This window comes from Desmodus rotundus, chromosome 4, assembly GCF_022682495.2.
Source record: "Desmodus rotundus isolate HL8 chromosome 4, HLdesRot8A.1, whole genome shotgun sequence".
NCBI lineage: Eukaryota > Metazoa > Chordata > Mammalia > Chiroptera > Phyllostomidae > Desmodus > Desmodus rotundus.
In genome coordinates, this window is record NC_071390.1 from 7,921,343 (window position 1) to 8,126,850 (window position 205,508).

Consider the following 205,508-nt stretch of genomic DNA (forward strand, 5'->3'; position numbering starts at 1 on the left):
AGACAGCTACTTTGCACATATATACTCATGTATTTACTTACCGAGGACCTCCAGCACTGTGTGTTTAGCATAAAATGCATCATCCGTAAGGCTTAGTCCTAAAACTTATAGTCATGTGGCACGTAAGCATGTGGGGGCCAGCGACGGGCCACATATATACTGTGGTGGTCCCATAAGATGATAATGGGGCTGAAAAATTCCTGTCACTGTGGCATAGCCAGGATGACACCGTAGCCGACCTGACGTCGTAGCCATAGTTACGTCACAGTGCAAGGCACTACTCACAGGTTTGTGGCAATGCTGGTGGAAGCCTACCACGCTGCCAGCCATATAAAGTGCAGCTCCTACAATTAGAAATGGTACGTAATACTTCATAATGATAATCAACGACTGCTACTGGTTTGCATTTACTATGTTGCACTTTTATGGTTATTTTCAGAGTGTCCTCTTTCCGCTTGTAAAAAATGTTTGCTGTAAAACAGTCTATGTAACCGCGTTAAGCCGGTAGCATCCACATACATCTCATGTTTACAGCGTCTGCTGATCACGTCATTTATCGTGGGCTTGATTTGATCTCACGGTGTTTGTACAGGAACACGCTGTACAAGCTTGTGTACAGGAGCCATAGGCTGTACCACACAGCCTGGGGTGCAGTTAGCCGTCCCATCTAGGTTTCTGTAAGTCACTCTATGATGTTTGTGAAACAAATCACCTCCCGGCACATTTCTCGGAACGTAGCCCCAAAGTTCAGTGGCACGTGACTGTATTTTCTTCTCTGAATGTATCTTAGAGACCTGCTCCTGTTAAGACATTTAGATCATAATGGCAATAGGTGCACGTAAGCAAAATTTGCTTTTAGGAGGGAAACCGAAGTTTCCCAAAAACCTTCAAAATGTCTCATTTACAGAGATTTCCAATTTCCTGATTCCTAATTAGTTTCAGCTTCTGAGAGTCATAATTAGCCACCAGGTGAAAATCTGGCTGCAAGGCTGGCCAAGGCAAAAGCTTCCCTGAGCAAAAACCCCAATTCGCCGTACATCACTTTTCTCCCCTGGACAGCTCTCTAAATGAAAGAAGGACGGAGGTCCCACCAGACTAGTTCAGCGCGATTTTCTAGTAAACACATATGAAAGGGCAGAAATTGTAATGTCCATACACTCACTCTTGAATCGGAGAAGCTCCTCCTACTCTGGACTAAACTACTGAAGAGCCAGAGTTAAACTCAACCTCCTCCCGCCTCCCAACACTAGCGCCCAGCCCACCAGCCTTCCTCTCTTGCATTCTGAATTGTCAAAAGCGCCCCAGGTGCCATGACTCACCCCACTCCCTCACCCCCACTTTCTTCTCCACCTCATAAGTGGATAAGCCTGGTCCTTAATGTAGCTTTCAACTGGGTGTTGGAAGAAAAATAACCTAAGTATTTCCATGAAGAAATGAGTGGCTGATACTTGCCCTTTTAGAACTGTCCAAAGGATGGCTCGCTTTAATCCAAATCTCTACTTGGTGAACTCTTTTGGGGAGAAATGTAGGGACAGAGAGGACACCCAAATATTTACTCTTCTTTATCATTGTTAGTAGGAGAGACAGATTAGCTCCTCAGTATCTACGCTGCCTCAGACAAGTTGGAACCAGGGATGGAGCGGCACAGACTAAACATAAATACTGTGAGTATTATGAACTAGCCGAGGCTGCTGGGACCAAAAACCAGGAGGTGAAAGGAGAAATGGGCCATATATGCAGAGATTTCATGAAAACAATTATTTTTAGACTTTCTTCTTTGCAATAGCAATATAGACTTCAACTCCTTTATAAACCAAGGGTTTGTTTTTTTAGCATGCTAGAACCTATGTCTTTGTTTTAAAAAAAAGTGCCAGGCCCCCAGCCCAGAATACCAGTGCCAGGAAGATAAGTCCCCACAAACCAGTGGGCTTTTCTGGCTGCAAAACCCAGTGGGGATTGAGTCTGTGGAGGAGGCTGCTGCGGCCCCAAGCAGTTCCTCTTGGGGACCCCACACACAGACTCACCTACTCGCTCCCTCTGAACTCCAGCGCAGGGGTGGCAGCTTGAAGGGAGCCAGTGGCATCCAGGTGGGCAGAGGCCGTTGTCCCTTTGCTGAGCCCTCCCCCCAGGAGTCGGTAGGCTGGTGCCATATCTGAGACTCCATCAACCTGGCTAATATGATGTGACCCACCTTGGAGATTCAAGGAGGCTCCACCCCACCAAATTTATGGGCCCACCCAAGCTGCTTTTCTGTAAGAATGGCTAGTCTTAGCTCCTAAATCCTATCAAACAAACAACAGCTGGCTTCAGAGAGCTGGAGGGGCTGCCAGATTGGAGTCACAGCTTGGCTTCACCTTTTTTAAAAATGCAGGGGCAGGGGGTCAGGGTCAGTTCTGAGGCCCTGGGATCCAACCTCGAGGGGTGCAGTGACGAGAGGAAATTCAGCCTGCGGGAGAGGTCACACAGCCCCTAGCACTTGCGGAAGGAGTGGCTGGTTTATGCAAATAAAGCCCATTTTTAAAGGCTGAGAGACTCCTCGCGTCTCAAGTGCCTGACAGGTCTTCCAGGCACCTACCAGTGCTCAGCCTGGCCCCAGACGCCGCCGTGGCTCGAAACAGCCTCTGCGGGGTGTCGAGTGCAGCACAGGGAATGAAGCCTATGATGTTGTAATAACTATGTCTGGTGCCCGGTGCGTACTTGAAATATCAGGGGCATCGTTTTGTAAAATAGCTGACTGTCCAACCACTATGCTGTACACCTGAAATTAATACAAAACAATATTGATGGTAAACTGTAATTGAAAAATAAAAACTTAAATTAAAAAACGAAACAGCCCCCACTTAGAAGTGTTCATTTTGTATTTAAAATGATAAAGAACTCCTCCCGGAATCTGTGCCTGGGATGCAGAATTCTGAATTACCTGAAAGACCGTACTATATAAATACTCTTCTAAAAAGTTCTTAGAGCAGTGGTCCTCACACCTCAGCGAACTTTGAAATCACCTGGGGATTCCAAATGCTGATTCTGAGACACCTCCAGGATTCCGTGGTTGGATGATATGGTTACCAGCAAGCAGTGTCAGCGGCATTGTGGCTGAGACGAGACAAAATCACCTGGACTACCGAGTCGTGTGGAGGAAATGGGACAGCACGGCCACTCTCTCAAGAGAAGAGCGCGCCAACCCTTGCCTTGACTGGCTTTTATGGCTTTTCTGGGCACATTACATTGAGGATGGTCCTTATTTACTATGCACAGGTTTGCTTTAGGTGGTTACCTTTTACAGAAGACAAAGGAGAGGATGTTGCTAATTAAATCAAAAAGGAAGGATATTTACAAACGTAAAGGGAAAAGTGGTTGAACTGGTTACACTGGTCCTTGGGAGGTTTAGCATAGATTTTAGGAAGTTAAAGATAAGCACTAAAGGTTTGCTGCCTCAATTCAGGGTGACGGAGTTTTAGCAAAAAGCAAGTCTCAAAGTGGCCTAGGTATAATGCAGGCCTGATTCCCCACGGGAGAACCTGTCCGTGGGTGTGGGCCCTGTGTGCCAGACCTTGCTTTCCACTGGCCTTTCCGAGTGCAAGCTGGGCCCACGCCACACAGAACGGTCTCCTGTAGTTGGACCTGCATTCTATCAAGCGCTCTAGAAGATTCTGCTGTAAGTAACCCATAGATCATACTTTTTAAAGCACATTAAGAAATGGTTCACTAGAAATATCTGAAAAAGCACTTTATAAATAAAATGTATGTGGCTTTAATGAAAGATTCTTCCAAAATGGAAATCACATAAGTGTTATCTAATGATCGTGAGACTTCAACCGGTTACTGCGTGCCAGAAAGTGGGCAGAAGGCAAGGGACACAAAGGTGGTTAACATGCCGTTCTGGCCCGAAGGAAGCCTGTTGGCCGGGAAAGGAATTCAGCCAGGAATGTGCTGATTTCTTGCACTTATTTCCTAGCTGAGCCTGACGCCAACGAGCCAGGCAACCTTGGACAAGCTAGCTGGTAAACTTCTCCAGGGCTTGTGAGGAAAAGAACCAGAGGGAGAAGATAACTCAACAAGACCTCAGATTCCTTCCAACTCTAAAATGTCCCTGATTCCACATATGGCCCTATCTAAATAGCTAGCATCCAAAAATTCTTCCATGTAAGAATATGTGGCACACAACTGCAAAAGATTTGATCGCTTACAAACCGTTTTAGAAAATGAAATTGCATCCTATCCAGATGGTGCTGCAGAGAATGGAAACCGAAGCTCGTTTCCGGGGGCCTTAACCTGGAGATCCCCTGAAAGGTTCCCAGGGGAAATACAGAGTTCTTCTTCCAGCTATACAGACCTTCGTCCTAAAGTATCCCACGTACCGTTTGGAATATTTGCCTTCATGCGTCCTGAGCTAATTTATATTACCTTTCCAAGTAGCTTTCTTTGTGTGAAGTTATAGTGAGAAACCAATGGAAAGAAATGCCTTTCAAACCCACGGGACTTAAATGTTTCTAAGAACAGCCTCACCTTAAACCCATTCTATCCAAAAATACGGACCTTTAAAAGCAGTATGCTTCACGATAATTATATGATTCACAATGAGACTCACCACATATTTCTCTAAACTCTCTTGTGAACATAAATGAAATTTTATACCTAAACCATTATCTTTATGCAACTTTTCAGAAACACAAAATAAAAACAGCTAATATTTATTCAGTGCTTCGTGAGTTGACAGCCTAGATCTCCGATGTGTTTTGATTTATTAATCTTAAGAATAACCTCACAACCTAGGTACTGTTTTTTCTTCACTTTAAAAGTGAGAAAAAATAAGTTCGAAGTGCTAAAATAACTAGTCTGCGTTCACACAACAATGAAGTAGGGGAGTCTGGAGCCCAGAGCCCACGCTATTGCACAAAGCGAGGTGCCCTGAAAGAATCGAACCTGAGCAGATGGTAAAAGGGGAAACTCAAGTCAGCAGCCGACTTGATAGTCTCTTCAGGCTCCTCCAGATATGAAACCGTTGGAATTATCTGTGATGACCTCTGAGGTCCATCTATCCCGACCTGATTGAAATTTGAAAGGTGAAAGATAGTATCACCCCAACAGGACCAGTGAGACTCCGCTAATTCACATTTTCCCCGGCTTCTGTCATTTCTGTGCCATCGGTATGAGTACCGCCATATTCAGGTATCACCCAAACTATCATTTACTTAGTCCTTTCATTTAAATCATCTACTTTACTTCCAAAGTAGTGTGTGTGCGTGTGTGTGTGTGTGTGTGTGAACTCGCTGGACTGGTTTGGTGTGCTATAGTTTTTCAACTTACTTTAAACTAAATATATAGCCACTTAAATTTAAAAACCATCCATGTATCCCCTGAGATCATTTTTATTACACCAGTGGCAGTATGTACCATATTAGGGACACATTGCTATTGAAAACCTGTGGCTTTCAGGACTATGTTAAAGAACATCAACAACCAGATCTTTACCGGAAGCCAATAGGGACATTATATATATTTATGAGAATGTCTTTACCAACAGAGACCAATGCAAGAACAAGTTCAACCCAACCACCTGTGAATTCTAACCCCCAATTGATTGTGATGAAGAACTATGAAAAAATAAATAATAAATATGGTCCAAAGGAACAGATTGTGTGACCCTCTAATGTATTGTTCATCCTCAGATTAAATGGAAGAATTACATCTGATTAAGCTCTATTTTTACCCCACCCCCAGATTAGTGACTTTTTCTAACAGGTATTTGAGTTGACTTTGTAAGGCACACTTCCTGCTGTTCATGGAAGGGCAGGGTTTTAAAGCACCCACTGGTCTGGGAACTAAATTAGACACTTGGAGCCTCCAGATTCCTATGAAAAGAAATTGCGTCAAATAAATGGCTTTTGTCATCGTGCGCCGTCACCCCGGTGACCAGGACATGAAGAGTGAAGTCAGCAGGTGTGGCCTAATTCCATTCACTCATTTCTCTTATCATCCCTACAGAATCCCTCATTCACAGCTCCCAGAGTCCTGAGAGCCGGTTAGCTTCATGAAAGGAAAAGGTGATGAGGCAGAAAATGGATGAATCTCTAGTCAGTGCTGACAGGCATGGGGCCGCCTTACATTCTCACCACCCCGGCAGGCAGTGTGAGGGCGTACTACAGAAGCAGGAGAAAGATAAATGGGGTAGGGGGGGTGCGGGGGGGGCAGATAGAGTGTATTTTCCTCTATAATTGTTATCTTTATTTGCTCTAGACTGTAATGAGGGAAAAAGAAACTGTACAACCTTTTAGTTTTATCATCTATGCTACCATTTTACTCTGTTCAGAGAGATAAATAACATCATAACACTCTTAAATCAATTTAGGCTTAAACTTATGTTAGGAAGGTAAATGTGACCACTGATATTTCCATAATAAGTTGAATTCCCATTCAGCCTCCCTTTACAGGGCCACAGAGCTCATTTCTTAAACCACAGTCCCATTAGCGTACACTAAAAGCACACCCAGAAGGACAGTCCCCTTTCATTTTAAAGTCAGGCCCTCAGTCCCATTGGAGGGTAAGCTAAAGGGTCTTTAACATAACTACTCAGCTAATCACCCATAAATCACATGACATAGGCAAAGATGGCCTTGGGGATTTGAGATAGATCAAAAAGTCTATGAGAAGACAGCGTAGCCCGAAGGGCAGCCGGAGCTCTGCCCTCACCTCCAGTGCCGTAGAGGCCAGACGGAGCTCCGAGATGTGTTTTTTTCACCTGCATGGAGTTTGGAGAAAATGAATTAATTGCCTGAATTTAGAAATTGGAGCAGTTCACAGAAAAATGTAAGTTTCCAAGTCCACTTTGTAAACGAATTTCTGGCACCACTGAGCCCCTCCCTCCAGCGTGTCAGAGAGAGAGGAAGGGGAGGAGAAACAGAGAGAGGGAAGACTGGAGGGGGAGGGAGAGAGAGCACGCCCAGCTGGTGGTGGAACTGAGAGCCCCCTGAGTCAGCCAGTCTTCTGTCTGTGACCAAGCCAGTGCTGACACTTGCCACCGTCCTCCCCAGGTGGCGGGTAGTTCTGGCAGACGATGCGTTGCTGGGGAAATAGATGATCTGACTCTCCCGTGCAGAAAGAACTTCCCAGACAAGTTAGAAGCCAACTCAGAAGCTACCTTTCCCATTCCTGAGAGGCTGATCAAGTGCAAGTTTGGAACACATACAAACGTGCACCTGCCAACATTGAGATGTGAGACATGTCCCATCTTTCACGTCTTTAAATCAACTCAAATGCAGGAGGCACTTGCTGAATAAGTCCCCATGACCGCTCGGAGTACCGCTGCAGGCAGATGGTAATGACTGAGCCCAGTGACAACGCACAGGGAAAACCCACCCTGTTCCCAGGGGTCCTCCAGAGACGTCACCCTGAGGAGTCCTCTCTCCCGGAAAGTGGACTTTCGCTGTTGGTTACTATCCTGGAAACCATCCCACCCATGTCTGATGGCCAGTCTAGTGGGAGCGCCATCATGGATTGTGACTCCAAAGGGCACTAGCTGGGACCGAACCAGTGACCCCGGTCTGTCTAGCATGGTGAGCTCATGAATTGAACCCACCCGGCACCAGCACAGGGAACAGGAAGGAGATACTGGAAATCTATGGCCACGTGGCTGTGGGACAGAATAGCTGAGTGAAAACAGTTTGCGGAGAGTACGCATGTGAAGAAAATGCCTGGAAGGAGGTGCCCCAAATGTCGACGGCAACCCTCTAGCCGGTGGCAGGGGCCTGTTAGCTCACATGGCCCATCTGTGTATGCACCGCTTTCGCGATTATGAAGACTCTTTAAAGGAAATGGTTATAAAGCATCAAATAACATGACATATGCAGGAACATATACATAGGGAAAAGTGTATCTCTGGGTAGTGGGATGATGGGCAGTTGTTTTCTTCTTTATAATTGTATCTTCCCATTTTTCTACTTCTATTATCTGGAAAAATAACAACATTGACAGTGTATTTCAAGATAAATTTTGTATCTTAAATCATCTCTCACCCTCATCATCTCATCCCTAAAAATTTTAGTTAAAACAAAAGGTCCCCATGTGCTCCCCACCGCACCTACCGATTTTCTGCATCACTCCCAGCTATTTGTCTCGCGACATCTGTTGACTTGGCCAATAAGTGATGACATTTCAAACATAACCTCAGTGTTCAGGCAGGTTCGGAAGTGACCCTGCAGAGGCAGCAGCTCCTACCCATAATGTTCACCAGGCTTCCTCGGTGCCCCGAACGTCCACGTGTGTTGTGTCCGGATCTGCCACTCAAAGCACACGTCATAATGAAGAAAACTGCAGACCGTCAGGTAAAGAGATAATTGCCCCAGAGAAGGCTATTTTGTGATACCCCCAGGATGAGGCCGTTGGAGCAGCAGATGGCTTTATCCAGAACAGATTCGGGGTAAAGAGCGTATGGCAAACCTGCACGGGACGGTATGGCTGAACGACACGCTGCCCTCACTCATAACACCTACTACTCAGGCTTGTCCAAAGCCCTGTAAACCTGTGATGGATGTTCTTGATACGAAAGATGGCCTGTAGGTGTGTGGGATAATTCCTCAAAAACCCCTAACACAGAAAAATTCACACATGGTGGCCCTAATGGTTGCCAAGTAACAGAAACACGTAGTCACAACATGTTTCTGTGCAAAGCTGTGCGACTTGGCGGAACTTGTCTCATACTCGAAGGGTTTATAAGGCAAAGGGAGGATGCACACACATGTGTGTATACATATGCATGCACGCACATGCAAACACATGTGTGTGTGTGTGCACACACAGGGGCTCCGAGCAAAGGGCAGACTTGTGTGTGCACCAGGCATTCTGCAACTCCTTCACAGACATACAATCCTCTGGACTTAAGGGTCCTCTTTTCATAACTAAGGACAAGGAATAAGTGTCATTACCTCTGTTTCACATAGCAGTAAACTGAGGCTATTAAGGTACATGAAGTTACGTCATTAATAACCATATTAATAGCTAATTGTTATTAAGTGTTTACTATGTACCAGACACTATTCTCTTTATATATGTTAAATAGACATATAAATATACTTGTGAGCCTGGTACATACTAAGCAGTAAATGTGTGTTAATGACTCATTATCGGAGTTTTCACTTTTCCCCCCAACAACCCTAACAAGTGAGTACTCTTATTATCCCCATTTTGCACACGACAAAACCAGGTCACAGAGAGGTTAAACAAACCGCCCTGGTCCCATAATTCCTAAATGGCAGAGCAGAGGTTTGAAGCCAAAGAGCCAGATCTCAGCTACCCCAATCTTTTGCTCAGGCTCACAGCTTGCTGAGTGTAGAGGCAGAATTTGAACCCCATGTCTGTCTGACTCCAAAGTTCCTGAACCCCCTGGAAAATTTGCCAGGGCCACAATTCACTGACATAGAGAAAGCTCAGTCAGCCTCTTTGTCCTGGTGGAGGCTGAGTCCACACTGACCACCCCCGCCCCAGAATGTAGAATGCCCCGCCTCTAGAATGCCCCGCCTCTAGAATGTCTGAGTCCTTTTTCCCAAGTCTGAAGGTGGCAGTTCGGTGCCAGGCACACAGACAAGTGAGCCAGGCATTAGGGTACCAAGAACAATAATACCCACACCCATCCGACTCTAGAGAAATGCTGCTCTCGACATTCTGATGTCCCAGTTTGTCAAGCACACCTAACTTGCTCTCCTTTTTTTAAAAGATTGTATTTATTTATTTTTAGAGAGAGGGGAAGGGGTGATGAAACAGATGCAGAGAAACATCGATGTGCGAGAGAAACATGGATCGGTTGCCTCTAGCACGTGCCCCAACCGGGGACCTAACTTGCTCTCCTAATGGATGTGAGCACTCCCTCCTCCAAACCCTCAGAGCACTTACTGGGCTCTCTCCTGGGGTATCTTACCTACATTATGGTTACACTGTGCTTGAGAATTGCTCTTCTCACACCTTTAAAAGTTAAGTGCCCTGGGAACTGTACGGTTAAAAGATGGGTTTAGCTGCTGTGTGAGAGACATTTCTGAATAACAATGGCTTCAGCAAGGTGGGAATTAGTCACTCCCTCACGTAGTGGCAGGTGCGGAGTGTGGGGCCGGAGGGTGGCTCTGCTCTGCCACATGATGCAGGAGTCCAGGAAACCTCCTCATGTGACTCTGCCATCCTTAGAGGGTTGCCTTTATCTGTCTCCAATGGCTTCCTACTTTCCAACCAGTCGGAATGGGGAAGGTGGTAAGGGAAGGAAGAGTTCCTGCCTTCTACTTGCCTGTCAGAAGGGACGCAGTCACTACTCACCAGAGACTAGTGTCTGGTATATAATAAATACTTGGTGAAAATTACCTACTACTGTTCTTACTATCACAGAAAAGGAGAACATATCATGAAATAAAAGTAGCCATTCCAAGCAACTGTGTCCTAGGAAATCATTTCAAAATGATGTTATGTGCATGCAGACATTTCTTCATTCAACAAATATGCATAAAATGCTCCTATACTGACGCGGATCCTGGTCCGCAGGATCCTGTGTTGTGGCGGCAATAGACAAATACACACGGACTACCGAGTCCTGCGGAGGAAAAGGGACGGCGCGGCCACTTTCTCACGAGGAGAACGCCTGGACCCTTGCCTTGACAGGCTTTTATTGTTTTTCTAGGCCCCTTACATCAAAGATGGTCCTCATTTACTATGCATGGGTTTGTTTTGGGTGGTTATCTTTTACAGACAAAGGAGAGGATGTCACTGAATACATCAAAGAAGAATATTTGCAATGTAATGGGACAAGTCGTAGAAACCAGTTATGCGCCAGACCTGGAAGGTCTAGCTCAGATTTTAGGAAGATAAAGATACTCACTAAACATTTGCTGCCTCAATTCAGGGTGAGGGAGTTTTAGCAAAAGCAGGTCTCATAGCAGCCTAGGTACAATGCAGGCCTGATTCCCCACAGGAGAACCTATCCATAGATGTGGATCCTGCCCGCCAACCTCGCTCCCCACTGGCTTTTCCGAGTGGGGGTTGGGCCACATTTCCCACGCGTGGAACAGTTCCCCATACTATACATCAGACACTGAGCTAATCATTGGGAATCCAGGGCAAGGTGTTTGCAAACAACAGATGAATACATGAATGAGCCCTTTTGGGGAATAGCAATCTGGCGGTAAGGTCATGAAAATTTCATGAGGTCAAATAATTCAAAATGTGGACACAAGTAATTTCTTCCCATAGGAGATCTTAGATAACAACAGGCATGTTTAAAGCTGACTTTTTTTGTGGCTTGCTGAAGTATATGGAAAATCAATTATAAAGAACATAAACAAACAAATCTGATTTATTGGGGTACCCTGCCACTACCAAAATATATTCGAGTCCCAATCCTGTATTTACACTTCACCAGCTTCTTCTGTACTTTACTCTGAAATACATTTTTAATTTTTCCATATACAAAACAAAACAAAAAGTCACTTACTGCATTTAGATAAATACACAGGTCTCAAATTGAATTATTTCTGTGTCTTCTATGAGATAAAAACTGAAAGACTAACCAGTGACAATGGCCTCAAGGGAAAGTCACACCTGTGGCTCCTACTATGTCACAATAGTTCATTCACGAAGTGCCTGTAAGTAGCTCAGCGCGGTTTTCGAGAATCGCTGCAACTTGAACTTGTGTATTAATTCATACCAGAAAGTGACCCTAAAACGTAAATCTTTGAATATCCATAGCTTGGAAGTTAGCCTAACAGCAATGACCAGTTTAGACTACAAATCATTCGAAATGCCACCTGATGATCAAGTACGCTAAGAAGGAAGGCTCTTTCACTTATTTTCATGCCACATACTCAGATCTGAGGTCTGATTCAAGCACAGTGCTACAGAAGCCAAGGTCATGAACTGGAATCTCCAGGTACACCAGTTTCCTTTCATCGGTTCCACTGCCCTCACCTTTGTCACTAATGTCAACCAGTCGCTTTTCAAACACTTCAAGTCTGACTCTGAAACAAGAAGTACGTTTTATAGAGTGACCAAAAAATGAGGTGGTCAAATCGGAAAGGTGGGGGATCACCCTATTCTGGAAAAAAATGTGGTCCGACAATAACTAGAAAGTGCCCTCTTTACCAACCACGGGGAGCTGTTGCGCTTTAGGTCCCCTGGGGATCTACGGGACCCAATCAACCACTCTGGCCAGGCGGCTCCTGAACTCCTCGTCTCCACAGCCACTGCCACTGCACGTGCCCCCCCCCCACCCCCCGGAGGGCCTGTGGCTCTCTCAGACCAAACTCACCCACCACCGATCTCACCATCTGACCTTCCAAACTCTACTTTCTCCCTGCGGCCTCAGAGAGAGGTGCCCCCCTGTAACACGTGATTCAAGCCACACCTCAGTCACAGCCACGCCCTGTCCCTCAGCAGTAGGTCTGTGTATGCTCCCTTCTCAGAATTCCTCCACCTTGCCCCACCTCTGTGGACCCCACCTTCGGCATATCTTCTCCTGTTCTCTTTCAGTGGCCTTCTAACTAGTCATTCTGTTTCTAGTACCTTCTCTCACCAATCTCCATTGTCATAGAGCTTTACTAAAATGTAAATCCGACGTGAGGAAGGAGAGTGGAGAGGCTGGGTACGTGGTCCACCATGCAGCCCATATACGTGTGCATTTTTATCTCCTAAACAGGGAGCCCCTGCAGGGTTTGACGCAGCGGAGGGACGTGACCCCTACCTGATACATACAGGGTCTCATCACGATTTAACTGTGTTTCTCCAACTGAGGTTGAGCATCTCTTCACATACTTACTGTTCATTCCAGCCTCCCCTTCAGTAATTTGCCTGTTCGTATAATGCCCATTTTTATTTTCTCCTAATCTGTTTCCTATTGTTTTCCAGGCTGATTTTTAGATGTTTTTCTCTCCAGTCTAGAAACTAATTTTTTCCAGTCATAGATGTTGCAAATCTATTACCAGCTGTCACCTACCCATGTGATGAGACAGTGATATTCACCTTTAAACAGCGGCCCCCAAAAGTCTACTTTTAGTGTATTCAAATCTGTTTTCCCTTCATTGTATATATTTTGAGGATCCTGTTAAGAAATCCTTCCCCACCCAAGATCGCAAAGAGTAATGTACATTTTTTCCCTATAATGTTAAAGTTTTAACTTTAAATTTAGGTTTTTAATCCACCAGGAATTTACTTATGAATACAGAATGAGGATCCAGACCATAATTATCCTAAGATTTACCAAATATTCCATCTTTCCCCTATCTCTATAAAACAGCAAGTTCCCATATATGCATAGTCTATTTTTGGATGCTCTTCTGTTCCATTCAGGCCAGTTTTTATGCCTGGTTCTATAATATATGTTAATGTCTGATAGTGTAAGTCTCCTTTCTTTGCTCCTTTTTCCCCCCCAAAATACCTTACTTATGAAACCTTATTTATCTACTTAGTCTGTGTAAGTCCCCTAAAAATGTTCTTGGCATCATAACTGGAGTTGCACTGAATTTATAGATTACATGAAAATCAATAGTTTTATAATGTTATCATCCCAGCCATAGCTCTTCATTTATTTATATCTTATGTTTTATCCTTTAGAAGAGCTTAAAATGTTTCTTCATAAAAGTCTTGAGACTTTTTATTATGTTAATTCCTAAAGAATTTATAAGTTTATGGGGCTTGCAGCTTTTTTCTATTTTAATTGGGTTTTCTTTTACATTTTATAGGTTATTTCTAGAGTAGAAGTTGCTGTTAATAATGATTTTGTGCCCCAAGCCTTGATGAACTTTTAATTCTCTTATTAATTCTGATGCTTTATTTACTCCTAGGGGTTTACCATATAAAGTCTCATACCATTTAAAAATAAGGATATTTTTGTCTCTTCAACTCAGTATTAGTTATGATTTAGGTTCAGCTGCATCTAAGAGAGACACAAAATACCAGGGGCTTAAAAAAGACAGAAATTTCTCTCTCATGTAAAAGTTGGGCTCTAGGAAATCAGTCAGGTGGGATGGCTCTGCAGTCACCTAGGACTCAGCCTAGCTCACTAGCCTTAGAATGTGTCACTCATCCTCGTGTCCTACAATGTCGCTCCTGGTACCCTGTGTGCACCCCCTGCAGCAAGGCAAACAAAAGGAACATCTCAGAAGTTGCCTACATAACTCCTATGTACAACCTACTGTCCAGAACCTAGCTGCAAGGGAAGCGGGGAAGTGTAGCCTTTATTCTAAGTGTCTGTGGCCTCAGCAAGAATTCCAAGACTCCATTACAGACCAAGAAGAGAAAGACAGCTACAGGGGGATGCTTAACAGATGCTGTCTTATCTTGCAAGGCCTCTTACTTCTCTTCACCTCCCTCGGTTGGCCAAGACCCTCCTCTATCTATTGTAGTTATATTCCATATGATGTTAACCATGGGGTTTCTTTAAGTACCGTTTTCAAGTGCTTTTTAAAATATATATTGAAATATTGAAGTGATCATGATTTTTCTTTTCATACCCATTAATATCCTGTTATATTGAATTGGGCTGCTTTAAGGACAAGTAATAGAATGACCAACTGAAAGGACTTAAATAAGGGAGATTTATTATTTTCATTACAAGAAAGCCAAAGGAGAAAGCTCTCGAGTTGGTTAATTCTCTTGGATGTCCCTTCATGGCCACAGCCTGAAGACTGTTGTCTCACATAACCCCATAGAAAGCAAGGGTGAAGAAAGTGGGGGGAAGTCCTTGTGGATTGCCCTTTGCCCTTTCCCAGAGGTTGCTGGACCTCAGGATTCTCTTGTCTAGCCCACCCAAGTCTGTTACACTGGGCAGTCATCCTTCCTTCGTGGGGCTTCTGCTCCTCAGATGTCTCCTAACAGTAAAAGCAACCTGCATATAGTAACAGTTCTCTGGTAGAGAGAAGGGGCTCTACCTTGTACTTCTCCAGGTGACTTGGGCGCGTGGGCACAGAAAGCCCCTACCCAGGCTTCCCAAGGTCCAGCAACTCCTGCCTGGGCTGGCAGTGATAGAAGCTCTGGTCGCATGGAGGTGAGTACTCATCAATCAGTGTGCTCGCTCGCCTGCTTGACTGTGAGTGGCTGTAGACTGTGAGGTTGTAAACCACCCCAGTCTGGTCTACCCACACAGGCTAAGTGTGGCCATTGCACTGGCGAGCAACTCCCAGCAGCCACCTGGTTCACCAGGGTGGTGTGACGGGGAGAAAAGCCCTGAGTAAAACCCGGTCCTGGTCCACCCTGGCTTTGGTCTCCTGCCCAGCTACTCCAGCTTTCTCCAAAGAGCTCAGGGTGAGTTTCAGAGTGAGGCTTTGGGAACCCTCCCTCCCATCTCTCTCAGGCATCTCCAAGGCTGGGACCCGAACAAGTTGTTGTTTTCTTTGACCACAGATAAACCCTAAATAGCCTGTAACTGATTATCTTTTCTCACAACAAATTGTACAATTGTTTATTGCTTATAAATCAACTTACTTTAGATTCTGAGCCTCTCCTCTGGTCAGTTTGGTGGGAAAATATGAGCCCTTTCTCTTTATTTACAATAGGTGATATATTCACATGGCTCGAAAATAAAATAAAATATATATAAAGTCATACTGCGAAAGTCTCCCTCCCACCCCTATACATAACCACCGATACCGGATCCTTGGGCGTCTTTCCAGAGTCTCGTTGCGTTTACACAAGCAAGCACGAGAACGTATGCGTGCACTCACACATCGTCACTGGCGCGCTTTTTCCCCAGAGGACAGCATACTCTCCCATCTGCTCGGCATTTTGCCTTTTTTACTTCCCTTAAAATGTCTGGTAGCTCTTTGTGGAGGGGGAGGCTCTCCGTTCTCTCCCGCAGCTGCATGGTGCCCCACGCTGTGCTGGCTGTGATCTGTGGACCTGTCTCCCGCCGACAGCATCGCGGGTGTCAACCGTCACACGCCTCGCTGCGCCGAGGAACACACAGAGTTTGCACAACGGGGGAAACGTAAAACACAGCCCAGGCCCTTCACTCCGTGAGCGTTTCCCAGTAGTTCCTTTCTCCTGCCACTGTTTCTTCCTGGTGCATTTTTGTTTTCCTGGGAGCCAAATGTTGATGCTTTACTGCAGTTTGCACATTTTTCGGGGTCATTTTGACGGTTGGAATCACACAATAAAACAGAAAAATGTACATTTGGGGAAGTCCCGAAAGTAACAGCAAGAGCAGCAAATCTCGCATTCGCCTAGCACTTCTGCAGCCCTGAGCTGAGTGCTGAGACAGCAGGCTGGCAGGGACTTCATTGCTCAACACGCAGCCCCTCCTTTCCGTCACAGGAGGCGGGGGAGCCCAGGGTGATCGTTAGGCCGGTCTAGCCATGGCTGCTGACACCACGGAAGGCACACGGGAGCTTTTTCCTCAATGCTGCAGAGCGTTCAAACACCCCTTGGCCCATGTACCTTGAAGCCTTGAAAGCAGGGACTCAAAGTGGTGTAGGCACACCCATGTTCAAAGCAGCATCAGTCACAGAGCCAAAGGGTGCAAGCAACCCCCGGGGCCACCGCCCAAGGAACTGCAGATAAGCAGAATGTGGTCCTTCAGTACAACGGGATGCTATTCAGCCTTCAAAAGGAAGGACATTCTGATAAATGCTCCAGTACCGATGAACCTTGAGGACGTTGTGTTGAATGAAACAAGCCAGTCGCCAGAGGACAAACACTACGTGATTCCACTTCTGTGCGGCACCTGCTGTAGTCAAATCCATGGACACAGAGAACAGGACGGCGGTTGCAGGGTTGGCGGGGAGGGGAACGGGAGCGGTCGCCTGATGGGCGCCGCGGTTCCCCTTCTGTGGGAGGAAATGAGCTCTGGAGGTGAGTGGTGGCGAAGGCCGCACAGGAAGGTGCACGTGCTGCATGAGACGGAATTGTACTCTTGAAAAGGGTGAAGATGGTAAGTTTTACGCTATGTGTATTTCACCACAATTTTAGATTTTTTTAAGGAGTTAAAAAAAAAATATCTGCAGCCCCTTGATTGATGTCCGTCTTTCTGAATGAGCAGCTGTAAGCAGAGCCTTTTGTGGTCAAATCGTTTTTCTCTGTGATCAGTGAAGAAAAGATTATATCATGAAGCGGATAGTGGGGAGAGTGCAGTTACTATCCATCAAGCCCCTGCTGAGCCAGGCACTAAGCTAGGCTTCCTGCTTTATCTCATTTAATCCAGGAAATCTCAGCAAGGTCAACATTATCTGCGTTTTGCAGGTGAGAAAACTGATGCTCAGCAAATCAAAAAAAAAAAAAAAAAACAACCCTGAAAACGACTAGCACCAACACCAGCAAGGAGTGGGCAAGTGGACATGAGATAAACGAAAAATAATGCTGTCCCATGTACTGACAACATCCAATTTGAAATTGTTTTTTTTTTAAATCATCCCATTTACAGCCACAACCAAAACTACAAAATACTCAGGAAGCCCTATAAAAATCTATTGAAAAATATACATAAAGGAAATTGTGACAAGGGGATAGAGTAAGAAAAAAAATTTACCTTTTCAAAATTTTATTTTGATTTTAGAGTGAGGGGGAGGGAGCGAGAAAGAGGAAGAGAAACATCAACCTCAGAGAGAAACATCGATTAGTTGCCTTCCATACATGCCTCAATTGAACCCAGGGCCGCCTAGCCATGTGTCCCAACCTGGAATCGAACCAGCAACCTTTTGCTTTGTGGGATCACATCCAACCAACTGAGCCACACTGGTCGGGGCTGAAAAAAAATTTACTTTTTACCGGGAACAGTGGACTGACCATATATGTCCCCCTATCCCTCAAATTCATGTTAAATCCTAATCCCCAGGGTGATGGTATTAGGAGGTAAGGCCCCCAGTAGGTGACTAGGTCTTGAGGATGGGGCCCCCATGAATGGGGTCAGTGCCCTTTGAAAGAGACCTCAGTGGGTTCCCGTACTCTTTCCACTGTGGGAGGACACAGAAATAAGAAACGGGCTGTGAACGGGGCGGTGGGCCCTCAGCAGACACCGAATCTGCCGATGTCTTGATCTTGGACTTCCAGCCTCCAGAAATGTAAGAAGTAAGTTTCTGCTGTTTACAAGCCACCCAGTCTAGGGTAGCTTGGTATAGCAGCCCTAATGGACTAAGCCCCCTTGAATTACGCCTGGATATTTTGAATTTGTGTTAATAATTTTTTTTTAATTTTTATTGTTATTCAATTACAGTTGTATGCCTTTTCTCCCCATTCCTCCACCCCACCCCAGCTGAACCCACCTCCCGTGTTAATAATTTTTATAACACCTAAAAAAGCTGTTAAAAGTGAGGCTAAAAAAAATGGTCCAGAGCTGGGATTTGAGAGCAAATCAGTCTGAACCCAGAGGATCGATCACATTGCACCCCAGCACCCTGGAATCCTCCCAGGATGTCCCCTGTTGTTCTCTTTCGTTGCTGTTGTCTTTAAGATCAGCACCAGCACGAACACACAAGACCAAAATCTCCCGCGGAGGGCTTACTGACCCACAGACATGCAGTGTGTGGGTTCCCTTGGGAACAATGCCGTATAAAAGGCTCTCCGATTCACAGACGTCCTGAGCAGGGCCACAGTGTGGCACACGGGGAGGGGCGGGGTGGGTGGGCAGGCACAGTACCTGGTATTCCATGTGAATGGTGCCCCTGGCCCACAACTCAGCGCAGTCACTGTCCTTGGCCCAGTCTGCTACCCAATCTCCCCAGCAGTTTGTCCCATGTCACCACCGCAAGGCTGACACTTCGGCTTGGACCCAGTTCCTTGCCCAGACCCTTTGGACAGACCCTTCCCTCCCTCTGTTCACCCTCAGCCCTGGGCACAACCTCTGCTTCCCCTTGGCACTGAGCCTTGAAGCTTCGGTCCCACCCTGTGGCAGGCCAGACCACACTCTCATAAGAGAAGATCCAGGCAGTTTCCCGAGTACTCCAGAAACCCCCAGCCTCGCCTCTATGGCCGAGTGCATCCCTGCAGGAATCATCCTCTTCCCACTTAGCGCCTTCCCAAATCCTCAGCTTTCACAAGATGCCCAGAAGGCTCGGCCGAAACTCCCAGTACCGACCCCCGCTGCTCCTTTGTGCTCCCCTTTCTACCCCACGTGCCCAGATGCCCTGTCCATTAGACACGCACAGCCTGACACAGACTCATTCTGTGTACAGCAATTCCTCCCGTACAGGGGGTGTCTCTAAGAGTGCAGTGACACTTGCAAAGCACTCTTGCACACCTCGAGTCACCTGGCCCGCACAGAAACCCTGTCAAGCAGACACGATCCACCTGCCCGAGCAGGCCGTCTACACAGTGATAATGGTAACAGAGTGTAACACAACGGAGGGTATTCCAGCAATGTGCTAATAAGCTTTGAATACACGATCTCATTTAAATCTCCAAACCACGTCTGAGGTTCTTAGGATTCCATTGGTGAATGCTCAGAGATGTTAAGTAACTTTCCCAAGGTCAGACAGCCAGCAAGTGGTGGAGCTGGGACTCAAACCCAGGTCTTCAAAACTGAGGCAGCAGTTTTCCACATCAGTCTGGGAAAGGGGACTCAATCTATACAGTTCTCACAATAATTTCTATCCCAGCACATAGTGTACTCTGGGTCCTTTACCTTCTAGCAGAAGTCCACCTTATAAGTGAGGATTGCACCAATTTCAGTACCTCCCTGCTTCCTCTCGCTCTCAAATCGATGAACATATCCTCAGGTGAGGACGATGGATAGATGATAGATAGATGATAGATAGATAAATGTCATGCGGTGGCTACTGAGAAGGGGGGGTACAGGGGACGAGTGTGTTCTGGAAGACAAGACCACCCGGCGGGAGGCAGCACTGAGGGACTACCCTCCCTCTCCCTCTGCCCTTCTCACTCATGTCACTGGGATCTGAATCTCTCGAAGGTGAATTAGAGAAATCTGAACAGGTTTGTGTGGAAACACTACCTACTGCCAATAACTATTTTCTGAAATGGAAGTTTTATGTTCAAGGGCAAATTCCATGTTTAGAGAAGAGTAAATAAATGAAATGCCACAGACACTGCGGAAGGAATGGGAGATACGGCCAGCATTCCTATCACTGGCTCCATGAATCAGACCAAGTGCTGAAGGAAGACATACGCATCCCATGAAAGCAAGTGAATGCAAATCACATAGGAGGCCTAAACGAGGTAGTTCAAAACTCTCTGAAATAAAAGCCCCTTCCAGAAGATTCAGAAAAACCACATCATTAGGTTTACATGACCACAGGTGCAAGCCACAGTTAAATGGCACCCACAGGGCAGACCCGTCTGTGGGTTTAGACACCAAATACCACCTTGTGGTGAATACTGCCCGCGCGACTGAATCAGACTTGGTAGATGAGTTAATCAGCACTGTGTTTACAGGAATGCCTTGTACAAGTCACATTCCCCATACCTGTCTACCTCACTTTTTAAAAAACTGATCTTTTAGTAGAATTAATTTGGGGCCGAAAAATTTAAGAAAACCAGCCTCCTAGATGGCTAAGTCATGGCGGTTTAAATCTACATTTAACGTACAGTTGGGTGGAGAGCAGCACCGCCGCTAGCCAGCTACTGAAGATGCTGCTCAAGCTCTTGTGGACCTGCCTCAAGCTTGTGGTTAAAAACTCTGTGTTTCGCATCAGGTAAAATATCCACCCTTAGAGGGCTCCTGTTCCCTCAAATACAAGCACGGACCCCGCACAGAGCACCGAAGCGGGAGTGTCGGACCACTGGCCGACAGAAAAACACAGGATGTTTACCAAAACCACCAGACCAAAGACTCAGCTGGCCCGGGGCCCTGGTGGCACATTACCGACGATTACATGAGGCAGAAAAAGACAAAGTAAAGGTGGGGGAGACACATCCACATATGAAGAACAGGATAAATTTTTAGATGATTAACATACTCCTCTTCTCTCCAAATCTACTACAAAAAAACAGCCTTGATCAACAAGCTACAAGATTTTGTCCAAACATTGAAGAGAAAGCCTTACAAGTAAAAGCTTGAATTTTCATCTCATTTAAAAATTTTTGCTTTCTCTACTCTGACCACAATTGCACCACTTAATCGTTATGTGATCTTGGACAAGTCACTCAACTTTTCCGACCTCAGTTTCCTGCTCTATAAAATGGGCCTGTGCCATCCTGATGCCACAAACGTCAAAGTGATAGATGAAGCTGTTACTGAGTCTTGGATTCAAGGTGGACACAATGAACTGGACTCAGGAGACCGGATGCCAATGCTGGTTTTGTCATTACCTGCTTGTGACCGGTTGGGAGAATTCCTGAGCCCCCAGCTCCAGCCCAAGTTCAAGCTACAGACGTCCACTGCTCTTGCAGACAGGTCTGTTTCTATACAAGCGACCACCCTATTATTTCAGGCTAGGACACTGCCTGTCTGATGTGCTGACCTTGTACGCACGGTCCTGCCAGCCTCACACTGATTCAGGTTGCTTTTATAGTTATAGAAATAAGCAGATTCGCCCTGACCTGTCCACAGGCCCTCATTGTCCAGGAGTGTGGCCAAGACTAGAATTTTATGAAACTTCAAGCTCTTTCTCCCTCTTCTCCTCTAACTGCCTCCCTCTGGTTTCCAGGTTTTCACTCCATCACTCTCCCATGATGAATAGTCCAGTGTTTATAAATTTTATAAATCTGTCAGGTTTTCTTTTTGTTTAAAGATAAGATGTTATTTATTTATTTATTTAAAGAGGGGAAGGGAGAGGGAAAGAGAAGGAGAGAAACGTCAATATGTGGTTACCTCTTGCACAATTTCTTCCACAGCCAAAATGGGAGACAATTCTAGAAGTAAATATAAAAAGTGACCACTTTTAAGCTGGTTGTGATTTCTACCATGCAAAACTGAACAAAATCTAGAAAATAAAAACTTCTTTAAATATCCATTTCCCCTTGGGGCCCAGCAAATGGGAATTTAGTTCCAGTTAACTACAGATGATCACTTTTGCAATTCAAGAAGGCTTTCTAGAACTCCAACTATGCCAAGGAACACGCTGTTCTCTCAGCACCAAAGAAACATGTTCGGCATAAGAATGGTGCAGGCCCTTTCACAGATGAGGGAACAGATCAGAAAAGTGGAGTGACGTGTACCCCCGAGACACACACGGCACTAGACTCCCGCCCGCAGACTGGCTTTAACCCGGCATGTAAGCAGCACATGTTCAACTAAAGACATTCAAGGATTCAGAAACCTTAATATACCTTTAAATGTTTTTATTTATTCCACTTATTTATGCATTCATTGGTTGATTCTTGTATGTGCCCTGACTGGGGATCGAACCCACTACTTGGGCACTTCGTGAGGACACTCCAACCCACTGAACTACTGGGCCAGGGCCAGAAACCTTAACGTTTTTTAAAAGATTTTATTTATTTATTTTTAGAGAGAAGATAAGGGAGAGCGAAAGGGAGGGGGAGAAACATCGATGTGTGGCTGCCTCTCGTGCACCCCCTACTGGGGACCTGACCCGCAACCCAGGCATGTGCCCTGACTGGGAATCGAACTGCTGACCCTTTAGTTCGCAGGCCTGCGCTCAGTCCACCAGCCGAGGTAGAAATCTTAATCTTTACTTGTTTCTTCTGGAGATGTATTGAGACTCAAAATCACCACTTCAAAACTCACTCTATTGGACAAGAGTTGAGGGATGCTATCATTTTCCAGTAACAAAACATTGTCATTTCATAGAGAGCAGCACTCCACAGGGCCCAGGCAACAAAAGTGAAGGCCGAGGGAGATAATCAGACATGGTTAGCCAGAGACTGCAGCCACACGAGATTCGGACGCTGAGATGAAAACAACTTGGCAAGGGAAAAAATGCTGGGACATCGAAGGTTTGGTCTTAAAAGTTGTTGGGAAATGAAAAGTAGCGCCAGAAAATGGATTTTCAAAGATGTCAGGTGAAAGGTGTTTGAGCTAAAAGAAACGAGACGTATTCTCGAAAAATAAAGCCACTGCGCGTTACAACTCTGTATGTCGAACATAAGACCAATGAGCTGCCTACCGGATGCTGAAAGAAGTAGCAAAACCTCGCCCCTGCGCACATACCCAAAACACGACCCACAGGAACTTCGAATGAGCATGACAGCAAAGGGACACTTCCAAACAGGCAAATGAAGGATCTAGGATGGCTTCTAGAATAAAGTCTATCCAGTAAAAGCTATTGTGGGGAGTATTTAAAGAAACTAAAACAAGATACTCTGGGGAGGAAGTATTTTGTATCTTTCCAAGAGAGGCTTTGTGATAGTTTTCTTTCATTCAGAGAAACAAAAAGCTTTAAGTCCAGATCCTTAAAGTGAATATGAGCTTTCCAGCCTAAAAAGGCCACCTCGCCAGGTGTTTTAGAAATCGGCACCTCCTTCACTTGCCAACCATGGGCTGAAACCTGCTCTCACAGCTAACGCACACACCGCCCTTGAAGGCAGGTGAAGGCTCCCTCCAAGATGTCACTGTAAGAAACCCGTGCATTCTAATGTCCCCATTTTGTTGGGGGCGGGTGGTAAGGCGAGGACAGCGTGGCAGAGGCTGCAGGTGCCAGGGAACTGGCGAGGAAAGGGGTTCTCATTAGCCTTTCTGTGGGCTCTGGGTTTGCCTCCCTCTAATGTCCTAACTTAAGGGTGAGGAATGGAATCCCATTAGTCATTCTCCCCTGTGGAACACTGCTTTTTGGGTAAGACACCTGAGACCAAACCAGGGCAAAATTAATGTCAACTGAATATCAACTGAGCGGTACTGGCTCAGGGATTGCGCATGTGGAGGCTTCCAGAAAACTGCTGCAGGCTCTGCTTTCCTGCAACCAGAGGGAGAAGCCAAGCAGCGCAGGGCAGTGCAGCAAACGAAAGCAAACTGGGAGAATGATTGACTAGCCTGACTCAGGCAGCGGGCAGAGGCAAGGCTGGAGAGAGGCTGCAGAGGAAGACAAGGACAGCGTGAAATTCTGAACAAAGGAAAGCCCTCGGAGGGAGTGGGAGCCACCAGGGAGAGGTTTTGGGACCCACTGCAGAGTCTGCGTGGTATCTTGGCTCCCTGGGGTTAAGGGAAACCCCAGGTAATGGAGATGAGAATGGAAGAACCAAGGAGAACAATAAAACGTGGCTGTGACCCCTGAGAAACTCAGGTGGGCACACAGACGTTCTAGACTCAAAAAAGGGAACATCCAGTGTTTATTCCTCCTTCTGGTTCAAGGGTAGTTATGCAAACATCTAGGTCCTAATTAGATCAATATTTGGGAATCTTCATTGACACAGGGTTTTTACCCCTACATTAAAAAAATGCAAACAAAAAGAAACCACTACTGCAGGCAAAAACAACAAAGCAAATTATAATCCACATCTCCTAAAACTACCCTTTTCTTTCAAAGGCATCCTTTCAAAATGTTTTTCCTGGGAAGGCAGGAGGAGAGGTAAGGAGGGAGGGAGGGAGGGAAAAAAGAAATGAGATGGGTTTTGCAACTGCCTGGGTGTTTTTAAAGAGGCAAGCAGTTGATTTGCAAGTGTTTGAAGGGACGTCTTGCGATACCTAGGGGAGGCTTCCCTTGTTTATTTTTGAGGTCTAAGCGCACTTTATTCTGCCCTGCCATTTATTGGCCCCGGCAACACGGGCAGCTTCCCCAAGCCTCAGTTCTCTCGTGGGTGAGTTGGGGAGGACAGCAGCCGTCTCCATTGGGCATCTGCAAAGATCACATCAGAACTAGGCCTTGCTCCGCACCCGAACACAGCTGACACCCCCCACCAGAGTTCCTCTTCCCGGCTTTATTCCAGGGAGTACCGTGCAGAGAATTCCAACTGCCCGGTTCACCTGAAGTTTCTCCAGGAGTTAGAAACGCTCTTCAAAACAGCCGTGCAACTCCTAATAAATACAGGGCGGGAAAAGTAGGTTTACAGTTGTGAGTATGCAAAGCCGGTTATTCCTGGATTCTTATTTATAAATTATTGGATTATTTATTTGTCTTCTAATTATTTTGTATCCTTCCTTATAGTTTATTTTTTAGGTAATGTCTTTTTCCAGACAAACAACTGTAAACCTATTTTTGCCTACCCCTGCACACCCTAGAAAGAGAAACGAGTGGGTTTAGGAGAAGCAGCGGGGGGCAGGTTTTGAGAGGAGCAGGAAAGCTGTTAGGCGGCTACAATAAGAAAGGCGCCACTAGAAATGTTGTCTTTTAAGCGATTTTAATGAAAATCATACTCGACATTTCTACAGTTTCTTGCATCTCATACCTAACAATGTCCTCCAGTCGCCCAAAGGTCAACGCTCTTTCCCATCTCTCATCTTGCCTCGTCTTCAAAGCACCTCTCCCCTTCTCACCTGGCCACCACCACTTACCTGTCCTTCAGGTTACTATGTCACCCCCACAGGAGCTAGGGGAGGGGTACGTGGGGACTCACTGTACCCGGCTGCATAGTATTTTGAGTAGGTGACAACTTCCATCATAAAGTCTCTAAGAAGCCACTTTTTAATAGAAGAAAGAAAAGCACAGAGGGTCACCCCCTAACGAACAGCCGCACTGGCCTACCATCTCACCGGTGGGTCCTTGATCACCCCTGGTCTGCTGCATGGGTCATCGCACAATTTCATATCCTGAACACACACTGGGGCCGTTCACTGTGATATGAAAAAATACACACACTATACCGAGACCCATTTCACCCGATCTGGGCCTGCACGAGGCTGCATCTCAGGGGCTCCCACGAGTGTGAACAACATTACATCATTGTTCAGGTATTCTGTGGGGCCAGCACGTTTGGGAAAATCTGTGACGGAGATGACATTTTAAAGCAGGAAAATAAAAATCAGGGAGAAAAGAGGACAGAGTTTAGGAAGGAATAACGCGTGTGCTGTCCTAAAAGGAGCTTAGAGAACCAGGGCGTATAGAATTTACTAAAAGGGGCTGTTTAAGAGACCCACAAACCCGCGTGAAAAGCAGGCAAATAAGCGTCGCCATTCCCCACCCCTGCCTGCCCTCACTGGTTCCACAGCTCACCTTCCTTTCCAATGACCTGCATCACCTCCAGACCTCCACACCCCACACCCCCCCAACACCCACGCCCCTGCAGCAGACACTCAGCCTCTTCTCAGCTACACCACACCCTCCCAAAAAACCTGGCCAAAGTGTCACAAGTGGGCACGGGTAACCAGGTTCTTGGTGATGGGGACAAAGAATTGAACCAGACACAGAGTTTATAGCAGAGAAAATGGGAGCAGGCCAACTCCAAGCAGAGACTGACCTCATGGGCTGGAGGGATTCTGTTCTCACAAGGCGGATCCTTCCTGGCTAGTTTTGGCGGGCTTTTACTGTGCATGTACAAGTAGTTGTATTACTTTAAAACTACTGTGCATGTGGTCTCCCATGATTTCCCAATGGGCCCCTCCTTCTCCTGGGGTCCCCCTGTACTAGGTTTGCCTTGCCCACCACCAGGGAATTATAGCCCTCCATGTCAGAGACTGGTGAAAAGGAATTATTCAAATGTTATACAGATTTAAGACTAATGATTTAATGTCTTCATTAAAATCCCAAAGTCCCTTAAGACACCCATGAACACATACAGTCCTTCTTTCCCCCTTTGTCCAATCCTGGGTACCAATCTCAGGAAAAGAAATGGAAGCCTGTGGCTCAGGTAGTCCTCGGTTCTTCCCAGTAATCCCAGTAATCCGAGCTTGGCTGGCAGGTCTCCCTCGGTTCCCCGCACCATCAGCTGTGTCACTGGGATCTCCATTTCTTAATCCAAAACCACATGGCACTTCCTCATGGCCCAACAGCAAGAGTCCTTTCATCCCTTTGGTTCCCGCAGCATCTCTCCTGCTTTCTTCCAAACTGCTAAGAGAGCTCTGCAACGCTGCTACATCTTGCTTTCCAGCTTCCTAAGCTGTGTGGCGAAGGGAGACCCAAAGCCAAGTGGGTTTTCTTGTCATGGCTGCCATGCCTGGGTTTAAATCCCCACACCAATCTTCCTCAGCAGCCCCATTTCCCACTCCTCCCACAATCAGTTACACCTGCCAGCATTCCCATGTTCTTCCAGCTTTACTGGGCTGCCATGGTGAGTCCAGGCAGGCATGGCCCTGTGGCATGGAGCCAATCATCTCCAAGCTCTTACGCAGGCTCTGTAACCAGGGGGAGTTGCCTCCCACTTACATCCTGGGTAGAAGCTAGGGAGTTGGGTCACTCTCATCTCCCTTGCTCAAAGCTTGGCCACAGCTACTTAACATACCTATGAAACCAGGTAAAGGTTATACTTTAAATGACTGTTCTAGAGGTTAGCTGCAAAACTGATGCTATGCAAAACAACTCTCAATGGCCCTGCTCCATGTGTCCCATCCCCCAGTTCAGACTTGTGGGGGTGAGGACATCCCATATTTTAATATTTCCTGGACACCCTGAGTTCTGGACCCCATTACAAATCCCTGTTTGGGGCCCCCCTGGCTGCACCCGATTACAAAAGTACAAGCCAGGGAGGACAGGGAGTGGCAGTGACCTGCACGGAAGGCCTGGGTCTTCCTGAACCTGAGTGCTCGTGGGGAAAGGACAGTAACAGTGCTGATAGCCAGCTAGCGTTCCGAGTCCTTATGCTGAGCCCAGCGCTGCCACGCACACTGCACCCATATTTTGGTTTAAGTCTCAGAACCACCCTGAGGTGACATGAGGGGACAATGACCGAAAACAAGCAGCACTTTGCCAAGTGGTCAGGGGCTGGGCATCTTCACAAGGACCCCCAGCTGAGAGGTAGAGCTTGGACACAAATGTAACCAGGTGGGCACCAGAGCCCGTTAGTATGTGATCAATTTGTGGTAGGCTCAATTTAGAGGTGAAATACCAGACGAGACGGATAACCTGTTGAAAGTACAGAAATATCAAGGAGGTGTGTCAGCTGACAGTCCATCCAGTGCTTTGCAGGGAGATGGGCCACAGCAGGAATGCCCCTTCGGCAGCTCTGCTCGCAAAGGAACTGAGTTCTGCCCGCCCCCCAGACGCAGCCCTGGGGAACGGACTCATACTTACCCAGAATGCCAACCTACTAAATGAGTAAGAACTGTAACTTGAAAGAAGACCAAAACACTCAGTGTCTGCAGATCAAGTCATCCTCTTCCCAAGGTGGAAATGTCTACATTGGAAACCACCAGAATGTTGCTTGGCAAACACTGTGGTACAGCACTAAGGTATTTAGATGCCTCAAGTCATAAAAACCTGAAACAATGGTAATCTAACCACTAGTCATCCTGGGTTGACACCAAATCTGGGCTGTAGGGGCGCTGAGTCACCTGGTTGACTTGATGTTTCACCAAAAACTCTGCACAAGACGTGATGCATAAGTGGGCGTGTTGTCACAATGAAGCTGCCCATCACCAGTTGCCCATAGCTGCGGCCTTCTGAATCATCCCCAATGGTTTCCACAGAGGAGTGTTCAAGCTTAACGCAAAAGCTGATGCAGATTCATGGTTCTACTCAGTCATTTTCAATGCGACAGCCACACACACATGCTCACTCAACAGCATCTACCGTCCCCACTGACGAGTCCGGTGCAGTCCTCATTGTTCACGCATGCACATTCCACTCCACTGTCCTTGGCTGCCAGGTTACATCGATGTTGCACAAACCGTCCTTGTTATATTAACAACGGCTGCACTTCTCCCAGACAAACCTCATACTTACCTCAAAACTCAACAGAAGTTGTGTAGTTTCCATTTAGTAAAACCACACTCTGGTTTTGATATTCAAGAAATGCACGGGTCTGTCAGACTGGGAATGCAGTTTCCTCCTGCCGTATACCGCACGGACAGAGCCGGCCTCGGCCATCATCTTCATCGCCTTTATGATGATTCTCTGACCTTCAATTTTGGACCCTGAGAATTTTAACGTTTGTCCCAAACCGTTCATGTGAAACCAGACTAACTAGAGACTTGACTCCCCTCATCCGGGGAAAATGAGGGCACTAGTCCCGATTAGCAGCCGGTTTCCAGGAGAGGATGAGCTATTTTTGGGAAAAAGGGAAGGTGGGAAGGGAGTAAGCTTTACTCAGCAGCTATACTCTCATCTAGTTTATGTACTGAAATTTGGTGCAAGTTTCACTCGAAAAGGGTTTTGCTGCTTTTTAAGTTTGTAAACCACTGATATAAATGACCTTCCAAGGTCTCATCCAAGTGTTAAATTATATTTTCGTCTTCAAAGTTCTTTTATTCACCAAATATTTGGGAAGTGCCTTACTGTGGGACAAGACTCTGCTAGGCATGGCGGCTACGACAGTAAACAATGCACTAAATATACTCTGCTCTCTAGGGACCTACTGCTTGTTTTTATAGAAAATTGAAGAGCAACATAAATATCACAGGCAGAGTCACCAAAAAATTCTACTTCCTGTTTTCCAAGTGTTAAAATAAAATCACAAGATTTCCTGAAACTTGGCTGGAACCTTTCTTCCATGGACATGGCTTTAAGTGTCCTTTTCCTCTGCCCAATGCTAGAAAACAGGCTGAATAATGCAGACAAAACCAGTTGTAATTTGAAAAAATCACACTAGATTTTATTAAAATATACATAAATAACCCTCATTTTTCTGAATGTCATCAGTTTGGGGAAGTCAAGTGGAAAATAAATGAAAAGCAGGAGAAACGGCACAGAGAACTGAAGACGGAAGGGAGGGGGAAACCGCAGTCTGGCCCAGGCCCGCCACCGGCAGCCTGAGAAAGCCACTCAGTGGCGAGCCCTCGCTACACACTGAGTGCGTGGAATCCATGTGTCTGGGGTCAACTGCAGCCCTAAAATTCTACTGTCCTAACTCCATTATTAGAAGCAAATGCTATGTATTAACTATATATAACACATACTCACAATGAAAAGTAAATAAATGCTGAAATCACAGAATACTTTTAAGGAAGACAAGAGAAACAGAAGTTTGCTGCTTTAAAAAAATGCATTGATGTTACTGTTTTATTCACACTAATTAGAATATATACACAAAAATGTGTATCATATGTTTGCTTTCAAAAAATTCTATGTTCCATGAGAACTATGTAAACAGTGTAAAATGTTTCTACTACATAACAAAAGAAGAAAAATCAGCATTCCCATGTAGTATTAGGAAAATAGTTAAGATAATTTAGAGATATAGTAAAACAAAATGAAATATTACAGAACAGTCTTTTCATGAAGTAGTTTCATGGTCTAGAAGCAATACATTTCATACTTTCAAATACTTTGGTGTAAGTGAAATTAATTAATACAAAGCAGAAAACAAACCAACCATAAAATCTCTAGTTTGGCTCTCACATTAACTGGAACTTCAGCGATGAGGTGACTGCACAGCCACCCTACAAAACCCAAAGGGAACACTCTCCCACGCCCCTCTCCTAGTGGCAACGGGCATGCTGGGAGAGCTTCCGGGGACTTCTGCGCACCTCCTTCCACAGCTATGCTCCAAGCAACAGCTTGAAAGGCTTCATAAAAACTCCGCTTCAACTGGGAGTATAAATGATCTTGGTTACTGCCTCTTAACAAATACAAATGGCCCTATATTAAAGCATCTCAGAACAATTCACATTTAAAGTAGAACATACATTTTTTTAAATCATATTTCTATAGTTTCTCAAGAAATCATACTTGAATAAAAGAACGTACTACAACAACAAATGCAAGTTTAACGGGACCGACAATGGGTTTTGAAGACACAGAAACAGCCGTCTACACGCTACAGACCTCTCTTCGCTGGCATCGCACATCACTTTGACAAGTGTGCCACTAACCGACCTGGGGGACTTTTACCTGCGTCACTCTGCTAATCACGTCTTCTCATCTACACTGTCTACTGTGGTGCCATTTCCACTTTTTTGCTCTGTATGTTTTCTTTGCCACGAATCCCTACATCTGAGAATTACATCTGAGCAACTGTCAATGCATCACTTCGGGCATCCACCACAGGAGCAAACTGGGAATGTCCTCTGAGGATTTTCTCAGCAATGAAATTTATACTGTGACTTTCTGGATAGACAAGAAAGTCTTTAGAAGAGAAAAAGAACCCTTGGTGAACTTCCCAAACTCACGGTAATAACATAATAATGCATTGCTGCTCCCTCCTGAACCGGAAGAACATGCTGTCCAGTGCTGGCGAAGGGCCTCCGAACAGCAAAGGCCGTGAGCGCCTGTCCTCAGACCGGCCCTGGGATGGAAGGGACGAAAGCGCAGCCAGGGGCATGCCGTGAGACTAACTAGCATGGCATCTTCATAACGTAGTGAGTGTAGGAAGTAAAAGAAAGCTTTTGACAGGTTAATCTGGGGCCTTCTGAAGAACAAGAATAGAGAGGAATAAATGAGATGAACATGAAAGAATTCAACAAACTGATCTCTGCTTGAGTGAACCATGTATGGAAGAAATGTATTTTAAATTAGTAACTTTATAGTATCAAGACAGTATTAGGAACTTACATTCTCGCCTAAACTTTACAACAAAGTATACAGAGAAATAAAACAATAAACAGTGAGCAAATTAAGTGTGCATGGTTCTTACTTTTTCGTACTAGGTAATATTAAAATCTGAAGACTGTATGGTTTAGAAGTTTATTCGTTTTGTGGGGAGAACCTCTTAGGGAACTTAAATCATTTCAAAATTCATTTGGAATAATCACCAAGACTATCAGTTACTGATAACTTGGACTGTCAGTCAGTAAAAACTATAAAGTTACAGCAAAACACCACATTTCATTGAATCTAATGCACCATCATTTTGTATACCATGCGAAGAAAAGATGCCCAGGTTAGGAAATCTAAAAGGGGACAGAGGCCTTCACAAAAAGTGAGGACGTTGAATGGCTACAACCTCAATAAAGGGTAAAAAAATAACCCTTCCCATAGAAGGGATGACAAAGACGATTTTATACCTCCTCCTTCATTACGGGAAGAGGGGAAAATTTCCTTGGTATTTGAATTGATAAACCCACCGTGTCCTGCCTGCAAATTTTGTGGTCTAAATTCACAACACCAGCATAGTCCAACAAAATCTCAAGAGAAATTAGCTTAAGTAGACTCAGGTTGGTAGTGCCCCCCAGTGACCGGCCGTAGAAATGCAAACCACGCTGGGAAGAACTCAACTTTCATCCAGGCAACAGCCGATTTTAAGATGCATTCCAATTTTAAAGATGCTAAAATGTGAAAAATACATAATTTGAAGTCAGTGAAATATGGTAGACAGATAAATAAGTCAATAAAAGAGATGCAGAAAAACTAGAAAACAAATATTGGGCATATGCTAAAAAATGCCAAACAATAGCATATTATAAAAACATTAAGTCAGTGACAAAAAGGTACATTACTCAAAATATGGCATAGGCAAAAAAGATTATTTAAGAAAAAAGTTAAATCCCTCTCTAAACCATATTCTTCTAACTATAAAGTCAAATGAAAACACCCATTTAAGAACTTAAAAAAATATCATTAAGTAATAATCTTAAAATTTTGGCCTACATATTTCAAAACCGTGCTCTCTACCCCACCCCCCAAAATATCCGAAGCATTAGCAAAAATAAATGGCAAGTGTCAAACTGGAAAGAAGTACATTTGCAATGGCAAAAGGTCGTTATCCTTAAATATCACAATTATAAATGAGTAAGAAACAAAAATACCCTACCCCATACATCCAGAAAAATGAGCAACGGTCAAGAATAGGCAAACTGACAAAACAATAAACACAAACAGCCAAATAAATACATCCGAAAAAGCTCAATTTCACTAGTAATGAAAATATAAAATAAAATAACGATATAACAATTTCTATCAAGTTGGCAAAGTTTTAAAAAAAGTTATACTCTATGTTGGCAAGGGCGCAGAAAAACTAGCACATACATTGATGATAGATATAAAAACTGAGCCAACCTTTCTGAAATGTCACTTAGCAGTAAATATAAATCAAAGTCTTTTAAAATGTGCAATATGCTTAGAGCTACAATCCTGCTCCTAAGCAATTTATCCCAAGCAGTCAGAAATGTATGCACAACACATGTGAGAATTATTTATAATAGTGAAAACTGGAATCACCTAAACACTCAACAATGTATTTTAGTAAATAAAACAATAAAATGGAATACAATGCAACTATTAAATACCATGTATCACTGAAGCACTGTTTAGACTGTTTAGTAAAAGGATAATGTAAATAACTATCAGCAAGGAGTAGGTTATACAAATTACAGTTTAACAGCCAGTGGAATACTATACTACCATTAAAAAGAACAAGGCAGCTCTTATGATACAGTCTTCTCTCTCCCTGAAATATCTTCTTCCCGAGATATCCACCTGGCACTTAATCCAATGACACTTTATTTGTTAGGGTGTCCTTTGCCACCTGACATACAAAGGCACTGCCTCTCACCCTTACCCTACTGCCCTGTTTATAACTGCCTGACACAACCCAACTGTTTATTCCCTGCCTGTCCTCCCGCAAAGGAAAGAAGGTCCCTGAGGGCAGAGACTTGTGTGGTCCACTGCTGTGAGCCCCGGTGCGAGAACCTGGCACCTGCTACAGCGTTCATCAGATACTGGGTGGACACAGAAAAGTCTCAAAGATACAAACAACGGCAGTCACAGTTTGTCTATGTAGCTATCATTTGCCTTTTAAAAAGGAACAAAAATCGTGTGTGTGTGTGTGTGTGTGTGTGTGTGTGTGTGTGTGTGTGTGTGTGAGAGAGAGAGAGAGAGAGAGAGAGAGAGAGAGAGAGAGAGAGAGAGAGAACATATACTCAGACCATTGATGGCCCCTGGGAAGGAAAACTGGGGAAGAGACAGAGGGAGATCCTTCACTTCTGTCACTTAAAAGCTGAACAAACTCTAAGTATAACTCACTCAGAAAAACCAATAAAAGTTATAAACATACTCACTAATACACACTGTAGGCTGTGGGAAAATTACACAATATATTCTTAAGTGGAAAAAACAGGCTACAAAATAACAAATAATATAAAATACATGAGATTTAGAAAAGCTTAGAAGGATTAACTTCTAACATTTTTAATTGGCAAGATTATAGGTGATTTCTGTTGCGTATTCTTTTCTGTATTTTCTAAGGTTTCTGTATGATGCACTATTATTTTATAATTTTTAAGTGGCTTTTAAACACACAGAGCATTTGCTTAGCAGAGTGACAGCACCCACACGGGACCGTGACACGGTGACACACTGCTCTGCCGCAGGGGTCCCCACTTGGAACAGAGTGCTTTCTCCTGTGACTCCCCGACCTCTTCCCACCGCCGGCCTCTCACTTTTTTCTCTCTCCATCGCTTCCTTCAGTGCCCGTGTCTCTCTCTTCCTGTCTTACCCAGCAACACCTCAATCCTGGTAAAACCAAGTATCTGCATACTCTGAACATCACCGAAGTCGTGGCACATGGCCAGAAAAAAGCCAGGTAATTGTGTTCGCTGTACTCACTTCAAATTTTTGACCAAAATATCAAAGGTGCATCCATTCAAACCTGCCATACAATCCCATCACAACTGGCTGGTAAGTTCCTTTCCCCACTCTCTGAGATGAGCATGTCTCTGCTCCTCTCTCCCATGTCTACCTCAAGCTCTGGGCTGGTGACCTACCCCTCCCACACTCCCGAGAGGAGGCTGAAGTAACCAGAGAAGCCCCTCTTCCCACCACCAATCTCACCCACCCATCCTGCCTTCCTCCAGTACCACGTAAAGATGCATCCTGGCTCCTTTTCCAAGGCTAAACCCTGCAGTCTGCCCTGGCCCCACGCCCATTGCCTTTTCAAGTATTTTCTCCAACAATTATCCCTTTTTGCTCTTGCGTTATCAGTTTCCCCTCAATACTGAATCACTGCAGTTAGTAAACAAATGAACCTTAGCATCATGCAACGTCCCCATCTCACTTCTGTTACCTTCCCAGCACAACTCTTTCCTCCCTGGCCCTTTACCTTGCCTCAGTTCACATTCCCTCTGCTCAAGGTCACTAGTGACGGATGTCCAAGCCCTCTGCAAGACAATGGCAAATTCTTGGTCCTCCTCTCACTGGACCTCTCAGCAGCGTTTGACGTGGTCGCCCTTGCTCTCCTGGACGCAACCTTCTCTCAGCTGCCCTGAGATCACAAAGCCCTGGACTGTCTTTCACGTCACCGGCTCCTCCTTCTCCGCAGAGCCCTTCCTCTCCTCCAACACACTCCTCCTCGGTGGTCTCACCTGGTCTGTGCTTCAAAAGGCAAGTACATGCTGATGATTCTAAAGGTGGCATTTTTAGCTCTGAGCTTTCTTCTGTGCTTCAGACCAACTACTGGCTGAACAAAGCAGACCTACTGATTTCTCATCCCGCACGGCACCCCCAAAACCTTCCAGAAGCCCTCCCTGGAAAAGGTACAACCGTCTACCCAGTTGCTCACATCAAAACCCCAAGAATAATATTCCACAATGAACTTGTAAGTAAATCCTAAACAACTCTACCTCCAAGAGAGATCTGAATTCAACCACCTTTGACCATCCCTACCACTACACCCCTAGTCAGAGTCTGCCTTCCTCCATCCTTACTCAATAGTCCACCCTCCAACCAACACCCAGAGCAGTGTTTCTAAAGTATAAACCAAATCATGTCACTTCTTGAAGACCCCAACGTTCCCATTACACTTAGAGTAAAATGCAACATAACCACGCCCACTGCTTCTGATTCCCCGCCTTCCATCCTCCCCTTCACTTACTACCCTCTGGCTATACTGGCCTGCTTCTGGTCCCTCACACATGACATATCTGTTCCCATCTCATGACCTTTGCAGCTGCTCTTCTTTCTGCTTAAGTTGTTCTTCCCCTTATCTTCAGATGGCCACCCTTCTTCCCATTATTCAAATTTCAATTCAAGTGTCATTAAATCAGCAAGGCCTTTCCCAGAAGCAACCGGGTCACTCTCCACATCTTATTTTACCTTTTATCTGTTGGCATCATTCAATAGATGAACCCTTCCTGTTACAAAACAAAAGTAAACCTCTGTTTAAGGCATTTTGACTTAGGTTCTGTTATCTACAACCAAAGAAATTCCTAGCTGATGTTCCTGAGAATCTATTTTTAAAGAAACTGAAATTAGAAGAACTCAAATTCTATGCAGAATTAGAAGATCATAACTGGTCAGAAATGTACATTGTTTACTAACCCCCTTCCTTTACCGTCTAAAGTTTTAAATAAAAAAGCACTCAGAGGAAACAGAAAAAAGAAGAAATTATGGTCAACTCCATAAACAGGACTTCAGAATGAAGCACTCAGAATTTACATGCACAATAAAAGTAAACTCACACAGTGAGACTGAAGTCCAGTCAATGCTGAGGCTGTTCTGGACTAACGTCCATTGTTCGATAAATTTCTTTAAGCAATAACAAGGCAGTATCTTCAGATTCCCTATCAAAAAAAAAAGTACATTTACTTAAAAGAGAATTAGTAGAAATTAATCTCTGTGCCTAACGGTGGAAAATGCCGCTTTTGTTCCACTCGACCCCACCTAAGAAGGGCAAATGAAATTACAGTAGCGTAATCTCAAAGTTGCCCTTAACACTGGAGACCCCTCAGCTCCAGAACAACCACACCGCAACTCTGCTGAGTGAGGGGATATATGAAAGGATGGCTTTTCTTAGGCCCTCCCTGTCATCCCATTCTGTGAAAGGTATCCCTGCAAAAACAGTGTGCAAGTATCAAAGGCCTTTGGTCAAAGGCAGATGACATACTGCCATCTTGTGAGTAACTCAACTAAATGAGGAAAATACTAATTTTGAACATACAGGTGTTCGAGTTAATACTGCATAACAAATGATAAATCAGCGAAAGAGTCTCACTAAAACAAACACTGCTTCCCGTGCCAGCACCTAAAGGCCATGTCATCCGAGACAAAAATACTTACCAATAGCATAAATGACTCTGGAGAGCGAAAAGATATTCGTTAAAACTCTCTATTGGCTTTTCCTGAAGAACGTAGTCAATGCGGCGGCCTCCGTTTAGCATCCCAACCTTTCCTGAGTAGTCCTCATCCTTGGAAAAATCTGGACTTTCAACCATCTTTTCCGCTAGAATTTAAACCATTTCAATATCAAAGTCAATCACATAATCATTCTCCTTTGACTTTAGCTGACTTACTGGGCTCAGTGAGAACACTGCTTGACACATGCAGCAACCTGGGGAGCTACCAGGCTCACTTCCCATTCCTCCAAAGAGCCAGGGGAAGAGGGGCTGGTTACCCCAGAGAGAGCAGAAAGAGCCAAGGAGTGACAGAGGTTTTGAAGAAAAGGGGTGAGAGAGCATTGTAGGAAAAAGAGAAATAGAATTAGAATCTGAAAGAGTCAACAACATCCCAGCACAATGACCTGACACTGCAGGTAAGTCTGAAACAACACAGTCAGACAGCGGCATCAGAAAAGATAGTTCCTCAGAGCAGGTCTTTCCACTGTCTGAATACACACTGGTTCTCAACTCTCACACTGCACTCTGGCCTTAGGAATCCCAATAAAATTTTAACATTGCAGAGTAAAACCTTTCAGCAACTACCAGGCAGAACCAGGTAGTTGCAAAAGGATGACACGATTTGAAGTACATTTACCATAAAAGATTTTCCTTTCTAGGAAGAGTCTTTACATTTTAACAAAAAAGACTAGAGGACAAACACCATTAAATTATTTATGTGTTATGTTGAAAAATAACATTTGGAACAACTGGAAAAGGACTCAAATATCAAATTTACCTTCAACAACTTGCTTTTCTTCTTCTTCTTTGATTTGATGGGCTACCTTCTCCAATTCTTCTTGTAACTGAGTTGAAGAGGTATGAGCACGAGCAAACTCATTTAATGTCTGCCACGCACTTTTCAGAGAGCTGATAAAACCCTGCTTCAAATCAGATCCCATGCGAGAGAGACTTTCTTTCAACTCTAAAAAGATTAAAACAACACTCTATTAGCCAGTGGGTAAAATTCTGCACCACAAAAATTAAAAATTAACATTATTCTCAAGTAGGTGAAACCACTCAGTCCTCTCTTAAATGTCAGTCCTCTCTTAAATGTCAGGTACATGGAGTACCTCAACCAAACACCTTCAACACGTTAAAATGTTTCAAGGAGTCTTTCATTTTTGTAATGACTAAACTTGATGCAACCAAAACCTATACATTTTCTCTCTCCAAAAAGGAGGAGTTCAATACCATAAAGAAGTAGACACCTGCATGTGATTTTTTCCCTTACTGTAAGTTAAAAAGTAGACCCCAAAAATTAAAAAGATGACTTTTTCTAATCTGTAACAGTGAAATGATTTTGAAAATGTGAAAAGCACAATTTAAACTTCTAATTTAAAAATGAAGAAATGCCTACTCTTTCACCTTTCCTACTTTTGTGTAACAATTCCTATTTGAAATCAAGGCCTTTGCATAACAAATTTCTCATTTTAATTCAAAAGAATTAAATATTTTTTAAAAGCATGATAAAAGCAACAAAAAAATAAAGGAAAGAAAACTTTTAAATAAGAGGGCATGATCACTTTTCCTTCTTTTAAACCTGTGGATAAGTAATATACACCGTTAATAGACATAAGAAAAACTTAAACCCCACTTAGAATTATTATCAATCCATATGTTAAATGACTTTTTTTTTTTAAAAGAACAGTCTGTCTAGTTAGCAAGGAAAATTTTAAAAACCCACTTGACTTGAAAAACATCAAACTTATTTCCTGATGGTTTGGTCAGTTCAAATGTTACTCTGCTTCCCAATTCCCAAAATTTTAATCACATTCTATCAAAATCTATGAGGTCTGTCCAGAAAAAGTCCAACCATTGTTAATACAATGAAAACGGTTAGCAAGACACTGATGAACCTGGCAGCCACGGACAGTGGACTAGTATGCGCATGCATGAACAATGAGGACTTCACTGTAATAGTCAGTGGGGGCGGTAGATGACATTGAGTGAGCATGTGTACTGTGTGGCTGTTGCATTCAAAATGACTGAGCTAGTAAAGCAATGAATCTGCATCAGATTTTTTGTTAAGCTTGAACACTCCCTTGTAGAAATTATTTGGATGATTCAGAAGGCTGCAGCTATGGGCAAGTGGTGATTGGCAACTTCATCACGCCAACATACCCACTCATGCATCCCATCTTGTGCAGTTTCTTGGCGAAACATCACATCACCCAGGTGACTCAGCCCCCGCTACAGCCAAGGTTTGGCACCCAGTGACTTCTGGCTCTTCCCAAAACTAAAATCACCTTTGAAAGGGAAGAGATTTCAGACCATGGATGAAATTCAGGAAAATACAACGGGGCAGCTAATGGCAACTGGGAGAACTATGTGAGGTTGATCCCTACTTTGAAGGGGTCTGAGGCATCACTGTCCTGTGTACAATGTTTCTTGTATCTTGTTCAATAAATGTCTCTATTTTTCATAGTACATGGCTGGATACTTTCTGGACAGATCTCATATGTACCACGTCACTTTATTACCATCTTCCCCTCATTCCTAAATATTTCAGCAATTAGAATGTCATCAAGGATAAAGTCATCAAGGAGAAGGAACTCATGCATAACTCGCTTTATAGCTTTTCCAAATATTTAGTAAGCAAGTTCTAAACACAGTAGGTACTTAACATTAACTCTGTAAGAAAGGAGTTAGTGTTAAAATTTTTGTAATTCATTACAAATGACAGATTAGCAAGAAGGAAACAAGTTCATAATATTTGCTTTTTACCTAAATGAAGCCTTTTTCTGCCTTTGTGATGTGGAATGAGAACAGCTTTTAGGTCCAAGTCTGGAACAATCATAGGTTCTAGTCTGTATGCCACTGGATCAAGCTGTAAATAGAAGAATTAAAATTTATGAGAAGTTAGTTTACTCTGAGTTATATACCTTAGTTGGGCAAAAAACCAAAAACTGGCAAACCAGGTATTTTGATTTTTTTTATACCTATTTAAATATTGGTAATTATAAGAAAACTTTCAAGCTTGTGGGTAAAATAACTGTATTTCCTTGAACAAAAGCTTTTGGGTAGAAAAGATTATTGGAACATATTGTACTGTACCTATTAGGACTGAGAGCTGAGTTGTACAAAATCCAGATCAGAGTAAGTTCCTAAAAGATTAGGATAAAGAGCACAGGTTCTTCATCATCTTCAAAACAGGAAGCTAATTCTGTTCACTCACCGGATGATAAATATTGAAGAATCCTTTACAGGTGGGAAGTCTGTAGTTCTCTTCTATCCGATCCACTCCTCGAATAGTGAGAAACACACCAATTGGAGATCCCAAGGCAAAGAAAATCTCTGGTTCAAAGTCTAATGGGCTGTAAACAACAGAAACCTAGAAAGAACCAAAGGCAGTAAAAGATGATCGTTCCAATAATCATGAGTTGAAAATATCTTAAATGAAAAGTACATTTAATATAGAATATCATAGCTTAGCACAGCCTTCCTCAAACTGTTCAGAACACTTATTAGCCTATAGTTGGGCAAAATCATCTAACACAAAGCCTATTTTATAATAAAGTGTTGAATATCTCATGTAATTTATGTGAAAACACAAAACACAATATCCAGCCCTGGCTGGTGTAGCTCAGTGGATTGAGGACCGGCCTGTGAACCAAAGGGTCTCTGGTTCGATTCCCAGATCAAGGCACATGCCTGGGTTTCGGGCCAGGTCCCCAGTAGGGGGAGTGTGAGAGGCAACCACACAACGATGTTTCTCTTCCTCTCTCTTCCTCCCTTACCCTCTGTCTAAAAATAAATAAAATCTTTAAAAAAAACACACACACAATATCCAGAACACACTGGCTGTTTACCCCTGTGATTGCGTGGCTGCCTGGGAGCTGCACTCACTGCCACCGCCCAGTATCACAAGAGAGTGTCCTATCACATACCACTAGCCCAGGAAAAGACCAAAATTCTAAATTCGAAGTACAGTTTCTAGTGCATGTGTATCACTTCCAAACTATCATAATATTGAACCTGAGTAAGTTGGGGGCTCTCTGTACTAGTGAGGGAGCCAGTCTTACAAACTGCCAGGGAAAATGCAAAGGGCCACAGCCTTTCAAGCAGCAAGTGGCAATAACTACCAACATTTTCATGTGTACATCCTTTGGCCCAGCTAACCTTCTTCTATTTATTTAATTGAAAAAAAAGAATAAAGAATGTGCATAGAAAAACTGGTTTAAAACTGTTCATCACTGGATCGCTTAGAAGACTAAAAAATTTAGTTAATTTTTAGTAAATTTAGTTAACCAAGGGGTTGCCGGTTCAATTCCAGTCAGGGCACATGCCTGGGTTGCAGGCCAGGTCCCCAGTTGGGGGTGTGCAAGAGGCAACCGACTGATGTTTCTTTCCCTCTCTTTCTCCCTCCCTTCCCTTGTCTCTAAAAATAAATAAATAAAAGCTTTTTAAAAAATGAAGTTGTAGAAAATACTTACTGACATGAAATATATTCATAATACAGCTGCCCCTTCAATGTGAGTTTCAACTGCATAGGTCCACTTATACGCAGATTTTTTCAATAAATACTGTAAATGTATGTTCTCTTATGATTTTAACATTTTCTTTTCTCTAGCTTACTTTAAGGACACAATATATAATACACATAACATATAAAATATGTGTTAATCGATAGTTTATATTAACAGTAGGGCTGCCAGTCCACAGCAGGCTATTAGTAATGAAGTTTTGAGGGAGCCAGACTTTCGACCACATGGAAGCCGGTGCTCCAACCCCCAAGAAAAACATTATATTTACTACTTTCCCATTTTTGTTAAAATATATAAGTAAATATATGCTCAAATAAAAGTCTAGAAGGCCTTTTCAAACAGCTAATGGTGGTTAGTTCTAGATAAGGAAATTCTGAGATTATTTTTTAATCTCTATTTGCTTCATCAGTATTTCCTGGCAACGAATGATGCGCACTGTTGCTTTGGTAACAGATCCTACATGCCCACCTCAGCCCACCCACCAAGGAGGTGGCATGTGACCTGAGCTGGGTCAATCAACCAGTTCCCCATTCCCCAGGCAACAAGAATTGGTCCCAAATGGACTTGTGACTTAAACAGGATCAAGTAAAATACCTTCTTGAAATTTCCTAACAGGACCTACTACCAGGGTAGATTCCTTTCCCTTGTGACCATACAGCTGTGGATGAGCTCAAAGCCACTGACCCCCCCCTCCCCCTCCCCCGTGATTCCAGTGTCTTGGAGCACGGCAAGTCCCAGAGAAAGGCACACAGCAAGGGTCCTGGTGACAGGGAGGCCCTGGTTCCACCGATCTCCTCCACCCTGATCCTTCCCAGTGAGGTGAGGGAATACCTGCCTTTATCTGCTAGAGTCTGTTCAAATATGCTCACGTTTTTAAAGAGACATTTTTAAAAGTCAATCTTTATAAATGAATTGGGCTTAAAAGTTTGAACGAGCTATAGCAAACATCCAGTTTCATTTTCTGCCTTCTCGACACCAGTCATGAACTCACTTATGATAATGGAACCTTATTTACAAAAATAAACATACTGAAAGCAACATCCAAAAAACTTGCAGACTTCTAAGCCATTAAAATACAGGCATATCAAAGTATATTACTAAATGTAGAATTATCAACTATTTGATCAATTTTTCAAGGAATTTTTCCTCAAGGAAAGAACTATGAGTACTAAAATCACATAAATTAATAAATACAGCAAGCTTCCCCCACAGGAACTTAAGTACATTCTGAGCATAATTTTCTAACTATTGCCCCTTCTGTTGCCAGTGGCTATGAGAGAATAATGCTATAAAGCTGAGTGGTGAAAAACTGAAATAAAGGCAATTTCAAAAGTTAGATGATTCAATCCCCTATTTTGAACATTATAAAAGAAGTACACAAGTTTTATTAAAATCAGTTTTCTCTACCCCTCCCATAAATGTTGAGTAAATATTTGAAGAACTTGAAGAAATGTGATCATAATAAAGATATGTGACTCCAACACAAAATATGCAGCCCTAGTCATACACGACCTTACCTGTCCGGTGCCGACCTCAAAAGACTCATAATCAACGTGCACAGAAGAGACGTAAGCACCGACTGGAAGTTTCCTCTTAGACTCAGAGGGAACAGACGCCACTTCTTTGGGTTTCTGAGCACTTTCCTCTTGTCCTTTTGTTGAAGCTGCCATCATCGCCTTCTTTTCTGAGGCTGCTTTTTTCTGTTCCTATGAAATACCAAAATTTCGTAACATAACCTTGAGGAAAAAAGTTCACTTATGAGTTATCACCATGAAACATGCTCTCTCAATGTTAAGGAATGACTAGTAATTTCTTAAGCACAACAATGATATTGTGGCCTTAGAGAAATGTCCCTTTTAGAGATGCATCCTAAATATTTATGAAAGTGCCATTATGTCTACAATTTCCTTTAAAATTCTTAAGAAAAAAAGATTGAGGCAATGAAAAAAATACAGCAAAATAGCTATAATTCAATCTAAACATTATCATTATACTGTTCGTGATACTTTCCCACATAAAGTTTTAATAATAGAAAGTTTGAAAATGTCAATTTCTTCCTTTAAGATCTAAACTTTAGACAGATAAGTTTAGAAATACTATATAACTTTAAAATGGTACTTCTATAAAGATGCGTAACTTGTCCCTTCGATAGCTCCGCTGGTAGAGCAGAGGACTGCAGTTGATTTCCAAGACGTGTAACTCGGGAGAGATTTCTTCACTGGACATTATGTCTGCATGGAGCCACTGACAAGTTTTCCTCAAAAGCATTTGGGGAGGGATGAAGAAGCGCTCTGCGTCCTGTTCACACAACAGACTAACTGCTCAGACATGAAGGAATGATTCCACAATTTGGTAAATCTCAAAAAGGGTATTTTGAGTAAAAGAAGCCAAATACAAGAGTACGTACAGTGTTCATTCTATGTATATAGAACAGGCAAAACCTGCAATAGTGGCAGAAATCAAAATAGTAGTTGTATGGCAGGAGGAGCTGACCAGAAGGAAGCATGAGTAACAGAAATGTTCTATTTCTTATTTTAGGTTGTGATTACAAAGGTGCAAAAATTGTCAAAACTTATTGCCACAAATACTTAAGATCAAATTATCTCCACATTTCAATAGGCAAACAAGAGCTTCGGGAGCATTATGGAACAGGTGTATCAAAGAATGAGATGAAATCCGCTCACACTGGCTTGTCATCATTCCGACACAGCAGCAACAATGCCAGGGGGTGTGAACAGCTGTCAAGGTGGACTTGGCCACTCCCCACAAGCACGTGTTACAGTGATCCTCAATCCCCAGGCTGCGAATGACTGCGTAAGCCTCTGTTTAAAGTTACTGAAAATGCCTAAACAAAACAGCTGGCTAAATCAGTCTCGTCTATCAATGAATTCCAAATACCCTATTCTGCTGTGTATAAAGCACACCCACATTTTTGTGCGTATTATGCACAGGATTATTATACCCACGGTATGTAATCATTATACCCATGTGTAAGGCATATCCTTATTTCCCCCTCAAAAATCTGGGCAAAAAAAAGTACGCATTATACACAGCAAAATGCAGTACTAGGAAATCAGGAAGAGTCCAATTGGTTAATTCAACAAGCAATTCAGAAAAAAGAAAACTCTCAAGAAAACTCTCTGCCAGCCAGCTTAGAACTGATTCCACAATTAATGTTTTGGAAGGTTTATCTCTGCCCTTTGAAGGCAGCACAGGACTAACTCTGAAACCCAAAACAAAGAACGTGTCCAGGCTTCTTCAGTTTAAATTTGCTTTCTGCTCCAGTAGTATGTCCCATTACATTTTCAAAACTTACTCCAAAATGCTAAGAGAGCTGTCTGAATAGATCATAAATTGCCCCGTTGCAAACTGGTTTGTCTCCCCCAGACTCATGCAATGATTATAAAAACAACATACACATACTTGACTATCAATATCCCAACATTAAAAACTCCTTTTCAAATGGAAATCACTAAGATAGTTTACAAAGGGGGGAAAAAGCACTCAGACTACAAATACTTGATGTCCATATTATAAAATAATTGGCTAATTTTGGTCCCATTATTTCAGTTCCATTAAATCAATAGGACACACCATATTATCTAATTACTGATCTGGCAGCACCTTGTTATCTATAAAAAACAAAGAGCAATCAATAGCAACACGGCTGAGAAAATATCATGGTTCATCCAGAGGCAATTACTTCTGAATTAAAAAAATAAGGCCACTTTTTTTATTTCTACTCCTTTCAAAATATTTTTATAATGCCATAGGTTATATATGTAAGCAACTATAGTATATAAACCAGACTCCTTCCACAAGTTTTCCATGAACTATAAAATACTTTTCTACTGTTTTTTCTTCTACTGCAGAATAAAGTCAAGGATATGCTACAGGACCTGAAAACAGCTTCTCATTTCTTGTTTTTGTTTTTGCAAGCTTGTGCTTCACACAGAGAAAATGTTCATGGAAAAACCAGGAAGGAGTCAGTATGTTTAAAAATGCGTTTACTATAGAAACATCTGGTCAGAGCTAAAATTTTATAATGAGTTTATAGCACATATTTTAAAATTTTTAAAGGTCTAAAGTGAACATTCGGATTTAGACTAAACAGGTGATTTGATGCTAAATCGTAACTGGTGGTAGAATTGATAAGCAGGTCAGCATTTCATGATGTTCATTTAAAAGCATCATGACCTTCACGGCCATAAAAACATGTTTGAGACTCACTCCCTCACAAGAGAAAATCCAAACTTCCGCACCTGCCATGTGGGCCCTCAGGACCCTCTCCCCTACCCTACTCTCAGCTCACCTTCAGTTCTAGCTGCAGGCCCACACCCAGAAGGGCAAGTCCTACCCCTCCCTCAAGCTCAAGCACCAACATCGTGGGGAGGTTTTCTCTTACCAACCCAGTCCCTTCTCCCCTGGCCAGAACTGCCGCCCTCACCTGGCTCTGACAGCCTGGACAGCACTCTGTTACAGAACTGATGTGTCATCATTTGTGGTCAAATCTCTCCCTCTAACTAGACACAATATCCCAGTTCGTCTCCACATTCCAAGAATTGAGCACTGTGCCTGACCCCAAAGATACATTTATAGAATGCTAATTAACTCAATTGCTTAAGCTAATCACAACAAATCAGTCCTATCACCACAGACATATTACATAAGTGGCATATGTTAAGTTTCAAAGAAGTAGCACAAATAAAAGCAGCACCGAAGTTCAAAAATGGCCCAGCTGGTGTGGCTCAGTGGATTGAGTGCCAGCCTATGAATCAAAGGGTCGCTGGTTCGATTCCTGGTCAGGGCGCATGAGCTAAGATTTATTGGGTATTAATCTTCATATGCATTACTTCATCCTCACTCTATAAGGAAGGTATTATCATTCCCATTTTAGGAATAAAGGAAACCAAGAAATAGAAAAGGTAACAAATTTCTCATGAATACATAGTTAGTAAGTGGTTGAACTGGGCATTAAGATAATCAACTCATCAATCTGTCCAGGATTTACCCAGTTTTTGTACTAGGAAATTCCCATTATACAAATAAAAAGTCCTTTTCCAAGGGAATTCTAAATCCCAAGGAAACTGGGTGATCAGTTACCCTAACTGGAATTTAAATCCAGTTCTGGCAGACTCCAAAGTCTGAGCCTCCATCAGTCCCACAGCTGTGTCCTGGGGCAGGGGCACATTAGCTGGCCCAACCGTGACGGTATTAACGAAACCTTCCAAAATATACACAGACTAGTCACAGATGAGTAGTTTTCTCTTCTTTGGGGGGGCAGAGATGAACTTTACCAGTTTGATCGCTTTATGTTTTACAAAGTTAGCAATCTTCTTTCTGGGTCCCAGAGGTATTCCCATTTCCTTCAGATCATCAACTGTACACATAAGCTTAAAAAGAAAACAAACAAGCACGTCAATTAGTCTACTGACAGAATTGAAATTGAAAAAAAATTATGAAAAGAAACTACACATCTAAAGCAATCTAAGATCCAGCCCCCTTTTTTTTTTGACAGTTAATATTTTTTTGTTTTTAAATCACGGATTAATTTAGAATGTAAAATCTTAGCCCTCCACATCCAAATCATTGTATTAATTTTTTAACAAAAAATACATGCATGTTGTACAAAATTCAAAAGCTACTGTAAAGCCAAAGTTTTGAAGTCTCTCCCCTCCAGTCCTACCCCAACCACCCAACCCAGCTCTCAGTAGCAGTTGCTGGTGATTTGCTCTCCTTCAAGAGAGATATACATACACAGCATCTACATGCTTGTGTGTGTGTGTGTGTGTGTGTGTGTGTGTGTGTGTGGCCGACCTACTACGCAAACAGGGCTGAACTTTTGGTCTTTTCACATGACGTGCCTAAGAGATTATTCTCACTGGAATCTCTGACACTGCTCATTCATTCAACAGCTACACGGTACCCCATTACATAGATGCACCATAAATAAGCTCACTAGTGCCCTACTAGTGGACACAAAAGGTGTTTCCAAGGTTTTGCTAGTGTGAACAGTGCAGTATCCTTGTGCACTTCTTGAGTGAATATTTCTTTACAGGAAATATTCCTGGCAGTGAATATGCTGGGACATAAGAGTATTTTTTATATTTTAAATGGTATTGCCAAGCTTCCCTCCAGAGAGATTTACACTGTTACCAACAATGCATAACAGTGCCTACTTCCCCTCATACTAGCCGCGCAGTGTAATGAGTAGGGTGAAAGTGGGTCTGTAGTTATTCCTATGGAAAGTAAACAATAATTAATAAATAACAAAAATAAACTCTGTATTTCACATACTCACAAACTGTAAACTTACTTTTTCTCCCACACTGTATTAAAGAACTCTTTATTTCTGCTAAACTGATAGGTTAAAAAAAAATCTCACTGCACTTTAATTTGCATTTCTCCTGAGATTTAGTATAGGAAGCCACATTATTTTCTTTTCTACATATCCTCTGTTCCTATTCTTTGCCTATTTTCCTATTGTGTTGATGTCTCTGTATAACTAAGTTGTAGAAGCTTTGAAGAGTAAGGAGATAAGCCATTTGTATGCAATGTGTATTCCAAATAGTCTCTTAATCCATCACTGGCCTTTAGATGTTGTTCACGGCCTCTCCTGCTATACAGTGTTTGTTCTTTTATGGTTTCTCAGTTTTGTGTTACTTAGAACAATCTCCTCAGATTTTTTTTTTTTTTCAAGTTCTCCCGTGTTTTTCAACTTTTTAAACATTTAAGTCTCTGCCTTATCTGGAATATATTACGATGTAAGAGTATAAGAGTGTTTAAGTCATTCTTAATTTTTAATTTATACACATGAAAAATAACTTTATACAAAAATGTATCAAACTAGCATCGTTACCAGAGATTCCATATCAATCTTTTCCTTTTCAAAAGTGCTAACGTATTCAGAGAGGCTGAGTGCTGCCAGAGTTTCTTGCAAAGTTAGGACTTCTTCCTTTTCCACATCAAGGTCATAGGACTCATCCAAGGTCAGCTTTGGCTCCTCATGCATCTTTCAAAAAGAGTTGGAGAAACATTACGAAGCTCAGAAAAAGTCCCATAAAATGTCTCATCTAGAGAAACTGTAAAATCATTCCGCTCTATAAATAAATCACAATTTCTAGTAGTTTATCATCCAAAGTTTTATATATTCTGAAAAAGCATGTAAATTTTAAAAGTCATTCATGTTCCCATTTCTTACAGCAACATCAAGCTATATGGTTCCATTTCACTTGTAAACCTCAGTGTATTTTGATATATAGCAATAGTTTGGATTTTTGGAAAACTGTTCAGCTCCAACTCCAATCTAAATGTTAATTGAGCCATACCTGCTTCTCCTGAAAATGCGGCTGCTTCACAGCTCCATTAGCAATAGCAAAAGGCCTTGGAGACTCTGTTGAAGCCAAATCTTTTTGATTGCACAGGATGTCAAACAATATTAAAGAACCTAAAAAAAAAGAGAACATTTTGCTTTATAATGCTCTAGGTGCTTTTTATAACACGAAATACATCCTCCTACTTTTTCTCAAAGTCCCTAGGCAGAAGTCACACAAAAATTAGATGTTAATCAAATATTCTTGTTTTACCAAACAGCAGAATAAATTAAAATATAAAGTCTTCCTAGGTAACATGAAAGGTGCATAGCAAAGGCAGAATCTAAACTCAAAGCATTCACTTCTACTCTTTATTAAACTTAAAATCGATTATTCTAAATCTTGCACTAACAATGCCATCCACACTGAAAGCAGTGATGACTCAAGAAATATTTTGTTTAAAATGTGGATATTTGACAGTTTTACCTAAACTGTGACCAGCAACAGAGATCCCTCCTTTGAAGTCTGGGTTCCGACTCATAAAGAGTGCATGCAGACGGTTTATCTCCATTCCCACTTTTTCCACAATCTTCTGACAGTAGGTGGGGCTATTGTAAAATAGAATATCCAGCAAGGTTTCATTGGTAAAGTGACGAAACCGACCAATACTTGGTAAAGTGATTTTCTTAATATTCCTGTTCAGAAAGAAAAAAAAAGTATATTGTCAGTAGCTACCTTAAACCTATGAATTTTTTAAAGTTTAGTTTTTGAATCCTGAAAATACACTGCATAAAAAATCCCACAGACTAATTATAAGCTGATTTGTAGACAGAATTATAAATAAATCAAGATGTAGCAAAAAAGTTGCTATTTGTGCCTTTAACTGTACTATGAATTTTGGGATTCTCTGAAGAGTTATCATATAAAATAAGGCTTACAAAAAGATTTCTGTTTTTAAAGAAAGCCTATAGTTTCATTTGTCTTCCAATTTATTGGAAATCAGGATGACAAAAACTGTGGGTGGGAAGGACAACAGAGAAAGTATCAGGAAGAAAGGAGCTTAAAGGAATGAAAATCCTTCCTGATTTGAGAATGGCCATAGTAAAGTTCAAAAACATCCACAGAAGAAGAAAACACCCTCATAACAGGACCCAGCAGGAATAGAATGCTGTTTGCAGGAACGGGTTTACTAAATCACGTGCTCTGAAACATAATGACATTTACCAAAATTCAGGTGTTATTAACCCTGTATCCTAGCATAAATATCACCTCAACTTTTTTTTAAAAATTACCTGCTCTGGCTGGTGTGGCTCAGTGGACTGAGTGCCAGCCTGCTAACCAAAAGGTCACCAGTCTGATTCCCAGTCAGGGCACATGCCTGGACTGCAGGACAGGTCCCCAGTTGGAGGTGTGTGAGAAGCAACCAATTGATGTTTCTCTTCCTATCTTTCTTCCCCTCTTCCCCTCTCTCTAAAGGTAAATACATAAGATCTTCTTTAAAAAAAGTTTTTAAAAAATTACCTAAATCTGTGGTTCTCAGTTAGGAGCACTCAAAATTGAGTGAGAGCATTCTTAGTTGTCACAGTGCCTGGTTGAGTGCTATGGGCATTCAGTGGCATTTAGACTAAAGACACTAAATGGCATACAACACACACGAAACAACCCGACATGACAAAGAAATGTCCTGGCAAAAGAGACCCACTGAGAAACAATCGTCTACCTCAGTGGTTCTCAACTAGGAGTGGTTTTACCCCCAGGGTACATTTAGCAATGACTAAACCCATCTTCTGGCAGTTCCTTTGTGGGAAGGAACATGCTACCACTATCTAGTGAGTAGAGGCCAGAGATGCTGCCAAACACAGACAATGTACAGGACAGCCCCTAGCCAAGCCCCTAAACATCAGCATTTTAAAACCAGAGTAAATTTCCTAGATTCTCTTAAATATTTATAGTAAGAAGATATGCATACGCATGTGCTTGCCTATACATGTGTGCATGTACACACACACAGAAAAGCAGCATATAAACGTAACCAGTATTTAATCACATGTCAGAGCAAGTGTAAATTTAAAATTAAACAGTACATTTGTTAAAGCCATAATAAACTATTTCATGTTATGGTTTAAATTTTGAATCTAAGTTTGAATAATTTGAAGAACAAGTTACCAAAACCCACAAACCTGTCAACACCTGTGGCATCCCCACCCAACGCGCTATGCCAGTGGACTGGAAGGAACTCCACTCTGCTGATTTTCCGATCTTCTAAAGATTTCTTGAAATGTGTCTGCAGCAATTTGAGTGAAACCACCCTAAAATCATCCACTTCAAAAAAATATCAAGGAAAACAACAACTTATATTAATTAAATTCTCCTAGCTTAAAAAGTAGTTAGCAATTATCTCAACTATATCAGTATTTTTTCTAACAAACTTTTCAAGAATAAAAAAATAAATAAACCTAAGATTTAGTAAGTTTTTTTAACCTTTTCATTACTTTAGAGGCATGTCAATGACTACAAAACATTAGTTTAACTATCACAAACTTGCTCTGGGTTGTGTGGCTCAGTGGATTGAGCTCAGGCCTCTGAACTAAAGGGTCACCGGTTCGACTCCCAGTCAGGCACATGCCTGGGATGCAGTTTCGGCGCTCAGTCAGGAAGCATATAAGAGGCAATCGATCAATGTTTCTCGAATAGATATTTCTCTCTCTTTCTCCCTCCCTTCCGCCCTCTAAAATCAATAAGCATGTCCTTAGGTGAGGATAAAAATAAATAAATAAATAATGCAACACAATACAACACATGCAAGATATTTGGCACATACTAAGTATTCAATAAATATGAAATATTATACAGACATAAGAATAAAGCTTCAGATTTTTCTAGCCACGATGGAGGCGTAGGTAGATATGCTTTGCTTCCTCACAATACCAGAAGGATAACAACCAATTTAAAAACAAAAAACAACCAGAAAATTGAACTGTAAGGAAGTCTGACAACCAAGGGGTTAAAGAAGAAACATTCATCCAGACCAGTAGGAGGGGTGGAGACAGGCAACCAGGGGGGAGAGGATGTGCAGCAGGTTGGTGGCTGGCAGACCGGGCAGTCCTGCATTCACGTGCAGATAAGCCAGGAGGAAAAACTGAGGAGCAAGACAGACCTCACAACTCAGGGTTCCAATGTGGGGAAATAAAGCCTCAAAACCTCTGGCTGTAACAACTATGGGGGTTGAGGTGGCAGGAGAAACTGCCAGTCTCCCAGGAGAGTCCGCTGGGGAGGGTCCACAGGGCCCTAGAACATACAAAAGCCCACCACCTGGGAATCAGCACCAGGGCAGCACCAGGAAGGGCACAATTCACTTGTGAGAAATAGGGGAAGTGACTGAAAGCAGGTGAGAGCTGAGCAGGCAGCACTGTTCCCTCTGACCCCTCCCCCACATACAGCAAAGAAGGTTGCCCCACCCTGGTGAATACCTAAGGCTCCCCGCCTTACAATGTAAAGGTATGCCAAGACAAAGAAATATGGTCCAAATGAAAGAACGGATCAAAACTCCAGAAAAAGAACTAAGTGACAAGAAGATAACAAGCTATCAGATGCAGAGTTCAAAACATTTGTAATCAGGTTGCTCACAGAAATGATTGAGTTCAGTCACAAAATGAAGGAAGAAATGAAGGCTATACAAAGTAAAATAAAGAAAAATATACAGTGAACCCACAGTGAAGGGAAGGAAACCAGGATTCTAATCAATAATCTGGAACAAAAGGAAGAAATAAACATTCAACCAGAACACAATGAAGAAACAAGAATTCAAAAAAATGAGGAGAGGCTCAGGAACCTCTGGGACAACTTTGAACCTTACAGCATCTTAATCATAGGGGTGCCAGAAGAAGAGGAAGAGCAAGAAATTAAAAACTTACTTGAAAAAAAAAGAAGGAAAACTTCCCCAATCTGGTGAAGGAAACAGACATGCAAGTCCAGGAAGCTCAGAGATTCCCAAAGAATATGGACCCAAAGAGGAACACACCAAAACACATCATAATTAAATCTGCCAAAGATTAAAGATAAGGAGAGAATCTTAAAAGCAGCAAGAGAAAGGGAGACAGTTAACATACAAAGGAGTTCCCACAAGACTGTCAGCTGATTTCTCAAAAGAAATCTTGCAGGCAAGAAGGGGCTGGAAAGAAGTATACAAAGTCATGACCTCCATCCAAGATGACTCTATCCAACAAAGCTATCACTTAGAATGGAAGGGCAGATAAAGTGCTTCCCAGATAAGGTCAAGTTAAAGGACTTCATCCTCACCAAGCCCTTATTATATGAAATGTTAAAAGGACTTATCTAAGAAAAAGATCAAAACTATGAACAGTAAAATGAAAACAAACTCACAACTATCAACAGTTGAATCTTAAAAAAAAAAAACAAAACCCACAAACTAAGCAAACAAGTAGAACAGGAACAGAATCACAGGAATGGAGATCACATGGAGGGTTATCAGTGGGAAGGGGGTAGAGGGAAAATGGAGACAAAGGTACAGGGAATAAGAAAGATAATTGGTAGATACAAAATAAACAAGGGGATGTTAAGTATAGTATAGGAAAAGGAGAAGCCAAAGAACTTATATGTACGACCCAAAGACATGAACTAAGGGGAGGAAATGCTGGAGGGAGGGAATTACAGGGTAGAGGGGAATAAAGGGGAGAAAAAATGGGACAACTCTAATAGCATAATCAATAAAATATTCTTTAAAAAAATCTTCAAGAATTTCTGTAAACCACACAGATTCACACTTCCATTAAACAATTCCTCATCACTAATTCACTATAAATCAATTTAATATACAGGTGTTCCTAGTTGCTAGAAGCGCCCAAACAGAGGCTACAAGAAAGGCTCAATTATTTCCAAGATCCCATCTAATTCTTCACAGTCTAGATTTTTATGAGTTATACGTGTCATAAAAACAAATCAAGTACAAATTAATATTCCCAGTGATCATATAAATCACCTCTTACAGTCCCTCAGCTGGAAGCCATTTTAAAAATGAACATTTAGAAATCCCTCTATCAGCTCTCAAATCATTCCACGGAAGTAAAATGACTAATACTTACCACATTCAATAATGCTTCTGAAGCGCAAGTCACACACAGGTCCAATGCCATGCACCATGAACACCAAATGGTCAACCTGAGGCATTTCCCCTACAAAAGAAATACACACACACACACACACACAAGCTAGAAAAGTGTTTGGGTTTTCTTAATTGAACAGCAATATTCAGATTTCCCTTTTGTCGTCACAAAGTTCCCCAAAAATTCATGATCCTTCCAACCTAATGAGCCTCGTTATCCTCTATCAAATTAGAAGAACAAAACTGAAAGTCTGTCTCAGCAAATAGCAGTAAGCTGGACCAAGGAGCGGAGGAAGCAGGCTGTCTCTGGCCCCAGAAGTTATCAGCAAATGGTGACCAGCAGGTTTGTACCTATAGAGGCTCCATAACCTTGTGATTTCTTCAGAACTCCACAGGGCACTGAACCCCATATGGAGAAGCAATTTGCCAGTATAAAACTTTAAAATATTTTTCCCAAATCCCTTTCTTTGATTTGTTATATTCATATATATTATATATAAGAACATCGCCCAAGTTAAATCTACTATTTTATTGTGGTTATTCATTCAGATTCATAATATGAGTATATTCATTTTGTAATTTCATAAGACAATGAAATAAATTTAAAGTATATAATTGTCAAAATAAAATCCATACTTTGAATAGTATAATAGGAGAAACCAAAGGACAAACACTGGAGCATGGCTAACGGTCCAAATCCTGGTCACTGCCTATTTTTATAAATAAAGTTTTATTGAAACACGGCTACGCCCATTTGTTTACATAGCCTACAGATGCATCCACACTGCAACAGCAGAGCTGAATAGATGCAACAGAATCCATACAGCCTGCAAAGCCTAAAATATTTATAATTTAGCCTTTACAGAAAACATTCGCCACGCTGGCACTAAAGTAAGAAAAACAAACTGAGGCATGACAAAACAAGCCCAAAGCCACAGCGAAAAGCCTAGTTTCAACCAGCAAAATATTTCTTTACAACCATACATATTTTAGAACCTGCTTTACATGATTTGTATATCTTTACAGAATCTAAATGAAGAAACAAGGTAATAAAAATGTTTAAAAGATACGTGCCAACCTGGCTGATTTCTGCATACTATGGCAGGTAATCCTAATAACTGCTTCTTTATGTCCTTTCTAAAAAATTATGCTAAAATAGAGAAGTCTAGAAATGACATTGGTCCTAAACAAATTATACACACCATTGGGAATTTCATCAAGGTTATCATCAATTCCACGCTTTACAACCCTGGGCCTAGTTTGTCCATCTTGTGTGGTCCCCCATTCATCTGGCACTGATGAAGGCTGGAACTGAACAATAACCTTCAAGATACAACAGAAGGATTATGACAGGTCTCACTACCAAATTCATTTCCACTATGGGCTAAATATGTATTTCAATACATAATAAAGTACCTTCATAGTATGGATAACTTATACACCAAGTACTACTACTGTTCCCCCAAAACCAATCTGTAACAGTCCTGACAGTGTTCAGTAACCATTAAAACTAAGCAAATCAATACCATTATTTCCAATACTAATGTTAGAAAATAATACAACTAAATCAGAAGTAATACTCCTGGATTTAGAAATGTAATATAAACATCCAAGTTTACACATGAGAAATTAAGAAAAAGTTACCTGCAACAGGAGTCTATTGACAACTGCTTTTTCACTGCCAAAAACTGATTTACTTACCACTTTTTAGGAAGACATACATTCATTTTTTAAAATACTTTAGTTATTTTTAGAGAGAGGGAAAGGGAGGGAGAAAGAGAAACACCACTTTGTGGTTGCCTCTCACGCGCCCCCTACTGGTGAACCTGTCTGCAACCCAGGGATGTGCCCTGACTGGGAACTGAACCAGCGATCCTTTGGTTTGCAGGCCAGCGCTCAATCCACTGAGCCACACCAGCCAGGGCAGGAAGACATATATTTTGTTAAATCCAACTGTATTAAATTAAACCTGATGTCATATGAAAATATTTCTTTCAAAAAAATCATGCAAAACATTACGTAAAATTTTGTGTTTGTACACAAAACACAAAGTTAAAAAAAATTGAAAACAAAAGGATAAGAGTGGTTACCATCAAGAGGAGATACTGGGGGATGAAGAATTAAGAGGCTGTTATTTTGAGGATATTTTTCATTTCATACCTTTTTATACTGTTTAAACTTTGTTGACACATAAATGTTTTTATTTTTACTTATTTATGTTTTTGTTTTAATCCTCACCCAAGAATGTTTTTTTATTGATTTTAGAGAGAGAGGAAGGTAGGAAGGGAGGGGGGAAGGAAAGGAAAGAGACAGAGGGGGAGAGGGGGAGAGAGAGAGATAGAAATAGATTTCAGTATGAGGGAGAAACAGCAATGGGTTGTCTCCGGTATGTGTCCCAACCCACAACCTTTTGATGTATGGGACTGACTGAGCCACCTGGCCAGGGCTATTTTTATTTATTTTAATATCAATAAGGACTACAGAGGTGGTTAGAGTATAGGTTACTTTATACTTTCCTGTAATAAATAAATAGCCTGTGTTCTGAGCAACTGTATGCCAAGCACTATGCTAGATACTTTTGCATAAATTACCTCACTTCATCTAAAATATGTCCCAGGGAGGTAAATCTTTTTGCAAGTGGGGAACCTGTAGCTAATCAGTACATTAAAAATAATAAGCAGAAGAAAAAAAGTTTCTAAAGACAGTACAAATAAAAAGGAAAAACATATTTTACATTTCAAAGATTCAAACAAACTGTCATCAAGGGCATGGTGGGCAAACTAGGGCCTGTAGGCCGAACTGGCCCACTGCTTGTTTTGACAAATAAAGTTTTATTAAAAATAGCCATGCCCAATGTCTATAGCTGCTTTCAGCCTACAAAGGCAGAACTGATAGCTGCAACAAAGACCATATGGCATAAAAAGCCTTAAATATTTACTCTCTTGCCCTTTACAGAAAAAGTCCGCTGACATCTGATCAAGTGCAAAAAATTATCAAGCAACTTGTGTAGTGCATACTAAGCTTCAGCTAACACTTCGCCATAAACAGAAACTTCATGAGCCAAATTTAAATGTTATTTTTGTTTCTATGATCAATGTGAACTATAAACCTAAAAGCAATGCCCTTGTTATAAATCTATCCCTACTGCAAAAATAAAAACAAACACTTATCAAACATGTTCTGCAAAATAATTATTTTAATTAACCTAAAAACTTTAATATCTTAAAAAATACCATTACCTTTGGATTGTGCATAACAATTGTCTCTCCACTTGGAAATTCTAATCTGCGGTGCCACTGATTTGTGGTTACAGCTTTTTTATACTCGGCCTACAATAATGGAAACAACATATATTCATTATTACAAATCTATGACACGCTAAGAGAAAAAGTAGAAAAAAATTATAACTATTATGGTAATAAAAATAACAGTAACAGCAGCTCTCATGTACTGCTTACCTTACTTATCACTTTACATATGTTACTTCATTTAATTAATTACTTTCAATCACTTCTAAATAATATTATCCACATTACACAGAGGCAAAAACCAAGATTAGACAGTCAGTTCATTTTCTAGAGCTTTCACAACAAAGCTCCACAAACTGGGAGGCTTAAAACAACAAAAATTTACTCCCTCCACTCGGGAGGCCAGAAGTCTGACATCAAGGCGTCCGCAGGGCCACGTTCCCCGAGACCTACAGGGAACTCCTTCCTCACCTCTCCCTGGCTCCTGGTGGCTGGCCGACAATCCCTTGGCTTACAGGTGCATCACTCCAATCTTCTATTTTCACAGAGTGTTCTCCCTATGTCTGTCTTAACACGTTGTCCTCTTAAAGTACCAGTTATATGCGATAAGGGGCCCGCCCTACCCCACAATCACCTCATCTTAAATAATTACATGTGCAATGACCCTATTTGCAAACAAAGTCACATTCTGAGCTACCGGAGATTAGGACTTCAACCTATCTTTTTTGGAGGGGACACAATTCAACCCCTAGCAGGCCTTTTAAATTCACTAGATTACAGTTGCACGAGATTACACAAGGGTAAGCAACAAAGGCAGAGCTGCAGTTCACTCCTGCCGGCAACTTTCTGACACCAAAGATGATCTTTGTGCACAGGATCAAGATAGGTTCTCCTGTAAACAAAGTCTGCTCCCTGTGAGTGGTAAAACCTGAGGCTCCAATGCACACAGGGCCTACGTTTTTTAAACATTTTTTAAACAAAAGCATAAAGGAATAAAGCGCACATACCTCTAGTTTTTCACTGAACTCCTCTGTATAGGGAATAAATCTGCTGTCTGTGTCCCCTTTGTAAAACCAAGTGCAGCGTCGCACTTCAGCGGGCTCCTCTTCCCAGTACACAGCTCTCCTCATGCGGTCATAGAGGTAAACGTCGTAGCGCCCTCCGTCCGTGCCCAGAACCACACTCTCAGGGTCTGGCTGCACTGGATGCAAAGTCCACATTTTAACCCGACAGTTAGAAGGCATGTTTAAAAGTAATAAATAATGAATACAGTGACTGACTGATCCTGAAAGACAAAGAACTAAGCTCATTTTTATTTGAAAATATTTTAGATTAATCTGTGCTGATCAAAATGATGACTTTTTAAAAAGATTTTATTTATTTATTTTAGAGAGAGGGGAAGGTAAGGGAAAAGAGGGAGAGGAACATTGATATGTGAGAGAAACATTGACTGGCTGCCTCTCACACATGCCCCACTGGGGACCAGGATGGCAACCCAGGTGTGTGCCCTGAGTGGGAATCGAACCTGCAATCCTTCGTTTTGAGGGACAACACTCAACCAACTGAGCCACGCGGGCCAGGGCATGATTCTTCTTAAGTGAAGAAACAGCCAGAGCAAACTTTTTTTAAAACGTGATGGTAAAATAAATGAAATAACTGGTAGATTTTTTTTTAACCGAAGCAGCAATACTCATGAAGTATATTTCTAAAGAATATTAATAGGTAATTAAGTCTCACGATAGAGTCTCATCAGGATACACAGAAAAGCCTATTTCTACGCTGCAAGACTTCTCAGAGCCCTAGGGCGCTCCTGTGTACTGGCTATTTCCACAGACGTCATTACAGCAGCTCTGTGACTCAGCTGGGCAGTCACTTTTTCCCCCACAGTATCTTAAAAAATAAAATTTCCAGAGAAAACACTTTACAAATACCCTATAGCTACAAATGAATAAGGGAAATAAGAAAATTGACACCCAAAAAAGAAAATTGACACCTAGATTATATGAACTGCTCTATTTCTCTGATTCAAAAAGCCTCTACTAAAACACTTCTTCAAATAACTTGCTCAAATAACTCAGGACTTATATTAGTATCACCATCTTAACGTACAGAGTCTGGTGGGATCTACGAGGACTGAGCAATGTGACATTCACAAAAAGTAAGCCATGGCTAACCACCCTTCATTTTTTCTCTCCCTAAAATCAGGTATGTTGATAATGACGCATAATCAGCGCTTACCTGAATTATAGACTTCTTCAAGATTCAAAGAGTCAAACACACTGAAAGGCATCCACACTTGTTTGTACTCGACCTCCTTGCAGTAAAACCAGTGCGGCTGAACAGGGTCATATTGGTTCTGAAGTAGAAAAGGAGGTGGCACTTGCACAGAGGGACCCATAGGTCTAGCAAGTGCCTGCTGCTGTGTTGGAGAGGACAACGCTGACTGCACTGAAGGAGGAATCTGGAGGGGATAAAAAAGACCGTCACGCTTGTCCCAAGGAAGTTTTGTGTAGGCTTCAGACCCATTATCAAGAGTCTGTGTATCAGTCTGATTTAAATTAAATAAAATGAAACCCATTCTCTATCCCCAAGAGTAAAGTTATGTTGTGTTCTTATCATAATACTGTTATCTCTGCCACTCTGGGTTGGGTTCTTCTTTCAACTGTTTCCCTTTTTTGATTTAGTTGATTGCCCCTTGGAAGTCAGTTGGATATCAGTTGGGGAAAAAAGGGTAAGGAAATTGCATAAAATTTACCCAATGTAAATGTTATTCTATCTCTCTCCTGAGACAGAGTCTAGATCCAAACTCCGTAAATGTAAATAAAAGAAATCATTGGAGTAGTTAATTTTGGTCCCTGTAATTGAGTATCTAGATTGAATAGTGTAATTAAAAAATGAGAAGCTGGCAGTCCGTTAGGATAATAATTGCTTTGATTCTCACTGGTCCTTAGATCCCATTAATTATTGGTATCTAGCACTCAAATCTGGAAATATTGGCACAGATTAAATCATTAAAATCAATTACTGCCTCAATACAGATAATACAAACTAAAATGTGAACCATTCAATTCGCTACCTTTAAAACATGTTTGTATAAAAAAGTTTTTAAAAACAGAAACAAAATCTGTACCTACTATTTTTACATGTTCTTTTGAATGCTCTTTTTTCCTTGTAAGAATCAAAGCATACAGCTTACAAAGCTATCCTCTGAAAATGACGTGTCATCGTACTGACTACAAAAAGCACTGAGGGAGAGATTACAAATTAAAGTGCATAATTCATAAAACAAAATAAACAAGAACAGGTCTCCATACCGGTGGCAAAGACCCTGGAGGCGTCTGGTACGTGTGCACAGGGGGTCCAGAGGGTGGAGGATGGGCGGGATGACCCAGTGTTTGGCACTGCTGCAGCTGTGGTGGTGTGATGTAAGGGTTAGCTCTGCTGCTTACAGGAGTATGGCGATAGGGATTGTACCCATGTTGGGGCATTCCTTGGGGTGGGCTCCCAAAATTTGAAGGAGGGAGACTACTTGGCTGAGAAGGCAAGTAAGTATTGGTTCCCATCTGTGAAGAAGGTGGAGCACCATGCTGAGCCTTTGAACCAGACAGTGGAAACACATCTTGGGATCCGGCTGCAAAAGGGAGAGGAGCTGGGGGCTTGGAGAATGCTGACTGTCCGGCTGATGTTACTGTAGTTGTTAGCGGCGACTGTCCAATATTCCCAAATGGATCACTACTGCTTGATGCCTGAGAGAAATAACTAAATGTCTGTGGGGTAGACGTGTGAACAGAAGTCTGACCTAGGAAGCTGTCCTCCTCACCAACATCTGTGGAATCCTCTGAAAAAGACAGAAGAGTAAATGGTTTCAAAAGTAGTATATCAATCTAAAGACCTAGCTCTTGTAACTCTTACTTTGTTGTTCAAACTTTCATTTCTGCATTACAGGAAAAAAATGAAAAACTTTTTTCTTTGAAAACTTCTTTTTGAAATGAAAAACTAAAAAATATGAATAAGCAACAACAAAAAGGCCCTGGCCAGGTAGCTCAGTTGGTTAGACTATCATCCCCATACCCCAAGGTTGCAGGTTCAATCCCCAGTCAGGGCACATACAAGAATCAACCAATGAATGCATAAATAAGTGGACCAACAAATCGATGTCTCTCTCACTCACTCGCTAGCTCGCTCTCCCTAAAAATCAATAAATAAAAAAAAATTTTTTTTAAATAAATAGCCCTGGATGGTGTGGCTCAGTGGATTAAGTGCCGACCTGTGAACTGAAAGGTCGCCAGTTCGATTCCCAGTCAGGGCACATGCCTGAGTTGCAAGCCAGGTACCCAGTTGAGGTTGTGCAAGAGGCAACCAATCAATGTATCTCTCACACATGTTTCTCTCCTCTCTTTCTCCCTCCCTTCCCCTCTCTCTAAAAATAAATAAATCTTTCTAAAAATTAAAAATAAATACAAGAAAAGAAATAAAAAAGGAAGAAAAAAATTATAATTCATTCATCAGCCCATTTTCCAGAGACAATCACCACTAACAATATTTTGGCCCATACCTTTCCATACATTTTAAATGAACATAAACAGTTACGTGTTATTTCTTTTGTAAGTATATAGAAATTACACATTTGTATATAGAAGTTTCTAAAAATAGAAACAAAATCTATACCTACTATTTTTACATGTTCTTTTAAATGCTCTTGTTCCCTGGTAAGAAATCAAATAGTATTCCACCATCCAATACACATTATTTTATTTCTACAGTAATGGCAAGAAACTAAAGAAGGGGTATGTCAGTGCTCTTATCAGCAAAGCACAGACCGTACAAATGTACAAATGAACATGTGGTATTTGTATTCACAAGGTAAAATAGGTCAACCATGAACTGCCATCCCTAAAATCACAGAGTATCACAACCAGATAACTTGTCATCAGAGAACGCCAACTCACCAGAAAAGTCCTTTTCTAACAAAGAGAAGTTCCCTCACTTCTTTTTGCCCAACATGATCTTCACTGTGGGTATTATCAGCACCAACTATTTTATTTCTATTCTGCTACCAAGCTGTAAAATCAAAGAGTTTTTCCTCTACGTGGCCTCGAAAGTCCAGCCTGTTCTTCCATCCAAACTTTTGTAAACTCTTGGCTTGTGGTAATTTCTATTGTCCTCTTCCTAATCTCTTCCCTCTCTGGTCTCATTCCCTCTTCTCTCCTACTCCTGAAGGATGAAGCCTGTCAGTGGGGCGGACTTGCTCCCAGAACACGGGCACACCGAGGTCCCTGCCTTTCAGACCTGACAAAGGGGGCCTTCTTTCCAGCAGCAGCCTCCATCCTGATCTGCTGGAGGAGGACCCTGGGCTGGCAGATTCTGGCTTGAGCTTCTAGGTTGTTCCCACTATATTTCAGCAAGTTAACAAAAATAATCCACTACTCAAAATACTCTTCTAGGTTGTCTCTTTGTAACTAAAAACAAAATATCACCTCCTGCACAAAAGCTTTTGTCTGCTTGTATCATTCTACTTTTCTTATGTATCTCCAGTTGCCACCCTCTCTCTTCAGTCATGTAAACCTCACTTGGACTTACCTGTATTTCATCTCTCAATAACTACCAGCATTGCCCTGGCTGGTGCGCCTCAGTGGATTCAGTGCGGGCCTGAGAATCAAAGGGTCGCCTGTTCAATTCCCAGTCAGGGAACATGCCTGGGTTGCAGGCCAGGTCCCTAGTAGGGGGCGTGCAGGAGGCAACCACACATTGATGTTTCTCCACCTCTCTTTCTCCCTCCCTTCCCCCTCTCTAAAAATAGATTTAAAAAATCTTAAAGAAAAGAAAAATAACTACAAGCACAGGAGGAAAAAAAAAACTCTTTCGTCCTTTAAGACAACTTGGGGAGCAACCTCATTCAGGAAGCTTTGTCCTGATTATTAGCATCAGTTACAAATGCAATACTGATCTCATCACCATAATGCCAGCCTCACCTCACGGGCACTTTCTAATTACATGTGAACACACTTGACATCAAGACCCACACCTTTAATGGGCACCTATTATGATAGTTGCCCATATGATCTGAATATTGTGATGCTCCCAACTCTATCTCAAACGACTGTTCTCATTAGTTAGTTCCAGAACCTATTTTCCACCTGCTTCCTCAATACTTTTAGCAGGCTCAGTCACATATACCTCAAGCTCAGTATGCCTAAAATAGAATTTACCATCATCACCGTCCCCTTCCTCGTGCTCCTTTACCATGTCTCACTATCTCAACATCCATCCATCCTCTCACACCAGAACCTCACAGCTCAGACTCCTCCCTCTCTCTCATCCCCGCCATTTAATCATTCAGATCCTCATTCAAGAAATATATACAAAGCATCCATTATGTGCCAGGTGCTGGAGCGAGGTCTGGAAGCTAAAACTGAACTAGGAGAAGGAGTCCCCATGCTAGACAGCCTGGCCACCAATGAGTCACTAAGTCCCAACGATTTCATAGCCTGAAAATCTCCCACATCCATTCCCTGCTCTCCATACTCGATGTGGCTGGCTAAGGCTAGAGTGCTATCCACTCCTGCCTGATTCACAATGGCCTCCAGGCTAACTGCTCCTGCTACAGTCAGCTTTACTCCAGGGCAACCTCAGAAAACCCCAGTCTTTCTGAAACACACCTCTGATTTCGCTGTCTTGTTTATCAAGGGTGACTACAAACTCTTCAATGTGCTATCGAGGCCCTTCATGATCTGGTCCCCACTGACCACTCAAGCTGGTCCCCCACACACCCTCTAGTCATACTGGTCTACCGGGGGAGGGGAGAAGGGACAGGGAGAAAGGAAGATGGGGGAGGAGAGAGAATGTGAGCACCTACCACCAAATCCTGCCAGATGGGCAAATTTTCTCAAACCTCAGACTCTTACATACGCCTGCCTCTCCAGACTCCGTAATCTCTACACTGAGCTCGAGAATCACTTCCCTCTGTGAGGCCTTGAGGCCCTGAGGCCCAAGGGATGTCCTCTCCCAGGAAGCCAGACTGAAACCCACAGCAGCCTATCCATCCCCCTCTCTAGCCATTATGAACCTGCATCCCAACTGCTCACACAGTTGGGTAGTGTGTACACGTACCCTGCAATCACTGTGGGCAATGCCATCTGCTCTGGGTCTCCCAGACACATGGAACAAGGCCTGGTAAACAGAAGCTACTCAATCCACTTCCTCCGTACCAGGTATCTCTTTCCCCAAGAGGATTAACTGTTGCTTCCTTTGTCTCTGGAAATTTTCTGAATGGGTTTCTAATGATCAAATCTGTTTCAGAGATGGAGAAATAATTGTACAGAATTGCAGTTCCAAAAAAATATTAATTTTCTCACCACAAAATCAGTTATGTCCAAGAAACCAGAGTTTTCAAAATATGTAGTCACCCTGTACCCGACGACGAAAATGTTTAGCACTAGCTGACAGCGACACACACAGACCAAACACTGTACAGCAAGGTGGGTGGGCCTGGACCAAGCATTTGTGAAGCAGGGGACAATCCTAAAGCCGCGTGGCGGCCTTGTCTATTCCTGCAACCGACACCCCCCCCCCAGCATTCTGCTCCACCTGCAACAATCCTTCACCAACAACAGCAATGCCTAACCTTCCAGCCACGTTGTCAAACCGAGACGAGCATATTCCTCACTCCCAGCCTTTCATTCATTCAACAAGCATCCATTGAAAAATTGGTCTACAGCATTCCAGGACCCGTTCCAGGTATGAATCCCTGCTCTAGTGGAGCTTACATTCTAGAGGGGTAAGATAAGTATGTGTGCACGTCAGGTGGTGACGAGCACCAAGAAGAAACGTAACACAAAGGAAAGGGAATCTGCAGGTACAACTGCCTCCAGCTTGCCCTTCACTTCTCCAACAAAACTTTCTCAGTCCTCCAAGCAAGAATAAATTACTCAATGGGAAAATGGTCAGCATTTACTGAGGATCTATATGCTAGTCACTAAATATCCTAGGAATAAAAAGGTAAATAAGTCAGAGCTGCGAACTTCAAGAAGCCCACAATCCAAATAGACATGTGTATTTATTTTGCAAACATTTATGTAACACGATGTGCCAGGCACTATCCTCAGGGCCTTACGAAAATTAATTCACTTTTCATTACAGCCCTATCAGGCTGCACATAATGGAAAGTGAGCACAGAGAGGTAAAGCAGCATGCCTGCGGTCGCACAGAAAGTGAGTGGCAGGGCCAGGGCAGGAGCCGTGTGCGCTCCTAAACACCACTCTCCGGGCTGTCCCACGCAGTCGCTAAAAAGCAATCTCGCTGCAGTAATAAAAATGTGAACAGGGAGTTAAGGTGCACACAGGAGTGGGACCAAAAAGAACAAGAAACAGCCCTACAGGAAGTGTTGCAGCGTCTTGTGAGAGACGAGGACTGCATTCTGTATCTCAACTTTGCAAATGTTACACGTCTACCCTAGGAGAGACCCTACTGTATCCTAGAAGAGGGACCACCGTCTGCTTCTTGTGCATTCCCCGAAAGTACCGGGCATACCAGGAAGTGTGCAATAAAAATCTGTGGAGCGCGGTGGTGTCCAGCACCCGGAACAGGGGTCCTTTGACGAAGAGCAAAGTTAAGTCTTGTGACCTGACCCCGCCTCCAAGGTCCTAAAGCACCCAGGCCACTCAAACTTGGCCACGCAAGGGGCCGGGTCGGGACAGAAGGAAAACCTGAGGTCCGACTGTCGCCACCCAATCACCCGCCCCTCACCCGCCTCCCCCACACACTCGGCCCACCAGACCCCCATCTCCTCACTACCTCCAGGCAGGAGCAAGGAGGCCGAGGCAGCGGCGGCTTGGGTGACGGGGATGAAGGGCACATTGAAGCTGAACTCCGTTGCCGAGGATGAGAAGAGTAAATTAGTGCCCGACAAGGAAGTGGAAGCGGCGCCCCCACCATTAGGTTTCCTTTCAGCCATGGCTGTGGCCCACCACCCGTTACACGTCTCCGGGAAGCCGGGAAGGCACCACCGGCCGGAAACCAGTCACACTCGGGGCCAACACACTTCCGCACTTGCGCACAAGGACCGGAACAGCGGACGGTCCTTGACTCTCTTCCTGCCCCCAGCTGGAGCCACCGTAAGTTAACATGGCGGGGCCGGCTTCCAGCACAAGTCCCAGCACGTGACACCCTCGGCCACTACGGTGGCGAGGCTGGAGGCGGAGGCGGAGTCCAACGCTCGGGGCAGAATCGCGGGAGAGGAAGCGGTGTAGGTTCTGAATCAAGGCACAAGTTACTTCTTAAAGTCCTGAATTGAAAGGTGCGCTCTGGGCTTTTTAAAAGTGCTGACAAGAGCGTGTAACTGGCAAACATTTTGGAGGGACGGCAGAAGCCTGCAGGAGCAGGTAGCAGGGCGCAGTCCGCAGGCAGAGAGGAAGAGATGCGGGAGCAATTGTAGCCAAGGCGTAGCCAAAGTCACCCATATCTGACCTGCCTACGTGTTTTTTCTGGATTGAACTGAATTCGTCTTTGGCTCAGAAATAGAAATGGTAAAACTTTTTAAGTTTATAAGCCATAAGGGGGAAAAAAATTTTTAAAAGAGAAACCAAACCAGCCCTGGCTTGGTGGGGATCAGTGGGTTGAGCGTCGCTGGCCTGCGAACCAAAGGGTTACTAGTTCGATTCCCAGTCAGGGCACATTCCTGGGCTGTGGGCCAGGTCCCTGGGGAGGGGGGGGGGCAGGTGAGGGGCAACCACACATTGACATTTCTCTCCCTCTCCCTCCCTCCCTTCCCTTCTCTCTAAAAGTAAATAAGTAAAATCTCTTTTAAAAGGAAAAGAGAAAAACCAGGTAATTGAAATTTAGGGTTGTGACTTTTTAAATAGCTTTCTATATATCTGCGATAACTGACTAGTTCATCCCCAAAATGCACTGTGGATAATAAGGATCTAATTGTCATTTTTTCATAGAAATTAGGAAAGAAAAAAATAACAAGCAGTTTCTCAAAGAGAGAAATAGAGGTGACCTCAAAATAAGCTTTGAAATTATGACACCTCCTCCTAGCTGTTCACACCTATGCAGAACCTGTTTATTGCTTAACTCAGTAACCATTTAGTGTTTACTGTCAACCATAAAAACAAAACCAGACACTAGTAAAAGCAGTAAGGATAGATTTTTATTAAGTACTAACTATTGAAACGGAGAAGAGGGACATTGTGAACTAAACTTCCCCAAAACAAAAGGCTCGAGACTTTTTAAACACTGTGCTAAGGCGCTAAGGTGGACTGGTCCAATGGACTAGGCCACCTGAGTTTGTTAATTGGCACTTCATCTGGAGGGGCAACCAAGTTCCCTTTACGACAGGCAGTGACACAAGTTAGAGCAAGGTACACACCAACTGGGAGGAGACAACTCTCCAGTCCTTGAGAAGATAGTTCTGCATGATTTGTATCCCAAAGGGGAGGAGAAAGGATTTACAATTGCATGCTTTCTAAAGTAACTGCTTTAAGAAGGGTTTCAGGGGACTATGTACCAATCACCAGGTTTTGGCTGAAACAAACAGTAAATTCTTCTTGCAGTGTTGAGCTTTCTCAGGCAGGCATTTTAAAGGGGACAGGGGTCATCCTAGGCACATGGCCTTAAGCTGCGAGCAGCCATGCTCGAGTTTGTGCAGGAGAGAGTCCGTGTCATGACTGAGAATGGGCAAGGCAGTATACTAAACTCTGGGGGTACCATCATGTAGACACAGACCCCTTCTTCTTGGCACTTGTCTTGTCGGCCAGGAAGACAGACACTTAAACCCATAATAGCAATAAATTAAAGTGTGATGAAAGTTATAGTGTAGAATTTCCCCTCAAGAGAGTGAGGTATAATTTTTCTATGGGGAGGGATAACAAATATTTCAAACAATCAGACTGTCAATAAAAGGCTTCTCTAAAGAAGCAAAATCAAAGTTGATACCTAGGAGACAACTAGTAGAAATTAACTGGAAAAGCTTGGGGAGGAGGGCTTGGAGGAAGCGGTAAGACAGTTCTTAGAGATACGCTGAGATGCCAATTTGGGTGTTAAGAGAAATATAGGTTAGAGTATGGCTGGAGCCCTGTGGGCAAGTGGGAGAAAGCCGGGAGCTGAGATGAAAAGTGGGGAGTTAGACAGACATGAGCAGAGTAGGAGCAAGAGGCCAGGTACAGAAGGGAGCCATTTCAGAGAGCCCTGGGTGCCTAGCAACAGACAATTAGAGACTGGGACCTTACCCCCAGGGTGACCTTTCTCCCCCTAGCACATCACTGCTCATGCAGTTCAGACCCTCTTCTGACCTTTTCTGTCTTGGCATGTGGCTTGTCGTGTGGCAGACAGGAGGAACAAAGGGGCCAGAGAATGGCCTCAGACTCTCAGACAAGCCCTTGCACAACCACTCCCGTAAGCATTAAGCCTTGAAGATAATGGAGTTCTGACCTGCATCAAAAAATCTTAGAAACAAAGCCTCAGGTCTGTTGACTACAGAGACAGAGTTTTGTTTTATTTTACATTAGTTCTTGTTTTTAACTATATTTTATTTATTATGCTATTACAGTTGTCCTGATTTTCCCCCCTTTGCCCCCTTCACCCAGCAACTCCCATCCCTCAGGCAACCCCCCCCCACTCTTGTTCATGTCCACAGTCATGCACATAAATTCTTCAGCTACTCCCTTTCCTCACTGTACTTTACAGCCCCATGGCTAATCTGTAACTACCTATTTGTACTTCGTAATCCCCTCACCTCTCACTGGTTCTCCCACACTCCCCCTCCCATCTTTATCTTTAACCTTAGACATTTTAATTATGATGTGTCTTGGGAGCCTCTTCTCCTCCATAGTGTTTGGGACACTCTGTGCTCCCTGGACTTGCATGTCTACTTCCTTCACCAAATTAGAGTTTTCTTTCATTATGTTTTCAAATAGATTTCCAATTTCTTGCTGTTTCTCTTCTTCTGTCACCCAATGAAGTAAATGTTGGATTGCTTAAAGTTGTCCCAAGGCTGCTTACACTATTCCTGTTTTTTTGGATTCTCTTTTCTTCTTTCTGTTCTGATTGGTTATTTTTGCTTCCTTATGTTCCATATTGATTTGATTCTCGGTTTCATCCACTCAACTATTGTTTCCCTGTAAATTGTCCTTTATTTCAATTAGTGTATCCTTAATTTATGACTGGATCTTTTTTACACTGTTAAGGTCCTCACTAAGTTTCTCGAGTATCCTTATAATCAGTGTTTCGAACTCTGCATCTGCTTATCTTCATTTTGTTTAGTTCTTTTTCTGGAGATTTGATCTGTTCTTGCATTTGGGCCATGTTTCTTTGTCTCATTTTGGCAGCCTCCTTGTGTTTGTTTTCATGTATTAGGCAGAACTGCTTTGACCCCCTGTCTTGGTAGTGTGGCCTAATGTAGTAGGTGTCCTGTAGGGTTCAGTGGCACAGCCTCCCCTTTCCCCCAAGCTAGGTGCTCAAGGTGCGCCCTCCATGTGGGCTGAGTGCACCCTCCTCTTGAGCCTTGGTTGCTGTTGACAGGTCAATGGGACGGATTTACCCAGGCCAGTCAAGATGCAAGGATTGGCTGTGACCGCTGACCATCAACATAAACCCTCCATGGAGGATCAGCTGTGCAGGGACAGGGACGGGGTGGGGGGGGGTGTTCTGACAGGGTCTCTAGCTGACCTCTGGGTGCACTGGCCCCTGGGGGTTCCTGGATGGTGTAGGCCAAGATTAGCCCCCACCTGTGTTTTACTTGGGATCACCCTGCCTGAGTTATAAAGAAATCTGAGGTGGCTACTACTTGTGCTGGGCTTGAAGATTTCCAGGCGAAGCCAAGCTGTGAAGCTAGGCTTCAAGTTCCAGGCCTGGTGCTCACTGAGGCCAGCTGCTGCTGTTGGAGAGGATTTAGGAAATTGTGCTGCATGAGCTAAGACCAGCCATTCATATGGAAAAGCAGCTTGGGTGAGCCTGTAAGTTGGATGGGGCAGAGTCTCTGGGGATCTCCAAGGTGGGTCAAACAGTGTTAGCCAAGTTGAAGGAATCTTAGATATGCCACCAGTCTGCCAGCTCTGTGGGGAGAGGGCTCAGCAAAGGGACAATGGCCTCTGCTCACTTTGATGCCAGACACCTCAGCCTCTGCCTGCACTCACTGGTGCCCCTCAAGCTACCACCCCAGCACTGGAACCCAGAGGGAGTGAGTCTGAGTAGATGAATCCATATGTAGGTTCTTTAAGAGGAACTGCTTGGGGCTCCAGAAGTTTCTTCCACTGACTCAATCCCCTCTGGTTTTTGCAGCCAGATAAGTGGAGACTTATCTTCCTGGCACTGGAACCCTGGGCTGGGACTTCTCACCCCCAAGATATCCCCCCTGACTTTTTCTCCACCACACATGGATAAAAGCCCATTCCGCAACTGCACCCCTCCTACCAGTCTGCATGGATGTGGTTTCTTTAATTCTGTGGTTGTCAGACTTCCATTCAACTCAATTGCTGTCAGTTCTGAGCAATGGTTGTTCTATATTTTAGTCATAATTTTGTTGTGGTTTTACAAAGAGGTGAACCATGTTTGCCTATGCCACCATCTCGACCAGAAGTCCACGACAGTTTTGGTGAACTAGAGATAACATCTAGGCTTCAGTTGTTTCAGCGCCAGTCCAGAAAAGTAGCAAGGCTGAGCAGGGTGATGCCATGGCTGACATCAGGACCAGGTGTGATGACTAATGACCCCCTGCCCAGGTGCCAACCAATCAGTAAAGACCATGACCCTGAAAGGACACACCTGGAAAGCTAATGAATGTGTCATTGAGACCCTCCTCTAGGACCTCCCTAAGATCCCCACCTTTAGAGAGGGTAAAAACCCTCAGGACTGAGGCCCCAGCACATGTGCATGCTCTCTCTTTTCCCTCCCTCTTTCTCACACCCAAACATTTTCCCCACCTTCCTCCAGGCATCTATCTCCTTGCTTTCTTTCTTCTAAGTTCCAAGGGCCCCTTCTTTTGCTTCTATATCTTGTCTTCTGAGCCCATACAGCCCAGCTGGCTCACTTTTTCTACCTCTGTGACTTTCTAAATAAATATTTCGTTACAGAACGGACCCAAGGGTGGGGGAGGGGGAGACACGATATACTATTACCAAATGGACCCCTCCTTCTCCCGGGGTCCCCCTGTAACTAGATTCTCCTTGCCCGCCACCAGGGAATTATAGCTCTCAATGCCAGATATTGGTGAAAAGGAAAGGAATTATTTATTCAAAGGTTATACAGAGTTAAGACTAATGACTTAATGTCTTCATTAAGATCCCAATGTTCCTTAAAATACCCACAAATGCACAGTCCTTCCTTCCCCCCTTTGCCCAGTCAAGGGTACCATATCTCAGGAAAAGAAATAGAAGTCTGTGGCTCAGGTAGCCCCTGGTAATTCCCAGTAGTACGTGCTCAGGTGGCAGGCCTCCTGAGGTTCCCAGCACCATCAGCTGTGTCACCGCCACAGTCTCCAGTTAATCCAAGACCATGTGGCACCTTCTCACGGCCAACCAGCAGGAGTCCTTTTACCCCTTTCCTTTCTACAGCATCTAAGAGCAAACTGCTAGGAGAGAGCTCTGCATTACCACGACATCTTGCTTTCCAGCTTCCTAAGCTGTGTGGTGAAGGGAGCCCCAAAACCGCATTACTCCTCCTCTCTCACCAAAGGCTGAGTGATCCCAGCCTAGCATGGCTGCCATGCCTGGGTTTAAATCCCGGCACCAATCTTCCTCTGCAGCTCCATTTCCAACTCCTCCCACAATTGGCTACACCTGCCAGCATTCCTGTATTTTTTTTTTTCTTGCTTTTCCTGGCTGCCATAGTAAGTCCAGGCAGGCATGGCCCCCATGGCATGGAGCAAATCATCTCCAAGCTCTCATGCAGGTACTGCAACCAGGGGGAGTTGCCTCCCAGTTACATCCTAGGTTGAAGTCACTCCCATCTCCCTGGCTCAAAGCACAGCCACAGATATTTAACATATCCATGAAAATGGTCAGAAGTTATAGATATGTTACATGACCATGCCTGAGGTTAGTTGCAACACTGTTGCTATGCAGAACAACTCTCAATGGCCCTGCTCCATGTGTCCCATCCCCCAGTTCAGACTTGTGGGGGTGAGGACATATCCTATATTGTTTTTAGTATTTCCTGGACACCCTGAGGTCAGGACCCCATTACAAATCCCTATTTGGGGGGTCCCCTGGCTGCACCCTGTTACAATTTGCTCATATTTGAGTCTTGACTCTGAATTCTTCCTTAGCCAAAACTCAAGTATCAAGGGTGCTGAACTGGGTTCCAGTCACCAGTAACTTTCTGGTACCATTTCACCGCTAACAGATCAAGGCTAGACGATGCAGGGCCTTACAGTTAAAAGGAAAAGGGAATCAAAAAATGTGTAAAGGAGAGTGGAGAAACAATAATATTTGCTTTGTAGAAAGTCCACTCTGACTTCAGTGTGATAAAATAGATCAGAAAAGAGTGAGCCTGGGACTAGGACAAGAAGTTGGCAGGCCGCTGTGGTGGACCAGCTGGGCACTGATGGTGGCTCAAATTATAGAGTGGTCGCACTAGGAATGAGCAGAAATTACAGTAACTCCCCAGGAAAGATATTAGATTGAACAGATGTATCTTTATTTTCTATCTCCTAAAACTGTTGGAAACACAAATGGGTTTGGGGTTTTTAAGCACAAGTCCCTAAGGATGAGGAGAATGGGAGAGGATGCTACAGCAACAACATTTTGGAAGGCATCCCAAAAATGGACAAGTACTAGCCAGTTTAGAAAACCAATTATGGGAAAAGCTCAAAGGCAATTTTATTGGCATCACGGAATCACCAAAAGGTTTAGGACCTGATAACCTCAGGCACCTCTGGAAGTGGCAATGAAGGGGAAGAAAGAGGTCCTATTATTAGGATTGGTTAAAACTGTTTAAGAAGCAGTTAGGTCCCCTCCCCGACTTGAGTAACTGGAATATGAACCACCCCCTTCTTGGAAGAAGACTGTAAATTTTCCCTTCTGGAGAGGGTGAAACAAACGGAAGATTAAGCAGATATGTACACACTGAATAATAAAACAGTTTCTCCCATAACCCCAGCCCAATTTCTCTACTCAACAACAGAAACATTGTTGCCAGGTCTTCAACCTCTAGGCAGGAAGATATTAGAAGAATCGTCTTTGGCTCATGGGAACAAAAGAGATACTGAAATCAAGGATGCCCAATAAGATGGCCCAGCCAGGTCACCCCATAATTAAGTTCACAACATACCCCAGAACACACCTTCCACCAGCCCAAGTACTTCGTCAGCACTTGCCTTGGACCTCTGACCTCACCTCAGCTCAAAACGAACCCCAGATGTTCCAGGTGGGTGGCTCCTGAACTTTTATTTGCACTGCTCCTGAACACGCAAACGGTACAAACGCACTTCCTGCAGAAGAGCCCTGCTGTCGCTGCCGCCGATGCCGCACATGTTGTACCAGGGGCGCCAGGGCTGTGTCTGCAAAGGGGCATCAAACCAGTGCGGCTGCTGAGGCTGATGTTGGAAAAGCCTGTTCCCTCATGTAAATAAAATAGCGTGTACAAACCTATGTTTCTATTATTTTCTAAAATTTTTATTTTTGACTTTAGGGAGGGAGGGAGGGAGGGAGGGAGAGAGGGGGAGAGGGGGAGGGAGAGAGAGAGAGAGAGAGAGAGAGACTGAGTCACTGCTCTACTTATCCATGCACCCAGTGGTTGTCTCCTGGATGTGCCCGACTGACTGGGGGTTAAACCCACAACCCTGGTGTATCAGGACAATGCTCCAACCAACTGAGCTACCCAACCAGGGCCAAACCTACGTTTTAAAATTGTTTCCTACTAGCCTGACCTTGCTTGATATGTTCCTGTTTCTATGAAATATTTGTATGACAATAAACTTACATAAACTAAACAACAACAAAACCCCACCAAGGCCTATTTATATGCTCTGAGCTCCCAACCACCTTTTTAGTCTCCACACTTTAAATATGACCACCACACAGCTGAGATCTTTTAACATCAAAGAGATCAAAACAAGACACACTCGAAGGAACAGAAAATGGCGACTTAGAAGAAACAGCCCACACAAGAAGGCAAAACATTAAAACATCTATGAAAAATATCTTCAAAGGGATAAGAGAGTCAGCAACCAAGAATAGCAACAGGGTGCATTTAAAAAAAGAGAAGAGCCCCAGACAACGTGGCTCTGATGGTTGGAGCATTGTCCTGTAAACCAAAAGTTCACAGGTTCAATTCCTGGTCAGGGTACATGCCTAGGTTTTGGGTTCAGTCTCTTACATTGGTGTTTCTCTCCCTCCCTCTCTTCCCGCCTCCCCTCTCTCTAAAATCAATGAGCATAAACAAATTTTAAAGAAAAGAAAATCAGGAAACCAAAAAAAGTCAATACCTTTGTTATGGGGAGACTCCAGTCAGGGGCCGCCCTGCTAGTTCCTCGGTTCTTGCCTCTCGCAAGAGATTAATTCAAGCGAGAGACAACACCTATAGTGGAAATGAGATAGCAAGTTTGTTTCATGAAATACATACAAACACGAAGCTGCAAGCAGGCACCGGGCTAGTCTGAATGCCCCACATATAGAGAAAATAAAGTTGTAAGTTTGTTCCACACGCTTGAGCTAAGCCTACAAGTGGGCACTCAGCTAATCTGAGTGCTAACTATTGGGGTTCAGGGGTTATACACTTTAGTCAGCTTCTAGATACCCCTCCGTCTTCCCCTTTTAAACCTTGGTAATAACGTGCAGCTACAAAGGCTGTCTTTCTCAATTAGTAAAGGCTCTTTGTCTCGGTGAAATTGTCACAGAGGCTCGCTTTCCCAGCACAGAGTCTCAAGGACTCCCCTCCTCCTGCACCGCCCCTGTGGTGATGTTCCTAACACCAGGCACTTTTACCTGACCAGGCTCAGAACGCTGAGTCCGTTACAGAACAGACCCAGAGCGGGGGAAGTGAGTGATATACTATTACCAAATGGACCCACCCTTGTGCACCGGGGTCCCCCCACTGTACTAGGTTCGTCTTGCCTGCCAAACCTAGAGACAAAAGACATCTCTCAATGCAAGAGATCGGTGAAAAGGAAAGGGATTATTTATTTTAAAAGTTATACAGACTTAGAATAATGATCTAATGTCTTCATTAAAAATTAAAGTCCTTTAGGATACCCACAAACGTACAGTCCTTCCTTTGCCCAGTCTGGGGTACCGTTTCTCAGAAAAAGAAGTAGAAGTCCGTGGTTCAGGCAGCACATAGGTTCCCGCACCATCCGCTGTGTCACCCCCGCGATCTCCAGTCAATCCAGAGCCATGTGGCACCTTCTCAAGGCCCACCAGCAAGAATCCTTTCACCCCTTTTCTTCCAGGCAAAGTCTCTCCTGCTTCCTAAGCCACGTGGCAAAAAGGGGACACCCTAAAGCTGTGTGGTCCCCAAAATCCCACATGGCTGCCACACCTGGGGTTAAATCCCAGCTCCAATCTTCCCCTGCAGCGCCATTTCCCACTCCTCCCACAATCAGTCACACCTGTCAGCATTCCCGGGTTCTTCGAGCTTTACTGGGCTGCCAGAGTAAGTCCAGGCAGGCATGGCCCTAATCATCTCCCAACTCCCCTGCAGGTGCTGTAACCAGGGGACGTTGCCTCCCAGTTGCATCATGAGTTGAAGTCACTCCCATCCCCATGGCTCAAAGCAAGTCTGCAGCTACTTAACATATGTGTGAAACCAGTTAAAGGTTATAGATATGTTAAATGACCAATCTAGAGGTTATCTGCAAAATTGTTGCTATGCAGAACAGCTCTCAGTGGCCCTGCTCCATGTGTCCCATCCACCAGCTCAGACTTGTGGGGGTGAGGACATCCTATATATATATTTTTTTTCTAATACTTCCTGGACACCCTGAGGTCAGGACCCCATTACAAATCCCCACTTGGGCCCCCTCCCCCGGCTGCACTCTGTTACAAGTCCACAGGTGAGACTGTCGCCCTCCTCCTCCCTGCCTTAGTTTACTACGTATCCCACCTAATACCTCCTGGATGGGAGAAAAGCCCCACTTTTGAGTGCTGTGTCGCAATAACAGTGTTGTGTCCCAGTGGTCATGTTGATTAGTTGGACGAGAATAAAGGGAATGAGATGTATTAAAAAATAAAGTCAATAGAAGAAAGATACACGTAAGAAAATTCCCAAAAAGTAAAGCAAAAACAACAACGTGAAAATTTAGGAGACTGGTAGGCAAGGAAATCCCATATCTGAATATTTAGAGTTCTGCTAAGAATAGAGACAGAGAAAAATGCAGGGGAGAGAATCATCATAGGAAAAAAAATTATCCCCAGAAATGAAGGTTACAAGTTTAAGATTAAAAGGGTGTGACCTTGCCTGAAATGATCTTTTTTCTTTTGCTAATAACTTCCTTGCCCCATCCTCCTGCCTATAAAAACCTTCCATTCTGTACAGCTCCTCAGAGAACCTCTCCACTTACTAAATAGAACACTGCCCAATTCATGCATTTTTCAGTAAAGCCAATTACATCTTCAAATTTACTTAGTTCATTTTTTGTTCTTTAACAGATTTGGTGGCAGCACTGGCATTTGAAGCAAAATTTGAAGGCATTTGGGGACAACAAAAATTGTTGGGGACCAGAGATGGCGCCGTTCATCCCTCTAACAGAATTTCACTTTTTCTTGCCTGGAACTTATCATAGTTGTAAGTGAATAACGTTATCTCTAGTTTGACCAAAGCAAATCCAAGGCTTTGTTCTTAAGGTTACTACATGTGAATCTCATCTTGAGGGCTTAAAGCTTAAGGGAGTGGCTGTGCCAAGACCTGTATGAAGTCGTGTAAGGCTCTTCTCCAGCTTCTTTGTTCCTCTTCTAAGAGGGGTCTAGCAACATGCCGGAGGAGTTCAGAGGAGAATCCAAACTGCGTGACCAGTAATATGAATGGTCAAGGGGTCTAAGCCACATGACCAGCAACATGCTGGGGAAGGAAGGTCATCCTGGGGGCAAGGTCCCAGCCTAGTTTTACCCTTTCCTAGGTACCCAAGCCTTTCCACCTTGGTGACCTTCTGCACCTGGCCTATCTTTCTTTCCTACTCTGCTCATGTCTTTTTAACTGCCTACTGTATCAGTTCCATCCACAGTTGTTTGAACCTGAGGATGCAAAACCCCCGGATAGAAAGAGCCAACTGTATATTTATTGCAAAAAAAAAAAATCAAGTAAAAGTGGCCCAAGCAGTTCAAACCCATATTGTTCCAAGGTCAACTGTACCTTGCATATTACTGTCCAGGAAGGTGAAATAGGGAATGTCTGCATTTAATACCAGGGACTTGGCAACCCTCTCTGCTAAGCAAATGAATGAGTGAGAAAAGCGGTGGTAATGCCCTACATTTGCAACATAGTTTTCTCAACTCATCCACACTCAAAAGAGCCAAATGTATTCTATAACCCAGTGGCCAATTACTTAGTTCACAATGAGAAATACACATTGAAAGGACAAAGGCCAGCCGCATTTGCTACCGCCACACCATTTGCCTAGCAGGCCTCTGCCCTTGGTAAACAAGACGGCTACTGCATTCCTCTTCTGGGCTTGTGTCCCCAGGACTGGAAATCACTGGAAGCAAGAACAGAACCAACCACTCCCTACGGCACAGGCAGAAGATAACACTGGAACCAACTGCAGCCTCCGGTACAACGCCCCCAACAGCCCCGGGGCGCGCAACAGCAACCCTCCCCTTTTTAACTCTGATTATAATCCAGTGAAAGCTCAAAGCCCCCAGCCCTCAAGGCTGGTGCGTCTTTCCACACCACGCTCCTCCCCTTTCTTGGAGAGTGAATACTTTATTCTCTACACTTTCTTCTGTGTGAATTCTTTCACAGCCTGCGGCACCGACCACCCTAACACAAATTTACCTCCCTTTGCCCTAAAGTGGGCTGGAAATCCGAGTTCCGTTTTTGTTTCTCATTCCCCTGCTTTCTAGGCTCCATTTAGATCATCCTCCTGCTCACACGCCCTGTGGTCAGCTGATGAGACTGGAGTTTTCTCAGGCACATTCTAGGCCTCGCGATAACGTACTGAACTTGGGTATTTTCCCAATTTCTTCATTCTGAGGGTACCCTGACACTCACATTCTGCAGGGACCTCGCCAAAGCTCCTGTTTCCAGCTTCTAGGCAGTCGCAGACCAGGGTGTTGTCCCCATCAGGAGCTTGCCTCTCAGGGACTAGGGTCTCTCCCACAATGCCGAGGACAGCAAAAGGGACGTGGGCCTTTCAAAGTCCCCCTCTACTAAATGTAGACCTCCCTCGGTGGCTAAGACTTTATCCGGCAGAGGAAATGTCACTACACAGGGTTTTGCACACGGTGGCAGAGAAAAAAAAGTTGCTACTCTTTTAGGGGGGAAAGAAAGAGGAGGTGGGCGGGCTCCAAAGGTTGCTGCACCCATTACTTCTGCCCAGCGATGGCTCTCAGGTCTCTCTGGGGTTGAGCTTTTGGGCTGTTGTGGCCCCCGACCTGAGCAAGGCCTCGCTCCAGGAATTGCTAAACCGGACTTCGGAAGAATCCTTCCTCACTGTCGCCCAGGGCGTCAAAGAGCGAAAGGCCAAGCTGGGCCTGAGACGTCCGGCTCCTCGCGGTACGGACTCCTCGAGGCCGGGACACCCCTCCTTCTGCCCGTTTCTAAGATGGCGGTGCGTCGCCGCGGCGGCGCGGCCCCGCCCCGCCCCGCCCCCAGGCTGGCCGGCGCGCCCCTCCTCCTCGCCCGCGGGGCCGCGCGGCGCGCCCCCGTGGCCCCTCCCGCGCGAGCTCCACCCAGGTCGCAAGCAGCGCGGTCGCCGGCGCCTATTTCCCGCCATTGTGCGAAGTGGAGGTTGGGGACCCAAACGCGTAGCGTTCCCGTCGCCTGCAGCTGCTGGGCTGCCGCCGCCGCCACCGCTCCCTGAGGCCGGGTGGCCGGAACCACGAGTCTCGCCCTGCGTGGGAGGGCGCGGGCGAGGCGCGGCCGAGCCCCCGAGGAGGAGCCGCCGTGCGGGACGCCGGTCGGCGAGATGCCGTGTGGGGAAGATTGGCTCAGCCACCCGCTCGGAATCGTGCAGGGCTTCTTCGGTGAGTGGCGGCGCCGGGGGCGGGGCGGGCGGGCCGCCGAGTTTGCCGAGCCGCGGACCGGGCCCCACGCGGACGCTGTCTCGGGGGCTCCCGCGGCCCAGACGGCCAGTCGGGCCTGCGGCGCTGGCGCGCAGACAGCCAACCCCCTGCCCGGGTCGGGCCGCAGGTGTCTCCCACCTGCCGGATTCGCGATCCGCAGGCGGCCAAGGTTACGCCGCGAGGAGCTGGCGGCCGGCCGTGATTGACGGCTGCGCGCCGCTGCCTGGCTCCGCCGGGGCCGGGGCCGGAGTCCCGCGCGCCGCCGAACTCGCAGAGGTCCTTGGACGTGCGAGAGGGCCCACAGCGACGGGGAGAAGGACGAGCACTTTGCCTGGGGAAGCCTGCAGGATATTTCAAAACTTCCGGTGCGCCGGGGGAGTGCTGGCTCGCTGGCCGCAGAAGTTGGCTCTAACTACTATTACACACATCCTCCCTTTTCGAGATAAGACTTCGTGTAACAGCTTAATTTTCTTGGTAGGGCGGCTTTAAAACCTGCCTAGGTATACACCTCCTGTGCCAGAGCTAGCCAGAAATGTTGAATTACTCAGATGAATTTCTACCTAGAAAGAGCTTATGATGCTGCAGACGAGCTTAGTAAATGTAGCAGGGGACATTTACTTCTCTGCGAAGGGGACGGGAAGGAAATTTTAGGTTTGTTGTCGGTGAACTGGGCATTTTGACACCTCCCCTTGCAGTTGGGAGTGGAGGCAAACTCACTCGACCGCAAATCACTGTGTTTGATCCGCAGCACCTTACTTGTCTGCAAGTAACTTAAAACTGTAGAGTGGCCCTAACTCATTTAAAGCATCGTGGGATATTAGAACGTCCAATAAGAGGCTGAATAGTCCCCGGAAGCCAAAATTGATGGTGTAAAATGTATGTCCTATTTCGTGGAGGGAGGGATTGAACAACTCTCTCATTTTCCTACAATTTGAACTAGTTTAGTTATCTGGTTTCCCAGGCTGAAATTAACGGCAGCAAAGTAGAAGAAATCCTGCTTAGGCTTCCTGGTGGTAGCCAGTGAACACTGACAACCTGACAGAGAAGAAACGGAAAACTATATGTGTGTGTTTACATTTATTTTATTTTATTTTTACTTACTGATTTGAGAGAGAGAGGGATTGATTTGTTCCACTTACTGATGTATTCATTGGCTGCTTCTGTGTGTCCTGACCGGGGGGATTGAACCCACAACCTCGGTTTATTGGAAAGACGCTCTAACCAAGTTAGCTACCCCGGCTGGGGCCCAGTATGTATATATATTTTAAAACCAGCAAAAACCAAAAAAACCCCAACATTATGTATCTATCAGAAGGGCTTTGAGGAAGGGGCAGATATCTCTCCACTAGATCCTAGTAATTGATGTTCAGAATGAATACTGGAACCCATAATTGATGTCCAAAGTAATGGCCCATGATGCGGTGTGAAAATTAAGTTGCACAGTTGGTTTACCAGGGGGTGCATAGATACCATACAGGAAAAATCCTTCAAAAGTATATAAACTTTAGGGGCTTAAAGAGTGAAGTTCCAGTTACTGGTCTTGAGAAAATTTTATTTGTGAGAAATACCCTATACCCTAGTTGTGCTGGGTAAGTAAGATTTTATGTTTGATAGAGATTTGAGTGTATTTGTGTTGGGTTTTATCTCCTAAGTGTGTGATCCGAAGGGACACGTCTCGTCGTGGTACAGAAAGGTTATTAATTTGTACATATAGTACTGACTTTAAAGTAGTTTGAAAATTTTGTGAGTGGTCCTGGCTAGTGTGGCTCAGTGGTTTGAGCACTGCCCTGAGAACTGAAAGGCACTGGTTCAATTCCTGGTCAGGGCACATGCCAGGGTTGCAGGCCAGGTTCCTGGTTGGGGGTGTGTAAGAAGCAACCACACACTGATGTTTCTCTCTCTTCCCTTCTCTCTAAAAACAAATAAATAAAATCTTTAAAGAAAATTTTGTGAATTGTGGGGACCTGGACCTTGTTGATGGGGCATCCCCCCGCAGAATGTCTTGTTCCCACACAGGTTGTATCTTACAGAGAAGAAACTAATATTGTCTTGTAGTCAGGACTTTTTACAGAAGCTGTTCTGATGTGTATGTATTTTTTGCTCTATTTTCCTGTCACTGTGAATATGTTGAATACCTTTTTAATAACAGCACTATGGGCATGTTCGGTGAGTGAGATGTCAGGTGTTAAACTTCTAGACTCTGGTTTAGAAATTGTTTTAAATCAGTTTTCCCCCCGGATAGAAAAGTAATGCAGGTCTGTTGTGGGTTATGAGGCCTTTCTTGGTTCCACCCCTGCCTACGGCTCAGACCTCATCACCACATTCCCCTCACATTGAACCCTCTTTCCTGTCTTTGACTTTGAATCTTGCCTCTAGGCCTTCTGCATCAGCTGTTTCCTTTGCATTTTCTGGCTCAATCCTGGCTCAATCTTACTTCCTTTGGGAACCTAAGTTAGGTACCCCTGTGCAATGCTGCTGCAGGAATCCTATATGTTGTCTCCTAGAAATTAGTGTGTAAAACACCATTATTGAAATTACTTGTTTTTTGGGTTCCTTTGCTGGATTTTGACCTTTTTATTTATTTATTTTTAGAGGGGAAGGGAGAGAAACATCAATGTGTGCTTGCCTCTCGTGCACTCCCGCTTCCTGCTGGGACCTGGCCTACAACCCAGACATGTGCCCCTACTGGGAATCAAACTGGCAACCCTTTGGTTCACTGGCCCGTGCTCAATCCACTGAGCTATACCAGCAGGGGGTGCTTAGTTGTCTTTAACTTTATTTGAAACAAATTTGTTATGTTGTATTGTGAGAGCTATCATATTAGCTTGCATTTAAAAAAAAACTAAACGTCAAAATTGGTGAATTTTTGTGTAGCCATTTTAATATTGAAAGTAGAAGATGGGCCAACATTTTTGGCATATTATGCTTCATTATTTCAAGAAAGGTAAAAATGCAACTGAAATGCAAAAAAAGATTTATGCAGTGTATGGAGAAGGTTCTGTGACGGATCTAATGTGTCAAAAGTGGTTGGCGAAGTTTCTTGGTACTACTGACATTTTGATAAAATGATTCTTTGCTGTGGGGCTGTCTTATGCATTGGGAGGTGTTTAGCAGCCCCCTTGGCCGCTACCCACTAGAAGCCAATAGCAGGAGATAGCCAACACGCTCAAAATATCCAATTCGATGAAGTTATTGGTGAACATGGAAAATGTCTTTTATTTACAGAAAAAACTAAACAGACTTTTTGGCCAACCCAAAATAAAATTTTTTCTGCACCTTCATAAAATGCCTTTAATGTTTAATGTATATAAAAGATTTTATGTGCAGAACATTTAGTCCAAGGCTTAAATTAAGATTTAGGAATACGTTAGTTCGGCAGGTCTCTACTGGGTTCTATTATGTGCATAATGCTAGTGAGTCAGGTCCCCAGTGACTGTTCGTTTAGTGACCCATATTAGATTGCTTTCCTTCAGCAAAGGCAGGAATCTTAAATTTTTTTAAAAAACAAGACAGTTCTGTACACTTCTTCTTTTAACAATTTTTTATTTAAAATAAATTTTCTTTACTTGAATTGATTAAACACTTGAATTAATAACTGCTGTTAATTTCAGGAGTGGGAATGCTTATCAACTGATTCTTTTACTGTATTCTGTTCAGATTGCTGGTCAGATCAAGATCATTATTTTTGGTTATATTTAAGGTACGTAGGTTGTATCTAACAGAACTAGAGGTAGAGTATCTCATGCAAAAAAAGCAATGGGGTGTGGAGGAAGGCGAGAAAGAGTATTTTTCAGCATTTTAAAAGATTTAAAACGGTAAGAAAGTCAGTATGCTTTTTTATTGTCACTGTGACCCTAAACAGACAATTCATCCCCTTTTGTCTGTGCCCACCTTAGGTCTCCTACTATCCGCCCGTGGTAGACCACTGAAAAGAAAAGGAATTTGTCATAACGCCTTAGAATCCATAGGCGGGAGGGTGGCTTGGTATCCCGAGAGACTGCTGAGTGGATCAGGAGCTGGAAAGCTAGCAGGAATCCGAGCAACTTTATCTCTACTCCACACAGCTCCCAAATTCACTTGTTCTTAGTTTCAACCCACACGGGTCAGCACCTTCTGTTTAATCTCAGGTTCCAGGGTTGTTGAGTCGGATTGGCCCAGCGTGGGGCCAGGAGTCCACTCCTGCGCTAATCAGCGATGGCCAGAGCACAGTTACGGAGGACAGACAGGACTGCCGAGACCCACACCTCAGCTGGGGGGCAAGTTCTGAGAGAAGAATAGATGGGGCGGCTGTGGCGAAAGGCGATATATGTATATGTGAATTCTTAACTCACTAAATAACTTCTACATGGTTACAAAAGCATGATGGTATTAAATGAAGAGTAAAGTATCTCATACAATGGAGCGTTATTTTCAGTAATAAAAAGAAATCCAGTGCTGCTGATACATGCTGCAACATAAATGTGGAAAATGTGCTAAGTGGAAGAAGCCAGCTGCAAAAGATTGACACCTATGTTCTAAGAATTTTATAGTTTTGGCTCTTGCATTAGGGTCTTTGATCCACTTTGAATTAATTTTTGTACCTGGTATGAGCTAGGGATCCAAACTCCTTCTTTTGCATGTGGATATCCAGTTGTTCCAGTTGTTGTTCAGTTTATTTTTTCACATTTACCAGTTTGTTGTAAAAGCATGAAGTATATAGATAAACCACCAGATGAAGAGGCACATAGGGTGAGGTCCGGAAGGGTCCCTTGTTCAGGAGCTTTTGTCCACTGAGGAAACTGGGATGTGCTGCCCCCCCCCAGCATGCAGGTGCTTTCACCAACTCCAGTCACTTCTTATCCCACGGAATGGTTTGGGCATCTTTGTCTCTCCCCCAGCCCATTATTGTCATTTCTGAACTCCCGGTTCCATTCCATTGGTCTGTATTTTTAACCTTTTGCCGGAGCGGTGTTGTCTCGATTACTCTAGCTTTGTATTAAGTTTTGAAATCAGGAAGTATGAGTCCACCATTGTTCCTTTTCAGAATAGTTTTAGCTCTTCAGAGTCCCTTGTATTTCCATGTGAATTTAGAATCAGAGTGTCCATGTCAGCAAAAAAGACAGCATTTTGATAGAAATGACATTGAATCTGTAGTGCTTCTATAAAGTTCTTTTTATAACATAGAAGAGTTAAGATTACAGACTCGAGCCAGACTGCTGCTTAACCCCAGGACCCTACCCTGAGTAGGTGGCTCCCTGCGTGGGTAATTTTTAACACTCCCTTCTTTTTACTACAGCGTTATTTTCAGTAATAGTTGTGAATCAGAGCTGTACACAATTATATTATTTCAAAATCGAGGCAGACATCACTGTTTTATCACCTCCCCATGCCCCCAACCGCATTTTACAATTTTTTTGTTGTTTGAGTTCTGCTGTATCGATGTACTTCCATGTTGGTGTGGGTTTCACACTTCAGGTTTGAATAATGTTGTTTTAATTGTAGTTAATTCTTTGAAATAAGAATAACTTACCAAATTCCTGTGGGACAAAAATGCTCAGTTTTTTACCCAGTAATATTTATAGCTACTTAATAGCTTGAGTTTTGGTCTTTGGTTGTGGTTTGATATAATATTATTTTATGTAAAGAATTATCTGGCAACTAATAAGAGAATTCAAATAAAATAGAAACCTCTGCAAAAGACAAGTTAGGCAATTACCAAATCATCCAGTGATTCGTTCTTGACTCATTCAAGCATTTTCTTGATTCATTCTTTAGTTTTAAAGCAAATAACAGTTTAAAAAGCATACATTTCAGTATTAAAGCTAGTATTCAAATTCAGTAAACGATTTCATGTATGAGCTAAAATTTCTCATACTTTCACTGTTTTAAACATTAAATTCAAAAACTCCAAGTTGTCTCATAGAAGATAGAACTGAAGTAACTCAGGTTGTGTCTTCATCTTTACAATCACTGTGTTATTGTTAACTTCCCTTGCGTTGTAGGTAGGTAGGGCTCCAGATTACCACAGGGGTCACGGGGTACTACCGGTGCCCTGAGCAAGTTTCGGCTGTTCTGGACCACTCAGAGCTTTCCTGTCCAGGCAGGCGCACGGAGCCAAGTCTGTGCTGAGGGTCGGCTGCGGAACTGAGGATGATTCTCTGCAGTAACTTACGTGCAGAATGCAGTGCTTATTAAAGGATAAGTAGTAAAAACTGCGCTGATCTGACACTTCCATACATACTAAAACTCAGAAGTAACAACAATTGTTTAGGATTGAGACCAACAAAAGATTTTCCAAGGAAGAATGTTTCATCACTGATATTGTTTAGAGTTGCGATGTGGTGTTGATAAAAGCAGACTGACTTTTAGTTGGTTTTATTATTTTTAAATTCTCTGCAGGAGCTCTGGCTGGTGTGGCTCAGTGGATTGAGTACCAGCCTGCGAACCAAAGGGTCACCACCAGTTCGATTCCCAGTCTAGGGTACATACCTTGGTTGCAGGCCAGGTCTCCATAGGGGGTGCAGGAGAAGCAACCACACATATTTTACTATCTGTAAAATGGGTATAAGATTCCATAGGCCTGTTGTAAGGATGAAATGAGATACCGCGTATGAAGTACTTACAGTAGCGCCTGGCATAGCCTTGAGAGTTCGTAAACATTAGCTATATTACTTTGCTATAACTTATAACCATTATTCTGGGGGGGGAAATATACACACACACACACACACACACACACACACACACATCTCCTCCATTTGAGTCTCTGTTACTTTTCCCCTGTCCTGGTTTTGAAGACTTTATTGTTTTAGAGCTGTTTCAGAGTGACTGAAAAAATGAGTGGAAGATAAAAAGATTTCTCATGTACCTCCCACCCCCACACATACACAGCCTCTCCCACCAGACAGCACATTTTGTCACAGTCGATGAACCTACACTGACACGTCATTACCACCCGAAGTTCATAGTTTGTATCAGGGTTCATTCTTGGTGTTGTACCCTCCATGGCTCTGGGCAAATGTATAAAACACGTATCCATCATCATAAGGGAAGACACAAAATGTAAATGCACCTGACAGCTGAGCTTCAAAATACATGGAGTAAAACCCGACAGAATTGAAAGGGAAAATAAAACCGCAGTTGCAGTTGGAGATTTCACTACTCCTCACTTAGTACTCTGTAGGGCTCTAGCGGGTAGAAAGTCAGCAGGGATGTAGGAGAATGCGTGCCGCCGTCGGCCAGGCAGGTCTCGTGGACACGTGTGGCCAACTGCACCAACGACAGCAGTATGCATGTCCTTCTCAAGTGCACAAGGAGCATTCAGCAAGGTCAACCACATCCTGGGTCACAGAGCAAATACTAGCAAACCTCAAAGAACTGAAATCCTCCAGTTTGTTCTGACCGTTACAAAATTAGATTAGAAACGGTAATAGAAAGGTGAAAAGAACACCGGGTACCTATGCTCTTCCCAGTCGGTATCTCGGGGTTCTCAGGATATATTCCCAGCAGTGAGATTGCCAGGTCAAACAGCAGATCCATTTTTAGTTTTCTGAGGAACCTCCATACTGTGTCCACAGTGGCTGTGCCAGTCTGCGTGCCTACTAACAGTGCATGAGGGGGGCTCCCTTTCCTCCACGCCCTCACCAGCACTTGTTTGTTGACTTATTGATGGTAGCCATTCCATTAGTGACATTAGTGACATTGAACTTTTTTTTTTTTCCATATGTCTATTGGCCATTCGTATGTCCTCTTCGGAGAAGTGTCTATTCAGGTCCTTTGCCCATTTTTTAATAGGGTTGTTTGTCTTCCTGGTTTTGAGTTGTGGAAGTTCTTTATATATTTTGGAAACGTGGCCCTCATCAGATGCACCGTTGGTGATGCGCTCTCCCCGGCAGCACCCGTGTTCGTAGCAGTGTTATTTACGACAGCTGGGGTCTGGAAACCGCTCAAGTGCCCACAGGAGACGAGTGGGCAAAAACAAGGGGCACATTTACACAGTGTAGTACTCCGCAGCTGTGAGGAAGAAGGAACTCCTAAAGAAAGAAAAAAACCCTGATAAATTGGGTTTAATCAAAACGAACACCTCATCAAAAGACGCCATTAAGAATGTTAAGAAAGCTACAGATTAGGAGAAACTATTTGTCCTACATATACTGACAAAAGACTTACATCCACTCCACACACAGAATTAGCCCCTCAGTTCCCCTGACCCCTCACACTAAGTAAGATTGAGTGCAGGGTGCTCAAGTTCAGATAGCCAAGAACTCCTAGGAAATAGCATAGATTGGTGTGTGTACGCCAAGCAGGACTGTGGTTGCAAATGACCCAGCTGGTCCTACTTAAGCCGGGGAAGACAAATACATGTGTCAGCAACATAATTCACGCGTGGGCTGCCGTGTCGGGCTCAGTTACAGCCCAGTAGTTAAACTGTGTCTGCAGGAATCTGCCTCCTACTCCGTTCTCCTCTGGAAGGGCTTCGTTTTCAGGCGGATCTTGGTCACCGTGGCCACATGCAGCTTCCAGGCACTTTGTGCTCCAAGAGCTTGAATCTCTGGTGGTACTCATTCTGCCCTTGCTCTACATCCGGAGCACTGGTTTTCGACCTTTTTCGTCTTATGGCACAGGCAAACTACTAAAAGTCTGCGCACGCCAGTTGAAAATCGCCGATCCCGCGTGCGTCCTCATGCTTCAGTTCTGCGTCTCTCTCAAGGCCCAACTCTACACCCCCTCCGGCGGAACCGCTCTCGGAGATTCTTGACCTGCATTAGTTTTTCTTCTTTGCTGTGGCTGCTTTTCTTTCTACCCCCTAGCTTATCTTTGCTCTGTGTTCCTTCAGCTCTGTGTCCTTGTAGAGCCTGGTGGGGTGCTGGGCACACAGCGGCTTAATAAATAGTGGGCAGTTAGTGTATACTTGATGTTCTTTAACTGTCTAAGGCAGTCCCTTAATTGTCCAGCAGTACCAGGTATTTGTAAGCTGGACTTTACTAAGAATAGAGGGGTGGCGTCTGGCCGTGTGTGTGCAGGGCTTTGTGAACTCGGCACTCGCCCAAGATAGTCTGTTATTTTATGTTGTGGCTTTGTCTTTGAAAAGCATGTTTGTCTTTCAGACCAAAATGGAGTTAATCCTGACTGGGAGAAGAAAGTAGTTGAATATTTTAAGGGAAAGCTGAAGGAAAATAATGCTCCTAAATGGGTAAGTTTATTACTGTTCTTTGTTGGGGGAGAGGGTTAGGCTGACTTCCATTCTCTTAGTAGAGTACTAATCCACATGTTTTAAAACAAATTAGTGTATTCTGCCTTCACTACTGTGATATGTATTAAAAGATTTTGGTCTCTTGCAATTTAAGCTTAAACTCAACCAATTAAATGTTTCTGTATTGATGCCTCTAGGTGGCAGTAACTGACTGCGTTCCTTTCTAAGAACAAAATCGGTAGTTGTGAAAGCTTCGATTATTACTCATTTAAAAAGAATTGGCATGTACTAGTCTTGAAGAGCTCAACAAAGCCAGTGGCTTTCCACTGCTCAGGAAGTAATCAGAAGGAAAAGCATTTTGATTACCTGATGGTCAGGTGTCACTGTACAAACTTGGAAGAACTCGGAAGTGGTTTTGTCCGGCAGTTATGTTGTGTTGACTGTTGGCGGTATTGGCTTCCTAACGGGGCTGCGTTTGGTGCCTGTGGTTGCAGTTCTGGTCTGGATATAACGTGTATGAACTTGAGGTTTTAGAGACATCATACCTTACTGACGGGCTTGTTTTCCTTTAAGGTACCGTCGTTGAATGAGGTTCCCCTTCATTATTTGAAACCTAACAGTTTTGTGAAGTTTCGCTGCATGATTCAGGATATGTTCGACCCTGAGTTCTACATGGGAGTGTATGAAACGGTTAACCGAAACACAAAAGCACGTGTACGTATAGCTTTTGACCGTGGAACTTTTTGTTCATAATAAGTGATACTAATTTTGTTCTTGTGTCGTGCTAGTTTTGAATTAAATGTGTTGCTATAATTCTGTTATCCTTTTTTTGGTCCATAGGTTCTTCATTTTGGAAAATATAGAGATATAGCAGAATGTGGGGTATGTATCCTTAAGATCTATAAAACATTTCTTTTTTAATTTGCCATCATAGTCATTTTTGTTTTAAAGATTTTATTTATTTTTAGAGAGGGGGGAAGGGAAGGAGAGGGAGAGAAATATCAAAGTGTGGTTGTCTCTCGTGTGTCCCCCACTGGACATCTGGCCTGCAGCCCAGGCATGTGTCCTGACTGGGAATTGAACCAGCGACCCTTTGGTTTGCAGCCACGCTCAGTCCACTTGAGCTACACCAGCCAGGGCTATAAAACATTTTTAGTAGGAATTTTTGCCTAAGCAGAGAATTTATAACTTTCTTTTGATTTATCTTGTATATAAATAAGTTCTAAGAAGTCCCATGAAATGTTTTTGCCTTTATTTATTTATTTTTTTTACATTTTTGGCTTATAAAAATCTCTTAGAAAGTAGAATGTTACAATGATTGAGACTTAATTTCTTTTCCCAAGATCTATGTACTTGGTTAAAAAAGAATTACAGGTTATGATAAACTCTTTAAAAATGAAAGTGGAAGATTAACTTAGGGCTTAACACTTGCTTATTAAATTTGATCAAGATCTTCCCGCTTTTTCAGGGAGGGAAAAAAAGTGTTAATAAACTTAAGTTTTTTTGATAAAAGGAAGCAATCGATGCTCTCTGACATACCGGCATGGGAGAGGGAAGAAGGCAGAATAAACATATTAACCAAAAATGTCTCCCATTTTGTGCTCTTTGTGTGTTTTCCCTGTGGTCCTGTTGAAACAGACAGTAATTGTCAATTTTTGGAAGGAATTGGGTTGAGCAGGTGGTGCTTAGGCAGGGCCTCAGCACAAAGGTAGGGCCTGGGCGGAGTCACCTCCATTCTGGGTCTAATTCTCCGCTTTGCAGATCCATACTTTCTTCAGTTTAATCAGGTTTTCAGGTTTTCTAGGGCTTTTACACACACACACACACACACACACACACACACACACACACACACCCCCACCCCCCCCCCCACCCCCCCCCGTTCTGGAAGTCGGATTCCTGCTTACTCAAACCTCAAGAGATTGATTTGTAAAGCCTAATCCCAGCACATTCGGTCTCAGGATTTGTTTCTTTCTGAATGAAGTGCTCTAGTTCAGTCTAGACAGGAGAACAAACCTAGTTTGGGAAGTTGCTGAAAAGATTTTATTAAACAAAAACGTGACTCCCTACAATTATTTAGAGCAGTGGGCTCATGAAAGATGAGTTTGTTTAATCTTACACATGTGGCCCTCAGGTCTCCCGGTGTATTTTTACTTTTAGAGTGTTTCCATAAGGTAAAATGTTTTCCCAAGTGTGACTGCTCAACTTCTAAATGCTTACTGAACCTCCTGTTGAAGGAGCTCTAAGTCTCACATGAGGCTAATAGCGAACACACAACTTTCTCTAGTACACAGTGCAGCGTTACTGTAGCTCAGCATCTGGAAGTAGGAAGGTAAAACCGAAGCGACCACCCAGCTGTGACGCTGCCAGAGGCAGAGACCCTTTGTGCTGTGTAGCTAAAGAGTCAGGAGTAAAAGCACTGTGCCAGGAAAAGGGGCTTCGGGCCTGGAGAGAAAAACAGAAAAACCCGGCTTGTAGATATCATCTCAGGCTCAAACTTGATGTCTTTTGGGTCGTTTTTTTTCCCCCCCTACAAAATGGAATGTACGTCTTACTTTTAAGAAGATTTTCTGTACTATAAAATTACATGTTGATAAAGTAACTTTTAAAAGTTACATCTTGAGTCCTACCTTTTAGCACTTTCTAAGCATGTGTGAAATAGAGAATGTTTTTCTAGGGAATAATAGCTGAGTCTTGGATCTCATCTCGGAGCTACCTCATAATGAATATTTCATTACATTTCTTTTTTATAGACTGACTCTAATACATTTCCTATGAAAGAGATAGTGGGATTACCACGTGCATTGTCTAAAGCATCCTGTGTGTTAAAGGATTTAATTTTGTAACGTGGAGTGCTGTGTATTACCGATTTGAGGGAAGATAGTAAACTGATTACTGCATGCAAAATGATTTCACGTCAGTATTCTTTGAAAAATGACAGTTTGGATTTAGTAGCTGCTTGTTAATTCACTTAACTCTTGATGTGAAGTAACTGCGGTTTTATAAAAGCATGAAAATATGGTTGTTGGGGTTTTTTTAATTTTTCTTAACAAAATGTTAAGAACTATTTTTTGTGCACATCACAGCCTCAACAAGAAGTTGATTTAAACTCTCCACGAACCACTACTTTGGAGAGACAGACTTTCTATTGTGTCCCAGTGCCTGGAGAATCTGTGTGGGTAAAAGAAATATCCTTTACTGAACTTCCTTTTGTAATAAATGGTTCCTGATTATTTTCGTAATTGACAAAACCATAATTTAGATTTTATGTTTGTAAAAACTTAGTCTTTTTGCTCCAGTGAAGCTAGCTGGGGGGAAAAATCCTATCAAGCAATTAAGTATTCATCCCTGTGGATTTTTTATGTTTGTCTTGCTTGGGGTTTTTTGACCTTTTGGATCTGTGGGTTGACATTTTCTCAGAAGATCGCAGCCTTTATTTCTTCAGCTATTTTTCTGTCACAGTCTCTTATCATTGTCTTGTTCTCCGGGACTCCAGTCACATGATCGGGGGACTACTTGTTATTGTCCTCAGGCGACTGAGACTCTGTTCTTACTGTTTTCACTTCGGGTGTTTTTTCAGTTGCAGATTTTTCTTTTGGTTCTCTTTCGTTTCTCTGCCAAGATTCCTAATCTTTGACTCGTATCTGTCTTTTTTTTTTTATTGTAAGTTTTATAATTGCTTTTTAATGTCCTTGTCTGCTGATTCCAATATCTGGGTCATCTCTGGGTTGGTTTTCTGTGGACTCTTTTTAGTCCTGGTTATAGGTCATCTTTTCCTGCTTCTTCCTGTATAATTAATAATATGTTGTATGCTGATACAGTATGTTAAGTATTACAGGAAACATTGTAAGTTTGATTTTGTCTTCATTTCAAGAATGTTGTGTTTTATTTTACTAGGCAGGTGGCTTAAGTGGATCACTTTAACCTTGTCACGACTTGGTTTTGGGGTTTGTTGAGGTGGGTTTGGAATAGCTGTTGCTGTTTGGGACATGGTTCTTACCCAAGCAGTGTGCTATTTCTGAGTCTCACCCAAGTGCCTGGAGTTCTCGGCAGGGTCTAGTTCTCAGTGTTGTACAACTTCCAGAACCTCGTATAGCTCCTCCCCAACCAGTAGCTATTCTCTGCTAGGCCTCGAGGAATCTTGCCTTGTGTGTCCATAGCTTTGTGTTCAACCAAAGACCCAAGTGCGACCTGCACAGATTTCTGGGTCTTCTGTCTTCTACAGGGAATGCCTTCCCCTTTGCTCCCGGTCTGCAAATTCCAGTTGCCTCAGTAATCCTGATCCTTGCGCTGTGCTTTCTCTACCCAGCTGGAGTCGGGCCTTCACTTCTCTCTCACGGCAGTTTAGAAAATGCCCCCAAGAGAGCTGGGCATAAAGTGGAGTTCACCCGGTAAATTACTCCTCATTCAAGGGTCATTACCTTATGCTCCCTGTTGTCCAGGGCTTGAAAGGAGCCGCCTCCTGCCTTCTGTCGGCATTTACAGTTCTTTACAGCAGGGGTGGGGACATAGGTGAAGCTTTTAGGCTCTGCTGACCAAAACTGGAAGTCCAGCCTTCCTTTAAAAATACATTTTAATTTTCAGCACATTGCCAATTTAGCAGTCTTTTATTAGTCATATAATTAACATAACTTAGGATATTCCTCAGTACACGGTGGTCTTTTTCTTAACCTTCCATTTAACGCCTACATGAACGCCAGCCAAGCCCGAGTTACTCCTTCCACATCGTACACGCCCAGCCGTCACAAGAGGAGTTACGAAGACGATGAAGACATGGACCTACAGCCTCACAAACAGAAAGACCAGCATGTGGGGGCCAGGCAGACAGGTGGGTTTCGCTAGACTTCCGCTCTCCCTCTCCCATTAGATTTGTCTTCCGAATGCATTGTTGCATAATAAAGCTCTGGATTCAGGAGCTGGCAGGGATCTGACATCCTGGCTTTCGCGGTTATCAGAATTACAGATATTACGGAATTGCCGGGGGGAGAGTTTTTGCAGGTCTCTGGTCAGACTACACAGTTAGGATCATGTAGTGAGAGGGGGCTACTCTGCTGTCCGTTTTTAAGGGTCTCCAGTGGTTAGCTGAAACGGGTCTTTTCTCTTTAGGCTCCTTTTTTAAAAACTTTATTTAATTGTAGAGAGAGAGAAGGGGGAGAGAAGGAGAAACATCGATTTCTTGTTCCACTTACTGATACGTTCATTGGTTGATTCTTGTGTGTGCCCTGACCGGGGTCTAGTCCACAGCCGTGGCCTATGGGGACAATGCTCATACCGACTGAGCTACCCAGCCAGGCCCCTTATGCTCATTTCTGTCTCAGCCCTTAGGTAATGTGCAAGTGCAGTGGTTTATCCTAAAAGTGATTTACTTAGGTCTGAAAACAGCCTTTCTTACTGTCTTTTGGAATAGTGGTACTTCAATTTGGTAAGACTGAAAGTACCAGGAAAAACAGACACTGACACACTGCATTACCTATTCCTAAACTTGAAAGGAGGTAACCCTGGGAAGAGTCACAGTTCTGTCCTGCTCACATATGTTTGTGGTGGCCTGTCTCTTAAAACACAACTAGTTCTGATTAAAACAAGGAGACCAAGCTTTGACATTTTCTAAGAGCATGAGGGGATTTCAGAATCTGTACATTGTTACTGATTTCACCAATTGCAGTTTTTGGTGACTGTCTTTGTTGTGGCAGGTAGATACGTTTGTCTTTGTGTCTCCTATGTTCGCTCACTCACTTCTCTTCACACCTCTAATTAGATGGCGAGTTAAAGGGAGAGGAGGTAAAGCCAGTTAGCTCATTGGAATCGGATGGGTTGGGTGGAGAGGGCAGACACAAGTCAGCAGTGAGCACAGAGCTCCTAATGGATCTCATTTAGCCATGTATTAGTCTAGAGTGCTTTACTGTCTTTAAAATCAGAATGCTTTACAGTAAGTATGCACACGTGTAGTATTCTTCTCCACCTACCCCCAGTGTTTATTAAAATTAGCGGTGTGTCATAACAATAAATAATCGCGTCCAGGTCTTTGGTAATTCTCTCTTACCACTTCAGCACTTGGTGCTCCTTTCTATTTCCTGCCCCTGTTATTTAAAGGTCGTACTGCCAGGCTTTTAATTTTTCATTTGAGTACATTATTTCTGTAAAGTGTAACTTGTTGGTTTCTGAGCAGTCTTTCAGGCTATAAATATTTTTAAACTTTTTCTGAGATAAGTGTAGATGCACAAGCAGTTGTAAGAAATAATAGAGAGATCCTGGACACCCTTGACCCAATTTCCCCCGATGGTAACATCTTGTATAATTATAGTAGAATATCATAACCAGGAAGTGGACTTGGATACAATCCATTGACTTCGTTCAGAATTCACGTTTTTTACGTGTACCTTCACGTGTGTGTTTACTTCTATGCAATACCATCACGTGTAGGTGTGCCTGCTGCTGCATGCAAGATACGGGACAGTTGTTACTTGGATTTCTCATGTTGCCCTTTTATAAGCATGCCCACCTCTCTCCTGCCTCCGCTCCCCCAAGTCCTTAACCCTGGCGCCCACTAATCTATTCTTCATCTCTGTAACTTTGTCATTTGGAGGATGTTACGTAAATGGAATCTTACAGTGTGTTAACTTGGTGGATTGCCATTTTTCATTCAGCAGAATTCCCTTGAGATCCATTCAAGTTGTTCCATGTGTCAGCAGCGTATTCTTTCTTATTTCTGAGCAACACCCTGTGGGGTGGTAGGCTGTGTGTCGGTTCCAATCAGTCACCAGCCCTGAACTGTCAGTTTCGGGGGAGAGGCTCTTTCAGTCATCTTTGCACCCCCCGCCACTAGTCTAATTCCTGGTATATGGTGGGTGGGAATAAATGCTGGGCAAATGAATGTATTGCTGTGTGGTCTTATTCTGCTTACCAAGTAGAAAACAGTGTTCTACCAGGTGGTTCTGTAGACCATGTGCTCCTTAGAGATGTCAAAGAAACAATATTAAATACTAACTTTTCAGAGTACTTACACTGGAAATTGGTGGGGGGGTTTGTTGCCATTTTAATGTAGGAGAAACCGTGATTATATTTTTTAGGTCATAATCATAATAGTCTTAGTTCTCTTTATAGGTCAGGCCAAGGGCTTTGCTGGTATGGGTTACTTCCTTTAAAAGTTTGTGAGCTCAGAAGCATCATTTATATCAAACTTGAAAGTGTCCTTAGGAAGGTTCTTTATCTCCAGAAGGCCTTAGAAACGGCTAAGCGCAGTGCTCTCCTTTGAACTTAGGGAATGTTGGTGGTCTTCAGTGGTGTGGCGAGCCGAAACGTCTGGAAACAGAAGCTTCTACCGGACGACAGCTGAACTGCCTGAGCCTCTCTTCTCCTTTTGACCTGAACTTCCCGCTGCCAGGAGAGAAGGGCCCTGCGTGCCTTGTGAAGGTAGACCTTTCACACACTGCCCTTCACGGCGACGTGTCACGTGTCTCAGAAACTACAGTGGAAAACTCTTAGGATTTGTGTTCGTTTTCTGCTGCTGCTATAACAAGGCACCACAAACTTAGTGGCTTAAAAGCACAAACATGTGTCCGCTTCTAGGCTTTAGGTCACGTCTGACAGGGATCGTCCTGGGGGTAAAACCAAGGTGTGGGGGGGGGGGGGCTGCATTTCTCTCTGAAGCCTCTGGGGGAGAATCTGTGTTTCATTTTACCTTTTACTCCTTATGGAAGCGGCCACCCACCTTTCCTTGGTTTGTGGCCCCTTCCTCCATCTTCACAGCCAGCAGCAGTGCATCTCCCCGACTGTGTTTTCACAGTCACGGCTCCCTCTGACCACGGGCAGAAAGGGCTCTCCAGTTTTAAGGGCCTGTGTGATCAGATTGGGTCCACCCAGCTAATCCAGGGTAATTTCCTTATCTCAGCGTTCTTGACTTAGTCACTTTTGCTTATGAAAGAACAGTCAGATTTATACCTCCACCATTCTTCCTTCTCGTACCAAAATCCATTTCTCATTTGTATTTAAAACACAAGAAAAAATATTAATAGTTTGTTCTTACTTGTTTAAAGATTTTATTTATTTATTTTTAGAGAGGGGGAAGGGAGGAAGTGAAGGAGAGAAACATCAGTGAGTGGTTGCCTCTTGCACGCCCCCAACTGGGGACCTGGCACACAACCCAGGCATGTGCCCTGACTGGGAATCAAACTGACGACCCTTTGGTTCCATAGGTCAGCACTCAGTGCACCAAACCACACCAGCCAGGGCTTGTTATTGTTACAATACTTCAAGACTACTATCTTATGTTTTGGTTTTACTTAGTCCTAACAACATGTTGTCGTGTGGTCTTTTGTTAGGTCTATGAAGACTGGGATTGTTTCAAAGTAAATGATGTGCTTGAATTATATGGTGTACTCTCTGTGGATCCTGTGCTAAGTATACTGAATAATGAAGAAAAGTGAGTCTTTTTGTTCTTTTTCTGATAACTATTAGCAGGATAGAGATGAATGGATTTTCTACATACTGACTAATAGATACCTGGTGGCTTTTAAGGAAAAGACCCAGCATTTTGAGGTATCCTATCATATTTAATGTCCCCACTGATGGCTCAAGAGCCTGTTCTGAAATAACCGAAGGAGCAGACGTACTATATCCCTTTGAGCGCAGTGACAGCACATTGTGTAAAAACGTGACTGCCGTTGAACAAGAGTGGAATATATGTTGTATCATCATACAATCCCACCAGCCTGAAATCTGGGAGGTGGCGAACGGGGAGCTATTTCTGGTTTTTAAGGAGATGTACAGGTAGAACTGTTCCTAGCCTGGATGCTCACTTTTTTCGGAGATGTGTATTATTTTCACATCTCTACAACTGACGAATCTAGGAATTAAGCTGTTCCCCTCTGCAGGGACGCCTGTTCCCTCCTGGATCCGATGGAGTGCACAGACACAGCTGAAGAGCAGAGAGTGCACAGCCCTCCCGCTTCCTTAGTGCCAAGAATTCATGTGGTGTTGGCCCAGAAGCTGCAGCACATCAACCCGTTATTGCCAGCTTGCCTTAACAAAGAGGAGAGCAAAACCTGTAAGTGTAAGTGCTCAGGCCTGCGACCCAGAGACTGTTGTTCCCAGTGTGTGTCGGGAGCTGCCTGGGACGTGTGCTCACGGTGGAACTGAGAGCCAGGTCCTCCTGTTTCGGAGTAGTCTCTGTTCCTTTGCCCCATAAGCCTTTAGGTTAATTCTCTTTGTTAAAATGGGGGCGGGGGGAGTGCGCAAGCTGTCTTATTTCGAAGATTGGCACCTCTTGTTGACTAATCTTGCTGAGTCATTGCTAGTCGTCTACTGACTTGTAGTGCTTTTTGTTCCACAGAGTTACCTTTTTAACCTAAGACACTTGAGAGGAACTGGGGTGTTTATTCTGAATCTGGTCTCCCTTCCTTCTCCAGTTGTTTCGAGCTTCATGTCCGAATTGTCTCCGGTGAGAGCAGAACTGCTTGGGTTCCTAACCCATGCCCTTTTGGGAGACAGTTTGGCTGCCGAATACCTTATATTACATCTCATCTCTACCGTGTAAGTGCTCTATTCCTCATGAGGATTAAGAGGGTTTGACTTTGTTGAAAGTGAGAAAGAGCAGGGAGGTTTCCGAGGTTTTCATCATCAGGTGGTTTATTTGTTCAGTGTAACAAAACCAAATCAAAGATTTTGTTAGACCAAGTCAAAGACAAATATTCCTTTTCTACCTTTTCTAAGTTTCACATTTAGCGTTTTGATTGTCTCTTTAAATGTAAAAGCCAAAATCAGATAAAGGACCTGGAGAAAAGTGAACTGTTCCATCCTTTTTGCATTCTCTGTTTGTATGTCTGAGGCTCTTTGTATGACATCCAGCTTCCGTGTGGATATGAGCACCCCCGCCTTCCCGTCACTGTAGTTGTTTTCTGATTTCAAAAGTAATGTGCGCACCTTCAACCAATTCCAAGAGCATAAAGAAAAAATAGAAATCACCTGTAATCGCACTGCTTAGAGATCACCTCAGTCAGCACATTCCAGTACACGTTCATGCCATATTTTTCTTTACACTGTATACATTCCTTCGTAGTTCTCAGCTGTGCTCCAAATGCAGACCCACAGTTTGCTCTTACCATTTAATATGTATTAAACATCCATCATAATTCCTTTCTTTTAAGATTTTAATTTATTTTTAGAGAGAGGGGAAGGGAGAAAGAGAGGGAGAGAAACATCAGTGTGTGGTTGCCTCTCACACACCCCCCACCCCCCCACTGGGGACCTGGCCCACAACCCAGGCATGTGCCCTGACTGGGAATCAAACTGGTGACTCTCTGGTTCACAGTCCAGTGCTCAATCCACTGAGCCACAGCAGCCACGGCTCCATCATAAGTCTTAATGAACTTTTTTTTATTTTACTCTTGGCTCAAATTTATTGGTTAATATTAGTCACCAGTTAGTAATAAAAATAGTTTCTAAGTTTCTCTTTTCCTCTGTGTGTGTGTTGTTCTGTTTTTGAGTTAATCGGATACCACTGTCAGCTTACATGTGTTCTGTCACAGCCGTTAATTATTTCTTGATGAACTTTATAATGGCTGCACAGTATTTCATTGTAGACAGTTGTACTGTTTCCCTAAACGTTAGATTTTCCTAGTTTTTTCTATTCTAAACTACACTGCAGTACTGATCAGAGTAATCTAGTTTTAGTGACACTAATTAAGTTAATTTTCCCATGTTTGTTTGTTTGTTTTTTATGGAAATTACCTGAGTATCATTGGTTGCTATTTTTTCCCCCCTAGGTATACAAGAAGAGACATTCTTCCACTAGGGAAATTTACAGTTAACTTGAGCGGTTGCCCACGGAACAGTACCTTCACGGAACACTTGTATCGAATTATTCAACATCTTGTTCCAGCAGTAAGATTGATAAAACTATGTATTATAAATCTGAGCACACTTTTAAAGTCCATCTGAATGTCTTTCATTCAACCCAAATATTTAACTTTGAGATTTAATAGATGTTTTGATGGGGAAACAGAGCCTGCCGAACTCCGTAATTTAAAATATACTCACCCCTAAACATCTCACTTTCGTTGCCTTAGCAGAAACTTCTGTAAATGTAATGGTGAACCCAATTACAGTTATACTCTCAAAACTACTCTCAGTGGTGCCAGTTTGCTTGTGTAATTTGGTGTTCTGTGTGGACCCGAACACATGCCTCTTTAGTATCTTGCGTAGTTTTCACAACGGAGCGAGTAACTGGCCTGCGTGGAGCTGAATCCTGCGTGTAGCCATGTCTTGTTCTGACGGGCTCTGTTTCCTTTGGGGTGGTTTGCCTGTTCCTGTGATGTGGCCTCCCTCTCCTATTTTCTTTGACTTCACTGAAGCCAAAGTACAAAAATCCTTTAAATTTTGAAAATGTACCCTGTCTCTTCCTCAACACTATTCTCACCCACCCCAGTTCCCACCCCCCCACCCCACTCCACCCCCACAGCACCGCTGTTTAGGCCAGAGCTGGAAGAGCAGCTTGGAGTGCACAGCAGGGTGCAGCGGGCATTTTGGGGTGGGGTGCTCCAGGAGGTGGGGCGAGGAGGTGCAGGGGTTTCAACAGATGTGCTATTAGGACCGGCTGCGGAGGCAGCCCGCGCCCCGGGGGAGTGTGCAGCGAGGCCTGCGGTGCCAGCCACAGCTCTGTGTGCTCTGCGCCTTGGTTTTTTTGGAACAGTTTGTTCATGAATCGGCAGTAGTCTCTGGGGAATGAATGTGATTTAAATTCAGAGCACAGAGGAAAATTAGGCTTTTCTCTCCCCATCTTGAAGAGTAGATAAACATTTTCTGTTTTGTTACCCTGTGGTGGGTTTAAAAAGTTAAGGTTCTGGATATTGGTTTATGGTTCACTGGTAAAGTAAAAATTAATCTTAAAGAATACTGAACCAGACAGTTGAGAGGAAAGCAGCTCATAGTGAAATTCTGGTTTAGGATATAGATACAGTTTTTGCTTAAAAGAGCTCAAAAAATCATGAGACTACTCTCTTAGGAATTAGAACTTTCCATAGAAAATATGGTATTTAGTCCCAAATATATGTTTTCTTAAAACAGGAAACTCAGCTCCTTGCTCATTAAAAAATTCCTCTTTGCAGTCTTTTCGTCTGCAGATGACTATAGAGAACATGAACCACTTGAAACTCGTCCCTCACAAAGACTACACAGCCAACCGCTTGGTCAGTGGGCTGCTCCAGCTCCCCAGCAACACGTCTCTCGTGGTGGATGAGACCCTGCTGGAGCAAGGCCAGCTGGACGCCCCGGGTGCGTGCATGGTGTTCCCTTCCACTTCTGGCCCATGAGAGCCAGATCTGGTAATGGTTTCTTAAAAGAACTGTAAACAAAGATTTACATTTCAGAAATATTTAAGGTATAGGCTTACCATATGAGTTTAATCAAAACATGTACATATTATAAATTGTGAACCTCAACTGTGTTTTGTCACTTTTTATCAAAATGGTCTAATGGTAGAACAGTAAGTAGTGAGCAGCTGACGTCTGAGAAGGGAAGAGGTTTTGCCTTTAGTCATATATTACTTCAGAAAAAGTGTAGAAAAGATCTCAAAAAACATTGTTTACCACTCAGTGTGAAAATAAAAATTTTTTTTTCAAAGAATCTCTAAGAAAAAAGGTTAGTAGTAGATCACATGGTTTGAACTAATCTCAGTTGATGGAACATGATAAAATTACAAGAAAGCAAATAGCTTTATCTGTGCCCGACTGAGAATTAAGACACTATGCTGGTGATTAGTTCAATAGGAAAAGACAGAATTAAACACACTGTAGCCTCAGTACATAATATGGCAAAAATGAGTAGCGGATCAGTGAAATTCAATAACCTTATCTCTGTGGATAAATAGAATCTTAGTTTCACCATATTGTTTTAGCCTTCTTGAACTCACCACATAGAAAGTAATCATACCTAACTGGGAACCTATGTTTTGCCTAATTGTACTAGATGCTAGTTTGGGGGGGGGGGGGGGGGTCTTTTGCCCCAGAAATACATTTGTCTGGCGTGACAAATACCATGTAGGAAGCCCATTACCAATGAACACTTAGCTTAGTGAATTGGATAGTGTCTCATGTACTGTTTTAAAAAAGTAGAAACCTCATGTGTTACAATCAGTGTCAGCAAAACTACCTTATTTTTGCTGTATATAATGTGCTTCCATGTATGATGCAGTTTTATGTGCACTGTACACAGGATTAGTATGCCCATGGCATGTAATCATTGCACCCATGTATAAGTCGCACCCTTATTTTTCCCTCAAAAGTTTGGGCAAAAAAGTGTGCAAAATACGGTGATTTGTTTAGGTGACTAAAATGAAGTGACTAAAAAGTTACTTTATTGCCTTTCTAGGTGTTCATAATGTGACGGCCTTGAGCAACCTAATAACTTGGCAGAAGGTGGATTATGATTTCAGTTACCACCAGATGGAATTCCCGTGCAATATTAATGTTCTGATTACTTCGGAGGGAAGATCACTCCTACCGGTATGATGAGTCATTTTTAAATGGAGAGAGGTTATATGGGAAAGATAACTATATATATTCTTTTCTCTAGGCTACTGCTTATTAGTAAGTTTAGCTTGTTTTAAAATTTTAACTGCTGATCAATAAAGCACTGATTAACTCCCACGTCTAGGCATAGAAAGTAGGAGCTGCCTGTAACTTGCCTGATTAACATCAGACCTTCGTTCTTGCTGCCTCTGTCCTGTTGTTTTCTGCCAGTCTCATGTGAGAAATATTTGTGTTCCTTTTAAAGTGTTCCTAATCCACCTGATAATTATTTTCATGCTTCATGGTGAAATGCTCTGGTAGCATCCCTGGGGGGCAGTGGCTGACAGAGCTCTTAATGTTGAGAAACACCCTCGGGTGCTGGAAGGACACTGCATGTCCCTGTGTAATGAGTGGTGTTCACTTGGGATTCACGAGAAAACTACCTGTGAATGAGAATGGAGGGGTCCGCTTAGTAAGTTTTCGCTGGGAACGTGTGAATAAGATACAGAATACACATTTCATGATTAAGGGACACCTAAAACACTTTAATTAGCTGCTTTGTAGAGGCTGGCTACCTTTTTATGTGTTTGCTGATACTGTTGAGGAAACATGAGTAACCAGGAAAGGGCTAACTTGTGATGATTGCTGAGGTAGGTATAGTATATATAACTTAATGCTAAAAAGTGACACCACCCCCTCCACCCCCCAGTAATAAATAGTATTTTCAATCCTCTTAGGGGCGGTAGAGATGATGCATCCATCCGCCTGAAATTTTGATTAATGTAGGGACTTGGAAAAACTACTGTGTACTATTCCTCTTTTCAGGCAGACTGCCAGATCCACTTGCAGCCACAGTTAATCCCCCCGAACGTGGAGGAGTACATGAACAGCCTTCTCTCAGCGGTGCTGCCTTCTGTGCTAAACAAATTCCGCATTTATCTGACCCTTCTGAGGTTCCTGGATTATAGCATATCTGATGAAATAACCAAGGTATGTTTGGGGTAAAATAAAGGATTTCCTTGTGTCGACTTGAAGTACTTAATCAATTTACGTTTATTGTAATGACTGATAAGGTAATTTTGCCATTTGTTTTCTATATGTCTTACATCCCTCTATTCCTGTTACTGTCTTTTGTTTGAAATAGATTTTTCTGTGTATAATTTTAATTTCCGTGTCTTTTATAATTTTTTTTTCTTAGTAGTTGCCCTGGGGGCTGTAATCAACCATCTTAACTGTAACTGTCTATTTGGGATTAATGTCAGTTTAATCACAATACACAGAAACTGCGCTCCTTTACAGTGTCGGTCCTTCTCCCTTCCTTTGTGCTTTACTGTCATACAGATTACGTCTTTATACATACACATTGCACGTCCATCAACATTTATCATTGTTGCTTCGTCCAGTTGTCTTTCAATCAGAAGAAAAAAGTTACAAAGAAAAAGATATTTATACTGCTTATGTTTACCTATGTAGTTCCCTTTACCACTGATCTTTATGTGGATTCAGTTACTCTGCAGTGTTTGTTTCAGCTAGAACTTTACCATTTCTTGTAGGGAAGATCAGCTTGTGACAAATTCTCTTACGATTTTGCTTATTTGGAAATGTCTTAATTTCTCCTTCATTGTTGAAGACTAGTTTTTGCTGGACATAGAATTCTTATTTAAAAGGCTGTGTATATATCTTCATCAAGACTCCTCCTAGCCCTGGCTGGTGTGGTTCAGTGGGTTGGGCATCATCCTACAAACCTAAAGGTCGCCAGTTCGATTTCCTGTCAGGGCACATGCCTGGGATGCAGGGCAGGTTCCCTGTTCGGGGGTGTGTGAGAGACAGCTTATTGATGTTTTTCTCCCTCTCTCTAAAGATAAACAAAATCTTTTTTAAAAAAAGTTCTCTGTCTTCTGGCCTCTATTGTTTCTGATGAGAGGATTCTTTGTACATGAGTCGTTTTTCTCTTGTTCTTTCAAGATTCTCTCTTTGTCTTTTGACGGTTTAACTCTGATGTGTCTAGGTGTGAATTTCTTTGAATTTTCCCACTTGGAGTTGAGTGTCTTGGATGTGCAGATTAATGCACATTTTATGAGAGTTGTCAAGAAATTTGGTAAGTTTTGACCATTGTTTCTTTAAAATTCTTTCTACCCCTCTCCCTCTCCTTCCCCCTGCTGGTCCCCTGTATGGATGTTGGCACACGTGATGCTGCCCCACAAGTCTTTGAGGCTCAGTTTGCATTGCCTTGTCCTTTCTGCCTTCTGTTCCACAGACTGGGTGATCTCAGCCACCCCGGCTGAAACTTTGCTGACTCTTCTGCCTCCTCAGGTCTGATATTGAGCCTGTCTAGTGAAATCTTAATTTCAGCTATATTTCTCAACTTCAGAATTTCTATTTGCTTTTAAAGTAATTCCTGTCGATATTTTTATTTGGTGAAACATGATTCTCATGTTTTCTTTTAGTTACTTACACATGGCTTCCCGTAGTTCTTTGAATATATTTTAAATGGCTGATTTAAAGTCTTTCTCTAGTAAGTCCAGTATTTGGATTTCTTCAAGGACAGTTTCTATTAACTTCTCTTTGTCCAGTGAATGACATATACATTGTCTCTTTGTATGTCTCCTGATTTTTTGTTGAAAAACAAGACATTTTAAATAATATAACGTGGCAACTTTGCTGAGATTGTCCTCCCCCCCAGGGTGGTGGTGTAGTATGACTTCTCCGAATTAATTCTATCATTTGTGTTCTTTGTTGAATGTGGGCACTGAAGTCTCTGCTCTGTTAGCTTAGTGGTCAGTGATTGGATGGAAATTTAATTTCTCCAGATGCCTGGAAGCAGGATGTTTCCCAGTCTCAGCCAAGGGGCCCTGTGTCCATGTTGGGGCAAGCCTTCAACACTCGGCCATGCAGTTTATAACTCTGCCCTAGCCGTCCTCCACTTTCTGCTTGCAGAGTCTCAAGGTTATTCAGAGGTGTCAGCTTAGGGCCTGTCCAGATCTGAGCATGCAGAGACCTGCGCATGCATGTGACCTTCTAAATTCCTGGCCATTTATTTCTGTCTCTCATGTACATGTGGACATCTCATTCCCTATTTATCCTTTTAAGGCTTTCCATTAGCCTGCTGTTTGACCCAATATTATCTAGTGCCTGAGGCAGCCAAGGTAGTCAATAAGTGCTTCTGATTGTGGCGGTGGGGAGAGATGAGGGGGGGGAAGTGGCTGTTCACACTGGGCAAGCTTCAAGGCAGGTTAAAGACAGCTTTGCAAATGGGTTCTTCCAGGGAACCACCAGCCAGGCAAATGACGACAATTCTTGGCCCCACTACCCTCTTTAGGGGTTGCCAGGCTGTCTGTTTTCAGGGCTGCTTGGGACGTGGGGTGGGGGTAGGGAATAGTCCAAGTTAAAATTCCTCAAAGCTCAATGTTCTTACTGCCTTTCTTGAATAAATGCTCCTCAGATTGCTGCGAAGTGTCTAGTTGATTTCCAGTTTTGAAGAAGCTGGTGTCGATCATTTTAACTAGTGTTCTTATTCCCTTTAATGGTGGAGAGAATTTTCAGAGGCCTGTACTCTGCCTTTTTTACTAATGTCATTCTTCCCTGCGTCTAAAGGCGTCCTGTTTGCTACACACATTGCTGGCATATCTGTTTGCCTGGTCTTCTCAAATGAATCTTGAGTTTTGTTTTGTTTGGAATACCTTCATCTTGTAGCATTATTTGTATGTATAAAGTTTGGTGACCCTTTCACCTGTGTCTTCTCTTTTGTCTAAGAAGCAGGGCTGACTTCCCTTTTCCCTGTTAAATGCAAATGTCATTTCCTCCTAAGGAATGGTTTTAAAGTTCATTTACTCTTTTGATAAAGGCAGTTGAAGACGACTTCGTGGAAATGCGCAAGAACGAGCCTCAGAGCATCACTGCTGATGATCTCCACCAGCTGCTCATTGTAGCTCGGTGAGTGTACCTGTCCACACAAATTCGGTTAAAGTGAGGCATAAATAAAGCCCCTGGTTTACTTCATAATAACTGAGGTAGACTTTTCAGAATAGAAAGGAACCTTTCCGCCTTTCCGTTTTAAAACCACCCTGTGAAGCAGCATTGTGTTTGGCCAGTGATCACTTATGGAGAACCACCCAGCATGCTGCTTGTTCTCTTGCCTCAATTTGCCCTAAAAGATTCCTTTGTAGAAGTCTGACTTTCCTTTTGACTTGTGTCCCTACTAGAGATCTTGTCTCCTAAACCAGTATTTCTAGGTCTTAAAAATGAAGACACAAAGCACCGTTATTATCCTAGGTCTGGACTTAAACTGTGTCTCTTTCTCTACGCAGGTTTCTGTCCCTCAGTGCCGGTCAGACAACACTGTCAAGAGAGCGATGGCTAAGAGCAAAGCAGCTAGAGTCTCTGAGAAGAACCAGGCTTCAGCAGCAGAAATATGTGAATGGAAATGAACTTTAAACACTCGATACCTATGAAAGAGTAATGGGCAAATTGTAGCCACATTATTGTACAATTCAAATATCATTTATACCACATTGTTTTGTAGATAATTTGTATCAAAAACCAATGACTTTTTGCTGAAATCAAGCCTGGTGACATCTGAAGTTTATATCATATTCAGTAAGGGCTTTTACCTTGCTGATTTTATGGAGCTTTTGGAGTTTGTTTTATAATTATATAAATTAGTAACAATGTACAAAAAAAGTATTTGATATTAAAAGTTTAATATTGATAAGATAATGTTGTTAATTATACCATTTCCTTAAGTCAGCTAAGTCATAGGCCAGACTCTGTTAAAATGCTAGCATCAATGTCATTTAAAGAAAATCGTAGCAATTCTAAAGGCTGGAATTGTTCACTTCAGATTTTTACGTCTTTCCAGTTAACAGTGGATCTGAATGTGTTTAGTGGTTGAATGTTTGGGAAATGAAACCACAGAATTTCACATGACTTCCCAAACATCTGATCATGGACATTTTTTCTATTTAATAGTTGTTCACCTGCAGAACTAGGCTTTCACGTGGCAGTGGTTCCCATACTTTTGGAATTCACAGACCAATAATGTTTCTCAAAATTTTGAGATGGACAAGGTTGCCAATTTATTTTGCCAAGTTACCTGAAAGAAATCACTGTATTATTATCACCATTATTTTTTTCATAAGAGGAAAAATCTCAGAATGAGATACTCCTTTAAATGGAATAAATGTAGCTTTTTGAAAAAAACACTCCATTGTCCTTATTTTTCTCATTTCACTCCAGTGCATTTGGGAACCACTGTTTTATGGGACACACTTAAGCAAATTCTGCCCTATGAAGCTGTTTTGCCCAGATACAAAGAGCAAAATAGTCAACTTTTTAAAAGTGCCTTCTTTAGAAAAAAAGTTTTAAATTCTTTTCCTAATATTAGATTTTGAACTTTATTGGCTCAACTAACAGTATCTGCCTAGTCCAGGATGCCCTGATAAAACTGTAAGTAGGGTTTTCCCCAGACCAATTATTTTTAATAATAAGTTTTTAAATGAACAAAAATATCATTGTTTATAGCTAGAAAGCAAATCAATGCTGTATAGTATTAATTATGGAATCCAGAATGTTTGGAAAGGTTAGAACATCACTTAAGCAATCAGTGGTTGTATATAAAGATTAATTTCTTTCAGTCAGTAACTTACCTAGTTGGAACATTAAAAGAGTTCAGTTAAAAGGATTCCTTCAATTCCACCCCCAGGCTTAAATTGACACTGCTAACCAACCAAGGAAACAGGGTCAGCTTTGAAAATCAAGGAATTTACTATCCCTAACAAATGAAAGTGAAAATTCTCACTTTTCCTAAACTCAAGTCTATTTTTATAAACTAATGTAAATAATCATTTATATTTAGTATTCTGGACTGGTTTTCACTTTTATGACTCATAAGACTAGACCAGGGGTGTCAAATTCATTTTCACTGGAGGCCACATCAGCCTCGCAGTTGCCTTCAAAGAGCCGAAATAATTTTAGGACTGTATAAACATAACTATTCTTAACTGCTAAGTAGTTGAAATTACATTTGGCCCTTGGAAGGCAACCATGAGGCTGATGTGACCCCCAGTGAAAATGAGTTTGACACCCCTGGATCAGACCTTCCTTAAACTTTCAGAAATGAAATCTTAATGGATTTATGGGAATAAACTTCAACAGAGTAGATTAGCTACCATGTGTTTATTATACCATTGTGAATTGTAACTTACCAGAGGAGTGCAGTCTTGCAGAAAAGTTCCCTTGAAAAGGAAAACCCTCTTTCAAAGAAACAAAACTCATCCCCCGTGACCTGTGTGGAGGAGACCCTGCTGCCTCTTGGAGAGAAACCATGTTCTCAGACTCAAGCCCCACTTGCAGGGCACAGGAGTGGGGACAGCTCCAGGTTTCAGAAATCCCCTTCTCCCCTGGTCCACATGTGGACATGAAAGCTGTCGATCTAACATGATGTTATTCTATTTCCATCACCAAGAGGCTGAACAGACATTACCCTAATTGGAATTAAAAATCGCCTTCTTAAGTTCAGTTTTCAAAAATCTCTTCAAAACTAATTTCTGTGGAGCTTAAAACACATTTTATCACAACTTTGCTTATATTTTCTCGTGCTGTGGGACAGTTAATATATTCAAGAAAAGTCGGTAAAGAACAGGATAAAACATACATTGGATTTTAAATTTTGATGGTTTGTGATCCATTTCATCATTTTTTAAAATGAAAGTACTTCGAAAGAGTAAAATATTTGGAAAGGCTGGGACCAAGTGTTTAGTTATAGAAAACCTGCTTATGAAATCTTTAATCTGATTCAGAAATCAAACCCTTATCTTTAAAACGTTATTCAAGGAATTCTCATACATTGTCACTTAAATTACAACAGTACTTTATTTTTAAATAGTCACAAGATTTGACACTTCACACACACACACAGATACCACTAATAAATTAAAAAAGTGGAAATACTTATCAAAGTTACAACAGACATAATGTTTAGCTGAGAATCACTTCAACAGAGTAAGGCTCTAAAGATACCAGACGAACCAATACTTGTTTGGAATCAACTGCAACTTTCTGAAAGTATGGGCTTACGGAAGAGGCCCTGTTTCCATGTGGTCAGGTTTACAGTCATAAAACCCATTTTAGCATAACTGTGCTCAGACTAAGTTTCAATAGTTGTAATAGTCTATACAAGATGTTAAGGAATGACCCCTACAAAAAATTAAAACTTGAAGACTTTTAAGAATTAACAATATCCAGTAAATGTACATTCTTACCTGAAACAGCAAAATTAATAGGTGCTGGTATTCACATCTGATGTCTCAGGCTTTGACTGACATGTCTTAATGCTCCTAGACTTCGGGGCGTACAAGGTGGCAGAAAATTTAAAATTTGTTTAGAAAGGGAAAATTAGGATTAAAATGGGCAGACATTTCTTGACTATGCCAATAATCTTCAATTCTTCATCGGGAATGGTTAAGCCACAAAACAAAACCAAGTTCTAAATTTTCAAATGCATCTCTTAAAGTCACTAAGAACTAAATGTATTTACCTTGTAGAGGTAACACAGACATGAACTAAGAAAAACAAATTATAAAAAATGCTAATCCCCTAAATGCATCCATGACCATCCTTTATGTCATCCCTTCATACACTCAACCCTCCCACCCCACCCACTCCCAAAAAGGTTCAGGTTATTATATCCCAAAGTAATTTATTCCTGAATTACCTTCAAAGAGACAAACTGCTCTGTAGTGTATCAGCTACTCAGGCCTACACACTGTAGGATGATGCACTTCTGTTCTCTCCAATTTAGAAACCTTTGAAAACCTATCCCAATAAACAGAATTTAAGATCCCTAGATTCAAAGTCAGTACAGGTTAAAAGAGCCTAATATGTGAAACTTTTTCTTTGGAGGGGGTGGGTTAAGTAAAAGCCACGGGATTCTTTGTGGCTAAAAACTATATCTGAATTATTCGTGTCTGGCATTGTGTAAACATATTTTTAAGTTCATTTTGCTGGACTTCATTAACCACTTCAGGCTCTGCAGGGCTCTTCTGAACCCTTGCCACTGCAAAGTTGATCCCTTGGGTTAACCCGGCTTGGGTTATGTTAGCAACCTGAACCATGGAGCTCCGGATCTTTGCGAAGGGAGACACTGCTCTGCTGCTGCTGCTCTCTGAAGGAGAGGGAGTTACATGAAGCCCTGTCTCAAGTTCAAGCATGCTGGATCCAGAGCCGGGGTTCTTTTCAGATACCACTGAATGCACTGGTTCAACAGACAAAAACTGTGGGCCTGTTGCAGAAAAAGACACATCTAATTGAGAGGGTCGAGAAGGTATCTGTTCCGTTGATTCAGATTGGGTTTCTTCATTAGAAATTCGATTGGTCGTTTGATTTCCTTCCTCACTAGCCTGCTGGGAAACAGATCTGGTTTCTAATAGCTGGGTCATTTTGTTTTGTGCATCTTGTACAAATCTGTGGCAGTAAATATCCACAGGCTTGGCAAAGCCAGTCAATGTATGTATATAATCAGCAGAAGGACTTTTTTTCAAAGGAGGTTCACAGCGTTTTCCAAGCTCACTCCCATGAGCAGCAACAGTAATCTCTGAAGGAGCATGAATGCTAATATCAGTGCTGCTAATAGATTGGGATCGACTGCCTAACCGAGGTGCTGAAGCAATAATGCCACAACTGGGAAGAACATAGTCTATTGGCCCTATGTTCTCTAAAGAGTTAGCTAGCTGCCTGTCTTCATCAGACTTGGAATTTGTAAGGAATTCATCAGAGTGGTAGGAGTCGTTATCTGAAGACATTTCCCCATCGGAGTCTGCCTGGACTTTATTATCCATCACACTTGTGTTTTCCATGGTTTCAAGACTACTATCTGATTTCCAAAGATTCACTTTTAGGTTTGGTTTTAGAAAATTAACCTTCATTTCAGGTTTTGCAAAATTTCCTAGCCTTCGTAGATTGCCAATATTTACATTGGATTTGGTCTGTTTCACTTTTTGATTTAGAGATGAAAATTTGCTCATTAAAAAATTTTTTCCTTGGGCCAGTGAGCCTTGGTTTTGAGATCTGATGCCAATAATGTCTTCATGAGGTTTACTGCTCTTCCTACAAATTAGAAGAGAAAAAAGTTAATTCCCCATGGAATCCAACACACTAGTTGCAATCATTAAAGTGAAAACGCTGTTATTTAAATCGGTTCCAATTTCTTGAAAACAGTGCACTGCTAATTGATAAACTCACATAACCCCTTGGAGCTGATACGAGAACAGGACTGTGCAATAGAAATATGTGAGCTGGTAGATGTAACTGAAAATGTTCTAGCAGCCACATTAAACACATGAATTTTAATAGTATTGACTTAAAATAACCCAATATATACAAAATGTTGTCATTTTACCAGACAGCCAATATTAAAAGATAAGGAGGTACATCTTCTTACTAAGTCTTTGACACAGTCAGCAGGGAGTATTTTACAAGACGGCAGCAGAAGCCTTTGTACATAACACTGGGGAGTTGTTCCCAGGCACTGAGGGGGAACGGTGGCCTGGCTGTGTGACTCCAACCCCAAGTGCAGCAAGCAGGCCAGAGACATCCCCCACATGTGCTCTGTCCTCATCTTCCTCAAGCAGGCATTAGGTACGACAAAGAGCCACACTGGGGAAACACTACCACATCTGCAGTGTCCTAATCCCACTCAATGCAGCTCTTTCTGGGGGGCTTCAGAGTTGGTCGCTGTCTGCTATTGCATATTTGCTTTAACTGTATTCTCGTAGGCATTCAGAGAGGAGACTGGAGGAAGGGAGGGAAGCCTCCCAACTGTTGCCTCAGCCCACGTTTTTGCACATTCTGAAGATAAATTTTTCTCAAAAACACCAAAAAAAAAATCCCACACCCAAAATTTAAAAGATTTGGGGCATTTAACGTAACTAAACTTAGCGGTTTCTTCTTTGGCATCCCTTGTAACAGCCATAAATAAAAAGAATTGTGCTATTGCCCCATGTGTCTCGAATGTCTGACTCTTGGTCATGCAGAATCACTGGTCATGAGACTACTTCATAAGAATTACAACATTAAAAACTACAGAAACAATTCTATTAAAAAAAAACTAGTGTTTAAAATATACTGGCTAGTTTGTCTACAAAGTTATTTAAATTTGAGAGCTCCCCCCTTGAGTATATTTTAAGAGTTTAAAAACATATCACTTGTGGCCTTAATTTTAACAAAAAGTTTTACTTTTTGATCCACAAAAATGTGATACTTCCCTTTCTAAAGACCAACTCATTACCATAATGTGATCCCCCCGACCTGTGCAAATACTTTTAAAGAAGTAAGACTTCGGATAATAATGTCTTTATTCTTGAAAGAAAATCAAAGTAGCATACTCACCTCTCAAGCTTTTTTTCAATTATAGGTACATCTAATCCCATGGCTTGTTTGGTGATCTGCAGCATCTCTGCAATGCACTGAAGGGTATCTGAAACCCAGACAGAATTGCTTGCCACTTTCACCAAAAACATACTAAAAAAATAGCAGTTCTAACTCAGAATCCTGAATGAAATCTGGGATCTTATAGTTAAATACACATTTATTTGCTTCAATTTATAGAAAACTGCTACTTATTTATTCCTCCCCTACTTAATTCAGTAATCTAAAACCAATTTTAACACAAGAGTAAATAAGGAGCAAAGGAACCAAATCAATTGCAATTAAGTGCTGGAAGCCAAGGTAATCGCTGTGAACCAGACAGACATGGTCTCCGACTACTATCCGCTCGAGGCATGTGGTGGGAAAAGCCCAGCATCCACATGGCCACACACACACACAGAATTCCCATTATAGATTCCCTTGCCCCAAACTACATCATCAGTTCAAATAATCTCCCTGCCTTGCTGAGAACAAAGTTGCTATTTCAAGGTCTCAAATCACAAAGCTATTTCTCTGGATCATGTAGTTGGTAATGGCACGTACCCCCGATTCCATGTGGGCTTACAAGAGCGGACAAAAAGTTATCACTCATTAATTTCATCTCTCTTCATTACCTTTCCCATCCTCTTCTGGATTGCGCATTACAGCTCTCAGTGTGTGGAAATAGCCACTGGCTTCTTTGTATCGATAGTGCAGTCGCATGCAGGAGAACTTTGGCTTCCCAAAGAGAGTGGGTTCAGGACCTGAAGACCCAAATGAATACGTGTAAATCTTTCACATAACATTTACTTTCTCCTAAATCTTCAAAAGATATTTAGCACCTTTTTCTTCATAATCTAAAGCACCCAAAATATAAGCTTATCATGACAATTTGGTTTGATGAGACTATTCATCAAAACTCTTTTTCAGTCTCAAATATTTAAACTTTCTTGATCCCTGGGTTAATCTTCACAAGTAATAAAAAAATAGTTATTAGATTATATCTGTCACTAATCTCTAAAGAACAGAAGGGAGTCTTATAAAAATAGACTACTGGGAATACCCCTTTCTGGGTCTAGTAAGATATTATACTGACTGAATAAATAATCTGACCTACTCTTGGAAGAAACAGCATTTGCTTTCTATTATCTTAAAATTTACCTATTTCTATTTTTTCCAGGTCTTCTAGACTTAGTCGTTGGTACTGGTTTACTTTATCAACTTCATCATCATAACTAGATAAAGGAAAAGGGATTAAAAAGAGGATTAAAAGCAAAGATTTGTCTTGTCAGCTGAGGTATAATAGTAGCAACTACTACGCAATTGAAAATATTCCACAGCGCAATATCTACAGCTAAACAAATATTTTAAAAACTAGATGAAACCAGATTAACATATACATAGTTAATAGCTAAAAGAAAATCAGTTTATAGATCTTGCATTAAAGAAATCAATTCACAGGAAAATAATTTAAGTTTCATAAAAATTTTTACAAAACAAAACTCAACAAACCTAAACCTTAACCTAAAAGGAAGGCAAAAAGTACAGAGGTACATATACTGAAGCTATGTATTTGTGAATAATACAGTAGATAAATCACATCCTAATCAAGAAGGAAAAATCCATGTGATCAATGCCAACAGGTACTTGGGCCAGTGACTAAAAAGAAAAAAGACAGTTCACACAGGCCAAAAAGAAAGTAAATATTAGGGAAAGGCAAGGCTATGAGGAAGTACTTGTATTTTTCCTAGTGGCATTGTCTGGCAATAAACTACAAAAGTCCTGTCACTCATTACTATAACCAAGTGATGTAACCAAAATGATAGCCTTGTAGCCAAAGAGAAGTGCACGTGTGCTCGTGTGTGCACAAACACACTCGCAAAATGACGAGCACAAAGTAGCTCTCTGTATCATTCCCAATAGTAAAAACAAATTAATGCCTCACAACAGGGACACATTTAACTAAGGCACAGTAGTAAAAATAATGATATATGGTCATTGACAATAAAAACACAGGTGGAACACATCAAAACTCAGGATATAGGAAATAATACTACATGCTAAAGGAATATTACATAAACACACTGATACAACTATAACATAACATTTTCAAATTAATAAGAGGGTGAGTGATGTAACAGTTATGTAAGGTAAAGGGGTTTAACGACATTACTTAAAATATGTAACAAATCCAGATTCTTAATTTCCTAAAATGGACATTCACTCGGATTTAAAAACAAAATTAAAAGCTTTGAATCAATAAGCAACTTACTAGGCAACGTAGTAGGCAGAGTCAGAAAGCAGCAACAGCACATCCACGTCTCTGTGAGTGGCATCAATGAGGCTAAACAAACATGACACAAGCAATTAAGTATTTTTATTTTCATCTACATTTTTGCCAAGCTTATTTTTATAGGAGAGCCACTTATGATAAAGGATTGGGGGAGGGGAGGAAGAAATCAAATAATCAATGCATCCTACTTCTGAAATTAAATGTGTATAACTTAACCATTTGGAAATTTTTAAAAAAGAAAAAGGAATCCAGCTTGGGGAGAGTGGAAGGAAGGACTGGAGCTGCAGAGAGGTCCCCTCTCAGAGGGTTAGCCAGCCAAGCAGGAGGGAGGGAATGGAAAGGCGGGGGAAATGGATGGGGCGGCGGGGGGGGGGGGGATGACGGGATACTGGTCTACAGTAAAGGGGGAACTGGAAAGGAAAATGTGAAGTTGAGAAGGAAGAAATAGTCTAGATTATCTCACATGACCCAACCTTTGAAATGACACTGCACATTAAGGGAATTTTTACACTGGTGTACAATGCATCCTTTGAAAGAACTTTACATAAATATAACATGTGCAAAAATGGAACCAAACCCAAGCTACTTTGCGCTTTCCTTATTATAGATCAATTTACTTGGCTTTTAAAGCACAGCAAACATTTCCTTATTCTATGTCCATTTTGCCCTACTTACCTCCATTCTAAAATCAAATATCAAAATAAAGGTTAAACCCTAGATGAGTGTTGATAAACCAAAAACTACAGTAAAATGTACATCTTTTAAAAATTACAAATAAGAAAACAGGCAACGTATAAAATCTAAAAATAATCAACAGATTAACACAGGGAGAATGTGAACTCAAATAGAATTTTTAATCTGGTATTCATTCACCTAACATTCACAATAGCCTTTCCAAACAAAAGGTGAAAATTAATCTACATTCTTATAGTGGACTCCAACTTCCACTGTAGATAAGAGTGGATAATTCAGCCTCAGAATTCCATACCGATTTGCCAAGACTTACCAAAATGCTACTGAAAAACAAATGGGAAATAGTATGGAAAACTGGTTTGTAAATTGAACTTGAGTCACGTATTTAATCTGAGTCAGAACGAGGTCACTGTCTAACTGGCACCGCAGAGAAAATTTCACCAGAAGCTTAAACTGCAGGGTTTTACCTCAGCAGCACCTTGTAATCTAAATAACAAATTTCCAATTTTCACCTAATGAGATATTCCCCAAGACACAACGAATGAGATAAGATGCAAGGATCCGATAATGGGTCCGAACTATGAGCACTAATTAATCAATCAATGGAGGAAAAAAAACTCGTGATTTTAATGATTCCAGTAGCTTCGCCAAGAATACAGAACGTTACCGTAGAATGTAATTTAGTTTTGCGCATCGATACTCACGTGCACTCTGAAAATTGTTGCTTGAGTCGAGCGATAAAAATTACTACGTCACAACACTTGTATGAAAAATATTGTACTATTAATTAGTGTCACCTAATCCTAGTGTCCTAATTTGGCATTAATATTTACATCAGTCAGATGCGATCCTCAGTCAAAAACACCACATCCTTTAAAAAAAAACACTTGGCACAGAACAGGCAGTCGCGACAAATGCCAGCCCTCCCCCACCCGCAGTTTACTCGCGTTAGCAGCAGTGAAGACTGACCTTCCCTCCCCACCCCCCATAAGCAAAGGAAAAGATGCCCCTCCCCACAGGAAAAGAAAGAAACCCCCTCGGGTACTGCACCCCTCCCCCCACGTCTGCAGCTCTAAAAGCCGCTCTATTCGTTTTTGTTTTCCCACCAGTCGGTCAGGCCCTCCTTCCACACCACGAAGACGAAAACGGACAGGACCACATGCAGCCCAACCACCGCGACAATGGTCGCGTAAAAGCCACTGTCGTCAGGGGACATTAACAGAAGACTTTGGAAAAGGAGTAATTTACAAGAAAAATATAACCCCACAGGAACTTTAACCATAAGTCCTGCAAAAAGGAGAAAAATCTTGAAAGTTGTCGCCAGGCTGCCGCCTTCAGGCTTAGGCTCGGTGGCTTTGCCCGAGGTATTGGCGGACCGCTGAGAGGTCGGCGGAGGCCTGTGTGAGCGCGGCATCTCGTCAACCTGTCTGCCCGCCTGTCCGTCCGTCCACGAGTCAGAACTCAGACAGAGCCACCGCAGGCAACCTCTCACGCCTGCCTCGACTGCGGCGACTGCGGCAACTGCGGCAACTGCAGGGCTGCCGCGCCAAGCCACGCCCAGGACTACGTCGCTTCTGCCCGCCCACTTCCGCCGCGGCACGAGTCCAGTGCGCGTGTGCGGCAGGTCCAGCCCCACCAAGGAGGGGCGCCGAGGCGGTTGCAGGTTCTGCACACCCTACCCGACCCTGCGAGAGTTCACAGAAGCCTTAGTGAAGGGCTCTGCCCACTGCTCCAGGGCACCCTAGCCAGTGGGCTGCCTCCCCAAGATCGAGCATCTGTGCCCTGCACTGTCACTTGCCTAAGCGTTGCCGCCTCGCTACTTCACTGAAACCTGTGGCGGAGAAGTGGTAATGGACTGTCCGTGTGGAAAATGCCTTGGACAAAATAAAGAGTGGGCTTTGTGGAGATGCCGAAGGGCACTTGGGCAGTGCGCTGATCACCTTTCCCACTTGAATTAAGATTCCTCCCCTCGCCCCGGTGCACCACCAGGTGCTTACTGGCTGTCACCCAGGTCAGAGTCTTTCCTGCAGCAACTGGTGGCGCGAGCTAAAGGGCGCGGATAGGCTGGAGAGGTCTACACTGTCCACAGGGAAATGAACTGAGCTGCACTCAGCGTTTGAAGAGAAAAAAGGCCTGGGGCCGGGAGTGGGCACTAGGTATGCTCTGAGAGCAGAAACCAAGCGACCAGCCAGAGCCGTCCTGGACAGTTCCAGTTGGAGGGCTAGGCGGTCAAGAAAAAGGTAATGGCAGTCATTCCTGCTGCCCAGTGTAGGGCTATTTGTAAACTGCCTGCCAGATATTTAAACAGGGTCGTGACTACAGTGGGGCTACTGAGGCACTGGTCTCTGGTGCAATATTTAAGGGGGTGCCAAAAAAATCAACATTTTTAAAAAAGGATCTGACCCTACACTTGTCTCACCCTAATCCCAGCCATGGACCCTATAAACCTTAATTTATAATAATATGGTGCAACTCAACAACAAAAAACACACAACCCAATTTTTAAAATGGGAAAAGGATATAAACAGAAATTTTTCTTAGGAAGATAAACGAATGCCAAAAAGCACAAGGAAAAATCCTCAATATCATTTATCACTAGGAAAATGCAATTCAAAGCTGCAATGAGATACCACTTCACACCCACCAGAATGATCATTAAAAAATAGAGAATAACAAGTGTTGATGAAGACACGGAAAAACTGCAGCCTTCACACATTGCTAGTGGGAATGTAAAATGGTACAGCCATTGTGGAAAATAGTTTGGTGTTTTCTCAAAAGTTAAACGTAGAATTATGCATGACCCAGCAACTTCCACTCCTAGGTATACACCCAAAATAAAAACGCGTGCTCACACAAAAACCTGTTCACAGCATCACTAAACACAACAGGTGAAAACAACCCGGATGTCCACGTGGCTAACGTCTCAACTATTGTCAGACACAACCACTTCTGGTATGGTCAGCCTTAGAGGAGGTCCTTCCAATATCAGAGTGGAGAGTCTCAAACCTGAGCAGTCAGTGTCACGGAGGAACAGACCACAGACAAATTGCACAGGTCTGAGGCCTCCCTGGTCTCAATACGTCATTCCCTCTAACAATCCTGTTGTCCTAGTAAGCAGTGGAGCTCCCTGCCCATCTCTCCTTGGGCCCAAGTCAATGTCTACACTGAAGACTTGGCACAGAGAACCGTTCTCTATTAGGCACTGGCTTACGTGTTAGCACCAACAAGACAGGGAAGGCAGCACCTCAGCCAATGAGATCTGGGCTGATGGGACGATCTGCATAATCTTTGAGACTGATTCTATAGACCTGTTTTTCCATCAGTCACCACAAGGAATAAGATGAGGATGCGGTGGTGAATGTGCGTTGGCAAGTAAAGTAGGCAGTGAGGTGCTCTCACAATCAAACGTAGCAACAGATAGTTCAGAACGCATTAGAAACAAAACGTCTTGCAGTGCCATCTGAAGTAGAGAGAGAGGGACTCAAAAACAAATTGGAAATTCGGAGACATAGTCAGGGGCCCACAACTGAAGAATTAGAGCAAAGACATATCCTAAAACAAAGAATTAAGACATAGAACAAGAAGTCAAAAAGGAACTAAAAGGTAAACTCAACAGAAAGCTCAGGCTGAGACCAGGAGCAGCAGGGCTACATGCATGAAGGATCCTGTGGGGGCGGTTTTTTAAAAGAATGAGTTTCCTCTACTTAAAAGGTGCTTGATTTTTGTTTTTAAGATTTTATTTATTCTTAGAGAGAGGAGCAGGGAGAGAAACATCGATGTGAGAGACAATGACTGACTGCCTCTCACACGTGCCCCCACCGGGGACCAAACCCACAACCCAGGCATGTGCCCTGACTGGGAATTAAATGAGTGACCTTTTGCTTTGCAGGACGACACCCAACCAGCTGAGCCACACAGGTTAAGGCAGATCTTGGTGTTTAATGAGCACATAGAGGTCACTCATTCCTCAGTATGACCAGCATATACACAAGCTCTGGGCCAGGTCACGACCTACAGACAAGGCAACAATAAGTACAGAACTAAAGGAACTCAAAAGCACAGAAATGGAAGCACGCAGCAGTTTCATTGTCCATTATGAAGTGTGAGAATATTTGGAAAGACACACTGATAATCTTTGTGGGTAGCACCACCGACTGAAAACCTGATAATGCCCTGGAATTTGAAAGCTTAACTTGCAGTGAAGGAAGAGTGAGCTCTGCTTTTCTGAAATGTGCTCATCCCTTGTACAGCCCAAATGGAGCCAACTAGCAAAGATGTAGTGACACTTCCTGTCTAGCATGTGTTATGAACATAAGTCATTCTTCATCAGGAGCTTTAACCAAAGAAGATGATCAGAAGACAATCAGTGGCTCCCTGTTATAGTGCAGGATTAAGAAAACTGAGGGCAATTGCTGGGCTAGAGACGGGTGGAAGTCAAAATATCAAAAAGAGAGAGACAGAGACATAAATGTTTCATCAAGTTAATGAAAATGAGAAAACTGAAGCACAGTTGTATTCCTGAAGTTGGCATTTGGTAGCTGAGAATTATTATGAGATTTAGGAATCTAACTACGCAACATGGGTTTCTTAAAGGCCTTATCCTAGAAGACTAGCCTGTTTCAGCATTATTTTCATATACTACAATACCATTAATTTATGTTGTGCCAGTGAGGCTGCTTCCCAGAAAGAAGTCTGAGTGTTTTCATGTGTCTTTTTCTTAAATGCAAGAGACTTCTACTGACTTTTAACAAGTGCACGTACCCAACTTGTTTGTAAACTTTAAATAGCATAGCTACATGTGCTTTATATTTTTTTCTACTCTTTAACACAGGATACCACCTTTACACAAGAATTACAGAACTGGAAGTGAAATCAGATGTAATGTGACCTTACAAAATGGCAGCCAGCCTTAGACATGAACCATTTCGGTCTTTTCCTATCTCACTTATCTCCAAAGTAGAAACAAAAATACTTGATCTAAGGAAGATGACACTGACAATCACGCCACCTTTAAAAAACTGAAGTGCAAAGTTAATGCAATCAAAATACAGGTACGATATCTGCAGTTATTTCTGAATGGAAATTAAAAGTATTATTCTCCCCTTTTTTTGATGCTGGATTAAGTTGCTCTGCTATTTGAAAAAAAAAAACCAAAACAAAACCAAGGTACATGAGTCAAAAAAAGTTTTACCAAATGTCTTATAAGAGCACAGAAATATTCTGCTAAATTGTGTATGAGAAAAACCTCGTCTACTAAGAGTCAGCAGTTTGCATCCATACATACAGTACTGACTACCAAAACGAAATAATTCATGAAATTATAAAGTCATGGAAAGTTTCCCTATGAACCTACGGTCAACAATTTAAAAATTCATTTTAATATATGTAAATAATACTTCGCACGTAATTGTTCTTTCTAGTTTGTTTTATGTCCCTTTTATTAAAAATACAATAAATGCAGCCCTGGCCATTGTGGCTCAGTTGGTTGGGTGTTGTACTACAAAGTGAAGGGTTGCCCGTTTGACTCCCAGTCAGGGAGCGTGCCTGGGTTGTGGGTTTGTCTGAGCTGGGGCACCTACTGGAGGCAACCAATCGATGTTTCTCTCTCACACAGATGTTTCTATCCCTCTCTTTCTCCCTTCCCCTCTCTCTAAAAATAAGTAAATAAAATCTTTAAAAAATACAATAAATGTAAAATAAGACAAAACCCAAATAGAGCCTTTTATTCTAGAGCTTGGTCTAAAATTATCTGAAATGTTTCTAATCCATAATAATGATTATAATCGGATGGTTTTGTTTTAAAAAAAAGTTAGGCATTAGGTGGCCTGTTTATTTTAAGAAAGGTCAGGACCACTTTACAACCAACCAAAGTAGCATCACTGCACCTCCTGGTGCACTGAGTTATGTGCGTTAACACAATAACCCTAGATTCCTAGGGGGAAACCCACACTGCCAGCTACAAACCACAGTTTTACAATTGTCTTTTTAATGTCAAATATTACATTAAAATATTTCTCATTACTGAGTTTTTAGTGGTCCTTTCATCATGACTGAAGGCGGATGCCTCGGTCAGCCTGCCTTAGCACCAGCCCTGTACTTGAAAACTGCCTTGCACCGCGCATCGTGCTCACAGATTTATGGACAAGTTCTAGTGTTAATTTTGAAAACTTAGCAACATCAGAAAAATAAACACATTAGTACCAGGACACCACTCCTACTCACCTGGGGTCACAGTCAATGAGGGCCCAGCCTCCATGGAATTTCTCATTATCAGGCAGCAGTAACTTCATGTAACTTTGTAAGAGCTGGCTAATAAGTTCCTGGTGACTTCTCTGATTTTCCTTATGCAAAGCTTCATGCTCTTTCTCCTTGTTAAATATGGAATAAAGATCTTCTGTCACTGGAATGCCTTGCATCAAGTCTAGAATAGAAATTGTTAATATCTATCATCATCTTAGTTTACTAATAAATTTTTATTTATTTTTTTAAAGGTTATTTATTTATTTATTTATTTAGAGAGAGGGAAAGGGAGGGAGAAAGAGAGGGAGAGAAACATCAATGTGTGGTTGCTTCTCATGCACCCTGCACTGGGGACCTGGCCCGCAACCCAGGCATGTGCCCCAACAGGGAATTGAACCAGCAACCCCTTGCTTCGTAAGCTGGCATTCAATCCACTGAGCCACACCAGCCAGGGATACCAATACATTTTTAAAAAACAAAAGAAAATGAAGACCTAAAGCCATTAAACTCTTATAAGAAAAGATAAGTGTAAATTTTGGAGATCTTGGATTAGACAGGTTTTGTTTTTTTTTTAATAGGGCACTAAAATCAAAACAAAAGAAAAAATAGACTAATTGAACATTAAAACTAAAAACTATTATATTTCAAAGGGAAATAACATGATAGGGAAAAGACAACTCACAGAATGGGAAAGAATATTTACAAATCACATATATGATAAGAGACCTGTACCCAGAATGAAGAATTCCTACAACTCAATAAAAAGACAAATGAGCTCATTTAAAAATGGGCAAAGACTCTGAATAGGCAAGCTAACGTCTTTCTAGTGTGACCTGTGGCTCAAACTGTAACAAGTCATTATAATCCCATTTCCTGTAGTTGTCTGGGACAATGAGACTACAGGAGGTTTATGAGAGAGATCTGCCACCACTGGCCCTACAAGGGGAAGCAACAGCCCAGACTGCTACTGGCCTCTCTGTCTCAACCTTGAAGAGATACAGTTTGAGGACTGGGATGAAGCTGATGCTATGGATGGTAGAACTGAGACAGGGACAGAACCTGAGTCCTCAAGGATATAACTGAGTCACTAGATCAACCAACAGAAGGACGGTATCTTATTTTTCCTTTAGTAAACTGCTAAAATCCAGTTTTCCCATCAGCGCATACCCTGTCTACAGCAAATGAACCAAATTTCCCTACATCAGACTTCTCAAATTACTAACTGGTCTAATGGTTCATGTATGATAAATATCAGGTTAAAAAAATTGGATTTACCAAATACTTTCGGACAGCTTAGGATAAGGTGTTACATTTGGTTCTAATCCAAAACACTCTATATTTATTTTAATCCTATGTGGTAGTGTTGTAATGAAAATTAAATTTAAAGCATGCCACTGGGCAATCTACCCTCCATGCTCTTCTAAAACACAACTAAGAATTGGTTAGGATCACCTCTAAATCGGATACCCAAATATCCTGTTAAATCACACCAGTGGGAAGAAAGGGTGGTCTACTTGTCCACAGCAAGAACACATGATGAATGTCACAGAAAGAAAGAAAACCATCTCGTTGCATCTCGCAGACTTCAGTAACAGAAAAACAAAGAGAACATGGAGTTTTCAGTTGATGAGGTTTAGGGTCCCTTATTCCTTACTCCTGGAGTCTCAGCCCTGCCTTCTGTTACATGAACAGCAAACTGACAAATATGTATGAAAATTGATGGTTTCTTGTGTGTTGCTCCAGTCTAAAAAATTTATCGAATCCTAATCTTCTAAAATTTTGAATTAGATTCATTGAGTAAGATGATTAAAATAGAAGCACAAGTATATTAGAAAACATATTAACTATGTTAATAAAATTGGTTTCTATAAAACAGTCACATAAGGAATAAGAAATTTTAAAGAAAGAAAGGCTTTTACATTCCTTACCTATGACAGCTTGCCTATAAGCATCCTTAAACCGATTCAGGTAATACCTATTTGCTGAGTTAACACCATCTTTCATAACTCCTGCTAACTTCCTTTCTCCAGTCCTTGTAAAGTCACCCTGTCAAGGAAAAAGTCATTTTGACAATTTATTTAAACATAAGAATGTCCCCAAAGTAGATATGGGCTTTCAATTCAAGACTGGAATTCTTTAGACTTTTATAATTTCCAAACAATGTAGTTAAATCAAAATATTTATTAGTATTTGACTCTGACCCAAGCAGGTCAAACAATTAAACACGCTATTTGTAGCAGCAAGTCTTCAGCTCAATAATGCTTTAAGGTAAAGCCATTCTTTGCAATATATAGAACTTGGAGAATTTACAGGTCAAGATGTTTTTCACAATAAAGGTGTCAGAGCAAGTCCTTAGAGAGGCAGTGATTAAACTTAAGGCAAGGAGAGCATAGTCCCTTTTCCCCCCACCCCAACCCCACTATTTCTACCCAAGACAATCTCAGAAACAGACCTTGTCCTAAAACTGACAATTTTGGAAGGAGATATTGCCAATTAGTTAAGTCATTCACAGGAAATAGTAATTAAATATATACCTATTACAGAAGAGAGGGACATAAATGTGGAGTCCAAACTTTAATGTCAAAGAAAAAAGTATTTTTTCCAGCTTTACTGAGATATAATTGACATGTAGCATTGTGTAAATTCAAGGTGTACCACGTGATCACTTGATATATGTGTATATATTGTAAACTGATTACATTAAGGTTAGTTAATACATCTCTCACCTCATATAATTCCCATATGTGTGTGTGTGTGTGTGTGTGTGTGTGGCGAGAACATTTAAGATCTACTCTCCTAGCAAATTTCAATTCTACGATACATTATGTTAATGATTATTACCATGCTGTACATTAGGTCCCCAAAACTTATTCAGTTTGCACCTTTTGAACATCTCCCAATTTCCCCCAAACCCTGGGGACCACCAATTAACTCTCTGTTTCTAGAAGTTTGACTTTTTCAGATTCTACACCTAAGTGAGATCATGCAGTATCTGTCTTTCTCTATCTGGCTTATTTCACTTAAACATAATGCCCTCAAGGTCAACCATGTTGTCCCAAATGTCAGGATTCCCTTCCTTTTTATGGCTGAGTACTATTCCATGGCACATACATATTTTCTTTAGCCATTCATCCGTCACTGAACACACAGACTGTTCCCATGTCTTCACTATTGTGAATGATGCTGCAATGAACGTGGGAGTACAGATATCTCTTCTAAATAGTGATTTCATTCCCTTCAGATATACAGTGGTGCCTCGTATTCGTCAATTTGTTCCAACAAGTGGCGAGCAAGTGACAATGAAGCATTTTCTCTTGTGGGGTGGTGCATGACTCATGCAAGTCCTAGCAAGTGCTACGAGTGGCAAGCAAGCACTGAGTGCTGCAACATTTCTCTCGTCAAAATGCGACGGGGGCCAGGTTTGATGAGTTCTGAAGCTGATGAGTACCAAGGTATGACTGTATACCCATCAATGGGATTGCTGGGTCATATGGTAGTTGTTTTTAATTTTTTGAGGAACATCTGTACTGTTTCCCATAATGGCTATGCCAATTTACATTCCCACCAACAATGTACTGGCCAAAAAGTTCTTTTGTTTTTTTCCGAACAACGGCTCTAGTGGCACTTAGGTGTCTTTAAGTTCATTCAAAACAGTTTTGTTAGATTGTGTTATACCACCTTTCACATCAGCATACATTTTTAAAAAAATCAAAATTGGTAAACTTTTGTGTAGCCATTTTAATTTTGAAGATGGAAAAAATATGCAACATTTTTGGCACATTATGCTTTATTATTTCAAGAAAAATAAAAACACAACTGAAACACAAAAAAAGATTTGTGCAGTGTATGGAGGTGCTATGACTGAGCGAACATGTCAAAAGTGGTTTGTGAAGTTTCATGTTGGAGACCAGCTGAGGTTGATAACAAACAAATCGAGACATTAATGGTGAACAGTCGGCGTTATACCATGAGGGAAATATCCAAATCAATAGTTATTGGTAAAAATGAAAAATGTGTCTTTTACGGGAAAAAAACACAGATTTTTTGGCCAACCCAATACAAGGGCTACCTTTTCTCCAAATCCTGTCAACACTTACCCCTTATCTTTGATAATAGCCACTCTTACAGGTATAAAGGGACATCTCATTGTGATCTTGATCTGCATTTATTTCCCTGATGATTACTGATGTTGAGCACCTTTGCATGTACCTGTTGGCCATTTGTATATTTTCTTTGGAAAATGTCTGTTTAGGTTGTTTACCCATTCTTAATCAAACTATTTTTTTGCTACTGAGTTGAGTTCCTTACATATTATACATATTAAATATTAACTCCTTTACAGATATATGATTTGCAAATATTTCTTCCCATTCCTATTCCATAGGTTGTCTTTTCATTTTGTTGTTTGTTTTGGTTTGGTTTTTTGCCGTGCTGAAACTTTTCTTGCCTGATGTCATCCTTACCCTCTTATTTACTTTTACTTTTCCTGCTCATATTTTTGGAGTCACATCTAAAAAATCATTGCAAAGACCAATGTCACGGAGCATTTTCTCTGTGTTTTATTGTAGGAGTAAACTGTAAAGTTTCAGGTCTTACATTTAAGTCATTATTCCATTTTGAGTTAATTTTTTATAAGACAGGGTACAATTTAACTTTTTTGCACGTGAATATCCTGTTTTCTCAGCACTATTGAATGGACTACCCTTTCCCCATTGAGTACTGCTGACTCACTGGCCAAACATGATCCCCAGAATGTATTCATCTTGTAACACATTTTACTAGCTGTACAATAACAGTTGTCGCTGACTTTATACAAAGGGGGACCCCAAACCTCCCCAGAATTTCTAAAAATTGTGTATTTGTTCTTACATGTTTAAACTTAAGTCACCTTCAAAGTACTCCCCATTTGATGTCATACAACTATCGAGATATTTTTTTCACTGCTCAAAACAGTTTTTGAACTCATCAATTTTGATGTCTTTTAGCACTTCTGCCATTTTTTTGTTTCACCTCTTCCACATCGGCAAAACATTTTCCTTTGAGGACTTTTTTCATCCAGAGAACAAAAAAAGGTTGCTCTGGGTGAGAACGGGAGAATAGGAAGGGTGGAGCACAGGGGTCATGCCATTTTTGGTCAAAAACTGTACTGCTTATTCTAAACTGTCCAATTTGTTGGCATGTAACTGCCAACACAGTCTCATGATCCTATGTAGTTCTGTGCTATCAGTTGTAATAATGTCTCTTTCATTTGTAATTTGGAGTCCTCTCTTCTTTTTAGTTAGCCTATCTAAAGGTTTGTCCATTTTATTTCTTCAAAAAAAATCAACTTAGTTTTGTTTATCTCATCTTTGTTTTACTACTCTCTATTTCATATTTCTACTCTGATTTTTATTATTTCTTTCTTTCTGCTAACTTTGGGCTTAGTTTCTTCTTCTTCTTCTAGTTATTTCAGGTATTAGGCTGTCTGAGTTTTCTCTTAATATAGGTATTTAAAGCTACACACTTTCCTCTTCGAACTGCTTTGGCTGCATGCCACAAGTTTGGTATGTTGTACTTCTATTTTCTTTTGTTTCAAGTTATTCTTATATATTTTAAGATTTTACTTATTTATTTTCAGAGAGAGGGAAAGGAGGGGGAAAGGGAGAGAAACATCAATGTGCAAGAGAAACATCAATCAGTTGTCTCTCACATGCCCCCAACTGAGGGACCTGGCCTGCAACCTAGGCGTGTGCCCTGACCAGGAACTGAACTGGCAACCTTTTGGTCTGTAGGCTAGCACTCAATCCACAGAGCCACACCAGCAAGGGCTGCTTCAAGATATTTTTAATTTCCTTTTTGATTTCTTCTTTTATCTTTGCTTAATTTCCACATATTTGTGAATTTTCCAACTTTCCTACTGTTACTGATTTCTAATTTCATACCATTGTTGCCAAAAAACAAAACCAAAACCCTCTGATATAATTTTCTTTCTTTTTGAACTTGTTGCGATTTGTTTTATGGCCTAACATAGATCTACCTTAGAAAATGTTCCACATGCACTTCTGAAGAATATGTATTCTCCTGTTGAGAGAGAGGTTAAATGACTTGCCTAAGGCGACAGAGCTAGTAAGAAGCAGGATTGGGATACAAATTTAGGAGGCGAATTATCATACCAGGGACCAAACCCCATCAACAGACATGTTTAGTTTTGTCTATCTTAAGTTTTAAAAAACAAATATTTCACATACAATTCCCGACTTCCAAGCTCCCTTTAAAAACTGGAAGATCTAGCAACCCTGGGCCTCCGTTCCTACAAGGAATTAGCTGAACAGCCCCCTCCTGAGAAAACGCGCACTTCCTTTGGTCCACACAACCCCATCTCTCCCTTTAATGTAATGGGTGGCCTGCTTGAGTCACATCACCTGGCCCAGCAAATATATGAATGTGTGACCCCTTGCCTTAGCCAAACATTGCAGAACAAAGCCCACGCCTACCTGTAGAGCATATACCTTTCTCTTCAACACAAGGATGGTTTTAACCCACATTCCGTGTCCCACAGAATGACACACAAGTGCTTGCTGCAAGCATTTACCTTCAGAGCGGCGGTCCCGGCGTACTGCCTGCTGACGGAGTCCCCGTTGTTGGCCCACATTATCTGATAGATCCGGCCGCACTTGACCGGCAGCGGCTGCTCTGGGGGCATCACGCCCAACTTTTTCAGCTAAGATTAACACAGTGGCGGATTAATGATACATAAACCAGGACACCACAGCATAAAATGTACATGCGGAAAAAGGAATTGTGCTCATATACAATTTAGGACCCTTAAATAAAAGAAATGGTGTCTTCAGACTTTTTCAAAATAAGGTACCACCCGAGAAATAATTTTATGAATTGCTACAGGTGAAAAATAGAAGGAGATATCTATGGTGTTTTGGTGTGATTTTCAATGTGCACGCTCATATTGTATTTTGTCTTTGTTTTAAACTTGCTTATGGAGTGAAATTATCAAAAACGCACACTGAGGCCTGAGCAGTGTGGCTCAGTTGCTGGGGCGTCATCCCTCGAGGTGAAAGGACGCCAGTTCCATTCTCCGCCAGGACACATGCCTGGACTGCAGTCTCGGTCCCCAGTTGGGGGGCATGTGAGAGGAAACAGATCAAAGTTTCTCTTGCATATTGATGTTTCTCTCTCTCTTTCTCCCTCCCTTCCCCTCTCTCTAAAAATAAGTATATTTTTTTAAAAGTGCATTGAAGCAGCAATATTAATAGTAGCAGAGCACTAATTGCCCAACAAATATTAACTCTGTTCTAGGGCTAGGGTTCCAAGACATATCTAAAAAAATTACCTCATTTACTCCTCAAAACAACCCTATGAATCAATATGCTTATTACTCCATTTTATTTAGAAAACTTTTTTTAATCCTCTCCCAAGGGTATATTTATTGATCTTTTTGAGAGAGAGAGGGACGGAGGGAGAGAACAAGTGAGACAGAAACATCAATATGAGAGAGAAACATGGGTCAGTTGCCTTCCATACATGCCCCCACCAGGGACTGAACTCACAACCCAGGTATGTGCCCTGACCAGGAATCAAACCCACAACCTTTTGGTGTGCAGGACAACACTCTAACGCAGTGGGCCACCTGGCCAGGGCACTTGTTACTCCATTTTAAAGATGAAGAGAGAGAAGTTGGGAGAGGTTAAGTTCTTTGCATGGGATCAGCACCTCGTATGTGGAAGAGCCAGGGCTTGGACTCAAAAGCCTGACTGTTTCAAAGAGACATTAAAAGGAACTTACATCCTCAAAGGAGAGTCACTAGGTTCTATAAAACACACAAAACCCTAGAAACCATGCTAGGAATTTCCACCTCGGGAATTGGTTCCTCAGGTATCAGAGGGCCAAAAGATCTAAAAGGGGACATGGGTAACATACATAACAGCTATAGGAGGCAGTTTCCACCAACTGGGGCAGAAAGGCAAGAAGCTGGTTGTACGATCCCAAAGGAAACAATGGCCGCTGCGATGAAGCTACTGACAGGAATATAACACAGGTGAGGACGCTTGTCCCTTTTCCTCCTCTAGCCTCACAACCTTCTTTTAGTGTCCGCTACTGTCAGGGCATGACCCAGAACCAGCCGGCTGAGCAGCAACAAAATGTACAAACTCCCAGCTCCAAATATAGAAGGGGGGGGGGGGGTCAGAGATGAGGGAAAAAGGTAAATGCCAATACAGTGCCACCCAATAAATTTTAAAAGGTGGGCCTCACATTTTTGGAATAAGTACTTAAGAAAATGCAACTTGACTCAAGGTATTTATAGTGGAGATTGTGCTTTCTGGGTTTTAATGCAACAAGGTTGTTTGTATGCCATAAACGTCCTGAAGAACAAAGATTTTAGTTATTTGTTCACACTTGAAAAAAATTTAAAATGAATATTTGCAATCCAACAGACTCCAAATTACCTGCTGTTCCATGACCACGCGGGCGATGGCAGCTTGGACCACGTTGGTGCGATCCAGGCAGTCCATGCAATTGACTCGAAAAATCCCTTCTTGTTTGCATATTACCCCAGCTTGATCAACCCTTTTCAAAAATAGTAGGGGGTTATTTCACAATATGCTTTTCAAAAACCACAATTCTTTAAAGCATAACAAGAACAGTAGCACTGGGTATCAGTTTGCTTGTGGTAAGCACTACGTGGCAGGCATTACTGACTTCTTTGTAGACACTGTTAAATCACACAGTAACTCCACGAGAAAGATGTTACTATCCCCATTTTGAAAAAAAAAAATGAGAAGAAGAGTCACTTGCCTTATGTCACACAACAACTAAGCAGAGCTGACACAACCCCAAGTTATGCTTTTCTGCACATTTAAAGCCAAAAGGCACGTTAAAACACCATCCTGTCCCTCCTTTCGAATCCAAGTGCAAATACATCTCAACTAGCTGGAACAGGCTCATTCGCTTTACCACCCAGTGAGGAGCACGCAGCATGTCTTACTAATCTAATTTCTTGGGCCACCCATGGCATAAAGTCTAATCGAAAGTTCTCTTCTGGTCTTTTAAGCCAATTTCTTCTCCCTGCATCTCCCTCCTGTAGTCTGAGAAACATTGTCCTTCTCTGATAATTTTAAATGCCTGAAAATTGAGACCAAGTTCCTCTAAGCCTTCCTTCCGTGTTAGGGATGGTAAGAAAGGAGAAAGAGAAAATTAAGACTATGAGACTATTAGGAAGAGTTAAAGAATAGTCATATGGCTTTCCACTCCACTTTGCCCAACTTGACACCTCTTCCCTTGTCTAAGCTAACAATGCCTAATGACTAACACTCTCTTAAAAAGCAGCACAGGAACTGGGAAGCAATGCAAGAAAAACAAAAATGCTTTCTCAGCTTGCTGCTATTATTTTAATGCTTACCGGTACTAAACAAATACTCATGATTTCACAGACCAGGAGTTCGTCAAACTGACCTCTTATGAAATACGAAATACGTACCAACACCACTTCATGTCAAGAATAATGTCATAAATGGCATCTGTCAGTGTTTGAACATTCTCAAATTTCATTCCTCGGCTAAAATACAAGCCAAAAGAAAGAAAAACATCTTTAATAATAGTTTTTTCTTAACTTGAGATATGATATTTAAGGTAGCTTGGAATATTAAAGAAAATTATTACTCTAGGTACATGAGGTTAACACTATTATAAATAGGCAATTATAGAAATGTTTATAGCTAATCTGCATTGTAGAGGAAAATACACTTAATATACTGAAACAGAAAGATATTAAAAACTTCCTCCCTGCAAATTTTCAATAGTTAGGTGAATGAGCCCACATTAGAGCTGGGATCATGACAAAAGAACCTAACTTTTGGAATATGTGATGGTTCACTAATTATTGATTTCCTAGAGCAAATTCTAGTGAGGTTTATCCAAAGGGAAAGAAGTGTCACTAACAGGGTATAAAACTGAGCCAGCGGGATGATTTTTGTTAAGTAAAGGCACTCTATTACTTCTGCCAGGCTCAGGCTCAAGCAGAAAAGTAAAGCTCCGGAAATTCTTTAATTAAATGAGAAAAGGAAAAATGGAACTCTAGGTCTCCAAGTTATTTTGGAACAGAAAGAGCATAAATATTTCAGGAACAATTAAGTTAAAACTTTAGCCAAAATAAAATCCATATGAAATTTGAGCAAAGTAAACAAATGATACTCCTTCCCTTTCCAACAATGCAAAGAAATTTTTCTTCCCAATAAAGAGAAACTTAGGTTCCTGTGACAGCAACTACCACAGCCATTGGAACTGCTCAAAACTTGTTTTAGGAAGCCATCTTACCAGTGCTCGTGGAAGTCAAAAGAAACATATGTAAGGTGTGAGTTGTTAAGGAGCAGCACCTGCTTTAGGTAAGCGTCCCCAATAATTTTCTCTCTTCCTGCCTGGTCTACCAAGTTAATAATAACCTATGAGAGTAAGGGGGGAAAAATCAGTTTAATCAATGTTAGAATGATAATGTGATTCATTTGGAATTATGTTTTAGAAATATTTTATAGCTATGCTTAGAAATCAAAACCTTCAAGCATCAATTTTTTCCTATAAAATTAGATTCTTGTTTGTTACATCTAGGTTTATGAGAACTGCTTACATCAATGGCATTAATAGCTTTTTTATATATTATACATCTGAAATAACCAACTAGAATACATAATGAAAACAAGATCTTTTAACAGCAAATCTTTAAAATATCTAGAATACTTTTAAAGGAAATATACAAGCCCTACATATTGGACACTATATAACTTTGCCAAAATACATAAAACAAAACCTGAATAATGAAGAGACATACCACGGTGCTTAGATGGCAATACTGTAAAGATGTCAGGTTTCCCCAGATTAATCTACCTACTGAGCAATCCCAATAAAAAATCCATCAGGATATTTCTATGGACTTGACAAGTTAATTCTAGTTCATCTGCAACAGTAAATATGTGGAATTTGAAAGCTAATAATAATAAAAGAAGACTTAGTCCCATTGAAGAGCAAAACACACTCTAAATCTATAGCAATTAAAACTGTGGTACTAGGGCAGAAGTGAGTGAGTGACTCAACAGAACAGGCCAGGTGGCCTAGGAACAGGCCTATGTACACTGAGAAATCTAAGATATAATAACCATATCCTTCTGAAAAAAATATGGGTTATTCTACAAATGGTATTGGGATAATTATCTAGAGAGGTAGGAAAAACTTACTTTAGCTCCCTACATCTCATTATACACAAAGTAAATTCTAAATGCATTAAGGACCTAAATATTTTTTCTTCAAGTTATAAAAAAAGCTAGAACAAAATTTGGGATGACGTTTCCATAACTGTAAGATGGATCATGACTTTCTAAGCATAAGATACACAGAAGGCATAAAGAAAAAGATGAACAGATATGACAACATAAAAATTTAAAACCTCTGTATAACAAATGACAAGGATCAAAAAACAAAAACAAACAAAAAGAACAACCTAGGGAAATATACCTGTAACATAAAAACCAATAATATAAATTCAGTAAGAAAAAAATGGGTAAAGGATACAGAGGATATTCACAGGAGATAACATACAAATAGGCAATAAACACGAGACTACAACTTGTTAGCACTCAGAGAAATACAAATGTTAAAACAAAAATCTAGTTTCACCTATACACAGGCAAAAACTGAATGCTAAGTACAGACAGCATTGGTGAATATGTGGGAAACGGGCGCTGGCTCCCATTCTGCTGAGCGTGTGAACTGGTGTGACCTTGTGGGGAGCAACAGAGTGACAGGTCTCAACTTTACACACACGGACCCAGCTAATGGATTGACCAGCCATTTCACTTCTTGAATTTATTCTATAAAGCATACAGAATACATAAAAGGTGTCTTCTGGAGAATTTTTTTAAGAGCAAAAATCTGTATCCCAAAGGCCCCCCAATGGAGAAGTGGTTAAACAGTCACGAGGTACGAAGCGGAAACAGCTGCAGAACAGAGTACGTGGTGTGGCCCTCCTCTGACTCAAATTTTGAAGGTGTGTATGTGCATGTGGCAAGATGTGTTTTGCTGCAAATGACAAATCACTGACTCAAACCTCAGAACAAAAAGTCTGGCGGTTCCATGGTTCCAAAATTGCTTCATTCAGTGGTTATTGATGCCAGTTCTTTCCATCTTTTTGTTCTGCTGTCCCCAGCAAACTGGTTAATCCTCAGGCTGGTTCATTTGTGGGCTTGATGTAACTGCAGCAGCGCCACATCAAGCCCAGACACAGCAACCACAGGACTGTTGTCCTTGTGCCTCTCTTTAGTAGAGTGGGAAATCTTTCCCAGCAGGCTCCCAGCAGACCTCCCCTCACATCCGCCCTCACTGCCAGTGGACAGACACAGGCCCACGCCTGTGTCGGCCGGGTCAGACCCACCAAGGTCCTACCTCCCAGAGAGCAATTGCCCAGGGAGGAGGGTGGATAAGCAGACATTGTTGGGGTGCTGCAAGAAACGAGGAAGTCTGCTCAATATGCATTCCTATAAAACTGATGTGTACAAACAGGTCTTGAAAGTCAACAGGGAGGAACAAGGAACAAGAGTGGTGAGGAATTAATTTCTTCTGCTCCCTTTACACACCTCAGTGTTGCTTCAATTTTTATGATTATGTATAGCATGTAAGTTGTGGTTTATTCTCTGTAATACTGCTTATAATTACACATACTGCTAATATGTGATTTCATTCACATTGTGAAAGCCGAAACGTGGATAAAGGCCGAACTATTCTGACCACAGCCCAGTCCCACAGCCTTTCCTGGAGGTAGCCCCCGTTAACAGTTTGGTGTGTACCCTTTCAGTCCACATAAGTGCATTTCTATATAAATGAGCATGCCATGTATGCGGGAGAACACTCATATATGGAAGAGAATATACATAAAGGACATGAGTCTGGTTTGGGGATTTTTTAAGAAGTAACATACCATATGCTATTGTACAATTTTCTTTTCTCACTCCATGCTGGATGTGACTTTAAGATCTTGCCATGTTATTAGCATGGAGACCCATCTTATCTGGTTAAGCGTTAGTATTTAACACTTCGCATGTACTGCACTTTACCCACTGACCTCCTGATGAACAATTAGGTTGTTTTTATACTCCAATGAATGTTCTTATGCATGCCTCCTTGACTGAACACATACTTCTTTCAGGGAGATTTTAAAAATTGTGTATTAGCATTCCAGTTGTTCCACATCCTTAACAAAAGTTGTTACTTCCCATCTTTATTTTAGCCATTCTGCTGTGTGCATGTATGGTGGTTTTAGTTTGCATTTTCTGATGATTAAAGAAGTGGAGCACCTTTTATGTTTAATGGCCTTTTGGATATCTTTTCTTATGAAGAGCCTCTTCAAGTCTTTTGCCCAGTTTTCTTTTGGATTGTACATCTTTTTTCATGGGTTTATTGGAGTTTTATTTTTATATACTCTACATAGTATACTCCCACTTTGAGAAATGCATTTCCATTCTCTTAATGCTGCCTTTTAATAATCAAAAGATATTTTAGTGCCCTGGCTGGTGTGGCTCAGTGGATTGAGAGCCGGCCTGTGAACCAAAGGGTTGTCAGTTACATTCCCAGTCAAGGCACATGCCTGGGTTGCGGGCCAGGTCCCCAGTGTAGGGCACACAAGAAGCAACCACACATTGATGTTTCTCTCCCTTTCTTTCTTCCTCCCTTCCCCTCTGTCTAAAAATAAATAAATAAAGTCTTTAAAACAAAGATATTTTAGTCAAATTTATCAATTTTTCATTCTAGTTGGTACTTTTAAAGTCTTATTTCATTTTAATAGTTTTAATAAATAACATTTATAACATTTGTAATAGTATTTAATATTTATGATAAAGTTTCAATAAATAAAAATCTAACAAAAATTTAAAATTTAGTAAGGTCAATTTTATCAATTTTTTGCACTATGGTTAGTGCTTTTCAGGTCCAATTTAAGACCCAAGGTCAAAGAGATGTTCTATATGTTCCTCTAAAAGGTTTTTGTTTAACTTCCCACATTTAAACCCATATCCATCTAGAACTGATTTTTGTTTATGGTATGTAGGGTAGGTATCAGAAGCAAATTTCCTGGGTTAACAACAGAGCAGATTTTATTGTGATTGATAATACCATTCAAAATGGCTGTGCCAACAACTTATCCTCCCTCCAGCAATGTGTGAGCCTCGTTTCCCCACATATCTGTCTTCATCTCTTATTATCGAACTTTATAGTTTTTTTAATCTTGGAGTTTGGTTTTTATTTCCCTACTAGGGCTTTCTTTGGGATTGCACAAAACTTATATATTAATTTTAGAAGAACTGAAGTCTATTCAATATTAGGTCTTTCCTTCTAGGAATATGGTATTTTCTCTCCACTTATTCAGATGTTTTTATGTGTTCTTCTGTAGTAATTCCCTCCACCCCCACCATATCTTTCTTGTATGTTTATTAATTTTAGGTAATTTCTTCCTATTTTATTTTTATTGCTCTTGGAAAAATACATTCCATGGCATTACACATTCTGACTGGTCGTAACTAATAGATAAGAGTCACTCACTGACTGTTGTAGCTCAATCTTATATCTGAAATCTGGTCATCTTATTGAACTTGTATTTCACCTAACAGTTTTCATCTAATTTTGGTTTAAATGATCATATTCCTACATGAGTGCATGAATATATGAGAAAAGTGGGCAGAGAAAAAAAGATACAGAAAGATACATATCAAATTATTTTCTCCAGGATGCAGAACAACATGGGTAGTAATGAAAAATGCTTTTTATATCTTACTCTAGAGACTTCTCAAATCATCCTAATTGAACAGTAGACTAATTTCTTATCTAAAAATGGTCTAAAATAGCTGACAATATTTCTGAAAAAATATCAAGAATACTCTTAGCTTATATGTGCTCTTTAACTCCATGACAAATGCCATGTTGCTTAATTATGAATAGTACATTGTTATTTTCATGAAATTTAAAGAAACAGATACACAACCATTTCTAAATATGAAGAAATATTTACTACTACAGATCAAAGCCCACCTGTTTTTTGTAAATTTTCAGTTGTTCTTCGAAGTGGGCACAGAAATAGGGAACAGTTTCCTTTTCACCTACAAAGAAGTGATACAAAATCTATTTTTCCTTCACATGTTTAAGACAAAAATTAGTGTCTATTCCATCTTTACTCTTGCTTTTAAATAACTTATTGACAGCCCACCTGTAACTAAGATTTTCTAAAACCAGTATTTTAAAATGAAATGCTAAGCCAAAGATTTCTGATTTGTTTTTTTCCAATTAGACTAAATCAAAACACAATTTTACAAATTGTGAAATTATATTATTTGCATAGCCAGCTTACTTGTCAGAAAAAGTTTCATGTGGTTTATAATAAAAGAATAAAAACTCATCTAAATCAAGGATATTAAAACTGAAGTTTTACCGAATTCTCAGGAATATAAATTAAGTTTTGAGAGAAAAATATCCTGTAAACAATTTTAAAAATTAACCTCATTCAGTAATATAATTAGATTGGCATGACTTAGCTATTCTAGTGCTAAAATTAAAGTAGTGAAAGAAATTAAATACTCAGTAATTAAAACAACAATAACAACAAACATTTCACAGTGAGGCATTTGAGTAAAGGCATCTTATCTTGTAGATGCCATGTTAAGATATTTCCCACTTCTATAAATAGTAGCTTCCTTTGCCCTTTTCTAAAATTAAACATCCAATAAAGTATTCTTCAAAGAAATAATAATTTAAAATTTGAAATAATTTGTTTTGCTCTATTGTTGGGGAATGTTTACATCACTTTCTACTAAATTTCGCTGTATGAGTTATTGTTTTGAACGAAGTATCTAACAACACAAATCCAAATCTATACAAATCCAAATCTATAAAGTAGCTAATATTTTTTAAAATATTCTGTCTGAAATCATCATTTGCAAACTAAACAATTGACATGCTTACTCTTGTCCAGCCGCGGTCTGGGATTATATCGATACCCAACCTGGCTCCAAAAGACGGGCACAGAGCCTCGTGTTTGGATAAATGACAAGGTATGATTATGGACATGAATTAACTGTTCAGTCTCCACATAATTTGCAACATTTCCATTTTTATCCACTCCTCTTCGTTTATAGCGCATTCCTAAAAAAAAACAAATTAAAACAGAAAACAGCGACATTTTTTAAAAATTTAGTCTGACTAGATTATGCTTCTTAACCAAGTCTCTCTTTCAGGATAGCCTTGGGGATCTAATGTGCAACTGTCAGGCAGAACTGTATCAACTTACCCCAAGTCACAACTGTATGCAACATCGTTTTTCACAGCTGAAGCTAAGATAGCTGCTGTGCACTGAAAGATAAGGATTTTCCCAAAGGTGCTAGCACTCAGGTAGGATTTATTACTGTGATGCAGCCCGTCATTGGGGACAATGATATTTTACAAGAACATCCCAAGTGACTTTCTCCTTTCTAAATATATCTCCTTTCTTTCTCCTTTTACTAACTCTCCCCCATTCACCTTCCTCCAATCATCTGCCCTCAATCACATCAGAGTCACGGAGCACTTGAAACCAACTGTGTTTCCAAATCCACACCGTCATCAGCATTTCAGCACCTCCACAGATTTCTCATTCTTGCCCGGATTTGATTTGCACACTATTACAACCCTGCACTCACCTGCTCTGTGCCGACTGCGACGGGAAATGAGAGCCACTAGAAATCGTGGGTGAATGTCATCTACACAGGTGGACTCCTGAGGTGGGGTCTCTGGGCTGCTTTTCTCATCGTCAGATGATTCATTATAATTAACCACAAGTTCTTCAATCTGCACAAAACCTTGGATAATGGGGATAATCCAGAAGTCCACATCCGGTGTCTGGAAACAATAGGAGCATCATGTTGCTTCTATGCTATACAGCACTGCTACTTTCTTAAACCCAAACAGTAGCCAGAACATATTTATCAGTTTATCAGAAGCAGAAACTTTCCAATCTTTAATCACATTCTCTGCTTACTGGAGAACACAAAGGAATGGAGGGAAGAATGGGGGTGGAGCTGAGAGCCTTTCCTTTTTTTATAAGGGTAATTGGAGAAAGGGCTGCCTGAGAGGGACCAGAGCATAGGAGCCAGACAGCCACAGTACAAATTCAAGCTCCATCACTTACTAACTCACCCGGGTCAATCACTGCACCTCATCAATGCCTGGACCTTCTGCTTTGAAAAACAGGAAGAACTACTACCCCATAATGCGGTTGTTGTGATTAAATGAGTAAAATGTAAAAAGTGTTTGGCATAGTGATTGCTTATAGTAACCATTTAAGAAATGTAGAGATTATGATTATACCTGTTGGAACAGAAAAACTAAACTTAAAGACTGATTTTCAATTTCCAATTGTATTGTGCCTTTAATAAAATACAACCAGCTCTGATTACTTTATTATAAAAACACAGAAGTCTACTCTATTTTCCAGTACAGAAACAAACTTACTTCGCCAAGCAAAAAGTAGTAAATAAACCCCCAAAATTCCTTTCCATAAATATCTTATTTTAAAATGCCATCTAACAAAATTAGGACAGTATTAATTAAAGTTAGAGATTTCCTCTTCTATGTCTTTCAGATTAGAATACTCACAGTTCTCAACTGACTGTACAGCGGGACAGCAAAGAATAAAAAGCTCTCCTCAGAGAGTTGTTCTTAGTCCCTCTTTCTCTCCTTCCTCCACAATGCTATCTAGTCTTAATCTCAGCACCAACTTCCAATCCACCTCTTCCTCCGTGACCACACACTCCAGGTCCCAGCTCACAGTTTTGTTTTATGGAGCCTGCAGATAGAATCTTACAGAGGTGGTGGAAAATAATGAGGGGTCTACCTACATTCATTATTCTTATCACCATTCCCATTATTTGTATTTTTTTTCTTCTAGCAATAAATGCAAAACTCTTGACAGGAACAGAGAAATGTATGTTGCCAAATGCCACCTTTATTGCAAGTCATCAGTTTTAATGGTAATGTAAAAAACTCTACGAAACATAGAATTTGTATGTTGGCAAACAGGACAAATATTCATTACGGATACGCTCCTTGCTAATCCCCTGTCACAGAGTTTTGGTGGTCATAGTTTCAGCATCAAAAAGAGAGGTGGGAACATTTTCCTGCCTCATTCTCAAGAGACATGATAGGTATCTGGTGGTAGGCACCACTAGATAATCAAAATCATTTATACTAATCCTCACCAAGGGAGACAAATAGAAGAAAAAAGGTTTTGAAAATTTTGAAAGGTTAAGAGAAAGATCATATATGACTCTAATCAACCATTTGCCCACTTTGCGCCCAAAACAGCAACTGGCACATAGCAGGCCTTCCACAAACACTTGTTGATGGATTGAATAAATGAATTAACTGTCCTTGGACAGCAGTCATTCTCCAGTATGCATGACAGAGTAAAGGAATAAAGTGATCACAAATCAGAAGGAATCTCCCACAGTAGCCTCATCATATTCCCTGTCTTTCCTGATTCCAACGCTGCAGTACTGGAATGGCCTCGGAGACGTGTCTGCCACAATTCCCAAATGAGGGAACAGTAAAGTTAAATGACTTGGTATTATTCAAGGACAACTGGGCTTCAACATCTCTAATGGGTAAACAAGATACCTCTTTTATAGGAACCCTGAGGACATTAGTTCCCCAGCCTTAAATTACTACTATCCTATGGGAATCTGCTAAAAAGAGAGGCCTGTGGCGATGCAGTGGAATTGTGAACTTCCACTTAAAAATACCAAATGCCTTGGTTCTCCCTAGCTAAACGATTCCCATTCTATAGGGGAAAACATCACAGTGAGATTTCAAATTTATTTTAATACAATTTAAAAATATTTGCTTAACTACAACAATCTTGGAATATTTTAGAAACAACTACTCACACCAATCTCAGTAAGATCTTGTATCATATATTTATTCCAAAAAAAACCGGTCATCGACCTGGAAAAGGTAGAGAGTAAACAGTTCAGAAACCTGTTCTTTCAGTTTTCCTGTAAAGCCAAATGAGTCCATAAATTGCTCTGAACCGTGAGTGGTACCTTCTGCCAGAGGGGCCGAGAGTCCCTCTCCCCAGTGCTTTGCCTCTGCACTGAATTGGTCAAGTCGTAGGTCAAGCTATAATAAAAGGATTCTGAGTCCATGAACATCTTCAGCAACTCCTCAAGTAATCTTCTTTCCAACTTCTCCTTTTCTTTACTTTCCTTAACCTGTAAAAAGGGAATCTACTATCACTGCAGGAATTAAATGGAAAGCATTCTGTGGATAAAACACACCTTCCTAAGGACATGCAGAGACGGTGCTGGAATACGACAAGTGGCTTGAAAATAAGTTTACTGGTAAGAAAATTACTCCTCAACTTAAAACTACTCAAAAATTAATTCCAAGCTCATACCCATTAAACTCTTACTTTCTTTTTATTAGGGGCAGACACATTGGATTTAATGTGCGTAAAGGTCTTCAGCAGAAACTTGGAGTCATCAGGAGACGGCATAATCTTCTCAGGTTTGTTGAGTCCAAAATGATGCTTCTTACAGAGCTAGATAATTAGGGAGAGAGAAAGAACTCATTAGTATTCATATCTGCTTGTTAAATGTTCAAGTACGTGCAGAAGTGGATGCTACTGCTCGTGCACTGTGGTTAAAAGTAAACCTTGAGAGCTATAAAAGTGACCAATAGACAGTGGTACCAGGAAACAAGGCTGTGCTCTCAACGATTGGAAAACTACAGGAGAGGATATGCAAAGAGTACAGGGCAGGATATACTTAGGATTCAGGGGTGGAAAATTCAGGTTAGGATCATAATTGGTTAATATAACTGAAGAATAAAATGCTCCAGTTGAGGTTAACTAATTCTTTAAGATTAGTATCTTATATTTATCTAAATTTAATATATTGCAAAGTATCTAAAATTTAATATATTGCAAAATATACATTTTCCTGTGCATCAGGGGCATTATTTGACAGCCATCTGTGCTAAATATTCATTCATGCCAGTTAATTGAGTGTTCTGGTCTGGAAGGTACCAATACAATAGTTTGCTCTACAGAGAATCTTAAAAGCTGGACATTGCAACCACTTCCTCTCCTCCTATCCTCACACACTAACAAAAAAAAAAAAATCATACTCTTTGGGTCCAGATATCAATTTTGAAGAAGCAGTAAGTAGAGACGGCAGGAAATGTGCATGCCATCTGGCAAAGGTGAGGAAGAGGATGGGGGCATGTTACGAACAGAGAAGGGCTCAGAGGTTCTGAAGACAACTTCCTGGCTAACATCAAGTGCTTCACATACAATTTCATGTGGCTCAACAACCAAAGCAAATATTCAGAAAGGTACATAAGAATTCTGTTAACCAGATGCAGACAATTTCCTGTTTTTAACATACTAGTTTTATTCCTGCACCAAGTAGTAGACTCCTATTATGAGCTGACAGTTATTAATGCTTACTTATAAAATAACTGTTACTAGATACAAACGATGAAAAAAAAAGTGTAATGAGAACAAAAGCTTGTTCAAGTTTTGATTGTAATTTTTTAAAGAGAGGGATAAGCCCTGTTATATCAAATTTGGAAGTCAACAATTTTGTCAATTATACCTCAATAAAGCCGGAAGAAAACTGGAAGTGGAGACTGATAACTGGACCACATTTTCAGACGTAATGGAATCATATGGATTTTATGCCTTTCCAAAATTAAAGCTATCAAAAACTCTATCACGTGGGTTTCACAACATGATTACAACTTTACACTGCTCCTGCCTACCATTAAAGACAAGGGGACCCTCCTGGATGGTGTGACTCACAGGGTTGAGCACCCAAAGGTCACGGGTTTGGTTAGATTCCCAATCAGGGCACATGTCTGGGTTGTGGGCAGGGCCCCAGCTGGGGGTGTGAGAGGCAACCAAATGATGTTTCTCTCACATAGATGGTTTTTCTCCCTCTCTCCCTCTCTTCCCCTCTCTCTAGAAATAAAAGATTAAATTAAATTAAAAGACAAGGGAAGTAAAGATGATGTTGAAAAGATTCATAGTCCTACTGCCAACACCAAGCTAACTTAACTTCCCTTGCAGTAAGCAAAACTAACAAGATCTTAAATTGACGGGGAAGGACAGAAGAATTCAGCGGATGGACACTACTTCGGCAATTCTCTCCTCTCCGCTATTTTCTGCTGGGTTATTCCCATCAACTGCAAGCATACTGCTATCTCTCCCCTCTAACACCTTCACTTGAAGTCTCTTCCTCGAAAAGCGAGTCCTCACTATGCTCCTCGCTGCCTCCAATTCCTCTTCTCCCATTCTCTTCCCATAGCTCACTCCAGTTTGGCTTTGGCCCATACCACTCCACCTAAACTGCTATCTTCAGTGAGACCAAAGACCTCTACTTGCCTAAACCCTAAAGTGGATTCTCGGTCCTTATCTTAACCTCTCAACAACTTTGACAGTTCATCACTCCCTCACTCTCTTTGATACACTGTCTTCACTTGCCCTCCACTGGTCACTTTCTTTATCTGTTTTACTGGTTCCTTTCCAACCTTTTGACTTTTTAATGTCCCAGCAACCCAAGGTCCAGCTGTTAATCCCCTTTTCTAATCTGCATTAACTCTCTCAGTGATTTCATCCAGTCTCATGGATTCAAATACCACCTGTATTTCAACCCCTCCCTCCCAAATGTATATTTCCAGCCCAGCTCTCTCCAAAAATTCAAACCTTACAACTCCCAACATTTCTACTTGGATTTCCACCAGACATCTCAAACTCAGCATGTCCCAAACTAGACCCGCATCCTCCCTCCACGGCCTTCATCTCCTACTTGTCTCCTCCCCTTGCTTATTTACTCCACTCCATCCACATTGGCCTCCCAGCTGTTTCTCAATGTGTCAGGAATGCTTCTACCTCAGGGACTTTGTTCTAGCTGTTCTCTCTGCCCAGATATCTTACCACAATCTCCACCCCCAGGCACTCACCCCACCATCCTTACTTAACTGTGCTTAACTTTTATTTACCATACCATTTATTGCCTTCCAACACATGACGTTATATAATTATTATACTGATGTTCCTTTTCTAATCCCCCACTATAATGTAATCCATAATTGCAGCAATCTTTGTTCTGTTGACTCCTGTCTCTAGTGTCTTAGCAGCATCGGGTATAAGGGGTTACAGTATTTGTTAAATGAATGAATGGGCTTTGATGCTACAAAACTAAGTGGTAACCTCCAGATTCACACAAGGGACATATACCAGTAAGTAGTCCTGGGAAAATCGTCACTCCCCTTCTTCTGTGAACATGCCACACACACACACACACACACACACACACACACACACACCCCCTCCTCAGTGCAGAGTCGGTGTGGCAGCACAGAGGCAGCTTTAAAAAAATGCTCTCCCTGTGAGCCCTACCACTGCTGCTCTGCTTGTGGCGCAGAGCAATTGTCAGTTAACAATTTTTAATAGAACATCAATAATTACCTAGTTATATTAATAACACTTTCTTTAAAAAATCTGAAAACATGTTCCAAACCCAGTTACAGATTGCTGCAATCTTAATATTCAAAAGAGGGTATTATGTATTTGTGAGACTCAGGTACCCTTAAGAGCATTCAGGCCAGCAAATCTACCCCCAGAAATGTACCGATGACGATTCTGAAGATCTAGCTGTTCTACAATAACCCTGTAGCAGCACACCTAGCCCGCACCCACATATTCCTTCCTCACTCTGAGGAGGATGGGAGTCAGTTTCTTCTTCATGGCTAGTTTCCTGCCATTTGCCTCCTGGGATCAGGACCTCACCCTGTCATTCTCCTCTTCTCCTCTTTCCAACCTCTCTGTTAGCTCCTTCCCTACCACCTTTTAACATCATTCAAGTTTACCAGAATCTTTTTTAAAATCCACTCCTCAACCATGGAATCGCCTGGGTGAATCTACAGGGTGCAGACAGGGTCAGAGTCCCTGGACTGTGAGGACCGTAGTCTTAGCGGGGCAGGTCAGAGGGAAGGCCAAGGACACTGCTCGGGCAGAGTAAAACAAGGGCCTCCTCAGCCTGAAAGGCTAACTCTTTTCTCTAAGAACAACCGCTCCCTGCTGTCTCTTCCTCTGGTCCCCATGCCATCAATCTCTCTGGGTTCTTCCCACATCTGACCGTTCCTTCTCAGTCTCCTTGGCTGGCATCTCTTTTCATCGCTAGAGAGGACAGTGGCTCCCAATGTTCTATCTTTAGCTGTCTTCCTGTTCTTCAAGCTCTGTCTAGAAGATTTCATCATTTTCCTCATTTTTAACTACCCGCACGTTGAATTTTAGATGCCTAACTCCAATCTTTGCTCTGCACTCAAGACCCACACACACAACACTGACACACCAGTCCCTCAAATTCAGCATCTCCAACCGGTCAACATCTGTTTCTCAAATCTCATTGCTTCTCTGGTTCTGCCCATCTCAGACAATGACTACACCACCCATGGGATCACTTAAGCAAAAAGCTAGTAGTATCTTCCATTACTCTCCTTCCTAAAGTCTCTCCTATAAAACCCAACCACAGAATCCTCATTGCTACTGCATTAATCCAGACCCTTACCTTTTGCCCACACCAGTGCTTCTCAAAGGAAGTGCTACTGGCTTAACAGACAAGAGAATTCTTGTGCACAATTACCCCTCTTAGGGTGGATGCCCTAACAGCCTCCATTCATGAGCTGGGGAGCCCCACTCTAGCACCAGGCTTCAAGCACTGAGCACAGCTTCAGGCCTCCATCCCACACGCAGCCCTTTTCCTCCTCTTTACTGGGCAGGGGAGGAGTCTCTCCCTGCCACTGCCTGCTTCTGGATCCAGAGCCCAGAAGGCCCAGGGCCTCAGTTCAAACTACTGTTCTGTTTATAGTCCATGAGGATACTACTACCCTCCAAGCCCAGCAATGTCTCCTTGTTTTTCTTCTCTTTTTTAACTATCCTCTTCCTGGGCTTAGAACAGAGTTGATATATGCCCAATGCCCCCAAGTTCTTTCCTTATCAACAACTCCAAAATCCAAAAAATTCTCAAACCTGAAAGTTTACTTTTTAAGTTTGTTACAACTCATTTACAATATGCCAAAATGCACCCTAAACTGATATGAGGCTATTGATGTAATCATTTACCTCCTTAGTATGAATATTAATGACTGTTTAAGAAATAGTAATGTGTTACATTGTAGAGTAACACCCCAGACTCACAGGGTATATATGAAATACACGGAATAACCTTCTCAATAACCCCCCCAAAAAACTTGAATTCTAAAACAAATGTGGCCCCAAAGGTTTCAGATAAGTATTGTGACCTGTATAGCAAAGCACAAGCTCATTTTACCATATTCTCCAGAGGTCCATCTCTACCTTTTAGAAGTGATTTTTCTAAATAGAAATTTAAAATTACTTTTTAAAAAAGATTTTATTTATTTTTAGATAGAGGGGAAGGGAGGGAGAAAGAGAGGGAGAGAAACATCAATGTGTGGTTGCCTCCCACGTGGCCCTCACTGGGAGCCTGGCTCGCAACCCAGGCAAGTGCCCTGACTGGGAATTGAACTGGCGACCCTGTGGTTCGCAACCCACGCTCAATCCACTGAGCTACACCAGCCAAAGCAAAATTACTTTGAACATAAACCTTTTCAATGAATATTTTAGAATCTTCTGTACATTTACCTCTAGAGAAGAAAATGTAGACCACTATCTTTTTAAAAGGTTAAATTAAGTCCTACCACAAAATATGGACAGAGAAAATTACTTCTTGGCATCCTTTGTCATCCTAAAATGCTTTGTTTAGGCAGAGTTCTTGGGATCACAACACATCGTGTTGACAGTGGGATCACCTTCCCTTTTCCAGAGGCCCGGCCAATTCTGTGCAGTGGGTGCTTAGGCCCTTATCACAACACGGACGCACAGGGTCCCAGACAAAGCCACCACCGCGAGCCCCACGGTGCTCCCCTAGTTCTTCTACTATTCCAGCAACTTACATTCACAATCAAGATTAAGAGCTGCTGTGGCTGCTGCTGTTTAAGGAAATAAAAATAAATGATTTTACTTTAAAAGTTGGTATCTATCTATGTCCATCTGGAGCTAAAATTTTAAACAGATGTCTAATGGGAAACTAAACATGGAAAATGATGCAGTTATCTATTAAGGCAATGAGATACAGCAAATACGATATGTGGACATGAAACACAAGCCTATAAAACTTTAAAGGATTTTTTTCCCAAAAGAAAGAACATCTAGGTTCTCATTTATTTGAACCTCACGGATTCTTCATATCCTTGTATAGATCTTTTTTATTTTTTAATGGCACAATGCGTTGAAAAAGGGTGGCAGATCCTCAAAAGGTTAAACATAGAGTGACCATATGACCCAGCAATTCCACCCCTAGGTACATACCCAAGAGAAAAGAAAAGAAATGCCCACCAAAAATTTGTACACTAATATTCAGAGCAGCTCCCCACCCCATCGTCACCACCTCAACCAAAGCAGTTCTGTCTTCCTGTGCCTCACATACTGGATTTCGTAGATTTTGAAACAAAGGTTGTACTACTAAAATGAAGTTTGAAAATCGCAAGGTTATTTTAAAGATGTAATCCATCTCTAAAATTGTATGATTCTGGTCTATTAAACCAAATCTTCATGATTACTATTATATTTATATCAAGGTTCCATAAATCGTCCTGAGATGGTACCTTACCTCTAGCTCCAGATCCTGAGGCTCCATTTCCGAAAGTGAGAGCACAGCAATTTTGGTAACTTTACAGACTTCATGGTCTCCTGGAAGTTTGCCTACCAGTGCTTTCTGCCGAATTAAAATGAGCCACCATGGAAGATCTGAAAGAGAGGAGTCACACTAATGTCTAGTATCTATAAAGTGTTACTGTCCTGGGAAGTTGAAGGTGAAAAATCCAATAACAACAAAATAGGTGCAGTAGATATAACCCTTTAAGTACAGCACACAACAAAATATTAAAATGGCCCTTAAACACGTGGAAAGATGTCCAGTCTCACTCATAATTAGAGTGATCCTGTTCTCACCCATCAGGCTGGGGTAAATAAAAAGTATGAGAGCACATCTGCTGGCAAGGCTGTGGGGGAACAGTCACTCTCGCACAGAGCTGGAGGGACTACGCACACACAACTTTTCTGGAGGGGAGTTTAGTGATACCCAACAATAAAACACACGCACTTACCTTTTAACCTAGCAAATCCCACTCTTATGAATTTACCCTGAAGATACACAAGAACACACAAGTATACACACTCAAGCCTATTCATCGCAGCAGTTTGTAATTGCAAAATACTAGAAACAACTCAAATGCCCAGACAGAGGACACAGGTTGAATCAACTAAGGTACATACACTCAATGGAGAACTAGGCAGCTGTGAAAGAGTTAAAAGTGTTCTGTGACTGGTAAGGAGTGATTCCTGGATATATTATAAAATCAAAGTACAAAAGACTATCTAAAGTATGCTACCCTTTATACAAGAAAGAATATAATAGAAAATATTCACATATCTGCTCATTTGGACAAAAAACAAGAGGCAAGGTAAGTCAGAATTAATGAGATTGGTCACCTACAGGGTATAGGCAGAAATGGAATGGGAGAAGGGGGAAACGGGAACAATAAAAGTGAACGGGAAATAACAGTTCTCTGAGTACATACCCTTTTGTTAGAACCATGGTGATGTTTCATGTCTTCTCAAAAATAAATAGTTCAAATACACCAGAATGTGGGGGAAACTATTTGCAACTAAATGCAAATAGTAAACCAACTTAGCTACAAATGGAAAATGTAACCATACTATAGGAGATAGGGAAGAAAAAACTAATCTAAATAACTTTGGAAAAGAGTATTTTGTAAGTATAAAGACAAAAACAGTTGAACACAATATTGCATTCTTGTTAGTGAATTTATTTTTCAGAAGGGTATGGATTAGCAGTTCCAAAATTACTTATGTGAATACTAGGACTGAGCAAATTAGTAAATACATTGAGGAAAGGAGGGATAAAGGAAGGAAGATGGTAAAATAAATGAAATAAATGTTAAAATTTTAAAAATTGATTTGAGAGAGAGAGGGGAATGGGATGGGGGAGGGAAGAGAGGGAGGGAATGAAGGAAGGGGAGAGAAAGAGAGAAACATCAATTTGTCCCTCTTATTTATGCATTCATTGGTTGATTCTTGTATGTGCCCTGACTGGGGATCAAATTCACAACCTTGCAGTGTTACTGTAGGTAGCAGCTAGAAATAAGCAGCTGGAGGGAAAATAAAGGAGGGCCCCTGCCATTACAATCTAACAAAGAACTTAAAACAGGAGGCTGGAAACACACAGAAGTCATGTCTCAGCAATTACCTCAGCAGTCCTGAGCCTGGTCAGATAAAAGTGCCTGGTGTTAGGAACATCACCGCAGGGACTGTGCAGGAGGAGGGGAGTCCTTGAGGCTCTGTGCTGGGAAAGTGAGCCTCTGTGACAATTTCACTGAGACAAACAGCCTTTACTAACTGAGAAAGACAGCCTTTGTAGCTGCAAGTTATCCCCAAGATTTAGAAGCAGGAAAAAGGGATCCTAAAAACTGACTAAAGTATATAACCCCTGGACCCCAATTGTCAGTGTACTTAGATTAGTTAAGTACCCACTTGTAGCCTCGGCTCAAGTGTATAGAATAAACTTACTAACAAGTTTATTTCTTCCATACCTGGGGCATTCAAACTAGTCGGATGCCTGCCTGCAGCTTTGTGCTTGTCTTCATAAATAAACTTTCTATCTCATTTCCACTAAACATGTTTGTCTCTTGCTTGCATTTGTGTCTTGCAATCGAGACACGAACCCAGGAACAAGTTGGGGCGGAGCAGGGGCTCACTCAGTTCTTTCCCAGGGAAAACGAGTATCAGGATGATGCTCCAACCAATGAGTTACCCAGCCAGGGCAAGAAATCTTTAATAAATATAAGACAGAAAGAAGAAAATACCCAGAGGCCCAATAGTTATCTTTCCAATGCAAGCTATTACTTCTCACAAACAATTTTTAATTAAATGAGAAATAGCTATGAAAGACCACACACAAAAACAATTTTTCAGTTTAAGGTTATACACTTAAAAAACATTTTGTACTACCTAATTAACACCAAAAATAAAAGTACTTAAAATAGTGTTTCAGGAATTTCTTATTGTAGAAAAATAACAAAGTATTTCAATTTCCCCTACTTTTTCCTCCAAACATTAATCAACGCTCATTTTAGGAACAGTGTTTTGAAGATGTGCTTCAGGCATTTCATAAAATGCAAGAGTTTGGAAGTGTTTCATAATTCTTTATAAAGTAGGGTGGAAATCTACTGCAAAGTTTCAAGGCTTCTAGAGACCATTTCATTACTCATTATCATTAAACACTAACCGAGGACCTACCGTGTACTGGGAAGGCATGAATCAAGGTTACCTAGCACCTAATGCACAATAAACCTAACACATAATAAATAAAGCACATAAAACATAATATGCTATTGGATGGCAATACATTTTGTTGAATAAAAAGAAATCCTTACCCCAGGTCTCTTTACCTCACAGGAGTAATTTCTATTTTACACTGGACAGTTTAGAGTGTTGGCAGCTGACCAGACAAGCCAACATTAGGAAGCCCTCTTCCAAGTTAGGCCTTCTTGCTGCAGTTTATTACTTTGGACTCATTTTATATTAACATCATGCATTGTAATCTTGATAAATTGCAGCTATGACAAACATAATGTGCATAATCAAATGTAATAAATGTCTTTCCAATAAACCATCTAGTGATATAATACCAAAACATAAGATTATTAACTTTCAAACACAAGTTTTACCCCATATACAAGCTCACTTGGGAAACCAAAAGGCATTCCTTCCCCACAAAAACACTGGTATTGCCAATATTGAAATTCAATTGCTCTTTTGGACACTTTCCAGTTTCTCTGTATCTCTTTATAAACATTCATGCTATGACCAAAGGTAAAAATAAAGAGAGAAAGTGGGTCTGCTAATGACTCTCATATGTTTACCTCTTTTAGCTCGCTCAATACTGCAGACTATACTCCTGATGACAAAGCACCCCCCTCACCTCTCGTAGGTCCGCTTCTCCTGGAGCCAGGAACTGGAAGTAGAGAGCACCTACCGTTTTAACACTCAAAGCCGACAGTGAATGGAGGAGCCAGCACAGAATTTATAATTACATCCACCTGCCAATAAATACTAAACTAGGTGAATACTATACACTCCAAAGTCATTTGTAACATAATATTCAAAGGTAAATATTTAAATTCTTGAAGGGCTTCTGCAGATTGATTATGCCTCGATGAGCCACAGAGGCACCTGCACTTGCACCGGATATGTCAGGGGATGGAGATGTGTTGGTAAAGAAAAGAATTAGGCCCTGGCTGGTGTGGCTCAGTGGATTGAGCGCAGGCTTCAAACCAAAGGATCGCCGATTCAATTCCCAGGCAGGGCACATGCCTGGGGTGCAGGCCAGGTCCCCAGTGGGGGCCACGTGAGAGGCAACCACACATTGATGTTTCTCTCCCTCTCTTTCTCCCTCCCTTCCCCTCTCTCTAGAAATAAAGAAATAAAACCTTTAAAAAAAGAAAAAAGAATTAGGAAAGGGGATTATATTCAGTTCACTTTTCCTTTCTTCTGTGTCAAGCTGACAATAAAAATACTCACCTATGTTTCTAAGATAATCTAGTAAGTGGGATATCTCAAGATAAATTATGTTCCAATTTGAAGGATTGTGTTTTTGGTCCTTACAAATCTTGAGCAGAAATTTAAATTGAGTCCAATGTGTGCATAAAACCTACTCCACTGCTGTCTGTTGCATAAACTATTAACTGGCCACTTGGTGCTTCTAAATGAGTATGAGCATAACTAGGTTTATGCAAACTGATGCATGGATTTAAATTTCTACTAAATATATGATTTCATGGTAAGTTTAATATACTTTTTGTTTTATATTCAAAGCCATTTCTATTTTTTAAAACTACATTCAGGGAACTGTGGGGGTTTTTTCCTTAATGGAAATAGAGTACCACACATCTCTGACTACAGCTCAGGGAACATTACACATCACTTAAGCGGAATTACAAGCACTACTCCAATACAACCACCCCGGCACTGTTATTTTCACTGTCAGGTACACGGTAGCAAAGTACGTCATACTGGGCATCTAACACTCTCAGTGACTCAAGAGCTAATTATTAATTTGTTTCAAACATCATAGCTACTCAACATAGCTTGACTGGTTGCTCTGTAGCTTACGAAGGTTTCCTAAGTCTGGGTTTATAGCAAATTGACGATGACTCATGAGGAGAACATCTAGGACAAGAGGCACTTTTAATAGGCTCCACTTGAAATTATCAAACAGTGATATCAGAAGCAGATTCAGCTCAGCCTATGACACTTAGGATGAATTTAAATTCCTAATAATGAACTGCCATAAAACTAAATAATCTCATACTCTATAAAAAGATAAAGCCTTTTATATCAATAACAGTCTTAGAAAACTAGAAAACTCTAACTTTTAAAGTATCATTGGGCAAAATGAACTTTTATATAAAAGTGCATTTTCTAGAAAACTAGCTTATCCTCTTAAAGTGCTAAGATCTTTTCTTATATGTTTATTGAAAACATTACTATATTACATACCTCTCTACCTATTAAGTATAATTAAGTATACTAAGTATATTTGGGATTTTTATTCATGATGCAGGCTTATAGGCATGAAGGCAAATCACTGCTTTGAAAGGTGACATACTATGTTTCAAGGCTGGAGGCAACTGCCCCTCCTAAGAGGATCCAAGCCCACACGCTGTAACAAACCCGATATCTAAGTCGATTAAATGAGTTGCCCTTCATTGTCTGCTCTGAATGGCTGATACTGGCCACTTCTAAGTAAGTGAGAACTTACTATATTTACCAAGAATTTCCTTTCTTAAACACAATTAGACCTGATAATAATTTAATTGTAATCACATCAAAATGTTAAATAAGATCAAAAGTTTAAAAAAATATATAAAGGAGGAAATAAATATAGAAAGCACCACCTTTATAGGTGGCCCATACATACACTCTTACCATAACAACTCCTTTTTCTGAAGCTGAAAACTTCTCCTACCGCTGCCATGGAATCACTGAGGAAAACAACCGGCGTTTAAGAACAAATGGGTTTACAACTAGCAACTGGAATCACAGCGGAACAGCAGAAGAGGCAAGCTCAAGCTGGCTTGTCTCTAAAGTGTCTCTCCGCCTGAAAACGTAAAATCTGCCAGTCACAATATGCTCAGAAATAAGAAGCGCGCTTGTCTGATGACACTTAGGAGAGCCCAGAACTGTGGGTCACATTCAGGTATCAGGTTCAAGCACTGCTCCTACCTAGGAGGTGGGACCATCTGTACTGCGGAGCTCAGGTTAGGGACACGAGAATGACAGAAGTATCTGAAGCATAAAGTGATAGAACGGGCTGAGGGGGGCAGAGAGAGAAGGTAGAGGCCATTTAGCATATAGGTACTGAGGACAGTAAACGGAAGGGAAGGGAAGCAAAAACGAGCAATGAGAAGATGCCAAAGAAAGGAACCTCTCGGGTGGAGGGATGGGGAGAAAAGGCACACGACTATAATTGAATAACAATAAAAAATTAAAATTTAAAAAAAAAGAAAGGAACCTCTCACACCACTTTCCTGCCCAAAACTATGAATAGAATAGGTCCACTAAACTACAATTAAACGATTGTTTAAGGGTTAAGGGTTAACCCGGTACCTAGTCACCAATGAAAATCTTACCTCCAAAACAAACAGGAATGACAAAATGAATATGAAGTGACTGTAACTGAATTACATTTTCTGTTTTATCTTTTTTCTTTGTTTCTTTTTTTAAATTATATTTTAAGTCATTCCTATTTTGGTAGACATGTTATGCCACAAATAATGCTATTTCCTTAGAATACTTCCCTCAAAGTAACTTTAATACATTTAAAAAATCACCAATCAGTTACCAAAAGATAGATGTATTTAATTATTTTAACTAAGATAAAATCAAAAATAATGACAACAGGCTACACCAAAGGCTATTTTCTGACTTAAATGTTTTTAATAGATTCATATACCATATATTATAATGATATCATATACCATAAAATTAACCCGTTGGAAGTACATATGCAGTGATTTAGTAGATTTAGAACTGTGCAACCATCATCATGGTCCTTACAAGTTTTTAATGATGTGAGCTGTCAGCAGACAATAAAACAATCTATTGCTCTCACAAAGCAATTGTACACAGACAATGAAACTCGTGTTTAAATAGAAGCAATGTGTAAACTGTAACTGAACAACGATAAATAAAAAGGAAGCCCTATGTGAAGGCATGACCCAAGGACCACAGCTCCAGCAGAGGCTGAGAGGTCTGTCGGGGTCCTGCCTGGCTCCTCTTCCCGTTTCTCCAGTGCCCTTGAGGAGTGGGGTTTTCTAAAGGCTTTTAGGAAAATACAAAGCAATGCTAGTGACACTCCATTCATTCCTCACTGAAACATGTAATATATTTCATGTCCTTAGTGTCATAGCAGGAAAGTCTCCACAGACAGCAGCAGACTAAAATTACACACTTAAAACTCTATGCATAGTACATTTCACTATTTTAATGATTGAGACATCTTCACCACTGCGAAAGTGGAGAAACAGCAGATGGCGAGTACTATTTTAGTGAATGAGAGCTATTTGAGTGAATTGTGTCTGTCGCTGTTCAATACTACGCGTAGTGATTCCCTTAGTTTCTAAATGAAGAGCCTCTATTGCCAAATTAATCAAGATTCCTGACAATTTTCTCTTCAAACTATTTCTGAACATATCATGAGATATATACTTTTGCTTTTTCTATTCAGATATTTCTTACCCAACAGAGCTTATCCTTGCCTCAGTCTTCACAACAGATTTCAATTTAAAAAGCTTTTGAGACCCACTTAAAGTCTCCTGCCTAAAGCAATCTTTTCAGGGAGAGCTGCGTGAAGATACAGCTACCTCCCCGACATTACACAGAAAACAGAGAGGAAATACATCAGTGAGGGGGACCTTCTGCACAGCTACCTACTCTGCCAAGACCTGTGTCTCCTCTGCCTCCCTGCCCCTCACCCTGGCCACGTCCAGATGATCTTACTTTCGGCCCTCAACTTCCAGACGCCACCTCCTTGGGATGCCCTCCATGCAGGGCCACCAGCCCTACCAGTCGGGCCCCTCTGTCACGGTCTCACAACAACCCACATTTTCCTTCAGCAGCTTGAGCCTAACAATAAAACTGCGTAGTCTGGTAATTAATGTGCATCCCTTGCATTCAAGTCTGTGCTGCTGGAAGCTTTGAGTTTTGTTCACCCTGCAGCCCCGAGCACTGAGGCAGGCCGTGGCTCACAGTAGGCACTCCATAAACAACTTGTTAAATAAACATTTTCTGCATATTTTTGAATAGCCTCTGCACCGGGGGGGAGACAGCAGTGTGCAAAACAAACACAAACAAAAAAGAAAACACAAAATAAATGTGCAACTAAAATTGTGATAAGAATTTGACTATCATTCTCACTTCCTCCTGGACATCACAGGAATAAAAAAATATTGACTTTTCCATCAAGTTTAATTTCCTCTCATCCAGTTAGCACATTACATGTCTCTTCTACTTTCTGTCCCTTATATTAATAAATCCTAACTGATCAAAAAACAGTCAGACACGTCCAAGTCGTCAGAGATAGATACGTTAAACCCTGGCTGAAAGTCCCCCTGCCTGCAAGTGGCTGGGGAAGAGGTCTTCTGCACCGAAGAAAGGTTAGCAGTTTTAAATAGGCGTCTTCTGGGCACCAGGGTTAACAGAACCACTGTTTTGGCAGAGCTTGCAGAAAGCAAGGGCAATTCTCAGCAAAGAATACCACACCAAATAATACTTGAAATTCTTTCACCAAACGTTTTCTAAAAAGGGCACGTGGATTATGAAATATGACCTTCACAAATGCTACTAACATTTTACTACTAAAAACATTACTTTGTATAATCTCCACCATGTAGTCTTTTAGTGACATTAAAATCACTACAGTTTCAGCAAATATTAAGATACTGGAAAAAACAACGCAAGGTTAAAATTTCTTCAAAACTGTATAGCTAGAACTTAAATTGTTCTCTAATAGATTATCTGACACTTCTAAGTTACGTTTAAAACTAGGAAAAAATTTTAGCCCACTTCCATTGAATGCTTACTATTATCAGAACCACGCTAGGCACTTCATGTGAGTTTTATTAAATCTTACAATAACTGTATCAAGGAGCTGTTATCATCTTTGTCTTAGAGTCAGCTACAGAGGCTTATTAGATGAAGTAACCTGACCCGAGGCAACTGTATGGTCTGCAGGGTTTGGAGTACCCAGCCGCTGTCCCCCTCTACTTCCCTCAAGGCGCATACCTTTCTCTCTCTCTCCCTTCCCTAAGCTCCAAGGGCCCTTCTTTTGCTTCTGTAACTTATTTCCTGAGCCTACGCAGCCCAGCTGGCTCATTTTTTCTACCTCTGTGACTTTCTAAATAAAATTTTGTTTATATTTGAAGAAAAAAAAAGAAAGGCCTTTAAAAAGGTAATTAAATTTAAATGAGATCATTAGGGTAGACCCTAATCCAATATGACTGGAGTCCTTTTAAGAGGAAACCTGGACACAGACAGAGAGAGAAGATAATGTAATGTGAAGACACAGGGAGGAGACGGCCATCTACGAGCCCAGGAGGGGGCTCAGAAGAAACCGCCCCGATGACACCTTGATCTCAGACTTCAAACCCCCAGAACTGTGAGAAAATAAATTTCTGTTGTTCACGCCACCCAGTTTGCAGAACTTTGCTGTGGTAGTCTGAGCAAACTAACACGGTTCTAAGTCACGCCTGCTTACATTCCCAGAGCTCAGAGTTCAGTGACAGTCACGAACAGCAGCATGGCTCACCCACGCCGTTTTAAGACTGTCGATGACATCTGTTCAAATAAATTTATGTTCCATCTCATCAGGAAGAACAAAAGTCATGCATTAATATGTAGAGAGTAAGTAGGAGGGTGAAAAAGTTTGAGTACCTATGTTTATTCCCCTCATCCTCCACCCTCAGACGGTGAGACGTTCCCATGGGAAAGTATGCCTGCAGTGACTACCTCGGCTCCGACGCAAACCAGGGGGACACCACTGGTGGTGTGGCCAGAGCAAGAAGCTTACGGGGGTACGGGGAAGGGAGGAGGCATCCCCAGGACAGAGAATGAAGAAAGAGAAGGCAAGAAGAATAAGATGAATGCTCAAGAAGCAAGGAGTTGGGGGCGGAATGACACACACAGGGTGGGGCTGCAATTCTCTCTGTGGGTGAAGAGCAGCAGGGGGCCCAGCAAAGTTTTCCTGTGTTTCTTCCCCACTACCTTTGTTAACAGCCAAACCTTAAAGTGATGTGACAAGGGGGAAAAAAGGTAGAGATTAGGAAAGTGAAAAAACAAACACTTTCCAGTTCACTCTACCCCCCACCTCTCCCTCTTCTAAAATATCCTATATAGCAAATACTCCCAATGCCTACCAACCCCTTGTTCTTGTTTTTCATCCAAAGAAAGGCAAGTGGGGCAAGAAGGGCAGTACACGTAAGCGGAGCTGACCGCAGGAGATGACCATACCTCACCACCTCCTAATGAGCGCACTTCCACAGCGCCATAAACTCATCAACCAGTAACATGTTTGTACGCTGCTTGCAGGAGACGATTTTGGGGTTGTCTGCCAGGTCCAGACCTTACTGCTCTAACCGCCCCTCCTGCCTGGAGGAGCATACCTCTCAGAAACATCTGGACTTTGTGATCAGGGAAGGCCCTTGGCCCAGTGGGCCTTTGCCCTAGGAGCCTGAACTAGACTCCTACTCAACCCCTGATAGCTACTCAGTTTGCACTGACTGTAGGATGTTGGTTGCTTTAAGGGCTAGGGCTGGTTTGAACACCATAAAAGGGCAAACATTCTGTCCTACATACACAGAAACAGAAAGCCAAAAGGAGAGAAGAAGAAAGGAAAGGTACAGGGAGAAGTGGTGGTCAGAAACCACCCGCATCCAGAAAAAGTAACCTTGGATCCTATACAATGTCCACTTCTTGGTTTTGGTTCCTTAGGTTCCTTATAAAATTTGGTTGTTTTTGTTTTGTTTTGTTTTGTTTTGTTTTGCATAAGCTGACAGGTTTGTATTTGCAACCAAAAGAGTTTTTATAAACTAGTGATTTATAATTTATTAAGTACCTTCAAGTACACTACCTCATTGGAGACTGATAATATTTTAGGAAAAAAAGAAGGCAGTTATTTTTACTCGTGTTTTACTGCTTACAAAGTAGAAGCCCAGGGACATTACAGCCCCAATGAACCAGATGCCTCTTGTGACATCCCTTCCCATGGTGACTCAGGGCTCGGCTATATGACTTCCTTTGGCCATTGGGATATTAGCAAACTTAGTGACACAAGCAGATTAGCCCTTGCACATTGGGTCTTGTCTTCTGGCCACCACCCTGAAAGGAGAGAAGACCCACGAGAGATGAGATAACAGGGAAGGAGATGCCACGTGAAGGAAAACTGAGACACCTGGCTCAAGGCTGTCACAGTAAGGCCCCCAACCAACAGCACACAAGAGCAGAAGAGCCTCTGGGTCAATCCACAGACTCATGGGCTATTACAAACTGTTGTTTTAAGGCATTAACTTTCGGGGTGGCTTTTACACAGCAACAGATAGATAAAAAGGTTGTTAAGTAACTTCCCTTATATCTCAAAGCTAATAAATAAAGCTTGAATCCAGGTCTTTTGATTGATTTCAGTGATTTATTCACTGCTCCAAGGTGTGACTCAAATTGAAGAAAAATAACTCAAAAGTTTCATACACTTTATTAAACAATAGAAAATGAATGTTAGCTCAGAACACTCAGCTGTGAAATTATCTTGTCAGCATATAAATGAATTAAAAATATATGTATGTAAATGTGGACAGGTAGGAGAGTTAACTAAAATACTTATCACGGTTACACAATGTCTAAATGCTTTTCTCCACTGTATTGAAAAAATTTTTAAACTATCAAAGGCAGAGTATACAACAATGCTTGTAGCAGAATTATTTCTAATAGCAAAAAAAAAAAAAAAAAAAAAAAAAACCAAACAAACAAAAGGAGGAGGAGAAGAAAAAGGAAAAGAAAAGGAAAAGGAAAAAATGCTATTACTCAGTGATTGGAAAAAGGATGATATATTCATACAATATTGTAAAGAAAAAACTAAAGTTTCATACATCAACATGGATAAGTCTAAAAAAACATAAAGTTGATTAGGGGAAAAATGTGAAAAAACACTAACAGCTTAATATCTCTATAAAAAATCCCCAAAATACAATCCTTAGCAACACATTGTTTAGGGATACATATGTAATAAAGGCAATAATGAAAATCAAGGAAGTAAATACAAAAGTTAAAATGGCAGGTTCTCGTAAAGGGAAGGAAGCAGGATGTGCTTGGAGAAAGGCACAGCAAGGGCTCCAAAGACATTGCTCCCGTTTCATTTCCTAAGCTGGGTGGCGGATGTGTTTATTTTACAATAACCTGTACCGTGTATCTGTGATAAACAGCTTTTGTATCTAAAATATATTTCATAATGAAAACAGATTTTCAAAAGCCACCAAAAAAATCTAACAAAGGAAAACTAGGTTGTCTCCAGCAATATGTGCTTCATAATACCCAGAAATCAACCTAGCTCCCAAATGCTCAATAATTGTATTTTACAATAAAAAGGGGCACACTTTTTACTCCCAAATACACAGCAAGAATGGTAAAGCCTCCAATAGCCATAACTTTTATTAAAATTGATACCCCCCAAAAATAGATATTTAAATTTAATGCTTAAACTATTTCATTTAGTCTTTTTCAAAACTTTCTGGGACCCACCACAAAACATCTATTTTCTCAGGAACAAAATTACTTTTAAACCCAGGACAGCTGCCTGTCCTTCAAAGAGAGGGCCTTGTCCAGGGGAGCTCAACCCGCAGCCCACAGGCTGCGTGCAGCCCAGCATGGCTATGAATGCGGCCCAACACAAAATCGTAAATTTACTTAAAACTTTATGAGATTTTTTTGTTGTTGTTTTCATTAGCATTTGTATATTCACTGGGTAGCCCAAGAAAACTGTTCTTCTTCCAGTGTGGCCCAGAGACGCCAAAAGGTTGGACACAGCTGGATCTTACATCAATTTGCGTGACCAGATAGGACTCCTGGAAAGGACCACATTCCATACGAAGAGACCCAAACTCTTTCCTGCCCAAAGTTGATTGTATCAGGTATGGACAGCTGACCCAAAGCCATCAGTCATGGTCTGCCACCTGCCTACCTCTCCAGCCTTATTCCCACTATCCTCTCCCTTGAAATCAGTGCAGGTGGGATATCTTTCCATCAGAGCACCTACCACCATTAGCAAATAATTGTATATTTATTTCAGTGATTATTCACTGACGTCTCTCTTCTGTCCTACAGTGTAAGGTCCATGAGGGTGAGAGTGGGTCAACTTTCGCTCACTGTTGTGTTCTACCAACTAGCACAATTGCTGACACATGGTAGGCATTTGATTTTTTTTTTGTAAAGAGGAAGATAGGATTGTAACATTATGCCTCCTTTTCTCTAAAGTTTTATTTTTATTTCATGAAACTTACAGGGAAATATACACACTTTAGTGAGACCCATAATTAAGACAAAGGAATCAAAGCCGTAACAGAACCTACATGTATCCTCAAAGAAGAAAACGTCATAGAACACCACATTAAACTTGACAAGTTTAAGGAGGTGACAGAAACATACCTGAGTGAAGCTGAATTTTCCCAATAACACCTTCTACCAAACCCAAACAAATGGGATTCCAGGCAAGAAGTAGATCAGTAGCTAAAATAAAATAAGAAAACAGACATGAGAAAACATTCATATGAAAACGGTATATTAAAAAATGATCAATGTCCAAAAGGAGCAGTTATGAACACCCAGAACTGAATACATTACTAGCAAGCAACTTTTGAAAAAAGCATTAAACCCAAGGCCCAATAAGGCTTCTGTCCTAAGGACATTTGTGGGGAGAAAACGGACTCTGAAACTCTGCTCAGATTGGAGGCAGTACTCTGGCGCCCCGCAGTGGAGGAAAGAGGCTGGTGCACTACAAAACAGCAGAGAAAGCAGTCACCCGCAGTCCTACAGCCCTAGCCAGTCCCAAACCTAAAGACCAGGCCTGCAAAACTGCCATTGAGATGTCCACTTACTGGACCACACAGTCTGGGAAGCACCCTTTCCCAAAGAAGCTTACACCAAGCAAAGGAATCCAGAAAGCCAGCGCTCTTTTATGGGACTTCTAGGTCAAAAAATAATAGGAGCTGCTTCCATTTATTGAGTGCCTACTGTGTGCCAGGCATCCCAATCAGGGCTCCTCACCTCAGCCACAGAACAAATAGTGATTTGGGTGACTGTTTTCTCAGTTCTCCCAAGAATGGCCAATAACTGATGCCGCTCAAGTACTTGCCAGGAACAGGCACTGTCTCAGGCTACGAAGATATAAAAATAAAGGAGCAAACAGCCCAGAACAGAACACCAATGGGTACAGGGAGATATGAATCAGTAAGACTGGAAAAAGTAAAAGTAAACAATTGTGGAGGGACTTGAATAAGACTAATGAGACCACACTTCCTGGAGACCAAGGCAGGCGGATAATGACAGGTAGAACAAGATGGCAGCCAGCAGTGAGCTGATGGCATTGAAAAGAGGTGGGGCCTGATGGTAGGAAAAGGAGCTAGAAGGTTATTCCAAAAGTCTTGGCTTGAAAGTACATAGAGCTACCCTAGCTTGGGGAGTGGGGTGGGCAGTAAGTAGGTGAAGAATGCAAAAAAGATTAACATAAAGCACCTGAAAGGAAGTCGTATAAAGAGCAGGAAGAGAGTAAATCAAAGATGACATTGAAACACAGAGCCTGTCCCCAGTGGGAGAAGATGCAGACATGGACTGAAGAGTAAGAGGGCACAGAATGGACAGGGTGTGCGGTAGCAGGGAGAAAAGGTGGGGGAGAACCTCCTAACTCAAGACCTTTTTGCATCTTTGTCATTTTGAACCATGTGAATACATCAGATACTCAAAAAAATAAAATTTTAGCTTGAGAAAACAAAAACAATAACCAAGTTTGTGGAATAAAGACTAAAAATAATATTCGCTGATAATCTTTGAGGTTCGGAAAGAGAATCAGTTAAACACATTAAGAATAATTCACAGTGGGATGATCAAGGAGAAATGTCCAGATGTAAGAACCAGAGATATTAGAGGAGGAAAAAAACAAAAACAGAAGATGACAATATTAGAAGTACAGGTGTAAAAGTTAACCTTTGAAAAGGAAGGATATCACTTTTTTCTAAGTCTGGAAGCAGAGATGAAAGGCTAAACATAGAAATGGGGAAGAGAAGCAGATGAACGTGTTGGACGGCCTTGACTCAGTAAAAATAGGAGTCAAAGGCATCTTTGCTGTAGCAGGGGAAGGACAGGGAGGAACAGAGGGGCAGCAGAAGCTTGGTGTGGTGAAGGGAATCCAGAAAGTCAATTTCTAAATGTTCTATGTGTGCTTCTAAAGCATGTATATTTTTTAACTTAGTGTTTTCAAGGAAAAAAAAACAGAAAAATTGTACCATGTAAGGGGAAACACTTCATGAAACTTGTTTCTGGTATATACATATTTGTTCACCAGGTCATGCTTATAAAAGTATCTCTTACTATGGACCTCAAACATCTGAACACACTCTTTAACTTCAGGGCTAGGGCTCATTATATCAACTTTGTTGATTATGTTGTTCAAGTCTTTTATGTTAACTTTTTTTGGGACTCTTTAACCTAATATGTTTGACAGTAGGTTTATTTTTTTTAACCTCATGCTTTGTGTTTTATATTTTTGAGACTATGTTGTTAGGCATATATAAATCAGGATTTATAATCTTCCTGGTAAACTGCTCTGTTTATCTCAAATAATGTTCTTTGCCCCCAAAAGTCTAGCATGTCTACCACTAATATTGTGAAGGAAATACATTAGGCATAAAAAGGGATAAATATGAACATTCCTAATCCAATTGTATTAGTTCTACTCCCCACAGCTTTAGAAACAAAGTCCAAATTCCTTGGAAAGGCTTGTAAAGCCCTGCATGGGCTGGTCCCATCCACCTTCCTCCTGCCTCCCCACCCCCAGCATCCTGGTCTTCCTTCAGTCACCCAGAAGTATGCACAGGCTGGCCAAGGAATGCTGCTCCCCACCCACTTCTGCCTGCTTCTCATTCCAGACTCAGGACAAGGGTCACTGGTGTTCCCTGACACACTCCCTCCTCTACCCACCCAGCGGCCTGGAACAGGATCTCTTTTGTGACTCCCCTGAACCTCGCTCATACTTCCAGCATAGCACCTTATTTTGGTTTAATGCACCTAATTACTGACTTGCCTGTCTCCCTGACTGAGCAGGAAGCTCATCAAGAGCAGGAAGCTCATTAAGACCTAGTCTCATTTAGCTTTATGGCCCTAGTGCACGACACAGCAGGCTCCAGAAGGCTGGGTGAACAAATGAGTGTATGATACAGGATGGAGAGGCAAGTAGAAGTCAGGTAATTTGCTGTGAATCACGTTAGAAGGGTTTACTACCTTAAAGTGGTAAAGTCAAAGTCATCGGTCATCTCAGAAAAAGACATCAGGGCTGGCAGAGGCAAAGTGGCTGTCCAATACTACACAGCGTGTCAAAATAAAAACACCATTTCCCACTCTCAGACCAGGGCTCCTTCTAACACACGTCTAACACCACAAGTCCCCCTCCCAAATGTTGTCAGGTGTAATACTCTCATTTTGCTTTTGTGTGGGAGTTTCAGCTCACCATCGTTCCAGCTGCATAAGCAGGACCTGGGCGATATCTAAAATGTTTTTCTTTTTTTTCCCTTTTCTTTTTATTTTTTATTCTTGTTTATTCTATTACAGTTGTGACAATTTCTCCCCTTTGTCCTCCTCTGCCCAGCGAAATGCTTTTCTTATTCACCAAGTCCTATTAGCTGATGAACAGGTCACTTCTCTCCATCCCACTACCACTGTCCTTGCCCAGGGTCAAGACCTCCTCCATGGTCATCATTTAAAAAGCTCTTGCAGCACCTTATCTAGCAGGCTGCTTAACACAAAACAGGCACTCAAATATGGATTGAATGCAATGAGGACTCCAGACAGTTTGGTTCTGCGGGACCCCAAGGTAAAGGCAGGGGGCTGCAAGGACGAGGCTGAGGAACTACACAGGGACTAATTCAGGAGGCCAACAGATAGTGAGTTCAGGAGCTGTTTTCTCCAGACACGGCAGACTTGCATTTGAGATTGAACATCAGGGCCGGTGCACAGGACCCACGGGAGAGGGCAGGCCGAAAGCAGAGACCCAGATGAGCACGTGCACAGGGCAGCCAAAGCTGACTCTGGAATCGAAGCCCGAAACGAGTCTAGAGGTGAGGGCATGACGTGTGCACAGCCCAGTGCGGTGTCCCAGGGAAAGAGTCCCAGCTCTGCGACAGTCTCTGCAGTCCTCTCAGCTGCTGTTCCCTCTCTTGTAAATGGGAATTTCATCTAATTTACAGGGCTTTTATTAAGATTAAATGAGAGAATTATGTGAAAGTGCCCAGCACAATGTCTGGGACATAAATGTTCAATAGCTTTTAGCTCAAGTTGGGAAATGTATATGCATTTAAAATTCCAGGTTCCTACCACTCAGTAAATCTCTTCATAGATTTTTATTTCAAGGATCTACATATGGCTTTAAAAAAAAACAACCTTCAGTGTGTTTGACTTATTAAATCTATGGTAAGACCGTAATCCCTGAAACCTCCTCAGAGTAATAAATGGTTAATGAAAATCTCAATATCTAGATATGCCCCTAAAATCGTTTCCTCATAATATGAAACGTAGATCTGCAGCTCTGATGCAGCTCCAAACTACACATCCAGTCTCAGCCCCAGCCACCCAGCTCTGGTCCAAATGGCAAATCAAGCATGACCGCCAGCTTCCTCCTCTCCTCTAAATCCCCCATGGTGGGGGAAAAGGGGGTGGGGGGAGAGAGAGAGAGAGAATAACTAGAAGTAGAGGCTAAACAGAGGTAAAATTATGCTTGGGAAAAAGACATAGCCATTGGTAGATTTTAGTTATGTGTGTGAAAATAAGTACTGGGTTTTAAGTCTTGAGAAGCCATAGAAGAATATAAATAGAATGGTAACTTTCAGTCAGCAACAGAAAAGCACCTGGCAAAAATTCAAGATGTCCAATGGAAGACAGGAAAACGTAACAGGAAAAAAATAAGTACAGAAGAAAAAGTACAATAAATGGAAAACAAGAATAAAAGGTAGAAATAACTCCTAATATATTAAATACAAAGTTTCAACTAACCCATTAAAAGTCTCAACTATTAAGTCTCAACCCCTCTATCGGTTTATCTAATTCTACGCCTATTTTGTTTACCACTGTATACCTGTGGCCTAGCAGCCATTCATTCCATGGTTATCGAGCCAAATGAATAAATAAATGAGTAAAAGTATTCATAAAAGAGCAAACCAAAAATTGAATTTCTCCTATCAATTGTTTATTTTCACTGACTTTTAATTGGACTAACATTTTAAATTGTGATCACTTTTAAAGCAAGCCCTAAAACACCAGTCTTTTGATAAAAAGCATTTATCTTTCAAAAAATGTAATAAATGATGAGCATGTGATGTTTCACAATGAAAGATTTACCTAGAAATTCAGAGAAACAATCTCTAGCTTGTGTCCATGGTTCCTCACACGAATACAGAGACAAGAGACACAAGGCAATAAAGGAAGCCCTGAGGCAGGCAATGTAACTGGCACAAGAAAAGAGGCTCAATGTGTGTTTTTGAACTGCTGGGGTTTTTTTGACTTTGCTGTGCTGTACAGTGCCTGGCACGCAATAGACAGACACTTCAAAATGTGTGCGTATGTGTGTGTTTTAATCTGTTACTGTTTATTAAGGAAACAGAAAAAGTGGCATTAGTAGTCAGTATAGAGGAGATGTGTAAGTGATATTAGTCTAAGCATATGTCTCAAATATATTCAGTAACAGACATGCTTCACCAATATTAATGGCTACTCTGGAAGCAGAAGGCATTGGAGTGGCAAAGAAAATGGAGAGTGGGTTCACACTTTCCACAAAGAACAGCCATGTAAGTCATCTGCTCCAACAAGCATACTGCTTTCTAATCTTCCCTTCAGGAAGTTTATTCCAATGTAGCATACAAATTCAAAAGAGAAACGTTTGAAGTTTGCAAATAGGTTTTGAAATTTGGCATTGTCAAAGTTATCTAGTAAAAGAGTAGATATTGCTTATAAATTAAAAAGGTAGAGCATTTTACAAATAATGCCAGTTTTTAATTAGTGAAATAATTACAGCAACATACGCCAAAAGATACAAGTATTTTGTCATAAGCTCAATTATTTGACCCAGTAGGTCTACATTTCCAGATTCATTTGGCAGTTCATGGCTTCTGTTTTCACATGCCCTCCTCTTCCTGGTACACAGAAAGTGATTAAATACTGCGCGCCTGCAGAGAGCATGAGTCATTCATTCCAAGAGCCCAGAGTGACGACACTCCCTCGGCCCAAGAACAACGGTGGGTTTTTCACTGCTGCTGAACTTTATGGGCAGTTTCACTTGCCTAAGAAAAGAGGGGGGAGGTGGTGGTGCCAGGGTACACATAAATAATCAGATCCAAGTCTCATTTCCTGCTAAAGACAATGGATATTTATTGGTCTGAAAAGACAATCACTAAAGTCAAAGAGATGAGGAAAAGGGTTCTAAAACGAGGAACTGAAAGTTCCAATTGTTAGCTCATCATGCTAACAATATGCTTCAGCTCTTGGAATTTAATTGGTCAGGATAAACAGCTAAAAGAACATTTGGATTTAGGAGCATCTTAAAAATGCAAAATTTGATACACGGTTTTTTGAACACTCTAATGGTGATCATTTTCTGGCATTCAGCGAGTTAAAGAGCTAATCCAATTTAGAAATTCTAGCAGCTGGTGATTTCCCAGTGTGAACACCAACTCACTGGCTGCTCATTCTGGCTGCTCCCGATTATCCTCTGGGCGGGTTATAAAATACTGATGCTGAGCCCCACCCCTCAGAGCATCTGACTCAGTGGGTTAGGATGGGGCCCTGACACAGGTATTTTGTAAAGCTCCTCCAGGTGATTCTCATGTGCGGCCAAGTTGAGAATAAAGGGGAGACAGCAGTTTCCCCTTATTGTGGGGTGGGGTGGAGCAGTGGATGCCTGAAACTGCAGATAGTACAGAACCCTATATTTAACTTTTTCCTCTACATACATAACTATGATAAAGTTTAATTTACAAATCAGAAATTTCATGGATAAAAGATTCATTCTTATCATAGATCTTGGCAATCTTAGTATACGACTGTTTTCCTTCCTTGTTAAGTGGAGGATTTTCATCTTTTCACTTAAAGGAAGCAATGTGTGGCTTCTCCGGCATATCTGAGTCGCCAGCATCGCCACTCCCGCACTTTGTGGCCATTACTGAGTAAAGTAAGGGTTCCTTGAACACAAGCACTGCAGGACCTCGACAGTTTGTCTGATAAACTAAGTGACAGATGGGCAGGGACAGTATAAGATTTCACCATACTACTCAGAGCAGTGCACAATTTAAAACATAATTATTTTTGGAATTTTCTATTTAATATTTTCAGACCTCAGTTGACTGAGAGTAACTGAAACTGAGGAAAGGGAAACCTCGGATAAGGGGTAACTACTGTACTAGCCTAAGTGATTATAAGTTAATGGGTGGAACGTGCATGAGTAGGTTTAGTTTTATCCTATCAGTTTGCTTCAAAGATGATACCTGTGCCATGTACAACTTTAAACTCTTTCATGTAGTAAAGTACTACAAATTGCATAAAGATCTCATAATATAGTGAGCTGGCATTAAAACTGGTCTAGTCCTGGTTGGTGTGGCTCAGTAGATTGAGTGCCAGCCTGTGAACCAGAGGGTCGCCAGGTTCAGTTCCCAGTCAGGGCACATGCCTGGGTTGTGGGCCGGGTTCCCAGTAGGGGGCGCGGGAGAGGCAACCACACATTGACGTTTCTCTCTCTGTCCCTTCCCCTCTCTAAAAAAAACAAATAAAATCTTTTTTTAAAATAAATAAATAAAAATAAGATCTTTTAAAAAAGAATATCTAGACTTCTCTATTAAAAGAGGCATCTGATTACAGTGCAGCAAAGGGCTCGCAAAGTTTTGATCATGATCATAAAGGATATTAGAAATTGATTTTTAAACTCTACACCAACAGTTGTTCTCTATCTGAAGCATAAAGTCCTAATAGTGACATTTCAAGAAAGATCCAGTGCAACTCAAAAAAGAACAAGAGGTAACTAAAGAAAGAGATTTTCATGAAAGATCAAATAATGTCACTAGGTCCTGGGAAAACCTAATGGATACATATAAAATTATGAGAGGTGTGGAGACTACAGTACATTCAGAATAAAAATGCAGGAGGCACATGTTTAAAAGACATGGTTTGAGAATCAGTGAAGGGAAGTACAGTTTAAGTCACAACTTTCCAAATGCATTACCTAAAGAGGCTGATAATATAACCAGTTCAAACAAGGATTAGATGAATCTTCGGATAATAAATTCATAATCCATCACCCAAGAAACAGAGCAATGTGTTGAAATATGTCTCTCACATTCTGCTCTCCCAAAAATTGTCCTTTGATATAACTTTCAGATATAGGATGCTGAGAGCCAAATGAGAGCACGACTGAGCTAACAGTTGGTATTTTCCTTCCCTCACTTCAGAGCTCTTAAACTGAGACACAGAAAATTAGCACTCCCATCATTAAATAAGTGCAACCTTTCTCCCAGCTGGTGCTTAAATAAATTCCTAGCTTTCCCTGAAAACTTTGTTCAAAACTGACTCACTCTCTTCCATCTAGGATTGTTTGCATAGTCCTTCTGCCACCGTAAGTCCTCACCAACAAAAACTTTGCCTTCAAACCCACCCTCCGGTCCAATGAAGAACTGCTACTGGATCAGGCAAAGACCACCAAGAGTGGAAGCCCTGCACTCCTTCAGTCTGGCCAGTTAGGCAGTATTCGTCCTCAGAAACTTGTTTTGTTTTGTTGTTCTGAGTACCCACTTAGAATGAAGGCATTGAACATAAAAAGAGTTATTTCTGGCAAGACAAAAAAAAAAAAAAAGCCCGTAAAAGTCCGTAAGTACAGACAGCCTGTTTCTTCCATGGCTTTCCACTCAGAGAGAAACAATCAGACTACTTACACCTGGAAGAAACTTCACAGAATAAAATTTAAGAGCACCTTTCTTCCCATTTTCTTTATTAGGAAAAAAATAGATTTTTACCATCTTGGGGAAAAAAACAAAACACCGAGACCTCAAACTTCAAGACCCAGCTCAAATCTCCCACAGACCCCACGTACAGCCCTGTCAAAGTATCTTCACTCTAGAGTCTTGTGTACGTCTCTCCCCCACTGGACCACATCCTTGGCTAGGGCACACAGTGTTTCAACCATCTTTGCGCTTCGGCACAATGCCCAGCAGACAGGTCTTCAATAAATGTTTGCTGAAAGAATAAGTGACTATACGGGAATTCAGCTTTAATATATTTGGAAGGAGAAAGAAATAGAATACTACATTAGAAGGGGGAAGGGAGGTGCTTCTTTGAGAAAAGGGAATTTTTGAAAGCTGCAAAGGGGAATAAATCCAATAGCTACTAGAGAAGGAGAGACAAATCCTGGAAAACAAGAAGCACAACTGCCCAGGAGACTGGCAAACTGTGACTCGGCTAAACTCAGGTCTGCCCATCACAGCTATTCCCTGGAGGGGAGAAAAACATTTATATCTGCCATTAAAGCAATGTGTAATGACACTGTGAAGCATAATTATTATATATGCAAACTAAAAGTAAAAGCATATGGCATATTTACAATGAACTGCTTCAGACTGTATATACTGACCATTGCAGAAATTGTGGAATTTCAGTTCAGCGTAAGGGGTGTCCAACCTGTGGCCCACAGGCCACATGCAGCCCAGGATGGCTGTGAATGCGGCCCAACACAAAACCGTAAACTTACTTAAAACATTATGAGAGTTTTTTTGTGATTATGTGTCGCAATGTATTTAATGTGGCCTAGCACAACTCTTCTTCCAGTGTGGTCCAGAGATGCCAAAAGGTTGGACACTCCTGGAAGCTGATTCAAAGAATAAGATTTATAAAGAAAGTGAATGTACTGTTATTTAAGATTTTATTTATTTCTAGAGAGAGGGGAAAAGAGGGAGAAAGAGAGGGAGAGAAACATGAATGTGTGGTTACCTCTCACGTGCCCCCAAATGGGTTCCTGTCCCACACACCCTGACTGGGAATCAAACCAGGGACCCTTTAGTTCGCAGGCCGGCACTCCATCCACTGAGCCACACCAGCCAGGGCTGAATGTACTTTTAAATATCCCAATGTCAAGTGGAAGAAATGGCAAGGTTAAATTTGAAAGAACCTGAAATTAAAGTAAAGTAACTTAAAAGAAAAAACACCAAGGAACACTGACCTAAAACCAACCTGTGTTTCATTCTGCCAGCCTTTCCAAAGAAAGCAGGCAGGAGTGGGTGCTTTTTCTGAATGAGTAGTTCCTTTAAGGGTCTCACAGCAACCAGAAAGTGTGTCATTCTAACAGAGCATGGGATTTAATTAAGGTACTACCAGTATGTGTTGTGATAGTACTACAATACTAAGTGTTCACTGTTTCTCTTCACTTTTAAAATACTATTTATATATAATTATTAAGATTATCAACAGCAACTGATATTTTTAAAAACTGCTGTATTTTATCAAATATAATCTAATTCCAATGTTCTTTTCAGCTCAATTATGGTCAGTTGACACATAATGATTATGACTTAACCAGCTAATAAGTAATTATTTGTTACAGTTCTATGACATTGCTGTTACTTCTGAGACTTGTGTTTGCAATGCTAGATTTTCAAAGGTGATATTTTAAAACATATTTGAATAGGAATAGAAGTTAACAAAAAGATAAACACAGAGAGGCAGTAACACAGTTTATAAAGATCTAACATTTAAATCCCCATAAAACCTCACCAAGGTTAGATTATGGCTCTGAGAAGTCACTAAATCAATAAACAGCACAGCCAAACTAGTTTGATTTTTCCAATAGCCTAGTATTTATCTGCAAATACAACAGCTCATTTTGTCATAAATCACAAGAACCAAAATCATCAACTTTCTTTTTTTCTCTTTTTTTTGTTTTCGCATAAGGGCCAGTTCAAGAAATATAAAAATGTCTCTGGGTCCCATTTATTTTCATTCAAAAAGAGAACAAATTTGCCTTGGCTGGTGTGGCTCAGTGGATTGAGTGGCAGCCTGTGAACCACAAGGTCACTGGTCTGATTCTTAGTCAGGGCACATGCCTAGGTTGCGGGCCAGGTCCCCAGTTGGCGGTGTGCAAGAGGCAGCTGATCAATGTATCTCTTGCACATCAATGTTTCTCTCCCACTCTTTCTCCTTTCCTTTCCTTCTCTCTAAAAATAAATAAGTAAAATCTTAAAAAAAAAAAAAGAAAAGAAAAAGAAGAAAGTTTAAAATAAAAGAGAACAAGTTTACTGAATCCCAGACTTAGAAGTTAAATTCCCCACCATACTGAATAAAATGAGTAATTAGCACGATTTTTTTAGTTAGCAAGAGAGGCAGCATTCTAGCCTTCTGTTCTTATATTCTCCATTTAATCCTCCCAACAATCTCTTTGCTGCTCAAAGAGGGCCGTCCAGGGACTAGTATTACTTCAATTCATTCAACGCAATTTTTACGGAAGACCTGCTGTGGGCCAAGTGCTAGGGGTGAGGTGATGAATCTACATCTTCTCCTCCTTGCTCTGGATGAATCAGGCTGGGCAGGTAGGACAAGGGGTAGCCATTCCGCTGGGCATCCTGGAGCAGTACCAATGCGGCCAGGTTCCTGAAAGACCAAGCTGTCAGGGCACCCAGTTTCTGGCTATACCCTGGTCAGAGCAGAGCATTTAGGAACCAGTGATTCTACAAAAGTCCCTCCCCTCTTTGAAGGTAGCTGCCCTAAAGACTTTTTCTCAACCGTTCCCTCTCTGCTTTATATGCTCTGAAAAGATGCCTGTGAAATTGGATCTAGGACTCTTGCAAAGCTAGACGGAGAAAGGCTTCAGGTTGCTCATCACAGGCTGAAATAGTTCCCATCCAGGACTTATCAATGTTTCTCCACAAAGATCTACCCTATATCTATTCCCTTCCCAAACTGCAGATGTTCTAAAAACTTAAGAAGAGAAACCTGATAAACTGACTGTAACTGGAAAAACAACTAGTCAATCTATTACATAATAACATGCCCTGTAACCATATAAACTAATTTTGCAAGAAGTCAGGGGTAGGTGCTGGGTCAGAGAAACAACCCCGAGTCCCTTTATCAACCTTTTCCTTCTGTACTGATCCTCCCAGTTTGTGTGCTTTGACAAACAAGAGGCTGTAATTCTCTATTCAGGCTACACTACAGTGATTATAATAGCTAAAGACACATTCCAATATTATCCATAAAAATACAAATCCTATCATTTCATAGTCAAAAAGGTAGAAAGGTTTATAAAACATTCTTGTCAATTTTCAGGGAAATCTGGCTTTGGAGTCACATGCTGAGTTGAAGCACAAACTCTCCCCCACTTACTCTGTAAACTTCAACACACTGTCTCTCTGTGCCTCAGTCTCCTCACCTACAAAACAAGGATAATAATAAAAGCCTTCTGAGGTTTGTAGGGATTCAGTGCCTAGTTCAGAAAAGCGCTCAATAAATAAAAGTTGTTATTAACTACTATGAATCTCCATTAGCAATGCAGACAACAAAATATGTTCAAACACTTCCCTCAGTCTACAAAATCTGATTCCAAAACTGTCATCTGCCTTCTTGGAAAGACTCTGTCTGTCTCTTTCTAGCCCAAGAAGGAAGTAAAAACTTTGGGAAGATGAGGGAATATAAGTGCTTAAAAATAAGTGTTCATAAACATACAGACATGATCAACCAATAGTTTACTAGAAATACAAAATATGGGGTAAAAAGTAGTTCAGGGTATAAAAACTGCTAAGCTACTTTAAAGAAATTGAAGGATAAAGCCACTAGAAAAAAGCTGGTTATTCAACAACAAGAAAAACAAAGATTTTTACAGTATATTTAGTAATTAATTTTAAATTAAAATGTGCTATTATATTTTGTCATGGTAATTTGTGATTCTTTAGCAAACGTGGTTTTTTTTAAAGTTCAAAATCTTTTTTGTCAAAGTAAATACCAAATGATACAAAACTCTAAATACACTGACTATAGTTTCATAAAATATGATCCTGAAAAGAGATAAAAAGTTGCTATATGGATTTCAATTCCACAACTATAATTTCACATTCAAAAGAAGTTAATTTCATATGACATACTAAAAATAATTTTATTCCCAAAAAATAACTCTAAGAAGAATAGAAACACTTTTTTATGTCTCTGTAAATTCTAAATGACAGCTAGCATCCCCTCCAAAAAAAAACATTCACTGGTATTCATCATTCAGAGTATCCTCTCTCTCTCCCTTGTGTATAGGTTTATGAATGTCATGTGTGTGCCAGGTGTGCTACCGTCTTTTTGGTAAGTTACATAACACAGTCATATCAGACAAAGACACAGGACAGTAGAAGCAGTTTCAAAACTGAAGAGATAAGGCCATATTACCCTCTCCCAATGGAAGACTTTATTATATTCCTTTTAAAGTCTTCAAATCATTGTACAGTCCTTACTCTCAGATAATAAAACTCTACTCTCAGGAAATTACTGAATGTTTACACAGTGTTTGATCACTTTCCCTGGTAGAAAATAAAACAACCTAGATGTTTTTCTCTAGTGGTCACCTTACAATAGACCTAAGCATCCACCAAAAAGCAATGCTCCAGACTACTTGCTATGCTTAAAACAATAAAAATATCAGAAAAAATAACAATACTCTTCAATTCTTTAACTAGAAGGAAAAAATAGGAAAAAAATAAACAATGTTAAAGATAAGGAATACAAAGACTTTAATTTTTTTTTATTGATTGTAGGGAAAGAGGAAGGGAAAGGGGGAGAGAGAGAAAGAGTGAGAGAAACATCAACTGGCTGCCTCCTGTATCTCCCCCCCCCCCGCCCCACCGCCCCCACTGGGAACCAAATCCACAACCCAGGCATGTCCCCTGACAGAGGATCAAACCAGCAGGACCTTTCGCTGTGCGGGACACGCAACCAACTGAGCACACAAGCCAGGGTCAAAGATTTTTTTTTTAAAGGTGATGTTAAATCAGACAGGAAACACACACACACACACAAGTGGAAATGCACCTTTTCTCTCATTTCTTTCCTCACCCAGCTAGACAAAGATTTTCCACCCCAATTAGAAGATATTCAAAACAGGGCCTAAAATGAGTAATAAACAACAAAAGAAACATCCTATTTTGGTGGCAATGATCTTACTGAGAGAAAACTTGGGCTTAAATTTAATTCAGCTCAACTCAACCAAAAAAAATGCCTTCTGTGTCCTAAGCACTCCAGAGCCCTGAGATACCAAGATGAGTGAAGTACGGTTCCTTGCCTTGGGAAATGCACTGTCCCCTGAGGAAAAGGTATGGAAACTATTATTATATGGCTCAGTAAGGGCTATAATCAAAGTGTGCACTAGGTGCATAAAGCACCTGGATACACAGTAATGAGTTCCTTGCGACCATACCTCTGCCCAGGAACGCGGGTAGGGTGAGCACAGCGGGGGTGACAGCCGAGCTGGTCTTACGGAATAAACGGGGCAGGAAAAAAGGCTGTGAGTAACAAGCATTCCAGAATAAGGAATTGGTCATTTTGACTTTAACATCAATGCTGATTCTTCTGAAGTCTCGAAGAAAAAACAAAGGCCGGATTCAGATTGTTCAATAACCGTAAACATAAAAACCACACACAATGCCCACAGGCTTTTTTGGTCTTATAATACAGTCCTTTGGAAAGGATAAAAAGAACTCAGTCAGTAATCTATTCAGTTGAATAGGCAATTGGAAATAATGAAAGAGTTTAAATGCTGTCATTAGAAATAAGAGCAAAACTGGCCACAAAAGCAGAGGGAAAAGTTCCCGATAAAATGAGAAGAATTTTAAATGATTCTATAGAAAAAGATCTGAATAGCACTTATCCAATTAAAATACCATTATTAACAGCCAGTCTTTAAACAGGATTTAAGAACTGGAGAGGAGCACTATTTGGTCAAGTGCGTGCATGGGGTTCTTTACTCACTGGCTCTACTTGAACACCGGAAGATCAAAACGGGCTGTTCCTGCTGAAATATAACGGCCTCCTCCTTCCTCTAGATTTTCGGTCTGCTTCAGTCTGGGGTTGGCTACATCCTAAGAAGTGAGCTAAACGTAACTGCACAGGCTACAGCCATTTTATGTAGGAAAAAAACCTTTTAATTTGCCTTCAGGTGTGGACTTTGGATTTGTAAACAGTAACTCGAACCCCATCTAGGCCCAGGTTACCCGTGGATATTCCTGATCCACAAACGCCTGAGAGCTTCTGCAGCCCAGAAGCGCGGGCTGAAGTGCCGTCCCGCAGACAGCCAGGACACTGGCCGTCCTGGCAGAGCGGACGGACTGACCCGCAGGCAGCCACCAGGACCGGAGAGCCTCCCTCGGACAGGAACCGAGCAAACCAAACCGGACGACGACTGACCCACTTAAGACCCCTCCGATTCCGAGGACCCCTGTGACGCTACCTTGTCCCGCGTATTCGGCCAGCTCGGTTCCCGTCTGTCAGTCTTAGGGGCTCCGAGAAAGAAGAGGGTGGGCCTACAAATGGAGACGACGCAGCCCACCCTGTGCATGCACCCCCCAACTCGCCCAGACACACTGGTGACTGCAGAGGGGTTTTCGGAGTGTTTCTCATGAAACACATCGATGTCCACTCCTGTCCTCCGAGACGCACGTGAACAAGTTGGCAGTTTTCAACCACCTTTCCCTTACGGACCAGGGAGGACGAAGAAGCCAACCGTCACTTGCAGCGGAGGAAGGAGGCACCGCACAGCGTTCTGTCCCGAGAGCGGGAGAGGGTGGCGGTTTCCACGCAGCTGTGAACAGTTAACCCACAGAGCGGGCTCTCGGACGGCCGGGCGAGTTCGCAGTCTCCCTTTCCCGGGCTAAACTTGGAGCCTCACCCAGACCGGGGGTGAGGGTGGGGGTCGCGTTGGGGGAGGGCCAGGCACAATGGTCAAATCGGGGCAAACGGAGAAAAGAGAATGGCTGCAGACGGGCCAAAATTATCCAATCGACACCAACTTCTGTCCAAGAGCGTCAGGAACCTTATCTGGGGGCAGCGGTCGCTCCTGCATTCTGAGAGGAGGAAACAGGGCTTGAGAGCGAGCAAACGCACCCGAGTCTGGGAAAACGCACGCCCGGCTTCCCGGCAAACCGGCGACAGGCGACAGTGCTCTGGGGCCAGCTCGGCTCCCCCGGTGACCTCGGCGACTCCACCGGCCACGCCTGCCCGGAAGGTTCTGCCGCGGACTGGGAGTGACCTGCGGAGGACCAGATCCCCGGAAACCATCCCGCAAAGGTAGGAAAAGCGCCTTTGGACCTTTTACACTTTTCAAGTCCTACCACGTAATTCCCTCGCCGAGACTACACGTGAGCAAATGTGAAAGGCTCTGTTTCTCCCACGAACTCTCTTCTCTCGCTTCTACCGGGAGAGATGTCTGCGGAGTGAGGAAGGAGGACGGCCGACCCCGGAGGCCGAGGTGCTCCCAGTGCCCCCGGCCCGTGGGCGCTGGGGCCCGGCTGCGGGGTAACTGGCCACTGCGAACTGGTTTCCCAACGCGAACCGGTCCGCCGTCGCCTTCCTGACCCCAAACACGAACCCACAGCCCACTCCGCATCGCCCACACTGAATCGCACAAAAATATTAGAAGTCGGGCAGTACAGTACAGTTTCATTGTGACACTAAAATCAAACGAAAGGGGCTTTAAAACCGGGCGCCTGTGGGGTAGCCAGAGCGAACCACGCCCTTTAAAAAAGGGGCCAGAAACAGGTGTCAACAGTGAGGCCCCCACAGCACGCGTCACTGAACTGGGGTCGCCTCTGGCCTGGGGCGGGATTCGAACTCAGCACTTGTGGCGAAGGACGCGCCGGAGGCCGCTCGGAGGGGCAGAGGCCTCCCAGGCCGGGCGTACCTCGCTCGAACTTTCCGGCGGGAGCCGGCGGGACCCCAACTGCGGGCAGCTCGGGCCCGCCCTCCAGGGGATGCCCAGCCGCGCTCGACGCGGAGGCATCTCCGAGGGACGAGGGTCGCCGGCCCTTTGTCCCCGCGGAGGGGCAGGGACGAGGCGATCGCTCCCTCCGTCAGGAAATTATGACAGCTCGCGCGCCCTCGCTCGTGCCCGCCGCGCCCGCCTGGGCCGCAGGCGGCGCCCTCCGCGGTCGCGGGCTGAGGGGCCCGGCCGCGCCCCCTCCTCGCCCCCCGCCCCGCCCCGCCCCGCCGCGCCAGGCCCAGGGTGACCCCGCGCCGCCAGCCTCACCGGGTCGAAGCTGGAGGCCGCCATCGTGGCGGCTGCACCACAGCGCGCGTTCGCCCTGCTGCAGGATGTAGTGGTCCTTGGCTTGGAAGAGCTCCATGCCGGTCCAGGGAGCTGAGGGAGGCGGCGGCCCGGGGCCCGGGCGGCGGCGGCCCGCGGGGAGCGCGCGGAATGTCTTCGTCCGCCGGGGCCGCCAGCGCCCGCACCCCTGGCAGCGGCGGCAGAGGGAGCGCCCAGGCAGCCGGACCCGCGAGAGAACGCGCCCCGGAGGCGGTGGCCGGCGGCGACCGGCAGCGGCAGGGGCTTGAGAGGCCTCTCCTCCGGCTCCTCCCCTTGTCCGGCTCCGCCCGGCTCCTCCCCCGGCTCCTCCCCCAGCTCCAACCTTCGCCTGGCCCCGCCCCCGACTCCTGCCAGGCTCCTCCCAGTGCCTGGCTTCGGCAGCACAGCGCCTCTACTCCCTCTCCCCGGCGTCTACCCTTTCCGGCCGCCTGCGCTCCTCCTGCTTCCCCCGGCTCCCGCCCCCCGGCTCCTCTTCCTCCCTCACAGCCTCCCGGGCCTCCCTCTCCCCCGCTCGGCCGGCCGGCCTGCCGGCTTGTGACACCACGGGCAGAACCCGGTCCCGGATGAGGCAGGCTGGCTGTCCTCCTTCTTTGTGGCCTTTGGAACATAAGCCCACTCATGGGCCTCCCGTCCCATTCCAGCAGGTTATTCGTGCCTTTCACCGGCCCTGAGAAAAGCCAGGCCTACTTCCTAAATCCAGCTCAGGGCCTACTTCCTAAATCCAGCTCGAAACCCACTCCTTCCCAGAGGCACCAGCTTCCCGCCCAACCCGGCCAGCCCGTGGGGCTGGGGTGGGGGGCTGTCCAGCCAGGCTCTCTGCAGGAGCTGGGCTGTCTAATTTTGGTATTTCCTCTTAGAACCTTGGGGCCGTTGTCAACAGCAGGCATTCAATAAGTGCACGTCAACGAGGAGCATGTGACAATAGAAAATATACTACTATTAGTAGCGTGGGGCTCTAAGTAGCGGGGAGGAAGGAGCAAAGTTCAGAAGCTAGTGTGTCCCGAATTGAGCAGACTGGATCTGAGAAGACTTCATAAAATAAGTCAATTAATGAAGGGGAAGGATCTAGTCTGACAAGGGCAAGATAGCTGGAGAACCTCTTACGGAAGGAGGAAGCCCTGAGTATCCTTGAGCGGTCGCTTTGGGGCCAGCTGGCTTCCTGAACAGAATAGTGCTAGTCAGTCCCCAGTTCCAGGCCCAGTTCCAGGTGTAATCTACCTGGATCATTTCAGGAAGGTCTTCTGGTCTCAGGTGGTGGTTGAATTAAATGACCTTTCATCCCACTGTCCGTTTTACAAATCAGTGAGCCTTTCTACTCCTCTCTCCTGCCTTTTCTAATGACTTAGAGCAGCGATTTTCAACCGTTTTCATCTCATGGCACACATAAACTAATTACTAAAATTCTGTGGCACACCAAAAATTGTATATTTTGCCAATCTGACAAAAAAAAATGGGTGTAATTTTGATTCACTCACATCAGATGGCTATTGTATTGGCTGTTGTCATTTTTTCATTTGACAATCTAAGGGAAGAGTTCAGTGCCCTGGACTAAAATAGTCACGTATGTTTTAAAAATTGTGGCAGCACACCGGTTGCAAATCTGAAAACTGGGTAGACATAACTGATCCTGGGTATATATATGTGTATGTATACTCTTTCTAAAATAAAATTTTTAAAAAACATTGCTTTAGAAGAGAAGGGAAAAAGACGAAGTAGGAGACCAGAAAGCAAGGTAATGCTTTTTACCTCTGCTTTGATCAAAATGAAAGGACCCAGACGCAGGAAGGAGTCCCACATTACTAATTATTCCAGCCCACACTGATTTATTTGCTGAATTTCCATAGCACAGAAAGTCCCATGATGACAAAATGTCCTGGAATCTCTGGTAAGTACCATGCCTTCTATGCTGCCCAGACACCTCAACAGAAAAGTCTCGGGGAATGATTATCATATCAAATCATTGTAATCTGACTGAGACACAGAAAATAATAGACATAAGGTGGTAAGAAGTTTCAGTGGAACCATCAGTTTCGGATCTATGGTTGAATTCAATCATATGTTGACTTGCCTCAGCAAAAATGAATACATAATGAGAAAGCCCTATGAAGACAGAAGGTTCTCCAAATGACTTCATTATTTTTTAGTGAATCACATTGCCAGATGTGAATAAAACAATGCTATTGTAACTTTTAAAGCAGTTGCTTAATTGACTGAAACCTGACGTTTTAAACCTACAGTGGTTCCGACCCTAGCTACCTGTTAGAATCACTTGGGGCTGAAGAGTTTCAAACCTACCCATGTTTGGATCTCAGATTAAATAAACCTGAATTTAATTGTAGTGGGCTCCCGCATCAGTTTTTGGTTGTTTTTTGGTTTTGGGGTTTTTCCCCCCCAAAGCTCCCCGGAGAATTCTAATGTGCATCTGAGGCACTATTATTTCCCATTAAATTAATTGCAAAAATTTGCCTGACAGCAGCTTAGCAAAAAAGAGCAACCAACCCTTAACTAATACCATTGTGGGGGGTTGGTTCCATGGGAATCCAGAGTTAACAAGCAGAGTCCTTACAGAAAAAAAACTGACGGAAACATTTCCTGGAATCAATCTGACCTAGTTGCGTACTGTTCTCTCCCTCTTGCTCTAAATACTTGCTTGACTTTGGGGTAGGTAGAGCTCTGGCCCGGCTGAGCAGAATGGGTGAAAGAGGATATATTCTGTCCTTGACAAATATCATGTCCCCAGTCGAGGGCCTCAGCTGGCTTGCCTGTCAGGTGTTCCTGAAGCTTCTCCCTGGCTGGCCTCCCTATCCTCATCGCTCCCTTCCAGCTTCCTAATTCAAGGCCACCCTGCCCTTGAATGGTGTCACCCAGGGTATAGTGCAAAGTTGATGACGCTGTTCTGTTTTTTAAACATGAAAACCATCATACATAGTATATACCTTCTTTCTCATGTGTGGTATATTTATACTAATTTAAGTATACTCACTAGGGTGTTAGGTCCTAGCCAGTTATGTGTGATCTCAGCCAAGCCACGAAATCTCTCAGACTCAGTTTGTTTATTCATTAAAAGAGATGATCCCTAGGGTTTTTCCAGCCCTGCGATCAAAGAATGTTAGATCTTAGAATGTGAGAAAATGAGTCCACGTAGTTAAACCTACACAAATAATGAGGGCAAGTGACTCAACTTTGATGATCAGTTTGGCCTTCAATGTCAAGTTTATCACTTGTCTCTGAGATTGGGGGGTTCTGATTAAACTCTAGTATCCTATGGTGCAATTTGACTTTTGACATCATTTCCTGTCACACTTGACCACATCCTTGTCTGTGGTCTGTAAGAACTTTCTTCAGTCTTGTTTGTATGTGAGAAATCTCCCAAAGGAGAGATTAAAAAAAAAGCATATTCTGCCTTCTGTGAGGCTGCTAATTTCTTGGGTCAGCGGTTGGGGTACTTAAGGGCCCAGCACACTCGGAGGCCAATTTCTACTTTTAACCAAACATCAGCCAATTTCTCATGGATTTGTCTGCCAGTAAACACGTGCTGCTTCCTCCTATAACTTTATCAGGGGCAACTGGAAATTGTAATTACCACTTTGGAGCACTGAGACATATATAAAACTAAACAAACATAGAACAGAAAGGGGGAAGTCCCTCAGGGGACCATGACGTCCGTCTAAAAGACAGGGACTACTTTGTTTAACGAAGAAGACCATCTCTCCTTCATTTCTATACTTTGGGGGTTAAAAAATACTGGCTTTTTCATTGTATGGCCTGATAAAATAGTCAAGGACCCAAGTTACTGTTTAAAAGAGCTATAATAATTCTGTGTGTGAGAGAGAGAAAAATGAAATGTGTTTTCTGCATCTAAGCTCCTTCCAGAGGAAAGATAATAGCCTCTTACAGTGATAATTTCATACTTGCGCAAAGCCAGTTTTCTCATTTCCTTTCTGTTATGCACTTATTTTTCAATTAAAAAAGAAGATAAGACAGTTTAAAAATTAGAGAGTTCTGAAGTACAGCATAGGGAATATAGTCGATAATATTGTAATAACTATGTATGGTGCCAGGTGGTACTAGAAATATTGAGGGAAACGCTTTGTAATGTATGTGGTTGTCTAACCTCTATGCTGTACACCTAAAACTAATACAAAATAATATTGAATGTGAACTGTAATTGAAAAATAAAATTTAAAAAATCTTAAAAATTAAAAAATTGATAGTTCTAAGTAAGGTAGTTTGAAAAATGTCCAAGGTATACCATTAAATAGAAAAAATCCAAGTTGCAGAATAGTATTTTAAAATATTCCATTTGCATCTTTAAAAGGGGAGAATGGGATAGAGATTATGTTTTTGTATGTCCAGAACATTCTGAAACAAAACATAACTAGGTGTGGTTACCTCTGAGGAGTGCAAACGGAGGGGAGGTGTGGCAGTGGGAAGCAATCAGGAATGCAGGGAGAGTAGAAACTTTTCCTTGTCATTTTAAAAATAATTTTGAGAGAGAGAGAAACATTGATTTGTTGTTCCACTTATTTATGCATTCTTTGGTTGATTCTTGTATGTGCCCTGACCAGGGATCAAACCTACAACCTTGATGTATCTGTATGATGCTCTAACCAACTGAGCTACCCAGCCAGGTCTTATAACCATGTGCTTTTAATGCTTTAAAGTGTTTTGAAAAGGCATAGGTTGGTGTGGTGTTTGTCAACTCCCACCATGGCGTGTTGTGGCCAGGGCCAAAAAGTGCAGAAGGTGATGGCGTAGCCCATCAACCTTATCTTCAAATACCTGCAGAATAGACCTCGGATTCAGGTGTGGCATTAGGAGCAAGTGAACATGTGGACAGAGGGCTGTATCATCGGTTTTGATGAGTATATGAACTGTATTACATGATACAAAAGAAATTCATTCTAAAACAAAGTCAAGAAAACAACTGTGTCAGATAATATTACTCTGTTCCAAAGTGTCTCTAACCAGAAATGGCTAATAAAGTGAGAAATTGTTGAGAAGGTATCACAGGTTGTGTTTTTTAGGAGTCCTTTGTTGGGGATATAGTTCTTAAATATTCATATTTCTTTGACCATCCTTATGTTATTACCAAATGAAAATAAATCCTGTGGGGTTGTTTTTATTTTTCAAAAATTATACTACTAATCTTGCACATGTGTGTGTGTGTGTGTGTGTGTGTGTAAAACTCATTCTTCCACCACAACCAAAAAGATACGTTTAGGTAACTTATTACCTAAGGATCTGGAACCTTTTGCCTTGACAAGCCAGGAGTTCCAGACCTAGCCGTTTTTATTCTTCATACACTGCTTTTTATTTTTAGATTTCCTAATATCTTTTTTTAAATTAGATTTTATGATTTATGCTATTACAGTTGTCTGAATGTTTCCCCTTTGCCCCCCTCCACCCAGACCACCCCCGCTCCCTTAGGCAATCCCCACACTGTTGTCCATGTCCATGAGTCATGCGTATATGTTCTTTGGCTACTCTATTCCCTATGCTGTACTTTACACCCCTATAACTATTTTGTAACCACCAATTTGTACTTCTTAATCCCTTCATCTTTTTTGCCCATACCCCTAACCCCCCTCCCACCTGGCAACTATCAAAATGTACTCTGTATCTATGATTCTATTTCCATTCTGCTTGTTTATTTTGTTTTTTAGAATCAATTGTTGACAGATATGTATTTATTACCATACTATTGTTCACATTTTTATTTTCTTCTTCTTAAAGAAGACCCTTTAACATTTCTTATGCTGTTTTGGTAGTGATGAACTGCTTTAGCTTTTTTTTTGTCTGGGAAGCTTTTTATGCGTGCTTTGATTCTAAATGATAGCTTTGCTGGGTAGAGTAATCTTGGTTGTAGGTCCTTGCTTTTCATCTCTTTGAATATTTCTTGCCAGTCCCTTCTAGCCTGCATAGTTTCTGTTGAGAAATCAGCTGACAATCATATGGGAGCTCCCTTGTAGATAACTAACTGCTTTTCTCTTGATGCTTTTAGAATTCTCTCTTTAATGTTTGCCATTTTAATTATGATGTGGCTTGGAGTAGGCCTCTTTGCATCCATCTTGTTTGAGATTCCCTGTGCTTCCTGGACTTGTATGTCTATTTCCTTCACCAACTTAGGGAAGTTTTCTGTCATTATTTTTTTTCAAATAGGTTTTCAATTTCTTACTCTCTCTCTCCTCCTTCCAGCAGTCCCATGATGGGAATGTTGATACATTTGAAGTTGTCCCAGAGGATCCTTACACTATCCTCATAATTTTGTATTCTTTTTTCTTCTTGCTGTTCTGATTGGTTGTTTTTGATTCCTTATATTCCAAATTGTTCATTTGATTCTTGGTTTCATCCACTCTACTATAAATTGTTCTTTATTTCAATTAGTATATCCTTCATTTCTGACTGGATCTTTTTTATGCTGTTGAGGTCTTCACTAAGTTCATTAAACATTCTTATAAACAGTGTTATAACTCTGCATCTAGTAGATTGATTGTCTCCATTTTGCTTAGTTCTTTTTTTTTTTTTTTTTTGGAGCTTTGTTCTATTCTTTCATTTGGGCTATGTTTCTTTGTCTCCTCATTTTGGCAGCCTCCCTGTGTTTGTTCCAATGTATTAGGTAGAGCTGCTACATTTCCCAGGCTTGGTAGAGTGTTCTAATGTAGTAGGTGTCCTATAGGGTCCAGTGACATTGCCTCCCCTATTACCTAAGCTGGGTACTCAAGGTCCATCCACCATGTGGGCTGTGTACTCCCTCCTGTTGTAGTTGAGCTTTGATTGCTGTTGGCACATCCAAGGTCAGCCATCCCTGTATTCTGTCCAGGGTCACACAGCATAAGCTATAAAGGGATCTGTACATGGCTGCTACTTTGCTGGGCTTGGAGGTGCCCAGATGAGGCCAAGCTGTGCACAAAGGCCAGCTGCTGCTGGTGCTAGGCCTGGGGCAACTTAGGTAGAGGTATGGGGCTTGCTAAAGCCCGGTGCTCCTTGTTTGAGAGAATTTAAGAAAATCTGAGGTACAGGCCAAGACAAACCATTTGTATGGAAAAGCCACTAGAAACAGCTTGGGTGGGCCCAGCAGTTGGGTGGGACCAGGCTTCAGGGAATCATCAGGGCAAGGCAAACAGGGATAGTCAGGTTGATGGAGTCTCAGATATGGCACCCACCTGCCTGCTCTGTGGCTCTGTTGGAGAAGGGCTCAGAAAAGACCCCATGGCCTCTGCCTGGTGTCTTTCCCACCACTTCTGTCTGGGAATAACCTACCCCACAGCTCTCACCCTGATGACGGACAATTCACTTCCTCCATGTATGTCTCTGATGCCTTTCAATCTACTGCCCCAATGCTGGAGCTCAGAGGGAGTGAGTCTGATTAAGTCTGTGTGGGGGCCATTTAAGAGAAACTGCTTCATATGCCAGAAGTTTCTATCTTTCACAGTCTCCATCCCTACCAGTTTTTGCAGCCAGAAATTATGGGGACTTGTCTTCCTGGCACTGGAACCCTGGGCTGGAGGGCCTGGTGTGGGGCTGGGATCCCTAGCTCCTCAGATATCCCTCCTGATTTTTATCCTCCACATGTGGGTGTGGGACCAGCCTGTTCCACATCCTCGCCCCTCCTGCCAGTCTTAATGTGGCTTCTTCTTTAACTCTGCAGTTGTAGGACATCCATTTAGCTTGATTTCTGATGGTTCTGAATGATGGCTGTTCTATAGTTTAGCTGTAATTTTGATGTGGTTGTGCGAGGAGATGAGCCATGTTTACCTATGCTGCCATCTTGACTGGAAGCCCTAATACCTTAAATGCTGTCAATGTGAAGTATAGTTAAGCATATAAGCCATCTTTCTGCACTGTATACTCTTTTAAATAGACAGAGGGTTTTGTTTTTTTTTTCTTTAGCACTTTTTCTAAACCACAGGAGTGGCTGTGGCCTGTTCTTCCTCTCTGCCAATTTTAATTCGCAGGCTGATGGCTTTCTGGGGTCTGTACCACCACAAATCAATAACAATGGCCCAAATGCTTCCTGATAGATAATCACATTAGAGATTTTTCAAGGAATGCTTTGTTCTGCACCAGAAAACAAGGGCAAAATTACTTCTGTAGAAACTTGGTATTTACATCCTTGGAAAAAATTAGATTTTAAACCCATTGTTTCTTCTCTGCTTAAAGAAAAATAAGGAAGAGGGCATGGAGGAATAAACACTAATGGGAAAAAATACAATAAAATAAATTTAAAAAATAAAAAAGAAAGAAAAAAATATATCTTAATGTTTCATCATTTTGTAAAATCAGCCCTTAATTTCAAGGAAAAAATAGGGTTTGGGGTTTCCTAATACTGCTCCACCCTTTCTCTCAATCTTACAGCGATTCTTCAGTGAACGGGAGGAAGCACAGTGAAGGGTGTGTTGGGGGAAGGGTGTTGGATGAACAAAAGGAGTGGGGGAACTGATGTAGGGGGAGTGAAGAGTGGAATGTGATTTGCAATCTGCAAGATAGTGTTGTTAATGAGGCTCTGGTGGGCAACCAGAGACCGGATGCAAAAGTGGCAAATATATTTTCAAAATTTGGACCTCAGTCTAATTTCAGAAGCAGAGTGCTGTTGCTGTTTCTTGAATGATGAGATACTAACATTTAAATTGCCTGCAAATTATGCATTATTTCTCATGGCTGTTCTATGATTTAATCAAGTACAGGTTCTAGGTTGTAGGGCTAATGCTTATAAAGCTTCAACCCAAAGGGTTCAGTCTAGAGCAACATTGAAACTTTAAAAAGATCCATTCCATACAATTAAAAATAATTTGAGAAACTGGAGGTCCCTTGTGTATATTTCCCCAATACTATAAAGCCGTCAATAAGTTTTGTTTTGTTTTTTAATCTTATTTCTTTTCTTCTCACCATTGCCCTCATATAGCACAGATGTTCCCACACCTCTCCTGGCCAAACTGCTCTCTAGATTCCTTTTTTATTTCAGCTCTTTGCTGTGAAATCTGACCTCTTAGGGCTACTTGCCCTGGAGAGGCCTGGTCCTCCTTGGAAGGGAGGGTGGAAGGGAGAAACAGCAGGAGGCTAAGCCACAAAGCTCTCCAGCTGTGGAGAAAGGGGACAAGTTTATCCATCCCCTCCAGCAGGAGCCTAATTTCTCCCTTGGAACTCAGTAGAACTATTTTCATTTTGAATGGGGTAAAAAAGGTATCTTGTAAACAATTTTAATTTGGGCCCTCACATTCAAAGTTCCCAGACTAGTATCTGGACTTTTCTCCCCCTGTGATTTCACCGTGGGAATTCGAGTGTCTGGCTCAGAGGACAACAAGCTTGGGGACGTAACCGCCTGCAGGAACAGACAGCTCTGGATCTGTAGGCGTTCCCCAAAGCATCCACAGTCCCTCGTTTTCCGCTGACCCGCCCTATTCGGAGCAAATTACTGACTGTTCTGCCTGTCAAGCGTGGAGCTGAGAAATCCAAGGGGATGGAGAGCAACAAGTAGGGGGGGTCAATGTGGAGAGACAGGCAGTTTCGGTGAACTCTCTCCTCTTGTTCTCCCCTACCCCTTGTAAGGCGATGTGTTTGCCAGCAGTGTTTACTCCCACCTGGTCCACACCTCCACACCGGCAAGTGTCAAACCCTGGGTCCCACCCACTTCCTGTCTTAACCTAAGCCTTACATACTTGGGCAAATCACCCAACTCTCCAAAGTTAGTCTCCCTTATCTAATATGGAGATAAAATATAAAATTTCTTCCCAAGGTTCTTGTCAGGATTAAATGAAGTTCCGTCTTTGAAAGAGTGCCCTAAACAATAAAGTGTCATAGAAATGTTATTTTATAATTTTTAAAATCTGCTTTATGTGTGAAGTTTTCCTCTCTAGATCTCAGATTATTTGACAAATTCCTAACATTATATATTATAATTATAGATTCCTAACATTAAATGGCATTTATATTTTAGAGTCCTAATATTACACACATACACACACATATACATATATACACACACACACACATAGATTCAAATGTTTTTGCCTGGAACCACATCACTGGGAGGTAGAAGTGATAGATATTAATCATGTAAATAGAAGTAGGATGTTGGTCTTGATTCCCAACCAGAGAAGGAGGATTTGCCCTGCAGCCAATAAAGATTCAGCTTCAGGACTTTTCTATCCCATCCAAAGCCCTAAACTTAATTCTGTATTCATTATTTCGTATTCTTCTTAATAAAGAGGACTTTCCCTCTTTTAAAAAACTTCAAGTGCCACAAACCTTCCTCCCAACACTAGCGTGAAAGAGTATTCTGTGCTTCCATACTATAGGAAAACTGGGGAGCTGGAGGCCTGCTCTTTGTCTTCTCTTGATATGTCCTCCCTTCTTTGATCATTCTCTTGTATCCTTGTAGTCCCTTCTCTCTTCCTAAATGCAGATACACTTTCTGCTTCTCTCCAGTTCTCTAAGTCATTAACAGTCATATACTGGGTGAACACACACACACCCTACCTACTCACTCCTATCGAGACATAAATTTAGACATCGGAAACAGTGTGTTCAAAGATAGCACCATTCATCCCAAGTGACTCAGAGAGAGAGCTATTCCCAGTCAGCGTGGAGCCCTTGGAGTGAAAATAGAGCGAGGAAGAATTCTTTGATTCAATAACGCTAGAGTTATAGATTTTCCAGGAGTGGATTCAAAAGTGCTATTAATAGGAAGCGACTGTTTTCATCATGTGATATTACAGTAGGTTTTCTTTGGAAGAAATGTAATGCTCCATGTAGCAAGGTGTGCTTGTCCTTGGGTGATTCAGAAGGAGCCTGGCCACAGCCCTTTCTGGTCAAAGAACTCCCCGGAAGCTAGGCACCCCAGTCCGTCCCCAGTTTGTAGGAACCCAAGCTCACTCTCACCACACCACACACACACACACACACACACACACACACACACACACACACACACAATCCAGAGCCAACAAAGGAACATCCTCAGCAACATCAGGCTGAAGCCCGGAGTAGTAAATACTTGGGGAAGTGAGGACAGGTCCCAATCTGTTGGAAGGGTTGGCATTTTCAAAATAGGGACTGGGAGACATCAGACTGGGACCGGGATTACGGGAGGACAGGAGACAGACACTCAAAAATTGGAGAGATCAAATTGAGGAAACAGGTAGTATCCATTCAGAATAGTCTCTAAAGGCCTAAATGGAGAGGACTTGCCCCACCCCACCCGCACCCTGCATGGCATGAGGAAAAGAGTCAGTTCAAGGAAGGCTAAGCTTCCAGCCCTGTTACTGGACTGCTTCAGTTTGCTTGTCTGACATTTCAATACAAGCACGGTCTAAAGCCCTGTAGCCAGCAGAATAATAGCCCTCTAAGATATGAGGTCCTAATCCCTGGAACTTCCAAATGCTACCTCATATGGAAAAGGATTCTTTGCAAATATGATTAAGGATCTTGAGAGGTGACTAAGGATCCTGTCCTGGATTGTCCAGGTGGGCCCTCAATGCAGTCACAGGTGTCCTTATGAAAAGGGGACTGAGGGAGATGTTACACACACAGAGGAGAAATCTACATGAAGACAGAGCAGAGAGAGATTTGAAGATTCTGGCCTCGAAGATACAAATGGCATGGCCACAAGCCAAGGAATGCCAGCAGCCACCAGAAGCTGGAAGAGGCAAGGAATTGATTCTGCCCTGGGGCCTCTGAAGGGAACAAGGCCCTGCCGACACCTTGATTTTGTTTGGCCCAGTGAGGCTGATTTTCCACTTCTGTGCTCCACAGCCATAAGAGAATAAAAAGTGTGTTGTTTTAAGTCACACAGGAAACTAATACAACCCCTGTTAGAATTCTGTAAGTGTTTGGTCTGCCAAAGATTGGCAGACATGGACAGCACTGGCTTCTTTCTAATCATCAGATGCATCAAGATTAGTTGTGGTTGCCCTGGCTGGTGTGGCTCAGTGGACTGTCAGCTTACAAACCAAAAAGTCGTCCGTTCGATTCCCGGTCAGGGCACATGCCTGGGTTGTGGGCCAGGTCCCCAGATGGGGGTGTGCAAGAGGCAGCAGATCTATGTATAATCTCTCACACATCGGTGTTTCTCTCCTTTCCCCTCTCTCTAAAAATAAATAAATAAAATCTTTTAAAAAATGATTACTGGGGGTCTCTAGTGGAGAGGGCCTATTGTGCCAGGGCCCTCCTGATTGCAGGGGACTGCATTAGTTTGCTAGGGTGGCCGCAGAAATGATCACAAACTCGGTGTCTTAAAACAACAGGAATTTGTACTGTCACGGTGCTGGAGGCCAGAACACAAAACGAAGGTGTTGGCAGAATTGCTCCCTTCTAGAGGCTCTGAGGGAGAATCCGTTCCCTGCCTCTCTCCTGCTGTCTGGTGGCTTCATCGATCCTTGGCCTGCAGCTGCACAACTCCAGTCTCTGCCTCTGTCTTCACATGAATCTTCACATGGCCTTCTCCCCTGTGTCTCTGTGTATCTCCTTTTCTGTCTCCTACAAGGACGTGGGTCATTGGATTTAGGACCCACCCTAGCCCAGGATGATCTCATTCAGAGAAAGATAATTGCATCTGCGAAGACTCTGTTTCCAAATAAGGTCACATTCACAGGTACTGAGTGTTAGAACTTGGATATACCTTTGCAGGGGTGGGGGGTGGGGGGGGCGATGAAATGCTATTCTACCCGCTACAGGGGCCAATGCCCCTCCCTCCTCATTCAGTGGGGAGTGATAGACAACTCTAGCAATCATCTAGCCTAATGAAGAGCCAGCAAGTTGCAGGAACTTGACGAGGATTAGACAGCACATTTCTGATGTCAGGCCTCCTAGGAACCAACGTTGGAATTGCTAATCCAGTGGGGTTCCCACCACACCACCTAGCCACACCAGCCTCGCGGTAATTCCCTCCCTAGGCTTGCATGTGGTACTCCAGTCTCTGCCTCCATCATCACATGGCCTTTCTCCCTCTGTGTCTGTCTATGTGTGTCTCTTGGTTTTCCACTTCTTATAAGGACTCCTGTCATATTGGATTTAGGGTCCAGTATGACATCATGTAAATAATTAATTACATTTGCAAAAAGCCTTATTTCCAAATAAGGTCACACTCAGTTTCCTTATGGACACAATGTGGGGAGACACTATAAAACTAAGTACGCTTGCCCACGGAGGATTTGTAGATCTCTTAGATGGCATTATTTTCTTTTACTGCCCCTTTTAATTCACCAATTCCTCGTTGCTCAGATAAAAAGCCATGTAGAGAATAATAGGAGCCCATACAAATTAACTGTTTTGTTTCCTCCTATTTCTAAAGAGTAGTTTTATCTGTTCTCAAGGAAGGCACAACATCAGCCACCAGGCAACCGAGTATGACAGGAGCCAGACTATTACAGTGTGAATATTCGCAGCCCTCTCTCTGTCCTAGGAGCATGTGTTGTCACCACCCACACTGCGTCCCCTTCCCCATCTCTGCCAGCCAGCCTACACATGATGACATACTCAGAGATTTCAAAGTGGTACCAAGCTGATGTCCCAATTGATGGCTCTGCCACCGTCCTTCTCCTCCATGCCCTTCCCCTTGCCCTTCGAGCTGAGCTCCACAGTAGGCAAGGACTTACAGCCCATCCCCAGCCGTATTAGCATCTCTGGCTGCCATACAAAGTGCCACTGACCAGGTGGCTTAAACAACAGAAATTTATTTCCTCACAGTTCTGGAGGCTGGAAGTCCAAGATCAAGATATGATCAGAGTTGATTTCCTGTGAGGCCTCGGTCCTTGGCTTGCAACTGGCTACCTTCTTGCTGTGTCCTCACATGATTGTCTCTCTGTCACATGTTGTATGTGTCCTAATCTCCTCTTCTTATAAGAACACCAGTTGTAGGGGATTCAGGCTCACTCACATGACCTTATTTTATATTAATTACTTCTGTAAAGGCTCTATCTCTAGATATAGATGCAGTTTGAGGATTTCAACATAAGACTTTAGGGGAGATGCAATTCAGCCCATAATATCAGCCAAAGATCTCATCTTCGGCTTACCTACTCTCCTCTCTTATTTCCATCGTCCCCTACCCATTCCTGGGGACCATCCAAAAATATAGAATCTTTTTGCTAAGCACAATGTGAAATATAGAAAATAACATAGAGCCCTGGCCAAGTGGCACAGTTGGTTGAGCATCGTCCCATACACCAAAGGTCTGCGGGTTCAATTCTCAGTCAGGGAACATGACTAGGTTGCAGGTTTGATCCCTGGTTGGGGCACATACAGGAGGCAATCGATAGATGTTTCTCTCATATGGATGTCTCTCTCTCTCTCTTGCCCCCTACCCTTCCCTTCTTCTCTCTGAGCATATTCTCAGGTGAGGAAGAAAGAAGGAAAGAGGGAAGGAAGGAAGGAAGGAAGGAAGGAAGGAAGGAAGGAAGGAAGGAAGGAAGGAAGGAAGGAAGGAAGGAAGGAAGGAAAGAAGGAAGGAAGGAGGGAGGGAAGGAAAGAGAAAGAAAGAAAGAAAGAAAGAAAGAAAGAAAGAAAGAAAGAAAGAAAGAAAGAAAGAAAGAAAGAAAGAAAGAAGGAAAGAAGGAAAGAAGGAAAGAAGGAAAGAAAGAAGGAAAGAGAAAGAAAGAAGGAAAAGACACATATAAACTGGATACTTGCAATAATCCACCCGTAATTGATATACTCTGCAAAATTCTTGGATAAATGAGAGTACCTCTTAAAAATGATCGTTTCAGACATATGGCAAATATTTTGTTAGCTGAGAAAATGGAAAAAAACACAGTCAAGATTTTTAGTTCCATTATTAATCTAATCTAAAACAGCAGGTGCAAGGTACGCTGTGTGCTAAAAATAGCACCATCAGTCTGAATGAGCAAGATGACTGAGAATAATCATGGGTTTCTAAAAACAATCATAAAAACCTCAATCATAACCAACATCCAATGTGAAAAAGCATCTTCTCCTTAAAGCACAGAATAAAGGTGAAAATGGGTAACAAAAAAAGTGTAAGTATTAGAGACAGCATGAGAGCCACGAGGCTGAGTTTATAGAAATACAAAACCAAATAGCTATTCATATTTTTCTTTAGGGCTTGAGGAAAAAGAACACTGGGGATGCTCTAGAGAAGAGTTAATACTGAAGCCAGAAAAGAGCACGAAAAACTATCCCTAGCGCCAGGACAGAGGATTCCTCGTTCAACAGGCAGAACAGAACTTTCTTTGGAGTTAGAAAGGGTGAGACCAGAGAGCTTATCACTAATGATGTAATTAAGCGATGGGTCCTTTTTCAGGTCACTGGTTTATGTCAGTTCCAAGTTCTATGTGACTCCCTGTAGTAGTGAGAGAAGCCAAACCAAAACAAAACAAGAAAATCCATGAGGCCCACAGAGTTTATATCAGATTCACATATTAAAAAAACTCCACAGTGCTAGGGATTCATCTATAATCTGATAAGTAAGGGAATATATTCAACCAAAATATCCTTCTCTGCTACAAGTCTATGACTGGATTGAAATAAATAGCTGAGTTCCTGATAGACTGGAAAAATACAACCTTTGCTTAGGCGTGGACTCACCAATGATATCAGAACAAGAATTATTGTTGTCAGGTACCACGGAGAAGATGTCTTAAGGAAAAAGATATGAATAACAAGTTCTGAGGAAGGGAAAGTCAGTTAAAAAAAAAAGCTGGGTGGGCGAGGCTGGGGAAAAAAAGGAGGCAAAGGAAGATGATGCTACATCTAATTTTCCACAGCAGCCTCTATAGAGCTCAAAATACTTGCAAGACATGTTTTTATTCTGAGGCAGCAGGAAGTAAGTGTCAGCAGCCCTTACAGATGGTTTTGAGGGTGCCTGGGTTTTCCCGGCAGGATCTCCAGCCCCCACGGCGCAGCACAGAAGATGACTTACAGGGAGAGCGTCTCTCTTTTTCTTGGGAGCTCACAAACTCATCGCCAGAAAGATTCTCCAATCCAAATATGTACTATTGTAATATAAAGATACTATATATTAATAATTATATTAAAATTCCTATTAGAAATCTCAAAGCTGTTAAGAGAAAGAAGTAGTCCTATTTTACAGATTAAAGAAGAGAAGGAACAAAGAAACGTGGTCATTTGGCCAGCTTGTTAGTTTCCTCGGGCTGCCCAGACAAATTACATCATGCTGGGCGGCTAAAACAGCAGAAGTTCATTCTCTCACAATCTGAAGGCAAGCAATCCAAAATCAAGGTGTCAATCAAGGCCATGTTGCCTCTGAAGGCTCTAGGGACCATCCTTCCTTGCCTCTTCCAGCTCCTGGTGGTTGCTAGCGATGCTTGGCATCCTTGGCTTGTAGACACATCACTCTAATTTCTGCCTCCCTTGTTACATGGTGTTCTCCCTCTGCGTCTGTGTCCAAATTTTCTTCCTCTTACAAAGACACCAGCTGTTGGATTGGGGCTCCAGTGTGACCTCATCTTAACTTGATTACATTTGGAAAGACCCTATTTCCATTAAGGTCATATTCACAGCTACTGGGGGTTAGGACTTGAACATGTCTTTTGAGGGGATGTAATTCAACCCACAACAATCAGTTTAAGAACAGGCTAATTGCTTCCTAGGGGTACATATGTCAAAACCACCCAGGGCCATGTCTCTACAGGCAAAAAGGGAGATACCACCATGTTTACTGGTGAAATAACCCAGAATCTTTTTTCTAAATAAGCTCTCTAGGAGGTTTCCCATCTCTAATATTCATGATGCTATCACTTGAAACTTATCCCACAGAATTTATCTATAGCATCTTATGTGACTTTTCCCTTACAAAATTTTTGTATTCCCATCTGTAAAGCTGGTAACAGTGTTTTTCAGAGGAAACTTCTTCCAAAATGCGATGATCTGCTCTAAATGATTCTTCGTTGTAAAGAAAGGAGAAGAATGTCCGGAGACAGAAATACCTACAACAGCAGTAATTAACATTTCTGAATTTCCATTCTGCATAAGACTCTGTGGTGGGCACCGTCAGTCTATTTAGCATATGTGCGCGATTGTCCCCATTTAGGAATGTGGAAGATGGGAGGCAGCATGCAGGAACTTGCCAATGTCTCCTAGGCCCTAGGTGGGCAAAAGGGTAAGCCACAGGTGGGTGGACTCTGCTTCTGACCCCAGGAGCAAAACAACTAGGGCTAGAGAGAAGGAGACAGGGTGGGGAGGGAAAGGTCTAGAAAAGAACCTTCCTTCCCTCTGTACCAAGCAATGGTTTGTTTAGGGGCTACCCTTTCTGTGTGTGCCATGTTGCCTCTGACCAATTGACCGAATCAGAATAAGGCACTCACTTCACCCTACAACGGGGTCCATTGTCACATGAGTCAGGTGGCCAGGAGCTAGGCACTGTTCTCCTTATCTGTAGAGTGCTTTGTTGGGAGGCGGATGGAAGATCATGAAATGCAATCATTCTTTCTGAGTCTGGGGAAGAACCAGTGAAAGCGAATGATTCATTCATAGGTGACCCCACATTGTCTCATTATATGTTACAACGTTCTTTGTCCACTTTCCCCTTAAAAAGCATTTATTTACTCAGTAACGGCTGTGTACTAGCTTGAACAGAATGATAGCTTAAAGTAACTGCTAGATATCGACTGGGTTTTTTTCTTCCAAATCTCTGAGTCCTGGAAAAGCAAGTCATAGTAGCTCCTGAAGATTTCATCTTCATGCAAGAGAAATATAAATAACCAGATTTCTTCTTTCTCTTCAGGCTTAAAAATAAAATTTCATATGATTTAGTTATGCAATTCCAAGAAAACATTTAACCTTCCATTTCCTCATTTTCACCTTCTTTTATGTTACACCACTTTCTGCTGTTCTGAATCATTTTATATTGCCTTCTCCATCTTTGGGCTAGGAAATTTAAGAAATTTGTTCAAGTGATGCAGTTAACTTGTAGGAGGACACACCATGAGGTCCCACGGGTCTTGATTACCCAGACACAGAACTGATTCCCTCTTTGTATCTGAGTCCACATTCATATAAATATTTTTATATATCCGCCAAGCTTGCTGGTCTCTTGTGCTGTGCTATAATGTCAAATCATAGGCTTGGGATCATCAAATACAGTTACTCTGTATTTAGAGAAGTTACTCTGGTACTGAAAATTTTTGAGGAGTCATTCCTGGGTAAAAGATTTCATAAAAGTTTGAGAAATGTGGCATCCTTATTATTTAACTTTACCCCCAAAAAAAGAGAACAAGGAAAAGAAGAAAAAAATGGGAAATTTTGATACAGTATTACCAATAGTAAAAGTGTTAAGAAAAAGGAAGTGAAATTATACATTCAAAAATACACTCATGGTTTACTCATAGATTTCCCTTGTGAGCACAATCTAATAATAACCAATTTAGGTCATAGGTCAAACAAGTAACTATAATCAACAGAGGAAAGGCAATATTTTCCGTAAGATAGAATGAGACCAAATTGTATTCAAGGGTGTGTCCCTACAGTCCTCATAGTTCATTGTTCATAGTTCAATTAGTTCAATTAGGGGCATCATTAGTGCTCAATGCACTTTGTCTGATAAATCCTGATTGAAATAGGTATGTGGTCTAAAGAAAGTTAAATTACAAGATTGTCTCGACTCTGGATTCAGGGTTCTTTTAATGCCAGCACCTTGTCACTCTAATTTTAAAAAAACAGCACAAAAATATTCCCAGTTAGAAATAAAGAGTCCTCAATTTTCAGCTCCCTCCATATACCCGATGTTGAGACACATGTATAGAATGGATATGATTTGAATTCTTCGGTTACAAGGAAGAACAACCACCTTAAACTAGCTTAAGCAAAACGGAGAATGTATCATGTGACATGATTGGGTCTCATGGAACCCAGTGTTTCATGGGACTCATAAAATATTCCATGTGCTCCTCTATATTTTCCCAGCCTCCCCTGCAGTTCAGTTGGGGTCATGTGACTAGATCTAGCCAATGAACCTCAACACGTGTTGCTTCAGGGCTGAGGCACTGATGAATGACTCTCCCTCCTTGAAGACACTATGCTAAATGAAATAAGTCAGTTACAAAAAGACAAATCTTGTATGATTCCGCTTAGATGAAGTACTTAGATGTCAAACTGAGAGAGACAGAAAGCAGAATAGTGGTTGCCAGGGGTTGGAGGGGAGGGGAGAATGAGAAGTTAGTATAAGTTTAATGGGGATAGAATTTCAGTTTGGGAAGATGAAAGAAATTCTGGAGATGATGGTGATGACGGTTGCACAGAACTGTGAATGTACTTAATGCCGCTGAGCTGCACACTTAAAAATGGTTAAGATGGTCAACTTTATGTTATATATATTTTGCCATAATAAAAAAACAAAATTAAAAAAGCAAGGTAGAGAAATTTTGTATAGTATTGAATAAGAAGAAAAAGGAATCTATGAGCATAATTGCATATATATATGTGTGTGTATGTATTTTTTTAATCCTCACCCAAAGATATGCTTATTGATTTTTGAGAGGAAGGGAGAGAGAGAGAGAAACATCCATCAGTTGCCTCCCATACGTGCCCCAAACAAAGATCAAACCTACAATGTTTTGGTGTAGATGGTGATGTTCCAGCCAACTGAGACAGCCAACCAGGGCATAATGGCTTATATTTTAGAAAGAAAAAAAAAAACTTTATAATTAACTTTTGTAGAAAGGAGGGAATAGAGGGGACAGGGCTGTAAGCTAGATTTATTTGAATGTATTTTGCTTTGCAGATTGGATTTTGAAACTCTGTAGATATTTCACATAATAATAAAATAAAATGAACAATCTTTAAAAAAAAAAATAAGGGTGGCTGTACCTGCTCCATCTCTGTCTTCCCCTACTCCAACAACCTTGCAGGCCACGTATTCCAGACAATGTAGGTACAAGAGATAAGGGGCTGCTTGACCACAAAGGACTTCATGAAAGGGAAGTCTTCTAGCCTCCAGAACTGTGGGAGAATCTATTTCTGCTGTATTAAGCCACTCAGTTACTGGTAATTTGTTATGGCAGCCACAGGAAACTAATACAGTGTTTCTCCGGGCACCTGGAATCCAGTTTACTTCCAGCTTCCTTTCCACCATCCCTACCTTCACGGCCCTCAACTTCACGGCCCAAGATGGATCTTCAGTCTTCATATCCATGGTGCATTAGGGTGGGAAGGAAAGAAAAAGGAGATCCCCCTCCTTTTAAGGACATTCCTCATAGTAGCACCTGCCATTTCCATCCCAGAGCCAAGCCTAGCTAGGAAGGCAGTGGGGAAATAATCTCTACTCTGTGTGTCCAAAGGCTCAGCTAAAACTTAGGTTCCTATTACCAAGGGGGAAAAATAGATATTGGGAGACAATGAACAGTCTCTATACCTATGATGAAATTATTTCCAAAGTGTTTTTTAACATCCTAGCATCTCTTTATTTTATATTTTAATTTATTAAAATGCCAAGGACATTTTTTCATTGCTTTTTAGAGAGAGGGGAAGGGAGAGGGAGAGAGAGATCAATGTGAGAGAGAAACATCACTTGGTTCCCTCCCATATGTGCCTGGACCAGGGATGGAACCCACAACCCAAGCATGTGCCCTGACCAGGAATCGAACCTGCAAACTTTCTGTTACAGGACAATGCTCCAACCAACTGAGCCATACCAGCTGGGGCTTCTTACTTTATATTGTAACAAAAATATTAATGTCAGACTGAGACAGGATGGTAAGAAGCTAGGAAAATTCCTTGGCAAGTGGAATAAGGAAACAGAGAGCTGAACACAATGGCCGAGCGGTTTACAGCCAGATACAGAAGGTCACCCCCCTGGAGACAACATCCAGGCTTCAGTTGTGTTTCAGCTCCAGGCCGAGAAAAGCTACAAAACAAGGTGGGTGAGGGTGATGACAGAACCAAGTGCAATGACTAAAGACCCCCTGTCCTGACACTGACCAATCAGGAGACCACGACCCTAAAAGGGCACACCAGGAGAACTGATGAATATTGTGCTGATATCTCCTTTAGGATTCCCCCCTGCAAGAAAGAGATAAAAGGCCTCAAGCCCTGGCTGGTGTGGCTCAGTGGATCGAGCACTGGCCTGCAAGCCGAAAGATTGCCAGGTTCATCCCTGGTCAGGGCGCATGCCTGGGTTGTGGGCCAGATCCCTAGTTGGGGGCGTGCAAGGGTCAACCACTCAATGTTCCTCTTGCACATCGATATTTCTCTCCCTCTCTTTCTTCCTTCCTTCCTTCCCCTCTCTCTAAAATTAAATAAATAAAATCTTTTTCTAAAAAGCCTCAAGACAAAGGACCCAGATCTTGAACTCTCCCTTCAGGGAACAGCTGGTGCCACCTTCCTTTTCCTTCCCCCTACGCCCACTTCCTTCTTCACAGGCACGCATCTCCTAAACTTTAAGGCAGTGTGCAGCTTGTCCCGGGCTAATCCCCTGAACTTGTCCCTAAGGCCCCTTTTTCCTGACTTCCTGCTGAACTGAGGCAGCCCAGCCTAGGCCCTCCTGTTGCTTCTTCCATGCTAAGCTTTTCTTGCCACCCTCCCTTGAGAACACACTCATAGAACTCTAACTTATCCACGCCCAGCTCACTGATCTGTAATTCCTTACTGCTTCGCTGAGAAGAACTGAGCTTCCAGTAACAAGACTTCTGAAGACTTGACTGGATCTGGATGTTGAAAGACCGAGGGAGGCCAGAGGAAATCGGCAGCAAAGGCATCCTAACGCAAGGGGTAGCCTGAGCAAGCACGCAGAGACCTTAGCTTACACTGATCACTTCTTCAGGTCAGCCTTCCCTGGCTCCCCAAATCAAGTTATATCCCTCTGCCTCACACCCCCACTCAGCCCACAGTTCTCCTTTGCAGTACACACTGTATTTGCTCAAGTCTGTTGATCTAGCCAAGGAAAGCTCCTTTAGTACCTGCTCCCATACCCAGCACATGGTAGATGCTCAAGAAATATTTGTGACTGAATGAATGCAGGAACTAAGGCAGGAGAGTGCATGTTTCCACAAGATCAATAATGCACAAGGCCCATACAGAGGTGCCTCGTGCTCTGAGAGCTGCCTCGGAGTGGGCCAGAATGAGGACTTGATGGGTGACTCCAACTTTGGGAAAATTTTAGTTTCAGGTAATAGCTAATAAGCTTAGTAATCAATGCATGTAAAAAGCTGTTGTTTCAGGAACTGATAGTATGACCCACCCAGACTCCAGGAGACCACAAGCAGTTCACCTTTGCGCCTCAGGAGGACTGCAAGCAATTCAGGGTACATAACCCACCGTGTTCTCAGATCGCCAGCCATCTGAATTAAGTGCCCACAAAGATCCAATCCCTGTCGCTGCTTGTTGGGTCTGGTAGTGAGTGACAGGCAGCACGAACGCTGGCTTTTCCGGTTTCAGACTGACTGGAGACTGGGGCCAGATTTTGGGAGGAAGGGGGGGCTGCTACTTTTTAAAGCAGAGATTTGCTTTGGGGTAGTTAATAGGGTAGTGATATATAGGATTTCCTCTTTTATAAAATGGAAATAATGATACATATGATAGGGTTTAGGGAGGATGCAATGAGATCATAGTGTCTGGCTCATGGAAAGTATTCAGTAAACAGTAGCCATATCCAGAGAAAGGAAAGGCTGGGGCACTCAATCAGTTCACTCATTTATCTGGCAGATATTTGATGAGAGCACCTGGTGAGTCAGTGAAGAGTCACCCCCCGCTCCAGGATGCACACCAGTAGTGTCCAAGGATATCCAGTCAAATGGAAAACAAAACAAAACAAAAAACCTCATGCAAAGCTCCAGTAAAAGTTGGGTTTGAACATGGCCTAAAACTAGGCCCAAGAAACACATGGTCATCCTCTCTCTCCACTGAAATGCACGGGGCACGACCCACAGGCCAAGGGTCACTGGACTTACTCATCCAATCACAGTGGAGATGTCGACAGATCCCTGCTTACCCTTCTTCCAGGAGGGTGGCCTGTAAGGGTCTGTTAACCACACAAATCTGAACTTGGGAAGTGAAAGAAGGGTGGGACACTGAGGCCCTGCCTTTCAGAGCAGTTACCCCACCCACTGATGAAGAGAGCAATTAAAAAGAGAAGAGAGAGGCAACGCGTTTGGTTCCGCAGACATTCTCTCAAAAGGGGAGAGAAGCAGGAGTCTTCTTTCCTGTATCTTGGGTCTAATGAGGAATTAAAATTGTATCTGGTTCTCTCTAAGCTGCCAGCCATTTGAGTGTTGGAGAGGGTGTTGCCGGGATGAAGAAGGGGGTGTGCAAAGGCATGGAGCCACGCAAGAATAGCAAGCCTGGAAAAGAGGCCGTAGCTCATTTTGTTCATAGTGTGGTGAGTGTGTGGGGAAAACCCAGGAGAGGCTCCTGGACAGGTAAACAAGAACAAGATGGTGCATCAAGGCTGATTAATTTGAAGAAAGATGTCTGCTAGAATCTGAATGTTTGTGTCCTCCCAAAATTTGTGTGTTGAAATCCTAACCCCCAAAGGTAATGGGATCAGTAGGTGGGGTTTGGGGAAGTGCTCGAGTCTTGAGGGTGGAGCCCCCACATGTGGGATTAGTGCCCTCAGAAAAGAGGCTCTAGAAAGTTCTCTAGCCCTTTCCATCTTGTGAGGATTCCACGAGAAGTCTGAGGCCCAGAAGGAAGGCCTCACCCCGTTATGCTGGCACCCTGACTTCCAGCCTCTGGAACTGTGAGGAACAAATTTTTATTGATTCTAAGCTCTCCAGTCTGTGGTATTTTGTTATAGCAGCCAGAATGGATTGAGACAGAACTCCGAAATGAAAAGCAAACATATTTATCCACAAAATACTAGAGACATTCTCATGAAGTCAAGACACAGGACAAGGACATCTGTTATTCCTAATATTATTCAGCATTTTTCTGGAGGTTCTAGATAATGCAATAACATGATATAGAAATACCTCAGAGATACTGTAGGTTCAGTTTCAGACCACCATAATAAAGAGAATTTCTCAATAATGCGAGTCATCATCTTTTTGCTGATGGAGGGTCTTGCCTTCTATTTGTAAAAAAGTGCACTATCTGTGAAATGCAATAAAGTGAAGCCCAATAAAATGATGTCTGTCTGTTTAAAAAAAAAAAGAATAAGAGGCATGACAGTTAGAAAAGACAAGACAAAATTATCACTGTTTACAGATGTGATTGCCTACCTCTTGCGCTATTACAGAAACAATTGGATCAGAGACTGTATTAGTCAGGTTGCCATAACAAATATCAAAGACTGGTGGTTTAAACAACAGGAATTTATTTTCTCATGGATTTGGAGACTGAAAGTCCAAATTCAAGGTGTCAGAAGGTATGGATTCTTCTAAGGCCTCTCTTCTTGGCTTGCAGATGGCTGCCTTCTCTCTGTGTCCCTACATGACCTTTTCTCTGGGTGTGCACACCCCGGTGTCACTTCCCCTTCTGACGAGGACGGTCTCACTTTTACAAGCTCATTTAACCTTAACTACCTCTTTAAAGGCCTTATGCCCAAATATAGTTACATTGGGGGTTAAGACTTCAACATCTGAATTTTGGGGGATCCAATTCAGTCCATAACAGGCCATAATTTGCTTCTTGACATCTTCCCTCCTGAACTGATCTGGAGGGCGAAGAGAAACAGAAAGGGTGAGAGACAGAGACCCACAGTAAGCAAACATGCAAACTCTGTCTCCCCAGTTTCCTCACTTCTTGGAGAGAAGCGAGACGGGGGAGAGAGGGAGCAGTCATGTGACTCTAACAGGGTCTCAGGCCTGGCTGCTCATTAGAATAACCTGGGAGCTTTACAAAGTTGTCAATGCCTGGGCCTCAGCCACAGAGATTTTGAGTTAATGGGTCTGGGGAGAGTCTGGGATGGTGATTTTTTTTAAATTGAGATACACTTCACATACCATAAAATGTACCTTTTTAAAGGGTACAATTTAGTGGTTTTAGTATAGTCACAACGTTGCACAACTATCACATCTAATTCCAGGACCGTTTCATCATCCCCCAAAGAAACCTCAGGCCCACTAGCAGTTGTTCCCCATTCCTCCTGATCCCTAGCCCCTGGCAACCACCGGTCTGCTCGGGACTTGACTATGCCGAACATTTCACATCAGTAAAATCGTACGGGACGTGGCCTTTTGTGTCCAACTTCTCTCACGGGCTTGCGCACTGTTTCCAGACCTCTCTGGGTGTGCAGTCGGGTTTAAGAACCGCTGTGCTAGCAGAGGTCCTTTCATGAAAACAAGAGAACTTCCAGAGGAATGCCTCTGAGGCTCACGTGGGATCATTCCACAGGAAAAAAAAAAAAAAAAAAATTCCCAACAGCTCCAGCAGAAAAAGCTGATAAAAATCTCTGATGAACCCAGACTGGGTCACATGCTCCCCCCTGGCCAATCGCAGTGGCCAGGAAATAATTGCAAGATTACTTCTTTGGACTTTAGCCTAGGGAAAATAAGGGAGTTGCTGATGGATTTTAAGTAGGGGGCTGGGGGACATAATTAGATGTAAAAACACTTGTCTAGAAAGTTTAAACTGATAAGGAAAACCAATTCACCTAAGAGCCAGCATATTAAGAGTCTCATGCAATGATTCTCCTAGTGAAAAAAAAAAATTCTTTGTTATGGGCTGAATGTTTATGTTCCCCAGAATTTCTGTGTTGAAGCTCTAATCCCCAGTGTGATGGTGTTTGGAGGTGAGGCCTTGGAGAGATAGTTAAGTTAACGTGAGGTCGTGACGGTGGGAGCCCGTGATGGAATTAGTGTCCTTGGAAGAAGAAGAAGAGAGAGTAGAGCTCCCTGCTCACCATGTGAAGACACTGCAAGAAGGCAGTTGTCTGCAAGCCAGGAAAAGGGCTCTCACAGAATGCAGCCACGTTGGCACGCTGATCTTGGACTTCCCAGCCTCCAGAACTGTGAGAAACAAACTTCTATTGTTTAAGCCACTGCGTCTATGGTAGTTTGTCTTGGCAGCCCAATGAGGCTAACACAGTCTCAAAGGAAATACCCTACACAGGAAATACAGAAGCCTGAGTGAGGATCTAGTTCAGTGACACCGTGGGCTCACAATCAACAAAAACCAGATTGTGGCAAACTCTGCAGAACAGATGATGTGTTTCTTTTTTACTTTCAGTAAATAAATGCAAGGAAAATAAAGAGATAGAAGGAGAACCAGTGAATTACAAGACATTTAAAGACATAGCAACCAGTCACCATGTATGGATCTTATTTAAAGCCTAAATTCTAAAAACTCATGACATATATGAGGAAATTAGAAATCTGGAAAATAGGTATTTAATGATATTAAAAATATTTTTAATTCTTTTTAGGTGTAATATTTTAAAAATCTCTTTTAGACATCCATACTAAAATGTTTGTGAATGAAATGATAGGCTATATGATATTTGCTTCAAAATATTATGTGATGGCGTATAGATTGGAATAAGATGAGGCAGGCCTGGCCTGGGTTGATGGTGGTTGGTTCTGGAAGTATGAGAACACCATAAAATTATAATTGGCTTCTTTAATGCATCTACAAAATTTGGCATAAAAAGCTCAAAAGTAACAAAAATTTATATTTATAGCAAAGCAGTCCTGCCTCCACTTTTATAGTGGTTTGAGTCTTGGGCACATGTTAAAGTACTGAAGCTACACTTCTTTTAAAGAGGAGGAGGAAAAAGAACACCCTGGATTGGGGGGCGGGTGGAAAACTGCAGGTGAAAAGCCCAATGGAGGGGGTAGTTCGACCCCAGGGATGGTGATGATGGCAGGAGGGAAAACAGAAAAGATAAAGAAAGACTTGGGTATCTCTTTAAAGTGATAAAGTGAAACACTGGGTATTTGGTATATAAAGGAATTAGTGTCAATTCTTCCATATTTGGTGTCTGGTTGGGTGTGGGGAGTGATAGAGAGATGGCCCTTGAGTATGAAGCCCAGTTTCTGGGTTGGGGAAGAGGGTGGCACCATTTGCTGAAGTAGAAAACATCAGAAGAGGAGAAAGTTCGAGGGGGGAAATGGTAAGTTCAAATGTTCACACAGTGACTTGGAGGGTCCCGTGGGACACCCAGGTGGAGCCGTGCAGTTGATTAAGAGGCCTGGAAGGAGGTCAGAGCAATCTATCACGCTGGAACCCGTTAATGTAGAGCAGGTGATTGCGGCCATGTGGAACATGAACGCGTGGAGAGGGACTAGGAAGGAAGAAAGAACTTGGAGAAGGAAGGAAAATCCGGACCCAGAAGGCCAGCTTTAAAGGAGAGGTAGTGAAAGAGGAGCCCACGGAACAACGGAAGGAAGGAAGCAGTCAGAAAAGCAGGAGAAGAACTAAGGAGTGTGCCTTTTATGGAGTTATAAGAAAAGAAACAGGGAAAGGGAAATAAGTACATGAGAGAAGAACTTCCTATAGGTGTGAACAAGCTGAGCTACTCTTTGGTTATACGCATGGCTGGTTACCGATGATTCCAAGGAACGTCCGTAATCATCCATCCTTGTGGGCAGGATGTCTGCTCCCCTGTTAGCTTCACAAACAGTTGTCTGTAGAATATGTAGCTTTGGCCTGGAGCAAAGGCTATTTTGCTCAGTCCAAATATTCCAAAGCTTCAAGGAGCAAGATGTGCAAGCAGTTCCTTTGCAGTGGCTGCTCTGGCTCTATGTCGTTTTATTTTTTATAATAATTTTTTATTTTTCAGTTAGTTGACATACAATGCTACATTAGTGTCAAGTGTACAACCAAGTGATTATACATTTATGTAAGTGACGAAGCAATCACCCCAATAAATCTAGTACCCATCTGACACCACGCATAGTTATTACAACATTATTGCTCTGGCTCGATTTTAAAATGGCTCCACTTATAGCCTGTTGGTTAGAGCATCATCCCCATACGCCAAGGTTGTGGGTTTGATCCCCGGTCAGAGCATGTACAAGAATCAACCAATGAATGCGTAAGTAAGTGGAACAACAAATTGATGTTTCCCCCTCTCTCTCACAATCTCTCCCTCTCTCTCTATAAATCAATTAAAAAATTAAAATGTCTCCACTTATGTCAATTTTTTACATCATTTTGTCTTTTTATTTCTATCAATTTCATTATCTGTTTTGAAGCTGTTATTTATTAGGTGCTAGACATCATGTATGATACAGATATAATTTGAGGTTCTGGGTGATGGTAAAATTTATTTTGGGTTCTGACAGGC

At 42.1% G+C, this 205,508-nt stretch overlaps 3 protein-coding genes and 1 pseudogene across 5 annotated transcripts; 2 read left to right on the forward strand and 2 right to left on the reverse strand.

Moving 5' to 3' along the window:
* Positions 1–31,237: 31,237 nt before the first annotated feature.
* On the reverse strand, positions 31,238–66,129 carry SEC23IP (SEC23 interacting protein). 2 transcript variants are annotated; one of them, XR_002974375.4, is made up of 20 exons: positions 65,889–66,114; positions 60,410–60,933; positions 59,334–59,556; positions 58,103–58,296; positions 57,087–57,176; positions 55,050–55,170; positions 53,828–53,917; positions 50,906–51,047; positions 49,212–49,420; positions 48,741–48,859; positions 48,272–48,424; positions 46,710–46,805; positions 42,930–43,118; positions 40,104–40,259; positions 39,653–39,755; positions 37,665–37,850; positions 36,831–36,993; positions 36,233–36,334; positions 35,868–35,905; positions 31,238–32,104 (listed from the first exon to the last, which is right to left on the reverse strand). XR_002974375.4 is itself a non-coding variant. In XM_024555538.4 (19 exons), exons 1-18 carry the CDS (start codon positions 66,046–66,048, stop codon positions 36,253–36,255), a joined length of 3,000 nt encoding a protein of 999 aa, XP_024411306.2. In that variant the 5' UTR covers positions 66,049–66,129; the 3' UTR covers positions 31,238–32,104; positions 36,233–36,252. The 2 variants fall into 2 exon arrangements, 1 of the variants encoding a protein (XP_024411306.2); XM_024555538.4 differs by lacking the exon at positions 35,868–35,905 and having other exon boundaries at positions 65,889–66,129.
* Positions 66,130–78,895: 12,766 nt separating this feature from the next.
* On the forward strand, positions 78,896–106,634 carry MCMBP (minichromosome maintenance complex binding protein). Of its 2 annotated transcripts, none has more exons than XM_053922942.1 (16): positions 78,896–79,210; positions 88,336–88,421; positions 88,995–89,135; positions 89,262–89,303; positions 91,508–91,609; positions 93,105–93,249; positions 95,680–95,831; positions 96,740–96,840; positions 97,292–97,470; positions 97,826–97,949; positions 99,182–99,299; positions 100,523–100,688; positions 101,784–101,917; positions 102,749–102,913; positions 105,768–105,856; positions 106,231–106,634. In XM_053922942.1, exons 1-16 carry the CDS (start codon positions 79,153–79,155, stop codon positions 106,355–106,357), a joined length of 1,929 nt encoding a protein of 642 aa, XP_053778917.1. In that variant the 5' UTR covers positions 78,896–79,152; the 3' UTR covers positions 106,358–106,634. The 2 variants fall into 2 exon arrangements, with proteins under 2 accessions (XP_053778917.1, XP_053778918.1); XM_053922943.1 differs by having other exon boundaries at positions 97,292–97,464.
* A 1,924-nt stretch (positions 106,635–108,558) lies between these two features.
* INPP5F (inositol polyphosphate-5-phosphatase F) lies at positions 108,559–177,644 on the reverse strand. The gene is given in 21 exon segments (XM_053922941.2): positions 108,559–111,025; positions 112,307–112,394; positions 112,960–113,088; positions 113,486–113,559; positions 114,597–114,668; positions 121,533–121,731; positions 123,479–123,596; positions 128,122–128,250; positions 129,992–130,112; positions 131,023–131,100; positions 131,859–131,983; positions 136,608–136,675; positions 137,535–137,714; positions 138,248–138,446; positions 140,492–140,536; positions 140,538–140,549; positions 140,648–140,815; positions 141,016–141,144; positions 147,299–147,435; positions 160,462–160,542; positions 177,317–177,644. Coding segments are annotated over 21 exon segments (3,408 nt in total). The 5' UTR covers positions 177,414–177,644; the 3' UTR covers positions 108,559–109,866.
* Positions 177,645–182,083: 4,439 nt separating this feature from the next.
* Positions 182,084–182,362, forward strand: LOC112300439 (small nuclear ribonucleoprotein E-like; annotated as a pseudogene).
* The last annotated feature ends 23,146 nt before the right edge of the window (positions 182,363–205,508 follow it).

Coding starts and splice junctions, on each gene's coding strand:
- MCMBP (XM_053922942.1), top strand. CDS start 79,153: ATGCCGTGTGGGGAAGATTGGCTCAGCCACCCGCTCGGAATCGTGCAG. Junction 93,250..95,679: donor TGTGGGGGCCAGGCAGACAG/GTGGGTTTCGCT, acceptor CTTTGAACTTAG/GGAATGTTGGTGGTCTTCAG. Junction 101,918..102,748: donor AGGGAAGATCACTCCTACCG/GTATGATGAGTC, acceptor TCCTCTTTTCAG/GCAGACTGCCAGATCCACTT.
- SEC23IP (XM_024555538.4), bottom strand. CDS start 66,048: ATGGCTGAAAGGAAACCTAATGGTGGGGGCGCCGCTTCCACTTCCTTG. Junction 53,918..55,049: donor CCTTGATGAAATTCCCAATG/GTGTGTATAATT, acceptor TTTCTTTTGTAG/GGGAAATGCCTCAGGTTGAC. Junction 49,421..50,905: donor GATGCCACAGGTGTTGACAG/GTTTGTGGGTTT, acceptor CTTTCTGAACAG/GAATATTAAGAAAATCACTT.